Genomic DNA, 286,899 nt, shown 5'->3' with positions numbered 1-286,899 from the left:
GTTCGCAACCAACACCTTAATAATCGATTATTTACCACTGCTTCAAATGGGGAAATATCCATAGATCGTAAAGCACGCCCACGCCACTGGCACTCACGCTTTAAAATGCCTCAGGGTCTCTCTAAGAAGAAACAAGAAGAAGAAGAAGAAGAAGAAGAAGAAGAAGAAGAAAAAGACTTGATCAAATCTTCACCCTCCAGCCAAAGGATCACAAGCGCCATGCAACGTTTAAAAGTTCCCGCCGCCATTTTTTTTCTTTTACAGAGAAATTGTTCGACGAAGCTGTCCGCAAATGTCACTGATTTTTTTTTTTTGTGTTCTGCCAATAAAGTTCAGTAAAATTTTCAAACAGATTCAACGAACAATTTCTCTGTAAAAAAAATTAAAATGGTGGCAGACATTTTGAAACGTCGCATGCCGCTTGTGATACTTTGGCCGGGAGGTGACGAAATGGGTTGGTTGTACTGGTCGTAGAAGGGTTTTTTTGATAGCTCAAGCTTATTGATAAGTGCAACAGGACGTACATTATTTATGCTGAAAGGAATTGCTGCACGCAACCTTATGCACATAGTTCCTTTTAGCATGAATTCGTCCAATAGGATTAGTTCAAGAACATGGGTAAACAAGGCTAATAACATAAAACACTAAAAATTAGAACGTTTCAAGCCAAAACCGACTCACTTTCAGCTGCAAATAACGACAAAATGAATAAAAAATTGAATGGTGACCTGATCTTAGTTGATATCATGTAGCCACGCATTGACAAGCAAAAGTTAATAGGATCTGTCCAAACCCCAAGTTTTTATGTCAAGTATTGACGAAAATGCCGCTCATCAAAAAGGCGTTTTCGTCATCCAGCGGGATTGTGCGTACCATGGTTTCTTCCACCTTGATTTCATCAATCAGCGAAACGCGGTGGATGATGCCATTCACCCAATGAGCGCTATCTCCATTGATATTGGAGTGGAAACTTAACGTTTGAAGGGATCTAAATATTTGTCCAATCTGTAAGATGAAACCATCAAAACACAATTTTGTAACCAGCACAACCGACTCATTATTCGAGTTTTCAAACCGGACTTACAGTTCATGAGATCGAAATCTTCAACTGGACCGAGATGATACAGAAAGTTCGGTCACATTTCGCCACGAAGCAAAGGGCACTGTATCATACGAGATTGAAGGCAATCCAACGTATCATGATTGATGGCACCTTTCAAAAGCACGAAGTTCCCTTGCAAATTAAATCGAGTGACGACTACAAAAAGAGAGCGGTAGTCGAAAAACGTATTAAGTCCTATAATATCTGTATTCAATAACGTTTAACATGATTTTTGAACTTCATTAGAGGAAAAAGTGCTTTGATTCAAGCATTTTACAGCCGAGAAGATTTCCTTATGAATCGATAAAGAAAAGAATGCCTGCGTAAAGAAGAAAATATGCTTATATAAAAAGAAAAGTCAGTTACATTAAGCAGAAACCCGCTTTCATTCAGCGATTTTATTTTTGATTCAAAACAGAATCTTCTTGATGGCATACTTAAGAATGTTTTTGCCTAAATCGAGTTATTTTTTTCTCTAATGGTTTCAATAAATTATGCTAAACGTTATTGAATACGGATGGTAGGACTCGGTGAGTTTTTGGACTAACGCTCTCTTTTTGTGCCGCAGTATATTGATTTATTTTGAGAGAAAAGCTCCGTACTCGTAAAGGATGCCGGTCATTCTTAATATGCTGGACCTTCAATTTCGTTTGTTTCTGTGCAAAAACTCTGTCGTGAAATAGTTGCTTGAGGCGCCGCGCCGCGGCAGGCGGGCGGCCAACGCTTAACGCGCATTGGCGCCTACAAACCTAAGGGGATACTTCAAGCATTGCGCAATGCGTGAAGTATCGCTGTTAGGTTTGTAGGCGCCTGTGCGCGTGTCGCACAAGCGCACAGTGCGGCATCCTGAAGGACGATGTGGACAATAATCGGTAAAAGACACTTAACTTTAACATTAATGATAGTAGCACCGACGTAGGAAAACCCGTCGGCACTATCAAATTAAAACACTCGAGGAATAAGAAATGTTATATCTCTGCTGCAGCCTGATTGTTGAAATTTTGTGTTTGTCGGGTAGACATAGATGACATAGGTTATAAGGCGGAAGCGTGATTGGTCGGCTATGTCTTATCGCTGCTTTGTCGTGCCTATGACAGGTTGAACTCACGACACGCTAACGGCACCCTTTAAGGTTAATCTTCAGCTGTAGTTCTGAAAAAATCCACCACGTCGCGCTGCTAAAATCCGACTACGAAATCAGTGATTATTTAAATATCACAATAGATATCTTAAATTTCTAAGACTCATAAGTTCTAGCAGCATACGTCTGGAATCCTTAGAAACAAACGCGAGCTTTGAAAGTTTAATAATAAAAGCTACAATTTGATCCCAGTTTCTCTTACGGGATATCTGTAAGTGCGAGAGAGACAGCTCATGGTGGGAGAGAGATATCTGCAACTGCTGAGAGCGATCAATCGCGATTGGTTACATCAAGGTCATCATGCTTTACCCTACTTTTTTCTGGGATCAAATTTAAGAGCTTCAGAAGTTTCTTCTTACGTCGTTTTTAGTGTCAATAGGAAGAAGAATGTTATGGCTAGAACTTATGACTCTTCGATTTAAGCAGAAGTTCCCCTAACTTTCATAAAAGCTCAAGGACTTTCGTGGAGCTGTACGGACTCTAAAACACAGCGGTGGCGCCCCCTGCGCGGAGAAATTTCTTACCTCACGCAGCTGTAGATAAACCTTAAGTTTCTGACAGTATGTCGTCCATTCCATCTGACAAAGGCACGATGAGGCAGCGATAAGACATAGCCGACCAATGAGTGAGACATGCATTTATACTTTTAAAGTAAATACTTTGTAAATCTCTAATACTTCACAACGCTGGTGTCTGCAGGATAAGTTCAGTTTCAACAAAAGCCCGGGGCTTAACGGCGACACGCAAGGCCTGAGCAACATCAACACTGTGATATTCACGAAGCTGCCCAACATCGGCGGACCGCTCATCTCCGAGAAGAAACCCGATAACAGGATCGGTGAAGAGTTCAATGCTCAGAGTGGCATAACCACCAACAAAGGGGAAATGTCGCCCACCAAGGATGTCAGTGCTATCACCAGAGGAATTTCCCGCCTACCAGTCTCGCCCAAAAGGAAAATCGAGGTAGGCACTTGATGGTCATGATTATTATTATTTTACTATATCGATTTAAAATCTTCCGAAAAAAGAAGGGTTTTCGGAGGAGCTCTTTGCAGACGGGCCAAAACCAAGTCCGCAAAGAGTGGGGATTAAAGGGGAGAAAATTACATGAGGTGGGATATTAAGGTGGGGGTGCAAGTTGCAGTACCTAAGATTGAAAATCATCAGGATACCAGGTGCCTCTGGGGGGTATTACACTTGGAGATGGGGGGGAAGGGGGCTCAGGGCCTCACTCCAACGGTTGTGCGTCATAGGGAGCAGTACCTCAAACAAGCAGAGTATGCTTCCTATATGTAAAATTGTGATATTAGTGGACGTATTATTAAAAATTTCTAATTTTTATAAGTAATTTCGAAAAAATGTTGAGCCTTCACTTTGAAAGAAAAAGTACGCCATTTGAAAAATTTGTTTAAATACCTAAAAAACTGATCAGAGATTTTTCCAAATTCGACCAAATTGTTTTCTTCCTCTTCCTTCATGCACGCTGGGCTTGTCGATTTCCTTTGACATTTTTGCAGTGGTGAATGCATAGCCGAAGTGCGCTCCAGCTAGAATAGAATTTAGCATATGGGTGGTTTTTACTACGAGGATTAAAAATCGACGAGTGGTACGGAATATAACAAAAGAATATGAAGTATGCAAAACGATAATCCGATCGTATCGGAACTTGGCTGTTTTGGAAACGCCTTCAAATGCGGCGTGATACCTCACGCATTCCTGAGCGTTCAAATAGTTGTATCATCGCGCCGTAAGAATGTGACGGAAGATTTAAATGGAAATAGCCTCCATGCACGCTGAGAGTGCGATTTCCTTTGACATTTTTGCAGTGGTGAATGCATAGCTGTAGTGCGCTCCAGCTAGAATTGTATATAGCAAATGGGTAACTTTTATAGGAGGATTATAAATAAACAAGTGGTTAGAAATGAAAACAATAGAATATGAACTATGCAAAACGATTATTCCGATAACAGAACTTGGCTGTTTTGAAAACGCCTTCAAATGCGGCGTGATAACTCATGCATTCCGGAGATTTCAAATAGTTGTAGCATTGCGCCGTAAGAATGTGACGGAAGATTTAAATGGAGATAGCCTCCATGCTTGCTGGGCTTGTCGATATCCTCTGAAATTTTTGCAGTGGTGAATGCATAGCTGAAGTGCGCTGCAGCTAGAATTGTATTTACAAATGGGTGGTTTTTCTACGAGGACTAAAAATAAACAAGTGGCACGGAATATAAAAAAAGAATATGAACTATGCAAAACGATGATCCGGATATCGGAACTTGGCTGATTTGAATTGATTGATCTTGTCTTAGAAATGAGACGGAAGATTACAATTGAAATAGACTTCATGCACGCTGACCTTTTCGATTTCCGGGAACATTTTTGCAGTCATGAATGCGCTTAAGAACGCCTCAGCTAGAAATGTATTTAGCAAATGGGTGGTTTTTATAGGAGGATTATAATTAAACAAGTGGTTAGAAATGGAAACAAAATAATATGAACTATGCAAAACGATCATTCCGATAACGGAACTTGGCTGTTTTGAAAACGCCTTCAAATGCGGCGTGATACCTCACGCATTCCTGAGCGTTCAAATAGTTGTATCATTGCGCCGTAAGAATGTGACGGAAGATTTAAATGGAAATAGCCCCCATGCACGCTGTGCTTGTCGATTTCCTTTGACATTTTTGCAGTGGTGAATGCATAGCTGTAGTGCGCTCCAGCTAGAATTGTATATAGCAAATGGGTAATATTTATAGGAGGATTATAAATAAACAAGTGGTTAGAAATGGAAACAAAATAATATGAACTATGCAAAACGGCTATGATTCCGATAACGGAACTTGGCTGTTCTGAAAACGCCTTCAAATGCGGCATGATACCTCACGCATTCCGGAGAGTTCAAATAGTTGTATCATTGCGCCGTATTAATATGACGGAAGATTTAAATGGGAATAGCCTTCATGCAGGCTCGCCACATCCCATCTCGGGCCCTGGTACCAGTTTTAAGGTTCGGGCCCCAAGCACGGAGGGGGGGGGGGATCCGAGGGGCATCCCCCGAGAAATTTTAGAATTTATACGACTAATTGGACGCATTTTGAAGTTTCCATAAAGAATTTGTCCATCAGTTTCTGCGGAATAATTAGGTTTTTTTTTCTACTTTCAGCACTAAATACTTGCGAATTGTTGCATTCAAAACATCTGGAATTTTTTTTTTTTTTTTTGGGGGGGGGGCGGGGGGCGTATTATACTATTTTCAGTTCAATGAGGGCCAGGCCTCCCTGGACTCCCCCTTCGTTTGTCTATGGCAAGGGAGTTGAGCCATGAGCCATTGAAGTCGAGGATGCCCAGACTGGAGACTCTTAGCATCTGACGACGGAAGAAAATGAAACGTAGTTGCTAAAAATATCCCTCTGTACTGAAAATCTCGAAAATAGATAGAAATTTTCCAAGAAGTATATTTCTTTGAAATTTTAAGAAGAATTCTACAGTGCCCGAGCGTGTTTTCTGGAAATCTATTCACCTTTTCGCGAAATTTTTAGGGTAAATTTTTCACTTTTTCTTACGAAACAAGGGTTGCATGTGAATTCGTAGTGGTTTTTCACGGGTAACACGGGCCTCCTCCGGGGCCTGGGCCCCGGTACCAGAGACCCAGTATCCCCCCCCCCCCCCGTGGCGGGCCTGTCTTTAACGCAAAGAAAATTTTGTCAAAAGTGACAAAGTTACATTTTTCTGGTACCAAAAGAACTTCATTAGAATCCAAACATTTCTCTCCTTCAAGAATTTTTCCCTTTGTAGTGGAAGAGGTTTCGTACTAAATGCATTTAGAGAATTACTCGGACCTAATACCTCTTTAAAACCGAAGTTCAATTATAAAGAAAACAATTGGACGTATTTCTGTTAAACGGAACTAAGCGCCAAATTGAGTTCCTTTTGAGGATTTCAGAATCCTGGATAGCGCGTTCTGTCAACCGGAACTAAGCGCCATGGAAAAGCATTGCGAATATAGGACGGAACGAGCATCGCGTTTCGCAACACCCGCCAATCCAAGCCCCCCTCTCCCTTCCTCCCCCGATGGCGCTTAGTTCCGTTTAACAGAAATACGTCCAATTTACAGAATTTGCCTCATTTTATGTCCTTTCTTTTTTTCCTCCAGCCTCCGAAACCGATCGGCGGCCTGACGAAAGTGGCGAGCACAGAGGAGAAAAAGCCGCAAGCTCCACCCCAAGCTCCGGGCCGGCGAGTTCCGCGCCCCAACATCACGACGACGACTCTGAGCCCGCCGAAGACTGTGACGACAGCCAAACCGACGATCCCGGTGATCAAATCCCTGAAACCACCGGCCGTGAAACCGGCGCCGCTGAAACCCAAGGCCCCAGCGCGGGCGGGGGCGGGGGCGGGGGTGGGAGCGAAGGCGGCGCCCAAGGACGAGGACAGCGACGGACTTCGACCCGAAGAGCCGCCCGGTGCCCCCCGGCCTGGAGCAGTGCCCCATCTGCTTCCGGAGCTTCGCGCCCGACCGCATCGCCGCCCACAAGAAGGTCTGCCAGAAGACGACCAAGAAGAAGCGCAAGGCCTTCGACCCCGTCAAGCAGCGGCTCGAGGGCACCGAGGCCGCCCAGTTCTTGACCAAGAAGGGCGGCAAGGTCCCCACACCACCGGTGAGATTTTCACGCATTCAACTGGGTACCTATACTGCCGAGGTAAGGAAAAACGCCGTATGAGTCTTCAGGCGTTGCCAAATTCCCTTTGACAAATCACTAATTATCAAAAAAATTTACGCATATTTTTCTTCCAATTCTCAGATAATTTTGTTCGTGATTTGATCTAAAAAGTCTGAAAATTTCAGGAAAAATATTGATAATTTTCCTCAAAAATAAACATTTTATCGGAGGAAATTTGGCAACTCTCGAATGTCCATACGGTGTTCTTCCTCAGCACGGCAGTTTATGGAAAGAGAATAGGGTATATAGAGTCGCAATGTCAATGGGAGAGCTAGCGCCATGTTCTGGTCGACCAGTTCCGAGTAGAGTACCTGTATACAGGAGAGTATTGTCATCACTGTGCCGCTCTCCGATTGGTTCATCAGTATATCATGGAGCTCCAAAGTTGGCCCGGTGTAAACAAACCCGACTCAGAGGAGCACGTATTATCGGCTGAGAAATGAATGATAATCACACTCAAAGGTTAATTTCCGGCAAAATATCCATCGGAGTACGATCCGAAGTCCGACTAGAACTTTGTAGAACTTTTTCGCCATCTTGTTTGTTTACAGTTGGCCAAACTAAAAGCGGAGGGGTTGGGGTTTGTTTACATTGGTCCAAAGGGGCTCCATGATAGCCGACCAATCAGAGAAGCAGCACACTTTTTCTGTAATAAAAGGATTGAGATGGCAATACTCTCCCGTATATAGGTACTCTAGGTTTGGAAAACTGGAAGTCACAAATTAATAAATGTATAGTGTTTCTCATAAGAAATTTTGTGCTCTCAATAAAAGGCCCAATGACATTTTCCCGTAAGATTGCTTGTTTTTGAGATTTAAGCGAAAAACCGATCGCCGGCAGCGTATTTTGACCCCCCTCCCCCTCCGAACGCTGACGTTGAATAGTTTTCTATTTAAAAAATGAAGTATGACAGGAAGTCTACGACGTCGCAATGCCAGATACGGGGTCTGGTAGTTTCACCGTCGATATGCATCTCACGCAAGGACCGCATGTGTTTGGCGCAATGCGTGAAGTATTCCTGCACTCTTGTAGGCGCTAATATGTTTTGTCGCCCGACCAGCGACCGTGTGTGTTGCGCAATGCGTGAAGTATTCCTGCACTCCTGCAGGCGCTAATATGCTTTTCGCGCTGACTAGCGGCCGCACAATATTTGGAGTGATTAGAAACGATGATGCAGCATTAAATTGAAACTGTAGAAACAGAGTAAAGATAATAAGTTTGAAGAATGGCTGGGTAAAATTGATGAAACGGTTCATGCAGACGGTTTGGATAGAGTACCTATATACGGGAGAATAGAATATTGCCATCTCTGTGCTGCTCTCTGATTGGTTCATCAGTTTTAGGCTATCATGGAGCTCCAAACTCGGCCCAATGTAAACAAACCCGACCCAGAGGAACACGTATTATCGGTTGAGGTATGAATGATAATCACACTCAAAGGTTAATTTTCGGCAAAATATCCATCACAGTACGATCCGAAATCCGAACTCAATTCAGAAGTTGGATATAAAAAAATGTCTATCACGTCCAAAATCACGCCTAGAACTTTGTAGAACTTTGTCGCCATCTTGTTTGTTTACAGTTGGGCAAACTAGGAGCGTAGGGGTTGGGGTTTGTTTACATTGTTCCAACTTTGTATCATGAACATCATTGAAACATGTATCAGAATGCTTAACTTCGTGCCTTGTCTGGTGAACCATTGCTTTGAAAGATGGCTGATCTGTTGTCTCTCGTTTGATATTGAATTTGTATAATTTCAGGCGCCGAAAAAATCCAACTGGAGAGCAAAGCACGAGGAATTCATAAACAACATAAGAGCGGCCAAATTAGCGCAAGAACATGTGGCGAAGGGTGGAAAATTGTCTGACCTGCCGCCGCCACCCCCGATGGACACCTCCCACCTGACCCCGTGCCCCCACTGCGGCAGGAAGTTCAACGAGCAGGCCGCCGAGAGGCACATCCCCAGATGCGCCGAGATCAGCAAAAGAACCCCAAAGAAACCGACCCCTGTCAAAAGGAGATGAATCCATTCTCCTCGTGGAAAATAATCTAATAGAATCCATTTTGGATGTAGGGAAAAACTCTGCATCACATGTGAGCCTTTGAGAGCACGAATTCTGATGCGTTTTGAGGTTCAAGTGGAAATCCTCATAAGCCTGTGTCACACTATCAAAATGTCAAGGTCAAGTGTTGTGATTGGTCCAAGTCATCGAATTAGCCAATCACACCACCTGACCTCGATATTTTGATGGCTAGTTTTGATAGTGTGACACAGGCTATAGCTTGTTTTTCCTCACGGCCGTCTGATTAGACTTTGAAGACACGCTTCGGTTGTGACTCGTCGACGTCACCTCCCGGCCAGAGTATCACAAGCGCCACGCGACGTTACAAAATATTCGCCGCCATTTTATTTTTTTACACAGAAATTCTTGGTTGAATCTGTTTGAAACTTTTACTGAATTTTATCGGCAGCGCAAAGAAAATTCAGTGAAATTTTCGGACAGTTTCGTCGAACAATGTCCCTGTAAAAAAAATAAAAGGGCGGCGGGAAATTTAAACATCGCACGGTGCTTGTGACACTTTGGCCGAAAGGTGACGATGAGACAAATTCATAGGGAGTTTCCGATATGAAGCTCACTGACTGAGCAAAAGACTGAAAAGTTCCTTAACGAAATTTCACCATGTTTTTCCTCAATTTGTTGCTCCTTAGAATGTTGGAAATGATTCAAATGTTAGACGTTGATCTCGAGGGCTTATAAAGAAAAATGTGGATTCGATGTTCCTTTTTCAAGCGACGAGGTGGTTTCAATCCATCTCAGGTGTCTTTTAACCCTACATCTAGTCGAACTTTCTTCGGAACTATTTGAGATGACCCCTAACTTTTTTTTTGAGATAAACCCTAATCTTCAATCAGAAATGACCCCAAATTCTTTTTCCGAGATGACATAGAGAACCCCGTTTTTCAGATGCCCTCCATCTTCCATTATATTCCCCGAAATTCCGGCTTAATGAAACCTCCCCCCCTCCCCCACTCACGGAATTGCATAAACACTCTATTTGAGATGACCTCTACAGATCAATTGACCACGAATCCTCTTCCGATTCTGAAACGTCCTTTTCCCGTTTAAAGCCGAGGTACACGAGTGTACTTTGTGAGTTTGAACGATGTTCTAATGGAGCAAATTGTCGAAGCGTGTCTTCGTTGATATAGATTTACCTACGTAAAATAACTTTATTATTGTTTACAGGGCCGGATTTACTTATTTGCCGCCCATAGGCCGCCTGTATTTTGCCGCCCCTTTCTAGTCCGTTTTATATCATCATTAAGAATCATCAAATATGGACCTGCCGAAGGGATGCATAAGAAGCGTTTATATACTCATGTTGGGCGCACTTTTTTTTGAAATCCCTGTCCACACTAGCATAAAGTCTCGATACTTTGTACGAAAGTTAAAGCTGCACTTTTACCAGCAAAAGACGAAAAAGTCAGAAATTACTATAGTTTTATACTCTCGGGAAATGAGAGATTTTGCCGGCTTTTTTCGTTCGTAATTTTTTTTCTGAATCCGAAATACATTTTTTTGATACCCATGTTTAAAAAAATTGCAAAATTTGCCACCTCCCTAAATCCGACCCTGCAAATAAACCAATTTTTTCCCACTGTTACTCTAAATTATTTAGGTGCAATAATAAGTAATAACAGATGTTTCCTCCTGACCTCACAGATTTTTTTGCTTTTGTAATGCGATTTTCGACGAAACATTTGGGGTCCAAAAAAATAGCTTATATCTAACTTAATAAAATCAGGAGCTTCCAAGAAAATAAAGCAAGTTTACCGCTGGTGCCTTAGTAGGTAGAGTAAATGGGGTGCGATTTCCTTTCCTCATGAAACTTTTAATTCTGAAAATTCCTAAGTATGATCATTGTCAATTATCTACAATACTGTTATCATTCATGCTTTATTGTTCAAAACTCCTGCGTCAGCCAGCTTTTATCCGAAAACGATAAGTGAATGAATCAGAAATTTATTCTATCCTTTGTTTTATTTTAAACGTACAACATCTTCAACCATATTTCGCATCTCATTGTTGTCGATTTACATCATTATCACCTATTCTATACTTGGTTTGTAGTCATGTTTGTATAGAACTAGCTCTATTTTCGATGATTCCTCTGTGCAAGTAAACCTACTTCTAACAATAAGCAGTTAACAAATAAAATCCAGTTACATAAAATAAGATGTACAATTATTTTTTTCCTTACTTACCCCATAGTTTTTCTTTATTTATTTTTATTTTAGTAATTTTTGAACATTTTAGTAGATCGGGAAAGTTTGAAGGTTCCGCACAGTTGTCCTCGAAGGAAGCTCGAGAGAATAACTTCAATGAATATATTAGTGAGAATCCATATTTAATTTATTTCGTCCTCTCTTCATTTTATCTCTAACATTATATCAATTGATGAAGGAGTCACGCAAAATGTGCCTCAAGATGATGCCTAAAATTAACAGTTGAATTAATTAAGCTCATTTCTCAACTCATTTCGTTTCAATTTCAACAGAAATTTCGGCTCATCGTCTGCGCGAATAAGTACTTAGTGTGTGTCATCATATTTGACATCTATTCGAACATTACTAAGGTAATTTTTGCATTTTCTTAATGTTCCCGTCAGTTTCAATTGAAGAAGTTGATCGAAAGCGCACTTTTAATATTGCACTGCCTTATTTCGTTTCTCGGTCCATCAATCTGGACCACATTTTGAAGTAGGAGACTACGATTTCTAGCTCATTTCAAAAATGACATAAGTACTATTAGATTTCCTGTGCAGGTAGGTGCTTTGGTGCTTTTTTGATGAACTTGAAATAGTAGTTATTAATTGCAAAATGCAGTCCATTTGTTAATTGACATATCGATGATTAAAATGGGAAAGAGCGTATGTCTACTGCAGCAATTCAAAATATTTAATTATATATGAAATTGATAATCAGTGGCGTGGCGTGAATTGCGATAAATCGATTGTTATGCCATTGAAACCTATGGAAAAGGATCGATAGACAGGGTGTTCGCAGCGAACACCTCAATAATCGATTACTTACCATAGGTTTAAATGACATAACAATCGATACATCGCAATTCACGCCACGCCACTGTTGATAATACTTTTGTCAAAGGTACTTACTTTAATTTTTATATTACTGGCTGATGTAATTAATTATGTCATATTTTTTTTAAGAAAAAAAAATATTTTTTTTTGAATATGCGAAGATTATTCGCAGAAAATTTCGAGAAAAAAATTTGGTTTGTTTTTCTCGGAATAAATACTACACGAGTAGAGATTTGCAACGTCGTTTACAGAGATACGCAGATTTCGGCTGTATACATACATATCGCATTAGTAGCTTTTAGTTGCATAAACTACTATGCATTTTCCGATCTAATCACACAAGTAGTACAAATCGCAATAAATTACAATTACGTGACAGAATTATTGCCCTGGCACCTGAGTGTTGTGCTTTTTGTCTGTTCACCGACGGAAGGGGCACCTCTGATTGAAACTAACTGCAGTAAAATTGGAATAAGTGACAATTTCTGTTTTTGACTGCATTGCAAATTGTCTCCCTTTCTCAAACATGGGGCACGCGTTGATCGGTACTTCAGTACTACTTTCGGTACTAGATTTCATTATGGATCCAAAATTGAATATGTTCTCAAAAATATCAAGTTCGGATCCCAAAAATAAAGCGAGGACCAGTAACGTATATGCGATCCGACAAAGAGTGATTAGAACCCCATATTTTATTTATCGTTTAAAATAGACATTTATTGACCAAATTATGAAAAAAAGGCAATTTTTTTGTATTTTCGTCGCACTGTGTTACCTGGGTAGGGATGAAAGGCCAATTAAAGTAATCCCAGAGCTTGCAAATTGAGGGGAAGGGGGAGGGAAGGAGAGAGAGAGAGCTTCATCTTACCGATACTTTTGATCAAATAATGTTCGCCCGTCAATGTCGAAAAGGGGTCATCATCCCGGAGATGGAATTTTTTCGGAGTTTTCGGCACCTACGACCCTTAAAAAATAATATTGTTTTACAGCAAAATAAGTGTAATGCGTTTAGGAACTGATTCGACCATCTATTAGGAGTAGATTGCATAAAACAACTAGATTTGTCAACACGGGCCTGTTGCAGACTTTTACTAGAGCAGAACTAGGAGTTGTTTCGTATAGTAAATGTCTTAAAAATCACAATGAGCGCATCGACAAATTCTAAAATGCACCCCTAATTTCACAATCTGCGTAAGGAATTTGCGTTTTTTGAGGTTCCGCTGCAAAGATGATACTGCGTCACAGGTGGACATTTTGTTAAAGGAGTCGTTGCATTCAACCCCTGCTAAATAGGATGTTTAACAATATTCATCATAGCCGACGCTTTCGGGCGTAAGTCGAGGGGAGCATAAAAGGTCAATCAAGGCGGATATTTCTCATCAGTCTCAACGCAAGGAAAATGTGAATGTACACACGCCGATTGTTATCGGTTAGAATCTCTTCCCGTCATATGATGAATATTGAGTAGCATCCCACTTACAATTAGCAGGAGTTCGATGGAAACGACTCGTGTAAAGAAATGTTCACCCGTACCGTAGTATCGTTTTTGAAGCGGGAATCTTAAAAAAAAAACGAGAATTTCTCACGCAGATTGCGAAGTTAGAAGTGCATTTCAGACTTTGCCGATTCACTTATCGCGATTTTTGAGACATTTTCGATAGTGAGCAACTCTTATTTTTGCGCTAGCAAAAGTTTGCAATAGGCCCATTCTGTCACGACTTCGACTGTGTTTTTCTCATTTTCATGTTATCGCTTTCTTTAAATTTGAAATACTCTCCCAAAGTAAATTATTAGGATTCTTCAGTGTTGTTTTCGCCGAAGATGCAGAATCAACCCATCTAAGCTTCGGTTTTAGTCATCTTATATTTGTTACATTTTCACTTTCAGCCTCCCATTTTAACTGACTTTTTCATGTATAACATGAAAACGTAATTGTAGCGTGAGACATTTTCTAATCATTACATTACGCAAGAGTGAAAGTTTCAAATAATGCAGTTGTTATTCTGTTGAAATGAATATTGGAGCTTACTGACCCAGACAAATCTGGACCCATCACGATTCATGGAGTTTCTAATGGATTTCGTTGTGATTGTTTGGCAGGAGAATCGCATTGAAGACATCGATTTTCAGGTTACTTGTCTCGCACCGTCGCACGATGGCGCAATCATATTACAGGGACAACTGGATTCAAGAGAAAATAGATATCATCAGTGGCCAATTCGTTCCAAGTAATTCAGTTTCTTATTACCTACGCCACAAAAGTGTACTTTCGGCACACAAAATTGGTGATTCTTTGGTGTGGACGATAAAATACATCACATCCATCGCCGAATTTTCCGAGTTGCGCGGGGAGGGGGAGGGGGAAGCGAGCCCGCCAGTCTAAGGCAAAGCACTAAGGTACACTCGAGTCGGGGGTCGAGACGATGGCAAGCTGTGGCGTGGCGTGCTTTGCGATTTATCGATTGATCTTCCATTTAAACTTATGGAAAAGAATCGATCAACAGGGTTTTCGTAACGAACGTCTCAATAATCGATTCTTTACCAAAGCTTCCTTAAAACGGATCGATATATACGGTGTTAGCAGCGAACACCTTAATAATCGATTCTCTACCATAGCTTCAAATGGGGAAATATGCATAATCGATCATTCATGCCTCGCCACTGGTTCCGCATAAAAGGAATGCGCGAGCTGAATGATGCATGTTCGTATTTCCAACAGATAACTAACTACTCGTGATTTCTGGTAGGTTTATTGCCTATGTGCTGAATTGAAGGGGGGCTTGAGTTGACGATATAAAAAGATTCACACATCGTCGCCGATTAGTAGGCGTAAAGTGAGATATGTGTTTAGTGTCTGACTAGATAAGTATTTGTTCTATCCTGCAGATCATTGGAACAATGACGGATAATTAGTCTGAAATTTTTCAAGGACTCATTCTCATCAACTAATTGTGAATACCTTTTTCTAGATGATGTTGTGAGCGGTTGGTTTCTGATGGACAGTTTCTGGCCGGTTGGGGCAATGCTTGGTGTATACGCTTTTCTCTGTCTGAAATTGGGTCCCGGATTCGTGGAGAGTAGGAAGCCTCTGAAGCTGAAGGGTTTCGCATTAGCGTACAATTTTATTCAAGTGATGTTGAACGGATGGTTCGTGTGGTTGGTAGGTTTAAAAGAGCCTTAGCTAAATATTGTATCAAATAAGCGATGAAAATTAGATTTTAATTTTTGCCTGTCATAAAATAATTTTCAGTTTTGTGGCGGAGAGTAAAGGTCCTATTAATCCGAAAATATAAACCTGGAACGTTCTAAAGTAAAATTTCAAAGAGCTGAATCTCGAAACAACTATACTTAAAATCGTGAATTATCTATCATTATTACCTCAGAATTTTGTATTTTTTCTGTCAAAATGCTTGCATATCATTCCTCTGATCATTGGTGCCGATATCTCCACTCCAGTTTTACCCCGAATTTTCATGGACAGTGATATAGTATGATATCTCTATCAATAGAAATTGTGAGACACATTGTTCGAGTGCAATGAGAGACATAAAAAAATAATTTTTGACATTTTAGAAATTGTTTTCACTGATTTATTTATCGTTTTTTCTTCTGAAATATTCCAGCTACTCACATTTCCCGGATGTTTTCTCTCACGTACAAAAACATATTTGCCGGCCCCTTGAAAAGAAGACAATCCGTTTTACAATCGCCGTAAGTCTTATTCTACTCTATGTGAAATCGTCGGAAAAAATACCGACGACAATGATTGATGAAAAGCGCACCAAGCTGCTTACGCCAGTCTCCTTCACAAAAAAGTCTTTCTTGAATCCGAACAGAGTGATCTATCAAAACTTGCAGTGCATACATGGTAAAAATTAACGCATGGGAAAAGAAGCCCTTGCAGATAAGGGTATACCTCAGCCGAAATGCAATGTATTGCCTCATTTTGTTATTGAGAAAATAACCTACTAAATAATTAAGTACCTACACTTCAATATTTCTTTAATTGCCAGAATGCTGAAGTGTCACTTCTTATTTTAACACATTTAGTTATTGTTGTACGCATATCAGTTTAAGTGAGGTCCTATCAATTGAACTGTTAATTTTTCTGCAAATTTTTCCTTTTTTTGTATAGCTCACATGTCAAAGAAATCCCATTTACAAACTGTCGCGTCTGTGCGAGAAAACAAATCAAGTGAATCAGTTAAATCTCTCTACTCTTTTTAGGTCAATTGATATGAGGCCCAACTAATATAATTAGGAATTTAGACAAGCGTTGAATCTGCGGTGTCTAGGATCTCAGCAACTAATCCTCGCATCAAAGAAAAATGAAAAGTTGTTAGTTTTGGATTTTTCATATTATGCAGATCAAGTAAAATTAAAACTTTCTCTGGAGATGCAATCGTCCTTTTAATTTTGTCCTCGAGGAGATTCATTTTTACCAGGTTTCTGATCAGGAATAATTAGCACTCTTAGAAAATGAAAAGAAAAGTTTAATTAATAATATGAATAGATATTGAATTGATCAGCGGCATTTCTACTACTATACACGTACGTTGGCTAATTACAAGTAGACCTATGAGCTCCATTTTTAGCAGGATTACCATCAATAATAAAAGTTTTAATTCTTTATTCAGATCAGCTATTACGGCTGGTACTTCCTCATGTCTAAAGTCTTCGATCTATTTGATACGGTAAGAGCTCAAATTCAAGAAAATTAATGTTCATGTTTGAATTAAATGGACGTATTTATGCGAAAAGGCGCTAAACGCCATTTCCAAACTTCTCAGTAAAGCAAGTTTGACTAAAACAATTGGCGTTTCCGTACTAATGGACCGATTTTGGTTTACTTTAGCTTGTTTGAAAGCTGAAGAGTTCCTCTAATTACGTACGTTGCCAAAATTAGGAAAAAATGCATATTAAGCGAGATATAGGGGATTTTTGCACGTAGGTCCATTTGATTTAATGCGCTAACCCGGATTCCGAATTAAATCAAAAGGCGCTATCTCCACTTGAATCACTTGATTGACGCGCGCGCGGCGAAGCTTGGTGGAAACTTGGTGAAATTTAGTACCGGGGGTATTTTTGGACGGGAAACTCGAATTTCGGGTCAAATTTTGAAAATTCAGAAATCCAAGATGGCGGACATGGCCTAAAATGCTATCTCGGCCCCTATCCAGCCGATCTTGGTGAAACTTGGTATCAGGGGGTATTTTCGGACGGGAAACTCGAATTTCGGGTCAAATTTTGAAAATTCAGAAATCCAAGATGGCGGACATGGCCTAAAATGCTATCTCGGCCCCTATCCAGCCGATCTTGGTGAAACTTGGTATTAGGGGGTATTTTCGCATGGGAAACTCGAATTTCGGGTCAAATTTTGAAAATTCAGAAATCCAAGATGGCGGACATGGCCTAAAATGCTATCTCGGCCCCTATCCAGCCGATCTTGGTGAAACTTGGTATCAGGGGGTATTTTCGGACGGGAAACTCGAATTTCGGGTCAAATTTTGAAAATTCAGAAATCCAAGATGGCGGACATGGCCTAAAATGCTATCTCGGCCCCTATCCAGCCGATCTTGGTGAAACTTGGTATCAGGGGGTATTTTCGGACGGGAAACTCGAATTTCGGGTCAAATTTTGAAAATTCAGAAATCCAAGATGGCGGACATGGCCTAAAATGCTATCTCGGCTCCTGTCCAGCCGATCTTGGTGAAACTTGGCATCGGGGAGTATTTTCGGACGGGAAACTCGAATTTCGGGTCAAATTTTGAAAATTCAGAAATCCAAGATGGCGGATGTGGCTTAAAATGATATCTATTTCTTAAACAAACGCACTACACGTCTAGAATGGCCGCCAATGAACCTGCGTAAAGCGCACGGGCCGGGTTGTGAAGGCCGGAGGTGGTGGGAGCCCAAATATACCTACCTAACCTCAATCTGCTTTCCCGCTGCATCTTGCCAATGTGGATGAGATGTGGAAATTTCCACGTTTGTAAACTTTAAATATATGGCACTCTACACGGAGAAAAAAACTCGTGCGTGGGACCCGAAGTTTGGGTCATATGGATCTCTGAAGTTTTCGGATTGAGCATCTGAACACTTTAGGTCTAGCTGTCGAGGTTCGGATCACACATCTGAAACTTCAGTTCTTACGTCTGAAGTCTTCAGGTGTGAGAACCGAAGTTTTTCGGATGTGAGAACCGAAATTTTCGGATGTGAAAACCGAAGTACTTTAGATGTAAGAACTGAAGTTTCAGATGTGTGATCAAAACCTCAGCAGCTGGACCGAAAGTGTTCAGATGCTCAATCCGAAAACTTCACAGATCCATATGACCTAAACTTCGGGTCCCACGCACGAAGTTTTTTTCTCCGTGTACGTTCACAATACACCGCCTCGTCGAGGTGCGTGGTTTACCTAGCAGCGTCGGATCGTGAATTCCCTTCATGTGCTGATTACCTATGTTAAAATTTTCGTATCTAAATAAAACAGTTTCTGTTGTCATTTTGAGCCCCTAATACCGAACTTCACACAAACGATTCAGGCATTGAGCTATTGTTGAAGGCCACATCCGCCATATCGGAGTTTAAAATTTTAACAATGAGGTTATTCAGTAATTTTTAATTTTTGCATTTTTTTGGAGGATTGAGTACGCACAGTTCGCTGGAATTTTCTCCGATTTTTTGAAACATTATTAACCCACGGAAAACAAGTTCGAAGTTGCGTATTCTGAGCTCCCATTTAAACTCGCGTCTCCGAGGAAGTCAAGATGGGGCCTGACGAACCCCTAGGTGACGGTCACGCTTTTGACCACGTAATCCTTCCAGCGCGCTCTTAATACTCATGAATTTCTAAATACTGTTCCGATTCCAATAAAGTACCTAACAGTGATTTTAATGAAAATTAAGTGATTCCGATGGGTTCGTTAATTTGTTCGCTCGTTAAAAGCCCCTTGTCCATGTCAGTGCACACTGACATCGATCGAGCCAGAGGGAACGCACGGTCGATATGTGACCGTCACTCAGGGGACGACATCTGGGATTTTTTGGCGATGCGCGTTTAAATAGGAGATAACATTTTAGGCCACATCCGCCATCTTGAATTTATGAAATTTTAAAATTTGACCCGAAATTCAAGTTTCCCGTCCGAAAATACCCCCTGATACCAAGTTTCACCAAGATCGGCTGGATAGGGGCCGAGATAGCATTTTAGGCCATGTCCGCCATCTTGGATTTCTGAATTTTCAAAATTTGACCCGAAATTCGAGTTTCCCGTCCAAAAATACCCCCCGGTACTAAATTTCACCAAGTTTCCACCAAGCTTCGCCGCGCGCGCGTCAATCAAGTGGAGATAGCGCCTTTTGATTTAATTCGGAATCCGGGTTAGCGCATTAAATCAAAGGGAATTACATATAGTTCCTTTTGATTTTATTCGTAATCGCTGATTCCCTGTTTTGCGATTTTTCAGGGGCTGATTCCAGGGGATGAAATTAGTATTTTGGGGGCATATTTACGTGTGAGAGCAGCCTATTACATGGAGAATCCAGATCCGTTAAAAACTGAAATTTGGAAATTTGGCGCTTAGTTCCCTTTCGTATAAATACGTCCAAATTTCATTTTATTTCGGCAGTCAACTTCTATTATACAAATACATTGAACTCATGCTACTTGGAGGCATTTAAACCATTGTTTGGGCTTTCTGAAATGTGAAAAATAACAATGTTTGTCACATATACAAAAGCGCCAACAACATATCTCCAGAAAAATCACCAATGCAAAACAGGCAAAGATGTTACTTTAAAAAGCAGCTATTTCAGATTTGGCAGAGAACTAAGTTACAAGCAAATGCTAAGAGTAGATTCCTGGATGACCGCTCTATATAGTCTGCAAAATCTGCTCGTGCGCTTGAAACTGTCATATCCTCATGATGAGCCTTTAAATAAAGTTATGAATCAAAGCACTAAGTGACATGTTTTCCCTTTATTTAAAATGCCACGAAGAGAAGAAAAAAAAATCACTCAACAGGAAGACTGAAAATAAATCAACCCCAAAACAAGAGGTAAAAGTTGACAATTAACATTGGTTAAAAGGAATAAATATTCGGCATTTGCAAAGTCTAACTTCCATTTGACCTTCTGTTGAAAATGCTTTTCAGGAGTTTATTTTTGATCTCTCCGCCGAGTGAATGGTTTTTTACATAAGATTTTGAGGAGGAAATATGTGACTTTTTGACTGATCTAATTTCCCATATTGGCCCATTTTCCTTGATTGGAGAGCTAACAGAAAACGTACGTACCAAATTGTCATTTTAATTGGTTTAGTGTCATTGGCACAGAGAGCATCTCTTTTTGTCACATTTAATCCCTCGCTAATCAAGCGATAGTGAGGCATTCAAGCATGTTACTCAGAGGTAAAACTTCTCAAAGATTGATGATAAAACATAAACCCCCGATGCACGTAACGACTAACACAAACAATGTGTTCAGCACCAACTGTCTAGTTAAGATTCTTTAAAAAAGAGTTTAAATTCATCAATGGGGATTATTACTTTCAATGACTGTGCCTCTGCTTATTACTGCCGTGAAAATTGAACATCTTCTTTCGAAAACATGTGACGACATAGTAAGCACGGCTAAATTAAATTATACTAAAAGCAAAACGGACTAAATTTATTTTTAAAAACGTATCTTGCTTTTTTTTATATTGCATATTCTTTGAAATTTGAATGTAAAAATGTAGTAGTCCCTGTGTAAAAAAGTTATATCGGGACCACATTCAGCAAAAATGAACCAGGTCACATATCAGCACCCATACTTCATCGAACACTTTATTAAAGGAGAGCAGGTGTGCAGTTTCTTCTGAAAATTGCAGGGAATCTTCTTCATGTCATAGAAAAATCCCCCGAAATATTCAAAAGAATCTACAATAAACGGCTCTTTCGCAAAGAGATAAACCTTTTAATACAATTTGGTAATGACCGATGTGACCTAGTTCCTCTCCGCTAAATGCGGTCCATCTAATCATTAATTTTAATTAATCAAAATGCTGAATTGACTGATATTTTTGAACCATCAAAATGTGTGAGGGCATACTCACGGAGTTGTGTGCTTCGATATACGTTTGAAAAATATGAAATAAATGGTGAACTGTGTTTTATAAGCTGAAGAATGTATATTTTAATATTAACATTCCTTTTTTTCTGCAGATATTCTACATCTCAAGAAAGACAAAATCTCAGATTACATTTGTTCTCGTCCTTCACCATATCTCAGCGGTTTTCACAGCATGGATTCACCTGAAATATTTGTCTGGTAAGTCCATACCAGAGACAGGACAATTTTGCAAAGCACTAAATTAAGTATCCTCTTGATGTATCAGTTCCGAAAAATCAGTCTGAATAATCTTTAGTCATTGCACTTTAAAATTAGAAATTGAAAATTGAACTAAACCCGAATAGAAACTGTATACTGTCGTGGTAAGGAAGAGAGCCGTATGAGCATTGAGGCGTTGTCATATTTCCTTCGATAAAAAAGAATTTACTAGGAAAATTCTGAATATTTTTATTCCAATTTTTCAGACAATTTTGTTCCCCCTTAAATTTTAAGGAGAAATATGCACAACTTTCTTCAAAAATACATGTTTTATTCGGGGAAATTTGGCAACTCTTGTTCAGGCATTTCGACTTCGAGGCATTCTTCTATTGCACGGCAGTATAGCAATTAGGTCATGACTGACCTGAGTTGCTTCAGAAAACAAAATGATTGAAGTGTAAAAACTATACAAAAATCGCAAGAATCTTTCAGATTCAAAGGGGTAAAAAATAATATTGAAATACCTTTTGCCCGTAAAAGTTTACTCTTTTTAATCATTGATGTAGAAACAAGCAGTAAATTTGAAATTGGAAGAAAGGGAGGGAGGGAGGGAGGGCGGGAGAGAAAGAGAGAAATAAGGAGGGGGAGGGTTGATCATTCAGAATTGAAAATAAATAAGCCTTTAGACAGAGATTTACGGAGCGACCTTTAATTTAAAACCCCTAATGTGGCAGAAAGAGTATTTTTGCGATTTACAAAACAGAATTATTTTTCTTCAAAACTTAACGTATAAAGGATTGAGATGTCAAAATTAAGCTAGATTTTGCTGCTTACTAGCGGAGCGATTTTGGATAGCATAAAATAAACACCATAGTGCTACTTGAAAGTCAGTGACCGCCCTGATGAAAACCTCAATTTTCAGATGGATACATTGTGCTGATAGCTGCATTGAATGCGTTCGGTCGCTGTTTCATGAACTCATACTTCTTCTTGGCAGCTTTCGGACCATCTGTGCGCAAGTATCTATGGTGGAAAAAATACATAACTCAACTCATACTCGTAAGTCCAATTTTCAAACCATCCCTCCCGTTCAGGACGTTTAAAGTACTTCCCATAGTACATGGTACGTGCGAGAAAATTTAAGCTCCATCAAGTGCACCTCATTATGACCATGGATATTAAAAAGTCGTATACATAAATTTCAAGAAACGCGTATGTCACACTGTTTGGAACATAAAATTGTCAGGGCCTTCACAAATCACAAGTTGAAAAACGCTGCGCGATTCTGTACGATTGCTTTGAACACTGCGGTCGGCGCAGAACGCATGTTAGCGCCTGCAAGGCTGCATGAATACTCCACGCATTGCGCGCACTCCATGGCGCGCGCCGTCAGTGCCTGCAAGACTGCGTGGATACCTCACGCATTGCGCGCCTCAAACGTCGCGCTTCCTCTTTTCCCGTCTCATGTAGATCAAAGTTCCGAAGTGTAAACAACGTGCAGTAGCAAAACTGTTCGCTTAACGTTCAGTGTGCGTTTGACTCAAGTATTTCTTATGAGCAAGGATTTTGTATTGCTTCGGAAAACATAGCTAAGCATTAAGAAAATTTGAAGTAGATGAATTAAATTATTGATGCTTTTTTATTTATTTATTTATTTATTTATTTATTTATCTATTTATCTATTTATCCATTTATTTATTTTCTTCAAGAATATCATGTTTGTCTCATGATGAACTGATGCCATACTTGAATGCAATCTCCAGCATTTTTAAAGATTCAGATGACGAACAAAAGAAGTAAAAATGCAACAAGAAGACAAAAAGAGAAAGTAAAAGTTTTATTGTTGTGTTATAAACAAGAGAGATCATCTATCACACAGGATGGAAATTAAAACCGAGGATTGAGAGTTTCCATTAGTCGCAATATTAGCACGACAGGCAATTATCAAAAACAATGCCAAGACGACACTTAGATTACATTTTACAATAAGGAACAACTATTTTCGGCTCGTTTTAGAAAAAGCATTTGTGCCATTAGTTTCCCTGCACAGTTTTTTACAGTTTTACAATTTTTCTTATTTATTTATTTTAATAAGTAACTTTTACAACTTTCCTTTATAAATGAGTCGAAATTGCATTGCGATCCCTCCTGCAAAATAAAGTCCAAGCGAACTTCTTTCTCAACAAGTGATCAAAATATCTTGTGAACTTCTTGGATACCTATTTATAACTGTGCTTTTATTCTTTTGTCGATGAAAACTAAACGATTCACTCATTCTTTTCCTCGCCAGATTGGATTTCCTTTCTTTTGTAGTATGTGTCGAAGTAAAATTTGAGAAAGAAGTAAAGAAAGCCAGAGGCAGTTGCTGCGATGTATATCGTAAGAGAGATCAACATCTCACATCCGTTCCATAGTAAAACACCCAAGTATCCTAAAATTATAACAAAGTGACTCTGAAAACAAACAAAAAAGGCCATTGATAAATTTATGGGATCAGGTAGTTTAATATCGTAAAAACTTTGTCAAATTTCCGCTAATAGAGACCAAATTTTTTCGATAATTTGTGCATATTTCTCTCCTAATTTTACGGCCTTTGTCCCTCAATTTAATCGAAAATGTGCGATGACCTCCCAGAAAAAAACAATAGGTACTTTTCTTTGGAAATAAATAATGTATCAGGAGGAGTTTGATGACTTTCAAGTATTCATACAGCGTTTTATTTGTGCATGGCATTGCATGGCCTCTAACATTGTTCGCCTTCAATCGAAGAGAAGGCAAAAGCAGCTAAAGTACCAATTAATCTTAATTAATGAACAGCTGCAGGAACGTCGACATTCATTTTTCGATCTAAGGCGATGATTTACTTTGGCATGAATCAAAACTTAAGCAAAAACATGAAATAATGACCGAACAGCTTGCCTGATATGGTAAAATTCTCAACTAAAATCCAACTTTAAAGCAACAAAAAGTGAGTTTCAACTTCCTTTTCGTAATAAGGTTCCGCATGTAATTTTGAAACTTTAAAGACGTATTTCTGGAAACAGCAAAAACTGGACTCATTCGCCTTGTCATCTAAGCCCCTGAGATATATGTATATTCTCCAGACAAATTCACAGACTCTCTTTCAAAAGGCAGAAAGAAGCCCCTGGAAGTTGAAAGGAAAAAATAATCACACTCTCCTACTAGATTTTGTGCCTCACTACTCATCAGAAGAAATTTGGCGACGCCCGATTGTTCACACACACTTTTTCTTAGAACGGCAGACTACAAAAGTTGATATTTCAGCACGAAGTTGAAGGTCAACAGTTGCAAGCATTAAATACATTTTCAAAGGAACTCATTTTGCTCATGGGAGGGCAACTCAATTGTCTCTGTTCCTCGGTTGCTTTTCTTAGGCGGGCGTTTCAGTCTCTAAGATAACCGACTCCAATATAATAAATCATACTTTACGAGCTGATGTTTGGGGACTGCATTTGGACGTATTCCTGCTAAACGGATCCAGAAATAAGTAGGAAAGAAGGGGTGTGCTCGTTAGTGCTCGGGCCGTAAAAATTAATAGGAATCACAGAACTTGAGTGACGTCAGCGGCGACGAGGATAGGATATTTATATCATGAGCCCTGCCCACACCGCTCCTTTTCCATGCCCACGGCTCATGAGTTAGCATGCAGCCGCCGCTTCGTTCCGTTTGTTTTAATATAAATCCCGCTTTTCCAATTCCCCAAGAGGAATCACGCCCATTTTTACATTGTTTCATATGCAGCTCACCACGAGCACACCCCATCTTTCCCGTACGTCTTTATAGTTCCGTTTAGCAGTAATACGTCCGTTTGTAAATAGGCGAGCTAATATTTCCAGTTAATTTTAGGAGCAAATCAGGAACCGTTATAGTGTCCCCGTTGCTCTTACGGATAAGCCATAAAATAACGGCTCCTTTGTTGCAACATTTTAATCGATTGGACCAAATGCAACAGAATCGCAACAAGTCGCATTTTGGGGAAAAAACTGAGTTTTGATTTCAACCAGCCTCTCTTCTGTCAAACATTCAAAGTTCGAGAAAAAATATTTTGAACGTGATAACAGTGTTAATAAACTCTAATTTTGACATAGGCCTCATGGAGAAATACAACCTTAACCCTTTTTTTCTAAGTTGGCGATTCCGGCAAGTTGGCAACACTGTTTTTTCTCCATTTAAATGTATTTTAAACAATCGACTCTAAATGAGGCAGCCTGTTTCACCTAGAATCGATATATTCAATGGATTCAAATGGGGTATAAACAGCGTTGCCAACTTGCCGGAATCGCTACTGCTTTTTTTAGGTTCAAACATGGTGCAACTTGGTGCGTTCCTGTTAAATTCAGTCCAATCGAGACACATCTATTGACAATTTCTCCAAAATTTGAAGTAATAAAAAATCATGCAATTCAGAGCGATTTGAACTTTAAGCCGTGAACAAGATTTGTAAATTATACTTTGTACAACGGCTGCAAAAGAATGTTTGCATAGATATAATTTAATTTAATTTAATCTCATATTGATTAAATTAATCAATAATCCTGGGGCTTGATTTGACTTCCTGGTCTTTGCATAACTGGAGGGGACTCAGTTTTGAACTTCTGTGGAGTGAGGTCCCTCCTCCCTCCTTCCCCGTGAGTGATCGCAAAGAGGGCTGTAGTAAGTTATTTTTACCATAAAAAATTTTTAAATTTTTCTTTCGGCGATTAAAATCCAGGTATGGAGGATAAAAAATGACAGCCAGCTCAATTTTGAAAGATTTTCTTTTTAAATTTTTGCTCTTTACAACCTGGCAAATCGAGCAGAGCCTAGTTCAGCAGCTGGAACTACTCATCCATACTTGTCGCTTTCAAATTTTCATGAATCGAGGAAAAGTGACATGTGTTTCTGCAGATACACTAGTCACTTCGTTGGTCCCAAGAACATTTGTCGCCACTACCAGGATTCGAACCTGGGACATTTTATGTACAGTCAGAAGTGCTGACCACTAAGCCAACCTGGCCGGCGGGACGAAAAAGTCAAATATGAGTTCAGATGGCAATTGATTCTTTTGACATTGAAGCGTTAGATCTGGAAAATCTCAACTAAAAGGCTGTCAGCACTGGTATAATACAAAGATTTTGATGCGTGTGTTTGTTTTTCTTCATTAAGGACTGGCGCCTGGTCAATAAACAGAGTCAAATTAGGATTCGTCCGAAGTAAGGATTTAGTCTGAACTTTCGAGGAGGCAACAAATTTAAACTTGTCGTCTAGTGCGGTCCATAACCTTGAGTGATTTTAAGAAAAGAATAAGGAAATATGAATATAAAAAATAAACGGATGAACCAAACAATTGAAAAGAAGAAGAAGAAATTTAAACTGGAACTATGTAGGTTAAGTAGGTATTTTCTCGTCGGTGCAAGGTGCAATCAGACTGCATTAAGTAATACCAGTTTGGATATGGACGTCGGAGCGATCGTTGCCATCATATTTGCCGCGCTTTGTAGATAGATAGGTAATTATAATTTATTCATAGGGGAATAACTATTTTTCTTCATGTTTGTTACTCAGTTCTAACCAAGGTAATTTTATTTTCCTAGTTTTTTGTGACTCAGATAAGTTATTTTCCCTCTTGATTGAGCTGGTTAATTCATAAACACATTTTTCGTATATTAAAGTTTTTGTAAATCAATAACTCGAAGAGCGCTTTGATATCTTATAATTTTATAGAGAATGATTTCATAATAACTCTAAGATTCTAATGAGTAATGAATTGTATTGTAATTTTTGTCACAAGGAAGCCAATCCATGGTAAACAGTCTCTAGGACTCAAGACTTGCAAAATGGCACAGATTCAAAGGGGCACTTGGCTTCAAGAAAAAATAGAGCTCCTCAAAAGCGAGTTTGTTACAGGTAATAGTCAATACTTCTCTGCACGTTAAGTTTATGATCAATTTAGAAGCCAATATTGAAGACGAAAATTGCGCACCGGTGGTGGAAGTTGAGTAATACATATCCATGGTCAAAGTGCGAAATCACGTATCTCCGTTTGCAAGACTTCCTGTCATAAGTTCTTTTTTCTTCAGAAAACCAGTCAATGTAATTTCTTGTTAATTTCCTCGATTTTTCTTTTCCGATATCAAAATATTTTATGTTTTTAATTTGGAAAGTTGACTGGTTGGTTTTGGAAAAAATAAAAGGAAGCGGAATTTTTGAAATATCGCAAAGATTTCCAACCTCTAATTGATATCTCAATTCCGATATGATAAAATTACTGTTCACATTACACTTTTTGACCAGGGAGCCAACAAAAAATTTTACATGGAATTTTGAAAAAATCACCTCAAGGCGCGAAGAAAATTATACCTCGTTTTAAGAAAAAGGTTCAAGGGGTTTTCTGTCGAGAAAAGACAAATGTGATAGTATGAAATTCTCAACATCATAAATTGGACTGCCTTTTGACACGAAGAGCCACTTTCTATGGTTTATCCACCAAAAAACCTACCTGAATGCAAAAGGAAAACTACTGACAAAACGGCTGTCTCCAAAACGAGCCAGAGATAATAATTCCCGATTGGAAAATATGATCCATATTGCAGAAATAGTATTTCTTTACTGCAAGGAAACACTATATCTGCCGCGTTTACAAAATAATCTATCTGCAAAGGGAAATTAATGGCACAGAGATTGTTTCTGAAATGAGCCAGAGATATTAATTCTCGATTGTAAAATGTGACCTTATTGTGACCGTGCAAGGGAACAGTGCACCCAGTGGCGATACTTGAAAGTTGGAATCAATGTTTTTCCTCCATTTCAATGTATGTTAAACAATTGACTCTAGGTGAACTAGCCCGTGTCACCTAGAATCCATATTTCCAATGGATTTAAACGCAGGAAAAACAGTATTACCAATTTGTATAATCGCCATGCACTGGGTGCACCAGAGGAGATACAGACCATTATTCCCGGGAGACTCAAACGCATGGGTAGAAACGTAAACATTCTCAAATGAGTAGGTACATACATAAAGCCGCTTTTATAGCGCCGCCTCGCGCTATAAATGAGTAGGTAATGTATTAAATAATTGTCATGTTATATATCAATCTTTATGTATCGTAATGATTTCGAATCTCGACGCATGATCCGATCAACGAATAGAATTCAGCTGCTTTTTTCGAATTTAAAAAAAGTTTAAGAATGAAAAAGACGCGAGGCCTAACTGTTGAATTATTCGGATATTAATTTTCAGATGATGTGGTGGACGGTTGGTTTTTGATGAATAGTTTCCAGCCCGTTTTTTGGATTGCTGTTGCTTACTTACTTTTTGTCCTCAAATTGGGTCCCAAAATTATGGAAAAAAGGGAGCCCCTACCGATAAGAGGACTCATGGTAGCCTACAATCTATTTCAAATATTCTTCAATGGCTGGCTCGTCTGGTTGGTAAGTTCACAATTAGGATCGTTAATGTTTGTGAAAACGAATGAAGAACCCTTTGTTGGTACAGTAAACAGTAAAGAGGTTCTTTCTCGGTTTTTATTTTAATGACAACTTGTATCAGTTACAAGAGTTGGGAATTAGGCAAAGCGGAAAGTTAGATTTGATTTATTAAAAATCGAAGCATTCGGAATAGATGATATGAGATCGGTTTAAGATCAGTGGCGATTTTACAAGTTGGCAACACTGTTTTTCTTCAATTGGACGTATTTCTATCAAACGGAACTAAGTGCATTGAGACTTGAGCCCTGAGACACATAAGAATATGTGCATAACAGGGCTCAGAGTGCTCACGTCATAATGCACATAGTTCCGTTTCATAGAAATACGCCCAATTCAAGTCATTAAAAATATCCATTCAGATGAGGCAGGCTGCATCACCAAGAATCAATTGTTTCACATACATTTAAATGGAGGAAAAATAGATTCCATGAATAGTGTTTTGATAGGTTAATCGATTTAGGGGCTTGGAGGGCAAGAAGTATTTAAGTGAAGTTTCTGTATAATTTCAAGTATACATGTTACAAGTTTAAAAATTACAGGGAACATTTTGGCAGAAAAATTTTCACCTTTTGATGCCTGAAAATTGAATTTTAGTTATTAATATTTCACTGAATATATTTTAAGATTAGTTTCAGTTGAAGCAGTAATACTTCAATTTTTTTGTTTTAAAAAAAAACTGTTCTTTGTGCCTTGTCCGCCAAGCTCCTCGAGTTTCATGTGACAAAACACGGTTTCTGATTCGTCTGAAAATACGCCATGGCTCAAGGAAAATACTCACACAGAAAAGGAAGACAATATGTTTTATGAGATAAGGGAAAAAATAACATTTTGCATAAAAAATGTCCATTGAGATCTTAATGGTGCGGCATTTTGCTCTCAAATTATAAAAAAGTAGTAGCCATTTATCGACAGTTCTCGATTTGCGACAATCGTTCACAACCCTTAGTTTATTTTCATAAGGGAGAGCAAACAGTATGTAATTCGAGAAATTTTCTCCTGATTTTCATCAACTACCTGAAAGTATTTTTTGGACAAAAACTAAATCAAGAAGTTCGGTAACAGATACTGATTTTGGTTCATACTAAACACCAAACATTAGCCGGTCACTTAACCGTAGTTTAGTTTCTGTGACCGATAATTTGGGTTACCTGAGTCGAAAAACTTCAGTATTTAATATGAACTGAAGTACAGTATATCTGTTACTGAGCTTTTTCTCCCAAATTATACTTTAAAGTAATTAGTAATAGTTTCCTTCCGAGAGAAGAAAACGGAACCGGAAATGTGAAAACATAGCGATCGAAATAGTGCTTTCTGGTTTCATTTTCAATTTGTATCCAGCAATGTTCATCGTGCTAATTTAAAAACATTTCATTATTTTTTTCTCCTTTTGCTCTTATTTAATGTTTTAGCTATTCACCACTCCTGGAAGCATGCTCTACGTAAGAAAAGACATATGCCAATTCCCCGGCAGGAAGAATAATCCGTATTTTCTGCCAGTAAGTCTAACTTTTATTACAATTTCAACGTATAAGGCTAATATTGATTTTATAATTAAAATAAACGATCTATGTTGTTTGTGATTAGATTGGTAGATATAAGTGTTATTGATAAAGGATTTAATCTTATTTCAGGTCTTAACAGGGTCCTGGTACTTCTTCATTTCCAAATTGATCGATCTATTGGATACGGTAAGAGCTCATATTGCTAAGTCACTTTGAAAAATTGAAATTATTCTGAGAGGTAGGTAATTCTTGATCTAACCCACAATTCTGTATAAATGAAGGATATGAGCGAATCTTTGAGGCAAGATAAATTCAAAGACATCTTTATTATCCAATTTTAATTTTGTTGACTTCAATGGAGAACTTTTCTTAATCATGTAAAGCGTAAACTATATTTCTTTAAAGATTTGCAGAGTTTTAAGTCGCTCATCTAGATATGCAATGAGACAACCGCTAATTAGTAGATACTATAATTTGAATTTATATAGAATTTTTCATGAGGACTTTTTACGCAGAACTGCTATGAAAGGTCGTATTTTTTGCACTAAAATGAAGTCAATGTTCTGTTGATATTTTCCTTCTTTTTTGCAGGTATTCTTCGTCTTACGAAAAAAACAATCTCATATAACTTTCTTTCACGTCTTTCACCACGTCAACGTCCTTATTCTGTCTTGGGCGTTTCTCAAATATATGAAAGGTGAGAAATCCAGAGGCATCGAGCATCGTATATTATGAAATATTTTCGTGTCCCAAAATCTAAGTAAAAATGTGTGCGCGACCTATTTACTTTTTCCTTATCTTTCTTTTTTTTCGTAACATGACAACTGCTCAAGTATAATTAATATTGGAAAAAAGGAAATTTAAAAATTCCTGGTTTTACTCTTCTTTGGAAAAAGACAAGGAAGAAAACAAGCACATCATACTTACTTACTTGTCTTGAGTTTGCATAAAAACGAAAAATCCTAGATTTGTTACCATGAGTGTCATTTCTGTTCCAAAAAACGGAGGACATCAATGAACACAATATCCGCTCAAAGTTGTCACGGGAAATTTGCTCTCTTTGTATGAACGTTGAAAAGAAAAATGTAAAACATCAGAATTAAAGAATGAATTATAGAAAGCAATGATTTTTATGTTTGGAATGAAAATAGACGCTTTCCTCTCCTTATTCAAAGATGATTAATTTATTATTCCATGATGCGATAAGAAAAAGACCAAAAAATAACAGGTGGCACCCAAAGGGGAACCCTACCTGTCGGGCCAACACAAGACAACAAATAATTCATTGAATTCATAATTGGATTAAATTTTTCAATTAGGGACTATAATTTCTGGCTCAATTTAGAAACAGTGCATGCGTCATTAGTTTCCCTATATACATACGCGTTTTTACAAATGAGCCAGAAATTATAATTCCGAATTGCAGAATGTGACTAGTCCAGTTCACACTTGCGGCAGCACGCTCGCGTGAGCACGTAATGAAATCATTGACCCCAGTCAGGTTTGGTCCAGACCGGCAACTAAACGAACTTCGCGGCAAAGCGGAGAGTATCACGGAAAGTCGAAGGCGCTCTAACCCGAGATCGTGCTTTTGAAGTTCTTAACAAATGAAATCTTTATCAGAACGATGAAAATCATCATGGAATATGATGAGCACTCATAATACCGCTTGAAAATTGTCGGCGGTTGCTGATTTCCTGTGACAAGAGTTATTTCTCTCATTTCGCTTGCGATTTAATGAGACTGTATTGAACAAAATCATGAAAACTTTGAGATATTATTATGTGACATAATGAATTTTTCAAATTTCAGATGAACATGCCGTGTTGGCTGGAGCTTTGAATTCATTTGTTCATATCTGGATGTCCTCTTATTACTTGTTGGCAGCTCTAGGACCGCCGATGCGGAAGTATCTTTGGTGGAAGAAACACATGACTCAACTCCAAATAGTAAGCCCTATTTTTAAAACCTTCCCTCGGATTACATTCCGCCCTCCTCTCTTATAATTTTGAAAGGCGTGTGAAAGATCCATCAACCGCTTAAAGACAAAAAACTTGAGTTCACATGAAGTTTCAGAGAATAAAGAACATCAGGAGGAACAATTCGTACGAAGGTATTGTCAGTTTACGAATGTGAATGGGTGATGTGGGGAAAATTGAAGTGGATCATACACCACCAAGCGGACCTAATCATCCTGGAATACGAAGTAAAAAATAAAATAAATGATGAATATTTAAAAAAAAATTATTTCTCAGTCATTGATCAAACCGAATTCCTTAGTCAACATTTTACGCATAGATTGATGTCGAATTAAATTGAGTAAATTTAATTGACTATCTACCCGCGTACCATGTATGAACTTGCGGGATACCTAATTTGGCATGATAATGGTATTTGCCCTGTACTTGTTTAATATGCATGAAGGCAAACTATGCTTGGTGCCACACAGGTCATGATTCTAAACAGGTCATGATTCTAAACAGGTCATGATTCTAAACAGGTCATGATTCTAAACAGGGGTTTCATGTGGACGTATTTATGCTAAAAGGAACTATATGTATGTGCAAGTGGAAAGATGGGCTCGTGGGAGCTGTATAAGAAACAATATGGTCAGTGGATATAGTTGCTATTGAGAAAATGGAAAAGTGGGATTTGACATTAAATGAAAAGGAATTGAGTGATAACTCGTGAGCCGTGGACATGCGACAAGAGCGTTGCGGACAGGGCTCATAAGTTAAAGAGTCCCGCCACCGAACTCCCCGTCCTGCTCGGGCTCGTTCGTTGCCGCTGACGTCACTGGCGCTTTATACTTCCCATTCATTCTTATGGCCCGACCACTAACGAGCACACCCCATCTTCCCACTTGAACATAGTTCCATTTACCATAAATACGTCCATTTATTTGAATGATCAGGGACAAAAACAGATTCTGCACCTCAAAATAATCGTACTCTCGAAAATAGTAGACTTCCTCGCTCGACGCTCGTGTGATATTGGAAGCATTAATTTTATGAACATGTAATTTAGTCTCGTCTATAACGAGTACATAAAGAATGCAATAGTTTATTGAGATTATTAATTTATTTATTAACTCATTTTTTTTCTTAACTATATTTTTGAGTTTCATAGCATTAGACTCTATACTCCGAAAAAATCATTAATTGCCGTTTATGTTTTTCCAGGGTCATTTGGTTATAATTTTGGCATATATTGGAGTATTAATTTGGTATCGATGCAAAGTGCTGATATCTCTCGCCTTGCACATCGCAGTGAACATCTTCGTTTTTCTTTATTTCTTCCTCGAGTTCTACTTCAGAACATACACCAAAGGGACGAAAGCCACAATTGGCGAGGAAAAAAATAAGAAAACCGCATGATCTCCGATGAAATATAATCAAAGCCTAATTAAATACATTCAGTGGGTTTTCAATAATATTGTGTCACTCGTCGGAAAAGGAGACCCTTATAGTCTTGGCTTTGTTTTTGATCACTAGCTGTCCAATTTTTGTGAAAAATGAAAAATCATCCCTCATTTTCAACTCGTATCTTGAATGATCCCTCTCGTTTATTGCACATTCTGATTTTTACATATCTGAGGGTTTCTTTTTAGTTTAAAAAGTGAAACAATAAAACTCTTCCTCTCTCTTTTTATTGTCTTTTTTCGTTATGTCAACATCTGGGTATTTAAAAATACAAAATATACAAAGATAATATCTTACAATTTGTGATGCTCTGAATATTTATTTTTCACAAAGTGAAACAGGATAACATGAATATTTCGTCACCTTCCAGGCAAAGTATCACAAGCGCCATGCGACGTTTAAAAATTTCCGCCGCCATTTTATTTTTTTACTGAGAAATTGTTGGTTGAATCTGTTCGAAAATTTCACTAAATTTTATCGGCAGCACAAAGAAAATTCGGTGTAATTTTCGGACAGCTTCGTTGAACAATTTCTCTGTAAAAAAATATAATGGAGGCGGAAATTTTTAAACGTCGCATGGCGCTTGTGATACTTTGCCTGGAAGGTGACGATTTGCAGAGAACATGCGTCGTGTCGGAGCATTTATATAACGCTGTATAATTACCGTCAAAGTAAGTTCACGAGGGAAGTATTATCATGGGGGGGGGGGGGGATTCTTGATTCTATTTAAAACCAAATTATACAAGAAAAAGAGCGATAAAAAATTAGACGGAGGGTGATCAGTATCAGAAATTTAAATTTTTTAGGGGCGAGGAAGTCAGGTTAATCCTCAGAGCAAAAAAACCAAGCGTCCAAGTAGCCGTGATGGCGAAAGGCAGTAGCGTGGAGTGCTTTGCGATAAATCGATTGATCTGCCATTTGAACCTATGGACAAAGATCGATAAACAGGACGTTCGCAACGAACACTTTAACAATCGATTCTTTATCATAGCTTCACATGGGGAAAAATCGATAATCGATCGCTCACGCCTCGCCACTGGCGAAAAGTTGCGATTTGATCGGTGAACGTATCGAGATTTTATCGTCGTCGATTTATCGAAACATTATCGGATGAAAAATTGGAATAAATTGCGATTTCATCACATACACTTGAAATAAAATCGCGATTTTATTGACGGCGATGTACCGCAATATTATCGAACAATAAGTCATGATGAATGAGGCCAAAATTTCGATTTTATCGAACGCCATTTTAGAGAGATAAAATTTCGACAAGATTGAGAATAATCGCTCAGATTTTGATGATCCAAACAATTTTATCGATCGCCCAAAAATCGTAACTCAATTTCAAAATAGCGCGATTTGCCCCTTGAAAAATGTTCCTTGGGTGGTTTTGCGAGAATGGAAGAGGAAGAGGTAGTGGATTGATAAGAGGGCAAAATAAAACGTCTTTTATAAACCAACATAAAACACCCCGTCTTTAATAAAACAACAGAGAATAGAAAATGTTAAGCAACCAAAAGTTTTCCTTGGAAGCCAGTTAGGAGTATACTTTTTTAATAGATTTATAAGTGGAAAAATAAAATCGTCCTTGTGTTGAAAGGTTAAGGTTACGTACAGCTAAAATACTTTTAGACAAGCATAAAGTTCGAATGATTCACACTTTCATCTCTTTCCCCATTGACGGAATGTGCTTTTTGAATGGACATTTTACAGCTTTTAGCGTGTTTCATCGTCACGATTCTCTTTAAAGTTTTTTTTCGTGGATTAGAATTCCTTTTTAGGCTGAAAATTCGATCAAATTGTGAGAGAATAGTCGGCTTACTTTTCTCGGATTAGAACGGATAAACGGAGAAGTCAGCACAAAACGACAGAGAAATTATCCGCCAAATTGCAGTGTTCTAAACTCTTTTCTCATGTTTCTTTTTTTTTTTTTTTTGAGAATAAACGAACCAGCATCATTTATTGTAAATTTTATAAGATGTTTTTCTTTTAAAGAGGGAAAATTACGGTAATTTCCAAGAGACGATGCTCAGTATAGGTAGAAATTACAAAAGTTGACAAGCGGTCTTTAGCGCTGCAAACCGAGATGGTTTGGGAATTTTACCATCAATACTTTCATGTTGAGGAAAAGCGCCGTGGGAACATTTGAGTGCTGCCACATTTCATCCGATACAGTAATTACTTTTAAGCAAAGGAATGAATATCTCCCATTGAGATGTTCAAATATACGCACCATTAAACTGCAACTATGGTTCTCTGAAAATTCAATCAAAAAATTTACATGTATTATAGAGATTCCGTGTTTTATCAGAGGGACTTTGCCAACGTTCATATGTTCATGCGGGTTTTTCTACAGTATGGAAGAGTTTGAGTCAGATGTAATGTAACGAAAACATCAAATTTGAGACAAACTAAAAGCTTGTGCTATTGGCCCTGAGTTGTACTTACAAAGTTGGTAACGACAGGGTTAAACCGCCAAGCTGCAAAGGCGTGTTCAACGGGTCAAAATAAGACTTTTTTCTTCTATTAAATTTTTTCAAAGGTGTTATTTAAGGGGACTGCAGCCTTCCAAAGTTCTGGAAAGTACCTAAGTTGATTTTTTTGCATTTTGGCAGCGGTTATGCGCCGAATCTCATGGAAATAAGCCCCATTTTTGTATACGCTGAGTTCATTATATTTGAGAATTGATATTCCAAGTTACTTTCATGCAACTTTCTTGCACGAAAAGATGTTGGAAACAACAAAATCAAGACATATTCAATGCGATTGCATTTATATCGAGTCAATTTCTTACCAATAATATAACAGGATTTACTGCCGGTGATTTGGCTATTCTGCCGTGCTAAGGAAGAACGTCGTATGAACATTCGAGAGTTGCCAGATTTCCTGCGATAAGATGTTCATTTTTTAGAAAAGCTATGAATATTTTTCCTTGAAATTTTCAGGAACTACAGGTGCAATTGCGAAAAAAATACTCTAAAAAATTGGGAGCAAAATATTCATAATTTTACCAGGAAATTCGCGTTTTATCAATGAAAATTTGGTAACGCCTGAAGGTTCATACGGCGTTTTTCCTTAGCACGGCAGTATTACAGCCTCAAAATAACTTTAAATCGACTTTATTCTCCAGGAATCCGACAATTTTTTCTTCTTTTTTTGGCTTAAAATACTCCGTAAACACTGTTCATTAAGAAATTGATAAGTTCACTTGTGGCAGATCAAAAATTTTTAACTCCTTCGAATGCCTTTTCTACGCTCACAATACACCGTCTCGTCCAGGTGCGTGGTAGAAGTCGTGTTGCAGCGTTGGATCGTGAATTCCCTTCATGTATTACTTACTACATTAAAATGTCTGTAAATGAAAACTAATGAGGTTGATATATACGCGTCAAAGTCGCGCCTTGTCAACACATTGTGTTGCAGGAAACTAATAGACATTTTTGATTTTAGATGAACATGCTGTGCTCGCTGGGGCTCTAAATGCGTTTGTTCACGTCTGGATGTACGGATATTACTTCTTGGCAGCTCTAGGACCATCAGTGCAAAAGCATCTCTGGTGGAAGAAACACGTTACTCAGCTCCAAATTGTGAGATCTCATTTCAAGTCGTCTTTTTATGTCAGGAAACCATTTTGTTCTCCTCTCCTAATTATAAAAATGATCTTAAAAAAAAAAAAAAAAAAAAAAAAAAAAAAAAAAAAAACAGCTAGGAGCCTTATGAGAAATGACCCTGACCTCAAGAAGTCAAAGAAGTAACCGGGAAGACACTCATTTTCATATAAAGATTCTACTAGTTTTAACAGTGATAATACATTGATTCGATTACTTCTCACACGAGCATCTCTTCTATTACATTTCTTTTTTAATTCTATTTTGAATTTGATTATTGTATTATAAAGAAATTCAAATCTCAGTCATCAATATCACGGCAAAGTCGAGAAGTTGAACCCAACATTTTTGTGTTAAAGATGTAGGTAAATGGATATCAACGACTCATACTATCATTAATTGCCTACCTGCATGCGCCTTACGTTCTAAACGTTTTTAATCCGGTATTAAGAGCAGATGTTGCCGATTCGTCCAATTGAAGGCGAACGATGTTCGGTGCCACACTGTTTCGGTCTCAAGCGAGCAAGAGAGTTCGCCTTCAAGTGAACGATTAGGCAAAAAGAGAGGCTACGTATTGTAATATCTATAACGCCAGAAATGTGTCCCTTATGTTTTATGTCCTTTAAATATTCGAGATCTTTTGATAATATTCATATACAACTGCACTGCAATCAATCATATTTTAATGGACCGCGTTTAGCAGAAAGGACCCAAGCCAAATCCACTTCCGCCAAATTTAAGTGGGCAATTTCTCTTTTAAAAGAGAACGTTTTTGCGGATTCTTTTGAAAATGTCAAGGAATTTGCTACGTACCATGCAGAAAATTTACTGAAATTTGCACAAAAATCCGCAAAACCGCTTTCATTTAAACACTTAAACTGCCCAATTAAATTTGGTAATAGCTCGTGTGGCTTGGTTTCTTTCTGCTGAACGCGGTCACAATATAAATTGAATAAACTGAGTTTTTTTCTTATTTATCTATTTATTTATTTCTTTCTTTCTTTCTTTTCTTATGTTATTTTTTTTTAATTTTTTACATTATTCAATGTTTATAGTTTAGAACTCACGCATTCACATTTTTTTTTTTTTTTTTTTCGTTTTGGTTTTCAGAGTCATTTTGTGATCATTATAGCATATATGGGTGTTCTGCTTTGGAGCCGATGTGAAATGCTGATCTCTCTCGCCATATACATCGCAATAACTGCCTCTGTTTTCCTTTACCTCTTCACCAAATTTTACTTCGAAACCTATAGCAAAAGTAAAAAGGTGGGAGCCGGCGAGGTAAAAAATAAGTGAACTCTTCATTTCGATTGACGGAGAAAAACGCAATTAAATGCATTCTGGAGACCAGAGATCTACAGATCAAATTCATCTATCTATTGGCGATCCACACATCTTGCCTTGATGATTGTTCAAAGCGAAGCTGTGTTTGTTTTTTTCTTTATTTTTTTCTAAACTGTATTGTATTCACGTTTTTTAGATTGTATTTTTTAGGATATTTTGTTTTTTGTACATATAACGTAGGCATTGTTCTTTATCACAATGTTGGTCTAAGAAGTCCCGCACAGTGAGTGGTGAACAATTTTTCAGGTTAAACACATCATTTATCAAAAGCGTATTTACTTATCGTCACCTCCCTGCCAAAGTATCACAAGCTCCATGCGACGTCTCAAAATTCCCGCCGCCAGTTTAATTTTTCATGGAGAGATTGTTGGTTGAATCTGTTTGAAAATTTTGCTGAATTTTTATCGGCAGCACAAAGAAAATTAAGTGACATTTTCGGACAGCTTCGTTGAACAATTCCTCTATAAAAAAATAAAATGGAGGCGGATATTTTGAAATGTCGCATGGCGCTTGTGGTAGTTTGGCCGGAAGATGACGATTATAATTCTAATCCTAATATCAATGGCTTAAGTGCGGACCCACGTATCTCCGTTTGTGACGTTGCAGACTCCCTCTTATATTTCATTATTCTTCTTTGGAAAACTAACCAACGTACTTTCTTAAAAACTTCTTTGATTTATTTTCTCTGGTAGCAGAATGGAGATGTTGCATGTGTGAGGAATTTGCGATTTGACTGTTGATTCCTAGGTAAAAGTTCGCGAGAAACACGATGATGCCACTGGTTTTCTCTGAAATCAACTCCCAAGCTCAAAAAAGCTCTCAACTTGAGGCCAAAATGGAGGGGATATCCCACGCCATTCTGAGATTTCACCCCTACATCGAAACAAACTCTCCATGCAAAGATAGGGAGGGGATACATCAACAGTGTTGCCGTGTTTTTAGTTTTGGAGTCCCCAAAGTGGCAGCCCTGTCAATATATTTGCTCCCTATCTTCGCATGGAGAGTTTTTCTTGATGTAGAGGTGGACTCTCAGGATAGCGTGGGATATTCCCTCCATTTTGGCCTCAACTTGAGAGCTTTTTTTGAGCTTGGGAGATGATTTCAGAAAAAACCAGTGGCATCATCGTGTTTCTCGCGAACTTTTACATAAGAATCAATGGTCTAATCGCAAATTCCTCACAAATGCAATTCTGTATAAATTTCAAGCTATTTTAGCTCGTTTCTCTTGGCAAAAATATATCTGAGGAGCTGAAGTTTTGAAACATCCCAATAGAGATAAGTGGTTCCGAAGTTTGGCCATATCGATACCTTGCTGAAAGGCATGGTTTGACGGTGAAACCGCAAAAAAGCATTACCCGTTCGCGGTATTTCAAAATCTCCACTCCTTATTGATTTTTTTTAAATGAGGACAAACTAACACTATTAAGTAGGTTGCTAACCCAAATCTTGCGGTACTACTACAATTGGACGTATTTCTACCAAACGGAACTATGCACATTATAAGACATGTGTCCTGAAACCGCTAAAAGTACAAATATATGTATAACACACGTTATAATGCACATAGTTCCGTTTGGCAGACGTACGTCCAATTAATTGAAAATTTCTAAATCATCCAACAAAGTGGACGTATTTATGCTAAAAGGAACTATGTGCATAAGGTTTGCATGTAACATAGTTCCTTTTAGCATAAAAGGAATCCGATTGGGGTAGTACCACAATTCAGGGGATAATCCATGACACTTTTTTCCGTGATGCCATGTTACCATGATTGGTACAGTCCAAAGTAAAGTATAAAATTAGTACATAAGTTCACTTATCCCCATCTTATTTTTGGTACGGTGCTATGGCGAGGTGTGAATGATCAGTTCTCGATATTTTCTCGTTTGAAGCTATGGTAGATAATCGATTAATAAGGTGTTCCTTGCGAACTCCCTGTTTATCGATCCTTTCCCGCAAGTTTAAAACGCAGATCAATCGATAAATCACGAAACACTCCACGCCCCTGGCATCCATGAGGCTTCCAACCTGCACCCCAAATTGGACTGGCCGCTAAGCCCGCTTGGATAAAAACTGAATCGAAAAAGTAACACGCACTACCCCTGTTTAATAAAATCATCAAAACAAATATTCGATTTCAATTCATTTTTAATATCTTACGACCCTTGATTTTAAAATCCGTAATCCGTATATACACAGTCGTTCATCAGTCTCTGAAGCAGTATTCCCGGGTTCTCCGTGTGCAAGATCCGTACTGCCGTCCTCCGTGCCGCTATTGGCTACTTCGTCATTCTGTGACGTCAGACGTACGGATATTTTAAGACAGGGAAGCGCTTTCCCTGAAGCTGTTGGTCCGTGCGCAGTCCATGCCGCTATACTGCCGTGCTATGGCAAAACGCCGTATAAACATTCGAGAGTTGCCAAGTTTTTTTTTTTTTTTTTTTTTTTAAATGTCCATTTTTGAGGAAAATTATGAATGTTTTTCTTAAAAATTTTCAGGGACTTTAGATCGACATACGAACAACATTCTCTGAAAAATTGGAAGAAAAATATTCCTAAGTTTACCAGGGAATTTATGTTTTATCGAAGACAATTTGGCAACGCCTGAAGGTTCATACGGCGCTTTTCCTTAGCACGACAGTGTAGGTAAGATCCGCACGGCACACGGTGGATCGAGTCAATGGTAGAGGTCGGTCATGGGCGACAAAAAAAAAAGTCTGATTTTAAATATTTTTTCTTGGTTTTCTAGTAGTTAAGCTTCCAAAATGAATGTATCCACGATTCTAGGATCTTTGAACCCTTCCGCTTTGACATGCGGGTTGCCTAAAGCTGACATTGCAGGTGGTATCAAATTTGCCGTCTAATTCTCAAGGTTTTATTTCGCTTTTGCATGAGTTCTGTGGCAGATAAATCAAAATTTCAATTAAACATGCTTATTCTCCTCCCTTTAAGGAACATTTTGGTATATCATTAATGTGCATTGGCATATTTTTAGGAGGACCAAAACCACCTCCAAAGCTTGCTTTTAAAAAACGCCCAAAAAAATGTTATAATAGCTCGATAAAAAAATGTCCACAAGTGTCCGCAAAATCCTTTGTTGGGTTGCCTCCTGTACACTATCAGGAATGATATTATGTAATAACTAGCCGCTAATATCCGCTAATCTGCGAAAACGGTCCATTTGAATGATAGGAAGTCGCGCCTGCTGGGAATCCGATCTTGCTCTATTGTCATCAATAAAATCGTGCATCACACGATATCCTTCAATCTCGATAGTTTTTCTACTGATTACTGATTTTGGCTTACTTGTTGATATTTTTGGACGATACATTAACCTTCTGTTGGTCTTTGAAGCTGAGTCGATCAGCGTTATACTGTGCGATAAAGTTTAAGGTGTATGTTTTGCGCATTGTATATTTCACACGTCCCGTTTCTTGCAAAATGTCTGCAACATACCTAGAACTCTTTCATGAGCTCCATACAAATAAAATTTCAACTTTTTTCCCCCATTTGGAGGATGACAATACTTTCTCTACCCTAGGGTAGCGAGAAAGTAAAAACAAGCAGGAAGCTCCAACGCATTGGCGTCGGAGAGCGGCTCTGGGGGCAGTAGTTGTAGTCAAGAATGAGGGCCTAGACACATTTTGTCATTGATGTACAATCCGACAACTGTCGATTCATGTTTTGTAACTTAGCAGATTTACGTAGCCGGTGTATAAATGTGTATTGGGCTTTGATATGGCGAATACATGGCATTATCACTTGTTGTATACTTTTAATTTTGAAAGCTCTTTGGAGGTCCGCTTCCTAAAAAATCTCTGGTTGATAAGTCGTTTAGCGAGGCTGCAAAAAATTTGCATTTTTATATCTGAAAGTGTAGGTATTGGTTTTTCGTATAATTGTTTTTTTGGATTGCTGGAAAAGTAACGCATACTTCTATAATTTAGGACTGAGTCAGGGAAATATAAGGTTCGTTAAATAGTAAATATTCCTAGTACCGTGTGACACCATTGTTAACGAAAAGTTTTTGCAACTTGTCAAAGAGGTTGTTGAATGATCTTCGAATAACTTTTGATGAGCTAGAAGTAATGGTTCTATCTGCAGCTCGTGGATTTCTGTACGATATTGTCCAGAATCATCTACATTTTCAAAAAGTGTCCGCTTGTTCGATACCCAATTTGCTCATTCATGCATACAAATAGAAGCGCATGAAAGCTTTAGCAGACATTTTGGAGATGAATCAAGAATTAGATGAAGAATTTATGACTTAAATCACGGCACCTTAATCACGGGATGACCTTAATTACGGCAACTATTTATTGTCCATGAGATGCAGATGGTTCCATTTCCCTAGCTCATCAAAAGGTATTCGAAGATCAATTTCATCAGCCACCCGTACGAACCACGTTTCTAGTGACCCGTACTTGCTTCGCACGTATGAAACATACAATCAGAGAAAACAGAATTCATCTTACAATAATCAATAATCAGTAGGACATGAATCGTTGCGATGTATAATACGACATTATAATGCGGCATTACTATTGTAATTCATTTTAATGTTTAGGGGCATTATAAATCATTATTGCCACGTCGGAATGAAATGTTGTAGACTGAATTGAAAAGCATGTTGGCAAAATTTATTATAAAAATACATAGGCTGTCCAAAAAGTACCGAGACTGGTTCTATAACTCAAAAACCAAGATAGCTAGAGGCTTGATCTTGGTCTCATTTGAAAGATCAACTCAATATCCATCGATTAAGACCAAAATCAAAACTTTCGGTCAAAAATTTCAAAAGTTACAACACTGTTTGTAAAAAAAATATCGGGACCCCCTACCGTTTTTCATGACTATTTTCTCTTGCCAAGAACACTCTCTAAATTATTAATGATCGGTGCACGGTTCTTTTGGAACAAATCATGGCAAAACCTAATCGATTTGGAAACATTGTCAAGCCGTCGTCGTCCGACTACGGGTATAAGGGTTCAAAATCCATGAGGAAAGAATGAACCGTCGGTCAGCCACCCTCAAAAAACCCGGGAAATTTTTGGCAGTTGTTGACAGTTCACAGTGCTTGCGTGGTCTACACTGCAGATAGTGAGTGATTTTGTTTCTGTGTTCGAAATTTTTCATACCATCATGGAAAGAGGTAAAGCAGTGGTATGAAAAATTTCGAACACAGAAACAAAATCACTCACTATCTGCAGCGTTGACCACGCTCGCACTGTGGACTGTCAACAACTGCCGATTTCCCGGGTTTTTTGAGGATGGCTGACTGACGGTTCATTCTTTCCCCGTGGATTTTGAACCCTTATACCCGTAGTCGGACGACGACGGCTTGACAGTGTTTCCAAACCGATTAAGTTTTGCCATGATTTGTTCCAAAAGAACCGTGCACCGATCATTAATAATTTAGAGAGTGTTCTTGGCAAGAGAAAATAGTCATAAAAAACGGTAGGGGGTCCCGATATTTTTTTTACAAACAGTGTTGTAACTTTTGAAATTTTTGACCGAAAGTTTTGATTTTGGTCTTAATCGATGGATATTGAGTTGATCTTTCAAATGAGACCAAGATCAAGCCTCTAGCTATCTTGGTTTTTGAGTTATAGAACCAGTCTCGGTACTTTTTGGACAGCCTATGTAGTATAACATGTAGGTACATAACATAAAGGTAATACAAATTAAATGATTAGAGCGTGTATATTTCATTACATTATAGGTATATTACAATCATTTTTGTCATTGTTGGAAATTTTGATAGTTTGAATTTTGATAGTTGATAGTTGATAGTTTGAGAGTTGAAAATTTGGTTATTTTATTTAGTTAAGGTGATTCGATAGACGCCATATTTTGTGTCAGAATGGCATGCGACTTTTCCATCAATTGGTTCCATTTTTTCATTTACTCATCATTTTTCTCCAATTTTAAGTTTCGCAATTCTGTTTTCAGGAGACTAAAGCACTCACTTATCAATTTGTATATTTATATTGAGTTAAGGGTAGAGACGTATTCCTCACCGGAATTGAGGAATGGAGGTGTTACAGTATGTCCGGCATTAGGTTCCATTTCGACATCGGCGACGATCAACGCTGCGATACTGGAAGCCAGTCTTCCGATATTAAATCCCTAGCGGGGAAGAAAAAAAATGCCTAGATTTCGCTAAAAATCCCTAAATCCCCAGATTTGCTCAAATATACTTAAAAAATCCCTAGATTTTGCAAAAAGCGCCATTTTTTTATGAAGAATCATGATGTCATTCGATGTAGCGATTTGCAATATTTAAATCTGATTGGCTCGTTTGAATTTTGGCGCTCTCTGAAAGCAGTGCTAATCCAGACCAATAAAATGAAAGAATATTAGTTGATTTCTTATTATTAACAGGTTGAATGCAGTTGAATGTCAAGTACATCGAAGGACACAATCGTTTTAATTTCCGGCTTATTTGCGGGGAAAATAGTGTTGCCAAAAAGGCCTACAAAATATAGATGAAAAAATGTTTTCGATTGTCGAAGCTATAATTGAGGTTAAAAAGTTGATTTTTGGTAACTTTACCTCATCAAAAAAAAATCCCTAGATTTCCTGAAAAATCCCTAAATCCCTGGAAATTCCGGAAAATCCCTAAATCTAGGAATAAACCCTTAGACATCGGATGGCTGTTGGAAGCATTAGAGTCAACATTTGAAACGCTGCTGCAGAATTTGCCGGGAGTATAATCGAGTGTTGAAAGTCAGTAGAATTGAACAATGTAATAATTGCTTTCCGAAATAAGCGTTATAATAAAAAAACAACGAATCTGAACTGTTAATACTGGAACACACCTTCTGTAAATGTACCTTGCGAGAGATAAGTAAAAAAATAGATGTACTGGAGGAAAAGTGCTTCTCCACAGAGTTTGAAGAAGGAAAAAAAATGCCCAAATTTACTTACTTCAGCATTTTCGGCAAAATCACTGCAATTTCCGAACCTTTTTCTGGCCAGGGGCCAAAATTAAATGATTATGAAGGGCCACTTAGATGTTGTAGATAAAAATAGGACTGTTGAAAAAGTCGCCGTTTTCAATAAATATGTTCCCGGAATGGAAGAGTTAGGTTAAAAAATTTAGAGTTAAAAAATTCCCATGAGCCGAGTGCCGTAGGTTAAGGGCCCGTTCGCCAAAACTAATCGGAACTGTATGAATGAATTGCTCCTTTTAAAAATCAAAACAATATCGAATTGCGATATATTACACAGTTAAGATATGGCTATGTCCTGTCGTAAGCGGCGACATACAGTCGATATCATTTCAATAATCGACCCAATGGCCACGATAGTTGTTAGACATTTACGGTTTCCCTGGTAACCTTTGTTTGCTATCAGCTGATATCGAGTAAATGACTAGGAAGCTCCAACCCAGTGGTTAAAGCTTCCTTAACCGCGAAAACTTTAAAATTCAAATTTTCAAATTTTGAACGTAAAGTACATTTTTTCCATCACGAGATAAAAGCACAAACAAGTTTTGAATTGTTGACTGTATCACCATGATTCCAAAAATACAATACACAACATAGCATTGTCTAACAATAAAAAAGTATGCAATAAAATAAAGTCATGACAAGGAACATAGCCGAAAATGGCGCCGATTCCCATCAACCAACGCGCGGTCTCTACAATGTAACATGCTGCATTGATACTCCCCAGCTGGGACCGTCCGGAATAGCAGCTCTAGTGCAAGCACCAGAGCCGCTAATTGGTTGTGGGTTGAAAAAGAAGAAATACAAGAAATTTCTTCAAGAGACAATAGTCCTTCTCAGAGGTTCTTCAAGGGATCAGAACTTGCATGAAAAATAATTTTCCTCCTATTTTAATATTTATTCAATAAATATGTTTCAAACTTCACTCCAAACATTGAGGAACAAAACGAAATACTGGAAGATGATATCATTTTTTTCCCCTGCACATTCAATTTTTTTTATGTGGTGATAAGTACCTATAATAATATTCTAGGATGACTCAATAAAAATAAGCTACAGCATATACATCTCTTTTTTATTTCTTTAATATAATGATCTATTTTTTGAAATATGAATATTTGTTGAATAACTGAAAGAGTAGAGAGTTCATAAAAATGAAAACATCTATTGACTGGCTGGAGGGAAAGAGAAGAAAAATGAACATTATCAGAATGCTCCGCATATGTGTCAGTATGCAATTGCGAGAAACCAATTAACATGAACAAAAAACGATGTTAGCAGAAATTGAAAGAAATCTGCCAACCTTCGTGGTGAGGGGGCTGTAAAGCCGCCCTCCCTCACTCCTCAAGTAATGTTCTTGAGTCAAGTTCTGCAAAATTATTCTTTATGTAAGATGCTTACGGTCCCATTCGCCGAAAGTAACGTGAAAAAACAGCTATCAAGGATCCCAATTTCAATAGTCATGAAAAAGTGTGTCAAACTCGTATTAAAACTCGTTATTCGGCTGGAAAATGATCAAAAATGGAATCTACGACGAAAAATACATTAGGTGAGTGTAATTTGCTCTATTCTAAGGGTGGGAAATCTCCGTAATCAGAGAAAATAAGACGCGTGATGCGCGATGACCGACCCCTCCCATTGACTCGATCCACCGTGCGGCACGGATAAATCCGCACGCTTGGGATCATCGCTCTGGGGATCAAATGAACGTATTTCTATCAAACGGAACTATGTGCATTGTTACGTGAGCTCTGTAATGCATATATTCTTATGGGTCTCAGGGCTCATGTCTTAATGCACATAGTTCCGTTTGGCAGAAATACGTCCAAATATTAACCGATTCGCATTATGTCTCCATCGAAAACAAACGGTGAGGTTATGCAAGGCAGTATGAAACCCTTTAATATAGCAGCGTCTGCAATTTACAGCACTGCGAATCGCAAATAATTACCTATTCCCCATTGCTTAAAAAGAACCGCTAACGTTAAAGGCGACCTTTCATAAATCCGCGGGATTTGCTCAGCGTGTCCGTTTTTTAAAACTCCTTCATTCATGCAAGTATGTAATTTAATCATTGGCGGACATATCAACGGCGTAAGTCCGCAATCACATATCTCGTTTGCGGTGTCTGAAAATCTCCGCCCCTATAGTATCTTTTTAAAGGAGAACAAATTGACATTATTCTTTAAAGTTTATGAAGACTTTCCTTCGTACAGAGAAGAAAAATTACGGCAGTTTTAAAAAACTTCCGTTGAGTAGTTTTCCGTTTAAAAAATAAAGTATGACAGGAAGTCTGCAACGTCGCAAACCAAGCTATGTCATTGGCGACTTACACCGTCGATATGAATTTCGATCTGCAATATATGGAGGTACTATTTCTGGCTTATTGACAGGGGCAACTGTTTGGCTCGGGGGCACTTATCGACGGTGAAACTGCAAAAAAGTGTATCTCAGTTGCGATGTTTCGAAATCTCTGCTCCTATTTTATTTTGTAAAAAATGACTGAACCAACATCATGGCTTGAAATTTTCGCGGCATGTTCTTCATTAGGAGAAGAGAAATCACTAATATTTTCAAAAAATGACGTTCAGTAGTTTTCTATGTAGAATATGAAGTATGACAGGAAGTCTGCAACGCTGCAAACCGAGATATGCATTTCTGCAGTTTCACAATCTATACATGTATGTCATGTATGTCATCTGTGTATGTATGTGGGATCTTGAATGAGCTGTTAACGGTGGTGGCTAAACACTTCATCAAGTTTTTTTTACCCGATACCTAATTTGGCCAACAAAAATCCAAGTCATACTTTGGCCGTGTTGCTCACGTAGCCCTTTCAGCACTGCTACAAATAAGACAAAGGGATACAGCAAAACATGGAAATAGGGTAAGAGAGAGGACTCGTTTTGATCGACTCGTTAGAGATACAACTATTCTTGCTTGATGAATGTCCGTGTTGTATCTGAAAAATTGAAGGGGCGATGCGTGAACTAGCAATGCTCTGCTCAATGCTATCGATGATGCGTCGCTTAGTTCGGGAAAGAGGGTAAAAAACGAGAACTGTATACATCTCTCCTATCTTCGGCTGTTTTACTAACGTAGCCCTTGAGGCACTACTACAAATAAGACAGATGGAACCAACACAACATAGAAAAAGAGCAAGGGATAAGTCGCGCGTTGATGACGGCGCAGAGATACAACTATTCGTGCTTGATGGATGTCCGTGTTGCATCTGCGAAATTGAAGGCGCTATGGCGTGAGGCGTGTTAGCTCGCGATGCTCCGCTCTAGGCTGCCAATGGACTGTCACTCTGGTACGCTGCCGTGCTAAGGAAGAACGCCGTATCAACATTCGAGAGTTGCCGACTTTTCTTCGATAAAATGTGAAATTTTGAGGAAAGTTATGAATTTGTTTCCTTGCAAGTTTCAGGAAATTTAGACAAAATTGGGGACAAAATTATCTGAAAAACTGGAGGAAAAATCTTTTTAGATTTACTAGAAAATTCTTGTTTTATCAAAGGAGATTTGGCGACACCTGAAAGTTCATACGGCGTTTTTCCTTAGCACGGCAGTACGGGTCAAAGTTAGAAAACCAGACCAAAAAGGTCTCTCCTAGCTTCGGCTGTGTTTATATCTCTCTTTTTAATCAATTTGATGTCTCATTCTCCTTTAAGATGTCTATGTAGACCTACATCTAAAGTTCGGACATACCGGCACCACAAAACTTGCGGGGCGCGTGTTTTCAGAGATTCTCGGGTCACTTAGACCCAGCCTGGGCATGTAAGGAAGAGTCATTCCATAATTTGGCCGAACCTCAGCGCCTATATCATTGCTCGTAACTTGACACCCTATAGTTAGACCAATATTTCCCCCAAGGTCTATGAGAAACAGCCATTTCAACCAATAAGATTGCTCCATACTCCCTATGTCCTCTTTTTCTAACGCCTTGTCTATTTGTCTATCAATTTCCACAATCAGCCTGCTGGACCGAATGAAACAGAGTCGCACCAAGTCGTAGAAAAAAATGAACTGGGAGAAGTTTTGAATTCAACAAATCGTAAATTTTCTCCTGTCAATAATTCAAAGTCGATAAAGAATATTCTGAACGACCTAACAGCCATAGAAATGTATCCTTGACACTGAGTCTTTTGGAAGAATAAAACTTTAAATCTTTTTTTTCTCGGCTCACACATGGTGCGACCCTAAATCATTTAGCGGGCTGACTATTGAATAGATAGACATGATAGACCAAGAAGACATGAGGAGTATGGAGCGATCTTATTGGTTTGAAACGGGTGGTTATTATAGACTAAGGGAGAAAATGATGAGCTCACTATAGGGCCTCCCGTAGGTTGCCGTTAGTTCGTCTATTGCCTATCTCCTTTGTCCATTGGAACCACCCATACTTCCACAAATAGGATCCCTCCATATCCCTTTTGTCTTCTTTCTTTATAGCTTTGTCTGTGAATTTCAATAATTAGCCCGCTATGCACGATCTATATAAGTTTTTCAAATTTCAACCAATACGTGGATTATTTCGGAAAAATCGAAATTTTAATATCCAGATCAATCATTAAGGGATGTTCGTGCCCAAAATCTACTCCGATTTACTAACATAAAATCGAACGAACTGTCTCCAGTTAGTGCACGATTTCAATTAATCGATTTCGATGGTTAATTGAAAAGAGGACTTTTGAGTGTATTTTTAGATTATGGAGCGGCTTTGCAGTCAAAACATTCTTCGATACTTGATCTGGAGAATAAAATTTTGATTATTCCGAAAAAATTCACCTTGGTGACGTTATGACGGTCAGAATTTAAAATGAATCGATCGTATGCAAATTCATTGCGTAAAAGCGAAGGCCCCACCTTAAAATTGGTCCAACTGATGAACTCTATTTCCGGGACCATCCAAGTATTCAACGCGCCGAGGGTGTGTTACCTAATTACGTAGCCTAAGAACTTCTAGAAGTTCCTAGAGGCGCCCTCATACCGCTTGGAGCAACGAACCTGACGCTGCTTACCGTTTCCTTATATGGACGTATTTATGCTAAAAGGAATTATGTCTCACGTAAACCCTATGCATATAGTTCCTATTAGCATAAATACGTCTATTTCATAAGAAAACTATGAATGAATCTTCGGCGGGGAGATATAAACAAACATTACGTAAGGATAGAAGCTTGCTAGTTCAAGGCCACTTTTGTCGATAAAAAGAAAAGTAAAAAGCGAATTCACCTGGAATTTTTTGCGTGCGGTCCTGCGTCAATTAACCCGCCGTAGATTTGAGTGACGAAAGGATCGTGGAATTGTTGTTCCGACCTTTGCCGCGGCACCTCGTCTAGGCGGTGACGAGTCATGATGATCGTTTTGCCTCGTGTCACTCCCTGAAATATATCTGAGGTAGGTAATTCTATGATATCATGAATCTATCTAAAAGCGTATTCTAGATTAATTAGATCTGAAAATTTTCATTCGTTCCATTTCGAAAATGAAAGTTACATCACACGGCAAAAAATGGATTGGTGATTCAACAATTAAATTGTCAACAAATATGTCCGACACGTTTCAAATGCACATTTTACAATAGTGGAAAGGTAATTCAACCACGAGGATGTTTAATTAACATTTTTTTATGGTAAAGCTATATTGAAACATGTCGAACTCTACAAAATTGTTAAATCAGCAATTTCATTTTTCTCCGTGTATGGACTGCATTTCGCACTTAGGAACTTCAATTTTCGGCTCAATTCAAAAACAACGTATGTACTAATAGAATCCCTATAGACTTATGTGTTTTTACGGATACGCCAATAATTGGAATACATTTTGCAAAAAGAAACCATTATTTCTGGTCCATTTTAGAAACAACATACATGCCATTGGTTTTCCTATGCAGATGAGTGCTTTTATGGGAGAGCCAGAAATAGTGGTTCCTTATTGCAAAATGTAATCCAATTGTAGTTCATTGTTGTAAAATGCAGACAAAATCGACTGTGCAACTCCTAAACCACGTATCTCATTTGTGGTGTAAAACCTTCGCTCCTGTTTTACTTTCTGAAGCGAGAACAAAAAAACATTATGAAGTTTCTTCAGAATATGCTTTCCTTGTAGAAGAAAAATGACGGAAGTTTTACAGAAATGATGTTGAGTAGTTTTCTATTTAAAAAATAAAGTATGACAGGAAGTCTGCAATGTCGCAAACAGAAATACGTGGTTTGGAAGTTTCACCATCGATATACTTTCAAGAGGAGAAACGGATCATAGGACAGGGTATACAAGACTGCCATGCGACGGAAGAACGCCGTATGAACATTCGAGAGTTGCCAAATTTCCTTCGATAAATTGTTCATTTCTGAGGAAAGATATATAAAATTATCTCTTGAAATTTTCAAGACTTTTTGAAGGAATTATGAGGAAGATCTTCTGAAAAATTGGAAGAAAAATATTCGTAAGTTTACCAGGAAATTCGTGTTTTATCAAAAGAAATTTGGCAACGCCTGAGGGTTCATACGGCGTTTTTCCTTAACACGGCAGCATAGAACAGGGTACTAGAGTATGCACCATACTGTATGTTACACTTTCAAATTTTACAAATAATCCGATGGGTGAATTAAAATGTCTCCAATTCAACTCATGAGTCATATAATAGACGTTTTTGTCTACGTTAATTTACACGCCCCCCCCCCCCCCCATAGAGAAACCAGAGTCAACTCAAGTCAAATCGAACACTAAACTAATAATTCCCTATATTTTACGATGGAAGAATTTTGTCGCACAGTAGCTTTTTTTTTGACTAGATTAAAGTTACATTGTATCAAAAGAGGAGAAAAATGTTTGTGAAACCAACTTGTAGTTATTTCCCTGACGTATAGGTTAAATGCAATGCTTACTCTGGCCTGCATTGATAATAGGTTTTTTGCGAAAGAGAAAAAAAATACTCTTAGCAAAGTAGACCGTGAACATTTATTTCTCATGTGCGAGTTAATTTGGAAGATTTCGATACGTTAGGAGTGTTTTGCGTAAAATTTTGACGCTAAGGCATCTACCGTGCAAAGTAAAAATTCCGTATTAATATTCGAATGTTGCCAAGTTTCCTCTCAGAAATTATTTATTTTTGAAGAAATTTATAAATATATTTGCTTCCGATTTGCAGACTTTTTAGACCAAATTACGAATGTAATCCTCTTATATGGCGCTCTTCCATAGCGCAAGAAACATGTAATGTTGGATTTCTTACCCTGTTGAGAGTTCTTTTCTATTTAATTTCTATTTCCATCCCTTTCCATTCTATTTATTTCTATTTCTACTATTTCTTCTATTTCTATTTTGCTATTTTCAATGTTCTTTGGGGTTTTTTAAAGATATTGAAGTCCGAATGAGCATACTTTCTTCATGATAAGTATTATGAAATGACAGATGCCACCTCCATAAAATAGTAATGCATCAGTTTGGTCGCATCATTATGCATTAGAAAATACTCAAGATATCTTTATAGACACGAGGAAAATTTTCAATCGTCATTAAGCGGATTTCGGAGAATAAAAAAAGTCCTGGGCTAAAGGCTTGCGGTGGGATCAAGGACACGTGATTTTCGAAAGGTTGTTGTGTTTGCGCAATCATCGCTTAAAATAAAATTTACCGTTTTTTTCCTCCCCTTTTCCCTTTTTCTTTGATTGTTCTAATTTCGTTCGTTACTCTCAAAGGAAAACTGTTCTAATTTCGTTCGTTACTCTCAGAGGAAAAACTAGCAACCTTCAAAATCAATGTCAGCAAAAAAAATAATAATAAATATTTTATTGTTTTTTCCTTCTCTTGCGCAAGGGCACTCCGCAGTGTTCTTATCCATGCAGCAAACGTGAAGGCAGGTTTTATAAGTCTATAATATTCGTGAATTTGGCTACTCAAGATTGTCAATATGTATATGTCATATACATGCTAAAATTTCAAAAAAAGGAGGAGGTGGTTCCTACCCTAGTAACCTCATAATTTATGTAGGAGTTCGGTCTAATCTCAAAATATTCCAGTTTGTTTACCAGTGACATAATATAAGTCACGGTTTGTAAGAAAAATCGACAAATTTAGTGCTAACGCAGACCCGGAGTAAACGAACAAAATTTTTTCTCCCACTTCAGAGCCGCACCCAAAACTTTGCCCGGGGGATAATAAATTATTTGCTCATGCTCCAACCATCAATCCAGTCATAGTATATTGACATAAGACAATTTTTCATAGTATATTGACATAAGACAATTTTATATTACCGGACAAACTCTAGGGGAAAGATTGCCTAGACAACCGACAAAGAGATGTGCTTAAAGCAGGCTCTTCTCTCTTGAAGATGATTAAAAATTTCACTGTTGTCTTTATTTAATTGTCTTGAAGAGTAATTTATATTTATTGACGATTTTATTTGCTAAGCACTGAATGGCTTGACGAACAGGGCTATGCCCTAGTCATTCGTAGAGGAGAAGGAAGAAGAAGAAGAAGACATACATTTTTTTTGAAGAGCGGCTAACGTAGTATTTTTTTGGAGAGAAACTTAAAATTTGATGGGAAAAAATTCCACACCCTCATCGTTCTTTTTTTTCAGTCTCTTTCCCTAAAAAAATTCGTGTTTATACTCTAGCTCAAGTTTGCAAATGACCCTTCAAGCCAAAAATATAGGACCCTCCAGATTTCATTATTTGCCGCCAACAAGGGAAATGAGACTTTTTTGTAAAGGAATGCGTGCGTAATGTGGCATTCAAATTGGCGAGATGGTCGAATTAGACAGTTTTTAAAAGCTCAGAGGTGAACTTACATCTAGAATGGATGCATTCAGTGGGCAAATGCCGATCCAAGATAGATGCAAGATTGCAATCGAATGGATTGTGAAATGTCACGTAAGGTAAAAAAGTCTGGTAGAAAAAGAGCTCATTATGGAATGGCAAATAAAAAGACCTCAAAAAGAGAAAAACTCGCGTTCCGAGTAAAACAAGTATAAGTGCCAAGAAAAAGGAAAGCAAGGATTTCAAAGTTTAGGATAAATCAAAAGGGAAATAAAGACATGAACGAATTTTTTCAGAAGAAATATACTTTCATTAGAAAACCAATGCTACTTTGCTGCAGAAGTAAATCCAAAAATTTGCTTTTTCTGTCGAATTCCCCTGCTAAAAATGACGAGTAGGCTATTCAGAATTCTCCAACTCACATGAGTAGAACTTCCTACTTATATGAGTAGAAATCCTACTCATATGAGAAAAAATTCTACTCATATCACTAGAATATTTTACTCACAAGAGAAGGAAAGTTCAACTCATATGAATTCAATTTTTTCATTTTTCAGAAGTGCTGTGTCTGACCAGGAGACACCGATTCAGTATGTAAATTTGAAAAATAAAAACATCTTGTTCTTATGATTTGTTTGATGCGGTGACTAGTTTCTGAGATATCAGACTTGGTAGATTCAACGCTGAACTCATGTGAGTTGAAATCTCTAGTCATATGAGTTGAAACCTCGAGTCATATGAGTTGGAACCTCTAGTCATAGAAGTTGGCGAAAACTGGATAGAGAAATTCTGCTCACATGAGTTAATTTCTATTCCTATAAGTTGAAATTCTGTTCATATGACTTTATTTTCTACTCATTTGTACTCACCATTTTCAGCAAGGAAACTAATTGCAAAGACTATGGGCGTTCGAAGGCGGACGATAATTTTCCCCCGTGCCTCTCTCTGTTTTTGTGTTTTGAACTTTTGGCGTGCCAAAATAATCCCGCGGCAAAAGTCACGCGGCAAAAATCCCGCGCGACGAAATCTCGCGGTTCAGTAATCCCGTGCGAAAAAATCCCACGCGGTAAATAACTATTATTCAAAGGCCATTTGTTTCCGAGGGAAAGACCAAAAGACTTGGGTACCGAAGCAATACATGGAAATGCGTGCTGGTGTCGAAGATTGGAATTATAAAATCCCAAGCTCGCATACACACGCAGAATGAAACAGTAAATTGTGTTAAATATGGGCGTCCATTTTCAAGCGCCTAATCCGGCCAAATTTGTCACCTGTGTTATGAAAGAATGGATTGCGGAAACCGGTGCTTCAACTCGCGCCGTAGTTTGTGATGCTGTAGAAAATGAACCAAACTGTGTGATGACCGCAGCCGCCGCACTGTCTAAAGTTTCTGCCGTGAAAAAGACAGCTCAAGAGCACGTAGTAAAGTAGAAACTGCTCCTCTTAACCCTAAATATTGCCTAATGGCCCCTATAGGATCCTAAAGAACAATTTCCTAAGGTATGTTCCAGTTGTCTTCTTCATCTTTTTTGCACCATACAAAAATTATAACTTTTATTGGACACGGGATTTTCATTCGAACACTTACACTGGATTTTGTCCTGCGGGATTTTTTCGAACGGAATTTTGTCGTGCGGAATTTTTGTCGTGAGATTTTGTCAGTGAACTCAACTGTTTTTGGAAAGTAGAGACGCTTAATTATGCATAAAATATCGCAAAAAAGGGAACTGAAAATTCCCGGGTCTAGATTTGACGGAGTGCTCAATGCGAAGAGGCTTGAATTTTAGCTCTCTCCGAACCGAACCATCACTTCGCTTCCTAAATTGTTAGCAAAGTCCATGGATCCAGGTCAGTCCGCACAGAAAGTTGAGTGTGATAATCTTCGCAAATGGGCAGCGAGGGTTGTCCGCCTTGCCAAAAGATTTCCCCGATTCCTTGTCGTACTCTGCTGCTTCCCCGATCTAATAACATTATTCTTATGCAGATCGGAGAGACCCAAGGGGGGGGGGGGGATTTTGCAAGGGAGCAGCGCAAAGCAGGAAAACTTTTGAGAAGTAGTAAAACAACAAATCGGGAAAATGCGTCGCCTTCCTTGGAGTGAAAATTGAGAAATTAGATATAGAAATATTGTAATGAAATCATAATTTCTCCCCCCTCCCTCCAAAAAAAAAAAAAAAAAAAAAAAAAAAAAAAAAAAAAATTACACCTGTTAAATTCGGAACTTACGTGATTTCACCTCACTTTAAAAAAGCGAGAAATCTTCCTACTCACTACCGACACTAGTTTACAAAAATCGCACATAAAGTAGGAGAGATTTTTTTCATCCCTGGTAAAAATTGGCAGTAGAATCTGTGTCCAAAATACCATAGACCTAAAGCCAGCTGTACAATTTCTTATAGCCTTTTATAGCCGATGGCGATTAAGCAACAGCTAGACGATATAGTTTATGCTAAACGTTACTAAATACGGATGCTAGGACTTGGTGAGTTTTCGGACTACCGCTCTCTTTTTGTGCCGTAGTATCTTGATTTATTTTGCGAGGAAAGCTCCGTACTTTTGAAGGATGCCTGCCATTCCTAATATGTTGGAGCGCCTTCAATTTCTTATGATACTGTGCAATACCTCTGGTGTGAAATAGTTGCTTCAAGCGCCGTGGCACGCTGCGGCGCGGCGGGCGGGCTGAGAGCGCGAAACGCGCATTGGCGCCTACAAACCTAACAGGGATACTTCACGCATTGCGCAATGCGTGAAGTATCCTTGTTAGGTTTGTAGGCGCCAGTGCGTCGCGCTGCTCCGCTTTGTGTTAGGCTCTAATATTTAATCTCGCGGAGTCAGCGTTTTTCAACTTATGATTTTGAAATGTTTTCACACCCTGTATGAATTATTCTCATTTTAATCGATGAAAAAAAATATGTTTTGAAGGAAAATATAACGTGTATTTTGTAAATATTAAGGTAGTTCCATATCAAACTTAATGATTTCCAAAGCGCACGAGTTTCTACACAATTTCTTATATAGCCAATGGCGATAAAGTGTAAAACCCGGCGATAGGAACTATAGCCCGACTGTATAATTTTTTATAGCTTCGTATAGCCCGGCTATATGATTTGCTCCGCTTCCTACAGCCAGCTATGCTCCTATCGCCAATTTTTACCAGGGATGGAGTTCAACATAAGTTACTTGTCGATCGAGAAGTTTAACCTTAGTGGATTTTGGGTTTTTGGAGGCGGCAAGTTTAGATTAACTGATTTCAATGTTAACTGTAACCCTCGGTTTTTGTTTTGGTGGTTGGCTTTAAACATATTACATATCCTAAGGTGTAAAGGGTGAGGATTCTATGAGCGGAATTTTCCTTCAAAAGTACAAAATTGACGTTTAGGCAATCTTATATTCCTTTTCCATATCTACAATTTGGGATCATCGAAAATGATTCCGCGACACACCCAGTGACTCCTTTTGGAGCCTTTTTCGACTCTTTTCCTTTTTCCCTCTCCAGTGTGAACTCGAAAATATTCCGGCCAAGCCACGTCTATAATGCGAGCTCGGAAATTCCACTCAACTTAATTTTGATCCCCTCTTTTGAAGACGTATATGTTTGACCTTGTCATTGGAAACAGACCTCCTGCAAATGTTAATTTGAATCTAATGGTTTGGAAGCCTCTGAAACGGGCCTAATCCATCGTATAGCGGGTGTTTGTGTCAATGATCAAGGAGCGAAGAACTTTGACTAAAGTTTACAATGAGGAGCTAATATTTTCAGTTCGTCCATAAAATGGACTTCATTTTGCAATTATTAGAAACTATCATTTCTGGCTCATCTGTAAAAACGCTTATGTGCACAGGGGAACTAAAGGTTTATACGTTGTTTCTTACCTGAGCAAGAAGTTGTAGTTCCTAATTGGACGTATTTCTATCAAAAGGAACTATGTGCATTAAGAAATGAGCCAGAAGACCTATAAGAATACATGCATTACCTACAGAACTCACGTCATAATGCACATAGTTCCGTTTGATAGAAATACGCCCAAATACGACGTGTAGTCCAAATCATCAACCTGCATAGCGATGGGTCAGGTACAATATACCGCCTATCTGACAATTTTTGTAAATATGGGTTAGCGACTTTGCCGCGTTCTACAATGTAAACTACGCAATTTCCCTCCATTTAAAAGTATGTAAAACAACCGACTCTTAAAATCGATTGAAATCGATATTTTTGATGGATTTAAGTGGAAGAGAAACAGTGTTGCCAACTTTCAAGAATCGCCACTGCTTTTAGCATAAGTACGCCCTAATGAGAGGGATATACGAGAGCTAATGGAGGGGCTTTCCTGCAAAGAGGTATAGTAAGCTTGAGAGCGCTAGTTTAAAAATGTTTGTCAAAGGAAAATTTCCGCATCGAACTTTGTTTTCTACTTTGAAAGACCATAGATTGGAAGCTTATATGACACTTGTTTACAAATTGAAAGTGACAGGACAAGTCTGACTAAAAATATAAGAGCTTCTTAACTTGGAGGGAGCAGAGAAATGGTCGTTCCCCTCACGAAAGAACGTAACTACCTTTAAAGGTTGCCAAATTTCCCCTCAAAAATGTCATCTTCACTAAAAGAATCTTAAGCATTTTTCATTGTAAAGTTGACTGATTTTTCCTGTGATCTCACATGCAAAAATCAGGAAAATTATGAGAAAAAATTGCTCAGGTACATTCTTGTATAAAATCAAATTGTTCAAGTCAATTTTGCAACCCTGGAATGGAGTTACGTTCCTTCGTCCGGGAAACAACGAAATGTCAAATGGACGTATTTCTATCAAACGGAACTATGTGCATTGTGACGTGAGCCCTGTAATGCATACATTCTTATGGGTCTTAGGGCTCAAGTCTTAATGCACATAGATCCGTTTGGCAGAAATACGTCCAAACAGACACCAACGGGTAATCTCTGGGTGTATAGATCCTTAAATTACCGATTTTCCTCCACCATTATCCGCTTGCCGTATTTATTTCAATTTTTTACTTGGAGCTTTACGCAATTTGGCGAAAATATTCTTTAGGCTTAAAGGTATTTAAAAAACGATATATGCAATAGAATCGGTTTCTGTTAAAGTTAAGAAAGGAAAGTCTGGAAAGTTAAGTTCCGTAAATCTTTATCTGTGTGAACAAAGTCTTCCACCTATAAGAAATGAACCAAAAAATTATGAAAGAACAAACATAAATGTGGTTTAATAATTTTAACTTCCGCCTCCGTGCCGCGCTGACCGCAATGTTAGTGCAATGCGTGAAGTATTCATGCAGTCTTGTAGGCGCTATGCGATTCACGCTGATCGCACTGTGTTTGACGCAATGCGTGAAGTATTCATGCAGTCTTGTAGGCGCTATGCGATTCACGCTGATCGCACTGTGTTTGACGCAATGCGTGAAGTATTCATGCGGTCTTGTAGGCGCTAACATGTGTTACATGCCGACCGCCGCGCCGAGGGCTTGTCCTTTTCTTCTCAAGTCCTCGTCATTATTCCTCTCTGCGCTGAGCTCCAGGCTGAATTGCGTGTTTAGTTCCTCTCTTACCTCGACTAATTGAAGATGCTGTCTCTTGTTTCACCGAAAAACGAAAAAATTAGAAATTACTATATTCTCAGGAAAGAGAGATTTTGTCCCCTTTTCTCATTGATTATTTTTTTTTCTGAATCCGATTTTTTTTATACCTACATTTAAAACAATTGCAAAATTTGCCGCCATGGGCCTCGGCCCATGTGGCCGCCCCCTTCATCCGGCCCTGATCTCAGGGTGGCATAAAACGTACAAAAGATATGAAACATTGGAGATGCCCGTGAAATATTTTTGGTCATTTCACGGGCCTGTAAAACTAATGGAATTTATTACATTTTTATCAAACTTATTTTTTAGGGGCTACGTATTTATAACCCGCACTTGCCTGATAAAAATGCAAATGAAATGTGAAGACTTCTGAGGAAAACGCATAAAAATTATCAAGACAATTTGAGGTTTATCAGGCAAAATTTGGCAACATCTGGTTATTCATACGCTGTTTCAGCTAAACACTGCACACTGAGGGCCTCCTTGCACTTACCTCCTTATTTGGGAAGTTCAACGTCATGAAGATAAATACAGAGAAGAAAAACGATCAAAACTTTTACAGCAAAAAACATGCATAATCCTTCAATAACCCAAGAAAATTTAATAACCAATAATTTTTGAAGCAAAGCAAAATTTTGTCGTTCCAACGGGCCGCGGATCGATCTCGTTTTACTGATAACAATCTGGTCTTACAATTAGTCTCTTCTACTCTGCCGTGCTAAGGAAAAACGACGTATAAACATTCGAGAGCTGCCAAATTTCCTTCGATAACATGTTTATTTTTGCGGAAATTATGTATATTCTTCCTCGAAATTTTCAAATGTTTTAGATTAAATCGTTAACAAATTCGTCTGAAAAAATTGATGTAAAATATTCACAATTTTCCAAGTAAATTCGTTTTTTATTGAATGAAACATGGCGACATCTGAAGGTTTATACGGCGTTTTTCCTTTGCACGGCAGTGCTGTATATGATCAGGCATAAAAAGTGGTGTTCAGACACATGTTAGAGTTTTTTCTAGGCACAGGATACAACCATCGAGCACAAACCCGCAAATCTAAAACCTAACCGGCGTATTACTGACCCGCGCACGCAATCATTTTTAAAACCCTTCACTTTTTTGCACTTTTTCCTCAGTTTCGTTCAATATCGAACCGCCAACGCTACACAATTTCAGTTCCGTCTACTTTTAGGCACGCCAGTGTCTTACAAGTATTTTAGGTACCACGATTTGGCAACAATGTAAACTTTGCTCGCTGAAAATTTGATTGAATGTTTTTGAATTTGATCAATTGTGATAAATGCTCTAACCAGAATTAGTCGAACTGAATTTCAGATTGCCTTATTTTCTCTCAAATTTTTCAGTTTCTAACAGAGAATCAAACGACATAACGCCTCGAAATTTTTTACACAGTTCCGCAGGCTTGCGCGGGACATTTTCACAAATTTTCAACTCGAATATTGATTAATTTCCTGTTCAAAAAAAAAAAAAAGAAAATCGAAAGGACATCAGACAACGCTTGATGTAGTCAGGCTGATTCGATTTATACCCGTCCAATACATTTCGGCGTTTTTTATGAACTTTTGGGAAAGCTTGCGGGCATCGGATTTTTTTTTTTTTAAAAAAAAAACATTTGATCAAGCATGAAAAGTTTATTCAAAAGCCAAACCATCAGAATGTTTGATATAACTATATCATGGAACACGTCATGTCTGTCGAGGTTTGATACAAACCTGAAAATTATCACTAATATGACGAAACTTGGAACTAATTTCAGAAAATTCAGAAAAAATACTTGGAGGTATTCGACAACGTTTCATAAGTCTCAATTCCATTCCGTGCCTAGGCAAAGCCGGCTAAGAGCACAGTGCATCCTCACCGCATTGGGCAACGTTTTGCGGAGTGTGAGTATAAGGAGACATTTTGTAAATAATTCAAGATACTGGGGGGGGGGGGGTACCTCCCCCTAATAGCTTCGCCTTTCTAACCCTTCGAAGCGCTTCGCGCTCCCCAGGCGTTACGCGTTACTCTTTAATGATTATACTATAGAATATGACATGATGTGTATCCTGCCGTGCCGAGGAAAAACGCCTTATGAGCATTCGAGAGTTGCCATATTTCCGTCGATAAAATCTTTATTTTTGAAGAAAGCTATGAATATTTTTACTCGAAATTTTTAGAAACTTTAGGTGCGAAATTGCGAACAAAATAATGTGAAAAATTGCAAGAAAAATAATCATAAGTTTTCTCGAAAATTCCTGTTTTATCAAAAGAAATTTGGCAACGCCTGAAGGTTCATACGGCGTTTTTCCTTAGTACAGGAGCATGGTTCATCCTATTACTATACGTACTAAGTCCACCTGTACCACCACTATCACCGTCCCGTTACCAGCATTACCAGCCCAAAATGCCTCTACCACCACCTATTCTGGTTAGATAACTTAACCCTGAAAGATATCGACGGTACAACTCCCGAACCATGTATCTCGTTTGGGGTGTTAAAAAATCACCACTCTCGGTTTATTTTTTTACAGGAGAGCAAATCAACATTTCTCCTTGAAATTTTCTCAGTTTTTATCTCTCAGTGTGGTAAAAATCAAAGTATGACAAGAAGTTTGCAACGTTGCGAACCGAGATACGTGGTTCGGGAGTTACATCATCGACATGCGTTTGTGGGTCATGAGGTCCAGTTCTCATCACAGCAATGAAGAATATTTCTACATCTACTGGCCATTAAAGCGCTTAGCATGCTTCCAGAATTTTTCAATTTTTTTCATATTTATTTTAAAATTTTATCCCGGTTATTATCAACTCGAATGAGACTAGGTGCCTGTGCGACTGAGCACTCATTTCCATCATTTTTCACTCAACCTGTAACTTGACCTGGAGTCCTCTTTGAGAGGGGGGAAAAATTTGGGGCGAGAGATGGAAATGAAAATATTTTTTTTTTTTTTAACATTCAAGGAGCGTCAATGAGCGCATAAGGAATTTTATCACAAGTAGACGACGGAAGGCCCTTCCGTCGGAAGGGTAAGCAAATTTTGAGGAAAAACATCAACTTTTTTCACTTTAATTTTTTATTTTTTGCAACATCCCTTGAAAAAAAATCGGAAGAATTCGCGCAAGAGCCATGCAATCTTGTATAAAAACCCAACTGTTTCTCACGGCCAATGTTTGTCGACTAGCGTGATGTCACCCCTGGATGGTCACGATTTTTCCTCTCTTAGGCAAAAGTTATAATTATCGAGAGACTATTCCCTACTCCGCAAGCAAATGCACTGCGTTCGAACTTGAACTTGGCGAGACGAAGCCGAAGCACAGCGTGATGAGGAAAATCGGATTTATTTCCAAGTTCGATTTTTTTGCGCGCGAGTATATCGGCTCGCTTCTCTTCAATCATTTGTAGTTTCGGGCAGCTCATCACTTCGTGCATTGCCTCCATCGAGTCTCAGTCACTCTCGCGCCATTTTCAGTCGTACCACGATTCATACATCCTTCTTCAGTGATCCAAGAGATAAAACATTTTGTAAGACAATTATCAGCATATTTCCAGAATTAATGCCAGTTTATTTTAAAACATTAGTATATTTAGACATCTATCGACACAATCCTAGGATTTTGGCAGCTTGTTTTAAAAAAAATAGTTTAGTAATACCTTGATTGAAATTTTTCCAGGACTTTCATCCGTTTATTTTGGAAGATCACTTCAGTGAAATATCGATCAACACGCGCTCAGGACTTCCATTAGTTTGTTTTTAAAAAAAAGATCAGTTCAGTAATAAATCGATCAACCTATTTCAAGGATCTCTATTAGTTGTTGTTTTAAAGAAAATAAGTTTAGTAAGACACTGATCAACGCGTTCCCCGGATTTTTATTAATTTGTTCAGAGGATTATTTAAGAAAGTTGAAGGATTATCAAGACTGCAAGATGACCCAGCTGCAAGGAGGAAGTTGGATCCAAGAAAAATTAGACATCCTCAAAAGTGAATTCATCGAAGGTGAGTTAGAAACGTATTTACCCCTCAGCTAAAAGATGTTTTTATTTCGACTGTCAAGTACAAAACCATGTATTTTCGTTTGCGACGTTGCAGATTTCCTGTCATACATTATTTTTTCATTGAAAAGTTAGTCAACGTATTTTCTTAAAAACTTCCTCGATTTTTCTCCCCTGTTAGTAAAATTGTCTGCATTTTTAAAACAAAAAGTTGCAATGAAAATTTTTCTCTAGAGATATTATTTTGACTTGAACGTCGCTTCTTGTCAATTTTTTTTTTTTTTTAGTTCAATAAACTGGTTTTTTTCTATCGTTAAGTGTAATTAACAATAACAACACAACGTTTTTTAAAGTAAAAAACTGGTTTTTAGTTCAATCCGAACGGATCTAACTAAAAACAAGAAGAAAAAATCCAACATGAGTATGTTGGAAAAGCGTGCCGAATAACTGAAATGTTGGACAAATACCTCTTATTTTCACGTCTTTGCTTTTTGCATCAATTGGTACTTTTTGCTAAATTTGGGAGAAAATATTGATTCATGAACGTTGAATGTAAATTAATTGTAAAGATTCCGTCCAATTATCTTGATTTTAAGCTGATATGCGGCATTTGCGCACGACCGTGATTTGGGCGAACTGCCGTGCATCGAAATCGCGTTCAGTTAATCTCTTTGGATTTCGAACTGTAACTTCTCTCCTATTCGGCTGATTTGTACAAATGAGGTCTCTTTTTATTTGTACTTCAACGGAAAGTAAAGAAAAACTCGCTAAATAGACGGAAAACAATTTTTGAGAAAATTTGGTGGATCCTGGCATCACGGTGAATGGTTAATCGGTTAATCGCCTCGCCGTCTTATATTGCCTTGCTCGAAACCGGACACCCAAAGCTATATCGCGAGATAACTGTAGTGGTTTAAGTGGATTTCGGCAGGGGCCATGGTTAGTACATAGTATAATGAGTCACGAGGCTCATCACAGATTGCACTTACAGTGCAAGACGCTCATTGGCTATAGAGTTTTGGCGGGAAAGAAGGTTCTAGAGTTGAGTCCTCCGAGCGTAAGAAAGCTCCTATGAGGTTTCTGTCAAATTGAATAATACGGTTTTGACAGAAAAATGTTCTCGAGGGTTTCCAATTAGCAGTTCATTAGATTTTTTGGTAAAAGACCATCAGGGTTTGACAGTGTAATGGTTCAAAGACAAAGAAACGGGTGCGAGGAAAAAAGTATTTGGACGACCCGTTGAATAGCATTGGTTGATCTGTGTGCTGTACTATGGTACATCCGAGTGATTTCAAAAAGCGAGCCCTACTGGCACGCTTAAAACCAAATTTTGACGAGAGGAATTGTCGCTTCAAGTCAAAATAATGTCGCATAATAATGCATGGCTTGTTTCTCTCGAGATAAATAAAATAGGAGCAGACATTTTGAAACACCGCGAAGGAGATACGTCGTTCCGCACTTTAGCCATCGATTTGATTTATGAGCTTTCATTAGTGATTTCTTTTTACTAGAAATGGAAGTTACTTATGGAATTTGAAAAATATGGACATTTTTCCGGTGATCTTCGCAATTTTTTTTTTCAAATTAGAAAAATAAAATGGAAATAACGCATTATTCGACACTATTCTGATGCAAGGAGGAGGTTTTTTTTCTTTTTTTTTCATTTAGGCACAATAGCGCATGACAAAGATAGAATACCATCAGAACAGGGTTAAAGAAATCATTGGCCTAGCTTCAAATAACTATAAGGTAATAACTATAGGGTTTTCAGATAAGATGATATGAACAATGATAAATGGGTTGTAACATATTTGTCTCACTCGATTGGGGTAATATATCGAAGGCCACGATGCAAAACCACGTATCTCCGTTTGCGACGTTGCAGACTTCCTGTCATACTTTATAATTTATTTAGGAAACAAAATGAGTAAGGCACTGTGCATGAACAACATCAGACATTTTTCCCGATGCTTTGACTACTCGCTCCCTCCACATCAGGTCTCCTGTCTCCTCTCAACCTTTAAAGGGGGTTAGGAGGGGGGAGGTCGGGAGGTGTCGAGCAGTCATAGATCTTTCTCATCCTTAAGTATTTGACATCGTTTGTGTCCATTAGAGACGTCAGATTAAACGTAAGTATACGGCCGGATTCATAGTTGTTTCATCAGTAGCTCCTTTCCTCTGAGGTCCCTTATAGTTTAATTTACAATTAAGGGAGATTTAATGGAGATCCTTAATATAGTATCCTATTAACGACAATTTTTGCAAACCTTCAGTAAAATTCTGTAAATACATTCTTAAAATGGTTCTCAAGTAGGGATTGCGATGATTTGCCATTATAAAAAGTACAAAATAAGGTAAAGAATACATTGCAAGTTTTGTAAATTAGAGGATAGGTTTGCACCTACCTTAAAATTTGTGAAAATCGAATAATGACTTTTTCTCCCATATTTTGTACTTTTTGTGATGGCAGATCACTGATTCGGAATGAAAGGGTAAGTGAAATTATGGGCGTTGAATACAACATAGTGCATGATGTTTTCGCAAAACAGCTTGTCTGGTATGTGCATGCGCAAAGGATTCCAGATGATATGTTACCTAAGAAGGGTCTGGATTGGGTCCCCCCTGGCAGAAAACGTAGAGGACGCCCTGTTAAATCGTGGATTGAGGGAATAAGGCAGGAAATGTGGAGATGCGATCTGCCGGAGGAGCTCTGGCAAGAACGCTGTCAGTGGCGGTTGGGTGTCGCAGAGCGCACAGAAGCGCTGTAAGAGCGACTTATTAGTAGTTAGTAGATCACTGTAATCCCTTTCAAGGATCCATTTTAAGAGTGTCACTACTGAATTTTGCTCAAAGTATTCAACAATTTTCCTATTTATGGTGCTATGTTAAAGATTCCTCAAACCTCCTTCAATTACAATGTAAAATGCACGGCCTTGCAGGGATAGGAGCTGTTTAAGGTGATTCAACGGATGCCAGTTTTTGTGTCAGAGCGACGTGCTATATATAGCATCGATTCGTTCTACGATTTCAGCTACCTGTGATTTTTTTCAAAATTTGAGATCGCACTTCTGTTGTCATGAGACGAAAGAATTTATGTACCAAATTTGACGAAGAAATTCAACGTAAGAAAGGCAGAGTTTTTTTAGAGGAAAAATAATATTTTTCCTCCAAAAAACCCACGTTGAATTTCTTCGTCTTTGGTACATAAATTCTTTAGTCTCATGACAACAGAAAAGTGATCGCAAAATTCGAAATATAATATATCGTACGTCGCTCTGACACAAAAAATGGCAACCGTCGAATCACCTTAAGGGATGACTATGAATATCGTCCTATGCCTTAAACCAGCCTCAAGTTATAATTTGGTTTAAAGAGATGGTTTTTTGTCGACAACTAAAACACAGCTCTTTCAAAATAACGCCACAATGATAGTTTTTTGCCGGTACTGAGGACCCATCTCCGGTAGACGGTTGAATTCAACAGGCAGTTGCCAAGCGATACTGCAAAAAATTGGCGTCTGTGACTGAGGTTAAAGGTAGGTGTCAGCGACTCCGTCTTTCCGGTTGTGAATGATTTACCCATTCAAGGATCTCGGATGCCGCCAAGTGGTCGATGGACCAATGAGTCTTGCTCATGATCATTTTTTGAACGGAAATTTTTTGAAGAAGGAAAAACAGTCGTCTGAATTTCCGTTCCAAGTCCTAAAAATGGACTGCTTCACAAAAGGAGGAACTAATTTTTTTGCCTCATCCTCAAAAACACCTACCTCCATCGAGTTACGGAGCTCTTGCATGCGTGAGGGATTTGCGATTTAAGTACTTCATCTTACGTAAAATTCCGCGAGGAACACGATGTTGCCACTAGTTTTCTCTGAAATTAACTCCGAGGCTCAAAAGAAGCTCTCAAAGTGAAGGCTGTAATGGAGGGTATATCCCATGCTACCCTGAGAGTCCACCTCCCACCACCTATCTATGTCGAGAGAGACTCTCTATGCAAAGATAGGGAGCAAATACATTAGCATGGTCGGCGCATTGTCATTTTTGGAGTTCCTAAATAAAGAGGCGGTCTTGTTAATGTATTTTCTCCTTACCTTTGCATAGCGATGGTGAAACTACCAAACCACGTATCTCGGTTTGCGACGTCGCAGACTTCCTGTCATACTTTATTTTTTAAATGAAAAACTACGTAATGTCCAGTCTTGAGAATTTCTATGATTTTTCCTCTTCGTGCGAAGAAAATTTTGTGAAAATTTCAAGGAATGATATTGATTTGGTCTATTTCAAAAAAATAAAATGTGAGCGTAGATTTTTAAACACCGCAAACGAGATACGTGGTTTGGTAATTTCACCGTCGATAGAGCGTTTGTCTTGATACAGAAGTGGACTCCCTAGGGTAGCGAGGGATATCCCTTCCATCACAGCCTTCACTTTGAGAGCTTTTTATGAGTTTTCGAGTTGATTTCAGAGAAAACCAGTGGCACCATCGTGTTTTTCGCAAAATTGTACTCGGTAGTCAGTATTTTAATCGCAAATTCCCAACACATTCAAGAGCACAATTAATGGAAAATTTAATTTTTCCATGACGAGCGAACATAAGACTTTCCTCCTTTTTTTGGGAGGGGGGGGGAGAAATACGGTTAAGGTTTTCAGCTGAAAGTGCCTGTAAGAGTTAGTAATATTGAAAGGCAAAACTCAAGCCTTGACATCAATAAAAGATTCGTTTCTCTGGGGAGAGTTCCACCATGAGCAGATATTTAAGTGAGATAGTACGATTTGTTGAGTCCCTGAAATATTTTTAACGGTTATGTTTTTTACATTTTATTTTTTTAGATGATGTTGTGGACAACTGGTTCTTGATGAGTAGTACTTGGCCAATTGTGACTATTATTGGTGTATACTTATTCTTTTGTCTCAAATGGGGTCCCAAATATATGGAGGATAAAAAGCCTTTCGAAATGAAGTGGATATTGTTGGCATACAATTTATTTCAAGTTATTTTGAATGGAAACCTCGTATGGCAGGTATGTGTATGCTTTTCTATATTTTGCCACTATATTTTCATGATGTAGATGGCTGAAGTCGAAAAATGCGCACGCATTCAAGACAATAACGTTCCAAGTATGTTTCATTTTTTACAAAAAAAAAAAAAAAAACTAAAGTATTTAATTTACATTTTAAATCAACGTATTTAAAAGAGAGAAAGAAACTCACAAATAATTTCAATAAAAACTAATTGTTGGTTTTTTTCATTGAAAATTTAAATTTAAAAGGAACTTTGCAACGACCCGCCCGGAAATACGCGTTTTTTCCTTCAATCATCGGTGTGGAGGAATTTAGCCGCCGGAGTTGACTGGGCACCCACCTTTTTTTACTGAGAGGAGATTCAATGTCTAATTTCAACTTTTTTTATCTAAATTTTTGAACGGACGAACTTCGGGTTTGTTTATTCATTGACCTTTGTCGATGTGTTTGAATATAAATCCCGACATTAAAATTAATTTAAAAAAGTAAATTTGATGACATTTTAGCATAAATTGTAAGAAAACTATTATCATCAAAATTCTAAGAAATTTTTATAAACAATTTCAAAAAAATTTTTAAAAAAAAACCAAATTTCATTCTCTTGGCCTCTGAACAGAGGGCTCCAAATCACGCGACTTTCGAATAAAGTGATGAATCGTGGCCACCATATTTAAAACGCGGGGTTGGTTCATTCGTTAATTGTAAGAATAATTGGACTTCAGTTTGCAATTAAGAACTATAATTTCTGGCTTACCCGGAAAAACTCGTATGTGCATAGGGAAACTAATGGTACTTATGTTGTTTTTAAACTGAGCTGGAATTTATAGTTCCTAATTGCAAAATGTGGTCAAATTGTAAAGGTTTACTCTTGATTTTATATAAGTCTGAAATTTTCAGCTATTCACAACTCCTGGAAGTATGAGCTACGTTTCGAACCACGTGTGTAACCCTCTTGGAAAGAATAATCCACTCTTCATGTCTGTAAGTATGTCTATCTATAGTGCTTTTTTTACAGACATTTGTCTCAAGATATGGTAAAATTGATGCTACCATTACGAATAAATTATTCCAGAAACATGATCTTGGTTTTATTTTCAAGATCAGATCCTACGCTATCGATCAAGACCAGGATCATTTAATTTTCTTTAAAGAATGCAACAATATGATAACTTTATTGAAATATGGAATATATTGTCGAATGAGAGTTTTCAATACACAATTTCATTCGTAAACATTCATCAGGGAATTTTCAATGATATTGCAGAGGTAATAATTGTATGAAATAGTGATAGGAAATTTGCATTATTGAGGGCAAAAGTATGTAAGACACAATTTAAAACACTTTGAATATCAACCTGACCTTTAAATAGATTTAGAGAGTAGCGCAGATGGAGATTATAGTTTGTGGACTTGAGACCCACGAATACATTCCTGTCAAAAACTCCTAAGTGATAGCATTTCCCTTCACTAAATTGTCATATCTTCGTCAATATTTGAGCGGTTAAAATAGTCTTGGTTTTAATTGATATCTTGAGAATTGATCTCCTAAGTGAGATCAAGATTTTTGTCTTCGGCATTCTCAGTTTTAAAAATGGCGGATTGCCTATTCGCCAATGGTCACCGGACAAGGTATGAATTTATTGAAAAACTACTTAAAAATTTTTCGTCGTCAAAATCTCACGTAACAAGCGGTAAGTCCTATGGGAATTCTGGAATTCCAGTTCCAAGTGAAATATATTCATGTAAATTTTACACTAATCAAATGAAATCCAAGGCACACAAATGACTCTCTTGTGTTTATGCAGTTGATGAACATGAATGGAAACTTACATATTCTTTAGGAGTTGATCTCTATAAGAGATGATAATTGTATAGTCATCTCCAAGAGCTTGTTTGGAGGAGAAAGCACATAAGGAGTGCTGTGCCGTGCCAAGGAAGAACGCCGTACGAGCCATTAGATGATGCCAACTTTTCCCTAAAAAAATCACAAATTTTTAGGATAATGTTTGAATATTCTTCTTCTGATTTTTCAGAGAACTCCGTTCGCAATTTGATCTAAAAGGTCTGAGAATTTCAAGGAAAAATATTTATAACTTTCTTCCAAAGCAAATATTTTCCGGGAGGAAATTTGGCAACATTCGAATGTCTATACAGCGTTTTTACTTATAGCACGGCAGTGTAGTGGTGTGTGTCTCCTCTAGTTTCCCTCTATATGAACCGAATTAATCAACCATTGTGATAACGGATGTATTCTTTTAGGTTTGTTCTGGGTCCTGGAACTACCTCATGTTGAAAGTGACGGATCTGCTCGCAACGGTAAGAGCTTAGTTTTTAGGTTTATCATGTTAAGACCCCATGCATTTTCCGGACCCTATTGATTAAAACAAAGAGACATAGAATTGATTTTACTGTATTCAAATTACTCCGGTTTTTTGCCCATATTTTGATCAAACTATCAGTTGATATGAAATGATCATAGAAGAGCCGCGTGTAATATAATTTACAATGAAAAAAAAAACTGGAAAAAAAGTATTTTAGAAAAAATCTTCCTCACGATCTAGGAGCAACTGTGTAAGAACAGTTGAGAAAAAGCTAGGTTGTAAACATCAGAACAATCGATAACAGGTTTTATAACTGGCTCGGAGCACTTTCCGCTTTTTGCGCTTAAATTATGAAGATTTCACGACAGCGTTGCCGCGTTGGGCAAAACTTTTAATCAAACAAGCCATGCCTACTAACAATTTTTGTTTTGTTTTTACTTTTCATTAAAGATTTCTTATTACACAGAATTTATTCATATATCTTTACGCAATATTTTCTGTGCTAATTACAATGGTTTGGAGTCTTTTGACTCTAAGACGAGAATCAAGCATCCCGAGGCAGGACGATCGAATTTTATAATATTTACCTGTAAAATGAACCTACAAAAATTGATGATAACAATATATAATCTAGCGTCGAGATTATTACGATGTATCACAATGAACACATGATGTTTATGAATGGGCCTGTTGCAAACTTTTGCTAGAGCAAAACTAAGAGTTGTTTCCTACAGATAATGCCTCAAAAATCACGATGAGCGCATCGGCAAAGTCTGAAATGCACTCATAACTTCACAATCTGCGTAAGAAATTTGCGGTTTTTTGAGCTTCCCGCTTCGAAAACGATACTACGGTACAGGTGAACATTTTGTTAGAGGAGTCGTTCCATTGGCGACAATACTCATCATGGCCGACGCCAGTCCGCCAAAACACGTGTGATGGGACGAGATAACACTTGAACAGGATTAAACCATTAACAATCGGCGTGTTTACGTTCATATTTTCCTCGCCCGCCTTAATTGACCTTGAACTCTCCTCGAATTACGCGAGGAACTGCGCAAGCGTCGGCCATGATGAATATTGCCGACGATGGAGCGACTCCTCTAACAAAATGTTCACCTGTGCAGTAGTATCGTTTTTGAAGCGGGAAGCTCAAAATAACGCAAATTTCTTACGCAGATTGTGAAGTTATGAGTGCATTTCAGACTTTGCCGATGCGCTCATCGTGATTTTTGAGGCATTATCTATAGGAAACAACTCTTCATTCTGCTCTAGCAAAAGTTTGCAACAGGCCCATTGTGCGATTTAAGAATGTCTATGTTTCTACCCTTGCATTTAAGTCTCCGGGAAATAACATCTTGCCTCTTCATATAAAAACCGAATTTACTGCTCATTCAGCGATCTCAAGGGAGTAAAGACGCTATTGGCAGGTAGTGCTATATCAAAGAAGATAATTTTATGAAGGAACATCGAAATTCCAGTACAGACCTGCTGACAGAAAAAATCAAGCGTATATAATCGCCAAAATCGAGAAATTAATATTTTCGTCAAAAACCTCTTTTGATATATCACAGCGAATAATGATCGAGCATATGGTGAAACTGCAGAAGTGCGTATTTCGATTTGCGGCAATGCAGACTTTCTGCCATACATAATATTTTACATAAAATACAACTAATTGTCATTTCTTGAAAACCTCTGTACTTTCTTTTCTCCGTGCGAAGAATATTCTGTAAAAATTTCAAGCCATCATGTTGGTTCGGTCTCCGTTTATAGGAAGTAAAACAGGAGTGGATATTTTGAAACACTGCCAACCGAGATACGCATTTTCGCAGTATCTCCGTCTGTATAAGTCACTCATCGCCTTAAACGAGAAATGCGAATAGCATGATGAATAGAGCAGATGGCGCAGACTATGACAATTTTACCCACTGCGAAACGTCACAAGTGCGGCCGTATGCCGAATCATTTTCCGTGTACATACTTTGCACAGGCCCGCCACAAGGGGGGGGGGGGATACTGGGTCCTTGGTACCGGGGCCCGGGCCCTGGAGGGGCCCGTGACGCAGGTGACAAACCACTACGAATTCATGTGTAACCCTTGTCTCGTAAGGAAAAGTGAAAAAATTACCCTAAAAATTCCGCAAAAGGTGAATAAAGTTTCAAGAACACGCTAGGGCAATATAACATTTTTCTTACTTTTTTAGAGATTTCTATCTATTTTCAAGATTTTGAGTATATGTAGAAAGATATTTTTAGTAACTGAGTTTCATTTTCTTCCGTTGTCGGATGCTAAGAGGCTCCTGTCTGGGCATCCTCGTCTTCAATGGCTCAACTCCCTTGCCATAGACGTACGAAAGGGGAGTCCAGGGGGGCCCGGATCCCCCTAGAATTGGAAAGTATCATCTGCCCCCCTCAAAAAAAAATTTATAAATGTTTTGAATGCATCAATTCGAAAGTATTTGGTGCTGAAAGTAAAAAAAGGCGTAATTATTCTGCAGAAATTGATGCAAAATCTCCATCATAAGAGCTTCAAAATGCGTCCAAATAGATTTAAAATTTCAAAAATTTCCCGGGGGAGGCCCCCCGGACCCCCCCTCTGTGCTAGGGGCCCGGGCCAGAAAACTGGTACCAGGGCCCGAGATGGGATGTGGCGGGCCTGACTTTGCATGAAGTAAAGGAACATATCGCACAGTAACTTTACGCAAAACGGGATCTCAGACTTTCCGCTCAAATTTCATGGAAGTTTTTGACCGTGAACAATATGAGCAAAAATTTCAAGAAATATGCAGATAGCAGAGCCGCTGAAAGCGCAGGCAAAGATTGAATCATCAAAGGATGTCAATACTTCATGCATGCAAATTTACATTGTGACATTGAGCACAGAGAATAAAATGGATTTTTTTCCTTGTTTCCCATAGGTATTCTTCGTTCTCAGGAAGAAACAATCTCAAATAAGCTTTCTTCATGTCTATCATCACACTCAGATGGTTTTCATAGCATGGGCTTACCTAAAATATCTGAAAGGTGAGTTTAGTTGATTTGAAAGAACTACGCTTTATCGACTACTAGGGGTCCACCCCCTGGCCGCTACGCGGCCTGACCTCCAGGGCGTTTTTCACTCTTCTAATCCCCCTTCCTCATCCGGTCCATCGAGCGTCTTAAAAAAAATGATTTTATTAGAATAGAGAGGATATGCCAACGCCCACCAGAGCTTACATCCGAAAAATAAAATTTAAAAAAAAGTAAGTAATAAAATAATAATGACACCCGATTATAATGCTGACTCGTATCACCAGCACTCTCAGAGGCACGTTTCACTCAGAGTAGTAAAAAAACCTAAATTTTTCAAAATTGCCACTCAATTAACTCCCTACTAATTGCCACGAATTGTAATTAACTTACTCTAGCATCTTTACGACCCCTAATTGGACGTATTTCTGTTAAACGGAACTAAGCGCCAAATTGAGTTCCTTTTGAGCATTTTAGAATCCCGGATAGCACGTTCTGTCAAACGGAACTAAACGTCATGGAAAAGCATTGCTTGCAAGTTGCGTCTCGCTACACCCGCCAATCCAAGGTCCCCTCTCCCTTCTTCCCCTTATGGCGCTTAGTTCCGTTTGATAGGAATACGTCCAATTCTGCATTACATTTCCAAAAAGGAGTTGGCCACTTTCTCACGATGAGAAAAATAAAAATAAACACAAATAAACAAACAAACATGAAACTTATTTGTAAAGTGCGTGCTGTGAAAAGTCACCCACATGTAGCTGTGACATTTTTAATTATGCCGCTATTTTCCTCCAATAAGCACGAAGCAATTCCTCCATATTTTCGGGCAGCGTATTTTCCCTTTAGACTGATTTTATTTTCCTGGCAAATTTTTTCTCACTCTTAGTATTTTCCCCGCCATTAACATATCTAACTTTTTCCTCCAACTCTCCCGTGAAGGACTCGTGACGTGAGCCACCGTGAGTCATGCTCTCCAACATTACGTCGCACAGGGGACCGAGTCATTAAGAGGGGTCGGACATGACATTTGTGACTCAAAATGTAAATTTTGATATTTATTCCGTCACACTTCAAATTTTAAGTAGTGTTTCCAAAAGAAAATTTCACGAAAAAACCAATGGAGCCACTTTTAGACCTCAAAGGTTTGTATAAACGGTGTTATAAGCGTTTGAAAATTTGTCCGACCTCTCCTATTAACTCGATCCACTGTGCGTCAAGCTGATTCTTGATCATGTTTTAGACCCACAAAAAAGGCAGTGAATTTTTCCTTCAGCACAATAGTCGTCTCTTACGCGTCTTTTTTGAATTTGGAATTTCCGAGTCTCTCGTTGAATGAAACAAATACCTGCACAAAATTCAATTTTACTCGCGTGTTTCTAATGTGTTCAGGTGGTTTCTCGGTACTGTACAGTGAAAATCACTCACGATTGATTGAAGTTTGCAAATTTACACGCTCTCCAAAATTACTACATTTGGACCGCGTCAAGCAGAAAGGAACCTAGCCACATCAGCCATTGCCGAATTCAATTGGGCAATTTAATTTTTTACATGAAAAAGGTTGTGCGGATTTTTTTACAAATTTCAGTGAATTTTCTGCATAATACAGAGAAATTCCTTAAAATTTTCGAAGGCATCCGCACAAACGCACTCTTGTAAAAAATCAAATTCCCCAATTAAGTTTGGCAATAGTTGATGTGACTTGGTTCCTCTCTGCTAAACGCGATGCCTATTTTCAGCTTTTCAGCTTCACCAGGAAAAAGAAGAGGAGTTAAATTGAAAGAACCTTGACAGGCGTCGCGAGCAGATACAACGTTTGTTTATCGACATTTTTGCAGATGTGATTCTGTCGCTATTTGTGCACAGGCAGAATTTGCATTTAAATGAATGGGCCATATCCACAGAGGGATTAAGCACATCTAAGTGGTTGTTGAGTTCAATGGAGCTCTGCGGACCGATTATTGAAACTGATGGACAAAGCGATAGACAAAGAAGACATAGGTAATATGGAGCGATCCTATTGGTTGACATGGTTGGTTCTTATAGACTAAGGAAGAAAATGATGGACTAACTGTCGGGTCTTCAGTGGGTTTCCGTTAGTTAGTCCATTACCTACCTTCTATTTCCATTGCCACCATCTGCTTCCACCAATAGGATCCCTCCAAATCCCTTTTGTCGCCTTTGTCTATGGTTTTGTCTATAAGTTTCAATAATCGGCCCGCTGGGTGGTTTTTGCCAGTCTGAGTTTTAATCGTTGTATTCATTGCACTTATCGATCAGTGGCGAGGCGTGAATGTATCGAGTATTGATATTTCCCCATTGGTAGCTATGATATAGAATCGATTACTAAGGTGTTCGCTGCGAACACCCTGATTATCGATCCTTTTCCATAGGTGTAAATGGTAGATCAATCGATTTATCGCAAAACACGCCAGCGGGCCGATTATTGAAATTGATAGACAAAGCGATAGACAAAAAAAAAACATAGGGAGTATGGAGCGATCCTATTGGTTGAAATGGGTGGTTTCTATAGACTAAAGGAGAAAATGATCGATTAACTATCGGGTCTCTCGTGAGTTGCCGTTACTTAGTCTATTACTTACCTCCTTTGTCCATTGCAACCACCCACTTCCATCAATAAGATCCCTCCATATCTCTTTTGTCTTCTTTGTCTATAGCTTTGTCTATCAATTTCAATAATCGGCCCGCAGGCCACTGTTATCGATGGCCAAACTCCGAAACTGCGAGACCACCGTTTGCGACGTTATACTTGCCCTGTGGTTCTTTGGTGTTTCTTAAGGCAACTAGTCCACGAAATTTCTTGCAAACCTTATGATGTTTCTTCTCCGCAAGCAGAGTATTCTGTAAAAATTTCCGGAGCGGACATTTGAAACATTGCAATACGTGGTTTCAAACATACGCCATTGAGATGTGTATTTTCTAAACTCTCATTGTAAATATAACTGGTATGCTCAGCGCTGTCAAAGTTTTTGACATTGCAGGCAAAATATATGATTTTAATAGACACAACTGAAGAGGTTCTCGGAGGATCAAAACATTTTCATTAAAATGCCTGTTTCGCAATCTTCATGTGTGATAACCGATGTGTGATAATACGCAATAAGATTGCGAGGAGCTGGCACTATGCCAAACTTTCGCCTGCAGATTTTTTTCCAAATGCACTGACGAGAATTATTCTGAATTCCAGGTGAACACTTTGTGCTCATTGGTGCACTGAATGCCTTCGTACATGTCGTAATGTACTCTTATTACTTTTTAGCAGCTCTAGGACCAAGCGTGCAAAAGTATCTTTTTTGGAAAAGATACATCACAAAACTTCAAATTGTAAGCTCTATTTACAAATTAGCTTCTTTACTTCAGTTTTTAAATTCTAGTTCGCTCAATATGTTTTCATAATTTTTTTCAAAAAAGGAAAGAAAGGAGGAGATAATGATAATCATCATGTTAATAGCTACATTACTAACACGTAGCTTTGTCTACGACGCTGTGGATTTCTCGTTTCATTTCAATTTTAAAAATGAACGGCTTACAAAGACATATTAACTAACGTCATTTCTGAAATTCCTCTAGAATTTTTTTAATACCGAGCAAAAGATATTTTGCATATATAAATAGCGCAGTTGCCGTGTTCTTTTCATCCTAATTGGAGCTTGGGGGGCTTGCAAACTCTAGAAAACACAGTTCAAAAAGAAGGAATAAAATATTATTTAAAAACGACCATGCCAAAAATGAAAAAAATTCTAAATTGTTAAAAGAAATAGCAATTTCACACTCTCTGTTGATACACAAGGGGACGAAACAGCCAGCAAAATTCGTATTGTATGAGCGGCTCGGGCCCTTAAGGTTAATTATCACATGTCCAATATTGACACTGCCTTTGTACTTGTGTTCTAGGTTCAGTTCCTGATGGTACTGGCATACTTCTGTGCTTTGATATGGTTTCGATGTGGAGTCCAACGCTCGCTCGCCATCTACTGCGGACTGAACGTTTTCTTTTTCCTTATTCTTTTCCTCAATTTTTACTCGAACGCTTACAACAAAAAAAGAGGAGTCCGCGCCGCTCGGAAAAAAAGCCAATAAGCATACTTCCGTTTTTTAATCGCTGTCAATTCATTCAACTGCACGTAAAAAATTAAATTGCTGATGTAACAATTCAATTGAGAAAAAAAGTGATGACATTGTTTCAATGTAGATTTTACAACAAAAAAATGCTACTTTAACCACCCCGTGGTTAAAGTAGCTTACAATAGTGGTTACAGTAGCATTATACTGCTGTAAAATCTACGTTGAAACATTGCAGTCACTGTTTTTAGCGATTGAATAGTTTATTCAGCAATTCAATGTTTTCCTTGTGCATAAAGAGAACTTTGGCTGAGAGTTCGGCTTACGTTCCTCTATTGAGAAGTTCTGGAACGTGTAAAATATCATTTTCCACAGGGTGCAGTTTCATTGGTAATGATTGAAGATTGAACTAATAGATGAAAAAAAACCGTCGACAAACTTATCTTACATTGAAGGGGAAAATGTGTCTTTGATACAGAGTCGTTTTTTTAAAATTCAATTTAAAACATGTTTTTTACCATTTCTCAGTGCGGAACTGAATTATGTAAGATTTGAGTACAAATCAAACGAGTTTTGATAGTAAGCTCGAAACTTCTAAATGGGTTGGGTCCGATGCTGTGTTGTCAGTTCATCAACCTGGGCTCAGCCGTCAAATTGATGGAACGCGATGATCATACAGGATCTTGACATTTTTTTCACCAATACTATTCCCTCCTAAACTCTTTCAAAATTATCTATCAAAGAATTGCCGTTTTTTATACGCATGACGTCATGACGTATTGGTGCGTTAAGACTGAACGTCAACGAAACGATGGTTATGTTCGCAACCGAGATGCTAGGGTGTAAAAACTAGTTCTGAACTTTGGAATAAAATTTGGTTTCGATCGGCTATGGAGCGGTGCGTGAGTTCAAAAATTGAAAGGATCATAATTTAAAAAGTGACATTTAAGCTGCTTTTCTTAATTGGAGGCTACTGAAGTCCAGAAATTTTATTGGATTATCTTTTAATAAACCCTCGTTTCGAAGAAGAGGGGAAGGGCTTTAGTCCCTGGTTATAACTCGCTCCGACGTTATGAAAGTGTCTCGGTTTGCGTGGTTTACGTTCAATTGAGGACTACATTTTACAACTAGGAACTACAATTTCAGGCTCATTTGTAAAAACACTTATGTTCATAGGAAACCTAATGGCACGTACGTTGTTTCTAAACTCAACCAGACATTGTAGTTCCTAATAGAAAAATGTTTTCTAAATAATAATGATAATCATGAGACTACTTAAGTCATTATAAGTCTGTGCTGTCACAGGGGTTAACACCGGTAACAATATGTATATACCCGGCATAGTTCTTGCTTTGATATTTATTTTGAAGATGTGTATTTATTTTTAGTTCCTAGTCGATGAATGGGTTGATGTCACCTAGGCACATCCCAGGTGTTTGTTTAGTTTTTTACCTTGTTTGATTTAATTTTGTTGCCTTAAGTCAATTGTCATGCTATTTTTATACTTATATTGCTTTTGTAATAAAGAGACAAAATTTGAGTGCAATCACTCATTCAGAGATGAAACTTTTTTCGTTAAATTTTCAGATTCTCAGCGATTATCCGAATGAGGAAATAATAATTACGTAACAAAAAGACGAGGAATGTATTTATATACGTCTTACACACCACATCTTTCATTAAGTAAAAAAAAATATTTTCATTCCAGGAACAACTTTTATCAAAATAAAATGTGCACGATAGATCTAAGAACCCGGTCATTGCTGAGTGAGCTTCAATTTGAATATAAAAATAACGCAGATATAGTAAATATTTTTACAGTAAGATACGTAAGTCTTTCTCAATTTCCATTCTTTTAAAGATGTTCAAGTGTTGACGAGTGAAATTATCTATTGAGCATTGACTCCGCATAGGAATGAAGTAATCTGTCTAACTTTCTATTATGGGAAAAACACCAAATGTTACGCTGGTACAACTGCGCGCACAAACGTATTGGTATATAACTTAAAGATAGACCCAATACATTACTGCTGTGCTATGAAAAAACGCCATATAAACATTCGAGAGTTGCCAAAATTCCTTGGATAAAATGTTTATTTTTGAGGAAAATTATGAATACTCCTTCCGTAAAATTGTCAGACACTTTAGATCAAATTACTAACAAAATTATCTGCGAAATTGGCGGGAAAATATTTATAAGTTTACCAGGAAATTCGTGCTTTATCAAAGGAAATTCGGCCACGCCTGAAGGTTCATACGGCGTTTTTCCTTAGCACGACAGATTAGCTCAATAGAATCTGGGAGACATTCCGCGCAAACAATGCATATCTCGGTTGCGGTGTTGAAAAATCTCTGCTCCTGATTTATTTTTAAGAGGGAGACCAAACCAGAACATGGCTTGACATTTTCACAGAAAGTATTTACACAGAAAAGAGTAATCACTGAAGTTTTTTATCAAATTACATTCAGTAGTTTTTCAAGTGAAAAAAAGTACGACAGGAAGTCTGCAACGCCTCAAACTGAGATGCACATTCCTGTAGTTTCACCATCAATTAGAAAAAACGACAAACATTTTTCACAACATGTTGAATTCTTTATTTTCTTAGATGAATTCAACTATTTCAACCGGACCATTTCACTCGCCAATTGCCTAAGCTAGTTTCACGTTTCATTTTTGAAAAGAAAACTACGCAAGATATCGTGTTAGGTATTTTTGTGAATACTCTCCAAATTGTGAAAAATTACTAATAGAGGGTTAAGGTGGAATTCTGCTCAGATTTCTTGTGTGAAAATAAAATATGAAAGAAAATGAGGCGGCATGTCACATGTTCTAGCTAATTGTGGTTAAAGTTTTCCGTTCGACGAGAAAATTAAACATAGGTACTTGAAAGATTCTACAACAGTTTTTCATTCAAATCTCCGCCTGCCTGCTCCTCATCTACCCATGAGGCATAGTTAAGCTGAAAAGTCAGCACATTTTTCATTTAAACCTTATGCAATATCCACATTTTATCATACAATCTGGCAAATTTGCTTTAATCTCAGGGAAAATGCAACTTACCGCTAAGCTCTAACAGTTTAGGTGATATAGCGCCAACTACAACTAAAGACGGTAGGACTGAGCCCCACAGCCTGTATGGCTGGACCCTAAATCTGTAGGGCTCAGCACTACTGTCTGCAGTTGGAGCTGTTTACCTCAACTGTTGGGGCTCAGCGCCAAGTTGTTGTTGTTGTTGTTTTTTTTTTTTTTTTTTTTTTTTTTGGTTCATTTATTCATACTTAACAGTATACAAATAAATACAAGATTTTTCGACCAGTGCGTCATACATCTCTGCCTATTACTAGTACTAAAGTACTTATCTACATATTACTCATTGTCAGATTAATGATTGATGATTGATCTACCTGATAATTCTGAAATTATAACTCTTAATCTAACGCCTAGATCTAGTCTGTCCTACGATCGACAGGATTTACGAAGCATACAACTTAGGTCTAAACTCAAGATGTAAAATTTAAGTTCACTTCATTTATTTATACAAGGTTACCTGCAAAAGCTATTAAGCGCCAAGTTGTTTTTCCCGTGCTGTTTTAGTCGTGCCGCTCTAGAAAGAATTTTTTGAACGTAGAAAAATTCATCGGGACTCAATTGAATTTTTACACGTAGCAAGTACGAGTATTTTTGAACTCAACATTCAGAGTAGTGCGCAAGTTTGTTAAAAATCCGATGGTATTACTAATTCTCTAAAAAAAACAATAGCTCCTAACTCCAACAAAACACCAATGTAAAATGACGCCTTAAGCTGAAATATTATTGCTAAAAAATTAATAGTAGCTAATCCAGTTCATTATTGGTTGGCCAGGCACGTTTATTTGTTTTTTTCTTCAATCATCGATGATTCATTTATCTTTGTCTCAATTCGTACTTGATTCCTCTTTTTGTATGACTCGATGTAAAATTTGGCGAAAAGGATGAGGTTAAGGAGAATATTTGCTAACAGCCAATACGCAAGTGCGGTTGAAACCAGGCATCCTTTCCATAATAAAGGAATCATCAAAGTGATTCCGACCACGAATTGAGCCTGTTAAAAGAAGAGAGAGGTAAACACTGATAATGTATGAGGCAGACAAGCAACGTTTTTTTAAAGGCATATAAAAAAATACCTCCCCCCCCCAAAAAAAAAAAAAATTAGATAGATAAGTAGATAGATAAATAGATAGATAAGTAAATAGATAGATAAATAAATAAATTAATAAATAAAAATATAAAAAATAGGTAAAACAATTAATAAAAACAGTAGAGGAAAAATGCCGGTTTAAGCACACCCGTCAGTGTTGTCAATGTTCACGTTAAAAACCTCATTTATTCCAGTCCAACTTTATGCTGGGATGAGCCCCCATAAGTGCTCCAGTTTTCAACTGATGTTTTTCCTCTAAACAATGTTTATGGATGTGCTGTTTCAAAATTAATGTGATTTGTGGTGTATTAATTTAAATTAGCGTTTATCCATGTGTTTTTTCCATACTACTCTGATTATTATTCATGGGAAAGACCGGCGACGCTGCCGGAGGCAGCGTCGCCCTGTTTTTCGGCCACTGGACGGGTGGGAGGAGGTTTTTATGCTACCAGGGCGTTGTTTTTTGATTTGAACTATGTGCTTTGATGCGTCGATTCAAAATTTCATCTGTATTTCAGTGGCGATGTGTGCTTTGCGATACATCGGTTGATCCGCCATTTAAACCTATAGAAAAGAATCGATAATCAGAGTGTTTGCGACAATCACCTTAATCGATTCTTTACCGTAGCTTCAAATTGGGAAATATCGATAAATCGATCATTTGCGGCCCTTGACGGTTCTTTCCCGTGTATCAAGGTGTCTTATGGAAGATGCATACTTACCTTCGTTGGGATTTCTTACCTCTCTGGCTGATTCCAGCGCTTTAGCTCCTCGAGCAAGTCCATATACAAACCGTTCCTTTCTCCACGGCTGAAATCGGCCGAATGAAACTCACAACGCTTTCCGCGTCGCCACTGGAGCCCGCTGAACTTCCACCTACAACGGGCCTCTCTCTTACGTCCAAATTTTTGGCCTATGAGTCATTCAGCGCCCGCGCGCGGGAGTGACCGGAGGCTGCTACCGGGGGGCCCCGCGGTGGGTGCGCGGCCCGCCCGGACACGTGGACCATGATTCATCGGCGCCCCCCCCCCCCCACCCGCAAGGTAAGCCTCTCCCCTCCCACCACCCCTCCCCTCCCCCCTCCCACTCACCACTTCCACTATTGCGTCATCAAAACTTGAACCCGCTGAACTTCCACCTACAACGGGCCTCTCTCTTATACGTCCAAATTTTTGGCCTATGAGTCATCCAGCGCCCGCGCACGGGAGTGCCCGAAGGCTGCTACCGGAGGGCCCCGAGTTGGGTGCGCGGCCCGCCCCGACACGTGGACCATGATTCATCGCCCCCCCCCCCACCCGCAAGGTAAGCCTCTCCCCTCCCACCTCCCCTCCCCTCCCCCCTCCCACTCACCACTTCCACTCCTCCACCCGCTCCCTCCATTCCCCTGCCCTCCCCTCCTCCTACACTTCCCCATCCCCCTTCCCTCCTCCTACACTTCCCCATCCCCTCCCCTCCTCTTCCTTTTCCCCTTCCCCTCCCCTCCACTCCCCTTTCCGCGTCGCCATCCCACACTGGAGCCGTTCTTGAGTTATCAAAACTTGAGCCCCTGAACTTCCACCTACAATGCGCCTCTTTCCTACGGGGACACCTGGACGGTGATTCATCGAACGACCGCGCGGGAACGGCTGGAGGTACCCATGGGTGGTCTCCTAGGCGTAAACCAGGCTCGTGACCACGATGCTCTTGTGTATGGTTTTGCCTACTTTATGACGGAAGGAGAATTTAATTATTATTTCTTTGGGAGGCGTATTTGACCGGAAGCGGGGCTTCCACCCTTCCCTGTCCCCATAGTCCTGCTCTTCGGTCCTCCATCATCGTCCAGCAGGAACTCTTACTCCTGTTTGGGGAGGCGTATCCAACCATAAACGTGGCTCTTCTGCATCCCGTACCCCCATGCTCCTGCTCACCTTGGTCTTTATGGTCCTGCTTCCCGGTCTGCTGCGAGGGCTTCTCGTTGCCTACCAGCGGAACCCCCCCCCCCCCTCCCCGATCGAATAAAATGGTGGTTGCGGTATTGGGGTCATCTCTGAAGCGAGGTCAGCTGACCAGGAACGCGGCCCATAACCACAGTATCCGTGTGTATGGTGTTGCCTACTCTACGACGGAAGGAAAATTTTACTTTTCGTTCTTGAAGAGGCGTTTCCGACCGGGAACGGGGTATTCCTCCTCCACGGTCCTGCTACCGCGGGAGCCTCCCGTCGTCGTCTAGAAGGAAATATTGTGCGTACTTGGGGAGGCGTATCCGACCGGAAACGTGGCTTTCCTCCTTCCCGGTCCCCTATGGTCCTGCTCCCCATACTCCACGATCCTGGTCCTGCTCCCCGGTATCCGCGGTCCTCTTCACCGGTCCCCGCGGTCCTCTTCACCGGTCCCCGCGGTCCTCTTCACCGGTCCCCGCGGTCCTCTTCACCGGTCCCCGCGGTCCTCTTCACCGGTCCCGCGGTCCTCTCCCGGTCCCACGGTCCTGCTCCCCGTTCCTCAAGGTCCTGATCCTGCTCCCCGGTCCCCCACGGTCCCTCCGATCCTGCTCCCGGTCCGTCCGATCCTGCTCCCCGTGCCCCACGGTCCTGTTCCATGGTATCCCGGGGTCCACCTCCCCCCATGGCCCCTACGGTCCTACTCCTTGGCCCCATGGTCCTACCACCCTGGTCTCTACGGTCCTGCTCCACCGGTTCCCACAGTCCTACTCGCCGTTCCCGCGGTCCTGGACCTGCTCCTCCAGTTTCCCACGGTCCTGCTTCCCGTTCCTCCAGGTCCTGATCCTGCTCCTCGTTCCCACGGTCCTGGTCCTGTTCTTCGGTCCCTCCGATCCTGCTCCCCGTACCCCACGGTCCTGTTCCATGGTATCCCGCGGTCCTGCTCCCCATGGTCTCTACGGTCCTGCTCCACCGGTCCCCACAGTCCTGCTCCCCGTTCCCGCGGTCCTGGTCCTGCTCCCCGTTCCCACAGTCCTGTTCCCTGGTATCCCGCGGTCCTGCTTCTCGGTCTCCACGGTCCTGGTCCTGCTCCCCTTGGTATGCACGGTCCTGCTGCTCCGTGGCTCTCTCGTCGCCGACCAGCGGGAACCCCGGTCAGAAAGATGATGGTTGCGGTATGTATCGAATTGGGGTCATCTCTGAAACAAGGTCAGCTGACGAGTCCGTTACTTGTTACGCATCGCACGGCCATCTTTATTTACCCCCCCCCTCTCCTTCCCAGACCCCTTTTCGTAATGGTACAGACAATGGTAAAATGAATAAATCATCGTTAGAGGCGACATATCATTTATTCTATAGAAAGTACAGAGAGAATACGTTACAAAGCTTTGAGGAAGCACAGAGGAGCGATGTATTCTTAAGAATAACCTTAAAATTAGACAGAACAAAGAAATTTACATCCAGCAGGATCCATTGGATCTGTAACACACATTCAAACAAAATGGTGGAATATGATTTCAAAAGTAAAACATTTGTAGTCTCCAAAACAGTTTATTGTAATTCTCTTGCTTTATTAGATATGTTCAAAAGTTTTGTCACGTTCTGGACTGCACAACTCGGATGGTCATACATACATCCGATTTCAGGGTAGGTAGTTTCTTGCACAGCCTCCTCCACGTTGAAAATTCCTGCAAGTTCATTGCAGTATTCGGCCAAGGTTTGAATTTCCACCACCTTGGGCTTGAACGGAAAAACAATTTCTTTGATTCGGTTGTCCTCGACGATCCATGTTGTGAATCTCCTCCCGATTTGAACGAATATATCCTCGAGAGTTTTGTTCGGAATACATCCATCGTCCCAGGCCAATGCGAGCTGGTAATTACTGACTCGTCTGACTTCGTTCCTGTCAGCAATGCTGAGTTGCTCGAAGCGGCACGGTGGTCTCAACATCCAGACGTTGTACAATTTTCCTTGGGAGCAAACAATGGAAATTTCCTTGATGACGTATCCCCACGACATGCGGAATCCTTGAACGTCGAGAAAGCAGGTCATGGCGGTTCAAGATTCAAACTTCTGTAAAAAAAAAAGAAAAAATAACGGAGCTAGGATTGTAAACTAGATTTGGCCGTGCGTCATTCGAAATCACCTATTCTCTAGGTTCCACTCTGTATCGATAAGTTTTATGATGCGGACCAACGAATACAATATCTAGCTGTTTTTGATTGATTTCTCTGAGTCCGTCATCCGTTACGGTGTCTGAATAGGACTTGGGCAGGTAAATTTTGCGTTGTGTTCCGTGGTAGTCGATGTAGGCCAGGATGGTCTCCCCGTATTCGGTGTTGATACGTATCATTTTCTCCAGAGGGAATCTTTCGCCCCTGTGCAGTTCGGACGGATGGATTGATCGGATCGGAACGTATAATACGTGATTATTTATCTGATCCATCTGAAACATTACAGAAATACAACAAAAATCAGACTTTTCGATGTCTCTTGGTGTCTCCTTCGTTCCTCCCCTCACTATCATCCCTCTCACGTTTGAGATTCGCTCTTTTTTCTTCTCGGTACCAAGTCTTTCGCATTTCTAGAGATTTCCTTTCCAAAGCATCCAAGTTGGCTTTGAAATTCGTACGGGTTCGGGGATCGGAAGATTTTAAGACGACGGTGCCAAGTTTATCGTTTAGGTCGGCAGCGAAACTTTTGCGTGCTTCGAGTGCTATGTGGCCGTAGGGAAGAGTGACAACGTTACCTTGTAAAACGACTCTCTTATCGTCGAAGCTGGATAAGGCTTTCTTCTTGGTTTCTATGGTGTACATCTCGAGTTTCTTGCTTTGAATACGACGCATTTTACGCACGGTATCGACGTTCTGATATAAAGCTTTCGCGTAATCCAGTTCATCGATGGTCTTCTTCAAAACGGATCGTTGAACCCCTTTGGCTCTCTTGTCCAGTCCTATTCGGGATCGGTACATGTATATTTTAGCTCCTAGACCGTAGAAGACTATTACAGGAGAACCTTTGGACTCGTCCTTGAATGTACCCATTTTCTTATAATTTTTCGCAGAATAACATGGATGCTCCTTCGGATAATTCGATGTATCGTATAATTCGAGGTTTTCGAGCATATCCGCGTAAATATCTGGCGTAACGATGCGGTAGATGTAAGAATCGGTATCCATGTAACAAATATGAACGTTATCTCTCGGGTACCGCTTCAACATGACGTCATAGTGAAATTTGTACATATGCGTCTTGCTCAGGTCCAAAATCGAAAATCCCACGATGCCCGGACGATTAAATTTGACTTTTTTCCGATGCAAGTGCACAGCTGCTAGTTGTTCGTCGAATATCGTTCGATCAATGAATTCAGCTTTTGATACGTATCTGGAAAGTTGTTTGGCATTGGTAGCGAGAACTATTCTTTTGCGTTTCATCGGGTTCTCTAAAAATTTTCCGTAACAAGCATTGGAGCATAGCTTCAGGACTGACTGGTGAAACTCGTTGCCTTGTGCTTCCTGTCGAAGGCGAGCATTCAGATCGATGAATTCTCTCAAGTAAGGCCTCTGCTTGAATTTGAGGGCTCTATGAATGCGAGTGATCTCCAACCCGTGCTCCAACGCCTGCTTGAGAGCGACGTAGTGAATGACGTAATTGTTTTTTGGCTCCAAGGTGGTGAGTAACTTGACGTGTTTGGATCCGTGGCGAGGCGGTACTTTGTTTTCGCAACAGAAAGGCAAATCAGAGTGTAAGTGGTGGAGGTGCTCCGGATAGGAGAGATCAACCTCGAGTATCAGTCCGGTCTTGGCATCGTCCTCCATTTTCAGCACATCTATCTCTTTTAATTCGTCTTCGGGAACCCACTCGTAGGATCCGCAGGGCAAGGGTTGTCTCATCGTGTAGGCATACAAAGCTGTCACATCAAAATACATTAAATATGAATTCGGTAACGTTGGATCATAAGTCTCCGGTACCAACGGGTTGTTGGCCTCGGCGTGTCTCAGCATGCATTGAGATATGCCTCCTCTGATGTGATTTAAAATCATTAGAGTCATATCATGCTGTTCTTTCGTGAACAAATCGATGTGGACGTCGGTCATTTTTAAGAATGCGTCAAAGGCGAAGCTGGGGAGAGTCAAGTAATTGGCGCAATCTAGCTCGTAATGTTTCAATCCGAAGGACCGGAACTCCTCAAATATATCGGCGAGTAAACAAACATCGAGTTTCAAGTAAAGGTCTGAATAACTGCCCAAGTCCTTTACTCCGAAAATCCGCCACGTCTCGCAGAATCGATGGTAGTCTTCGTCGCTGATGCCCTCGTTTTTCAACTTGTTGAAGAAAGCTTCTTTAGGCGGAGGTTTCGTATCCTGCAGTTTACTTTCGTCCGTAACGTAATCGTAACAAAAGACAGCTTTACGTTTTACCATCTCCAACTGCTCAGGAGTTTCACATAGTTTCTCGGTCCGAACGAATGCTTCAGGTGGTAGTTCACTGACTAGTTTATCGAGAGAAGCTGCCAAGAACCTGTAACTATCCACAAATTTAATCGCAAAATTATCTTCCATCCTGATCATAAGGCTGATGTAGGTTTCCTCTGTACTGGGTATGATGGTAACTTTCAATTTTTGTCCGCTGACAGCTTTTGATACGAGCCGTCCATCGTAGTAGCTCCAGTTGTGGGAAATTACTATCATGGTTCTCGAGTGCTTCAGTTTCAAATTACACGGACCGCACAAAGCCATTCTGTAATTGGATAGGGCAGGATCCACATACTGATGATCATGATCGCGTACTTTGGGTATTGCGTTAGAAAACTGAACATGACACATTTCACAGCTAACGGCTGAATCGAAAGCTACTTGGGACTCCTGCGACATTCTGATGTCTTGTTCGATCTGCATTCTTCTTGAAATCCGTTGGGCCAACTCCAACATTGCATCCAAAAAGTGTTGATGAGCATTATCTCCTCGATACAAGACAGGTTTCTCAGTATTTATTTTGGGGTCAGGCGATACCACCATATAGGCATAGGACATGGGTGTATGATGCTGGTAAACTACAGAGTTTGTTCCTTTCTTCGGTTTTAAGTGATCCATCTTATGATCCGTCTCCATCCGCCGCAAGTAACACTCAAAATCACAGTAGACAACGTACTTATGTTTCAGGGTCTTGGCGTAATTTTCGAAATATAAAACGGGGTCCTCCGGATATTCGGGTAGGAAAGAATCCTTGCTGAGTTTTCTGCAAAGAATCTTGTGTTCTGCTAATTTTTCCTCCGAGTGGTAGAATGAAAAGCATTTCTTGCAGATGAATGCCTTATGCTCATTACTGGTCATTTGAGAAGCCACGAGTGACTCGAAATTGGATATCCAACAGTAGTGTGATTTTCCACCTTTCGTATAGTAGAGCAAATCGATATGGTCTTCTTTTTCTTCATCAGTCACCCTGAGCGGGTAAATGAGTGGCTTATCAGTCTGGTTTTCGACATCCTTCATCTTTCCTTTTCTTTTCTTCTTCCCGGTTTCTTCGACAGCCTTGTCGCGAACAAAGTATGGCGGATCATCCACATCTTCCTCGTCACAATCGCTCCCATTGTGATAAGCTGGAATGTAATCTTCTTCTCCGAAACCTATTTCGTTAAATTCTGCATCCTCTCGAACATTATCATCGTCAGTTTCATCATCGTAACCGTCCAATCCGAATATTGATATTGAAACATTGTTGACTCGTTCGAATTTTGATATTTCTTTGAGGGGTGTAGGAAAGGAAACGCAAGAAAAGTCATATTTTTCCGAGTAGGGGGCGTACTTTGAAGCTCTATTCTTATTGCGTGTACTTGGAGGTAAATGTTTTCCCAAAACTGCATATTTGAAACACTGGAAATCATCATTTTTCACGTTGACCACATGTTTCGATGTTATTGGCAAGGGAATGTAGCTAGATCCGGCTCTCTGTAGGGCGTTAAATCTGTTGATTCGCAATTCGGTCCCGATGATTCGGATCAAGGTCCATCCTGATTCCTTCATGTGAAATTCCGCGTTCTCGGCGAGGATTTTTTCCACCATCTGTTTCAGTTTCTTTGTCAAATTGCTGTGTCGAAAGAAATCAATATTTTTGGTCTTAAAAGACTTGATCTGGGTCTCAGCATCCTCAGGGGTTTGATCTTCATCTTCGGCTTTTACATATTCCAAATAAACATTTATATTTACTTTGAGACTCTTCCTAATACGGAGAGTCTCGCGAATTTTAGTTATGATGGTAGGTTTCATTTTGTAATTTAAATAATTTTCTAGATGAATATCAGTCTCATCTTGATTTTTTAAAAAGTATGTTTCGAGTCTTCTCTGGAAAGCAGATTCCACCAGCGTTATCGGTGCGTCGATACTGAATATCCTCTGCAGATGTGATGCACTCCGCTCATGATTGGTCTTGCCCTTCACGTACCACTGATCGCACACTTTGCATCGGACTGATCGAATGGCTGGTACCTTTTCCGACATTTTTCCCACAGTGGCAAGTTCTTAAATCTAGAAACAACATGAAAGGATATTTCCTGAGTTAGACATGACTCAAGTTTTGGAATTCTAGTTTATTTTTAAGTGAATATTGAAATGACATGATTGAAAATTGGATTAAAGTTGGTATGGATTTAAATTGAGTAGAATTGTTTTGTATCAATTAGGAGTATGAGTTGTTGATTTGTACAGTTGATGATGGAATTCCTGGAAAAATGTAAGGGATATTTGGAAAAAATATACTTAGCATATGAACTCACCTGAAAGCGGAAGTAAGGAAGAAACCTTTATATTCACTGCACAGTGGGTCACTTGTTTCTGGTCAGAGTAAGAGCCCAGAAGAGAAGAGAAGCTCGAAAGTGAACAAAACTTGAAGAGAGATTGTCGCTTTCGTCAGGTCAGTCAGGGATTTTATACTCGACTGGTTGGACAATGGTTGTTGTTTCCCCTGGAAGTCTCCCCCTCTACTTCTCAAAATCTGACGTAATACACATCTGGCCTCGATGTTAGGCTTATGAGGGGGTGAAATATGATGAGATTATGGTTCCGAAAGCCATAAATAACGAAATTGGCAGAATTTATGGCTCATTTTTGACGTCTGTTTAGTAATAAATTACTTTGAGAATGAACACGTGGCGAACAAAAATAGTTCTGAAATTTTGACTGAAACGAGTTCCTTCATGTCGTAAATCTTGTGTAGTTTGACAAGAACCAGAAGCCCTTTGACATGATGAGTCTCAAAAATGCCTATCTATGAGTCACCCTTGTGTGGGGAGGGGAGGGAGGAGGGGAGGGAGCGAGGGAGGGTGGGAGTGGGGGGGGAGGGGCGAGGCTTACCTGGCGGGTGGGGGGGGGGGAGGGCGCAGATGAATCAAAGTTCACGTGTCGGGGCGGGCCGCGCACCCACCGCGGGGCCCCCCGGTAGCAGCCTCCGGTCACACCTGGGAAGCGGATAAGGAAGAGGAGGGGGGGAGCGGAGGGGGCGGGTGGGGGAGTGGAAGTGGTGAGCGGGAGGGGGAGGGGAGGGAGCGGGAGAGGGTGGGAGCGGGGGAGGGTGGGAGCGGGGGGGAGGGTAAGAGCGGGGGTGGGCGAGGCTTACCTGGCGGGGGGGGGGGGGGCGATGAAACATGGTCCACGTGTCGGGGCGGGCCGCGCACCCACCGCGGGGCCCCCCGGTAGCAGCCTCCGGTCACTCCCGCGCGCGGGCGCTGAATGACTCATAGGCCAAAAATTTGGACGTAAGAGAGAGGCCCGTTGTAGGTGGAAGTTCAGCGGGCTCCAGTGGCGACGCGGAAAGCGTTGTGAGTTTCATTCGGCCGATTTCAGCCGTGGAGAAAGGAACGGTTTGAATGGACTTGCTCGAGGAGCTAAAGCGCTGGAATCAGCCAGAGAGGTAAGAAATCCCAACGAAGGTAAGTATGCATCTTCCATAAGACACCTTGATACACGGGAAAGAACCGTCAAGGGCCGCAAATGATCGATTTATCGATATTTCCCAATTTGAAGCTACGGTAAAGAATCGATTAAGGTGATTGTCGCAAACACTCTGATTATCGATTCTTTTCTATAGGTTTAAATGGCGGATCAACCGATGTATCGCAAAGCACACATCGCCACTGAAATACAGATGAAATTTTGAATCGACGCATCAAAGCACATAGTTCAAATCAAAAAACAACAGGGTAGCATAAAAACCTCCTCCCACCCGTCCAGTGGTCGAAAAACAGGGCGACGCTGCCTCCGGCAGCGTCGCCGGTCTTTCCCACGAATAATAATCAGAGTAGTATGGAAAAAACACATGGATAAACGCTAATTTAAATTAATACACCACAAATCACATTAATTTTGAAACAGCACATCCATAAACATTGTTTAGAGGAAAAACATCAGTTGAAAACTGGAGCACTTATGGGGGCTCATCCCAGCATAAAGTTGGACTGGAATAAATGAGGTTTTTAACGTGAACATTGACAACACTGACGGGTGTGCTTAAACCGGCATTTTTCCTCTACTGTTTTTATTAATTGTTTTACCTATTTTTTATATTTTTATTTATTAATTTATTTATTTATCTATCTATTTACTTATCTATCTATTTATCTATCTACTTATCTATCTATTTATCCATTTATTTATTTTCTTCAAGAATATCATGTTTGTCTCATGATGAACTGATGCCATACTTGAATGCAATCTCCAGCATTTTTAAAGATTCAGATGACGAACAAAAGAAGTAAAAATGCAACAAGAAGACAAAAAGAGAAAGTAAAAGTTTTATTGTTGTGTTATAAACAAGAGAGATCATCTATCACACAGGATGGAAATTAAAACCGAGGATTGAGAGTTTCCATTAGTCGCAATATTAGCACGACAGGCAATTATCAAAAACAATGCCAAGACGACACTTAGATTACATTTTACAATAAGGAACAACTATTTTCGGCTCGTTTTAGAAAAAGCATTTGTGCCATTAGTTTCCCTGCACAGTTTTTTACAGTTTTACAATTTTTCTTATTTATTTATTTTAATAAGTAACTTTTACAACTTTCCTTTATAAATGAGTCGAAATTGCATTGCGATCCCTCCTGCAAAATAAAGTCCAAGCGAACTTCTTTCTCAACAAGTGATCAAAATATCTTGTGAACTTCTTGGATACCTATTTATAACTGTGCTTTTATTCTTTTGTCGATGAAAACTAAACGATTCACTCATTCTTTTCCTCGCCAGATTGGATTTCCTTTCTTTTGTAGTATGTGTCGAAGTAAAATTTGAGAAAGAAGTAAAGAAAGCCAGAGGCAGTTGCTGCGATGTATATCGTAAGAGAGATCAACATCTCACATCCGTTCCATAGTAAAACACCCAAGTATCCTAAAATTATAACAAAGTGACTCTGAAAACAAACAAAAAAGGCCATTGATAAATTTATGGGATCAGGTAGTTTAATATCGTAAAAACTTTGTCAAATTTCCGCTAATAGAGACCAAATTTTTTCGATAATTTGTGCATATTTCTCTCCTAATTTTACGGCCTTTGTCCCTCAATTTAATCGAAAATGTGCGATGACCTCCCAGAAAAAAACAATAGGTACTTTTCTTTGGAAATAAATAATGTATCAGGAGGAGTTTGATGACTTTCAAGTATTCATACAGCGTTTTATTTGTGCATGGCATTGCATGGCCTCTAACATTGTTCGCCTTCAATCGAAGAGAAGGCAAAAGCAGCTAAAGTACCAATTAATCTTAATTAATGAACAGCTGCAGGAACGTCGACATTCATTTTTCGATCTAAGGCGATGATTTACTTTGGCATGAATCAAAACTTAAGCAAAAACATGAAATAATGACCGAACAGCTTGCCTGATATGGCCATATGTTCAAAAAAATGGCAAATAACAGGTTGCCTAAGGATGTTCTGTGTGTATTCCTCCTGGAAACGTAGGGGACGCCTAGGGAAATCGTGATTATAGATGAAAAAAAAAATTCGAGTACTTTTAAGAACAAACTAGTGAACCGGTGATATATTATTGGTATTTTCCACTGCTGTCTCCTTAAAATTTCCTATGGCTTACAGAGAAGCTTTGTTTTGTCTGAAACGGTCAATAGATCGTTAATGCGCTGCTAAAAATTGGACTTATTCATGCTAGAAGGAACTATGTGTTAAAGATTTGCGCGCAACATAGTTCCTTTTAGCGCAAATATTTCCAATTGTAAAAAAAGTCATAATGGGTGCCTAGGGTTGTTTTTAGAAATAGAGCTTACGATTTGGAGTTGAGTGATGTGTTTCTTCCACCAGAGATACTTCTGCACTGACGGTCCTAGAGCTGCCAAAAAGTAATACCCGTACATCCAGATATGAACAAATGAATTTAGGACTCCGGCCAATATGGCGTGCTCATCTAAAATTTGGAAAATTAACCAGTTAAAACCTTGAAATGTTCTTTTTCGTATGATTTCTTTTCCTTAAAAAAAAATTATCAAAGCATCTTTGGTGCGTGAAAATATTCAAAGAGGCAAAACATGACCCTAAACTTAAACGAAGGATCGCTCCAAAAGTAAGTCCCATCATCCATGGTCTTAGTTTCCCACACAACGAAACGTTAATGGAATGAAAATAATTGTATTGGTCATACTGTCAACAAGGTAGAGAGGTTAAAAATCTGCCCCCTAGATCGCCGGGGAATTCTGTTTTACTTTAAACACCTTTTCACCGAGCGGGTCCAATAATGGAGATCGCGGCTTCCAGGACTTTTTGTCCACCTACCTTTCGTCCATTAAATAAATGTCCACCGCTATGTATGTCCACTAAACGTCAAGTCCAGTCTTTATTAAGTCCACATGATTTAATGTCCAACCATGAATACGTCCAAAATTGTCCAAATTGTGGACATGTTATGTCCACATTGTTTTCTTCTCATTTATTAAATGACAGGAACCACCTCAAAAATAAATGCATACTACTACTACCTTATTCATTCTTAAAAACATTTCATTCATGAATCAAGTCATGAAAGAGAACTGACTCTAAGAGTATAGATAAAACTATATGTTCATGTGTACACTGTACGGATATGATAAGATGAAAACCAAAGCTGGAGCCTACGAAACGCTCCAATGCCAAATTAAACATTTTTCAGTAACAGATGCAGTCAAAATTGAAAGTCCTCTTTAACTAGTTATTTCGTGTGCCTTCAATCTTGTAGGATACTGTGCAACGCCTCTGACGCGAAATTTTTGCTTAAAGCGTTGCAGCGCAATGGCCGACCAGTGTTAGAGACCCGGAACGTTTTGAAGTTGATATAGGTTAGGTTTACTTGGGCTCACACAGCAGGCTGCCATCTAAACCCATGTCAGACGCTGCCCACATTTAGAGTCCCTTTATACCCAGAGTTACGACAACTCACTTTTGGTTGGGCCAGGGTTGGGCTGAAAGTGGCCTAAAAAAAAATCCAATTCTGATTGGTTCTCGCTCATGGAGGCCGAAACTAGTGCACCAAGATGGCGGTACCTCGTATGTGAACAAGAATAATGAAAATATTACCTAATTGTGGTTTATCAAGAGTAAATTGTTATTTCCATCGGTCCAAAATGAAAATAGATTAAGAAATTATTCACAAACCAATCTCATTTTATTTTTAATTGATCAGTTTGTTGATGTTGTTGTTTTTGTGTGACAGACATCGCAGGATTCCTGATCCTTATCCCTCAATATCGTTCGTTTGGGTGCACTCGTTTCGGCCTCCATGGCCAGCCAAGGCCGGCTGTCAGTCAGCTGATAATCGAGTTGTCGTAACTCTGGGTATAAAGGGACTCTACCCTATTTTGCCGAATATTGTTGAATAAAGTGATAGCAATGAAAAGATTGCATAATAATCGCACCTCCAAAGGTTTTCTTAACTCAAAAAATAGGAACTTTGAAAGCAAACCTCAAAAAAAATGAAAGTTTACATAGGTTGAAATTTTCACATGTAATCCTTATGGGCAAGACGCAGCAGAAATGGAGATTGAGGTTAGCTATACTTGGGCTCCCACCCCCCTCCTGCCTTCAAAAACCGGCCCTTGCGCGTTACGCAGGTTTGCTATCTCGCGGCCATTCTAGAGGTGTAGTTCGTTGGCGGCAGGCAACCAGCGTGACACGCGCATAGGCGCCTACAAACCTAACGGGATACTTCACGCGTTGCGCAATGCGTGAAGTATTCCGTTAGGTTTGTAGGCGCCAGTGCGTGTTCTGCGCTGCTAACACGCCGCTCCGCTCTGGAGGCTCTAATATTTAAATTCGCGGAGTCAGCGTTTTTCAATTCATGATTTTGAAATGTTTGCACTCTCTCCATTGATTATTCCCTTTTAAACTGATGAAAAAGAAATATGCACTACAGGAAAATATAATGTGTTTTTTGTAAATAGTGGTTCCGTGTCAAATTTAATGATTTCCAAAGCATTCAAATTTATTATTTAATGTTTTGGGCTTTTACTGTGCTGCAGCGTGGTGTAAGCGCAACTAAACGCTCAAAATTGGACGTATTTGACTCAAGGAGGTCGATGTACAAATAAGTTAAATACAAAAAATTGCGTGCTTTTTAGTTTTTTTTCCTCCTTTATTAATTTTTGTATAGTTTCTTTATATGCTAAATATGAGACGCTACTAAAAAATATGACGCTTGAATTTGATTTTAGTGGACTTTACATTTGTGGACTTAACTTAGTGGACGTTTAAGCAATGGACTTAACAATAGTTTGGGCTTTAGAACTGTGGACGTAAAAATTGTGGACGAAAAGTCTGTGGACGTAAAAAAAGTGGACATAAAGTCCGCGTACCATTTCTGAATTGGTGTATTTCTGGGTCGAATTCCACATTCCACAATGACTATATTAAAAAATCTCATCCCAAAAGTCTTTGTGGGACACTATTTGCATCCTCCATAGTCGTCAAATTTAGCTCTCAGTGATTTTCATTATTCCCCTGAACTGAGATCTAGCTTGGTGCTAGAGTTCACACATTTGGTGACGAGGTAAAAAAAACTTCTTATCCGAACTCCAAAGTCAAGACAAGGATTTTTTTCTGTTGGCATCAGAAAGTCCTATCAGAAAGTTCAGAAAGTTTTCATGTATGTATGTATCATACAGGAGTGTTAGAAAAAGTAAGAGTCCTTTGAAAAGTAATGGTAGGCTATATAGAACTTAAATTTCATAGGACCGTCGATTGTTGTTGTTCCGATATTCGGCGCACAGGTTAAGATAAATTTTTGCACCTACCCAAAGAGGAAATCGTCTCAGCAAAATTGATTTTTCCACCGGACCAGTTGGCCTATTTCCAGCTTTTTAATGCTGCGTTTGAAAACTGAGAGTATGACAGACACGCCTTTTTACCGTATTCATGTAGTATTAATGGTTTCGTAGATATAAGTTCGTGGAACTTATATTTGGGACGAACGAAACTTGTATCTGGTTTTTTGGCACGAAAATAAGACTCATGGCATCAAAGCTTGGATTTTTCTTTTCCATGTGAAATTAAGACAAGAGGGTACTTAAGCACAATTTGCTCTTTACCCTCTTCCATTTTTTCCAAAAATTGCGCGAGGACTTGAGAAGCAGTGATTCAAATATTTGGCCTTTTTGGAGTCATTTTTTATTGGATAAAAGGGAATAGAGCAAATCTAACTTTTCTCTTTCAATTTTGGACACCAAAGTATTACACCCATGCAAAGTCTAAATATCCTTACCTTTCATATATTTGAGGAACGCCCAAGATAAAACAAGCATGTTGACGTGGTGAGCGACATGAAGGAAAGTTATATGAGATTGTTTCTTTCTTAAGACGAAGAATATCTGCCAAAAAAAAGGGGGGACATATAAACGGAAAAAGTCGACCTCATATGACAGTTCAAAAAGAAAAAAAGAAAGGGGAAAAAATCTTCAAAATTCGTATCAAATTCTTTAAAAAAAAATTCGTCTTTTAAATTTAAATCCAAGTATTTTACTTATTAGCAGTTCATTCACCTCATGAGGCGAATTTTCTAGAGTGGCTTTGCTTGAAGTTCTCAACTTACTGCCAATTACGACATTACTTACGACAGAACGAAATTCCCTCCTGGCTACGCACAGGAGATCGAGTCAGTGAGAGGTCGGGCGTAATTTAAAAACTTTAAAAGCTTATAACTCCAATAATATGAAATGTTGATGTTTTAAAAGTAGTTCCATTAGGTTTTTCGTACACCGAAAAAAATAATATGCTGTTTTAGCATCTAGGATGTCAAAAATGTGTCCGGTGATCCCAAGATGCTGCCTTTACTACCCCCGCAGTTAATTTTACATCCTGGGAATGCAAATTCAACTGCGGGGGCAGTAAAGGCAGCATCTTGGGATCACCAGACACATTTTTGACATCCTAGATGCTAAAACAGCATATTATTTTTTTCGGTGTAAAATTTTCTGTAAGAAGCACCCCTAAAAATTAAAATTGTGACGATAGACGTGTTTTATAATTTTTGTGAAAAACTGCAAGTCCGACTTCTTCCACAGACTCGTCTCACTGTGCCACGGCACGCCTACAACATTCGGACGTATTTATGCTAAACGGAGCTATGTACATAGGGTTTGCGTGTGATATAGTTCCTTTTAGCATAAATACGTCCATTTGGTAATCATGCTGGCAGCAATGACGACCACATCCAATATTCTCGACCCACCTCTCGAGGTCGGCTGAAAAGTGGATGGGTGCAAACGTTGGCCAAAATTCATCGAGCCACTGAATTTAGTTCTTGACTTCATAGAGGGACTCTTCGGGATTTGGGAATGGACCACTAGACAAGGTACGAATTTAAGCATTCTGATACATGTTTCTTGACCAGAATTTCACGTAAAACACGTTTCGCACAACGAAAATTACCAAAATCAACTCCTGACGAAGATATTTAATGATTCTTGATGCGTGAATTCAAACCACCCGCTCATGAAAACTCAATGCTCTACGTGATTCACATCGCGCGCTAAATGTTTATCATGACAGTCTCTGCGATGTAAAAATCTTCAACTCCAATCTTGACACTTTGGCTCAGCTATAGCAAATTACCAATAGTTTGAACAACACATGGTGGAAAATGAACATTGCTCGATTGAGAAGCTTGCTGAAACCGTTGTAGTGGGCGATTTGACTCACGTAGAGCTTTGAGTTTCTTGTGAGCGGGCAGTTCAAATTCCTCGTAATCAGTGCGAGATAAAAACGTTAATATCTTCGTTAGAAGTTGATTTCGGTAATTTTCGTAGTGTGAATCGTGTTCTACGTGAAATTCTGGTTAAGAAACATGTATCAGATTGCTTAAATTCGTACCTTGTCTAGTGGTCCATTTCACCGGCGATATCTAACTCGGTGGTAAGCGTTTTTGCAGTGGCGAGACGCGAATGATCGATTTTCGATATTTCCCCAAATGGAGCTGTGGTAAAAAATCTTATATTAAAGATGTTCGTCACGAATGCCCTGTTCATCGATCCTTTTTCAGGTTTAAACGGCAGATCAATCGATGTATTACAAAGCACGCCACGCCACTGCTTTTTTGGTGCAAATACCGATCCCTTCTTTCTCTTTCTCTCTCCCTCCCCCCCCCCCCTCTCCGCTCTCTCCTTCCCCCTTGAGCAGCCTCATCCCCTTTCCACATTTATCTCATTCCAATTTGCTACTCCATTTAACCTTTATCTTCAAAAATACACAAATCATTCATATTTCACGGATACTGAGCTCTTACCGTATCTAATAGATCCGCCAATTTGGACATGAAGAAGTACCAGACCCCTGTTAGAACCTGAAAGGAGAGTGCGTTCCTCATTAATAATAGCAATTAACTTCAGTACTGTGGAAAATTATGCACATCATAAGATAGACTCATCAAATATAGAGGGATTTATAATAATGAATCAAAAATGTAAATGTAAAATGAAAATACCCTTATTGTTTCCGAAGGCACCTCTCGGAAAATTGAAGTTTCAAATTTCTGCAAGGAAAAGCCCCTATCTGTTTCAAAACTTGATTGTCTCAGGGTGTTGGAATAAAAATTAGGTTTATTTTTAGCTTGAGCCATATATAAGTTAGACGAGAATAACCTCATCAGACACTTGAGTTTATTTTGTTCCCTCTTTTCTCGAGGTGTATTTTTATTTATTTAATTATTTTTTCGGATTGCTTAAAGTGTGTTACATAATATTTAAACTTACAGGCATGAAATATGGATTATCCCGCCTTCCTAGGTACTTGCACATGTGTTTTTTTGTGTAGACCATACCTCCAGGAGTGGCAAATAGCTAAAACAATAAGTTAGAGAGACAGAGAGAAAAATAGTTAGTGACTTTTAGGGTAACCTAGAACAAAAGTGGGTACTCGCATCGCCAAAAAGGACTATCCGCTCATCCAGATCGTTCAAAGTTACGTGTATTTAAATGGACTATTCAGTGGCTGTTAGTCTGATTTTACTTGAATGTTTGTCAGTTTTTTAAAGTTTTATTGATTTGATCAGCATTTTGGTGCTCTGATCTTGGATTTTCAAAGTTTTAGCAATAATATATAGGTAGGTTTTCGAGATGTACCCCTAAAATCCGCTAAAATCTCTCCAATGTCTCGCTTATGGACGTGTTTTCGCGCGCTTTAATTCGCGCGACCAATCAGAAAATGGACTGTCTAGCTCCATTGCTTCTTGCTCCATTACAATCCGTGGACAGTCCATGTTTTGATTGGTCGATCACTTCTCCGCGTAAGGCGGAAATGCGAGCACCAGAATTGCGGCGTATCGATTGTTATGCCATTTAAACCTACGGTAAAGAATCGATTATTATGGTGTTCACTGCGAACAACCTGTTTATCGATCCTTTTCCATAAATTTAAAAGGCAGACCAATCGATACATCGCAAAGCACGCCACGCCACTGGCGAGCACCCGATTTGATTCTAGTATACACAAGTGGTTTTCATTGCGTGCAATGAGCATTGCTGGACACATCATCGATGATAAAACTAGGGCGTAATTTCATGAGTATCTTGTAAAAGTATTAGTTCACTCGACCAGCAGGAATTGTATTTCTTGTTTCTGCAAACATTAATGAGAATGGCCTCTGTAGACTTACCAACCATACAATCCATCCATTGAAGAATACTTGAAATAGATCGTACGCTATCAGGAGCTTCTTTATCCTTAGGGGCTTCCTTTTTTCCATAATTTTGGGACCCAATTTGAGAATGAACAGTAAGTAAGCAACAATAATAAAAAAAATTGGCCGAAAACTACTCATCAAAAACCAGCCGTCCACAACATCATCTGAAAATGTCCCAAAAATATCCAAATAATTCAACAGTAAGGGTGAGCAACCCCTCCTCCTCCTGTCTTTTTCATTCGTTAACTTTGTTTTAGAGAAGCTGAACCTCACTCGTTAATTGAATCTCACGTCGAGATCATTACGATATACAACAATGAGCACACGACGTTTACATAATGATTAAAACTGTACGATTTGGGAATGTTTATTGTTTACGTTTCTACCCTTGCGTTTGAGTCTCTAAAAAATTATATATTTCCTCTTCATTAAAACTTAATTTATCGATGAAGAGGGATTAATGGCGTTATTGGCAAGTAGTGTTGTATCGATGAAGATAATTTAATGAAGGAACAGTGAAATTCCTATGAAAAACTCGCTGATTTTACTGATCTAAGCGTGGACAAGAAGAATTATACAATCGCCAAAATTGAGATAACAGTATCTTTTTCAAAAGCCTATTTCGGTATATCACAGCGCATTTTGGCAATGCATATCGATGGTGGAACTGCGGAAATGCGTACCTCAATTTTTCACTCTCATTTTAAGTTGGACGTATTTAAATAAAAAGGAACTATATCTATACTATTCTGAAGTGAGCCCCAATATCCATAAGAAGACACACACAGGACACACATAACAGGGTTCATATCACAATGGACATAGTTCCTTTTGATTTAAATGTGCCCAGTTCATAATATCTTCGACGTCAAGATTGGTTGCGAAATTTCTCTCATTAACGCGAAGCGAAACACTGGCTTACCTCTCACAAATTCGTCCTTGAGGAGATCCATTTTTTCTTGAACCCAATTTTGTCTTTGAATCTGCGCCATTGTGGAAGCCTTGAATCCTGGAGACTGGTGAGCTTTCGCGTTCAAAAAAAAGGAAAAATAATCACAATCCGTTTGGCAAAATTTTTTAAAATAATATTGCGCTGCCATCGCAATTTTCCAAATCGGCAGAAATATTGATGCATTATTATTTCATGATTACGATAGAGGATTTAACACCACCTAATTATTAGACTTTTTTCTATCAACGCTTGTCAGCATGAGAATAAGTGTCTCTTTTAGGCAGATTCCTTTAGTCCTCATGTATATTTTATTTCCCGAATATTAACTCATTTTATGTATAACATTTAAGGAGTCTCTTGTGGCTTTGCTGCAAGTCCAACTCCTTAGCAATGTGCACGGCATAATTTTAAAAAAAAAGTAAGTTATAACAAAATTAAAATGACGAGATGACTCGGCAAGCAGAATCTAAGTGTCGGCACATCTTCCCATTTCATGAAGAACTTCCAGAAACAAAAAATTTGTGCATGAATTTCCTTTGGTGGGGAAAGAAATTAAAGTGAACAATATGCTGGCAAATATATTACCTTGGTTAGAATTGAGTATCTGCAACAAGAATGGAAGCTTTTATCACTTTATAACTGCGGAAATGTGCATCTAAATACAGGGTGATCCAAAAGTCCCTTCCACCCCCTCTAACTTTTTACCTAATTGAGGTAAAGATTTGAAACTTGGAGGATATTCCTAGGTCAAAGGGAGCTACTTTTTGGCCCCCCTAAAATTTTCAGAGGGGCCCCCCTTGGGGGGGCAACGGCCCCCAACTTTTAATTTTCAAATAGAAAGACCCCCTTTATGATAGCTCGTTCGAAAGAGCATAAAAAAAGAAAACTTTTCGCGCAAACCCGAAGTCAATATCTCAAACCGTTTCAAAATGGCGGCCGGTTAAAGTTCAAAATGGCCGAAAATTCACACCGGTTATTTGTCGATGGATTTGCGCGAAAATCGGTATGTAGGGGTATTTTGACACGAGAAAAACGAATTTGACGTTAGATTTTAAAAAAAAACCGAAATTTCCAAAATGGCCGCCGGTTAAAGTTTAAAATGGCCAAAAATTGTCACCTCGGTTTTTTGCTGATGGATTTGCCTAAAACTTGGAATTTGAGAGTATTTTGGCATAAGATAAACAAATTTGAACTTAGATTTCTAAAAAAATCAATTTTTGGTCATTTTGAACTTTAACCGGCGGCCATTTTGGAAATTTCGGTTTTTTTGAAAATCTAACGTCAAATTCGTTTTTCTCGTGTCAAAATACCCCTACATACCGACTTTCGCGCAAATCCATCGACAAATAACCGGTGTGAATTTTCGGCCATTTTGAACTTTAACCGGCCGCCATTTTGAAACGGTTTGAGATATTGACTTCGGGTTTGCGCGAAAAGTTTTCTTTTTTTATGCTCTTTCGAACGAGCTATCACAAAGGGGGTCTTCCTATTTGAAAATTAAAAGTTGGGGGCCGTTGCTCCCCCAAGGGGGGCCCCCTGAAAATTTTAGGGGGGCCAAAAAGTAGCTCCCTTTTACCTAGGAATATCCCCCAAGTTTCAAATCTTTACCTCAATTAGGTAAAAAGTTAGAGGGGGTGGAAGGGACTTTTGGATCACCCTGTAGATATGCGATGCGGTAAGGCAAATACTGGCACGGATCTCTTGCGAGTTCATATACCGAAACGGGTGTCATTGGTAGTGGGATTGGATCTTTCACCGATGAAAAAATACGATACCTACTTAAATCCGTTTGGAACATTTTTTTTAAATATCTCAGTGTATTTAGATACATTTTATTGTTTTATTTTTTTATTTATTTAACACTGACCCACCGCCGATGTAAAGTCAAAGTCTGTCGCAAATCTAATTATAACGGCGAACGGTTCTTATATAAGTCTACTTATTGGTAAGTCTTCGATAAAAAAAAAAAAACAACCGCATCAAGATCCTGATTTTTCCATTACTTTGTGTCTCGGATTTTCGAGATCTTTCGGTCTCGGAATTCAGAGACAAAAAAAAGGTAATTTTTTCCAGTCATAAATCTGATATTTTTGTCATTTTTTCGAGACTCCACCAACGTTGAGCTGAGCTGACCCCCATCTTTGAACAAGTGAGTAATTTTCCTCTCCAAAATTAGATCCAATTTCTTCATTGGATCTCAAAATCATCATTTTCCTAGGAAGTTCATTAAGGTTCATCAAAAAAATAAAAGTTTGAAATGTTACTGTCCCTAGGCGGCAATCGCTGATTGCCGATCGGTGCCACTTTGTTAAAAAATGCTTTTGCCAAAAGTTGAGTTTATTTCATTTATGTTTACTGGTGCCGAAGGTCAACTTTAAGATGAAATTGTGGTTTTTCAGTCTACAGCCTTTGATTTCGTACTGAAAACTTTATACAGCACCATACCTGTGCGTTCACGTGAAAAATGAAAAAAAAAATTGAAGAGAGTGAAAATTTGCCAAGAAAACATTGCTGTCAAAGTCAAAATCAATTTAATCAAAAAATTTACCGCAGTATTTTTTTTTCTGGTCCTCGGAATTTCTGAGGCCTTCCAAAATCATACTGTTACAAAAGACTCATTTCCCGCCAAATACTGCGGTAATTTTTTTAATTTAAGTGGATATTCATTTTTGCCAATGATGTTTTCAAGCACAATTTTACCTACTAGAACTTTACGTATTTTTCGTATTTCACGTAAACGAACGGTTCCGGTAAATTGTAGCCGGCTTTTTTGCACAAAATCGAGGTGTAAACTCAACAATTAAAGAGCCTTGTTAAAAATGGGTCGAAATTCGCCCCCTTTTAGGCCCTCGATTTTGCAAACGGGAATTGCGCCAAATTGTTGCATATGATGCCCTAAATCTCCGGTAAAAATTTCAGCTTGAGTTAAAAAGCGGTTTCGGAGATACAGGGGGGTGAAGTGGGGGAGTTGAGCGGCTGGCGTCCGCTATTTCCGCGGCTGTTCCTCGTCAAATCTTCGTTGTTATGTCACCCGTTACATGTTTTTCTATGTAATTTTTTGCGTACTATCCATTTCTGACCTTAAAAATTACTTACAACCACTTTTCAAGGCGCTAAAGGGGGAAAATAGGGGTTGAACGGCCAGCGGCGGGCTCTTTCAACGGCTGTTCCCCGCCAAATCTTCGCTTCGATGTCATCCATCACATGTTTTCTTATGTAATTTTTGGCCTACTTTCCATTTCTGACCTTGAAATTACTTAAAACCACTTTTCAAGGCGCTAGGGGGTGAAAGTGGGGGTTGAGCGGCTGGCGGCGCGCTCATTCCGCGGCTGTTCCTCGCCAAATCTTCGCTTCGATGTCATTCATAACATGTTTTTTTTTTTTTTTTTTTTTTTTTTTTTTAGTTTGTTATATCCAAAAATTCAACACATAAAATTTACAGATATAACGAACGTATTCAGAAAGGATCTATAAAGCGTTCGTGGTAATCAAAATACAAGCTATTTGGTAAAATGAATGAGAAACTGACTTAATACTATAAGTTGATAAACTAAGATTTTATATATAAAGACAGGGAGTGTAAATAAAGCCAGAAAAAGCCCAAAGGTAAAAAACTGACACTGAAAACAAAGAAATGAAATGATGATAAGATTGACTGTGTTGGAATTTTAATCACCTCGTTCCGCACCCGTCGCAAGTGATTAATCAGATCGAGTAAAAACAAACGACGAGGGCAGGACGAGGAGAGAGAACGCTCATAAAAGCCACTGAAACCCTATCACCGACATCTACGGCATTGCCGCCGATGCCGGAGAGAGGGCACCAATTACTTTTATCAACAGCGTGATTTGCTGGGAGAGTTGGTTGACAAGCGTTTCGAGAGCCGAAATTCTTTTCTCAAAAAACGAGAATTGATCATTAGATGACCATAACATGTTTGCTTATGTAATTTTTCGCGTACATTCCATTTCTGACCTTAAAAATTACTTAAAACCACTTTTCAAGGGACTATGGATTTTTTCGCAGTTTTTTTTTTTTTTTTTTTTTTTTTTTTCTGAGTTATTTTAATTTATTTCGTATTATGCTCCCTAAGATCTACTCGTGCCGTATATTTTCAAGTTTTTTCAGTGTACCTCACACGTCGTACGAGAAAATATATACGCATGATTTCATCCGAACATAAATGTTTACACGCCACAATGACATAGCAAATATGGGGGAAAATGTGAGATATGCCTGGGGCAGTACATTCATCTGATTAATAAAAATTCTATCCTTTAGTTCGTTAGTTATTTATTTAAAACCATCCATCGGCAGCCTACATGTCGTATTTAAGGATTCTGTGACCACAGATACATTTACACGTTCACACTTAAATACAAAACGTCACCTTAATAATTAAGACAATGGAAGTATGAAAAATTAAGAGCTATGGCAAGTTATCGATTCAAAAATGTGCCTCCCCCCCCTCATGAAAGCTTGAAAGCTTTACTTGATGATTTTGCCATTATTCTACCATCTCCCTCCTACGAGCGCTCGTCTTTTCATATCATTACACAAAGTCAAACAATCATGAAAAATTGCGATATTCCTGCCAGAATCTCTCCTTCGCGCTTTTTTTCTAAATGTTTTGCGGTGGAATATTCATTAGAATTCCATTACCAAAGTTGAAAAATATTGGTCCCATGATGTAATACCGACAATGGGTGTTCGCTCATGTTAACAAGGTAATGTAGCGCAGTGAATATTCAAACACCGCCCCCCCCCCTCAGCATCACCATTCGTCACATTAGACTTTAACGCATTCGAACAAAAATCAGCAAACAGAAATATATTCAGATGGATCACCAATGAGAAAATGCATGACAAGTGCAATCATACGACATGTAGGCTGCCGATGGATGGTTTTAAATAAATAACTAACGAACTAAAGGACAGAATTTTTATTAATCAGATGAATGTACTGCCCCAGGCATATCTCACATTTTCCCCCATATTTGCTATGTCATTGTGGCGTGTAAACATTTATGTTCGGATGAAATCATGCGTATATATTTTCTCGTGCGACGTGTGAGGTACACTGAAAAAACTTGAAAATATACGGCACGAGTAGATCTTAGGGAGCATAATACGAAATAAATTAAAATAACTCAGAAAAAAAAAAAAAAAAAAATCCATAGTCCCTTGAAAAGTGGTTTTAAGTAATTTTTAAGGTCAGAAATGGAAAGTAGGCCAAAAATTACATAAGAAAACATGTGATGGATGACATCGAAGCGAAGATTTGGCGGGGAACAGCCGTTGAAAGAGCCCGCCGCTGGCCGTTCAACCCCTATTTTCCCCCTTTAGCGCCTTGAAAAGTGGTTGTAAGTAATTTTTAAGGTCAGAAATGGATAGTACGCAAAAAATTACATAGAAAAACATGTAACGGGTGACATAACAACGAAGATTTGACGAGGAACAGCCGCGGAAATAGCGGACGCCAGCCGCTCAACTCCCCCACTTCACCCCCCTGTATCTCCGAAACCGCTTTTCAACTCAAGCTGAAATTTTTACCGGAGACTTAGGGCATCATATGCAACAATTTGGCGCAATTCTCGTTTGCAAAATCGAGGGCCTAAAAGGGGCGAATTTCGACCCATTTTTAACAAGGCTCTTTCATCATGGAATCGACATTTGGCATCAATAAAAATGGATGGAATCAACGCATGTTTTTTGCAACACGTTTTTTGCAACACGTTTTTTGCAACTCATTGCAGACAGGGTTTATTTTTACCAAGTGGCACCGATTGCCCTTTGAAAACAGTGGCATTTCAAACTTTCATTTTTTTGACACACCCTAATGACCCCCTAATAGAAAAAGAATTTAGTCTGTAAGTCGCTGTGGCAATTTTGAATTATTCTGCCTAGCATTGAAATTGAAAAGCAAAGTACCCTTCGCAGGATAACTTAAAATTGGCCATTATATCATAGAGTTGAAGCACCAGAATTAAGAAGCCATCGACCTTTTTATACTCATTTTAGGTTGTACTGATTTAAAGCGGATGACCTATCAACTGAAAAGAAAATGGTCAGAAGGTCATCTCGCAAATCATCATCCACTTCTCTGCTAAGCGAAGCTGAGAGGTGAATGATCTCATTACGACTTAAAATCAGTCATTGGGCGGGCTCTAGGTTAAAGTTTCCGGGGACATCAGCCTTTTTCCGCGCTACTAAGAATGCACAGCGTTTAAGGGGATGACCTGTCAATCAAAAAGAAAATGTTCAGTGGGGCATCGTAACACAATCAAAAAGAAAATGTTCAGTGGGGCATCGTAACAAACTCCGAGAACTTTCCCCTACATGAAACGGATAGGTGAATTAACTCCACATTGTGATCTAAAACTGGTCAAGGAGGTTACTGGAACAACGTACCAGAAGTTTAAGGGACATTGACGTTTTGACCCACTGTTCAAGTCGCACGTCGTTTACGGGAATGACTTACTCTCTTCAACTCTAGTACCTTAACCCTCTGATCTCCTTGACCAGTCGTAGGACACAATGTGAAGTTTATCCAATTTTCTGTTTCAATTGGAAGGAAAGTTCGTGGTGATTGATACAGTAACGCACTGACCAATTTCGGTCAGACGCACCTAAGGGCATATCTCTTTACATCTCATGTATTTCATGCATGAAATATACAATTCATTTAAGCGTTTCATCTAGATGATCAGTCACAGGTCTTCTACAGTCTCGCTCATTGTCATTATACGAAATGACGTTTCAAAGAATAGAAAGTGATAAAGCCAAAATGATGAAATGATGCGGCGAGCAGAAACTAGCGCTGGCACATGTCGTTTCCTTTTCATGAAAAACGAGAACGAAAAATCTTTTTATGAATTGGCGGGCTCAGCCAAGAGAGAAAATGAATCAATAAAATGAGCAAATTTCTGGCAAAAAAATTACCTCGGTTAGAATGGTGCGTCCAAAAAAGGGGAAGTAGTTATCATTCTGCAACAGCTGAACTATGAGTATGTGAATATTTTGACGGTACGGCGATTATTGGCATAGATCACCTCGGTGCATGAGCCGTAAGTTACCTACATATGAATAGTAGTCTGACTGGATCTTTCACCGACAATGGAATGCCTAATTAGATCCATTTGAAACCATTTTTTTCTAATTCATTATTTGCTTTGTTTATTTAATTATTTAGTCTATTTATATTTCTTTCAACATCGTACCAGCCTCTGCCTTACGAAAAGTTAAAAGTCTATCGCACCTTTTCGTGAGAGTTTAGATCAAATCATCTCATTATATCCTATTCTTATGTAATATATTTTATGGAACAGTCCTAAATACAGAACAAGTTCTTCAGGATCCTCTTATCTAATCACTAGTTTGTGTGTTGGATTTTCCGATCCCTATGCTTTAAATGCAAACAAAATCAATCTTATCCGGTCTCTAATTTTACATTTTCATCACATGGCGTAAGACACAATGGACGTATGTACCAACGCTTTGATGATCTGCGGAAATTCCTTAAAAGTGAGATGACTATTATCCTCGAGCAGAAGAGTCGAGTATCATACTCCGCAATTGGACTCCAATTATTAAGGAAAAAATTAAAAGCTTTGATCATGAGAATAACATACTGTTGCCCTCTACATTAAAAAAAAAAAAAAAAAAAAAAAAAAAAAAAAAAAAAAAAAAAAAAAAAAAAAAAAAATTGGGAGAATGGTGTAATATGTCCATATAGTTTTGCTTGGATTGTGTAACTTCGTCAGTCTCCTTTTATGAATGTTCTCACTTAACTTTGCCCAAAATATTCAAGAAAATTACCTCATTAATTTAGAACACTTCAAAAGGCAAACAAATAAAACTCTTGATTGATGAAGGTACCAAAAGCAGCATCAAATTCCAACCATTGCTGCATCAAAGTATATGTGTCTTTTTCGCGAAAGGTCTTTCCTATGTGACAGTTCATAAAAACCATGCCCTTAGCCTACTAAATAAACTCAAAAGTTATTGATATCAGAGCGCAGAGAATTGTTTGACAAACGTTTCTGTAGAAAAATCCCTCAAAAATATGAGACCAAAGCGGAGTTATATGGCAGTTATTAAATTATTCTCATATGAAAAACGCAGTTTCAAGAATAAGCCAGCTGAAATCTTTATCTGCCATATGCAGAGCACAGACTCTGAACATCATTCCTCGACATGCAATTAATTTATGTCGATCGTAAACAGCATCATATTAGAGTCGTTGTTATTTACAATTTAAAAATCTCTTTCGTGAGTCAAAAACAATTTACGATATGTGCGTAAGTTTTTACGTGACATTTTGGAGAGAATCATGTGTTTCAATTCGACCATATTTTGCATTAAGCAACCATTATCTCTGGCTCATCCACAAAAGCACAAATCAACACAGAGAAACGAATGGAATATATTTTTCTCATGAAATGAGTCAGAATCAGTAGTTCCTCATAGCAAAATACAATCCAATTACACCTCCTTTCAATGGAATATCGACGATCTCAGAGACTTAAACGCCCGGTTAGAAAAGTAAGCTACTAACCAGAGACAGCTAAGGGTCAGTTAAATAAAGTTAAGTTAAGTCAGTTAAGTTAAGTTAAGTTAAGTTAAGTCAGTTAAGTTAAGTTAAGTTAAAGTAAGTCAATTAAGTTAAGTGAGAGGAGCCTCGTAGTTCTTTTTAGGATCAAAGTCGTCAATTTTTCCACGGGAGAGATCCATTTCTCTCAATGTCTCTCATTTCTGAGGTGGTTGTTCATCCTCATCCAAATAATAATTATACGAAGAATATGGAATTTCGGTTAAAAAGAAATCGTTTATCTAGCATTTTTCAAATACCCATATGCCGATCATTCTCAACCCGGCTTTTACCTTGGCCGTTCGGGAATCCGAACAATTCGAGAGTCGAATCGACTGATCAAAATTTTCCGTTTTCAGTTTTTTCCTCCTTCACCACGATGGTGATTCTTTTTTTTGTTCGCTCAAGACTTTTTGCCACTTTCTCCTTCTTTTTTGTTTCAATGAAAAAGAAGAAACTCGCGCCTTTTTACGGCCGGACACTCGCGCTTTTAGAAGACCCCTCGAAAATCCTCGTGAAAGCACGTGGAGACACTAAATGCGTACGGAGAGGGGTTTGGTCCCGACAGAAAAAGGATTACTTAGTTTAGCATATGTCCCCCTCCCAATGGGACCCTTATCGTCGTGTCAAGGACTATTACGGCATGTGAATTAAGGTGTTTCTGTTTCCTTCCTTGCAAAGCTCGTTTACGTAACAGAACGTTCGAATTCTCCCCAGCTGTTTCATCGGTTGTTCTACGTCTTATGTTGTCAAGAATTTTTCGCCAAATTATTAAATATCCCTACGCTCTTTAATTACCCTCAAAAATGGCATGCTACAGGAGGAGAAACAAGACCTGATTTGCATACCGTGCGTTTCCTCTGCACGACAGTGTATCCATAGATGAGGTCGAAAATGCTTATCTCCACTAGACATATTTATGATAAAAATAATTACGTCCATTAGGTTTGCGAGCAACTTGGTACCTTTTAGTATAGATGCGTATAAAATAGTATAAAAGTCTCCGATTGTGTTTTATACTATGGAAGGGAAAGTACTCAACATATTTTATTGAAGCTTTGTGTGAGCTTTATAAAATGAGTGGAAAGAATTCATAACGACGGTAAAATAGCAGAGACGTAGAATTCGTTGCCAATATTTCAAGATATACGCTTTTCTTTTCTTTTTTCAAGAAAAAAACCAACATTATAACCCTGAATTTGTACAAAACATTATGCACACTGAGAAACAAAATCACGGAAGCACTCAAAATGTGAAGTCGAGTATACAGTTTTCTGTTTAAAAAAATAACGTATGGCAAGAAGTCTGCAATGCCGCAAACCGAGATACCCACGTATTTTTGCAATTTCCCTGAATAGGAGGTTTCAGTAGAAACTGTTGATTGGTTTTTCATAAAATGAATTAAATAAAAGTAGAGACTTATAATGTCGCAATCTGTCAAGGCACACATTTGTAAACTTTAGCCGTCGATATATGCATTTACTGCGAAAAAAATCTTACAACCCTTTTAGATAGACTCTTTGAGCGCAAAGGACACTATTGACTTGATGGGGATGGATAAAAAATTATAATAAGCAAAGAATTTAAAGACCTCCCCCAAAATATATCCATTTCATACGAGGAAAATGTGCCACCTCAGATGGAGCGAGAGACTTGCTCAAAAATTAGGAAAAAATCGATCTTGTCGTGGGAAGGCATAGATCGTATTCGCTACGTCAAACGGGTGAGATTGTATCGATATCGATTGGTTCAAAACTTAAACATAGCCTCAAAAGTCAATTGAGTCATCTGGCGGAACGGATTTTTGATTCGTATGAGTACTAATTAGCATAGGGTACTGGAATTGCTACGAAATTTCTCATTTTCAGCTTATCTCACAAATATCGTAATATTTTGGTTTGAGGTTATGTTCTATTATTTTGAACCAAACGATACATCGAACCACTATCGAATACGATCCATTAAAGGCAGTCCACGATATTTGTAAGTTGATGCATGATCACAATAAAAAATTCATCAGTTCTACACCATTAACCTGGTAAAAATTGGCAGTAGCATCTGTCTTCCAAAATACCATGGACCTAAAGCCGGCTGTAAGATTTTCAATAGCTTCTATAGACGGCTGCACAGTTTCTTATGGCCTTTTATAGCCGATGGCGATTAAGCAACAGCCAGGCGATAAAGTGTATGCTAAATGTTACTAATTACGGATGCTAGGACTTATTGAGTTTTTGGACTACCGCTCTATGTTTGGGCCGTAGTATCTTGATTTATTTTGCGCGGAAAGCTGCGTACTTTTGAAGGATGCCTGCCATTCCTAATATGTTGGGGCGCCTTTAATTTCGTATGATACTGTGCAATACCTCTGGTGTGAAATAGTTGCTTCAAGCGCCGTGGCACGCTGCGGCGCGGCGGGCAGGTAGCCAGCGCGAAAAGCGCATTAGCGCCTACAAACCTAACAGGGATACTTCAAGCATTGCGCAATGCGTGAAGTATCCCTGTTAGGTTTGTAGGCGCTAGTGCGCGCTTAACTCTGGCAGCACGCCGCTCCGCTCTGTGTTAGGCTCCAATATATAATCTCGCGGAGTCAGCGTTTTTCAATCCATGATTTTAAAATGTTTGCACATCCTGTATGGATTATTCTCATTTCAATTGATGAAAAAAAAATATGTATTAAAGGAAAATATAATGTGTGTTTTGTGAATATTATGGTGGTTCCGTATCAAACTTAATGATTTCCAAAGCGCACGAATTTCTACACAATTTCTTATAGCCTTTTATAGCCGATGGCGATAAAATGAAAAGCCCGGCGATAGGAACTATATCCCGGCTGTATACTTTTTTTATCGCTTCGTATAGCCCGGCTTTATGATTTGCTCCGCTTTCTACAGCCAGCTATACGATTTTCTATTGCCTTCTTAAGCCGGCTATAAGAATTCCTATGGTATTTTGAACCGCAGCTCCTATCGCCAATTTTTACCAGGGTATACTTTAAGCGACATACATATACATAACCATGTACAAAATCTATTTTTTTTTTACTTTTCCAGAAACAAACTTTTTATTATAAAAATATACAAATAAAAGAGGTTTGATACATTTTCAAGAATCCATACGTTAGAAAAAAAAACATATAAAGGTATGAGTATAATTTTGTAGATTTTGATGTGAACTGTGAGATTTGTCACAAAAAATAACCAATCCTCACTTCTGAGAGAGGCTAGCTTGAAGAAAGGAATGGATAAATGACATAACGAACGCCACTCGTGGCTGATGTATCAAAAAAATTTAACGCTATTAATTCAGTAATACGACGGTGAAACTACCAAACCACGTATCTCGTTTGCGGTGTTTAAAAATCTACGCTCACATTTTATTTTTTTGAAGTAGACCAAATCAATATCATTCCTTGAAATTTTCACGGAATTTTCTCCGCACAAAGAGGAAAAATCACAGAAATTTTCAAGACTGGATGTTAAGTAGTTTTTTATTTAAAAAATAAAGTATGATAGGAAGTCTGCGACGTCGCAAACCGAGATACGTGGTTTGGTAGTTTCACCGTCGAATACAATTTTAGGAACTTTTCATGTCTATCTCTCCGTCGGACTTCCTTTTAAACACATTCTATCTCAACGGTGTAAGCCCGCAACAACGTATCTCGTTTGCGGTGTTTGAAAATCTCGGCTCTTATTTTATTTTTTTAAAAGCCTCCTTTTCCTAAGATTTGGATGCAATAACACTATTGAGTCACATTTCAACTAAACAGCCGCGCAGAACATTTCACTTGAAAAATGGACCCGGTCAGTGGCGTGGCGTACTTTGCGACATATATCGGTTGATCCGCCATTTAAATATATGGAAAAGGATCGATATAGGCAGGGTGTTCACAACGAACACCTTAATAATCGATTCTTAACAATAGCTTCAAATGTGGAAATATCGATAATCGATCATCCACGCTTCCCCCTTGGACTGGGCTTACAGAAAGGAGCCGAGTTTCATCAGCCATTGCCAAATTTGCTCGGGCGATTTAATTTTTTACCAGAGAACGTTGGGCGGATTCCTCTGAAAAGTTTGAGATATTAGCTTCGTGCTATTCAGAAAATTCACTAAAATTTTCACAAAATCCCCACAGCCAGTTTTCATGTATGAAATTAAATTCTCCAATTAATTTGGAAATAGCTGATGTGGCATGGTTTCTTCCTGCTTACCGCGCAGGGTGGCAAAATTTCATGAAAAATAAAGTCTTGAAATTTCACGTGAAATATTTCATGAAATTTCCGAAATTTATGAAAGATATTGAAAAATATCGGTCCCTTTTCAAGTCTCGCAGAATGTAAAAATTGTGACTTTTTTCTAATTTTGCGTGTTTGAGTGCGGGTTGCATACTCTAGCCCCTGAAAAATATGAAGTATTTCACAGCCTCGTGAAATTTCATGAAATTTTCACAAAAAATGCAAATGTAATTTTCCACTGAAATTTCCAATCTTTCATTTCTTTCTTACGTTTCATGCCACCCTGTTACCGCGGTCCCAATGTTGATGAGTAGGATCGCATTTTGCAATTTGGAACTATAAATTCTGGCCTGGCTTAAGAACTACGCATGTGCCATTAGTTTCCCAATGCACACAAGTGTTTTTTCAGATGAGCCAGAATTTATAGTTCCAAACTGCAAAATGCAGTCCAGTATCCTAGGCCTTCAGCAACATCTTAATATTGCCCAACTTATCGACTATATCCCCGACGGTCTTCAACTGTTCCTGCGTGTAGTCGACGGTGTAGGTGCTCTTGAGGGCTCCGGTCTGGGGGTTGGCGGCCTGGACGGCCTCGGAGATCTTGGACCAGTTGATCTCGAGGTAGTTGGTCTTGGCGTCCGGGTAGTCCAACTTGAATGCGATCCTCTCCTCGATGTGCCCGAAGCGCGCCGCCTCCGACAGGGCCTGGATGCAGACGATGAGACTCCTGGCCCGCACGGCCGTGTCCTCCGGGTTGTCCGCCAGTTGCCGCACGGCCGTCCGCAGAGGCTCGATCCCCAGTTGGATCTTCTCTTTTGGCGTTTTGTTGCTGGCTTGAGCCAGTTTCACGTAGCGACCTGATCCGATGGTTTTACGAGCCGTCGCGCCTGCAAAAACACCCACAAACCATTTTAAACACCGTCGAACATTCTCGAGTGAAACTCTTCGCCGGAGTTTACATCAATCCCCCGAAGCCAAAAAGTAAGCAACTCACATTCTTGAAAAAATAGTAGAAAAACAATTAAAAAAAAATAGGGAAATAAGGCTAAAATACACAATTTAAATAAAAACCGAGACGTTTCGACTCGAAAAAAAAATAGGGAAAAAAGGCTAAAATACACAATTTAAATAAAAACCGAGACGTTTCGACTCGAAAAAAAAATAGGGAAAAAAGGCTAAAGTAGTGTATATATAGGGATATTGCGCCAAATTTGACCTTTAAGTCGGCAGCTACGTGACCCCGGTGTGAGATCACTAGCGACTGTTGCGGGAATCGGTGTGACGTCACTGGCGACTGGTTGCGGGTTGCCTACCTATCGTTGCCAGTGTTGTAAAATTGTGCAGAACCTATCGTTACCAGTGTTGTAAAATTGTGCAGAAAAATCGTAATTAATTTACGGAGAGGGGTGTGACGTCACTAGCGACTGTTGCGGGTTGCCTACCTATCGTTACCAGTGTTGTAAAATTGTGTAGGAAAATCCGAATTATTCCACGATAATCTGGCAACAATGTTATCATGTTACGAGGTGTTGTAAAATTGTGCGGAAAAATCTGAATTTTTTTAGGATGAGGGGTGGGGTATGGTGCATGATTTTCCAACCACGGTGTGACGTCACTAGCGACTGGTTAATTGTTGCGGGTTGCCTACCTATCGTTACCAGTGTTGTAAAATTGTGCAGAAAAATCGGAATTAATTTACGGCGAGGGCTGGGGTATAGTATATGCTTTTGCAACCATGGTGTGACGACACTAGCGTAGACTGTATCGTTACCAGTGTTGTAAAATCGTGCAGAAAAATCTGATTTAACCGGGGAGGGGCGTGGGTCACTTGAGAGTTGACTGGTTAATTGATCCGGCTTGCCTGTCAGGGGCGACGGGTAAGTTTATTCGTTACCAGTGTTGTGTGTATAAAATGTCAGCCGTCTTTTCATGCTGTGACGACACCAACCAACGTTGAGAAATTGAGCGGGAAAATTTGAATTAATGACGGGCATTGCTAGAGAACATGGTAACAATGTTGTAAAATTGAGCGGGAAAATATGATTTAACCCGGAGTCGGGTATGGATTAGTGTACGGTGTATGGCATCCGTGTTTACTGTTGCGGGTTGCCTAAACGTGAAGGGGCTACCATTAGCTTTTTTAAACCACAACCGTTTAATCCTTATGGGCTACCTACCCACCCGAGCGAAGCATGATATGTTAGAGTCAACAATTTGCCTGTGAATTAGGCGGGAAATTTGAAGGAGCAGACGTTGCAAAAAATCTGCAAAAACCTATCTTCACAGGGTTTTTCATGTGCCATGAGTCCTTTACCGTGACGATATCTGCTCTATTAGCAATCATACACAGTACAACCATTCGGGTAAATACGTTTGAGCAATGACCTGCATCATTTTACGTGACGTCATGCGAAGCATCCATTATGTGTCGTCACCCCAACCCAGCTAGCGACCTTACCCGCTCTACTAGGAATCATACACAGGAGGAGGACCGAGGTTCTCCCATAAATTCGTAGCGGGTTGCCTATCCATCCGGGGGAATACGATTGAGTGTCATCACTCTAAGCATCCATTCTATGACGTCACCCTGTTGTATACCACAGTATCAACGTTGTATGATCGGAAAAGAGTTATACCACGCTATACGTGAGATGATAGAAAATTCGGGTTTAAGTATCGACAGCGGAGACTAGAGGGGCTAATGAGTCGAACTCTAGGTGCGACAAGTATAATGCTCTCATCGCGGAGATGTGGATTCGAAGTTGACAATTATTTTGAATACCGCGGTGATGTGCGTATGTCTGCGGTTCGATTGTTGATTCGTTATCGAAAGACCTTGTTCGATAAAAAGCATTGCCGAGATAGGGATTCATCGATCGAGTTCTGTCGATAACGATTCAACAATCGACCCGGTCGCGCGACTGCGCGAGCCCATTCAAGGCCACCCAGTTCTCGCTACTCGTTTTCCTGTTAGAGTGTCATTCGGAAACCACACATGTTCCACACAAACTACTCATTCACTTAGCTCCTTTCACCATACATATAACTGATGAAAAATCACGAATGACTCTGGAAAGTATCACTACTTATACGGGGTTTTCGCGGTAACTCTCATTCGATAATCTCCAAATATCCGTTCCCAGCGATGCCATCCTTCGACAAGTTTCAACTTGTCTCGATCAACTTCCCTATAATATATTTCTGATTCCCACGGCTTGGCAATAGCCGAGGACCTGCGGTCCCGCTCATTTAAACGCGTGGTGCTGGTGCGGGTGTGAAAGCCATCAATAATTTTCGATTATTTAAACGGTGATGTTTCTAGTCAGTTGTCGACCATCATCCTCATCTAAATCGATATGATCCGTTTTGAATTTGGAAAATGAGTCATTTTTCCTTTCTTTTTGAGACAAGTGAAACACTGATGGGGTATGAACCACGACGGGATGTGCAAATTCTCGTTCCTTGATTGCTCACGGGGAACACCGGTTAGACAAATGATGTTTCAGTATCATGAGCCTTGGCTGCATTGGCTAGAGGAATCGATGGAGCTCGGATGAGGGGGAGAAAAAAAACAAGAAGAGATTCGTTTATCACATACAGCAGATTTATTGATATAAAAAGGAACATGAGTATTGTATATTTACCACACACACTTTCATACTGTGCTATGAACCGTCGAGATCATGATGGGACAAATTGAAGCCATGCTTTATACGCATCACTTTCCTAACGATTAAATGACGACACTGGTTTTTCAATTCGCAAAGAGCATAGGGGAAAACCATCATCGGAAAAGTCTTAACATCAAACGAGCCAGGGTCTAAAGCGCTCACAAAATTTGAAATTGAAGCGTTGTCCAAATACTGACATTTTCTTAATACTAAATCACAAGTTTCGGAAAAAAGTTTTTGAAATTTTTGCTGATTGTCAACAGCTTTGTCCACTACTGCGCTAATCGATGGAGCGAGTTTCTTCAATTCTTTCCATGCCTTCTCTTGAAGCGCTATTTCTCTCGCACACTTACGATGAGATGAATTTTTCTGACCGAGCACAAGACTTTTCCGTCCCAGAATCCTGCCAAACTTCAAAAATCTTGATACGGTCCCGAGATAGCGTGTCTCCCCAAAGTCGCTGTCCCCCTCAAAATACGCATCGATGTCTTTGTCCCAGCGTGTAAGCTCTCTCCACTCGCTCGGCTTAAGGGCGACCATGTTTTGAACTGTAGCGTAATCGTAAAATTTGATGATCGGAGTAAACTGTTCATTACAACTGTAACCGATCACTATCTGCTGTTCACCGTTCGGGGTCAGGAAAAAAGACGAGTTTCCCATCGTTTTCGATACGATAGGGCCTCTGCACACACCACGACCGGGTTTTATCGGAGACATGCTCGAAATTTGATAACAAATCACTTCGAGCGACCCGAGCTGACAGCAAAAGCGGACCACACCGACGAAAAAACGAACAGAAAATGGTCGCTGGTGTGTAACAATCCACGGTAAGAAGACATCGTGATCCAGAAGGAGGAGGAGGAAGAGAAGGAGGAGGAGGAGGAGGAGGAGGAGGAGGAGAGGGGTCTGCAACACGCATTTAAAACGTATCAGATCGACTATCCACTCAAATGAAGGCGCCCTCGTCCCGAGTCGCTGACATTCAAAGCCTCAGTGTCAAGGTATGATAATGGAGTATCCCATTTGAACCTATGATAAAGAATCGATTATGCACATGGTGCTCGTTACGATCGATAATTTTCAAAGGTTTAAACGGCATAGCAATCGATACATCGCAAAGCATGCCACGACACTGGAAACCGTATGTATGTATAACCCGCTTTCACGGTGCACTAAGGCGCTCTGCGACGCCCACTCTCCACAGCAATCTGTCATGGAAGAGATCCTCAGGGAGCTGGCATCTCTCCATCTCATGCCCTCTACCCACCGTTTGGCTGCACGCCCTCTCTGTCACCTACCTGTCAATCGATACATCGCAAAGCCCTCCACACACTACTGCAAAGTCCATAGCCGTCTTCATCCCGCAAACAGTACCATGCAGCAACACCAGATTGCCTATTCGTTCAAATCAAGGCGGTATCATCCCGAGGATAGCCCCGGGCAAGGCTTTCACGTTATAAAACCACACTTTTCAGTCCGGGAGAGGGTACCCAACGAGCTAGCTATCACCTCTATTTCGTCCATTCCATACCCTCAAATATGGCGTCACTAGTGAGGTGAGGTGTAATAATCGACTATCGATTATTGAGGTGTTCGATCTCGTGTCATATCAATCGATACATCGCAAAGGGAACCAACGCAAACGGCAACAGATTGCCTATGAAGCTGTGATAAAGAATCGATTATTGGGGTGTTCGATCTCGTGTCATTTCCATCGATACATCGCAAAGGGAGCCAGCGCAAACGGTATCAGATTGCCTATGAAGCTGTGATAAAGAATCGATTATTGCGGTGTTCGATCTCGTGTCATATCAATCGATACATCGCAAAGGGAACCAACGCAAACGGAATCAGATTGCCTATGAAGCTGTGATAAAGAATCGATTATTGCGGTGTTCGATCTCGTGTCATATCAGTCGATACATCGCAAAGGGAACCAGTCTCATAACGCAATCGGCATCAGATTGCCTATGAAGCTGTGATAAAGAATCGATTATTGCGGTGTTCGATCCCGTGTCATAGGCTTGAATATCATATCAATCGATACATCGCAAAGGGAACCAGACTTCTAACGCAATCGGTATCAGATTGCCTATTCACTCAAATGAAGGCTGTCTCGTCTCGAGGACACGCCGTAACAGTTTGATCCAATCTCCCGTAGCAGGGGGGATTCCCCTCTCCCTATCCTCTCGGTGGAAGGGTTCGCACATGGTCCACGAAAGCAGACATACAAATGGGTGAAAATCGAAGCAAAATCGATCGACTTCGAGTGGGTGAGATGTCATATTCTGCACATTCAAATCGAAGAAAAGTGATGGAAATCGTTACTGATCGAACAACCGATTCGTGATGAGACAACACAAACAACGAGAAAAGAGCAGGCGCTCAAGCATATGATGATGAAAATTGGTCATAGTCGATACCAATCGAAGCTATATCGATAGGAATCGGTGAAAAATCTATGAGCCTCTCCACTAATCGGAGGCAAGAGAGCGAAGTTCTTCGCTTAAAATACACAATCAAGCTTGGTTCCCAGCATTCACCATCATCTCATCATCTACCTTCGCGTCGTCAGAACTCAATGAGCATTAGTGAAAATCGATACCGCCCACACAAGAAATCGATACCACCCACACAAGCAATCGATTGAATTCGATCCTGGTAAGCTGCTACCAAGAATCGATTTCCATCCTTCTCACCTCTCGCTGCGAGATCCGTGCATGGTTCACGAAGACAGCATCGAGATAAATGCATGAGTATCACCGTAAATCTAGTCCTAATCGATTGAAATCGATAGAAAATCGATAAAACGCTCCCGCAATTCGGGGTGAGAGAGCTATATTATTCGCATGCAAATCGAGTCTATTCTATATATTAGGCAATCGAGCATGTCTCCGATAAAACCCGGTCGTGGTGTGTGCAGAGGCCCTATCGTATCGAAAACGATGGGAAACTCGTCTTTATTCCTTTAATACGTTTTAAATGCGTGTTGCAGACCCCTCTCCTCCTCCTCCTCCTCCTCCTCCTCCTCCTCCTTCTCTTCCTCCTCCTCCTTCTGGATCACGATGTCTTCTTACCGTGGATTGTTACACACCAGCGACCATTTTCTGTTCGTTTTTTCGTCGGTGTGGTCCGCTTTTGCTGTCAGCTCGGGTCGCTCGAAGTGATTTGTTATCAAATTTCGAGCATGTCTCCGATAAAACCCGGTCGTGGTGTGTGCAGAGGCCCTATCGTATCGAAAACGATGGGAAACTCGTCTTTTTTCCTGACCCCGAACGGTGAACAGCAGATAGTGATCGGTTACAGTTGTAATGAACAGTTTACTCCGATCATCAAATTTTACGATTACGCTACAGTTCAAAACATGGTCGCCCTTAAGCCGAGCGAGTGGAGAGAGCTTACACGCTGGGACAAAGACATCGATGCGTATTTTGAGGGGGACAGCGACTTTGGGGAGACACGCTATCTCGGGACCGTATCAAGATTTTTGAAGTTTGGCAGGATTCTGGGACGGAAAAGTCTTGTGCTCGGTCAGAAAAATTCATCTCATCGTAAGTGTGCGAGAGAAATAGCGCTTCAAGAGAAGGCATGGAAAGAATTGAAGAAACTCGCTCCATCGATTAGCGCAGTAGTGGACAAAGCTGTTGACAATCAGCAAAAATTTCAAAAACTTTTTTCCGAAACTTGTGATTTAGTATTAAGAAAATGTCAGTATTTGGACAACGCTTCAATTTCAAATTTTGTGAACGCTTTAGACCCTGACTCGTTTGATGTTAAGACTTTTCCGATGATGGTTTTCCCCTATGCTCTTTGCGAATTGAAAAACCAGTGTCGTCATTTAATCGTTAGGAAAGTGATGCGTATAAAGCATGGCTTCAATTTGTCCCATCATGATCTCGAAGGTTCATAGCACAGTATGAAAGTGTGTGGTAAATATACAATACTCATGTTCCTTTTTATATCAATAAATCTGCTGTATGTGATAAACGAATCTCTTCTTGTTTTTTTTCTCCCCCCTCACCCGAGCTCCATCGATTCCTCTAGCCAATGCAGCCAAGGCTCATGATACTGAAACATCATTTGTCTAAACCGGTGTTCCCCGTGAGCAATCAAGGAACGAGAATTTGCACATCCCGTCGTGGTTCATACCCCATCAGTGTTTCACTTGTCTCAAAAAGAAAGGAAAAATGACTCATTTTCCAAATTCAAAACGGATCATATCGATTTAGATGAGGATGATGGTCGACAACTGACTAGAAACATCACCGTTTAAATAATCGAAAATTAATGATGGTTTTCACACCCGCACCAGCACCACACGTTTAAATGAGCGGGACCGCAGGTCCTCGGCTATTGCCAAGCCGTGGGAATCAGAAATATATTATAGGGAAGTTGATCGAGACAAGTTGAAACTTGTCGAAGGATGGCATCGCTGGGAACGGATATTTGGAGATTATCGAATGAGAGTTACCGCGAAAACCCCGTATAAGTAGTGATACTTTCCAGAGTCATTCGTGATTTTTCATCAGTTATATGTATGGTGAAAGGAGCTAAGTGAATGAGTAGTTTGTGTGGAACATGTGTGGTTTCCGAATGACACTCTAACAGGAAAACGAGTAGCGAGAACTGGGTGGCCTTGAATGGGCTCGCGCAGTCGCGCGACCGGGTCGATTGTTGAATCGTTATCGACAGAACTCGATCGATGAATCCCTATCTCGGCAATGCTTTTTATCGAACAAGGTCTTTCGATAACGAATCAACAATCGAACCGCAGACATACGCACATCACCGCGGTATTCAAAATAATTGTCAACTTCGAATCCACATCTCCGCGATGAGAGCATTATACTTGTCGCACCTAGAGTTCGACTCATTAGCCCCCTCTAGTCTCCGCTGTCGATACTTAAACCCGAATTTTCTATCATCTCACGTATAGCGTGGTATAACTCTTTTCCGATCATACAACGTTGATACTGTGGTATACAACAGGGTGACGTCATAGAATGGATGCTTAGAGTGATGACACTCAATCGTATTCCCCCGGATGGATAGGCAACCCGCTACGAATTTATGGGAGAACCTCGGTCCTCCTCCTGTGTATGATTCCTAGTAGAGCGGGTAAGGTCGCTAGCTGGGTTGGGGTGACGACACATAATGGATGCTTCGCATGACGTCACGTAAAATGATGCAGGTCATTGCTCAAACGTATTTACCCGAATGGTTGTACTGTGTATGATTGCTAATAGAGCAGATATCGTCACGGTAAAGGACTCATGGCACATGAAAAACCCTGTGAAGATAGGTTTTTGCAGATTTTTTGCAACGTCTGCTCCTTCAAATTTCCCGCCTAATTCACAGGCAAATTGTTGACTCTAACATATCATGCTTCGCTCGGGTGGGTAGGTAGCCCATAAGGATTAAACGGTTGTGGTTTAAAAAAGCTAATGGTAGCCCCTTCACGTTTAGGCAACCCGCAACAGTAAACACGGATACCATACACCGTACACTAATCCATACCCGACCCGGGGTTAAATCATATTTTCCCGCTCAATTTTACAACATTGTTACCATGTTCCGTAGCAATGCCCGTCATTAATTCAAATTTTCCCGCTCAATTTCTCAACGTTGGTTGGTGTCGTCACAGCATGAAAAGACGGCTGACATTTTATACACACAACACTGGTAACGAATAAACTTACCCGTCGCCCCTGACAGGCAAGCCGGATCAATTAACCAGTCAACTCTCAAGTGACCCACGCCCCTCCCCGGTTAAATCAGATTTTTCTGCACGATTTTACAACACTGGTAACGATACAGTCTACGCTAGTGTCGTCACACCATGGTTGCAAAAGCATATACTATACCCCAGCCCTCGCCGTAAATTAATTCCGATTTTTCTGCACAATTTTACAACACTGGTAACGATAGGTAGGCAACCCGCAACAATTAACCAGTCGCTAGTGACGTCACACCGTGGTTGGAAAATCATGCACCATACCCCACCCCTCATCCTAAAAAAATTCAGATTTTTCCGCACAATTTTACAACACCTCGTAACATGATAACATTGTTGCCAGATTATCGTGGAATAATTCGGATTTTCCTACACAATTTTACAACACTGGTAACGATAGGTAGGCAACCCGCAACAGTCGCTAGTGACGTCACACCCCTCTCCGTAAATTAATTACGATTTTTCTGCACAATTTTACAACACTGGTAACGATAGGTTCTGCACAATTTTACAACACTGGCAACGATAGGTAGGCAACCCGCAACCAGTCGCCAGTGACGTCACACCGATTCCCGCAACAGTCGCTAGTGATCTCACGCCGGGGTCACGTAGCTGCCGACTTAAAGGTCAAATTTGGCGCAATATCCCTATATATACACTACTGGCTAAAATACACAATTTAAATAAAAACCGAGACGTTTCGACTCGAAAAAAAAATAGGGAAAAAAGGCTAAAATACACAATTTAAAGAAAAACCGAGACGTTTCGACTCGAAAAAAAAATAGGGAAAAAAGGCTAAAATACACAATTTAAATAAAAACCGAGACGTTTCGACTCGAAAAAAAAATAGGGAAAAAAGGCTAAAATACACAATTTAAATAAAAACCGAGACGTTTCGACTCGAAAAAAAAATAGGGAAAAAAGGCTAAAATACACAATTTAAATAAGAACCGAGACGTTTCGACTCGAAAAAAAAATAGGGAAAAAAGGCTAAAATACACAATTTAAATAAAAACCGAGACGTTTCGACTCGAGACTGAGTTATTTTTAGTCGAAAATACAATAAAAATTAAAAAAAAAAAAAAAAAAACACGATGAAAAACCTGAGAAAATTTTTTTCTCAGATCCCGGCCACCACCATGTAGGGCTCAGGTTTTTCATCGTTTTTTTTAAATTTTTATCGTATTTCCGACTAAAAATGACTCAGTCTTGAGTCAAAACGTCTCGGTTTTTTTAACTGTGTATTTTAAACTTGTTTCCCGTTTTACCCCTCGTTTTTCTACCGTTACCATTGTCTCGGGCTGCTCTATAAAAATGTGTATCTATTCTTGAAAAAATCCAATCACTGTCGGTTTGGAAATCTTCAATAACGGCCTCGTGTGCGTGTGGAAAATGCGGTAGCCTCTATTTTAGCCCGGTTATGACATACGAATTTTTAAGTATATTTCGATACTATGAAAGGGATTTGTAAAAAATGTTTCGAGGCGTTACGTCGCTGAGTTTCTCCGTGAACCAATAACGTGCCGGGAAATCACTCTGCATCTGATATAATTAGACTGATTATGGTCAATCAGTACAAATTAGCAATTAATTTAAGTGATAACAGTGGCGTGGCGTGAGTTGCGATATATCGATTGTTATGCCATTTAAACCTATGGTAAATAATCGATTATTAAGGTGTTCGCTACGAACACCCTGTACATCGATCCTTTTCCATAGGTTTAAATGGCATAACAATCGATATATCGCAATTCACGCCACGCCACTGAGTGATAAGCATTTTGGTTTCGAGGAGGTTAGAGGAGTTCAACCATATGTTTCAATCTAATGTACGCTATAGCGTACACAACAACGTAGCGTAGGCAAAAACAACTTAGTGCTGAGCCTGAGCCCTAACAGTTTAGATTAAATAGAGTCAGCTAGTAAGACTGTAGTGCTGAGCCCTACAGCTTTAGGGTCCAGCCCTACAGTCCTACAGCCTTACAGTGAGACTGTAAGTCTCAGCACTACTATCTTATCAACTGCGGGGACGCAATCGCCTCGGAGCTTAGAAGGGGCAACACTACACGGGAGGATACTCCAGTGAGGTGTGAGTTGCATACCTCATGATTTGAAGGATAACACTTATCGACGGTATGTAAGTCGGCAATCACATAACTCGGTTTGCGACGTCGCAGACATCCTGTCATATTTTCTTTTTCAAAAATCACGGCAATTTTTGTTAAATTGCCGTGATTTTTCTTCTCTGTGCGAAGAAAATTCTGCAAAAACTTCAAGGAATGATGTCAATTTGTTCTCCTTCAAAAAAATAACATAGAGGCGGAGGACTCCAAACACCGCAAGCGAAATATGTGATTGAGGACTTATGCCGTCGTCGCTGTCGTTATATTTCGTACCGTATACTCAATGCTTTGAAGAAGTAAATGTTGAGCGGGCTGCGTACCCAAAACTTTGAGGGAGCAAACCTGTGTTTCTGGTTTCATACCTAAAGATTCGAGGGGGGAAAAAATAATGAAGATGTTGCATGTGTGAGGAATTTGCGAACTGACCATTGATTCTTATGTAAAAGTTCGCGAGGAACACGATGGTGCCACTAGTTTTTTCTGAAATCAACTCCCAAGGAAGCTCAAGGAAAACTCTCAAGTTGAGGCCAAAATGGAGGGGATATCCCACGCTATTCTGAGAGTCCACGTCTACATCAATACAAACTCTTCATGCAAAGATAGGGAGCAAATACATTGACAGGGATGCCACTTTTTTGGGAAACTCTAAAACTGAAAACACGGCAACCCTGCTAATGTATTTGCTCCCTATCTCCGCATGGAGAGTTTGTCTTGGTGTAGATGTGGACTGAGTGGACTCTCAGGGTAGCGTGAGGCCCCTCCATTTTGGCCTCAACTTGATAGCTTTTTTTTGAGCTTGGGAGTTGATTTCAGAAAAAAACTAGTGGGACCATCGTGTTTCTCTTGAACTTTTACATGAGAATCAATAGTCAAGACGAATAATCAAATCGAATAGTCAAGACGATCAATAGACAATAGACGTAGGGGACGCCCAGTGAGAGGTTGGCGACAGGGGGTGTTAAATGAGATAAGAGATTGTCAACTCCCTGATGACCTGTGGGAAGACCGAGCTTTGTGGCGATTAGGCGTCGCACAGCGCCAAAGAGCGCTATAAAAGCGACTCATATATATATATATATATATATATATATATATATATATATATATATATATATATATATATATATATATATATATATCAATAGTCAAATGGCAAATTCCTCACAGATGCAACATCTCCGATCTGAGCGCGTAAACACCTACCTGCGAAGAAAGTGGTCGGGAGTCCGAACTCTGGAGCTTCGTCGAGGAGGTAGGCCGTGGTTTTGGACTTGAAGCCGAGGACGTAGAGATTGGCCGCGTAGACGGCGAAAGTGACGACCTTGTTCTGTCCGAGGTCGAATTTAACCTGGACGAATTTGTCGTCGGACTTGAGGGATTTGGCGTCGCAGAGTCGAGGGAAGGAGGCGTGCTCCTTGGGGCGACTCCGTGTCACCGCGTCGCACCTCACGGAATCCCGGAGTTTCTGGACGCTCCTGTAGTAGTCGTCAACCCGGAAGTCGACCACTTTGACGGCGCATCCGCCCAGAAATACAGACCCGAATACGAGGCACCAGGAAAGTGCTGATAAACCACGTCCTACCATTCTTCCTCCGCTCCTGTTTCTTCGAGAAGTGATAGGTACCTGTTGGCACAAATCCATCCAAAATTTCAAGGCAGGTCAACAAAGGATTGGTTAAAATTAGAGTCCCTTTATACCCAGAGTTAAGACAACTCACTTTTGGTTGGGCTGAAAGTGGCCTAAAAAAAATCCAATTCTGATTGGTTCTCGCTCATGGAGGCCGGAACGAGTGCACCAAGATGGCGGTACCTCGAATGTGAACAAGAATAATGAAAATATTACCTAATTTTGGTTTATCAAGAGTAAATTTTTATTTCCATCGGTCTAAAATGAAAATAGATTTAGAAATTATTCACAAACCAATCTCATTTTCGTTTTAATTGATCAATTTGTTGATGTTGTTTTTGTGTGATAGACATCGCAGGATTCCTGATTCTTATCCCTCAATATCGTTTGTTTGGGTGTACTCGTTTCGGCCTCCATGGCCAGCCAAGGCCGGCTGCCAGTCAGCTGATAATAGAGTTGTCTTAACTCTGGGTATAAAGGGACTCTAGTTAAAATATTTTAAAAACAGCAGCCCGTGACCATGGTGATATCAAAAACATAGGAGAAAAAATGGGAAACAAAGCTAAAAAGTACACATAAAAATCCTAGACGTTTCGGCCGGAAACTGAGCCATTTTCAGGCGGAAGAATGAAAATAAAATATAAAAATTCCAAATATATGTAGAAACCTGCAGACTACGCAATGGCCGAGGAAATCGAACCCTCCAATTTTACCAATTCATCGAGCAATTTTATTTTTATTCTTCCGACCGAAAATGGCTCAGTTTTGGGCCGAAACGTCTCAGATTTTTATGTGTAATTTTCAGCCTTGTTTCCCGTTTTCCCTCTCATGTTTTTGATATCAGCAAAGGATATGAGTCGATGGCTCAGTTGCGCTGGTCACAGAGTCGTGTTTTGAAACTTGATTCTTGTAGATCAGCTAAAAATAATACGATCCGTCCAAACAGCAACTGTCTACGTTCAATATTAACCGCACTGAAAAAAAAGTAGCTTAGATCCAGGGTCCAGACTCTTAAAAACATTGACAAAAAAAAATACTCTTGATTTAATCGGATTTTTCGCTTAGTTAAAAGGAAATCCGCCTACATCTAGAGGCTCGGTTCTTCTATTCAAGGAAAAAAGTTAACCAAGTGTACTTTTCTTGTCAATGTTATTAAGAGTCTGGACTCAAGATACGAGCGACTTTTTTCCAGTGCGAGATATCGCGCTTTGAAAAATTCGGTTTATGACGACATCCACCGCGGTAGTGACACCCTTGATTTTTTCTACTTTGCTTTCATCCGAGTTTCACGTTGAGTAACCAGTGCAAGTATGTGTTTCCCTGACTGATGAAAGCGAGGTGGAAGAAACCAAAGGTGTGACCGCGGCGGATAACATCAAAAACCCGACTTTTCAAAAAGCGATACCTCGGTTCAAATTTAACGGGGAGAGCTGCTGATGCTGTTTAGACTGGTCTACAAGAACAGAGCATCAAAACGCAGTTCTGAGATCAGCGCAACTGACCCATTGCACTCGTACCAGAATCATGTTCTGATGCACCAAAAAAAAAGTGAAGTTGATTTAACATTCTGGATGATAAAAAAAAAAAAAAAAAAAAAAAAAAAAAATGCGAGAACTTGTAAAATGCTCAATTATCCGCTACAACAGGTACTTAACCAATGCCAATAAGTTAAAGAAACTACATTGTCGGGTAATTCAGCATTTTTTAAGTTCTCGCACGCTTTTTTTTTTACATCTGGATGATCCAGAATGTTAAATCAACTTCAATTTTTTTCGGTATGTGCTTTAAGCTGAAAGATTAGAGAAAAATAACAATCTGTTAAAACGGCAAGTTTTTACGTCAAATTTTAAGAGGGGATATATTTCACGGAGTATCTAAAACGGAGTATGACATCATCCACCGTGGGGGAAAAAGAAAAAATTTCGTTAGAAATTCAACTTATCACCCTCAAGAGCAAAATAAGCGGTCGAATTTGGAAGCGCAAGCTGGGTGTCAAGCTCTCTCCAGCAATGACACTGAATCCACTCTAATCTCGTAATGTGTGCTTGCTTGACGAGCGACGCCCATTACGACGCACAGTAGAATGAGCCGATCGGAGAAGTCGGGCAAAATTTGGAAAATTTCAAAGCTTATATCTTCAAGAATATGAATCGGGGAAGTTTAAAAATAGTTCTAAAGAGTTTTTTTTTTCCATGAAATTCCTCACAAAACCCCCCACTTGAAATCGTATTGGGACGAAATAAATAGGTATCAGAATCTGTAATTTCAGTCAAAAATTTTAAGTCCGGCCTCCTCTAACAGCTCGTTCCTTTGTGCGACGCGGCGCCGCGTCGCGTCGCGTCGCACCGGCACGCGATCGCAAAAAAAAATCACGTGCGTACGCTTTGCGTCCGTCGCACAGTGGTTCGAGTCAATATCAGAGGTCGGACAAAATTTGGAAACTTCGAACGCTTATAACTCCGTTTATACAAAACTTTGAGGTTTTAAAAGTGGTTTCATTGGTTTCCTCGTGAAATTCGACGATTCCAAGAGAGCACAGTCAACAATCGTCGTTGCTCAGTGGCGTGGCGTGCTTTGCGATAAATCGATTGATCCTCCATTTAAAACTATGGAAAAGGATCGATAAGCAGGGTGTTCGCAACCAACACCTCAATAATCGATTCTTCATCATAGCTTCAAATGGGGAAATATCGATAATCGATCACTCATGCCTCGCCACTGTCGTTGAAGGAACGTGACTCCATTCCACAGTTGCAAAATTAACTCAAACAATTCAATTTTTTGTAAGAATGCACCTGTGCATTTTAAGGCCAAAATTATTCTGATTTCCGCACGGGATCAGAAGAAAAATCGGTGAAATTTTCAGTTAGAGATGCTCAAGACTCTTCTTGTAGACTACAATTTGTAAAAGGAAATTTGGTGCCATTGAACGAACGAAAACCAATGAGCCGAAAAAACAATCGATTTCCTGAGTTTTTTTCACACTTCGTGGGAATGTGTGGCGTAACGTAAACATAAGATTTTTTTTTCATTCATGAGGAGGAAACCCTCCCCCTTCGACAGAGAAAAAAAGAGTGTTTTTTTCGAACCGTCGTGGTGAGATAGGCGGGAAAAATTGTTTACTGTCCCTACTTTGAATCGATTAATCCGTCCATTGTTGCCTTCTCTTCAAGTAAAATTCCCTCGCTTTACAAAACTTTTAATGGGCAAATCAGACAATTTTCTGCAAGATTAGCAACTTTTTGATTGCACTGGCACGCACTGGTTTGCTACCAAATCTGTCACTGAGGCGAGGGAAAAATATAGGGGACAAAAAATAACAGTGCTGGAATTTAAATCGATGTAATGATGTGCTCTGGTATGAGAGGTAAATGCTAGGTTGAAAATAAATCCAACTGGAACCGAACTTTAAATTTCGGTGAATTTATTAAGTCTCCTTTAAAAAGCGTGGTAGCGCTTTTCTGCCTAAATTGACTAATTGGTTGCAGAGACCCCATGAATGGCTCACGTATACTGGGTGCAAAAATGAGGAATGATATCTTCTATATATTTTTAAAAGGCTTACTATTTCTGTGCAATGACACCGGCGTATATCTTGTTATCTTAATTAAGAAGTCTTACGGCGGCGCGGCGTCGCAGCTAAAGATTTACTTTTTGTAAGATGCTCCGGCTCCCTTGAGAAGATTAGTCTTTTCTTTCGCACAACAAAAAACTGCCGAGGGAAAGGACGTGCAGAAACTGCTGATGTCCATTTTCCCAGTCTTATGTTTTTTCGAGTTCATAATACTTTTCGGAGTTGGTTGTGACCACGAAAGTGGCGTTAAAACTCGTCTTCGGGTTTCTTTAATTCCTGATAACGAGTCCTTTCATCACTATTATGTCTGTTTCATCTCTTTAAAAGTATTACAAACTCAAAAAAACTTAAGACTGGGAAAATGGACATCAGCAGTTTTTGCACGTCCCAATTCAAAGATTATAGTCTCAAGGAATCCAACTTTTCTTCGTAAAAACATTAATTTATCAAGTTTACCCGCCAGTTTCAAAAGCGGCTTCCGAGTGAAAAACAAAATTGTGCCTAGTTGAAATAAATGAAATTGATTAAATCAAAAGGGACTATATACGTAGGATTTGAGTGCTACATAGCCCCTTTTGATTTATAATTGTCACATAGTTCCTTTTATCTTAAATAAGACTACGGACGTGTAATAAGTTGTCTGATTTGTGTAGTCAGCAGGCCTCAATTAAAAAAAGAACTTTTACCGTGGTTCAGATAAATAATAAAATCCTTCATACGCCGCATTGTGGATCGAGTCAATTAGAGAGGTCGGACATAAAATTAACTAGAACTGAAAATTTTGATGTTTAATCGGTCAAATTTGTAATGTTAAGGGGTAAATCGAAAAGAAAATTTCACGAGGAAACCAATGAAACCACTTTAAGAACCTTAAAATTTTGTATAAACGGAGTTATAAGCTTTTAAAGTTTCCAAATTTCGTCCGACCTCTCCTATTGAATCGGTCTACTGAGCGCCGCCGCCATAGCTATGTATGATTGTATGCCCATTGAAAAAAGTTTTGAAATTTTGAAACTAAACTAAGATACAACAAGTAAAATACCTCCAGAGATAGTAAGTCAGCAGAGAATCACAACACAGAATATACTGAGTTATCAGGCTCTGAAGACTCGGCTTTTAAATGTGTTCATCTTTGAGTATTTCCCCGCATCAACTTGATTGGGAATCCCCACAGACTCTCTCCGCTATAGCCGCGCGCGGTCTGCGGCTCCTTGTTTTTGAAATTGTTGAGCTTAATCTTTCCTTATCCCCCCCCCTCTGCCCCCTCATCGTCCCTTCGTCTCTTCCTTAGCTTCCAAGTTCTCTTTTTCCCTTTGACATGCAGATGCAGCCTGGAGACTTGAACGCTTGAGTAGGAAGACAAGAAAGGGAAACCTGAACGCGAGGCAGTGACACTGAAAGAATTGTCCTGGGAAATTGTGGGGAAAATAATGCACAAAAATTGCTACGCCATGAGATTATTTAAAAAACGCATTTATATAGCACTCTGGCGTCGCAAAAACACGTTGCAAAAAAGTCATCTCATTATCAAATCCCACGAGAGATCAATGAGCAGGATAAGAAATTAAGAACACAATACCACATGTAAAAAATAATAATGTATAGGGGTGGTTTCACGATAACTGGAATAGTTTTGTCGCCGTAACAGGCAACACATTTTTCGGTCCTACTTTTATTAGAAATGATACATTGAAAAAAAATTCTCGGCGTTTTTACCAAGGTCCGTTACCAAGGTAAAGGTACCAAGGTACCTTTACCATCTCACTTTTTTTACCAATTATTGGAAATTTTAACAAGACAGATTGGTAAGCTCACCTAAAAACCGAGATTCTCACTGTTTTTTTTTTAGGTAAGAATACCACTTTTATTGGTAATCAATTCCCGGTAACTTTGCCTTTTTATCTCGGTAACTCTACCACAGTCGATAAAAAATATTGGCGTTTTTACCAAGGTCCAGTAAAATTACCGAGAAAGTTCAATAATTTTACCGACATTTCTTGGTAAAATTACAAATTCCACAAATGGTAATTTTACCAAGAAAAAACTAGGATCAAATAGAACCCTGAATTCTTGGTAATTTTACCCTTTTCTTAAGTAAATACACCGAGATTTTTTTTTTCCGTGATAATCGCTCGAATTTTTTTTGCATTAAATTTCACAGGGTTACGTGTTATGACGCTTTTCAACGATTTATCGCTATAGCCAGGCGGGACTTGGGTGGTTTTTCCGTCAAAGCAGCATCGCGTTACCCAGCGACCCTCCAAGAAAGGGTGCACCCTCGGTTGCCCCGTTCAAGGGCACCCAGTGCGAGAGCGACAGAAAATCGCCCAGGTAGCAAACGTTTGAATGCGAGAGAGACAGAAAATAGCCAGGCGGCTCGCTAAAGTGTGCGAGAGAGACAGAAAATCGCCGGGGTAGGAAGCGTATAAGTGCGAGAGAGACAGAAAATAGCCAGGCGGCTCGCTAAAGTGTGCGAGAGAGACAGAAAATCGCCGGGGTAGGAAGCGTATAAGTGCGAGAGAGACAGAAAATAGCAGGGATTCTCGCTTATGTGTGCGAGTGAGACAGAAAATCGCCCAGGTAGGAAGCTTATAAGTGCGAGAGAGACAGCAAATAGCCAGGCGGGACTTGGGTGGTTTTTCCGTCAAAGCAGCATCGCGTTACCCCGCGACCCTCCGAGAGTGGTTGCACCCTCGGTTGCCCCGTTAAAGGGCACCCAGTGCGAGAGAGACAGAAAATCGCCCAGGTAGCAAACGTATAAGTGCGAGAGAGATAGAAAATCGCCTTGCACGACGCGATTCTGTGCGAGAGAGACAGAAAATAGCCAGGCGGCTCGCTAAAGTGTGCGAGAGAGACAGAAAGTCGCCGGGGTAAGAAGCGTATAAGTGCGAAAGAGACAGAAAATAGCCAGGCGCCCGCTAAAGTGTGCAAGAGAGACAGAAAATCGCCGGGGTAGGAAGCGTATAAGTGCGAGAGAGACAGAAAATAGGAGGGATTCTCGCTTATGTGTGCGAGTGAGACAGAAAATCGCCGAGGTAGGAAGCCTATAAGTGCGAGAGAGACAGCAAATAGCCAGGCGGGACTTGGGTGGTTTTTCCGTCAAAGCAGCATCGCGTTACCCCGCGACCCTCCGAGAGTGGTTGCACCCTCGGTTATCCCGTTCAAGGGCACCCAGTGCGAGAGAGACAGAAACTCGCCCAGGTAGCAAACGTATGAGTGCGAGAGAGATAGAAATTCGCCTTGCAGGACGCGATTGTGTGCGAGAGAGACAGAAAATAGCCAGGCGGCTCGCTAAAGTGTGCGAGAGAGACAGAAAATAGCAGGGATTCTCGCTTATGTGTGCGAGTGAGACAGAAAATCGCCCAGGTAGCAAGCCTATAAGTGCGAGAGAGACAGCAAATAGCCAGGCGGGACTTGGGTGGTTTTTCCGTCAAAGCAGCATCGCGTTACCCCGCGACCCTCCGAGAGTGGTTGCACCCTCGGTTGCCCCGTTCGAAGGGCACCCAGTGCGAGAGAGACAGAAAATCGCCCAGGTAGCAAACGTATGAGTGCGAGAGAGATAGAAAATCGCCTTGCACGACGCGATTGTGTGCGAGAGAGACAGAAAATAGCCAGGCGGCTCGCTAAAGTGTGCGAGAGAGACAGAAAATCGCCGGGGTAGGAAGCGTATAAGTGCGAGAGAGACAGAAAATAGCCAGGCGGCTCGCTAAAGTGTGCGAGAGAGACAGAAAATCGCCGGGGTAGGAAGCGTATAAGTGCGAGAGAGACAGAAAATAGCAGGGATTCTCGCTTATGTGTGCGAGTGAGACAGAAAATCGCCCACGTAGGAAGCTTATAAGTGCGAGAGAGACAGCAAATAGCCAGGCGGGACTTGGGTGGTTTTTCCGTCAAAGCAGCATCGCGTTACCCCGCGACCCTCCGAGAGTGGTTGCACCCTCGGTTGCCCCGTTCAAGGGCACCCAGTGCGAGAGAGACAGAAAATCGCCCAGGTAGCAAACGTATAAGTGCGAGAGAGATAGAAAATCGCCTTGCACGACGCGATTGTGTGCGAGAGAGACAGAAAATAGCCAGGCGGCTCGCTAAAGTGTGCGAGAGAGACAGAAAATAGCAGGGATTCTCGCTTATGTGTGCGAGTGAGACAGAAAATCGCCCAGGTAGCAAGCCTATAAGTGCGAGAGAGACAGCAAATAGCCAGGCGGGACTTGGGTGGTTTTTCCGTCAAAGCAGCATCGCGTTACCCCGCGACCCTCCGAGAGTGGTTGCACCCTCGGTTGCCCCGTTAAAGGGCACCCAGTGCGAGAGAGACAGAAAATCGCCCAGGTAGCAAACGTATAAGTGCGAGAGAGATAGAAAATCGCCTTGCACGACGCGATTGTGTGCGAGAGAGACAGAAAATAGCCAGGCGGCTCGCTAAAGTGTGCGAGAGAGACAGAAAGTCGCCGGGGTAAGAAGCGTATAAGTGCGAAAGAGACAGAAAATAGCCAGGCGCCCCGCTAAAGTGTGCAAGAGAGACAGAAAATCGCCGGGGTAGGAAGCGTATAAGTGCGAGAGAGACAGAAAATAGGAGGGATTCTCGCTTATGTGTGCGAGTGAGACAGAAAATCGCCCAGGTAGGAAGCGTATAAGTGCGAGAGAGACAGCAAATAGCCAGGCGGGACTTGGGTGGTTTTTCCGTCAAAGCAGCATCGCGTTCCCCCGCGACCCTCCGAGAGTGGTTGCACCCTCGGTTGCCCCGTTGAAGGGCACCCAGTGCGAGAGAGACAGAAAATCGCCCAGGTAGCAAAAGTATAAGTGCGAGAGAGATAGAAAATCTCCTTGCACGACGCGATTGTGTGCGAGAGGGACAGAAAATAGCCAGGCGGCTCGCTAAAATGTGCGAGAGAGACAGAAAATCGCCGAGGTAGCAAGCGTATAAGTGCGAGAGAGACAGAAAATAGCCAGGCGGCTCGCTAAAGTGTGCGAGAGAGACAGAAAATCGCCGGGGTAGGAAGCGTATAAGTGCGAGAGAGACAGAAAATAGCAGGGATTCTCGCTTATGTGTGCGAGTGAGACAGAAAATCGCCCAGGTAGGAAGCCTATAAGTGCGAGAGAGACAGCAAATAGCCAGGCGGGACTTGGGTGGTTTTTCCGTCAAAGCAGCATCGCGTTACCCCGCGACCCTCCGAGAGTGGTTGCACCCTCGGTTGCCCCGTGCGAGGCACCCAGTGCGAGAGAGACAGAAAATCGCCCAGGTAGCAAGCGTATAAGTGCGAGAGAGATAGAAAATCGCCTTGCACGACGCGATTGTGTGCGAGAGAGACAGAAAATAGCCAGGCGTCTCGCTAAAGTGTGCGAGAGAGACAGAAAATCGCCCAGGTAGGAAGCGTATAAGTGCGAGAGAGACAGCAAATAGCCAGGCGGGACTTGGGTGGTTTTTCCGTCAAAGCAGCATCGCGTTACCCCGCGACCCTCCGAGAGTGGTTGCACCCTCGGTTGCCCCGTGCGAGGGCACCCAGTGCGAGAGAGACAGAAAATCGCCCAGGTAGCAAACGTATGAGTGCGAGAGAGATAGAAAATCGCCTTGCACGACGCGATTGTGTGCGAGAGAGACAGAAAATAGCCAGGCGGCTCGCTAAAGTGTGCGAGAGAGACAGAAAATCGCCGGGGTAGGAAGCGTATAAGTGCGAGAGAGACAGAAAATAGCAGGGATTCTCGCTTATGTGTGCGAGTGAGACAGAAAATCGCCCAGGTAGGAAGCCTATAAGTGCGAGAGAGACAGCAAATAGCCAGGCGGGACTTGGGTGGTTTTTCCGTCAAAGCAGCATCGCGTTACCCCGCGACCCTCCGAGAGTGGTTGCACCCTCGGTTGCCCCGTTCAAGGGCACCCAGTGCGAGAGAGACAGAAAAACGCCCAGGTAGCAGAACGTTGAGTGCACGATGTGCGAGAGAGAAGAAAATGCCGGTGCAAGTGCGAGAGACAGAAATCGCCGTTGCACGACGCGATATGTGTGCGAGAGAGACAGAAAATAGCCAGGCGGCTCGCTAAAGTGTGCGAGAGAGACAGAAAATCGCCGGGGTAGGAAGCGTATAAGTGCGAGAGAGACAGAAAATAGCAGGGATTCTCGCTTATGTGTGCGAGTGAGACAGAAAATCGCCCAGGTAGGAAGCCTATAAGTGCGAGAGAGACAGCAAATAGCCAGGCGGGACTTGGGTGGTTTTTCCGTCAAAGCAGCATCGCGTTACCCCGCGACCCTCCGAGAGTGGTTGCACCCTCGGTTGCCCCGTTCAAGGGCACCCAGTGCGAGAGAGACAGAAAATCGCCCAGGTAGCAAACGTATGAGTGCGAGAGAGATAGAAAATCGCCTTGCACGACGCGATTGTGTGCGAGAGAGACAGAAAATAGCCAGGCGGCTCGCTAAAGTGTGCGAGAGAGACAGAAAATCGCCGGGGTAGGAAGCGTATAAGTGCGAGAGAGACAGAAAATAGCAGGGATTCTCGCTTATGTGTGCGAGTGAGACAGAAAATCGCCCAGGTAGGAAGCCTATAAGTGCGAGAGAGACAGCAAATAGCCAGGCGGGACTTGGGTTGTTTTTCCGTCAAAGCAGCATCGCGTTACCCCGCGACCCTCCGAGAGTGGTTGCACCCTCGGTTGCCCCGTTCAAGGGCACCCAGTGCGAGAGAGACAGAAAATCGCCCAGGTAGCAAACGTATGAGTGCGAGAGAGATAGAAAATCGCCTTGCACGACGCGATTGTGTGCGAGAGAGACAGAAAATAGCCAGGCGGCTCGCTAAAGTGTGCGAGAGAGACAGAAAATCGCCGGGTAGGAAGCGTATAAGTGCGAGAGAGACAGAAAATAGCAGGGATTCTCGCTTATGTGTGCGAGTGAGACAGAAAATCGCCCAGGTAGGAAGCCTATAAGTGCGAGAGAGACAGCAAATAGCCAGGCGGGACTTGGGTGTTTTTCCGTCAAAGCAGCACCGCGTTACCCCGTGTCAGGGCACCCAGTGCGAGAGAGACAGAAAATCGCCCAGGTAGCAAACGTATGAGTGCGAGAGAGATAGAAAATCGCCTTGCACGACGCGATTGTGTGCGAGAGAGACAGAAAATAGCCAGGCGGCTCGCTAAAGTGTGCGAGAGAGACAGAAAATCGCCGGGGAGGAAGCGTATAAGTGCGAGAGAGACAGAAAATAGCAGGGATTCTCGCTATGTGTGCGAGAGAGACAGAAAATCGCCCAGGTAGCAAACGTATGAGTGCGAGAGAGATAGAAAATCGCCTTGCACGACGCGATTGTGTGCGAGAGAGACAGAAAATCGCCGGGTAGGAAGCGTATAAGTGCGAGAGAGACAGAAAATAGCCAGGCGGCTCGCTAAAGTGTGCGAGAGAGACAGAAAATCGCCGGGTAGGAAGCGTATAAGTGCGAGAGAGACAGAAAATAGCCAGGCGGCTCGCTAAAGTGTGCGAGAGAGACAGAAAATCGCCGGGGTAGGAAGCGTATAAGTGCGAGAGAGACAGAAAATAGCAGGGATTCTCGCTTATGTGTGCGAGTGAGACAGAAAATCGCCCAGGTAGGAAGCCTATAAGTGCGAGAGAGACAGCAAATAGCCAGGCGGGACTTGGGTGGTTTTTCCGTCAAAGCAGCATCGCGTTACCCCGCGACCCTCCGAGAGTGGTTGCACCCTCGGTTGCCCCGTGCGAGGGCACCCAGTGCGAGAGAGACAGAAAATCGCCCAGGTAGCAAACGTATGAGTGCGAGAGAGATAGAAAATCGCCTTGCACGACGCGATTGTGTGCGAGAGAGACAGAAAATAGCCAGGCGGCTCGCTAAAGTGTGCGAGAGAGACAGAAAATCGCCGGGTAGGAAGCGTATAAGTGCGAGAGAGACAGAAAATAGCAGGGATTCTCGCTTATGTGTGCGAGTGAGACAGAAAATCGCCCAGGTAGGAAGCCTATAAGTGCGAGAGAGACAGCAAATAGCCAGGCGGGACTTGGGTGGTTTTTCCGTCAAAGCAGCATCGCGTTACCCCGCGACCCTCCGAGAGTGGTTGCACCCTCGGTTGCCCCGTGCGAGGGCACCCAGTGCGAGAGAGACAGAAAATCGCCCAGGTAGCAAACGTATGAGTGCGAGAGAGATAGAAAATCGCCTTGCACGACGCGATTGTGTGCGAGAGAGACAGAAAATAGCCAGGCGGCTCGCTAAAGTGTGCGAGAGAGACAGAAAATCGCCGGGGTAGGAAGCGTATAAGTGCGAGAGAGACAGAAAATAGCAGGGATTCTCGCTTTTGTGTGCGAGAGAGACAGAAAATCGCCCAGGTAGCAACGTATGAGTGCGAGAGAGATAGAAAATCGCCTTGCACGACGCGATTGTGTGCGAGAGAGACAGAAAATCGCCGGGTAGGAAGCGTATAAGTGCGAGAGAGACAGAAAATAGCCAGGCGGCTCGCTAAAGTGTGCGAGAGAGACAGAAAATCGCCGGGGTAGGAAGCGTATAAGTGCGAGAGAGACAGAAAATAGCAGGGATCTCGCTTAAGTGTGCGAGTGAGACAGAAAATCGCCCAGGTAGGAAGCCTATAAGTGCGAGAGAGACAGCAAATAGCCAGGCGGGACTTGGGTGGTTTTTCCGTCAAAGCAGCATCGCGTTACCCCGCGACCCTCCGAGAGTGGTTGCACCCTCGGTTGCCCCGTGCGAGGGCACCCAGTGCGAGAGAGACAGAAAATCGCCCAGGTAGCAAACGTATGAGTGCGAGAGAGATAGAAAATCGCCTTGCACGACGCGATTGTGTGCGAGAGAGACAGAAAATAGCCAGGCGGCTCGCTAAAGTGTGCGAGAGAGACAGAAAATCGCCGGGGTAGGAAGCGTATAAGTGCGAGAGAGACAGAAAATAGCAGGGATTCTCGCTTATGTGTGCGAGTGAGACAGAAAATCGCCCAGGTAGGAAGCCTATAAGTGCGAGAGAGACAGAAAATAGCAGGGATTCTCGCTTATGTGTGCGAGTGAGACGGAAAATCGCCGGGTAGGAAGCGTATAAGTGCGAGAGAGACAGAATAGAGGGATCTCGCTATGTGTGCGAGGAGACAGAAAATCGCCAGGAGGAAGCTATAAGTGCGAGAGAGACAGCAAATAGCCAGGCGGGACTTGGGTGGTTTTTCCGTCAAAGCAGCATCGCGTTACCCCGCGACCCTCCGAGAGTGGTTGCACCCTCGGTTGCCCCGTTCAAGGGCACCCAGTGCGAGAGAGACAGAAAATCGCCCAGGTAGCAAACGTATGAGTGCGAGAGAGATAGAAAATCGCCTTGCACGACGCGATTGTGTGCGAGAGAGACAGAAAATAGCCAGGCGGCTCGCTAAAGTGTGCGAGAGAGACAGAAAATCGCCGGGGTAGGAAGCGTATAAGTGCGAGAGAGACAGAAAATAGCAGGGATTCTCGCTTATGTGTGCGAGTGAGACAGAAAATCGCCCAGGTAGGAAGCCTATAAGTGCGAGAGAGACAGCAAATAGCCAGGCGGGACTTGGGTGGTTTTTCCGTCAAAGCAGCATCGCGTTACCCCGCGACCCTCCGAGAGTGGTTGCACCCTCGGTTGCCCCGTGCGAGGGCACCCAGTGCGAGAGAGACAGAAAATCGCCCAGGTAGCAAACGTATGAGTGCGAGAGAGATAGAAAATCGCCTTGCACGACGAGTGCGAGAGAGACAGAAAATCGCCGGGTAGGAAGCGTATAGTGCGAGAGAGACAGAAAATAGCCAGGCGGCTCGCTAAAGTGTGCGAGAGAGACAGAAAATCGCCGGGGTAGGAAGCGTATAAGTGCGAGAGAGACAGAAAATAGCCAGGCGGCTCGCTAAAGTGTGCGAGAGAGACAGAAAATCGCCGGGGTAGGAAGCGTATAAGTGCGAGAGAGACAGAAAATAGCAGGGATTCTCGCTTATGTGTGCGAGTGAGACAGAAAATCGCCCAGGTAGGAAGCCTATAAGTGCGAGAGAGACAGCAAATAGCCAGGCGGGACTTGGGTGGTTTTTCCGTCAAAGCAGCATCGCGTTACCCCGCGACCCTCCGAGAGTGGTTGCACCCTCGGTTGCCCCGTGCGAGGGCACCCAGTGCGAGAGAGACAGAAAATCGCCCAGGTAGCAAACGTATGAGTGCGAGAGAGATAGAAAATCGCCTTGCACGACGCGATTGTGTGCGAGAGAGACAGAAAATCGCCGGGTAGGAAGCGTATAGTGCGAGAGAGACAGAAAATAGCCAGGCGGCTCGCTAAAGTGTGCGAGAGAGACAGAAAATCGCCGGGTAGGAAGCGTATAAGTGCGAGAGAGACAGAAAATAGCCAGGCGGCTCGCTAAAGTGTGCGAGAGAGACAGAAAATCGCCGGGGTAGGAAGCGTATAAGTGCGAGAGAGACAGAAAATAGCAGGGATTCTCGCTTATGTGTGCGAGTGAGACAGAAAATCGCCCAGGTAGGAAGCCTATAAGTGCGAGAGAGACAGCAAATAGCCAGGCGGGACTTGGGTGGTTTTTCCGTCAAAGCAGCATCGCGTTACCCCGCGACCCTCCGAGAGTGGTTGCACCCTCGGTTGCCCCGTGCGAGGGCACCCAGTGCGAGAGAGACAGAAAATCGCCCAGGTAGCAAACGTATGAGTGCGAGAGAGATAGAAAATCGCCTTGCACGACGCGATTGTGTGCGAGAGAGACAGAAAATAGCCAGGCGGCTCGCTAAAGTGTGCGAGAGAGACAGAAAATCGCCGGGGTAGGAAGCGTATAAGTGCGAGAGAGACAGAAAATAGCAGGGATTCTCGCTTATGTGTGCGAGTGAGACAGAAAATCGCCCAGGTAGGAAGCCTATAAGTGCGAGAGAGACAGCAAATAGCCAGGCGGGACTTGGGTTGTTTTTCCGTCAAAGCAGCATCGCGTTACCCCGCGACCCTCCGAGAGTGGTTGCACCCTCGGTTGCCCCGTTCGAGGGCACCCAGTGCGAGAGAGACAGAAAATCGCCCAGGTAGCAAACGTATGAGTGCGAGAGAGATAGAAAATCGCCTTGCACGACGCGATTGTGTGCGAGAGAGACAGAAAATAGCCAGGCGGCTCGCTAAAGTGTGCGAGAGAGACAGAAAATCGCCGGGGTAGGAAGCGTATAAGTGCGAGAGAGACAGAAAATAGCAGGGATTCTCGCTTATGTGTGCGAGTGAGACAGAAAATCGCCCAGGTAGGAAGCCTATAAGTGCGAGAGAGACAGCAAATAGCCAGGCGGGACTTGGGTGGTTTTTCCGTCAAAGCAGCACCGCGTTACCCCGTTCAAGGGCACCCAGTGCGAGAGAGACAGAAAATCGCCCAGGTAGCAAACGTATGAGTGCGAGAGAGATAGAAAATCGCCTTGCACGACGCGATTGTGTGCGAGAGAGACAGAAAATCGCCGGGTAGGAAGCGTATAAGTGCGAGAGGACAGAAAATAGCCAGGCGGCTCGCTAAAGTGTGCGAGAGAGACAGAAAATCGCCGGGGTAGGAAGCGTATAAGTGCGAGAGAGACAGAAAATAGCCAGGCGGCTCGCTAAAGTGTGCGAGAGAGACAGAAAATCGCCAGGGTAGGAAGCGCATAAGTGCGAGAGAGACAGAAAATAGCCAGGCGGCTCGCTAAAGTGTGCGAGAGAGACAGAAAATCGCCGGGGTAGGAAGCGTATAAGTGCGAGAGAGACAGAAAATAGCAGGGATTCTCGCTTATGTGTGCGAGTGAGACAGAAAATCGCCCAGGTAGGAAGCCTATAAGTGCGAGAGAGACAGCAAATAGCCAGGCGGGACTTGGGTGGTTTTTCCGTCAAAGCAGCATCGCGTTACCCGCGACCTCGAGAGTGTTGCACCCCGTTGCCCCGAGGGCACCCAGTGCGAGAGAGACAGAAAATCGCCCAGGTAGCAAACGTATGAGTGCGAGAGAGATAGAAAATCGCCTTGCACGACGCGATTGTGTGCGAGAGAGACAGAAAATAGCCAGGCGGCTCGCTAAAGTGTGCGAGAGAGACAGAAAATCGCCGGGTAGGAAGCGTATAAGTGCGAGAGAGACAGAAAAGAGCAGGGATTCTCGCTTATGTGTGCGAGTGAGACAGAAAATCGCCCAGGTAGGAAGCCTATAAGTGCGAGAGAGACAGAAAATAGCAGGGATTCTCGCTTATGTGTGCGAGTGAGACGGAAAATCGCCGGGGTAGGAAGCGTATAAGTGCGAGAGAGACAGAAATAGTAGGGATTCTCGCTTATGTGTGCGAGAGAGACAGAAAATCGCCCAGGTAGGAAGCCTATAAGTGCGAGAGAGACAGCAAATAGCCAGGCGGGACTTGGGTGGTTTTTCCGTCAAAGCAGCATCGCGTTACCCCGCGACCCTCCGAGAGTGGTTGCACCCTCGGTTGCCCCGTGCGAGGGCACCCAGTGCGAGAGAGACAGAAAATCGCCCAGGTAGCAAACGTATGAGTGCGAGAGAGATAGAAAATCGCCTTGCACGACGCGATTGTGTGCGAGAGAGACAGAAAATCGCCGAGGTAGGAAGCGTATAGTGCGAGAGAGACAGAAAATAGCCAGGCGGCTCGCTAAAGTGTGCGAGAGAGACAGAAAATCGCCGGGGTAGGAAGCGTATAAGTGCGAGAGAGACAGAAAATAGCCAGGCGGCTCGCTAAAGTGTGCGAGAGAGACAGAAAATCGCCGGGGTAGGAAGCGTATAAGTGCGAGAGAGACAGAAAATAGCAGGGATTCTCGCTTATGTGTGCGAGTGAGACAGAAAATCGCCCAGGTAGGAAGCCTATAAGTGCGAGAGAGACAGCAAATAGCCAGGCGGGACTTGGGTTGTTTTTCCGTCAAAGCAGCATCGCGTTACCCCGCGACCCTCCGAGAGTGGTTGCACCCTCGGTTGCCCCGTTCAAGGGCACCCAGTGCGAGAGAGACAGAAAATCGCCCAGGTAGCAAACGTATGAGTGCGAGAGAGATAGAAAATCGCCTTGCACGACGCGATTGTGTGCGAGAGAGACAGAAAATAGCCAGGCGGCTCGCTAAAGTGTGCGAGAGAGACAGAAAATCGCCGGGGTAGGAAGCGTATAAGTGCGAGAGAGACAGAAAATAGCAGGGATTCTCGCTTATGTGTGCGAGTGAGACAGAAAATCGCCCAGGTAGGAAGCCTATAAGTGCGAGAGAGACAGCAAATAGCCAGGCGGGACTTGGGTGGTTTTTCCGTCAAAGCAGCACCGCGTTACCCCGTTCAAGGGACCCGTGCGAGAGAGACAGAAAATCGCCCAGGTAGCAAACGTATGAGTGCGAGAGAGATAGAAAATCGCCTTGCACGACGCGATTGTGTGCGAGAGAGACAGAAAATAGCCAGGCGGCTCGCTAAAGTGTGCGAGAGAGACAGAAAATCGCCGGGGTAGGAAGCGTATAAGTGCGAGAGAGACAGAAAATAGCAGGGATTCTCGCTTATGTGTGCGAGAGAGACAGAAAATCGCCCAGGTAGCAAACGTATGAGTGCGAGAGAGATAGAAAATCGCCTTGCACGACGCGATTGTGTGCGAGAGAGACAGAAAATCGCCGGGTAGGAAGCGTATAAGTGCGAGAGAGACAGAAAATAGCCAGGCGGCTCGCTAAAGTGTGCGAGAGAGACAGAAAATCGCCGGGTAGGAAGCGTATAAGTGCGAGAGAGACAGAAAATAGCCAGGCGGCTCGCTAAAGTGTGCGAGAGAGACAGAAAATCGCCGGGGTAGGAAGCGTATAAGTGCGAGAGAGACAGAAAATAGCAGGGATTCTCGCTTATGTGTGCGAGTGAGACAGAAAATCGCCCAGGTAGGAAGCCTATAAGTGCGAGAGAGACAGCAAATAGCCAGGCGGGACTTGGGTGGTTTTTCCGTCAAAGCAGCATCGCGTTACCCCGCGACCCTCCGAGAGTGGTTGCACCCTCGGTTGCCCCGTGCGAGGGCACCCAGTGCGAGAGAGACAGAAAATCGCCCAGGTAGCAAACGTATGAGTGCGAGAGAGATAGAAAATCGCCTTGCACGACGCGATTGTGTGCGAGAGAGACAGAAAATAGCCAGGCGGCTCGCTAAAGTGTGCGAGAGAGACAGAAAATCGCCGGGGTAGGAAGCGTATAAGTGCGAGAGAGACAGAAAATAGCAGGGATTCTCGCTTATGTGTGCGAGTGAGACAGAAAATCGCCCAGGTAGGAAGCCTATAAGTGCGAGAGAGACAGCAAATAGCCAGGCGGGACTTGGGTGGTTTTTCCGTCAAAGCAGCATCGCGTTACCCCGCGACCCTCCGAGAGTGGTTGCACCCTCGGTTGCCCCGTTCGAGGGCACCCAGTGCGAGAGAGACAGAAAATCGCCCAGGTAGCAAACGTATGAGTGCGAGAGAGATAGAAAATCGCCTTGCACGACGCGATTGTGTGCGAGAGAGACAGAAAATAGCCAGGCGGCTCGCTAAAGTGTGCGAGAGAGACAGAAAATCGCCGGGGTAGGAAGCGTATAAGTGCGAGAGAGACAGAAAATAGCAGGGATTCTCGCTTTGTGTGCGAGAGAGACAGAAAATCGCCCAGGTAGCAAACGTATGAGTGCGAGAGAGATAGAAAATCGCCTTGCACGACGCGATTGTGTGCGAGAGAGACAGAAAATCGCCGGGGTAGGAAGCGTATAAGTGCGAGAGAGACAGAAAATAGCCAGGCGGCTCGCTAAAGTGTGCGAGAGAGACAGAAAATCGCCGGGGTAGGAAGCGTATAAGTGCGAGAGAGACAGAAAATAGCAGGGATCTCGCTTATGTGTGCGAGTGAGACAGAAAATCGCCCAGGTAGGAAGCCTATAAGTGCGAGAGAGACAGCAAATAGCCAGGCGGGACTTGGGTGGTTTTTCCGTCAAAGCAGCATCGCGTTACCCCGCGACCCTCCGAGAGTGGTTGCACCCTCGGTTGCCCCGTTCAAGGGCACCCAGTGCGAGAGAGACAGAAAATCGCCCAGGTAGCAAACGTATGAGTGCGAGAGAGATAGAAAATCGCCTTGCACGACGCGATTGTGTGCGAGAGAGACAGAAAATAGCCAGGCGGCTCGCTAAAGTGTGCGAGAGAGACAGAAAATCGCCGGGGTAGGAAGCGTATAAGTGCGAGAGAGACAGAAAATAGCAGGGATTCTCGCTAATGTGTGCGAGTGAGACAGAAAATCGCCCAGGTAGGAAGCGTATAAGTGCGAGAGAGACAGAAAATAGCCAGGCGGCTCGCTAAAGTGTGCGAGAGAGACAGAAAATCGCCGGGGTAGGAAGCGTATAAGTGCGAGAGAGACAGAAAATAGCAGGGATTCTCGCTTATGTGTGCGAGTGAGACAGAAAATCGCCCAGGTAGGAAGCTATAAGTGCGAGAGAGACAGCAAATAGCCAGGCGGGACTTGGGTGGTTTTTCCGTCAAAGCAGCATCGCGTTACCCCGCGACCCTCCGAGAGTGGTTGCACCCTCGGTTGCCCCGTTCAAGGGCACCCAGTGCGAGAGAGACAGAAAATCGCCCAGGTAGCAAACGTATGAGTGCGAGAGAGATAGAAAATCGCCTTGCACGACGCGATTGTGTGCGAGAGAGACAGAAAATAGCCAGGCGGCTCGCTAAAGTGTGCGAGAGAGACAGAAAATCGCCGGGGTAGGAAGCGTATAAGTGCGAGAGAGACAGAAAATAGCAGGGATTCTCGCTTATGTGTGCGAGTGAGACAGAAAATCGCCCAGGTAGGAAGCCTATAAGTGCGAGAGAGACAGCAAATAGCCAGGCGGGACTTGGGTGGTTTTTCCGTCAAAGCAGCATCGCGTTACCCCGCGACCCTCCGAGAGTGGTTGCACCCTCGGTTGCCCCGTTCAAGGGCACCCAGTGCGAGAGAGACAGAAAATCGCCCAGGTAGCAAACGTATGAGTGCGAGAGAGATAGAAAATCGCCTTGCACGACGCGATTGTGTGCGAGAGAGACAGAAAATAGCCAGGCGGCTCGCTAAAGTGTGCGAGAGAGACAGAAAATCGCCGGGGTAGGAAGCGTATAAGTGCGAGAGAGACAGAAAATAGCCAGGCGGCTCGCTAAAGTGTGCGAGAGAGACAGAAAATCGCCGGGGTAGGAAGCGTATAAGTGCGAGAGAGACAGAAAATAGCAGGGATTCTCGCTTATGTGTGCGAGTGAGACAGAAAATCGCCCAGGTAGGAAGCCTATAAGTGCGAGAGAGACAGCAAATAGCCAGGCGGGACTTGGGTGGTTTTTCCGTCAAAGCAGCATCGCGTTACCCCGCGACCCTCCGAGAGTGGTTGCACCCTCGGTTGCCCCGTTGAAGGGCACCCAGTGCGAGAGAGACAGAAAATCGCCCAGGTAGCAAACGTATGAGTGCGAGAGAGATAGAAAATCGCCTTGCACGACGCGATTGTGTGCGAGAGAGACAGAAAATAGCCAGGCGGCTCGCTAAAGTGTGCGAGAGAGACAGAAAATCGCCGGGTAGGAAGCGTATAAGTGCGAGAGAGACAGAAAATAGCCAGGCGGCTCGCTAAAGTGTGCGAGAGAGACAGAAAATCGCCGGGTAGGAAGCGTATAAGTGCGAGAGAGACAGAAAATAGCAGGGATTCTCGCTTATGTGTGCGAGTGAGACAGAAAATCGCCCAGGTAGGAAGCCTATAAGTGCGAGAGAGACAGCAAATAGCCAGGCGGGACTTGGGTGGTTTTTCCGTCAAAGCAGCATCGCGTTACCCCGCGACCCTCCGAGAGTGGTTGCACCCTCGGTTGCCCCGTTCAAGGGCACCCAGTGCGAGAGAGACAGAAAATCGCCCAGGTAGCAAACGTATAAGTGCGAGAGAGATAGAAAATCGCCTTGCACGACGCGATTGTGTGCGAGAGAGACAGAAAATAGCCAGGCGGCTCGCTAAAGTGTGCGAGAGAGACAGAAAATAGCAGGGATTCTCGCTTATGTGTGCGAGTGAGACAGAAAATCGCCCAGGTAGGAAGCCTATAAGTGCGAGAGAGACAGCAAATAGCCAGGCGGGACTTGGGTGGTTTTTCCGTCAAAGCAGCATCGCGTTACCCCGCGACCCTCCGAGAGTGGTTGCACCCTCGGTTGCCCCGTTCAAGGGCACCCAGTGCGAGAGAGACAGAAAATCGCCCAGGTAGCAAACGTATAAGTGCGAGAGAGATAGAAAATCGCCTTGCACGACGCGATTGTGCGAGAGACGAATGCAGGGTCGTAAGTGCGAGAGAGACAGAAAATAGCCAGGCGGCTCCCGCTAAAGTGTGCGAGAGAGACAGAAAATCGCCGGGGTAGGAAGCGTATAAGTGCGAGAGAGACAGAAAATAGGAGGGATTCTCGCTTATGTGTGCGAGTGAGACAGAAAATCGCCCAGGTAGGAAGCCTATAAGTGCAAGAGAGACAGCAAATAGCCAGGTGGGACTTGGGTGGTTTTTCCGTCAAAGCAGCATCGCGTTACCCCGTGACCCTCCGAGAGTGGTTGCACCCTCGGTTGCCCCGTTGAAGGGCACCCAGTGCGAGAGAGACAGAAAATCGCCCAGGTAGCAAACGTATAAGTGCGAGAGAGATAGAAAATCGCCTTGCACGACGCGATTCTGTGCGAGAGAGACAGAAAAGAGCCAGGCGGCTCGCTAAAGTGTGCGAGAGAGACAGAAAAGTCGCCGGGGGTAGAGAAGCGTATAAGTGCGAGAGAGACAGAAAATAGCCAGGCGCCCCGCTAAAGTGTGCAAGAGAGACAGAAAATCGCCGGGGTAGGAAGCGTATAAGTGCGAGAGAGACAGAAAATAGGAGGGATTCTCGCTTATGTTGTCGAGTGAGACAGAAAATCGCCCAGGTAGGAAGCCTATAAGTGCAAGAGAGACAGCAAATAGCCAGGTGGGACTTGGGTGGTTTTTCCGTCAAAGCAGCATCGCGTTACCCCGTGACCCTCCGAGAGTGGTTGCACCCTCGGTTGCCCCGTGCGAGGTCACCCAATGCGAGAGAGACAGAAAATCGCCCAGGTAGCAAACGTATGAGTGCGAGAGAGACAGCAAAAAGCCAGGCGGGACTTGGGAGGTTTTTCCGTCAAAGCAGCATCGCGTTACCCCGCGACCCTCCGAGAGTGGTTGCACCCTCGGTTGCCCCGTGCGAGGGCACCCAGTGCGAGAGAGACAGAAAATCTAGGAAGCAAACGTATGAGTGCGAGAGAGATAGAAAATCGCCTTGCACGACGCGATTGTGTGCGAGAGAGACAAAAAATAGCCAGGCGGCTCGCTAAAGTGTGCGAGAGAGACAGAAAATCGCCGGGGTAGGAAGCGTATAAGTGCGAGAGAGACAGAAAATAGCAGGGATTCTCGCTTATGTGTGCGAGTGAGACAGAAAATCGCCCAGGTAGGAAGCCTATAAGTGCGAGAGAGACAGCAAATAGCCAGGCGGGACTTGGGTGGTTTTTCCGTCAAAGCAGCATCGCGTTACCCCGCGACCCTCCGAGAGTGGTTGCACCCTCGGTTGCCCCGTTCAAGGGCACCCAGTGCGAGAGAGACAGAAAAACGCCCAGGTAGCGAACGTTTGAGTGCGAGAGAGATAGAAAATCGCCTTGCACGACGCGATTGTGTGCAACAGAGACAGAAAATAGCCACGCGGCTCGCTAAAGTGTGCGAGAGAGACAGAAAATCGCCGGGGTAGGAAGCGTATAAGTGCGAGAGAGACAGAAAATAGCAGGGATTCTCGCTTATGTGTGCGAGTGAGACAGAAAATCGCCCAGGTAGGAAGCCTATAAGTGCGAGAGAGACAGCAAATAGCCAGGCGGGACTTGGGTGGTTTTTCCGTCAAAGCAGCATCGCGTTACCCCGCGACCCTCTGAGAGTGGTTGCACCCTCGGTTGCCCCGTTCAAGGGCACTCAGTGCGAGAGAGACAGAAAATCGCCGAGGTTGCAAACGTATAAGTGCGAGAGAGATAGAAAATTGCCTTGCACGACGCGATTGTGTGCGAGAGAGACAGAAAATAGCCAGGCGGCTCGCTTAAGTGTGCGAGAGTGACAGAAAATCGCCAAAGTAGGAAGCGTATAAGTGCGAGAGAGACAGAAAATAGCTAGGCGCCTCGCTAAAGTGTGCGAGAGAGACAGAAAATCGCCGGGGTAGAAAGCGTATAAGTGCGAGAGAGACAGAAAATTGCAGGGATTCTCGCTTATGTGTGCGAGTGAGACAGAAAATCGCCCAGGTAGGAAGCCTATAAGTTCGAGAGAGACAGCAAATAGCCAGGCGGGACTTGGGTTGTTTTTCCGTCAAAGCAGTATCGCGTTACCCCGCGACCCTCTGAGAGTGGTTGCACCCTCGGTTACCCCGTTCAAGGGCACCCAGTGCGAGAGAGATAGAAAATCGCCCAGGTAGCAAACGTATAAGTGCGAGAGAGATAGAAAATCGCCTTGCAGGACGCGATTGTGTGCGAGAGAGACAGAAAATTGCCAGGCGGCTCGCTAAAGTGTGCGAGAGAGACAGAAAATAGCAGGGATTCTCGCTTATGTGTGCGAGTGAGACAGAAAATCGCCCAGGTAGGATGCCTATAAGTGCGAGAGAGACAGCAAATAGCCAGGCGGCTCACTAAAGTGTGCGAGGGAGACAGAAAATCGCCGGGGTAGGAAGCGTATAAGTGCGAAAGAGACAGAAAATAGCGGGGATTCTCGCTTATGTGTGCGAGTGAGACAGAAAATCGCCCAGGTAGGAAGCCTATAAGTGCGAGAGAGACAGCAAATAGCCAGGCGGGACTTGGGTTGTTTTTCCGTCAAAGCAGCATCGCGTTACCCCGTGACCCTCCGAGAGTGGTTGCACCCTCGGTTGCCCCGTGCGAGGGCACCCAGTGCGAGAGAGACAGAAAATCGCCCAGGTAGCAAACGTATGAGTGCGAGAGAGATAGAAAATCTCCTTGCACCACGCGATTGTGTGCGAGAGAGACAGAAAATAGCCAGGCGGCTCGCTAAAGTGTGCGGAGAGACAGAAAATTGCGCAGGTAGGAAGCCTGTAAGTGCGAGAGAGACAGAAAATAGCCAGGCGGCTCGCTAAAGTGTGCAAGAGAGACAGAAAATCGCCGGGGTAGGAAGCGTATAAGTACGAGAGTGACAGAAAATAGCCAGGCTGCTCGCTAAAGTGTGCGAGAGAGACAGAAAATTGCCCAGGTAGGAAGCCTATAAGTGCGAGAGAGACAGCAAATAGCCAGACGGGACTTGGGTGGTTTTTCCGTCAAAGCAGCATCGCGTTACCCCGCGACCCTCCGAGAGTGGTTGCACCCTCGGTTACCCCGTTCAAATGCACCCAGTGCGAGAGAGACAGAAAATCTCCCAGGTAGCAAACGTATGAGTGCGAGAGAGATAGAAATTCGCCTTGCACGACGCGATTGTGTGCGAGAGAGACAGAAAATAGCCAGGCGGCTCGCTAAAGTGTGCGAGAGAGACAGAAAATAGCAGGGATTCTCGCTTATGTGTGCGAGTGAGACAGAAAATCGCCCAGGTAGGATGCCTATAAGTGCGAGAGAGACAGCAAATAGCCAGGCGGGACTTGGGTGGTTTTTCCGTCAAAGCAGCATTGCGTTACCCCGCGACCCTCCGAGAGTGGTTGCACCCTCGGTTGCCCCGTGCGAGGGCACCCAGTGCGAGAGAGACAGAAAATCGCCCAGGTAGCAAACGTATGAGTGGGAGAGAGATAGAAAATCGCCTTGCACGACGCGATTGTGTGCGAGAGAGACAGAAAATAGCCAGGCGGCTCGCTAAAGTGTGCGAGAGAGACAGAAAATCGCCGGGGTAGGAAGCGTATAAGTGCGAGAGAGACAGAAAATAGCAGGAATTCTCGCTTATGTGTGCGAGTGAGACAGAAAATCGCCCAGGTAGGAAGCCTGTAAGTGCGAGAGAGACAGCAAATAGCCAGGCGGGACTTGGGTGGTTTTTCCGTCAAAGCAGCATCGCGTTACCCCGCGACCCTCCGAGAGTGGTTGCACCCTCGGTTTCCCCGTTCAAGGGCACTCAGTGCGAGAGAGACAGAAAATCGCCCAGGTAGCAAGCGTATGAGTGCGAGAGAGATATGGTAAACTGCTCCATCAAGTTGACTCATTGCATCAAAGAGTGCGCTTGCTCTTCACCTATCTTGTTTTTGGTTGATGCTACTCGGTTAAGTGGGCTCATTGAACTATACAGAATGCGTTAGTGCAAATTAGAAACTTGTTGATTATGAAGGTCACCATCTCAGATGACTCAATTAAAGTATTTTGTTAGTATTCTGCCCCGTCAATTTTTGACGCTTTACCAACATTGAGTCACCAAAGAAAGCAATCAGATATACGCTGATTAGGGAAGGTATGTTGATAAATTTTCAAGAATTCATATTCAACCCACCTTGTGTGCCTGATAAGCGTGTAATATTATGCTCGTGGATCGTACCTCTTTTCCCGTCCCTGGCTCGGGCGACGGTAAAGTCGCCGCAAAACTATATGACTTCGAGCAATTAATTATTCTTGACTCTGCTTGGTTTTAATGATAATTAAAGGGCATTTATTACAACAAGTCAGAAACTCGAACGATGTTAAATTTTTCACTGATTTAAAAAAAACGGATCAAAACGAACTAAAATATTCATCAAAACCAAAAATTATTTCATTCTTAAAGTAAAGTATACCTCATATCGTAATTTTTGAGGGGAAAAATAAAACTAACACTGATAGGGGGTAAAAATAGGGTCGCGAAACGGTCCTAAACGACCGTTTTCGAGCACTTTTGTTCGCATTTCTTCCTCGTGACAAATGTCAGTTGCCGTTGAGGGTCGATTCCCATGCTCCTCATCTTTGACGAACTCCTGACCAGTTTTGAATCGTTTAACTCATTCAAAACAGTGGGAACATCTCATAAAATGATCATGGTAAACTTTACTTAGCGTATACCAAAAGTTTTGGTACAAGGTATACCGAGTTTAAAACAAAATTTAATGTTGAAACTTTGTTCCATCAGTGATCGCATGATGAAAATCGCAAAACGCACCTGACTTACTCGTATTCAAGAATAAACACTGATCAAAAGAAACAAAATCTGTGAACGTAGCGGTCTGAAGTATATTTCCAGCTATCAGAGAAGCTCAAGAAAACGTAATTTGGACGCATTGTGGGCTAGTTATGACCAAAATCCGGTTTCTAATCTAACAGACCTCGTAAGAGTTGGTTGGGACAACTATGTCGACCTCCGAATAGGTAAAATTGCGTTCCCGCAAACTGAAGGAGAATCTCTTTCCGGCTGAATCAGACTTGCATGCATCAGGAGTAGAAAAAAATGGATGGGGCGGACCCCTTGAATTTTCTCGTATACATATACATACAAATGCACGCAGAGAGGGCGACATGATTATCCGTTTATACTTTGGTATTCAAGTAAATATTCACGAATCAAGATGGTGGATCCTCTTTCTCACTCTAAAAGTGCACTTTCTCACTCTAAAAGTACATGCACTTAATTGGCACGAAGGGCCATCTCTAAAACTAAATGATCTTTTAAAGTACAAGCGCATGCGACTCGCCCTTAGAGCTTCGCGATTGAGCACAGGGGAAAATTTCATGAGCCGCCGTCCGCGGCGCACTATGGTCCAAAACTCGAGAATAGAAAAAAAAAGTCGGATAATGACTGAAAGATCACGAGAGTTTCGTTACTCGTGTTTTTTTGAGTCGCTAATTTCGAATTTGAGGTCAATTTGCCAAGATTTTAACAGCCTGACCTATGAATAGTGTGCAAGTTTATGGCACGCTGCAGCGCTGCCGCGCTGCGTGGCGTTCTAGCAGCTCGAAACTCGCATCGACGCCTACAAACCTAAGGGGATACTTCAAGCATTGCGCAATGCGTGAAGTAGCCCGTTAGGTTTGTAGGCGTCAGTGCATGTTTCGCGCTGGCCACGCGCCGTGGCTCTCCCGGCGCGGTGGGCGGGTGGTGAACGATTTCTTGTGGGGAGAACTCCCTGGCAGAGAAACTATAGTATACCTATCGTGTAATTTTTATTTTTTTTTAAATTTATTTTTCCTTTAATTTGTTTTTGTAATTTTCGATTTTTTAAATAACACACTGGTCGTGTAAAGTAATTAGTGAACTCTCAACGCTAGATGAAGTATAATAATGAAAGGTGGGTCGTGCGCCATGCGCGCTGCGGACGGCACAGGGCGGCTCATGAAATTCTCCCCTTGCGAGGTACACACACAAGTTTGAATGTCCCGCCATGCGCCATCCTTGCTCTTCTTCATGACGTAGGTCTGTGACGCACGTGATGTCACTTCAAACTTTTTATCAATTCTTGACCGTCCTGTTATCACAGTAAATAAAAGTAGTACACTCAATGTTTACTTACACACAGTGATCAGTGATTGAAATGACTAATTCATCGTTTTTTGATGCCAGTATTCTTATTAATTGTTTCAAAACTCATGAAAGTAATCAGCAATGGCTAGACGTTCAATATCAAAAGACAATTTGTGTATTGTTGTTCACTAATTCTGCGGATCCCACAAATTTACTCTAGGCCCTGATACTTCATGTTGCGGAGGTAATTAAGATTTGAGTCTTTGCATTTAAGATTACAAGTATTTTATTAAACAAACAATATAGATGAATTTGTCAATGAACCTGAGCTCTAATTTCTGCATCAATGTAATCAAAATTATCTGTCACCGCATCTGTATATAGGTTCAAATACAGCCAGGCATAGACGACAAAACAAATTATTTCTAATCTCCTATTGAGGGCATGCTCATTGGCAGATGTCGCACCTCTTGTTATATGTAGTTGCTTACTCTGCGTATAATATCTCTCAGTGTATGCGCATACATTTAGACTCTAGTATAGTTTCCTTTGAACTGAACATTTTTTTGCTCTTATGAAAAAATGGGCGCTGAGGACAAATTTTGTTACACCCATGCTTCTTAAACCATCAAGTGTGATGACAGAAATACAAAGAATATGTTTTTACAGTTAACTGTAGAGCCAGCCTCTTTCATTCTTAGCATTGGTGAACAGCCAAAGAGTAGATGAGGAGAAAATTCTACAAGATTTGTTCACTCAGGGTGATTCATCCATACGAACCATACCGATGGTCGTTAAATTGCTTTAAAAATTCTAAAAACAATGGATGAATTTTGATTAGTACCAGTTATTTTTTTACTGTTAACATTTTTGAGGATTGGTTTTTTCTTCTCATAGAAATTAAGTATAATCAAATTTTCACTGAATGAACAACGGAATTCCAGTTTTGAACCTAGTTATTTCTAAATTTTACTGTTCAACAGTATTTAAGTTGAGTGAGTGATACTCACGGGTGCCCAAAGCATTTTTTCTCGTGTTGAATTGTACGAAAAGAAGAAGAAAATACCATTGAAGTATACTAAAATTGACCAAAATGATCATGCTGGAAGTTTAGTAAAAGGCGGAAAGTATAAGCTTACTGGAAAGCTTCCTGAACATTACCTGTAACTTGGGATTTGCTATTCTTCATTGTCTGAACGTCATTCCTATAATAAGAATAATTACCTTTGCATGCATCTTAAATTAATTTTATTGCTCAGATGATTAAATTATGTTAAGTCACTTAATTAAATTGTTATACTATCGAATTTCAGTCTATCTAGCAGCATTCAAATTTATCAAAATGGCTGAGGATGACTCTCCTGTCCTTTTTGGATTCATTTGTCCTAACTGTAAAACTGACCTCGGGAATGCCACTGAGCTACTTAAACATTATGAAGAAGAGCATTCAGAGGAACAGGATATTTTGAAATCACTAAAAGGTCAGTATTTTACTTTTAATCTCAATTTCATCAACCTTTCTTCGTCAAGGAAAATTGTGATCGTAAATAATGAAAAAATCCACTATCATCAAATCCCTGCGTTTCCTAAGATACTTTTAAAAGCCTGGCAAATATATCAAAAGAGTGCAAAACCTTGTAGAGGTGTCATCAGCCTAGTTGACGGTTGTTTACTTTCGGTTTGCTGGCGTTTTCGCATCACTACTATCCACATGAAAACATCTGACGCTCGCAGAAGCAAGAACCTAAGCTTAGATAGCTGTTTAATGCTTTCAAACCTTGTAACACTTTAATTTTTAGCCGCACAGAAATCACAGCCACTGATAAGTAGTTTCTTTATGATACGATCATGAGACGGATGTTTTCAAGGTGGATAGTAGCAAACGCTGCTTTGTGCAGAGGCCCAAATTTTGTCGTTGAAGCTTGCAAACCGAAAGTAAACAACCGTCAACTTAGCTGACAACACCTCTACCTCCGTTTGTGATGTTGCAGACTTCTTGTCCTGCTTTATTTTTTCTTTGATAAACTAGTCAATGTAATTTCTTGAAAACTTGGTTGAGTTTTTTTCTCTGTCAGCAGAATATTAATTATGAATTTCAAGCTGTAAAATTGGCTTGCTTCTCTTCAAAAAAGTAGCACAGGAGCAAAAATTTGAAACATTGTTATGGGATTACGTGGCATTGCACGTTGGCTCTCAATACACAGCCAAATTCTATTATGATAGGTATCAATATCGGCAAAATATATTTACTCATCATTTTCTAAAAATGGTCAAGAACGAGTCAATCTCCCCATCTTAAGTAGTTTCAAACGGCAAAAAAATTGAATTCTCAGTTGTTGAACATCATCTCTCCATTTTTTATATTTTCAACTCACTGATTGTATTTTTCTTTACTGTCGCAGACATATTTGGGAAAGCCAAGAAAAGGATTCTGAAACAAGATGAAAATAATGTGGCAAGCCCTGGTGCCTCAAGTTCGAGCAAGGTGCAACCAGTCTCCAGTATAATAACCAGTGAAGCTGTTAATCCACAAACTATAGGTATGGCAATCAAAGACTCCACACATTATTCTTTTTTAAATTCTTGCACATTGGACATAAATTAAGCACCAAAGCAACAACTAGCTAACTACTCACTGAATGGTGTACAGGGCCTAACATTTTGTTCATTATGGTAAATGATTTTTTTTTTAAATGAAAATGCTCCACACAGCAATGAAAAATCGTCCTACCTCTCAGGAGAGAAAAAATTTCCGCACAACTGTAGTCAAGGTTTTGTGCTAAAATTTTAGGTAGCATTTAGCAAAAGCAAACCAAGTGAAAGTTTTGAGCTCATCTATAAGCATTTCTTATCACGTTCAAAATTGAAAGCTGACAAAAAGTATCTGGCTTGTGAATATTTAACTGTAAGTTTTGATTTTTAAATTAAGTCCCATGGAGGAACGAAACTTTCAGCATATGTATCTCCTTTCCAAACCTTTGTCGTTTTAGTCTTTTGTTGGTAAATACTTCCCTTATGCTTGGCTGATATAGGCAGAATCTCTGTGCCACTATCGTTATTTATAGGGATTTATGAATTTATTTTTAGAGGAGCAGCGGGACTGACTACGTGCTTATGAATTGATTGCTTCATATTAAAACATCTCAATTCGAAAGTTTTATGTGATTCTATACAGTAAAAAATCTGAAAGTTTAATTTTTTTAACTCACCTTAAAGAAAATTCTTCAAATAAAAAAGTAGTCTGATCAAGTGCTGTAAAGCCTTTTAAACAAAACTGAGATTCGTACTAGAAACCGTTGATGCTTAACTCAATTTCCTTTTCATTGGTTTCTTTTTCAGGATCTTTTAAGTGTCACACAGATGCTTTCAAGCGCATTCGCAATGACAGGATTGAACGCTTCTCTGCCGAAACAAACAAACTTATAATTCGATTAGATAAATTACTGATGGGTATGCCACATGATCCAGTCAAGAAAAAAGGTAAAGTTTTGCAGCCACTGCTAAGATGGACAGATTTTTGTAGAATTTCTTAGTAAAACATTGATTGCCAAAAGTGGTTGTCCTATCCTGTTTCTTGCTGAATTTCAGAAATTCCCTCGATGAAGATGTAACATTGGAACAATGAACTAAAGCTTTCCAGCTTATTTTTCTAGACACTAGAAAGTGTTTTTCTGTGAAAAATCAATGTTTAATTTTTTGACTCAACTTCATCATTTCAAAACCTGCTTCCATACATCGAAGTTCCTTTTTTCATGGACAGTTTCAAGTATGAAATAGTCAAAATTTTTCTCATTTGGTACCTAACAGATTTGAATGTTGAAACAAGGAGACACGCATCAATGGCTAAAATCGAAGAATGCGTAACTCAGATTGCCATATCGTAAGTCTCTGCTCTGCTCCATTATTTTCTGAAGGAAAACTGACCACCAGCTCCTATCAAAATTCTCAAAGAATTTGCCTCTTAAAAATTCTGAATTCTAGTTTTCCACCAGTGTTCATCCGAATTTGTTGTTCCCCAAACAAAGTAGTGAAAATACAAGCAGGATCGTTGTTCCTGCGAAAAATAGTTTTCCGTAACCCAGCATACACCGCAGTGCACAGCTCCGGTGGCTACAGAAAAGTGGTCCGGACCCACGCTCTTAATCGAAGACTTACCTATCACCTATATAGAGACTGACTAATTTTATCAGATAAGATGTGGAGTCCTTGTCTCCAGGTAATTGCAAGGCGACGCATCCTGCAATGAGGAGAGGATAAGGAAAACACGAGTGCCGAAGACAGGTGCGATACTATTGAGGAGAAAGGCTTTCTTTACGAGAAAAGTCTATGCCCGAACTATTTCCTGTGGTCCTTTGAGTGATGTATAGCAGGTTATGGAAAACTATTTTTCACAGGAACAACGATCCCGCTTGTACATCACATCATTGCATGAATTCCTTTCATAATCAATGTCAATTCCTTTCGTAATCAATGTCTTTACTTGGAAACTGTTGAACTTTTTTCTTTTTTTCAATTTCCCAGATGTTTGACATACTTTAGATGTAATTCAGCAATATTTTCAGCCAATTGCATTTAAGAAAGTAGATTTTGAAATCATAGAATGTTTTTTTGTCCCTAACATTCCCTCATCCACGTAGCCCTTGCATTCTGTGCTCAGATCAGCTAGAAACTCTTCATGCAGGTTTCAGGTCCTATAAGTAGGCTTTAGTCTCATTTAAATTTGCATGAAATCGACCGTTAAAACAATTATAATTTTTTGAAGTTTATTTGTCATGTATTTATTCATTATGTTGTTATTTCAGCCCATGAGCAAGCCGTGGTTCCTTGGTTAGATGGTGCGAATGTCTCCAGGTGTCCAGAGTGCACGCGGAGTTTTCACTTGGCACGGCGGCAGCACCATTGTCGCCTGTGTGGTGCTATCATGTGTCATGACTGCAGTCATTTCCTCAATCTACAAACAGCAAGTGAGGTTTGAAAAAAAGTTAAAATATCTATAAGTGGTGAGCTAAGACCCAAATCAAGTGAAGGCCAAGTCCCGTACATTAGTCTGAGCACAGGCCTTGTTAATCATCACTGCTCACCATTGCGGATCATCAGAGGTGCAGAAAATCCTTGGCCCTCCTACTTTTAAAATCCCTCATTTCCTTTGGTTTCTCAAAGTGGTGACTTTCAAAGGAATGCTTCCTCATATTTTAAGTTATCTGCAGTAATGCAAATGATGCGCGATTTTTTAGATTGCCGCAAACTGACCTAGTTCTCTTTTTTACATAGCTCACTGATCATGCTATTGAGAAGTTTGTGTACTCTTGTCGAGGATTTTTGCCGTTTCTGTATGAAAATCGACAGTTCACAGATCTTGGGAAAAATTTTCAATCAAAATTTAGGCATTGCAGCAAAAAGAAAAAAAAAACGAAAGATTGAAGTAAATCATACAGAATGTGTACTACCAAAGACTATGCGTTTTGAAGAGCAATAATTTAATTAATATTGGAGGTCAAAACTTGTCGTTTGCCAGACTTTTTTTTTCAAGGTACGCTACAAGATTCGACCGTAAAAACATGAGGTGTTAATTGCTCCACTTTTAGTCACTTTAGTAAGCATATTAACTCCTCCTCTCTTATTTTGCTACCCATTTGTACCGGTTGCAATGTTGTTTTGAGCATTCGAGGTCCTGCTATTATTTACTAAAAGTTCTGAGCAGAGTCTTAGGTGTGTTATTTGGATTCCTCACATAAACCATTAACAAGTCTGTATTTTTCCCTCTTTTGTTTAGAAGAAATTCTAATGGGTCCTAAGGAGCAAGAGCTGTCCCCGCCGTCTGAACAAGAGTTGCGACTATGTATCCATTGCTACAGGGTGAGTTTGTGTCTTCTCCTTCTCGCTCCTCGAAAGATGCAATTTGCATGACTTATTAGAAATGGACCAGCCGTTTGACAGGTGGTTTCTATGAGAATCAACTATTCTGAGAAGTACAAGTATTGAGAAATTATTGCAACCTATATGCTTCTGAATTCTTTTCCATCCTCAGTTCTACGAGGGGCGTTCAATAAGTAAGTATCCCCCCTCTCTAAAATCCATAAGAATGGACCAATTTTAAAAAACTTGGGCTCAACATCTTCCTTAGGATATTTTGAGTTCAACAAAACAAACCGCAACAAAATCGGACCATGTGCGGCCGAACGCGAGCCGTTTGAACGCGCCGAGGTGCTCGACGCTCCCGCCGAATCTGCAAGGATTTGAAGTCCGCTACAGGAGAAGAGCTTCTCTGCCAAAGCCTCGGTCGTTCATCACTGACGAAAAATCAAAGAAATTTTTGTAGAATAAGGGGCTTACCTCACTTCTCCACATAACCAGCTCGATCCAAGCAAGTCTGATACTGAGACTAAGACTAAGAGAACAGCTTTTGGATGCCTCGTGCGTGGAAGTCTTTCAGCTGACCGCGGATGAAAGAGTGGACGGCTTGTTTGACCTCTTCCACTGATTCAAAATTAACTCCTCCGAGTTCAGATTTCAGATACGGAAATAAATGGCAAACCAGACCACCATTTATTCCCGTTCCTGAAATCTGAACTCGGAGGAGTTAATTTTGAATCAGTGGAAGAGGTCAAACAAGCCGTCCACTCTTTCATCCGCAGTCAGCTGAAAGACTTCCACGCACGAGGCATCCAAAAGCTGTTCTCTTAGTCTTAGTCTCAGTATCAGACTTGCTTGGATCGAGCTGGTTATGTGGAGAAGTGAGGTAAGCCCCTTATTCTACACAAATTTATTTGATTTTTCGTCAGTGATGAACGACCGAGGCTTTGGCAGAGAAGCTCTTCTCCTGTAGCGGACTTCAAATCCTTGCAGATTTGGCGGGAGCGTCGAGCACCTCGGCGCGTTCAAACGGCTCGCGTTCGGCCGCACATGGTCCGATTTTGTTGCGGTTTGTTTTGTTGAACTCAAAATATCCTAAGGAAGATGTTGAGCCCAAGTTTTTTAAAATTGGTCCATTCTTATGGATTTTAGAGAGGGGGGGATACTTACTTATTGAACGCCCCTCGTATCATAATTTTCAGCTTAGATAATAGTTATAGTCATAGAAAACTTAGTTGCTGACTCAGACTTTTTCCCAAACTTGCTAGATATAATCTACAGGTTACCTGAAATAATTGACTTTAAAGTCAGAAAATACTTCATTTAGAGAGAGAAATAAAATCAATGGTTTTTTTTCTTCTCCTAGCTCAGCAGCTTTTCCTCTACAAGGAATGTAATGTGTTTATTGTTTCTTCTTTTGTAGTTACTCGAAAATCGGAAATTGATGACGGACACAAGGAATTGTAAACCTTTGCTTGCAGAATATTATGAAATCCTCAGTGAATTCCACAAAGAAGCAAACAAACTAACTCAACAGTTCCTGAAAATGAGTGAATCTTTGAAGTAAGTGAAACCTGGCCTGTCTTCCTAATTTCATATATACATATACTAATAAGTATTATTCTGTGTGACTTTGCTCCATTGCGAATGAGTACATCACAGTTCAATAAATCCCTCAAAATGCCATAAAAAACTACACAAGTAAAAGGTTAAATGCCAAATATATAGGGTTCAGTTGCCTATCCCTGCCCCCCCTCCGTCGTTGACATCTCTAAAAGAATTAAGTACTTTTGGAGCTTTTAACGTAAGATAGATTTTAAATCGAATATTCAACTGAAAAATTGAGCTCTGGCATTCAACTTTTCAAAAGGATTACTGTAATATGAGCCTTACTAAAAAAAACTTATAATTATCTCATCGTCAATTCTTTCAACTGTGTCATCTAATTCCTTCATTCCCCGGTGGCTTTCAATATCTCTGCAATATTTAACCCTACAAGGTCTGTCCAGAAAGTATCCGACCTTGTTGATTATCTTGCCATCAACGGTTGATATGAGGTTGGGGCTTGGGATTATTTTTGCAGGGACTCATAACTGCATGAATATGCTCCCAAATGCTCTAGTATGAATAAAAAGAGCTACCGAGAAACTTTATGTAGCTCAAGGGGCCAAGGGGAGCGTTTTCATGATGGACGACACCTTCATGATCGAAGAAGACAGTCAACATTGTCTTCACATTGCTGCAACTCTTCCGCACTTTCTACGGGCGAGGTCTCCCAGGTGCGATCCAAACTGACGATTGCACTTTTGTCTCAGGGTCGTACCCATAGAACCAAGACGCGTCCCCTGTGATTATCTTCTTCACAAACTCTTCCCACCCCACTCTCCTTAACTCCTTTTTTTTAGGAAAAACGAAAGCTGACGATCACAGCAGAATAGCACGCACTAATCAGCAAATTACCAACGACTGATTCAACGAGTGATAATCCAGATGTGCACCTGCACTTAGGAGAGTCCCTGCAAAAATAATCCCAAGCCCCAGCCTCTTATCAACCGTTGATGGCGAGATAATCAACAAGGTTGGATACTTTCCGGACAGACCTTGTAGTATCAAATACATTTACAACCAATCGACACAGAATAGTCATTTCTGCCAAACAATTTTAAGACCCCACTGCACAGTGACGACAGGCAGTTAAAATGCAATGAATTTTGTATGGGATCATTTTTGTCTGAGTTTTTCCTGCATTATACGGGCTGCAGTCAAGCAGGGAAGTGGATTTCACAAACATGCGTAATGACTGACCTATGTGGATTGGGCTTGATTCAATTTACAAAAAAGACCTAAGTTACTGTTAGAGTTAACCACTCTGTACAATCAGTATTCCAAATTTTTTGTTTACTAATGAGAATTTGCTCTTTCTCTAATATATAAAAATTTTTGTGTAAGTTTATCTCATAGTTACAATCCTTATCAATCAGTTTGTCATAGTTTATTTCATAATTTCTGTTTCAGTGCAGGGGAAACGATGTACAAACTAAGCGATGCTCAAACGCTCAGGTTGCAAATCGGAAAATTAGCCGAGAACATAGATACAACCAGGTATTGATTCCCAATTTGATACTCATTTTATATTTTTTATACTATCTCATAGACATGGTGCTTAATTATGCAGGTTTAAAAGGATGCTATTGTATTCAATTCTTCCCATTTTAATTTCGAAATGTTCTTTCTCTTTTTAGTCGGAAAATAGAAAGCTTTGGCAGAAAGAATGGTGCAAATATCTCTGAGCTTCAACTTCGCTTACAAAGTGCAATTCGTGTAGCAACCAAGTCATACCTGTGCACGGAACTGTTGCAACTTCCATCTTTACCCACGGAAGAACAACTCCTCGGATTACAGGAAAAACGAAGGTTAATCATTCCCTAGTTTTCCGAGTGTACATATGTTTAATTTCTACTCAAAATTGAACAATATCTGATAAAGCAAAGTATCACTTTATTTATAAAAAGAAAATTGAATTTCTAGATGAAGTCTCAAAAGATATCTTGAATTTTAAATGTTAATTTTCCAATTATGGTTCTCTGAAAAGTGCTGTTTTCATTTTCAAATTAAAATGGTACAATAACGGCCTGTAAAGACCAGCAACTTATTAATTTATTATGTCAACGAATTGTCGCATCAGGCACACCTTTTTTTTGCACTGCGCCCTCAATGACATAAAGTGCCTCCGAAGTTATCGTTAATTTAAGATACTTCGATGAACGCATAAACTTTTCCAAAAATAGCAACGAATTAGAATACCAAATTTCTTCAAGCAATTTTGTTTTTAAAATAAATCTTGTGTTACATTTTTACATCCAGACCTTCCACTGAAAACAGATAAAGATTAAACAAGCTCTGGACTAATTGAAGTAACTTAACTGAACATTCCTTAAAATACCATGCAATTTTCGGAGTCTTCTGACTGTTGAGAAAGGAGGCAAAAGACTCAGAAATGTCTCTGGTGGTGTCGGTGCTCTAAAAAAGTGAGTTTTGTTTATTAATTCGAGTACTTATTTACTCAGTGTCAACAGCTCACAGTTAATAAACCCATCAGTTACATCAATGCAGGTAAAAAAGTTCAAAATGTAGAGAATTAATTATCTTAAAAAATTTATTGCTTAACAAAATTTAATAATATTTAATGTTTATTCAACAGATGTGAAATCGAACAACGGATACAGGAAGAGAAGCAATCTCAGATTTCTCAGAGGACGCCTAATATCAGAACATCAGTCTCTCATCTTCAAACCTCCAAGAATGAGGTAATCATCATGAATTTTCTTTTAAGTGATGACAGCCAAATTTTCCGCAACATTCTTCTTTCTTTCAGGCATTCTTTAAATAGATTTTAACTAGACAGGCCTTTAATTTACGCACTACTTTGAAGATTTAAAGCTTTCAACAAATTCTGGTCGCGAATTTGCGGTTAAAGATTCAATTTTCAGCTCAAATTAAATATGTACAATGTTTGCAATGCAGTGATTCTCATGCTCTTTTGAAATCAAAATTAAAGATCAGCCTAACAATGACATTGGGCTTATATCAGCCTAACAATGACATTGGGCTTAAAGGCAAGGAAAGGATGGAAAAATAGTGGGTTATTGGGAGAATCAATATTTTCACTTCAGGTTGTAAGGTACACATACTCTTAAAACCTATCAACTTTTCTGCGTCAAACTAGAGATTCAACAATATATCATAGGCTTTGGGGAATCTTTCATGAAAAAACTCCTGGTGCCCAAGTCTCATGTGCTTTCTAAAGAAATCTTTTTGGGCAGTAAGTATTCATGGTCGTTTCATAAACAGCTTTTTTCCTGAGGAGTCCTTAAGTGGTTTACAGTGCGAATAAAGAGGTTTTAAGGAAGCCTTGATCACATTATCATAAAATAAACAACTTTTGCGAACCTAAAATGAAATCCAGTGTTATGACTCTGAAAATGGATCCTTACAAGGAATGACAATGACTTGCAGCCACAAAAAATACAGAATACAAAAGAAAATATTCTATCATGTCTTGAAAAATTTAAGTCGGGTATGCACCTACCTTAAAGATGTTCAAAATCTCAGAAGATTCTTTTTTGTATATTGTAATTTTTGTAGTGACAAATGATTGTAATCTCATCCAATTTCAAAGACTTTTTGCTGAATTTTATTGAAAATTTGCAAAACTTGTCTATTTAATCATGATTAGTCCAAGGCTTCCCTACTGGTTACATTGTAAACCATGTGGGGCTTCTCAAGGAAAGGAGCAGTTTAAGAAGCGACTATGATTAAAACCCCAAAACACTGATTCATGATTTCTCTCTTGTTAGGGATTTTATATTCTTTATTACTGATCGTTACGATTTTCAATGATTATCTGTTACGTTTGTAATTCTTTGTAGGGTGGTGCTACGTTGGAGGAGGGTTGGAAGCCTGAAAATGCACAAATGTACACTTCAGAAGATCCAATGATCCAGCAAATGAACATTTTAAGAGGCTACATCAAGCAAGCAAGGTAAGGCGTATGCTTTTTACATTGAAGCTTCAAAGCAACCACCAACTTGGAAAAATTTGAAACGCCCTCCAAAGCTTTCCAGTTGTATAAATTCCCCATTTTTCAACATTAATGGAAACAACTCAACTATATATAACTTAAAATTTCGATTGAATATTCTGCTAACAGGGAAGAAAAATTATGAAAGTTCTCAAGAAATTACGTTCACCAGTTTCCAAAGAAAAAATAAAGTACATCGCTTACAGAGTTGTGTGGTTTTGCACTTTGGCCATCGACATATCTTTCTGATCCAGGCATGTCCTTTTCTAAACCCTTTAATGCACGTAAACTTATTTTGCATTAACAGGCAAATCATGGTATACTAACTATTCGCTACAATTTGATAATTTTACAGAGCTGCTCACATGTACGACGAGGTAGCGAGTCTAGAGAAAAACCTTCAAGAACTCATGGAAGAATACTACAAACAAGAATATCAGAAGGAAGATACTTTCGTACAGGAAAATCAACTAGAGCACGCTGAACATTTTTCTTGAGCCTCTCTCGTCACAATGTCCTTTTTAGTTTTTACCAAATGAGTCTTTGCTCCGAGTCCTGCAAATCTACTTATACGCTTAAATGTCTTAGGTGATGTTAGTTAGATTGTGTTATTGCTATGGGCTATGCTATGCTCGTCATTTAAGCATGTCCATCTATATCTTCTAGCGTACTGCTCTTTGAGCAAGTCTTTTTTTTTATTTTTGTTGCGATATCATCTCCACTGGTGCCTTGCATCAATACTACTGTTCCACTGAGGAGAACATAATGTGTAAAATTGGCATTTTGAGAAAATGGACTTACAGAGCTGTGTCTAAATGGGAAATTTATTTAAATACAATTTCTTTTTCTTTGTTTAAAAAGAAAGAATAGTCAGTATTCAATCATACCGAAGACTTTAAGAAACCACTTGGGTGATTAAAAATCGACAATTTTTTTCTTTCATTATGTAAGCACGGCATTCATTTTTTTCATGTTGTGTAAGACAGCTATAGATGACATCCTCTGTTTGCTTGCAGGGTTATGTAGTAGAATACCAAACGAAATAATTTGAACGTTAAAAATTGGCAGAAAGAGTGTCAAACTTAGAACAGCAGCACATATGTATTGATCTCTTGTAGGGTAATGTGGATTTACCGGTTTTTACTAATTCTTGCATTAGTTTACTCTACTTAAACTTCTTTTTGTAGCAATAATATTAATACATAGGAAAATGTATGCTCCTGAAGAATGGAGCCTTCAAGTTAAAGGTGATTCCCTGAAACTGAAAGTCTGATTGAGGTAAGCAGACACACCAAAATAACCTTTCTGATCTGTCGCATAGAATAAGTATTGTGAGTAAAAAGTAGTGAATATTTTGAAAATTTAGTAGGTACCTAGTACCAAAAATTTAGTCGAAGAATTTAATTTCCCAACCAAAAAGCATTAAAAGAGGTCATCAAGGTATATTTTTCATTTCAAGTTCTCAATTTATGTACATAATACTTGTTTTTTTTGTACATAATAACATTATTTGAAAGAGTGCTTTAATTTATCAAGCTTTCTTATTGAAGCTATCATAGAGTACATAGAGTCGTAATGTAAGTGGGAGAGCTGGCGCCATGTTCTGCTTGATGAATTCCGAGCCCGGTGTGCGCCGAGTTCGGGTCGCTTTTTCGATACATTTTCGATCCAAAATGGCGGTGTGGAATACGTGGTAATTCCTATCTCCTTTGTTGTTGTTGTTGTTGTTGTTGTTGTCATCGGATGGCCGGTTACCCGTGTATCGCAAACAATCGATTACGTATCGAAAAAGTGACCCGGCGTCACACAGGAGTCTCGGAATTCGGGACATGGAAAATGCTTAAAAGTGGCGCCAGCTCTCCCACTTACATTACAACTCTATGTACTCTATGGAAGCTATAGATCTGAATATGTGAAATGCACCGAAGAATTTATAAGCAGTAGGTTGGTCTGATTTGGCAGTCATTCCTGTATCATTCCTTGCTTCTCATTAATTGAATTTTGTTTATTTTATATTCTTGTTAATGTTCTTGTTATCGAAAAAAAAAAATAAAAAATAAAATCATCAAAAGTATTCATACTTTGCTTTTCATTTTTGATAGCAAATTTTTTTTTAATCAGGGCTTGATAAGGAGACTGACTCCTTGCTTTCATCATATTTTCTGTAGAACAAGTCCAGAAAATTAAAAATCCATTGAATTTTGAAGACTGCATTTTTGACTGGAATCAACCTAACTACAGCCGAATCTGCCATCCGTCTAGGGGTGTTCAAACGAATTCTTACCGGAACACTATCGACATCGTCTCTTATTGAAACTGGCGGCAGTACCGACAGTGGCCATGATATCGACAACAGCCGGCCTTATCGGAGTTTTGAGAGCTCGCACTCAATACATTGTTGCCCCGTGTGTTGGTTTATCAGATTGCCTGGCGCGGCGGCGCGTAAAATAGATGTACAATTGGCAACAGCTTATTTTCGCCAGCTCCGAAAACTCTGATCGCTATCGGTAAGAGCGCTCTTATCGTAACTTTTTCTTAACGGAACTGTTTCGGTGGCTTACCGACAACCGATTGAACAGCCCTACATCCGTCCAAATAAAAGTTTAAAAAAAGTTTGAGGGAAATGAGAAGGAGATTAGAATTGGATTTTATGCACATGTATACTGTTATCACAAATCAAACAAGTTTTAAAAAAATAATAAAACAATGAAAACAACATTAAAGTCTTTTGCAAACGTAAAATCGAGAGCATGAGAAAATCACACAAGAACGCAAGACAATGGAATTAATGAACATTGGACGCTAAAACTAGCCAGGCTATGACAAAATAAAACAAAAATATTGGGTAAACTGCCAGAGCTTTCTTTCCGTCTGGCTGACTGTTGCCAAGAAACAAGAGCGATGCTGAAACATAACAAAACAAAAGGAAAGTGTTGAGATGATGAAAATGTTCCGATAATGTTTGATTTCAAGCTTAAGGTGCAAAATATATCTCACCATCCATGTATTACGGCAAATCTTGGACTGCAAGAAAATGTCAAAATCATTGAGTTACGATTTGAAATGCAACTTTACGATAAAAATCGCTTTTCTGAACAAGTTGTCTTAATGCACTAAGGTTTCTTCCCCCATGAACGATTAAAGATGTAAAAAACATACATACAACCCGCTAGCAAACAACATTTTTGAGAGAGGCCTCAATAATGAACTATGATAAAAGGAAACTGAATATCACTGGCTTAGACTTGGAGTTTCACTTGAGATACCCGCTATATCAACAGAAAAGATTGAAGACACCATATTTAAATTTTTTAACTTAATTAATTTTTTAATTACTTACCATACGTTGCCCATAAAAATCCTGACATTGATATGCATAAACTTGTGAAGAAAAGGAATGTTGAAGGAGAGAATAGGAATACAAGGCATCTACAGGCTATGAGCGCGATTGCTAAAGGCAATAAACAGTATCCTAGAATGCAAACGCTCTGCAGAAATGATCTGAAAAATAATAGATAAAATTTTATAAATAATATAAATCTATCGATGCTTTAGATTTTAATAACAAAACAAAAACTAGGTCCTGACCAAGCGATTACGAATCAGAGGGGATTTATTTGATTCGTCAGAACCAATGGAGGGGAAAAAAATTTAAAGATGAAGTCTTTGTTCATAAATAAACTTTTGCGGTCAGGAATATAAACTTTTTGATACATTGCAACTATACTGATTTATTAGTAGGAACATTTATTTTCCAACTGTCGGAAACAGTCAAATCCTTTTGAAATTAAGTCTATTTGTGCTTGATAAAAAACTTCATTACTTAAAAGAAAATACAGTGAAATGGGGGGGGGGGGGGGATGACAAATGCCTTTTGATATTTTAAAGGCACTTGGATTTGCTCAAAACAAATATGAGTCAGGCCAAATTTTAACTACTCAGGGTTGTTTTAATTTTAATGAGTTTTTCCCCTGTTTTGTTTCAGTTATTGTCTGTGTGTTTTAGTTCTAGTTTATGTGTATACAAACATGGCTGACTCTATGAAACTAATGACATGGTTCCTACTGGAAAATCTGATTAATAATTATTAACTTACATATTGCCTCCTAGAAGTTTAGAATTTATTGTAACGATAGCAGCACCTATCCAAACAATAACAAAAACTTCAGCGAATTCCGGACCGCCATCATTTTCATTGTTGGCCTTGTCTTGGGACCCTTGCAGCATCCTGCAACATTTGACAGCAATGAATGTGAAATACATCCAATTCAATCAAAATGAAAAAAACTGAACTTTTGAGAATGATGAACTTCAGGAATAGCAGTATTTTCCTCACTGTACCTGTCACTGCTTATTTCTGGATTACTTGAGATAACTCTCAAAATGACTGCTCTTGCAGACTTTACTTCCACCTCTTTTTATAATACACATGCTGAGTTTCTCAATGTAAAAGTCTCATGGTAATCGTTTGAACAAATGTATGGAACATACAAATTCCTGATCATTTGAATATTTCCAATGCTTTTTCAGTACTTCTGAAACTTCCTTAAAGGACCTCTCAGATAACCCCCATTTAAATCGTCCAAAATCCCAGAGCAACAGAATCAAGTAAACAAAAAATCTCTCCGTGGACCAGCATCATATTGACATTACTGTTACACCTGCGCTGACTAATAAGCAATCTTGGCTCAAAGCAGCACTCTTCTCGGTCTGTACCTTGAAAACAGCGTTGGGGGGGGGGGGGGGGGGCAAGGGTGGTGGACAATTCTGAAAAACAATACGTCAAATATTCAACTATGGGGAATTTCCAAATCTTTGTGTGCAAGGCCCTTCCTGAACTTTTCCTATCATTCTCAATTTCTGCTGCTATTGTGAGGAATAGAGGAACTTATGTGAAAATTGCCTTTTTTCAAGAACATTGTGAATATTTTTCTTTGATATTCATTGAGAATTTCATTCGCAGTTTTGGACATCGCATTTAAAAATTTTCGAGCAAAATATTTGTGACTATTCTAAAAAAAATAAGTATTATGTTGGAGAAATTTGACAAAATTTTAAAGTTCAAATAGCATTTTTCCTTGACATGCTGGGGACTTTGCTTGGCTGTTCTTTCAGAGCTCTCCCACTCAGCAAGACGTTATAGCACTTATTGAGCAAGATAAGCCTACTATATTTGGGAAGACAGGCTAAAATTACTTGAGAAGGAGGTAACTTACAGAGCCATGAAAGTGCACAGCAATAGAGGTCCCCACAAATCCCCTGAAATGAAAAAAGTAGTCATCAATTATAGCAAGTGAAACGGGTAAAACAGACCGACAAGGGTATTAATGTACAACAATTGAATGAAACTTCAATTACCTACATGTTCACCCACCATCACCTTACATAAATTGCCATTTTTTCAACATGCAGAATGAAATTCAGCTGACTCAGGATATAAGTTTTTAAAATCCAATGATAGACAAGATTATCATTTTTTTAAACCTGCACGCTTCATAGCAATGCCAAATCGATAGCAAAACACATATCCACGGTGTAAGTCGGCAATCTCATAACTCGTTTACGGTGTCTAAAAATCTCCGCCTCTATGTTATTTCTTTAAAGGAGAACAAATTGACATCATTCCTTGAAGTTTTTGCAGAATTTTCTTCACACAGAGAAGAAAAATCACCGCAGTTTTAAAGAATTGCCGTTGAGTAGTTTTCCGTTTAAAAAATGAAGTATAACAGGAAGTCTGCGACGTCGCAAACCGAGTTATGTGATTGCCGACTTAAACCATCAATATGTATCTCAATTTGAAATACAAATTTCTCATCACATTTGATTTTTGCTGAGGAAAACTGATGAACATTATCACTTTAAACTATTACTGAATCTTCCTCATTAGGGTGAGTTGAATTTCAATTTTTTCTTAGAATCATCGGCAGCTAGCTGAAATATTATTTTAGGGTAAAACTGATGGAGATTCTTCAAAATTGCAGAAATTTGATTTAAGTTTCTGAGATTTCCAGTTGAGAATTACAATTTAACAGTCCCCTGATTTCAGCATGTTTTAGATAATTATTAGCACATAATTAATCATGGACAGAATATTTCCATAAAGGCTAGTGAAAATACTTATTTCAGGGAAAACAAAAACAAAAATAAAATAAATTCGGAACATCAAGAGATTTAAACTCTTTGCTGTAATTTGGATGAGCTTTTATAATTTTTATCCTATGATAAAATTCCAACTAGCTGCAGCCGATTCTGAAGAGAAATGTTTCAAATCATTGAGAAGTATCTTTAATCTAGGTCAAGATCAAATAAATTGTCTTACATTCTTTCAATAAGGTTGTCTTCTCCTTTGGTTGCAACACATGTTTGAATTTGATACCAACAGCTTTGAGATCTCGCATCTGAAATTTTTTTTAAAACATTCAATTAATCAAAATTCCACAAGCATATCTGAAGATTGTTGCATTCATCTAAAAAGATGCTTATACCTACAAAATCTTCTCCAAAGATTGTTTACAATGGCTGTGATTCTTTCATCAGATTTTTAAAGAGATTGAATGACAAAAAAATCCTGCCTCTGGAATTTTTGGAAGTTACTTAAGTAAATGAAAATGCTTTCCTTGACAAAATCAAACAAGAGATCTTACAAAAAAATGTGAACTGAGTAGGTGCTAAGCATTTACTCAAGGGCTTTTTTTTTATCGCGGATCAGGGTGGATCGGAGTGGAACGCTCTGGATCGGAATCCTGAGCGATCCGGACCGATCCAAGTGTTCCAAGTGATAAAAAAATCCGAACTTGGAATTTGGTTCGATTTGTTATTGTTTTGATTCTTTGGGGACGGCAACTTCCTCGCATTAGGTTAGGATCACAGTGGATCAGAGCTCGCCCCACCTCGGAAGAGCGATCCAGCGTTCCACCCTGATCCACCTGGAACGCTTGGATCACGCTGAGGAACGGAATAAAAAAATACCGATGTTCACCGCGATCCACCGCGATCCACTGCGATCCGCATAAAAAAAAAGCCCTTCAAGGTAGAAGAGAAGGAAACTTTAAAGTACTTAGGTGCATCGCTCAGTTTTTTCAAATGAAAAAAAACCCCTGGCTTTCAAACTTCTTGGAGGAATTCAAACCTGACTACCTAACAAATCCTAGAAGTCTGCATTCTTCTCAAATCTTTCCGTGTAAGAGAGAAAAACTTACAATTGTAGTGCTGATAGGTTCATCCAGGGTGTTGAATTCTGGCTCTCCATTTTTTTGACTCTGCTGCGCATTGGGCAGATCCATGGACCCTTGAACTGGCCCATCGTAGTTAGTAGGGTAGATCTGTAATGAAATAAAGACATTTTTTAAGTATCCCAAGAACCTGGACCTATTTTGACAAGCAAAATGCATGGTACACACCAGCTTTATAATGCTTCCCCATAGCAGTGCATCTCTATGTATTTCAACACCTTCCACTCTCAAGAACTGAGAAATGTTTATTCCACGTGTAAAAAGCAGCCGAGAAACAAACGAGAATGCCAAAATCACAATTACAGAATTTTAACCTGATGATTCAAACTTCCTTACTTTCTTCGTGAAAACGAACAATTTCAAATCTTGACATTTTTTAATATAATTGCCTGGTTTCAGAAACTGCCTTTTTACCTCTAATTCATTCTCAATTTCTAGGAGATACTTACTTACGCCTTGTTAGGTTTCGAGAGAACTAACATTTTACATGAGAGATGGAGGTATAAAGAAGCGAAAAAGCAAGTCCTTATAAATTTCCTTGAACTTTAAGAGGGAAAATCTGACAATATTCAGTAAGAAACTGAGCGGGTGAATGTACAGCTCAGTTAAACGTACCGACGGAGACGCCTTGGCAGAAGCCGTATCGATAACACTACATTCAGTTTCTGACCAAAGAACATTAACAAGCAGAGAAGTATTTCCTTAAGGGCTGAGATATATGAGAACTAAGGGTTGAGAGAATCCTAATTCATGACCTCAATGCATGAGCGGTACGACTGCGAGCCTTGGCTCGTCTTATTGGGAAAAATTAACCTATAACATGTTTAAAAATGACTTACATCAAGTCTAGCTTCTCTTACTTCTGTCGTCATCGTGTAAATTTTTTAAAGGACTCATGGGTAAGCAAAAAGGATCATTATGATATGCACAGCTTTTTTTGGAGAGTCGTAATACCAGTAACGAGCGACTAAAAATATGTGTGCTACATGGATGTAAGTAAAAAATGCACGAAAAAACAACTAAGCTCTGGACAGATATGCACAACAACACGAATGAAGAGTAATAATAGGTCTTGTTGGGATTTCAATTTCAATAAAATAAGTAATTCCCTTAATTATTGCGACTGCGATAGGAGTGATAAGAGAACCCGAGAACGTCAAAACAAACCACACCACAACACATCAAAGATTAAGGTACGTTCACACACTACAACATGCAATCCGCAGTTGGTGTGCGTAGTGGCAGGCGCGGCACTAGCCGCAGCCGCTGACTAACAATGTGAACGTACCTGAAAAAGGAAAGGAAAACAATCCGGAGAAAAAACTCGTGATGGGATGGGTAGTGATAACGGGAACGGGTAAAATAATTAATATTAATCTTTGAAACTCAGTTTATATTTGAAAGTAACAGTGTTGTGCCTGAATTTTTAATTAAATTATTTAGATTTAGTCTGTAAGTATATCTCTCACAAATTACCCACCGGACACATGAAATTCCTACCATGGATGACAGAGATGACAGTGACGATGATTCCATCTCGAATTCAAAATTCAACTTCACAAATTTCCTCTTTGGTAATGTTGATGCATCTGGCGAACTGGAAGACGATGGTTTCCTTGACCGTGAGTCCAAAAGACATTTGTCATCTCTCGGTCGGTTTGGTCTGAATACTTTGCTCAATGAGGTGATCAGTAACGATGACCTGAAACTTGTTGATCAGTCAAATGGCACTGTACCTATTTCAAATGGTGATGCGCATGGTACAGTTAAACTTGAGGTAGAATCACTAGAGGACAATGATTATGATTTAAAGTCTCCCTCAGCGGTTGATTTCTCCGATTTTGCTGAAGTTGCGGAGGATGTCAGCGAACCTTTTGATCTGAGGTCAATAAATGATTGCAATGGTGAAACCACAGATTATGATGCTGATGATGAAGAGGTCGGTCTCAAAGTAAATTGTGACCTGAAGCCACCAACTTCCTTTGGAGAAAATGATGGTGTCATTGGAACGAGCGATAATGAGGATAATAAGAAACTTGAGACCCCACTGGCAGCAATGCTCCCCTCTAAGTATGCTGGTGTTGATGTTAGAGACTTGTTCCCTGACTTCCGGTTTGGCAAGGTGCGTATCCATACCTTTTCTACTCAGTGAATATTTCCCCCAATTTCTGAGCATTACTTACACAGGGTGGAGAAAACATCCTTTCTGGGGTTTGTTAATTAAACCTCAGGTGCTCCAAAGGTATAGTCCGTGCAAACCAATTAGACAGAGTAAAAATTTGGGCATTTTCGGGTGAGCCGAGAATTGCAACGTCGGATCCCGGCGAGGAGCCGCTGGGTCAGAGCTGAGCTCACCGGGGTATTGTTCCCTTTGTGTCCACGACGGGCCTTTAGGTATCTGGCGGCCGGACCCTTGTCATTAAGGCCCTCTGGCTACTGGTGGACCAAAAATTGCACACCAATTTATCAATCATCTGTGAATTTTTCCTTCATTTTAATTGATTCGGATTCATCTTGCAATCCTGATGAAAAATATATATAATTATAGGTAAATATAATGGTAAATTATTGTATTACAGAACTCACGAATTCCTTCAGCGCTTTCCAAAAACTCCAAAAAAGTTCTGGAATACTATAACTTACCATTATACTTACCTACAATTGTACATATTTTTCATCAGGACTGCAAGCTAAATCCGAATTCGTTGAAATGAAGGAAAAATTCGCAAATGATAAAAAAAATTGGTGTGCAATTTTTGGTCCACCAGTAGTCAGAGGGCCTTAATGACAAGGGTCAAGCCGCCAGGTAAAGACTTGGCGTGGACACAATGGAACAATACCCCGGTGAGCTCAGCGCTGACCCAGCGGCTCCTCGCCGGGATCCGACAGTGCAATTCTTGGCTCGCCCGAAAATTCCCGAATTTTTACTCTGTGCAATTGGTTTGCACAGACTATAGTCAGGGTAACTGTATTGCATGTGAGTTCTAATACATATTGGTGAACAAAGTGCAAAACCATGTTTCTCAGTTTTGCGACGTAGCAGACTTCCTGTCCTACTTTCATTTTTCATTAGAAAAGCAGTCAACTTGATTTCTTGAAAAATTTATTGATTTTTTGTCTCTGATTGCAAAATATTCTTTATGAATCTCAAGCTATAGAGTTTACTTGTTTCTCTTCAAAAAATAAAATAGGAGTAGGGATTTTGAAACGCTGCAATGGAGATACAGTGTTTCGTACTTCAGCCATCGATACAGCGGTGTCAGTAGTTCAGCAGTTGGTCACCATGCATCTGATGAACCTCAGGTACATACGAGTGACATGAAAAAAAACAACTTTTTTTAGAACATCAAATCGTGGACCCATTCTTGGCAAACTCTTAGAATCCATGTGTTGGAATGAGATTTTCTCACCAGAATGCATTGATATCTCATTGCATGAACTATCTGCAAAACTTCTCTCATACCACTCGTATTTCCTGTAAATCTGTCTGCAGGCAAGTAGTCTTTCGATAACCTCATTTTTTGTTTTTGCTGCTTAGGTATTGCGATTCTCAAGACTGTTTGGTGTTGGCAAGCCTAGCAGTTTGCCTCAAATCTGGCGAAATGTCAAGAAACGACGAAAGAAGAAGAAAAAAGACGATGATGGGAACCAGCGTTATTTGTCAGATTCGGGCTCTGATTCAGAAACTCGAAAACCGGGATGGGCCTTCAATTATGCTCCTCCCCCAGAACTAGACCAAGTTCAATCTGACGATGAAGTAAGTATCTTTCGACCATTTTTCTTTTTTGAGCGAAAAATTAAAAGTTTCCAAGTTCTATAGATCAGTATAAATGGCTATTGGTATTATTATAATTTTCTCTAGAAAAAACTGTGGTCAATTATAATGTCTTCATCTAAAAGGGGAATTTAATATATTGATGGCCAAAGTGCAAAACGACGCATGTTTGTTGCCATGTTTCAAAATGTCCATTCATATTTTATTTTTTTTGAAAAAAAACAAGCCAGTCCCATAGCCTGAAATTTTTACAGAGTATTCTACTAACAGAGAAAAGAAATCAAGAAAATTTTCAATAAATTTGATCCACTAAGTAGTGTTCCAAAGAATAAACGAAGAATGACCGGAAGTTTGTAATGTTGCAAATAGAGACACCTGGTTTTGCGTTTTGGCCATCGATATTTTACAATAATTAAGGCATAATTATGTGGAAATGATGCTTGCCCTTGACATCTGTAGTTCAAAGTTTTCCATAATGTTTTTTCATTTTTTATATTCATCCTGTTCCACAGTATTAAAGTCTAAGAATATATTAATTTTTATCCTGACTCCTCTTTTAAGGACAAGCTTTTGAGGCCTGACGACGACAAATCAGCACCAAAAACCGAAGAAAACAGCGAGAACCCGGATGCGGGCCCAAGAGTGGCAGATTGGAGATTCGGTCCTGCACAAGTATGGTACGATATGTTAGACGTTCCAGAAACCGGAGAAGGTTTCAACTATGGCTTCAAAATTAAACCAAAAGTAAGTTTTATCAGCTAGCTATTTCAAGTTTATTGGAAGAGACAGAACTTAGTTCCAATAAAAAATTTTTGGATCTAATTCCATTGAGCACAATATGAATAAAGAAGAAGTTTCATCCCTCATTTTACCAGGTGAGTTCTGCTCAGTCCAATACAAAAATCTTTGACGGTGAAAGTTTGAAGTACATAACTTTTAGAGGGAGTATGAAATTTAGTACAAGTTGAAAGCAAATAGCAACTTGATTCATGGGAATTGAGTACTTCAGCCTTGTTTGATTGGAGGGGGAAGAGTTCGGTGTCGTGAAATTTGGCCTAGACAGGAAAAAAAGAAAACCTAATCTAACTAAAATTCACTATGTTGCAATTCTCATCCAAATTTAAAATGGAATGGCAGCTATGTAAAGTAGTCATTTTGAAGTCAATTATCTTTTCTCTAACACTTTAACCTCTCTCATCGTCTGATAATTGAACCTATCGCGCTGGCAATCAATCATTCCGACTATACGATAGCCATTGGCTAAGACATACGCACATCGTAAAAATGTCAGATGAGTGTGTGAATAATTATTTCTGGACTTTCAACCAGGTGAGTTCCCCGACCGAGAACAAAGCGGAGCCTTTTCCAGATGATGCATTTCTAATGGTGTCTCAGTTGCATTGGGAAGATGACGTAGTATGGAACGGAGAGGACATCAAACATCAGGTATCGTATTTTTAAAATGTTCTCTAAAAACAGGAAGCTAATTTTAGGATCAAACTTAAAATTTTACAAATTAAAGTGTCCCACTAAAAGTAGAAAAGTCTAATGTTGTAACCTTCATCAGGAATTTAGCCAGAGCTGTTGCAACACCCCTTTAGTTGCTGAAAATTGGTTTTAGTAGACCAAGTATTGCTGGGAAAAGGACAGAACTTAGAGTGTGGGAAAAAACAATGTCGGTGTTGTTCAGCAGATGGATAATCAGTGAAGTAAAATGATATAGCAGAAAATACATTGGTGAATATCAGTCAGTATGCCCATTTTTTCCGAACATTTTCAAGAGCTATGTTAATGAAGAATAAAGGGGAAAAAAGAAGTAAGTCATGTCAGGGGTCATCCAAACTGCACAAGCTCTGAATCATCTGTGAGGCTCTGCACCAAATACTTTTATTTACTTTTTGTCTGAAAATTTTCCTTGTAGCTTAAACTAAGCATTGAAGCAATCACAACATTAAATTTCCAAAGGTTGAGTGAATTATCCAAATTTTTAAGTGTCAAGTTTGAAAAGATTTACTTAAGACACCAAAGCTAATTATTTTGACTTTTTTTAGAGCAAATCTCTATTAATAGTCAGAGTATATATCAACGGTGAAACTCCCAACCAATGTATCTCGTTTTCAGCATTTTAAAATCGCTGTTCCTGTTCTACTTTTTAAAATAGCAAAAATCTACATCATTCTTTGTAGTTTTTACAGAATTCTCTTTGCACATAGAAGAAAAATCGAGGCAGTTTTTAAGAATTATGATTGAGTAGTTTTCCTTTTAAAAAGTAAAGTTTGACAGGAAGTCTGCAAGTCACAAACGGAGATGCGTGGTCAGGAGTTTTACCGTCAATATATGGCAAGTAAATGAATGTACATTTTTCAGGGTTGCCACAGTCAGGGAAAACCTGGAAATGTCAGGGAAAATTTGTTAAATCACCTTCATTTGCTTTCTAGAATTGGTTTGAGGTTTCAAACAAGAAATTTTGCCTGAAAACTATGTTCAATTATGCCTTCTTAACCATCCGTCACATCTTCAATTGTCAGGGAATTCCACCAAAATGTGTCAGGGAATTTCATTTTCTAAATTTTGTGGCAACCCTGATTATTTGAGTATGAGAAAAATGGTACAATTTTTTTTCATTTTGCAGGTCATTCAGAAGTTAAACTCGAAAACAAATGCTGCTGGGTGGGTTCCGAGCAGTGGGAATAGAACAGCGCAAACGTTTAGTCAGCCAGGGAAAGGAATCAACCCATTGAATCCGCTTGCTGGTGTGGGCGGTGTACGTCTGGCCACAAGTCAAATGAATTCTTCAGCCACGAACAAGCTGGCCGGAAAAAGTCAAATGTAAGTTTTCCCGCAAGACTAATTGAAGGCAATAATTGAAGTAAGTAGTTTGTTTGAAGAGAACCATAGCCACAACAGCAGCCTGATTGTTAAAATTTTTTGTTTGTCGGGACAACATAGATGACATAGGTTAAAAGGCGGAGCATGATTGGTCGGCTATGTCTTATCGCTGCTTTGTCGTGCCTCTGTCAGGTGGAATGGACAACATACTGTCAGAAATTTGAGAGGTGCCGTCAGCTTGTCGTGAGTTCAACCCGACAAAGCAGCGATAAGACATAGCCGACCAATCACGCTCCGCCTTTTAACGTATGTCATCTATTTTGTCCCAACAAACAAAAAATTTCAACAATCAGGCTGCAGTTCAATTATTGCTCATTTTAGAAGCAAAAGTTCTGAAAAGGTGTTCCTAAAAAATTTGTCAAACATTCTGTATAAAAGGCTATTGTTATGAATCAAGTATTTTTGCTCATGTTTCTCTTTGAGTTTTCATCCTTTTTGTTGTACCTTCTCAAAGCTTCACCAAAATTTATTTTTATTCATGTTTGATCATCCATGAGAAAATGGACTTCAGTGCATGAAAGCAAATTGAAATTCATTTTTCCATTAGGAACTGTAGTGTACTTCTGACTCATTTACAAAGCATAAGGGAAGTAACAGCGCCTGTGTGGTTTCTAAAGTCAACCAGAAATTGCAGTTCTGTATTGCAAATTTAAGTCCAAATTGTTTAAAGAGTAATTTTTTTCATGTTCAAAAAACGGAGTTTTAGTCCAGGACCAGAAACACTCAGCAGTTAGACCAAAGAAAAAGTTTCAAATAACATAGTGCCTTTTTGTTTTACCCCCTAGAGGAAATAAATTTGTTTTGTAAGTGCTCATTTTCAAGCCTGAAACATGGCAGACTAAAATTTAAATATAATTTTGCTTCAAAACTACAAACTTATAACCATTGTAACTTCAAATTGGTTTAATTTTGTGGATGTTCACCAAAATTTTTGTTAAATACTCTTCATAGCAGTGATTCGGATTTCGCAATTTTGACATTTTTTCAAACTTTTAAGAAACGTCTCTCCATGAATAGTTTCATTTCCACATCAACATTTTCTCTGAGGCTCTAATTGCTGAATTAGCATTTTTGAATTGTAGCTCTATCAAGTGTTAACCACTATTAGTAAATAGTATTCAACATCAGCCCAATCAAACAGCTGGCAAAAAGGGATGTACTTTTATGAGCAAGGATTAATTACTTGCAACTTTGAAAGAATGAAACTCCCCTTTTCACGACTTCTACTTTGGTGTTGTTGAATGTAAGTAATCAAATAATGCCATTAATGGTAGAGCTTCAATTGTATAAGATGGAAAGTCATTAGGCTATCAAAAGAATATCAACGGCATGATTACTCATGGTGATATGACAGTTTAAAGATAAAGAAGTAAAAAAAATTAAATCTAATTAAAAGAGGCGTGGGTTGACGGAAATGCACTATTTACATGACACACAATATTTTACCTGTGCTATATTGGTAATTTTTATTTAACAGTCCCTCATAATCCCAGGCCACAGGTTTAAGTACGTAGAGAGGAGTGATAACATTTTAAATCAAAGTTTGACATTTTCATCAAATTTCGTTGAATTTTTATGTGCGCATGGTGTGTTTAGAACATGATGTCTAGGACTGGGAATAACTTGGCTTCATCAGGGAATGAAAAATTTTATAGAAAAATCAGGCAATTTGTTCCAGAAACTAGGAATCTCTTCCCTACCGCTTAGAGTTATTGTTATTGTACCTAAATCACCATAATTGACTCTTGAATGACATATTTGAATCTTCAAATCATCAGAATAGTAAAGAAACTTTCATTGAACAGATAATAAAATCATCAGGAATGCTCTTGAAATGAGCTCCTAAAAATCAGGGAAAGAGAAGGAATGAGTATGATTAAGTGTTCTAGACATAATGCTTTAAAACTTGTCTCGCTGTATCCAGGTCAGGAAAAGGTGGTCAGAAGGCTGATGACAACGGAGATGACACCTGGTACTCAATATTCCCAGTAGAAAACGAAGAGCTGATCTACGGTCTGTGGGAGGATGAAATTATCTGGGATGCAGAGGCGATGAGCTCGATTCCAAAGCCAAAAATCTTGACGTTGGACCCGAATGATGAAAACATAATCCTAGGAGTGCCGAACGACGTCGATCCTACAAAACAAAGATCAGACAGTGCAACACCAGTCAAAGTGAAGATTCCACATCCACACGTGAAGAAGTCCAAGATCCTTCTTGGCAAGGCTGGTGTTATCAATGTCCTCGAGGAAGATGCGCCCCCACCTGAGCCAGAGTCTGCCGATCATGACCCCTTCAACGTGTCCAATGACAGGTTAGTTAAAAATCAATACTTCTCATTCATATGAGATCACATATGTAAATCAACTTAGACCTTTAGTCGATGTATAGACTTCGACATAGACTTACACATTGTCATAAATATATATTTTCAGGCTATAATTTAAAGTCATTTTTATTCATACAGACTTATTAATGTTTTAAGCCCTTAAGTGTATTAGTTTCTTTTGGAAATTTTGGGGTGAAGTTAGGACACAGTTAGAAAAAGCTACAAATAGATTCCTTTTGATAGCAAAAAAAAAACAAAATTTTCCAGCTTACAATAACGGAGGTCTCTGTTGATTTTAATTGCAGTACATTTGATGATCCATGATTATTTTCTTTCTAACCGTCCTTCATACTCATCAATGTGTTGACATATCTGTCGAAAAACCACAAACAGGGAGAGAACAAATTTAGATGAGCACAATTTCTAGTGTACTCTGTAGCAGTTAAAATTTATTTATTGGAATACGTCTCAAAGCAAATTCGAGTTCATCCATTTCATTGACGGCTAAGGATGGAGCCGAATGTGCTCCGGGAAGTTCCAACAGAAGTGCAAAAGAGTGAGCTAAACTTTTTTTTAAAAATTTTATCCTCCAATTTGGCCATTCTTTTTATTTCTTAGCAAAGTGGAAAGAAATGTACATCATGGGTGTATTCCAAATTATTTGTACCGTTTTATCTCTCAGTCAGCTATATTTTCCGTCTTTATTGGATTTTGAACGTTACTAGTCTCCAGTCTTTAATATAACAGGGTATTTCTTTCAAACCAGTTATCTTCAATAATGTGCTGTTATCAAGTAAATTAAGTTTGATAATTTTTGTATTTTGACTTAAAGCCACTACATGCCACGGTCAACAGAGACCTCACTACGAATGAAAGTTGCCGGAGCAAACCTGATCCAGCACTCAACTCCAGTCGTCGAATTACGGCCACCATTTGTCCAGACACACATGGGACCGATTAGACTGCGTAACTTCCACCGTCCACCAATGAAACGATTCTCACACGGTGCGCTCGCCCACCCCGGCCCACACCCAGTCAACCCGTTGGTGAAACATATCAAGAAAAAGGCCAAACAACGTGAGCAAGAGCGAGCCGCATCAGGAGGCGGTGACGTTTTTTTCATGCGCACTCCAGAAGACTTGACAGGGAAAGACGGTGAACTGGTTCTCGTGGAGTTCTGTGAAGAGCACCCTCCTCTTATAAACCAAGTAAGGCGTAAAGTTTTTGTCCGAACGCATTGTACGACAAACTACCACTAATTTCAACTCTCATGATTCGCATAGTTTCAGGATTATTTCGTAATAAAATTAGCAATTTTTGTGATGTCTGTAAAGAGAAATGGTCGGAAAATCACAATATTTTCGTCCCAAGAAAATTTGAGTGGCAAATACAAGTTTTAAGATAAAGAACTTCCCATAGCTTCAAAATCTGTTTCTTTCTGATTTCTTTTTTTTTTGGAAGTTTTTCAAAAAGTAAGCAGCACCTTTTTTAAAACTTTATCGAAAATTAATAGAATTGACCGTACTAATCGCTCAAGTTGATGCAGGTCCACCCAAGTGCTTTACAATTAATCCAAATTAAGCTTCCTAGCTTCTGATATGACCTCTAACCTTTTAAAGGTAAAACTGGACGGAAAGGAAGTGACACTCAGCAATTCTGAATTTTTTAAGGATGTACAGTTAAACTTAGTGGGTTGTGTGAGAAATTGACCTCTGTAAGAAAATGTAAAATGAGCTATGTATTAAAGCCTTAAAGGGAATAAAATATAATAAAGATTCATGCTTGTGTAAAAAAAAGAATTTAGAGACGAGAATATGTAGCTTTACTCCGAAAAAAAAAAGAAGCATAAAAATGAATGCCACTATGTATTCATTCTTATAATTTAAATTGACATGCCTTTAAAGAATGTGTTAATTTCTTTTGATCTCAGGTAGGAATGTGCACCAAGTTCAAAAACTATTACAAAAGAAAAGCTGGTAAGGATACAGGCCCTCCGGAGTTCAAATACGGTGAAACTGCTTTTGCGCATACGTCACCTTTTCTGGGTGTCCTTTCTCCAGGGAAAGCGATTCAAGCTATTGAAAATAACATGTACCGAGCTCCGATTTATGAACATAAATTGCTTTACTCTGATTTCCTCGTTATTCGGACAAGGTAACACTTCATTTTTACTAGATCTGCTTTAATTGAGTCGGCAACATCATCAACACTAATCAAACAAGTCAAATTTTATCTTTTTCTAAGCCATAGAATTTTGAACCATGGATTCAAAATGCCAGGAGCATGTTTCTATGTGAAAAAATTAATATTAAAGTGATTCCCTCAGCTATTTGCTCACGTTTTGTTGCCATTCTTATCCATCAATAAATTCCAAATCTTGAGATTTTTTTTTTTTTAACCATGAAACTAAGACAAATTTGCAGTGAATTGATTATTTTTAATTTAAAAAATTTAACCTGAAATTTTGAAGGAAAAAAAAACACAGTGTAAATGAATGTAGTGAATTTTGTATGATGGCAGAATATTTGTTCATGAAAACTTGGCAGAAGAAGCACTCAGATTCTCAGCCACTTTAATGCCACAAGATAAGTAAAAGAAAAATCTAAAACCTGAGGCAATAGATCTTGGTCTTGATGTATACAACATTTCATAATCTCTAACATAGCTGACCACTCTCTGAATTAATTTGTTTGGCTCAATAGACACCAGTATTCCATAAGGGAGGTCGATGCTGTGTTCACGGCCGGTCAGTTATGCCCTCTTTACGAAGTACCAGGACCAAACTCCAAACGAGCGAATAATTTCGTTCGAGATTTCCTGCAGGTAAGATTTTCAAAAATATGTGCCTGCAGTCAAAAGTCAGTAGACATAATGAAATTTTAAAAGGAGGAAGTACATCCAATGACATGTATTCTCTTACTGTATGAGTAGCTAAAGGATGACATTTTGACTTGACTGTCTCATAATCAGCAAATCACAGCAGACGCAAGGAAAATCTTGGCTGTGAGTCAGTTTTCAAAAGAAATAATTTTTTCTTTTCCTTCTTCTCTTGAATTCTGCCTTTGAATGGGCATTTCCTCAGGCAAACTGGATCTTTTGCTTTGAGATGAAAACATCAAAGTACCAATAATGGTCGGTGCTTTTTTAGTTTTTTGCACTCTCACATGGCCAAAGTGTCATGATCCCTACTAAATCAAATATGAAAAATGTAATCAAATTTTAAGTTGTGTTACGATTCCATGTTAACCAGAGTTTAAGAGTATGCATGGCTAGATTGTTTCGACGTTTTTCTCCCTCACTCGTCACAAATACAAAGAATGTAATTCAGATTCTACCTCGAATTCTAAACTCAAGTTAATTTTCAAGTGCAACTGTATGCAAACAATCTTCTAAATTGGAAGCTACTCAAAAGAGTAAAAAATTTACAAAATGTAAACTTATCACGAAATCAAAGTTATGAATGGTTTATGGGGTTTAATTATTGATGGTTGAAACATGACTAATCTCCGTAGTTCTGAAGTCTGTCTTCTTTTACAGGTATTCATTTACAGACTGTTTTGGAAAAGCCGAGATATTCCAAAACGTATTAAAATGGATGACATCAGAAGAGCGTTCCCGTCCCATTCAGAAAGCAGTATTCGAAAAAGACTGAAACTATGTGCTGATTTCAAAAGAACTGGTATGTTTTTCCACATCCAGTTGGATTCCCCATCAAGTTTCATCTCCATCATCAGGATCGTCTCTTTGACTTCTATGAAGAGGCGCAAACCTGCACCTAAACCTGATAATGAGCTTTTTAAAGTTGGTGATGTAAGTTTTGGATGAACTTCTTGAAGTTCTCTCGAACTGAAAAGTTTGAAAAGAGTTTGAATATGTACTTGTGAAAGATTAAAAATTCAAAAGAATTGAAATTATTTTATACATGCATGTATCATCAGGGTGGCGTGAATTTGGCAATGTTGGAATTTTTTCAGTCTTACCCCCAAGAACTAATCCATTTGATCAAAAAACACTCTCTGCCAAGTTTCAGCCAAATCGGATGATATTAACCTGTGCAAACAGAGCCATCTTTTTTATATAGGATTTTACATTGAAAAACACTTTTTTTAAGAAAATTCCATTTCCCGGAAAATGTTTAATTTCTAGAAAAAATCTGAGGTCATATTCGGCTTTAGCAGGAAAAATTGAAGGCAAAGTTGTATTAGACACCTCAAAAACATTTTTTTACCCCTCGTATTGAATGAAATATCTCTTCCTGTTGAAAATTTTAAAGCCATTCTCTCATGATAAAAATTAACACTCTCCAACCTTACATGTTACATTGTAATAGGAATGGATTCGAATTGGTGGGTGATCAAACCTGACTTTCGGCTCCCAACGGAAGAAGAAATCCGAGCGATGGTGTCTCCTGAACAGTGTTGCGCTTATTTCAGCATGATTGCAGCTGAGCAGAGATTAAAGGTTCAGTAACATCTGTATTTTGTTTAAATCTTGGTTTCAACTTTTACCCTAAAAATTAGCGATTCTCAGTTTTGATGAAAAATAAGCAACCCTTGATTAGATGTAATCAGCTTTTTATTTTTCAAAAATGAGAGTTAAAATTTCAGATTGATTTAGGCTGTCCTATCTAGTTCGTAGACAAGTAGGAGGACCCTAATTAGGGTATGATAATCAATTTTTACTCCCTTTTGTTAATTGAATTTCAAACTTGTTTGGACCTATTTATGCAAAAGAGGTCGATTTTGCACTGGAAACTCTGTGCAGAAATATTTTTTTAAGCATAAATTCGTCTATTTATCTAACTGTTGACAGTAGAAAAGCATGAAAAAAAAACTTCTTTTGAGAATTGGAGGTTGTTATACATCCTTTTTAAAACTCTGCCAAGAAGTAACTTTCGATTTCCACCTTATGAATTCTTTTTTTACTCGCTTTCGGATATAGTGTCAAAAAATAGTACATATCTCTCTTTTGACAATTTTGAGTTTTTGAGAATAAATTTTTTGATAGGTCTGGAAGAAAAAGTTGCGCCCTCAACATTAGCAAAAACTTAATTTATTTTTCTTAAACTCACAGGTACTCACAAAATGATTTTTTAACGATGTCTTGTTCCTTTTGTTACATTTCTGCATTTGCCCAGAGAAACTGACTTCATCATATAAATAAAATCCTTTTTTTCTCTTTTAAAATTGAACTAAATGACATATCTTTTGGGAATACTGCTTAAGCAAGCAGTGGAATCTTTTTTCTTTAAATATTACCGGATTACCGGAAAATGTCAATAATAATTAATGAGGAAAATTACTGTGGATGTAGGATGCAGGATATGGAGAGAAGTTCATCTTTACACCGCAAGATGAAGATGATGAAGAAATGCAGTTGAAGATGGACGATGAGGTTAAGGTTGCTCCGTGGAACACAACACGAGCGTACATCCAAGCAATGAAAAGCAAGTGCCTTTTACAGTTAACTGGACCTGCTGATCCAACTGGCTGCGGAGAGGGTTTCTCTTACGTCCGTATTCCCAACAAACCAACGGTATGTCTGCGTTCTATTTATCTTCTTACAGTCCTTAACAGTATTATACATACTTGTTCTGATTAATAACCATGGTTTTTTCCTCTTATCGTGACTTTGTGAGTTCATATCATGGTTATATTTCTTTTTTTTTAACCAACTTAAAAATCAAAAATGCTATCAACTTTCAAGTTGATAAATTAGAAAAAACGTATAATATGACTATCCCTCTGTATGATGGTGTATCTTAAAACTCCACCCTTTCTTTCTATGATTTGCAACTTCAAAGTACACATCTCTATACTTATTTTGAATTGCTGTAAAGGAAATTTTTTTTTTTTTTCCACACAACGTTCAGCCAAAACAAGATTTTAAGATTACAGTTGAAAAGAATAAAGTGGAAACGGAAACAATACTTCGACCTTTTAAGTATAAATTTCAGGCTTTTATGAATAGAAAGTAAGTACAATGAATCTTGATCAGACCTCTCCTTCATTGGAGCGAATTGATTCTCTGAAAAAACTAATGTATATAAAATTAACGTTTTTGAGATTGATGTATGAAAGATTCGTTTACACAAGCTAATTGAGGGAAAATTCAATCACAAAAAACTTTTCCACTTATCGGTGCTTACAGATAAACTTTCATTAACTTTTTTTTTCAATTCTATTTTAATTTTGACACAGTTTTTGAGGGATTTGTCCTATGCAGCACTCACTTTTATCTCCGGGTGATTATCATCATGTGCAATTACAAAAAATACAGAAAATGTTTCTTTGTCAATTCCAGCAAAGCAAGGAGGAACAAGAAGCACAACCAAAGAGGACTGTCACTGGAACGGACGCTGATTTACGTAGGCTTTCACTTAGCAATGCAAAGAATCTTTTACGGAAGTTTGGTGTACCCGAAGAAGAGGTGAAAATTTATATTCCGTTTTTGTACGTTTCTGAGTTTATCAAGAATGGAGTAGCTCCAATTGCTCACCTTCAAATGTGTTTTTTTCTGTAAATGAATAATGAAAGGCTCAAAAATTAATAATTATCATGTCGACCATAAATATTTGTGCACCAATTATGTTCCGCTCTCTTTCTGTTAGTTTCACTGTCAGTTCCGACCTTATTCATTATCAGCCTAAATTTAGTCAGACTATTCTAATGGAAAATTGAATGCGTTATGTATGTGTATTTTTTGACTCGATTTAAATTACATAACCTTAAACAATTAGAAAACAAAAAAAAAAAAAAACAAAGCAACCAATCGCCTTAATAACAATTGAATTACCTTTTTGAATTTTTACCCCATTAGTTTTTATTGTACCAATTTTTAATTTGTGAAACTAATATCTTTTATTCCTACACAGATTAAAAAGTTATCCCGTTGGGAGGTCATTGATGTGGTGCGTACATTGTCAACAGAAAAAGCAAAAGCAGGAGAGGAAGGCATGACCAAATTCTCTCGAGGCAACAGATTTTCCATCGCAGAACATCAAGAAAGGTACGTTTAGTCCAATTTTACAATATCTTGCAACGGGAAATTGTAGTCTAGATTGTTTTTAAATCAGGGATGTTTGAGGAAGGAAGGCTGTCAGATTTTAAAAAATTCTTTTTATTTCTTGATATTTCTTTATGGATATTTCAAGCATACTCTCTAAATGTTCAGATTTTTCTCTAATAATTGATCAAATATGTCATCATTTTTAGGGATGCTTTCGCATTCACTTTCCTTCAAGACTGTCTGGTAAGTCTGGACAGTCTGATGAAAATTTTTGGCGAGCTGCAAAGAACATTGAAATTTCATTGAGTTGGTATCATTGTTCTTTATTGCATCTAGCGCTAAAAGCAACCTTATTCTCCCCTTGTTCTATTGTTTTTGAATTTCTGGTATTTTTGACAGATGTATCTTGTGTTATTTTGGCGTTCAATAGTGGGCTCTTTATTTTGCTATAATTTATTTAAATAATTTTATGTTGATGATGTCTCGGTTTGTAACATTGCAGACTTCCTGTCATACTTTATTTTTCAAATGGAAAATTACTCAATGTCAATTCTTTAAAACCCTCATGATGTTTCCTCTCTATGCAAAGAAAATTCTGTGAAAACTTTAAAGAATGATGTTGATTTGCTTAAAAAAGATAAAACAGGATCGGAGATTTTAAAACGCTGCAAACTAGATACATTGTTCGAGAGTTTCACCATGGATATTCAAAGCTAGCAGGAGTATATTGAACACAAAGCCTTGAAGTCTTTTAAGGCTGATATCTCTTCGCTCTTTGTGCAGTTTTACATGTGTTAACTTACTTGGTACTTAAATATCGACAAATCTCTCTCCGATTTCATTGTTCTATCCTGATGATCTTTGCATGATCCCGATAATGAGATAGGTTTCTCGTTTAGGTACAAAGAAGAGTGTCAGAGAATCTTCGACCTTCAAAATCGAGTTTTGTCATCTTGTGAAGTCCTGTCGACAGATGAGGGTGAAAGCACTGACGAAGAAGACAGCTCAGACATTGAGGAGATGGGAAAGAATTTAGAAAACATGCTGGCAAATAAGAAAACTAGCACACAGGTGAGGATGTTGTTTTGTGTAATTTACAATTATTTCAGCCTCTGTCAATGCTCGTTTTACAGATATTTTTAAATAGCAATGGCTTCATAAGGATGCTGCCTATCTGTAAATTGACGATTTTACAGGACAAATAAAAAACTTTGCCATTTTTGTAATTTTGAGCTTAGGGTTGCAACTTTCTTATACATTACAGCGTTATTGCAGTGCTTCCATGCGGACTTGGAAAAATACAAAAACATGAGCTCGCATGTTTTATACTGTAAAATGCAACAAAGTTGCCAACTCATTTTCGTCAAAATTGACAGTTAGGCGGTATCATTCCGTAGTCCTCGATATGTGATCATCCTTGGGAAGGGCCTAAGCGCACAAATAAAATTTTTTAAGGTAGCATTTTTTGTCTTCTTAGGTCAAAAAATGCTAAAAACATGTCAATGTCAATGAAAAGCGTCAAAGACAGGTGCTTACAAATTCAAGCAAAGCGTCGAAAGAGACAGAAAATTTCAAGCAACAATGAAGTTGGAAATAAATCAGGAAATTTTTTTATTCAAAGAAAATTATCTTCTTGTTTGCTGCTGTGAATTTTTTGTAAATATAATTTATTACTGAATATAGTCTGTTACTGTTTTCAATTTTTATCGGTTCTCTATGATTTTTGTATTTATTCATCATTTTTTTTTTGCAGCTTTCCTTAGAAAAGGAGGAACAGGAAAGGCAAGAACTACGGAAATTAATAATGGGAGAAGGCGATGCAGAGGCTCGTAAAAACAAAGATAAAAGAAAGGATGATGACGATAGCCAGTCGATGAGCAGTTTTGCCACTTCAAAACAAGGTAAAAGTCAAGGGACATCATCGAGTCATCAATCTGTATCCACAAAAAGCAAGTCGCATCATTTCCGCCATTTCATTAAATATTTTGAGTTCATCATGCTCTTGAGAGTTTTTGAAAGTGTCAGCAGGCATTGTGATTAAATCCCAAAATGCTCAAAAGAAATTATCTTTAACATTTTTGTTGATTCAGAGGAGACGGCGTTTGAAATGCCTGAGACAGGGCAGGGTGGTAATCTTCAGGAAAAATCTGGAAAAGTCAGAAACTTTTAAAAAACCTTGTAAGTTAGACAAAAGTCATGGAATTTTTCTATTTGTAGAGGAGACTGCACTTTAGGTTTATGCTCTCAAACAATATGTCACTAGTCTTAAATGAATGCAGCAGGGCTAGGCTCACCTTCCCAAGAGTGGTTGAGAATTTAAAAAAAATTGTTGAAAAAAATAGTGAATTTTGCCAAAATTAGTCAGGGAATTTTGATGCATCAGATCATTTTCCACCCTACTAAGAAGAGAGGATTAGATTTTAAAAAAATGTAGACATGTTCCAAGTCCTCATTGAATTTAACAGTTTGCAATGACACAATAAACACTGCATCATTCATAGCCTCAGAAAATAAAGCAAGCTCTATTGTAAATTTTCTTTCACCATCAAATAACAGCATTCCAACAATATTAAAGGCAATTTATTGAAATTTTTGAGGAAGATTGCTTTCTTCTATCAGTTTTTTTCGTTCTAGAAGGAATTGCCCCGATTTATTTTATACATATATGCGCTCTACTAACGTTTGAATGTTCTTGCAGGTCGTGTACTCAAAATTTACCGCACTTTTCGAAATGCCTCCGGGAAAGAGTATACTCGAATGGAGGTTGTGCGGAAACCGGCGGTCATTGACGCATATGTGAAAATCAGATCAACTAAAGATGAGGCATTCATCAAGCAGTTCGCAACCCCTGATGATGCTCAGAAAGAAGAAATGAAGAGAGAGAAACGGAGAATTCAGGAACAGCTTAGAAGGATCAAGCGGAATCAAGAACGCGAACGCTTCCCTGGTTAGTGAAAGTCCATGTTGTTTAGCCAAAGTGAAGATGAGTTTGTTAGTATGGTAGACTTTTAAGAGAGTGGCATCTAAGGAAAAATCATTCAAAAGCATTTGCAATGAAAAAATCATATGGAATATCAAGAAACATAATGTTCAAGTGTTTCATTCTAAAAAACTAAAAATCAGCAAGAAATTGGATGGCGAACAATGAAATATTCATCGATGTTTTTTTTGAAAATTACTTAAGCTGAAAATGAAGCATTTAAGAAGTATTTTTCATCTCTTGAAGGTGCTCAAAAACCAAACTCAATGGGATCAACCTAAAAAATACCAAAAAATATCTGTAAAAGTTTAGTAATAAAATTAAAAATATCCCTAAAAGTTAAGGAATAAGTTCAGATCTTGATTACCTTTAATGAAGATTTTCATTGCTTTACTTCAATGTCATGCTCATCACATTGCTCTGTTTGTTGAGTTTTTTTGTTCAGCAACCAGTTAAACCTTTCAAATGGCAGAACCTTAATTTTCTACCACCTGGCAACGATACATAGTAAGATTCAACTTCCAGTTTTTTAATGATTTTCTCATCAACATTATATGAAATAGTTGCCTATTTACTGTTATTGATTTTGTTCATTTCAGGAAGTTCAACATTGGGCGATGGCTCTCCATCCAGTCACTCAAAAAACAAGCACAGGTCGGATAAATCTGGTGAGCCCCCGCGTCGGAAAAGGCCGATTAAATTGAAGCCTGACTTGAAACTCAAATGCGGTGCTTGTGGTCAAGTGAGTACTCATATTAATTTGTCGATGAAAAGATCTTAGTCACAGTGCAGTAAGGAAAACCTAAAATCACATCTACTAGTGACTTCGAGAGCACTTAAAGAAACCACAGATGATAGATTTGGTGGTGTTAGGTTGATGACCCATCATAATTTACTATTTTCCCCTCTGTTCTCGTTCCCAAAGGTTTCATTACTGATGATAAATGACAGTCATTTTGCAAGAAATTTAAATTTCTATTTTGCATTACCCTTTTTTTCTTTTTCTTTTTCTTCCTTCCTAATTTTTTTTTATTTTATAGATAATGGTGGATTCCTTATCTCTTACTTCTTCTATTACCTCTAATGGACGCGTCAAACAGGAATAATAAATTATATCTGTTTGCAAAAAAATTAAAAACTTCCCAGTAAGTTCTTGTTCAAACCCTATTTCCATTTTATAAGGATCTGTAGTGTAGCAGAGACGCACTCTAGTTTGAGAGTACGCCTCTGTTAGGAGCACCTCGGAAATACGCGATCTCTCACGTATGTCCGAGATGCTCCTAACAGAGGCATACTCTCAAGCTAGAGTGCGTCTCTGCTACAGTAGTTAAATGGCTTTTTGATCAGAATCAAATCGTGAAAGTAATATCCTCATGTTTTGCCATTTTTAGTCTCTTTTCAGTGGTGTGCTTATCAGTCACCAAGAACCAATTGCCATAACCAATTGATTGTTATAATTGTATCCTATCTTGGTCTTAAAGCCAAAAGTTTATAAAATTTTTTCTCTTTCCTTCAAGTTTAACTTTTTTTTGGCAGGTGGGGCACATGCGTACGAATAAAGCATGCCCATTATATTCGTCAAATGCATCTACCAGTAATGCATCAGTGCCGATGTCGGCTGATGAGCCAGAAGAAGAAACCGAGAAGGAGGTTATGCAAGAAGAAGAAGACTTAGTCAACATTGACGGGACCAAAGTTACTCTATCCGGAAAGTTGATAAAGGTAGCGTGAAATAGTACAAGTTGTTTTACGAGTAACACCTTCTTAAAGGTCCGAGTTATCAATAAAAAAATTAGAGTTTGGTAATCATGAATTCTCAGTATTCCAAAAACCAGAAACAGATTTTAAATTTCAAAACAAATCAGATTTGTTTATTTTTTGTCCTTATATTGAGTCAAATTCGATTTGGTCCATTAATAAGTAACGATACTCATATTTACCCCATAATACATTTGCGAAACTTTTCCAAAACCAATTCATTAGTGTAGAAAGCAGAGAAAAGTTTTTATTTTTCAAGGTGGTCTAACGATACTTAAAAGGTAAGGAAGCATTTCGAAATTTCGTGAACGGCAACACAATTTTTGCGTTTGTCTCATTTGAATTGAATTGCAGTGCTCGGCAAGTCATGGAATCCTATGTGTTGTAAAATAGCCAAATATTCGCTTAAAAGAGCCATCATAAGCACTGATGGAACTCAGTTATCATCCGGTAATTAGTGAAATTAGTGTGTGTTGTCAATAATTTGCAAATTGCACTACAAAATTTCTTGAAATCAAGCAATTCTAAGAACTTAAATAATACCTTACACGAAAATAGGAAAATTATCTTGAATCATTTAATTCTGTGTTAAAATTTGTTAAAAAAAGTAAAATGAAATAAACTGACAAACTCTACGTATCCTAAATTCTTCTACTTCCTTTCACAGCAAACAGAAGAATTGAAGCGTAAGTCACTTGTGTTGAAAGTGCCGAAGGATGCAATGGGTCTGAAGAAAAAACGTAAAGGAGCAGACGAACTGCACTGCGACTACTTGAAGAAACAAGAGCGGCCTGCTAACAGACGCCGCACAGATCCTGTTGTTGTTTTATCCTCTATTCTGGAATCGATTCTGAATGAAATGCGAGATTTACCAGATGTTCAACCGTTCCTGTTTCCTGTCAATGGCAAAGTATGATTTCCCCGATTCCTATTTTTCGTGATACTCATGAATTGTTGCACCTGCAGAGAGAGAATCAAAGAAGTTGAAAGGCAGTAGTTCATTTGTCAGCTTACGCAATGAGATCAAAAAAAAAAAAATCAGCTTTCTGCAAAATTTATTTTTAAATCTACCTCGAATATATTTTCGTTTTTCTCTCAGAAGTAAGGTTAATAACCATAAACCAAAAGAAACCAAAACAGTAATCATTAAAGGAAGTTGATTTTTTGGTTAACACCCTGTTAAAAAAGTAATCTATTTGGATGTTTTTCTGTCAAACGAAACTATGAGCAATGAGACATGAGCCTTGAGACCCATAAGAATATATACATAACAGGGCTCACGTTATAATGCAAATAGCTCCGTTTGATAGAAATATGCCCATTTTAGTCCATGTTATCTATTCAAATTGAATCTACTGAAACATCTTTTTGTGCCTTATGTTACCTACAGTCATTTTTTCCTTTTGGCATCCAAACTTTTTGATTCTGAAAAATATGACCGCAAAAACATGAAGCATTTTGTCTTGCAAAAAGGTCGTAACAATTTTTATCAATAATTTGTTTTATCTCTTCATAATTAGGTTGTTCCTGACTACTACAAAATTGTTAGCACTCCGATGGACTTGCAGACTATCCGAGAAAATCTGCGCAAAAGCCGTTACCAAAGTAGGGAGGAGTTTTTGTCGGACGTCAATCAAATTATTGAAAATTCAACATTATACAATGGTAATTTTAGTTTAACTCCATTATTGCTCCATGTCTGACATTTCTCAAGTTATAGTATGTCAATCTCTGTTTAAAATTCATCCCAGACCATAAGCTTCTCACAGGCGCAAAATCCTAGCTGGATTGCGAGAAGTTCAAAAAAAAGAAGAATCTGTTAATAGCCAGAAAATCATTAAAATACGCCCAACAGTTTTATATGTACATATAAAAATGACCAAAAATAAAAATTCTGCGAGTTAGGAAGGTTATAATGATGGTTGTATGATTTCTGTTTTCTTTCAGGTGCCAAAAGTTCCTTGACAGTCGCTGCGAAACGTATGCTTCAATTATGTGTCGACCGACTAAGCGAGAAAGAAGAGCGGCTCATGCGTTTGGAGAAAGTGATAAACCCACTCTTGGATGATGACGATCAAGTGGCTTTATCATACGTTTTTGATAACATTGTAACAACAAAATTAAAAGCGCGAACTGGCGCTTGGCCTTTCTTGAAACCTGTCAAGAAGAAATTGGTTCCAGACTACTACAACATTGTTAAGAATCCTATAGATTTGGAGACAATCTCGAAGAAAGTCAATGGTAAAAGTTTTTAATTTTTAGTGTTTGCAGAAATCACATAATTTTTTATCTTTATCTTTATCTGCTCATTAACATTTTTTTGTTTTTATCTTCCATTTCATTTCAAAATAGACCAGTCGGATGTTACAGAACTGCTTTGGCTCTTGACCGAATTCTTAACAGGCGATTGCTTCCTTGTGTAAGGAGGCTCTTGGAAAATTCCTCCTTATTTCAGATCATCCTAGTTTGGCTAGTTTAAAGAAAAAGATGTCTCTTTTTTTCTTCATTCATTTACCTCTCAATTCTTAAAAAGGACTTATTTAATAAAATAAGTATAAAAAAAACCCAAATATTTAATATTTGTTTGTCTTAGGAAGTGAAGTCAAAGAAGACAGAAGATCCAATCAAAGTGATCCATCAGATTTCATATTATTCATAGAACATAGGAATATCAATGATCTTCTTGTTCAAATAATAATTGGAGAGCCATTTTATATGTTTTGTTTGTTCAACAGCTCACAAATATCACTCCCGGCAAGAATTCCTGCATGATATCGAGCTCATTCTGGAAAACTGCATTTTATACAATGGGAAAGATTCCTCTTTTACGCAACAAGCGGAGCAGCTGGTTTCCATAACAAAAGAAGCTCTAGAAAGTGTAAGTCTATCTAAACTTAGTTTTTATGTCCTTTGATGTCCATCCGAAGCTCCTTTGTCATCAAAAGTTAATGATATTTCAAGAGATGCTAGAGAGTAGTTGAATGTACTTATTCTCAAATTTAAAGGTATTTTATGGTAATGGAGAATTTGCACGCAATTTTTTTATTGCTTCATCTGAAAGTGCCTAATGAGCTGAGTTCGCAATATTTTTCATAATTTTTTTCTGACATGGGAAATTGGAGAAAAATTGATTTAAAAGTGAGAAAATGCGCCGCCTTGTGACGTCATCTGGCGGCATTTCCCATTTAAACACATGTATTTTAGCAGAATCGGTTATTTTGTCATATCTCCTCTAATAATCGCTCAATTTATGAATCAAGGGTATCTTCGTGTTCAGTTCACTCAGAGGATTCCACTTAAACAGGAAATTCATCAAATTTCAGACCCTTGCAAATTCTCCATTGAGAAATAACCGAGCATTTAGCTTTTAAAAGGTAAATGATTAGAAGATATGTCTTTCACTGGAGGAACAGGGTCCCTCCAGAAAAGGACTATAAAGGGCCAACATTGACATAATTCATCATAAATCAGTGCAGGGTTGCTGGCGGTCTGGAATATCTGGATAGTCATGAAATTTACGGCAACTTGGTAATTGAAAGGGAAAAAAATCCAGATGGGAGTTTTGTTTAAAGGTTAGGGATTTCAAGAAGTACAGAGTCAGGGAGAAGCAAAAAAAAACAAGGAAAAGTGAGAGGATTGGAAAATAAATAAATTATGGAAATCCTGATCGTGCCTGAACAGTACTTGGGCTTTCTTTTCTGAGGTTTCATAAACCATTTATCAATGAATCTCAGATTGCAGGATGTAAGTCTACAATATGTGTCATTTTTTTAAAAAGAAAATTAGCTAACAGTTTGTATTGACATTTTCTGTGAATGTCGCCACTCACACTAAAGAAGAAAGACACAGAATTGTAAGGAAACATTTTAATCAGTTTTCCCTAAAGAAAATGAACTATATTTGGAGGTTTTCATGTGGTAAAATATTTCAACTGTGATGCGCATTATCTGCATTCAATCATCGATATATTATGTGTAATTCCAGAAACCCAATCTCACTTTGAGACTTTGTAAATCTCTGTGTGGTAGTGGTACTCACCTTTTTAAATGGAAAATTGATCTGCACCATTTCCTGAAAATTTTTCCGTTGGTTCCTCTTCGTCCAATGAATATTCTATGAAAATTTGAGCGATGGAGGTAGTTTCTGTTTCGAGGAGCAAAAGAAACGTAGCAGTTAAATTCATGCTTTCAGATTCTGACTCCTAATATATTCTATTTTTTGTTCATAGAGCTTGTTGCAGTCTATGAGACACATTGAATTTTTAAAAACACTTTGTCTGCCTGTTATTTTAAATCAAAAACCTGCCACATAACCTTTCAAGACAGATTTCCACTTCTAAATTCATTTTCTCAAGTATATTTATAATTAGACTTGATGAAACAACACTCTCATATGATATCAATAGTTTAATTCTTTCTGTCTCTCTGTTTTAGTATGGGGATAACCTATCGCAATTAGAAGCGAATATCAACAAAACGCGGAAGAGAGTACTTGAACAAACGGATTATGATTCTTTGAGCCAGTGGCAAGACGAAGAAAGCTACTCACATTCCTCTCACCATTCAAAAGACTTTGAGTTCGTGTCTGTTGGGAAACCATCATCTGATTTGAGAAAAGAGACTGGACTCCTGGAAAAAGGTACGTACAAAACTATCACAAGGCTCTTAGCAACAAGGAACTTTAATTTGCCAGGAAAAATCATGAAAAACATAGACGTGATTAGAGACCAAAAATGACAAAATCATGATGCATTCCTGAAAATATAGACTTTCAATAAGCAAAAAATCGTAGAATCGAGAAAATTCAGGTAGGGTAGGCCGAAAATGGCCCATATCAATACCCCTCTTTATCAAAAAAATATTCTAAAAATCAAAACTGACAGTATTTTGCAGTGTTGTTACCATCCTTGTAACTAACTTCCAATGGGTGATTTTATCAAAATTTTTTAACTGATTTAAAGTTTTATCTTATTTACTGATTGCGCATTCAAATTCATATGATTCATTCATTCATTCAATTGAATGGTGTGAATTCGGACACCCTCTCGGATGAATAGCTGTCCTTGTTTTTGTTGTTTTTTAGCTGATCATCTCTTTTTGTTCTTTTTTTGTTATTTAGTGCCCAGTTGATTGTGATTTTTAGTGCTTAGCTGAAATGTAAAATTTTCTTTTTCGTCCTTTCTGTAGCTGACGTATACCTACCATAGCCTTGCGGCTCTCATGTATTAAAATGAAAATAAAATGAAAAATAAAATACTTCCTTCATAGTCTTACATTAAAAACTAAGTGTCTGTGATAGATGTAATGATTTTGGATGCCTGTGCAGATTTGCAGTTCTCAAGTGAAGAAGAAGAAGTTGAAGGGCAAGGGATAAATGCGGATGATGACAGTCACCAGGTGGCTGAGGCAATGATGCAGTTGGGAAACATCGCTTATTTTTCAAATCAGGGCGAGTCCTCTGTTTCTGGCCCCAGTTCAGGTCCTCAGCATATTGATGGTGAGCTTATATTTCTGTCCTAATGGGGGAGAAGCAAGTTTGCGAAAGTCAAATATTTAATCTTACCAAGAGTTAAATATCCAATCACATACTGAACACTGTAATTTATTACCTCAGTTGCATAAGGTTCAAACGCCTGGGCAATAATCATCAGAGACTTTAGCAATCGAGGTAATGATTTATTCATGTAAGTGAATGGAAAAAGTATCGACTTCCGCACACTCGTGTGTCGATATTTCATAGGAGAATCCCTCATAGAGCAAAAAATTCTCTCTGAAGAATCAACTTATCATTCATTAAGATTAAATTTTGAAGTTCTGGTAATGCAATAGATGTAAGGAGATTTCTGGCTAAAAATATTGCTGTCAGGTATGGCAATTTTCAGGGAAAATAATTTTCAAATAAGTTGTTTTCATCTTTTCTTTGGTAGGGTTGCAAGTTAATAAGGTGCAGTGAAAAATTGATGACATCGTCAAAAACTCGGCTTTCTTAAAGGTTGAAATTTAAAGGACAAAAAATTATCAATGCTTCTCTGATAGCTATTAAAGGGGACTTAACCCTGAAAATCTATGTTCAGATGATGAGTACAAAAACTTAGTTGCAAGGTTACAAAAATGTATGCGATTCCTTGCAGACATTTTTTTAACATTGCTACTGAGATTCATTGTTTCCAAAAGACATGGATCAAATTGCACCACTACTACTGAGCAGATGTAAGAATAACAAAAAATAATATTCTCCTTCTGCCACTGAGAAAATGGACCAGTACCACCAGTAGACAATATACAAATTTAAGCATTCCGATACATGTTTCTTACCCAAAATTTCACGTAAAACACGATTCGCACAACAAAAATTACCGAATCTAACTCCTAACCAGTAAATAACTCTTTGTTTGGCATAAATTCAAGCTTCCCGCTCATGGAAAAAACAGTAATGTACTTCAGTCAAATCACACATTATTAATACCGTGGTAATCTCTGCAGTATGAAAATTTGGCAACCTCAATCCTGATGCTTTGGCTCAGCCTTATTAAGTTGTTTAAACTTTGAGTAACTCAGGGGGAGAAAGGAACAATGCTTGATTGAGAAACCGTTGCAGTGTACAATTTGACTAACGCAAAGTGCTGTATTTCATTTGAGCGGAGAATTCAATTTTTCTGTAACCAATGTAAGATGAAAACGCTTAAAACTTATTTTGAAGTTGATTTTAATAATTTTCGTTGCACGTTTTCTCTGAGAAAGCTGGTTAAGAAACATGTATCAAAATGCCTAAATCCATACCTTGTCTACTGGCCCATGGGCACCTAAGTTTAGGCTTAGATGAGATCTACCACTAAAATAAAGTCGGAACAAAGTTAAATAATGTTTTTCCATTTTCAGAAGAGACTATGGATGTCGATCCCAACTACGACCCATCAGACTTTTTGAGAGCGCGGCAAAGCAACCAAATGGAGGTGCAGGAAACACCAGCAGACGACCATAGAATGGATTACTATGTTGATCAGGATGCAGAATCAGGTCGGACCTCAGAGGCGATGAGGATGAAATCGGAACACATTCAAGATGACTTGCAGGTCAGTGAATCGGAGGATGAAGCCCATCATGGGAACGCATCGCCAGAAACCCAATCGACCGTTGTCAAACAAGAGGAAGATATGGCAGGAGACCTTTGGTTTTAAATTCATTTTTGGTGCTACTCATCTCCTTCCTAACTTTAATTTTAAGATAGGCTTAAGGGTTAGGTGGAAAAGCAGCTCTTTGCGGGGAGAACCATATTGTGAATGAGAATAAGATTTTACGCGTTTTAAACTCTGGTCATTTAACTCCATTTTCTACTTGAAGATTACAGTATTCCAAAAATGTGGATCATTGAATAGCTTTTTATTGGCACCTTGAGGCAATCGTAATTTATCATACGTTTATTATTTAATTTATTCATTCTGAAGAAGAATCTTGACTTGTTATAGTCTGAAAACCAAATAAAATTCGAATTGAAACTGATCTCAGGAGGCAAAACAAAATTCTCGTAGTTTCAGCATGCCATGCTCCTGTCACCTTTTTTCTCTAAACTCTAGAGTTTAAAATACTGGGTTGCCATCATCAGGGAATTCAAAAAAATGTCAAGAAAAATGACTAAAAAGTCAAGCAAAAATTTTCATATCACCCTTCAAACAAGAAATTTTGCGCGAAAACTATTTCAAATAGTGTCTTTCTCACCACCCAGAATATCCCCAATTGTCAGGGAATTTTACAAAAATGTAGCTGGGAAATCAGGGAAATGTCAGGTATTTTCATCTTCTAACTACTGTGGTAACCCTGAATATAGGAGTAAGCCTTTGTCCATTCCCCCGAGGGTTCTTAGTTGACCTCTCTAGGTTACTGTAACTATACTCAGTGCAAAAATCCAAGATCTTCAGTCTGATCTTCATATTTTATTTTCAGGTGCTAGTACCCCAAAGCACTTACTCTGCCATAATTACTATATTTTTTTTTATTTTTTTTCCTTCCTTTCTTTTATTTTTTAATCTCCAAAAATCTCTCTTGCGAGCAAAAGTATGAATAAGAAACCGTCTCAATAATAAATAGTTTAACCTCCTTGCCTTTCAGGGTGTTTTTGTTAGATTGTTACGTAGTAGGTTTTTTTAAGTTAAATGACCTTTTTTTTCTGATTTTACACAGAATTTTTTGAATTGTTGAACCTGTTATAAAGGCAAGATGACCCAAGTGTCGGTTAGAGCCCAAGTGCACTTAATTTCATTGCCCAATGACGGGCTTCTCCCTTTTCTATTATTTTTTTAATCACTTTTTTGTTGATATTATTTTTATTAGATTCATTTCCATCGAAATGAACACCAATGATTTTCTTATCTAATTCTTCTCATAGATGTAACCCTTTTTTCAAATAATGAGTGGAAAAGCTTTATTCAGATTTAATCAGAATTAGTTTTTAATTACTATTTTGGTAATTTTGTTTTTTTTTATTATTTTTGTTCTGTCAAACAAGTATGAAATAACGTAACAGGTTATTTTTTTTCCACTTTGTCAACTACAAAAGAAATCATTTTTAATAACCCCAAATTTAATGATTCTGAATGTTTGAAATTCTCGATTTAAGGTTTCAAAATTTTTTCTATGTAGGGCCTGCGAACTCACATTAGATTTCAGAGGAGACCGCTTATAGATAAAGCTCTAAATAAGGAGCTTGCCTTGCTTTCATTTTATTTTTGGGTTCGGTCTGTCTGTAGTGAAAAAATGGAAAATTTTGATAAAAAACAATCAGCTGTGCCATAAATAAGTGTTCTTTACTCAGATTGTTTAGCTGTTTTATCAAATAATCGAGCATGCAAAAGTTGAATGAAAAGTGGCCTTAATTTGAAAAAAAGTTTTTTAAATTTTGTTATCATTTAGATAATTTCTTTTTTCTTTTACTTTTTTTAAAAAAATTCTTCAATTCTTTCATGAAATTTCCTTCAACAATCTATTTTCATGTTGTCGACGCCTAATTTCTTCATGGTCAGTTTCCTCCTTCTTACCATTTAGCCTGTAGTTTTATTGACCCTTTCAAATGAGCATAATATACATTCTTAGTCTTGTAATATACGCATACTATGAAACTCATATCTTCCCATCCTCCAGAATTTTCAATGTTTTAAAATAAAACTTTGAAGTTTTTCATAGCAAACTATTTTTGAAACACTTATATATGTCAAATATTTTTGAATTTTCTCTTATACTCTGGCTTAACCTCCAAAAAAGTAAAACTGATACAGAAAAATGAGCCTTTTTCTAAGTGCCTTACATACTTGAAACGGTATTAATAGAATGTCATTTATTCAAATAGTTCCAAGGAATAAGTTTTTTCCATTATTGTCTGATTATTGTCTTTTTCTACCATCATTAAATTTTCTTTCTATCTTCTTTAGCCCTTCATATTTCGGCAAAATTTGAAAAGATTTTAAATTCAGTCATGGTGCTTTGAAGGCACAATAACTATCTAAGCCTAAGCTGCATTTTTAAGATATGAGCTGATTTCTCTCCATAAGAATGGTATGAAAGGAATATTTTCAAGTGAATTTTTTTTTGGCTGAGAATAATTGAAAAATATGCCGAAAGTACTTGTTTTTATGTAGTTTCTTTTTTATATTAGCATAATGTAATTGTTATGAACTCAGCGTTTCAGACTTTGCAAACAAAAACTCAGGGATAAGAGAGATTAAAATGGAAATCCTCATTACTCCGAACGCATGGCGTTAATTTGTGTGTACAAAAATAATTTTAAGTTGTTCTGTGCACTTCTAGCAAGATAGATATTATCGTTTATATTCGTATATGATTGTAATTTGTAATGTGGGATTATCCAGAAATGATCAGACATTCTTATAACTTCTGAACAAATCAATATGGAGATTGGATTGGTATTTCCATTTTTTTGAGCCGTAAATTCTTTTTTTTTTTTTTTTTTTTTTGGAACATCCACAGTCAGAAAGTTTGAGTTTGACTCAGTTTTGATTCAGAATCCAACTTCTACCCAGCTTTAATTTCCTCTGAAGTTATAGGAGTGATCTGAAACTCCTGCAGACTGATTTTCGTAATTGATAGACAAAGAAGACAAAAAGGAAAAGAAGCATTCCTATCAGTGGAAAAACAGTGGTTGCGTCGTACAAAGGAAGTAAGTAATAGACTAATTAAGGGCAACTGACAATAGTTAGTCCATCACTTCCTTTCATAGTATATAATGACCACCCGCTTCAACCAATAGGATCGTACCATTTTCCTTTTGTCCTCCTTGTCCATCGCTTTGTATATCATTTCCTACTTGCTACCCTGTATAATATTCGCAGTAAGGTTGAACTATCTATACAGACTTTAGAAGGGTTTAGTTCTAATTGTCTTCTTCAGCTTTATTTTCTCGTATTATTGGTGCCTTTTTTTAGTGTTTATACATTTTTTTATATTTTTCTTATTTACTTATTTTTATGATGTAATGTTGGGAAAATGTGAGGTTTGGTCAAGAGGGTTCTCTGAAGCTGTGGTATTTTTAAGTAGGTAGAATGTGCGCTTCCAGCTTTGAGGAAGGTTAGGACGCCATTCTGATAAATTAAATGTTGCATTTATTATTTCATTATTGTTAATTGTTTTGCATTCTTTTAGGTAATTTTTTTGTAAGGAATTCAGACTGTCTGATGCATGGCCTGTGCAATATATTTTCTTGCTGTGTTTAAATGCTCAGATATATGGCTCTTAGAGTCAAAGAAAACATGAAAAAAAGCTTGAATTACTAAGCAGAGGGAACCAGACTTGATTCATAACGCAATGAACGCAAAAGTTTGTAGGATGGTGGATTTTTAAATGAATTGAAGTATCAATTTAAGAAATTTCAGTTCAGTTTAAAGTTTGAAGCGCACAACTCTCAACAAGATTTTGACTGTGCTCCTGAAGGCCTAATCATGTTGAAGTAAAAATACTTTTGATTACTTGGGAATACAGATTACGCATTTTTTTTTCTTTATTTATTCTTTCTTTTTTTTAAATGAAAATGAACATTTTCAGATATGAGGTGTAGCAATTGTATTGATGATCTGGAGCTAAAAAGCCAGTTGAAAACTTGAGAAGCTAAGGATATGTTTTCAAAGTACGTTTGATTTTGCTTATATTGCTTGCACCTCCTCATCAAGAATAGTAATACCGTGAACTTTTTTTTTTTCCAAGTACCAAAGGAAGCTCAAAATTGCTGCTGGACTCAATTCGGTCACTATCTCCTTTAATTTTTCAAATTTTTCTTCTTCCGATAGAAAACCTGTACCTTCAAGAAAAAGCTCACAAAGTGCTCACTGCTTCCACTTTAGCGTCTGTCTGGTTCCTTTTTTCTGTTTTCATCTCAAATCATGATAAAAATGTACAACTAAGAGCCACAGTATAAACTCTTTTTGCGATAAACTAATTTCTCCTATAAAATGCATTTACGCAACTTTGTCCAAAAGCTTATAGTTAATTACGTTTATGATAGAATATAGTTATTTTTTTTCTTTATTATAAACTCATTTTTGATACATAGATTGTAAATACATTTTTTATTTTTGTAATAACAGTTGTTATTTTTCATAGAGAAAGAAAAGGAGGTGTTTGCATTTTGGGCATCTTGGAATTTTTTGATGACTTGATGACGTAGGTGGGTACAGGCGACTTTTTTATCCTGTCGATTTTCTTGGAAATGGTGTAATTTAAGGAAAAAAGTCATTCTATAAAAAGTGCTTGAAATTATATAATGAGTTGATTTTAGTAAAAAAATCGGACATAATGGTCCGTTTTTCATATTTAGCTAAACGTCGCTGTACCCACCTACGTCATCAAGTCATCAAAAAATTCCAAGATGCCCGAAATGCAAACACCTCCTTTTTTTTCTCTACGGTTATTTTTCTATATATTTATTGATTATTGGTCATTTTTCATTCTAAAGTATATTTTTATTTCAACAAATCTGTCCTATCTGTTGCTCATTTTTCATTCTCCTGTCCCTCAACTTATGTTAGTTGAAAACTTGATAGTTTTTTTTCTATATTATGGGTGGACTTGGGAAGAGGGTTTATCTAGCCAAAGAGGCACCTTCAGACAGGTTCCAAACAGTGCTGTGTAGCCAAACCTTTGTTTGCATCAACTTGCTTTCTAAATTTTACATTAGTGGAATAGCACCTAAAAAGGCATTTACTTCCTGAAACTTGTATCAACAGAGCACCATCTAAGACAGAAGGTAGGTCCTAAGGCAGGACGGTTTGCTACCGGATTTTACCTGGACAAATAGCTTGTTGTGTTTTGAACTGGTAATTTTTGATAACCTTGATAGTTGCAGAAAAAAACAAATATTTGATTCCAAGAACATAATGTATTGCAAATTGCTCAAAAAAAGAAAAAATTAACCACAATGCACAGAGATTGAAAAAAAATAGAACTTAAGTAGTAGAAGAGAAAAATCATTGTATTCAAAAGAGAAAAATTATCAAAATCAGCAAGAAAAAATGGACGGTTTCATAGAGTTACAAACAGAACAATTGAAGGACAATATTTTGTTCATGTTTTAACATTAAAAAAGAGATTGCAACAACAGGCCGTTTGGATCCAAAGCAATTTCAGTCCACTTTAAGCAAGACTGACGTTGGGAAAACGGTGCCTCTAATTGGCTGGTTGCAAAAACCTACCGGTAATGGCAATTTGAATATGCAATGGATAAACATATAATTCCATAAAATTTGATCATTTTTCATCCCAGCAGCTGATGTAATATAAAACTAAAACTAAAGCATTAAGTTAAGATCATTCACTCTCTTTGACAACAAAACGTTACTTTTCCATGTTATCTTATGATAAGATCATTTAGTCACGATTTAAAGCTTATCGACAGTGAAACTTCGTACCTTGATTGCAGCCGTTTCAAAATGTCCGTCATCACTTCAATACATGAAACAAACCGACACTATGGCTTGTTATTTTCAGGATATTCTTCAAATTGGGAAGAAAAATCATGAAGGTTTTCAAGGTTTGACGTTAAGCACTAATCCATTTAGAAAATAAATTAAGACAGGAAGTCTGTGCTGTTGCAAACCAAGAATGCATTTTTGCAATTTCACTGTCAATACATTATCTTGACCACTTTAAAATTGCAACCAAGTCTTTGAAAATTGACATTTTTTAAATTGCGCTAAAATTCATCCTTCTTCTGTTTTTTCTCATGGAATATAATGGCTTTCTATTGGAAGACTTTTTTATCACAGAGATTCGTCAAAATCACTCACACAAACGTTGAAACAAATTTCATACAAAAATATTGAACAGTTTACTTAAAAAAAATACAAGCATTAAGTACAAAGACATAAAAAAGCCTTAAGAGGACATCGTAAAAAATATCAGCATCTCTCTTTCATAAACTTCTCTGAAAGAGGACAATATATTAATGGTTAACTAGAAAACCCTTAAATTTTACTTCAGCGTTCAAAAATGTGCGCTTTCATATTATTTTTCCAAGAAAAAACTAGCATGAAATATTTATAGAATTTGGGTGTAAAAAAAAATATATAAATTAAGTAGGAGATGAAAGCTATGGTCAAAAATAGAAAGTAACAAACAATTTACAATGTGGCAAACCTAAATACAGGGTTTTCTAGTTACACCACTGATAGAAATTAGCGAACATTCAGGTGTGCAGAAAGTTTTTTGGAGCAAATATTATTAGCAATCTCAACCTCAACATTTTATCATCTACAAATACATCAAAAGGACTTAAAAAAGAAAAAAATTCAGAAGTCAGCATGCTCTTATGGTTTTTAGATCACTTTTCACTAAAACCAAAAAGAAGCCTCCTTTCATTAGAAAATTTCCTCCAATTCTCTTGAATTTTCTGCTGCCATGCGCCAGCCCCAGTTGGCATGCTTGTACTTTTTCTGCACCCCTGCGTTCACTTTTTTCTTCAAGAATATAAGTTATTTGAGCATTTGTCACAGTATTTATGATTTATATTTGAAAAAAGGGTCGCTGTATTGCCTCTACAATAGAGGATCACAATAAAAATAACATACAGCATTCAGATAACATTACTCTGAATTTTGTACGTTTGGAAAACTCAGATGAGAAAAGTAATTTAATACAAAAACAATGCAAAAGATACAGGTAGAATGTTTCAAGTGCAAAGTTTCAATGCATTTTTTATTTTTTTAAAAAAAAAGAAGAAAAAAAGAGTATACTCTTAAATAAAAAATGAAGGTGGCCCTCAGAATCCTTGAGGGACTCTGTCCAGCGTCAACAGAACTTGTGAAGTTTTACACTTGAGTACAATTATGGGTACGCAGTGTATTGGAAATTGAGTAATTATTAATGGTTCTACTAGTTTTTTAAATATTTTGATCATTTAGCTGGCTTCCCAAAAAAATTTGCCATGAAAAATTCAGGACGAGACTTTAATGAAATGATACATAAATCTATTGATAAAGTAATTAATTGGATTTTTTTGGACACAGGAACCACTTTTGATGTTGAATGATGCAGCTCTTCATTCATATTATTGACGCTTTCCTCTTCATCTGAGTGGAAAACCGTATACTTTCAGAGCTCAGCCCCATGTCTCTCCCCAAAGAAATTTGACGCCACTATCTCTATGGAGTTTCCTCAGGGGTCATTTTTAATTTCAGAAGTCTTATAATTTGGTTGAGATTCAAAATTCCATGTTCGAAACGAAACTATTTTTACATGAACGGCCACAATCAAAGTTGAAAGTTCTGCATGCTGGAGGCATACTCAGCTCTATAAGCTGATGACTTAGATCTTCCTGTGCGATTCGAGAATTCCGAGTAGTGGTCAGGATGACCGTGTGCATCTGGTTGCGGGATAAGCATGACAGGATGGAGGTTTAGCGATTTACGAGACCCAGCTACTGAGTGGGCGTCTCCCATAAATCCATTGTTCACTTCACCTGCACAGAAAGGAAGAACATATGTTGAAAAAACAAAGAAAAGTTTGGAAAACTCAGAGCAAGGACCGCTTGCTGCCAACATGTCCTCAACTTGCTATTTACGATAAATTGGCAAGTGGATATAACTGGCATCAAAAATCTCCTTTTAAATATGCGATGGTCCTCAAAAGTAAGAATTTTAGTAAAGCAAGTTTAGAATTTTTTTTTTTTTTTTAAATGAGAGGCTTGTGTAAAATTGCGCTTTATCCCTCTCTCTCCCACGCAAGATAAGCTCAGAGCCTCCTTCTTGAGCTTGCGCAAGCCCAAACTAACTGACCAATATTGCTTATACAGCATGAGGACGAAAAATGATCAGCCTGTGCGTTCAGAGCAAAATCATCATGAATCAATTTTTCCATGACAAGAGAGGAATTTTTCCAAATTTAAATTTTTTGTTTAAAATGCTTTCCTCTACCACAAAGGCCTCTCAAAGATTGAGAGATTATACTTGGATCAAAAAATTATCATAAATTAGTGTGCAATTGAACCAATGTTACCTTTATAAACTGAACCATTCATTCCATAAACAGGTTCAGGTTGGAGTTTGACATGTTTTGAGGCCAAAATGAAGGCTAGCACTGCCAAAATAACAGCGTCTAGACAGCCGATAATGGCTAGAAGGTAAGCCCATCGGATTTCGCAGTCACCTCGTTCAAATCGGCCAGCCTGAGGTCCACAGGTCCTCTTGATATGAGGAGAATCCCAGCCAAATGGATAGACACATACGGATGAAACCAAACACACCGCTGAAAAAGGTAAAACAAGGATATTCCAGAGATATTATTTACGAGTTATTAGAAAAATTATTGATTACTTTGAGAATTTTAGTGTAGGCACTTGAGCAAAATAGTTGTTACTTTGGTAAATCATTTCATAAATAAGAGGAAAAGATGAGTAGACATTTCAATTTCCTTCATTGATTTACAAATTAGGGATTAAAGAATAGAGCAGAAGTTTCTAAAGAGAATTTGCCACACCACATTGAGTTAGATTATTTCCCTATTCTAAGAGAAGTTCGAGAGTCTGATCCCTCTATTTATCCCCCCACCAGCTTTTCACTATTCCTAGGGCTAGGCTCACAACTAAATCTCTCACTTCAAAAACGAACAATCTCTGAAAATGAAATTATTCAGGAGACGATAAAAACTGTGTAACAGCCAGAAAATGAGTGTTCCCATGCAAAAAAATGCACATCGTAAGAATTACTGTATAGGGTAATTACTGTACAGGGATTCAATTATCCAAGACTGCACTAAAATCAAAGCAACAGCCTTGCGAAAATAGAAGAAACACTGCAACGACAATATCCTAGGTGTGACTTGTTGGCTGGCAGAAATTGTGATTAGCCCACCACAACGAGATGCTGCAAAAGAATATCTTTCACAGGAATCAGAATATTTTCTAAATATGCATCCTCTCATTTGGTTTACGATTGAATTTAAGGACTTGGTTAGAAAAAATGACATCAACTAACCTGAGACAACTTGCAGAAGTCCACAGATGTAAAATACTGTGGTTGATTGAAAGAAGAAGAACAAGAGCATACAGCAAATTGCAAGTAGTGCAGTCGCAGCAGAGACTGCTCCGACTGCAGTTGCTGCCTTGAACGCAGAACTAGGAATCGTTGAGAAATCGCTTAGCCGACCTAGACATTCTTCACCACCGCTGAAACTATTTCCAAAGTAACAGCTCTGCCACAGCCCAAAGTGTGCTGGATTTTCCGAGTCAAGAGTGGCCCCAATGTATTCCGGAGAGAAGAAAGCAACTACATTAATTATGGCATAACAAATTGTAAACACACCCCACAACATTCCAATTGCTTTGGAATTTCTCACATAGTTGGTGGCATACATCTGGCTTGACTCAACATATTCTATTTTGGAGCCCATTGTTTTATCAGGTATTCACTTATCAACTTCAGATGGCCGTTGTGGAACTTCTTAAATTGTCAACATATGAGAGGAACTGACGCATAGATGAAAAGCACTTGAGACATTCACTGGTATTCTGAAATAGAGAGCACTTGATAGAAAAATGCGAACAAATTCTTGAGAAATTCAAGTATTCATGTGACCAAAACAAAACAATTTATTGCCTTACATGTCAAACTTTTGATAAAACTGCCATGCCAGTCAAACCTTGAGTAACTTAACCCACTTAGATATTGTTACGAAAACAATGACACAATTTATTTATTTCTGTTCATTCAACGAATAATCGAAAGCCCAAATGTCAACCTCATCACTAGATGCTCAGACAGAAGAGCTAAAGTTTAAAAAAATCACAAAATTCACAATTATAAACAATTTTTAATTACTTATCACTTCAAATAATGTTCTAATTACTTGCAAAAATAAAAAAAACTTGCATGCCTTCGGAGATATCTTAGGTAATCTTTGTTTGGTTATGGCATGGAGTAAAGAATACTCGGGCTCATCAGTTTCAAAAGACTTTGATTATGCACATGTTTCTAAAAATGGCACTATCAGCAGCGCTAGCGTTCATTTTTAATACTAAATTAAGCGCGGTAATTCACCACTTTTTATCGCAAATACGTAAGAAACTTACCCTCAAATGAATCCAGATCAGAAATAATTCATTTTTACTTATAGTTAAGGAAATTCTCAAAACCATTGAAAAATAATAACGCTAATCAATGAAATATAATTTCATTGTTCGAGCTTTTACCCCTTTTACTTCCTTCTTTGTCGGATAGACAGCTCTGCAATGCAATATCACATAAAATCTTGGTCATGATTTTTTTCTTTCATGGCGGAACCGTCACGTCACTATTTCAATTTCTTTCACTTCCCATGTCACATCTCGGGATATCTCTCGGATTCGGATCTGTGCCGTGGTTTAGGTTTTGCTTCGTGGAGTCCGTGGTTCTCGGATATTCCATTTTTCACTTTATCGTGGAAAGTTTCACTAGAGTTTGTTCGTGCGATGTAAAGTCTCATCGAGCATAATAACAGGAACTGCATTGATATTCTCGCAGTAAGTATTGTTCTTTATTCCAAGAATAATCAGGAACTCGAACCCTTTCATGCCTCTCCAAATCAGCCCTAATTTCATCCCTTTGCATGCGTTGTGAATTTTGAGGTTACATATCCTAGTTCCCTCAATCTATTCTTAGAGCAATTAGGATTGTCGTGAAATATTTAGGTCAGAAATATTGTCAGTTGAGGTTTAGTTAACGTGAAGCAGCCTCCAACTTTTCATCGTACCTAGTTAGGTTAGGACTTCTGACCAAACTACTGGCCTGTTTAGACTGAGGTGTCCCGTCTGACAGTTGCGAGGTTTTTGTGAAATGTTTGTTGAACTGCATCATTTTTAACTTTCTTCAAACTTCAGCTACTGCAGTCAATCAACCCTCTCTGACTCTATGATTTAATGGTTCTGTGATTATCGCTCATTTAGATCTGATAAGTGCTGATGACTAATCTGCCTTTATGAAGGTCAAGTTTTAAGTTCCTGTTTCGTTATCAAGTAGTGCATATTTGAGTGATCTCTTGGGAACTAACAGATTTTACTCATCTTTGAATCAGGCCCCGCAATCATGTGTTTCCACGTTCTGACTGCATATCTAAGGTTGGTATGAAAGCCTGTTGAGTAGGTCGGAAATTTTTGCAGCCTATTTCTGGACTATGTTCCCTTTTTAGACCCGTAGTACAAATGCTGAACCTGTGCTTTGAAATGATTTGCATATGATCTGTCAAGATCTCTCATCTTAAATTCCAAAATTCTCGTCAATTGGTCAGTTCAGTCTTTCTCCCCTCGCAAAACAGAGAAGAGCAAGTCATCTAGGGTAAACTGCATCCAAGCTCTTGTCAACACTACTTAACTTTAAATAGGATTTAAGTAAGCCTTCATTTTTAGAATTGGATCTCTCTCCATTCATAGGTAGATTTTTTGTATCTGATAGGTCAATTTTCCCTGTTAATTTATTTCCTTATAACAGGTGGAGGTTTCCCAGCATTGAGTTGAGATTTTTACTGCAGGTAGGGCATCATGTGAGTTTAAGTCATAGTATTCGAAAACAAACACTATTGATGTGTGAATTCCAAGTCTTAAGTCGCAGATATACTTGCTGAAAGAATCAACTAGTGCGCATCAGACAGCTGATGATTTGCAGATGGTTCCAAAGCCACCTTGGGCTAAGAAATAAATCAGGCTCCTTAGTTGTATGGAGTGCCGTGGAATTTTCATCACAAATCTCATTTCTGACAAATAGATTAAAATTAGGTTAGGATAGCTCCATTTTGAAACAGTAACTCAAAGCGATTTAGCTCCAACCACTTTTCCATCATAGTCAGTATGTTGTTGGAGGGTCTCCAATCATTGGATTCTGGCATTTTTCAGCGTACTGGAAATGATATACACTTTTGCTTTGTGGCTCTAAGTATGTTGCTCAATCGTGATATTGAATTGGTCCGACCTGTGTGTGTAAACAACAACTGCCCAAAGCACAGGCTGATACATGAATTTTTGGGGGGCCTAAAAGCGTGAACTTGGTTAATTTCATCTTTTCTACGTTTATCTCAGCCATACAAACTTTTTTTCTCGCAAAATTATAGGCCACTACTGTTGTTGAAACCAAAAGGTCCTCACAGGAAATATTCTAATCCGTGAGTAAATCAAAATGAATTATTTCAATACTGAATGATAAGTGCAGTACCAAGAGATTTTTCTGAAATTCTTTTTTTTTTTCTTCTTTTAACTGACATTCTTAAGTGCTTACTTTTGTGAGTCAGTTGACCTATAAATTGTGTGTCCATGTAATAAATATTTTGTGTAAAAGAAAAGAATTAATATTTAAGAACACATCAAATCAATTTGTGGTTTCCTGATCACACAGAATCTTTACTTTTTTACCAGCACAATTTCTCTCAAAAATGTTCTAATTTGTGCCGGTAACCTGGGAAAAAATCAATTAAATTTTCAGTTCAAAATATGTGAATCTTCCTAAGTAGGTATTAAAAGAAACTGTGAATGGAAATTTTGCCTCGTTAAAATGAAGTTAATCTTTTTTAGTCTAAGATGTAACACATTTTGTAACAAATTGTGCTTTTTATTGCAGTCTGAGCTGAGTGGCACTGATCTTGCTGTAGGATCTCAGCCTATGAATTACAACAAAATTGTATTATCTTTGCTTGTATTCCATGTATACTGTTGTAATATGAACATAATATCCTCTGTCTTCTCTGTGCTTAGCTGTCAACTCAATGGCTCGTCGGAGACAGGGGAGTCCCTGCACCAATGGTAACATTGACTCTGATGATTCTAAAGGAAGTCCGAAGAGTAATGAAAGTAAGTATTCGTTAGTATCTACATATCTCTAGCCATTCTTATATCACTCAGTGACGTAACCATCTGAAATTTATGGTCAACATGATCACCCTATAAATAGCCTCTACAGCCTAGGAAAACAAAAGAATACCAAAATTCGCCAGTGTGTGGGTGCTAAAAATCTGGAATTTTTACTTGCCTTTCGGAAACTAAATGATTTTTGCAATTGGTGATCCATGTTGTCTCGGCTGCAAAAAATCAGTTAGAAGACAAAAAAAGTTTATTTTTTCGTCCTGATCTTTGGATGAAAACATTGTCTTTCCTATGAGAATGTAGAAAAAAATGAGATTAAATCGAGATGTCTCATTGGTTAATTTATCCTTGAAAATCAGGTCATATCAAGAAATGAGAAAATTCAATAATTCTAGGCACCATGATGCATCTCTTTCAGTGAATGTAGGTCTCTCTGCAGGACTGTCAAATATGGAAAATATTTATTTCAGTTGTAGTGTCTCAAAACTCCTGATATATTTATTTTGTTTTTAAGGGCATCGCCATGTCTGCTGGAAGTTTCTTCCAGAAAACATGGCAAAAATTCTTTAGAAGACAAAGAAAAATTCCTTGAGCAGTGTGTCATCTTTCAAAAGTTTAAAATATTTTAGGAAATATTTCACACAGTAGAGCAATACACTTTTTGATTCTCTCCACAGGTGCACCCATTTCAAATTTAAGACTGTGGATGCCTTGTGAATAATGAAATATGCCTAAAATTCAAACAGTTATATTTTCTATTAAAGTTTTACTACCATACCGCAAAAATAGGCAGCTCAGTGCCATTATCTCAGCTTATTCCTCTGAAGGGCCGTATCTATTCGTTGGGTTCAACACTTTTTAAGGGGAAGGATGGAACCCTCGGAAGAAAATTCTTTTCAAGCCATTAATAGTAATCAAAAATGACTTAGAAAGGTCTAATCCACCCATGCACCTCTGCAGTGGTGACCAAATTTATTATCTTTCATTTAAGTTTTCAACTTTATTTCCTTATTTTTTTTCATTTTAGATGCATGCCAGCACTGCGGTAAGAAACCTGTTCTTACGAAGGGTATAAATTATCCTATGCTTACAAGGGAACGGTTTGCCAGAGAAAATCTGCTGGGGAGACAGTGTAAACAGTGCAAAGCAGAAGGTAGCTCACCGAATCCTGAGGCTGGGGTAAGACTATTTCAGTGTTATTCTATTTCTATGCACACTAATTGCATAGAATGAATCATGAATTTCTAAGTGCCAAAGAAAAAATCCCAATAGATGATTCTTTTGAGATAATGAGATAAAGCTCTCATACAGATGTACTCATTGTTTGACTTAGAGATGGATAAATTAGTCAGAGCCGTTTACCTATCACTAAACGCTCTCACTGGGAAAGAAAAGTAATATTAGCTTCCTCTCTGTCAGTGCATTTTTGGATTGCTATCCTCTCCAAGCCAATAAATCTTGCGAAAAAACACCGTAATGTGACAAGATTGAACCATCACTAACCAAGATTCCTGCGTTGCCAGTGTTTTCTCCTGCTTGCAACCGTGAACATATACACGCTTATTCTTGCAATTGTAATGCAGCCCTGAATGCATTGCTGTAAAATCGTAATGCAGCCCTGAATGCATTGCTGTAAAATCGTAATGCAACCCTGAATGCATTGATGTAAAATCAAAATGCAGCCCTGAATGCATTGCTGTAACGCAGAGTTTAAATGAAGTAAAATGATTTTTCCAAGCTTAGCACATACTCATCTATTTCATTTCATAATTTTCAGTTGTACATGTGCTTGAAATGTGGACAATTTGCCTGTGATGATAGTGGAAAGAATCATGCTCCTCAGCACTATGCTGCAGCAAGAAGCGAGCCACATTTTATTGGGCTGCATATGAATGATTGGACTTTACGGTAAGAGCTTCTCACATACATCGTCCTTATTGGTCATTAGTTTTTACTGATGCACCGACAAGTAGAATTTGCTCAATGTGTAATTGACATTTACTTTCTAATCGTCAGAGAGCTTTGAAATAAGAAATGTGAGCGCCACAGAGAAAAATACCTTTGTTTCTGAAGGCTATCATCTCTGAAGTACAATGTTTGTGATTCTGCTTAAAAAATCAGTATTTGAGTCTGTAATCGCACATGCCCATTTGACTTTAAACTCAATGTTGCTAGTGGTTTAGTTTGTTTTGTGACAAAAAAAATTTTATAAAGAAAAAAAAAAACCTACACATCGAACCAGAGAAAACCTGACCTTGATGGTACAGGTATTGCTTCCTCCCTCTCAGGTACGGATCAGAGGTGACCTCACAGAGGGCACACAAACGACTGTATGCAAAGAAGAAATCATTTTGTTTTTGATAAATGAAAACTGATTCGAGGCATGGTTTAATGTTGAACTCCTCAAGTTTGTCAAACAGCTATGTTGCTCATTCTCATCATTACTAAAATACACCCACCCAAGTAACAGGGATCCCTCTATCCCTCTTATCGCACATGATAAAGTTTCCACCACCGGAGGGAAAAACCAAAGGAACTGAATTTGGAGAGAAAATACAGGGTGAACACAGAAAATTTGGAAATTAGAAAAAAGTAAAACCCTATGATGGGGAGCCCAGCCCTTATTTTCTGGATAGTTTTACCATTTTACCCGGCTTGGGGTTTTGTCCTTTATTTCAATAATAATTTGCCTCTAATCATGGAACTTCTGTTGCAGCTGTTTCAGGTGTAATGAAGAATTAGACCAACACGCTGATAAGAAGTTACCTGAGCTTGTCGTTTCTCTCAAGACTAGAATATCTAAGCTATCTGTAAAGCAAGGTAAACCCCTCCCCATAAATACATTTTTTGTAGGTACTTTTTACCCTCAGGGTGTCCACAGTCCACACAGCTCCGAAACAAGAAAATATTGACGTAACAAAGTTTACCCAAAAGTGTTGGAGAATTTTATGAATATGGAGAATGTTTCCGTATAGTTCAGTTTTCTTTCTCATCCAAGATTTAATCATCATTAGAACGAAAATTTTGGAAAAGAATAGGAAAAAACAATTTTGTAATGGAGAATGGGTCAATTGTGCCAGTCACAGAATTGTTTTTTAAAAAATGATAAAAATCGCGAACTCGCTTGCGCTATGTTAATTCAGTCGGGACGCGTTTCGGGGTCAAGATGGCCCCATCATCAGCCGGCAGCGAACTCTGATGATGATGGGGCCATCTCGACCCTGAAACGCGTCCCAACTGAATTAACATAGCGCAAGTGAGTTCGCGATTTTTATCATTTTCTATAAAATTGTTCTTGCGACTGTCCCCTACAAAAGTTTCCACAAAATTGTTTCTTGATAGTCTAAGCTTTCAAATACGCACTAAACAAGAGATCTGTTCAAACGCCCTGTTTCTACTACTAATACCAACGGAAATACTGATCATCGAGAAACTGAGCGTATGTCATCGTCCGGAGCCAAAGTGCACACCTTGGTTTCTTTTACCTTATTTTCATCAGTGATACATTTGCACTGGTTGCTTGAGGGGTGCTTCAGAGACGGTAACATCACAAAGGTGAGAGGGCAGATTTTAAAATTGATGACCCCCTGTCTCCTCTTGAAAATATCTCATTGCAGAACAAATTTATCGAACACATTGCATTGATTATATTGAAAGTCTCACAATTATAGTTCATAGAGCATTACCGTTGCTAAGTCCAGTTTCCAAGGCTCATATTCTTTCTCAGATAAACGTACGCTCAGTTCAATTTCATTTTTGGTTTTTCATTTTTTCCCATCAGTGAGAGCTAAATACTTGACTTTTTTCTTTCAGAAAAAGCCTTAGTCAATTCAAACGGTGCAAAGGACGCAAGTAACATCTTAGAGGAGGACTCGAGTTCCAACTCACAGAAGAAAAAATTAAGCAGCTCAGCATTTTGTAGTACAAAATCTCGACCATTTGGCCACAAGATGCGAGTCAGAGTGAGTCATCTTTCGTTGTTCAACTTTTTCTCAGTGAAGTGAATGTGTCGCAGGCAAATGGTCAAATAATCTTACTTGTATCGAAACTCTGGTTCGTTTGCCAAGCTTATAAGGGGAACTTCCTGAGCTGCCGCCTCCCATCGGGCTAAAAAAATTCGTACGAACTCTTTGAATGAATCCATTAGGACCATGTTTTTTTGTTTTTTCCAGGGCGCATTGGAAGAAACAAAAAAACACTGTCCTAATGGATTTATTCCAAGAGTTTTTACAAATTTTTTCAGCCTGCTCGGAGGTGGCAGCTTGGGCAGTTCCCCTTGTTAGACAAAATAATTCTTAGTCTTTGTAGGAAATAATTTACTGTACCAATGTGTATCATACAATGGTAAACATACTGTTCTCTAACCTTGGCACTAATATTGAGCCTAAAATTTACTGCGTATCTCAAAAAGCAGAATTTTTCAAGCTTCTATAGTTCAAACGTATGAGAAGCATTTGGAGACGAGTATTCCAGGAAAGTTCGGAATTTGATGAATTCTTACTTTCAAAAGTTCAAAACTCAAGAAGTCTGTGTAAAAGGCTAAGAATTTTTGCCAAAAAAATGGGATACTTTGACTGTCGTAATCAACGATGACCTGAAATGAATGTGGTGTTAATGCTGCTTCGCTTGGATCAATGACACGATCTTCACTCATGAGTAGTTCTGTGGCAGACTTGTAGATAGCACCCTCAGCAAGGTGTAGTGCCTTGAAAACATGACGGAGAAAAAAACTGAAGGACTGTTTTGACCTGAGATGACCATAAAATGGTCATTATTGACTTGCCTAGTAGGCAATTCAGTAAAAAATTATTTTTTTTCCGAATGAAGGTGATAATGTTGAAATTTGTTGTTCTCCTTAATTTCCAGGGTCTTTCAAATCTAGGCAACACGTGTTTTTTCAACTCCGTTCTACAGTGCCTTGCGCAGACTCCGTTTCTGGAGGAGCTTCTGAGAGAGATCCAGGAGCCAGATGAGGAGGTCATCCTGCCCGAAAGAGAGGGAGAAGAGCGGGTTGTAAGTCAATTCTGCTTCTCTCAAATGTATTCTTGTATATATTGGACATTACTCCTGTGAAAACTTAAGTACTGTCCATAGTAGAACGGAAGCCAGTGCTTCAAAAATCCAAACCAAGATATTGGTGGTACAACTTAGAGAAAAGTTTTTTAAACATACCTAGCGTCCAAAATACTGAATCAAATTGCGGTTGCTGTTTCAAAAATGAAGATGTGGGAAAATTTATTTGAAGTTTTAATCTGCCACCCTCATTTGATGGTGAAACTGCAAAAATGGGTATCTCGGTTGCCACGTCTCCAAATCTCTGCTACAATTTGATTTTTTTAAAGGAGGTGAAACTAACATAATGGCTTGAAATGTTGACAGAATATATTTTCACATAGGAAAGGAAAATCACCAAAGTTCTCATCAAGTTAATGTTAGAAGTTCTCCATGTAGAAAATCAAGTATGACAGGAAGTCCGCAATGAGATGTGCATTTCTATAGTTTCACCATTGAAGTTTTAGATCTTGATGCAATTTTACACCCTCTTCTGGCGCAAAAAATTATCTCAATTATGGGCAATGTATCCTTAGAGATATTTGAAAAGGTTCTTTGTCAAAAAACTCAAAAACTTAGACATAGTGTATTAAAATGATACTGAGAATGAGGCTAAAAAGTAAGGAAAAACACTTAAATTAAGAATAAAATGGGTAAAATTTAAAAACTCAATCTTTTCTTAGCTAATTATTTGTCTGGGCGATGTTTCGGAGGGTGCGCTGCCTTCCCTCTTTAGTGGTGTTAATGCAACTGTTGAGGAGTGCCCCACAGTGGATCGAGTCAATTAGAGAGCTCGGACATGACATTTTTATTCAAATTGCAAATTTTCATGTTTATTTCGTCACATTTTAAATTTCAACGGGTGTCTGTAGAAGGAAATTTCACGAGGAAACCAATGGTACCACTTTTAGAACCTCAAAATTTTATATAAACTCATTATAAGCGTGTTAAGTTTCCAAATTTTGTCCGGCCTCTCCCATTAACTTGATACACTGTGTGCCGTTTGAGGAGCACTGTATTGCAAAGCACTTGAATTATGATCAGAGTTGGTAGTTGTTTACTTTTCTCCAGTTGTGGCAGTTAACACTGCTTTGCATGGTGACACCGTCACCCTCAGTCAAACCCAATCCACTTTTCAAGAATTCTAACATTATTGAGATAGGTTATTAAAGTCATAAAAAGAAATGTCAATGAAGGCTCCAAGATGTTTGTTGATCGTTAATAAGAGGGTGTTTGTTTTTAACTTTTTAGAAACTTGTCCTTGGCAAATGGGGACCTATAACTGAGGCTTTGGCGAATACGTTACACGAAATAACCACTCCTGGCACTGCAGGCTCTTTTGCCCCTCGCAAACTTCTAGATTCTTTACGGGTCAAGTGTCCTCAGTTCCAGGGGTTTGATCAACACGATTCCCATGAATTGCTCAGGCATCTGTTGGAATGTGTAAGAGTGGAAGATCTGAAGGTAAGTTATTGGTAATCTTTGTTTCGTTCTCATACAGTTCCTATCTAAAATTCACTTTCTCTTCTAGTTTGCAGCAAGCCTGGTTGTGATCTGAATTTATAAGGCAAAGCTCTAAGCTTTCATTGAAATTATTTGAATGCTGCTTTTGCTTTTTGCATGAAAACTTTGCAGCCAATTGTCAAAAGAAAAGTCACATTGAAAAACAGAAAAATATTCGTTATCAGACCAACAAACGTTCTTCTCCATTGTTATCTTGCCTGGCAGGTTGTCCAGAATGTAACTACAGTAAAACTTAGATATAACGAATTTCTGGGGACTGGCGAAAAAATTCGTTAAGGTGATTCGTCAAGCTCAAGTGACGTGGTCGAACTGGCATGCGATATATCGCATCTTTTAGGTCAAAAATCTCGGCAGATTTTGAATTTTCAGCAAAAAAAAGGACGATAGCCCCTGCGCATGAGCCTAAAGAATCATTCTAAACCCAAAAATCGGCCAAATTCAGAGAAATGAAAACAGGATAGTGTTTGGAAAAAAACCTCGCATTCGATACCGAAATCGATAGCTGAATCGAATGCGAGGTTTTTTTCCAAACACTATCCTGTTTTCATTTCTCTGAATTTTGCCGATTTTTGGGTTTAGAATGATTCTTCAGGCTCATGCGCAGGGGCTATCGTCCTTTTTTTTGCTGAAAATTCAAAATCTGCTGAGATTTTTGACCTAAAAGATGCGATATATCGCATGCCAGTTCGACCACATCACTTGAGCTTGACGAATCACCTTAAATCGAAAACCGCGGAAAACCCGATTATAGGCCACAAATTTTTTTGAAATGTTCGGTTTTTTCTAGTTTCGTGTACACCCCTCCCCTCCCCCTCTTAGACTATGACGATATTTTACGGAAAATCGGTGGGGAACACCCATTTAGCTCTTGATCAGTAAAACTGCGGAGCGGTAGTGAGGAGCACACGGCAGGGGTTGAAATCGTACTGATGACACTGTTCACGTAGCTCCTTATTCGGGGTGTTTATTCGAGGAAACATGTGCGCCTCGGAAATTCCCAATCCCGCCGTATCGGAAAATGACCTTTGCACCAACACCGAGGTACAAAACGCGGGTAAAGACAAGCATGCTTTCTCCCCCGCAGAGTTGCCGGGCGCGCGGAAATTCCCGTGCATTCGTCAAATTGTGTTCGATTTACATGGTAAAGTTCGTACTCGGACCGAAGATTTCCTTCGTAAAAGCAAATATTCGTTATGCCGAAATTCGATAAATAGAATTTATTTTACATTTAAAAGATAGGGATTTTTTTGGGACCAAGAAAAAAATTCGTCAATTCGAAGAATTCGTTTTATTGACGTTCGTCATATCGAAGTTTTACTGTATCTGTCTATTAGCAGGGTGTCTAGCATCAGGATTTTTCCGATTTGCCTGATTTCATCAGGATTTGAGAAAAAATCCGTCGTAAAATCAGGATTTGAGAAAAGTTGGCCATCCGATCGGACTGCTTTCGCATACGCTAATGTAGAAATTTTAATTTTTGTTCGCAAAATATCAGGATTTGGAAAAATTATGAAATCAAGATTTAGCAGTCAAAGTCAGGAAAAATCAGGATTTCCCAAAATGAAAAAAAAAACTAGACACCTTATTAGTCTTCTGTGATAACTTTTTATTTGTTACAATTTTTTGTCCATCGCAAATCACAATTTTTTTTTCTTTTCTGACAGAGGTATCAAAAGCAGATTTTCGCTCACAATGGACTAACATCTAAAGTGAACCCAAACGAGCTAGATGAAAAGCAGAAGGAAGCAATTAAGAAAATGAATACGCGAATCACGGACACAGTTACACTGCGCCCAGAGCACCTCTTCAAAGGCACTCTAGTTAGCACCTTAACGTGTAAATCATGTAACCATGTGTCTCAAACAGAGGAAAGGTTCTTGGATCTCAGCCTCCCTATCACTGGAGACAAGGTAATGATCTGGATCATAACTGTCGTAAACGTTTCTATCATCCTTTTCTTCTCTTTGTGAAAGGAAAAATGATAAGTTGTGGTCTTTTAAAGCTTTTCTCAGCATGACATGTGCATTTTTGCAGTACTCAAATCCTATCTGAACTCCATTTACCCAGTTGTTAACACCATTTGAACATGCTACTTAAAAGTATCAACAACACGTTTGAACCTCCGAAACCTTCTTTGCCAAGTCAGACTCACAAGGCTAATACTAGCAAATTGACAGCAACTGGTAAACAAATGACACAGGCCAACTCTGCCGTGCCTAGGAAAAACACTGTATTAGCCTTCTGCCAATGTAGGATGCCAAATTTCCTTCGGCAAATAACGAGTAATTAGGAATATTTTTCTTCCAATTTTTTAGAAAATTTTACTTGTAATTTGATTTAAAGTGTTGAAGATTTTCAGGAATAATATCTATAACTTTCCTCAAAAATAAGTATTTTCTAAGAGGAAATTTGGCAACATTCAAATGCTCATACAATGTTCGTCTTTATTGCGGCAGAACCAATATCAAATTAAGTAACTGTGTCTGTGTCCAAACCTAAGGTTTATTTTTTTTTCTGTTTGTCATTTTCTTCGCGTTCCTTCCTAACTGCACAGAAACAAATGTGTGAGCCTTGTTGATGTCAAACACGCTAAGCAAGAGATCTGATTAAAATTTGTTTCCTGTTTGTCTGACCTACCCACCATGTGCCCCAAAGTTTCTTTAAGAGAAAATTCTACCCTAATTAATGTTTGGTTGCACACATTCATTGCAGCCAATGAAGAAAGCTGTGGAACATCGCAACAACCGTTTATCCAGCAAAAACCAACGCTTGAAGCGAAAACAAGTAGCTGCTGCTCAACACTCGAAATATTTCTCCCAGTTGTCACCAGAGAATGGCCAAGGAGACTCGCGCAGCCCTAAGAAGCAAGGTATGGCTTTGTCAAATCTTTCCAAAAATTTTCTTGGTTCTCATTACAATAAAACTTTGATATAACAAATGTTGATATAACGAATTCTTCGAATTAACAAATTTTTTTGCGGTCTCGAAAAAATCCCTATCTTTTCATTGTAAAATAAATTCCATATAACGAATTTTGGTATAACGAATATTCGCTTTTACGAAAGAAATCTTTGGTCTGCATTCGAACTTTACCATGCAAATCAAACTCGATTAAAAGAATGCACGGGAATTTCCGCGCGCCTGGCAACACTGCTGGGCTGGGGAGAAAGCATGCTTGTCTTCACCCGCGTATTGTACGTTGATGCCAGCGCAAAGGTCATTTTCCGATATGGCGGGATTGGGGACCTCCGAAGCGCACATGTTTCCTCAAGTAAACAGGGTGATTGAGGAGCTACATAAACAGTGTCATCACTCATCAGTACGATTGCAACCCCTGCCGGGTGCTCATCACTACCGCTGCGCAGTTTTACTGATCAAGTGCTCATCGGGTATTTCCCGCCGATTTTCCGTAAAATATCGTCATTGTTTAAGGGGGGGGGGGGGGGTGTGTACACACGAAACTGGAAAAAACCAAACATTTCAAAAAAATTTGTGGTTTAAAATTGGGTTTTCCGCGGTTTTCGAATTGATTGATGAATCAATGATTTTGGTCCACTTTAGAAATAACTGAAACAGCCAGCATTTGCCCCAAAGGATTTTGTTCACTAGGTAGATTTGGAGGCTTGAAGAGAAAACGTAAAACGTGAGAGAGCGGGTCAGAGATGGCGAACGTAGTTGCCTCCTTTTAAATCGTCTGTAATTTTATTTATTTTCTGGCCAAAGCATCATTGCCGTAGGTAGCTAGGTTTAGCGCCCCCAAAAGAAAGCCCTTTCTCTGGGGGAATAATATTTTTTTTGGCTGGTAGGGAAGGGCCAGCGTCGACATTCATTAAAGTTATCTTGGAATTGGGTCAAAGTTTTTAATTTGATCAAATAAAAATTCTCAGTGCTAAAATTTTCCAGAGAATTTTTTTTTTTTGCCACTAATGATGTGTTCACTCATTTTTCTGGATGATAAACTCTTGAGAAGTCAAGAACACCTGGAAATGACAGAAAAATTTACTCAACTCGAAAATTTTGGGGGAATATTTTACGCTGCAATTGTAATTTTTTTTCTACACTCTCAGAATCATTAACTTTCATCACTCTTAAAAATGTCTTGACAAAATAAATGTCAATTTACTGATGAAGGAAAATAAAGAGTCAGTCAAAGTCTGTTCTTTGTGGATCCTAAGTTCTCAAACTTCTCATTTTTCCCCTCAATTTTAGGGGCGTAGCATCAATCAATTTTATTGAAAAGCTCTTTTTCTTTTAACAATCTTAAAAAAATCTGGGAATAGTCAAAGGATATTATGTGCAACAAAATCACCAAATGAATTCATGAAATTTAGTCAGTCCTATTTCTCAAATTACCTATCAGATTGTTTTTTATGTAGCTGTTGTACGTTGCAATCTAGAAAGTTAGGGCTATTAATACTCTAAAGATACATACTATAAAAATTGATCAAAATTCACACACCTTAGATAGTTTTGTTCTTGTCTACTCATGCTGATGATTGTATTTATGAATTTCAGAGGAAAGTGATAGTGCTGAATTAGAAGATAACGAAGATAGCAAAAAAGCGGATGGCGAAAGTGGCTACAGCTCCGAGAAGCCTGGCTCAACCCGTGTCAGCCCAATTCCAACACCTAACACCCCAGAGAACATGTGCAGTGTCACAGACAATAGTTTAAATTCGGAATATTCGCCTGACAGCTCAGTAAATCCGTTTGAAAATGGTGTGAGCCTATCAGTCCAAATTAGTCCGATACCTTTGGAATCTACCGCAGGATGCGGGAGCCCTGACTCAATATGCGCCAATGCGAGTCCCGGCTCTCCAAGCGGCTTTGATGACCTCCACACTACCGGAGTTGACGCCAACTCGGTCAAGTCGAAGCTATCGAACCTTGATTTCAGTGCGGCTTATACCAACAGCTACATGTCGGAGCCATCTAATGAATTTTACAAAAACCACGACCAGCTAGACTCAATTAGTGAATTCCGTGAGAATTACGATCAACCGCCCATTGATTCATTTGACTTGCCCGGGAACAGTGAGTATGATAACAATAATGACCATGATAGGACTTTGACCTCGCGAGTGGGAGGTTCGCCTTTGCCGGAGGATAATGGGCTTCGGGAGGACTCCAATGAAAATAGCAATGACGCTCCTTTGAACAACAGCAATGTCGAATCACCGGTCAGCAATCCTCCCGAGTCTGAAGAGGAGGAGGAAGAAGACAGCATCGTGGGACCCTCTAACTTCATGACATATTCACGCTTCCAGTACAATGACACAGAGCTTTCAGTAACATCTTGTTTGAATCAGTTCACTGCGCTGGAAACATTGAGCGGAGGCAACAAGGTCAGCTGCGAAAATTGCGCCAAAGTACAAAATAAAGGTTAGCCTTTTTTAAGTATTTTGTTAGTTAATTTTAGTCATGCACTGGATGTGAGCAAAACCCAAATAATTCTTACTATGAGCTTAAAACTGTTAGAAACTTTCGAGGCAAAAAGTTCCATTAGGTAGATTTTCAGCCAGTAAAATTACTGATTTAATCGCAGCTGAAAGAAGTTAAAAGAATGAACATTTTTCTGATGAATAAGTTTAGAAGTTCTTTCATCCTTAGTTTTCTTTTGTATTTACTCCTGAATGTGAAGATGAAGTAATTTTTACTAATAATAGAATTTAAATTAATACTTAATGATTTACAAAGGGAACTTCCCGAATTGCTGCCTCCGATCGGGCTGAAAACATTTGTATGAAGTCTTTGGATGAATTCATTAGATCCGTGTTTTTTTTGTTTTATCCAATGGGCCCTGGAAACATTCCAAAAAAATCGTGAAGTCTTGTTTGAGCACCCAGTGATGCTGTGCCGGGAGGGTTGGGCAAGACAAAGGGGCGCTCGAGTCTTTATACACAGTTTAGCAGTGATAATTTCTAACAGCAGGCGGTAGCTCTGCGGTAGAGCACTCGCCCCATAACTCGAGGCGAAAGGAGCACTACTTTGCCTGGCCCAGCTCTTCCGGCGCACACTGGGTGTCACTATCAATGCAAGTTCAAAACCGGACTTTTCAGAATTTTTGGGGTGTGTTTCTGGGGCCCATTGGAACAAACACAAAAACCTGGGTCTAAAAGATTCATTCAAAGAGTTTGCACGAATTTTTTCAACTCGATCGGAGGCGGCAACTTGGGAAGTTCCCCTCGTTAGTGTCTCTGAATGACCTGAGGGATCTAAATTGCTTCTCTTTCTCTAGATAGACGTTTCCTCACAAGAACCGGAATCACTTCTGTTAATCAATTTTGTGAAATGAGCATGTGTAGTTATATAAAAACGGCAAACAAGGAAAACATGTATTCTCTCATCTAAGCACTGAAAATCTAGCCACCAATAGTTCAGGCAGATATATTATTAACGTGGTTATTAGCAACAACTGCCTCCTTAGGAGAAATTTTATGTCAGAATCCAGGGTGACAAGTTCTCAAAGAGTCAACTTGAAAAAATCGAAGAGTTTTGCCCAACGTGAAAAGTTAGGGAATTTTACCTAGGAGCCTTAAAATCTTTTTGCCCAGCCAAAATTTTCAATCATTTTGTACAGCACCTACATGCTCTGGAGTCAAAAATTAACAGTCAAATCAGTCAGTTTTAGTCTCTTTAAGAACTTCAAATTCTCAAATTTTGAATTTTCCCAAAGTAACTTTGCAGTAAATCATTTATGTGAAAAGCATTTTCATGAAGCATTGAGCCCCAAAAAAAAACATTAGAAGTTGTCCAAAAATCAGGAAATTTTACATCCTAAAACCTTGAAAAGCCACAGGAAAGTGAGGGAATTTCAGAATCTAAGATAAGATGTCACATCAAACCAAAATTTCCGCATCTGCTGAGTGTACACTTTGGTAATTTTTGTCCAGGAAAAACAGAGAAGGCCATCTACTCTAATGCCAGCAAACAATTCCTGATCCGAAGTCCGCCAGCAGTGTTGATCCTTCACTTAAAACGTTTCCAAGTGATGTACACGTCGTTCCAGAAAATCCATCGATTTGTCTCATTCCCGCTGATCCTGGACATTGATCCATACTGCTCCGAGAAGTGTCGTAAGGTAAGTCCATCTACACAAACGACCACTTATTTTGGTCTCTTAAGTTTCAGCTGGCTTTTTTGCCTTCCAGCATTAGAAGGTACACTTAATTGAGGGGTATCGCTTTCTCTATGGTGTGTTCGCAATTTTGCTTGTACCCATGAGCCCATCCATTTGTCTGAGTCTCTCAAACCTAGTAATTTTTGTTACCTCGATATGCTCTTGAAATCCACCTTAAATTCTAAATCTTATCCCAAAAATGATGCTAATAATGGGCCACTATAGATTGTCACCGCAACGCTTAGTGTGCAATTCAACTTGAGTGAATAACAGTTTTTTTTTGGTTATTTTTGTTTTTGTTTGTTTTTTTTTTTTTTTATGAGTGGAAAGTTTGAATTTATGCATCAAAAAACGTTATTTTTTTTTAGGATTTTCTTTCTGTATTTTCATCATACAAATCATGCTCTACGTAGAAGATGAAAAAATTTATCATGATGCTCACATTCACAGCTTGTTCAGTGGTCCATTAAGTCAGTTTGCATTCTGATTGCATTTTGATTATTGACTGCACAAATGTTTTTAATTTTCTCAGTAATGGTGACCAGAACCATAAAATCAGTAAAAATCAAGAAAAATACTTGTATGTTTTCTTTGGTTTATTAAAACTGAAGTATGTGACAATATCCGCTTGTCACATCATTCATAAGTAGGTTGATGAGTAACACATTGTTTGAAAATGGATGACTGAAATGCACAAGCATGTATCTTAGTTGCAGTGTTTCAAAATCTCTGCTCTTAAAATTGTGTTTAAAACTTGACTACACAAGAAAATGTCCTACAAAGCTGACGACTCGTTATTCAAATAGATCGTATTCGATACATCAAACGGCTGAGATTGTATCGATATCGATTGGTTCAAAATATAAACATAGCCTCAAAAGTACATTCAGAAATCTGAGAGAACGGGTCTTTTGTAACAGATTTTTTATTCTTTTGCGTACCTAATGCCAATTAAAAGTGAAATTGTTAGGAATTTTCTCATTTTCAGCTTTTCCAACTTAAATCCTTACAGTTTGGTTTGAGGTTATGTGCTATTGTTTTGAACCAAACGATACATCGAACCGTTATCGAATACGGTCTATTTGAGTTTTTTGAATCTGTGAAAAATATTCAGTAAGAGGGAATCCTTCGTTGAGTATCATGCAATCCTTCTTTCAAGGAAGTGAATGTTGTCCATTTTATTTTGTAGGAGTGGCGAGCCCCTGGCAAGAAAGAAATCTCTTATTCTCTGTACGGAGTCGTCGTCCACTCAGGTTGTCTCGGCGGTGGCCACTATATCGCCTACGTTAAGGTAAATACCACTCATCATTTAATCTTTGTCCGAATTAATCCAAGTATCCATCGTTATCAATAGTTTCCTACTCTGCTATAAAAAGCTCAACATAACTGTGTCATGTTTTTTAAATATTTTTACTTAAATAGAAAAAACTGAGAAATGTTTTGTTGAAAAGTATTTGTACAATGAATGGAGTTGTAAAAATTTCATAGTTCTCATTTTTTTCATCAAAAAAATAATGCAGAAGATAAGGGGCACAGAACTTCCTCGACCGAATAACCGATCTGGTCGCTGTCGGTTGCGATCAAAATGTGAAGGCCGCCGAAAAGGGGTTTTGAAAAGTGAAGGCAGCACTCCTCATCGAAAATGAAACAATGTATGCAACACAATACTCTTCCAGAGGAAAATTGCCAAGCGTATTACTTTTAGTGAGAGAAACAATGTGAGATGGGAAGAAAATATTGAAGCAAGCAGCCTTATATGAACAGCAATCTAAGAGCACCTTTAAAATATGGGAAGCCTACCTCAAAAAATCTGAAGGCTAAAAATTTTCTGCTCTCCTGCAAAAGATATCAATTTTTTATTGGCCTAATTTTTGTCCTGTCTAAAAGTGTTGAAGGCTCTGCAAAAAAAAGGGTTCGAAATAAATGGTTAAATCCTCAGTCGTGCATCATTTACTCATTAACACTCGGATGTATGTTGCAGGCAAGGTCTCCGCCAACCCCAGATGACGAACGGCTAAAGTTTTTCCAGAGTCTAAAAAATCCATTAAAGAAGGAGGACAAGGCTCAAGAAAACAATGAAGCTGACACTGAAAAGGAACAGAATGGAAGCCGAGACAGCGCGAGTCCAGAACTGGATCAAGAACCGCAGTGGTACTATATCAGTGACTCGCACGTAACTCAGGTGTCTGAGAGTGATGTTCTCAAATGTGAAGCTTATCTATTATTCTATGAACGCATCGTTTAATCGGCCGGTGTCCGACTGCGCCTTTGTAAATCATTCATTGAAACGGAGGTTCACTTTACTCCCCTAACGCGTGCTCTTGTACAGTTTTATATTTTGATTCTCGCGTTTAGTTAATAATTCGTTCATGGGTTGAAACTGCTATTATTTATAATCTCGTTTAGGGTTAGATCTCTTGTTTTGTATTTATGATTGCTTTTCGATCGTGTCTTGTTTACAGACGTGCGGTGAACTGAGTTGGCTGTTAGTGACCTTGTGATGGTCGCTAACTCTTTGATTTCTCTTATATCCACCAGTCAAATTTGTAAACATATCTAAACATCCAATATATCTGGAATTAAATAGAAAATCGTAATTTTTACATTTTCCCATCACAGAACCTTTGCAGGGCAAAGTACCATCATCAGTAATTTTAATTAGCTGTATCCAATTCAATTAACATGTTGAATAACAGATCGCGTGAAACTACAGCATTGGCTCAATGTCAGAAATATTTATTCATACACCTGTTATCAAAGTCTAGTTTTTCACGAATATAGCTTTAAGTTGGAAGTTCAGTGTATCTTTAGCAGGTTTTTTTGTTTAATTTCCTTTTTCATACTCAGATAGTTTCAAGACTGCAAGTACGAAGCCTTCTACCTAAAAGTACATTGTGGGTCTATCATTTTTATATTCAAGGCTTCTTTTATCGTAATCCACTACATTTTAGTCGCTAAAGATGAATTTATAGCTTTAAAAGCACATAAGTTTAGTCGTGAATCGTTTTAAACCGTATTTTTATCAGTTCTAGCAGAATGGAACCATTCATTTAAGCTTTTGCACAATTTTGTATTCATTTCGTTTGTTTCTTCATCTTCATGGGAAGGAACTGAGCTTTTGAAAGTTATTCTTACAAATCTACAGGGACAGATGACAATTACAGGAAGTTTTATGTTACATCTTCGTTCAAATTTTGCAATTAAAAGGAATTCAACAAACACTGTTGTTGAGCTACTTCACCGTTGCATTGGATTTATTTTAGTTAGGCTTCAAAGATCAACTACTATTTTCGGCTTTGTCTTTATTTTTTTTTGTTCATCCTACAAATCAATACTGAGCTTAGTGAAATGACCTCCGATGTTCGTCTCTCTGTTAGCCGCCAACTCAGTTCAGCAACCGTACCTGTTTTCGTTCAGTAGTCACATTATTTCCGTTATTTTGGCATTTTGATTCAATTGATGATTTGAGCACTCGGATTAGTTAGTGCCTCTTTGGCTCATGACTGATAGCTCCTAGAGTTTTTTAAGTTTTCGAGACTGAAAGAGCAGTGCCTCCCACTACGGATGCCCCGTAGATGCAGGGATGCAGCTAGCTCTGTTAATGAAAGTTCCATTATTTCCCCTTTTTTTTCGATGAGCTAGTAATTACTTTTGTGCATTAATTAGTCGTAAAGTGAATTGATTTCTGTTTCATAAACACGAGCCAATTATTGGTTCTCAAAAAATCTCATCTACTTCTAGATAAAGTCCTTCCCAAAGGAGCTTCTACGATGGCTAATCTCAGTAGATGCGTTTTTCAGTTTGTAACATTAAAAATTTCTGCTCCTGCTCCATTATTTAAACAGAAGAGTGCTCATTGTTTTTTCTTCATTAAAAGTCCCCGTTTTTTCCTCTGTGAAGAAAGAATACTGCTGAAGTTGCTCAGGCAAAATTAGCTTGATTCTCTTAAGACACTATGGAGTAGAAATTTTGAGTGAAATCCGTTTTTATGGTTTAGCCATCGATTTCCATCAGTTCTTACTTTTTTATTCATCATAATATATCTGGTCCTCTCAGAAACCATATCCTAAAATGTTAAGTTGTTCTTTTATAAGATGGTCCAAAAGTCCTACATTTGACATCAGCATTGTAACTTCTGAACACATTGAGATCAAGACTTGAAAGTTTGTGAGAGCTCCTTAAACAAAGGAAACGAATTATAGAATCTCCCAGAACTTTAAGAGGATCACCTTGAAAAGGGACAAGAACTTTACAGGTCTTTGGGGTGGGGCAGGACTTATGAATCACCCTGTAAGCTTCTCATGTTCAAGAGGTCCAAGCAGCATGCATCTAAGTCAAATCAGTCTTGTCTCATCCCAAATCACAAATGTAAAACTGCAACGTCTACCATTCCTGAGGTTACGGAAACAATAGGCGGAAGATAATTTCAGTCTCATGAAATTAATATTGAAAGATCAACACCATCAACATTTTTTGTCTTTATCTACACATTACAGAAGATCCACGGTGACACTGTAGGAATGTGTATCTCGGTTCGCAGCGTTGCAGACTTCCTGCCTTACTTTATTTCCTGCATATGGAAAACCTCTCAACGTCATTTCTTTGAAATTTTCGTGATTTTACTTCGTTATGTGAAGAATATCATGTGAAAATTTCAAGTCATGATGTAGGTTCGGTTTTCTTTAGAAAAACAAAATGGGAATGGAGATTTTGAAACACCGCAACCAAGATATGCATTTTTTCAGTTTCGCCATCAATATGTGTGCTCGAATAAAGGATGGAAGAATATAAGTACCCAACAGCTGCCAGTTTTTGTAAACATTAACACCAGAGAACATTTTATTTTTTTTTTTCAGTCAACTTTTGAGACCTTTCAATCTTGCTTCTAATTTCTCATTTTCATCAACTCAGGTGCTGGCTAGCACCTCTTCAGGTGACATCGTCGTGAACTAAACGTTTGAAGAGGAACAGCCTCAGACCTATTTGATGAAGTATTAAGCGAATGTGAAGAGGGACGAAATTATGTCAGCCTAAAACAAATCCTGAGAGTGACAAAAATTGACAGCTATTACTGTAGGTATGTCGTCATCTGGTGATCAAATGGTAGCATTAAAAATAATCAAAGTGACATGAAAAACCTGTTTAAAAGTTCTTACTACAATTCAGTAATTTGACCAACATAAATGTTCATTATGCCCTCCTGTGATTTCTTCTATTTGTCTCGATTCCTATCAATTTAGTCACCAATGTCTTGTGATAGTTGACTAAGTGATCGACTTAATTACTAAGATCTGAGAGAAATTCAATCAAATTCAGGCAGGTGTACTGTAGCCAAATGTCAGTGTCACTTATTTTTAATCACTGAATTCAGATGACCATATAATTGTTGTAACGCATCGTACGCATTGACATACCCAGCAGAAGTCATACAAAAATTTTGCTTGAGTATAGAGTTCAAAACGGTTAAAATATAGGCATGAAGTCAATCCGAGAAGACTCATGCTATTCCTCCTTCTCAGCATTTGAGCTTGTAACGGATTTATGTGATTAAATCCAGCGAATCATCGTTCCCCCTCTCTTCAATTACACCTAAATTAGACAAACCCCCTGTATCAACAAATGCCGCTCATTAAATTTTTTACTAATGTCTTGTTTGTAATCATTTTTGAAAAAAATAAACATCATATCTCATGTAATGATCCATTGTCTTTCTTTATATCATTACCACAGAATTTTCTTCAGTGTGGCCGGCAATACAAGTTTTACTTGCATTCAAAATTTCTTGTGTTGAACGGGTCATGAATTGATTTATGATTTATTAAAGACCAAATCAAAAAGAACTAACGCCAATGATACACAACTTTGAATTTTTACACAAGGTTACGTTTTCTGTTTACACTGGAGCCATTGAATATTGTTTGAAATTTTTACTACAAAGCTTTTGTGAAGAGAGAAATTGGACAGTTTCACAAAAATGCAAAAAGTCGCATTTAGGAAAAAAGAAGCCAGGAGTATTTTTAATTCAACTACATAGTTGTAAATTCTCTCCTGTCAAAAATTAGAGTTGAAAAAAATATTTTGAACGCAAGAATAATCGTTAAACATTGTCCTTTACATCGAGTTTTTGGAGGATTGAAACTTCAAACCTCTTTTCGTAAGTTCAAACTTGTCAATTTCTGTCGAACTCTATCAGCCATGCTGCTGAATCCTCTAAATTCTCGCTGGTCAAACTTCACAGTGCCATGAAAATTAATCAAACAAAAAAATGCTAATATCTCGTAAACCGTTGGTTGTAGAACAAAACAGACAAAATTTTCCAGCCTTCTTCAGTGCTGGAACTACCCAGGTACTCTCCATAGGCCCCTTCAGGGTCAATTTCGAAATTCAAAATGTTGGTGCTGCTCGATTTTTCATCACAATAAAAATGGATCGAATTTTTTATACATTGGTGCTACTGCATGAACCAAAAATCGAAATAAACGAACCAAGATAAGAGTAACAAATCTTTATATTCAGTGATCGTGTATAAGTAAATAAAAGTCAGTCTATAAATAAAGGACACTTCGATAAATATCATCATATTAACATATTATCACAGGCAGAATTAAACGATTTGATGAGCTAAATGCAGTGATATGTGCGATGAAAAGAGTCTCAGCTGTTTTTGTATTCATCGCTGAGCTGTTTCAATGCGGCAACATATTGTCGTTGCTTATCCTGTAGAGATGAGAGCTCCGCGCTCAATTCATCACGATTTAATTTCTCATCGTTTCTCCGTCGCTCCACCTGCAAGAAAAATTAAGAGTTGCAAATAAAAATGGAATAAGTAAAGGAAGCTCATGTATAGACAGGAAAACAATTTTGTGATTGGATACTTCTTCAGAAATGATTAAAAAAAGTTGTTAGGTTGAGAAGTTCAAGGAATGTCAGTGAATTTAAGTTAATCCTGAAAAGTCGGGACAAATCAGGGAATTTTGGTATCTAGAATAAGATTTTCTTATTTCGTTGTAATCTTTGGCCTTGTCTCCACAGGACGTTTCATGGGCTTTGTCCCAGGAAAAAATCTCACTTATGAAGTTGGGAAAAATATTGAGTTAGTCAACTCAATACTAATCACAGTACCAATTAAGAGTCCTTGTGGAGTCCCAGGAACGACTTAGAAACAAGAAGTAATTTTGTGTAACAAGAAGTATTTTTTAACGGGAAAGAAACCCAGAAGTTTCATTCTTGGGATTCAAACTTAGGAAAAATCCTGTGAAACATCACGCAGAGTCAAGGCCTTAGAGTGGCTCTAAAAGAAAATAATTATAAGTGGCTCTGAAAGAAGTCTGCAAATATTTTGGTCCAAACTTTGAAACTTTAAACAATTTTAAAATTTGCAGAAACTTGTCACTGTGGTTGTGGGGACGTTTGGAAATAAGTGATTACCAGGAAATAAGATAGATACCTTCAGTAAAAATTACCCAGAGTCATTTTGAGCCTGCAAAATTTTAGAGGCAGGAAGCGGAAAAACTGTTGAATCCTCAATCTTTATGAACAGTAATGAGAGTGCACGACAAATTAATCAGCCGAAATAAACTAGGTTCAGTTTTGAGACCTTACATTAAAAAAGTTTCATCATCCAAACTTCCTATCTTTCTAAAATTTTAAGTATTCATTGATAAATTACACCTAAGAGGAAAAGATTCCTTTGAATCAATTTTTGGGAATAAGACGCACACTGTTACGATTTCTAGTAGTCCTTGTACCACTTAAGTTAAAATGCTTGTAGAGAGAAAAAGAAAATGGTGGTTTACCTTAAGTTTATTTGACTGGATCTCTTCGACTATTTTATCGAGCTTTTCCAAGAATTCATCTTTGGCGGCAGAGTTCGACATCGCCCTGAGAAAAAAAATGGGAAAAAATGAATTTGACACTATATTATCAACGCTCTCCAGAAATTCATCCCTCCCAGAAGAATTGGACATGGCCCTGAGAAAAGAAAGAGAAAAGATAAGTTGGCTTGACAAAGAATTACTTCATGAGAGGAGCTGCATAAGCTTCGTCGTCAAGTCGGAAAAAAAAAATAGTTCCGGAGACCAGGGAAAAGGACGATAGATGAAAAATTGCACAGATGCTTACTCCCTTAAATTATGATAAATTAGAAGGGATAAAAAAACGGATCCTGAAAATGGGTTAGTGAAAGAAAAATATGAGAGGAAGAGAAGAGAAAATAGAATACTGTGCGTCTTTTCACAATTTGATGGCTAGCGAACATGTATATTGCCCACTCAAAAGGATTCCTATACGTACTCCAAAAAAAGTCCAGTCATTGGCAGTTCAAATGCAGTTTTACTCTGCAAGTATTGATAGAAATTCAACATTAAGAATGATGGACTTCAAATAAAGATAGGGCTAAAATAAGGTCTTTCAAATGAACTTGCTAAAATAAAACTATACTCACACTTGAAAATTATCGGTGATTGAATTCAGTAACGAAAGCTCACGGTTTAAGTAGCGGTGAGTATCATTTAATGCGTTATAGCGTGTGTAGAATTGTTTCGTTTCTAAGTGTTTAGCAGCAACTGGAAAAAACGTACAAGTTGAAATTAACGTATTATTACACCTGCAACTTATTGAATATATAGAAGTGAATTCAACAGGTACGGCTAAAATTGAACAATCGATATCTCAAAAGCAATGTCTCAAATTTTCAAACATTATTTTATTTTTTTGTGAAAGAACTATCAAAAATATCTTATTGAAATTTTCTGCAAATAATTTTCAGTAATTGAAGAAAATGTAAGAAAGTTTTCAAGATAAATTATTGATTAGTTTTCTTATCAAAAAAGAAAACATGCGCAGATACTTGCATCGGCACGATTGGAGATTCGCATTTTATAATTTCAGTTATCAACGTCAGCTTTTGTGAAATATTGATCTTTCAATAATTGCATTTTTCCAGAAATACATGAATAATACCAGTCCGAATACATTCAGTGTTCTTATCATTATTTCTTCATTGTCTCTTTTTATTAATTCTCGTATTTCAACTAAAAGGCCTCATTGATAATGGAATTTTATCAAAAATAAGTAAACCGTAAGTAAGTGTGCCAGATCGAAAAAATGTGTTTTTTACCTAAACTGTATAATTCCATGAATCGCAATTGATACTGCGCCAGCTCTGCATTTTCCGGTACTTGATCCAGCTGGCGTTCTAGTGCAGAGACAGCACGTGTTTTCTTACCCAGCTCCAAACGAGCGCTGTTAACCTTTTCCTCCAAAATCTCCAACTGCGATTTCATTCCTTGCGAGTCATCTTGGAGTTCTGCCACCATTGCTTCTGCTTCACTAATTTCAAAAAAAAAAAATTCAGATTAAATAAATATAAAGCAACTATAAGCAAATTTTATAAAATTGTCTGTATAATGTAGTCTACATACTTCCTGACCTTTGGATTTTTTATACACTTTCATGAAAACACAATTTCTCAGAAATACATTTTTATTTGGAAATCTCTCCCATAATTTTAAGCTAAAATTGTAGAGAAATGTATCACATTGATGGGTACACAATCTTCCATAGCCACAGATTCAATCACCAATTTTATTTTGAAAAAAGATGGAAAACTCGACTTCACAATTCGATGACTTCGTACTGAAGTCAGCTTTTAGCATGGTTAGGGTCAAATTTTTTTTATGTTAAACTGCACCAAAAATTGATAAGATCTCTTAAAATGTACTGAGGCTTTGCAAACAGATAACTTTTATCAAAACATTTTTTCCAACCATTGAGTTCCAGTTTCAAACGTTCTTAGCTAATAAGATATGTAATGCTTCAGGGGAGAGGAAAGCATTACATTATTTTGTGTTCACATGACAGAGAATAAGGAAGTACCTCACAAAAGCGTGAAAAAGGGTTGAAAAATCCGAACTTTAGTGTTGTATGCCCGTAATTCTGTCAGACGGAACTATGTGCATTAAGATATGAGCTCAGAGACCCATAAGAATATATGCATAACAGGGCTCACGTCATAATGCACATACATAGTTTCATTTGACAGAAATGCGTCCATATATTTTAAGGACAGCCACATAGACTGCTGCTCATGAGTAGTCTGATTGTTCGCATACCTCCTAAAAAAGGGACTGTCTCTGCTCATGCAAATGTTAAAAAATTACCTGACTTGTTGTTGAAGGATTGCTGACTCCGCCTTGCACTGTTCTTTGAATTTGATTTCTTGTGATTTCAATTCTTCAGTCTTCTTCAATAATGCACTCAGTTCATCATACCGCCTGAAAAAATGACATGATGCCGAACATTATTATTATCGATTACATTTTCATTGCTGCCACATTGTAGAATATAAGTGACTATCCACAAAAAAGGAGCTCTTTACCAACAAACTAAAAACCAGGCATTTGTACCACTGCTTAAAAGAGAGTTTGACAATCATTTTGGCACAAAGAACACCTGTACAGTTAAGGTGGAGTTTCCACACTTGGAGAAATGATTCAATAGTCAATTGATCAATGATAATTTCTGGACTTTAGGACGTGTCCTCCAATCGTCCCTTATAAAATGATAACTAGTGTCTAATTTTCCAGTCAAAAAAGCTCTACGAGCTCGCTGGTTTGGCGAAAATGTATTCGAGATCTTGACTGCAGGATTACATTCTATTACATTTTCTGGTATGCAAACCCTGAAAAATCAGTTTATGTTCAGCAAAATTTTCGAGTTAAAATTCATGAACATCGATGAGCTCTCCCAAAATCTTGAAACTTCAAAGAGAAATGCATCATAATCTCTCCTTTCCTGATAGTGCAATTCATTTCAGCAAAGTTTTCATGAAATATTATAATACACAAGTTTTAATTACAATTATACACAGTTTCCATAACTCCAAGCAGAAATATGTAAAATTATTGTGTAATCCAATACCGCTTTTCCTCTTCAGTGAAGGATTCCGTCTTCCTAAAAGCTTCGTTTTTCTCGGCAATAGAATTTAAAGTTGCTTCAGCTTCACTTAAGTGCTTCTGCAACTGGTTGTTTTCCATCCCAAGATTTGAAACTTTCTCTTTAAGCTGCCTGATCCTTCGCTCGGCAGGAGTCTGAAATGCAAAAAGCAATGGATAAAATTCTTCATGCAAAATATTATCCTTGAATCAATGTCAAATCATTGAAGAATGAATCAATTTAAAATAACACAAAATATTAGAAAAAAAGTAAACTAAAAAATGACTGAAGCCATTACACTTTTACTCAGCACTCTTTGTCTCATTACAACGAGGAAAATTAGTTTTCTCAGGATTAAAATTTGTAATACTTCACTATGAAAACGGATCATTCCTTTTTATCTAAGATTTTTAACCAATACTACCAAAGAGCTGAGTAAAATTTTATAACCTTAAAAATCCACTACTTCTTTCAGTAAAACTGTACAAATGAGAAAAATTTATCTTGAAAATTAATATTTCCTCATTAGTTTTGGCAGTTTTTCAGTAGGCATGACTGGTAACGCTCTTTTTACACTCTATATGCCAATTCTTAAATATATGTAAATTACGTAGGTACAATTAGAAATAATTATTTAGAAGCAGCTAACCTCTGTTTTGAGCTGGGCTTCTCTGAATTCGCTTGTTTTATTGCTCACAATTTTGCCTACTATTGCTGGGGTCACGCGGCTCTGAAACACAACACAACAGATACACTTAAACCGTTCAACTATCAGGACAAGCAATCAAAAAAGATTTACTCCCCAAAATAACAAGTAACAAATTCTAGAGAGACAAGAGTGGTTTTGATTTTTTTTAAAGACAAAAATTAAAGAACAGATCAAACTTAAAACAGGATTTTCCTAGTCATTTTTGAATTAAGAGTCACTTCAGAATGAGGGTATTTCAATTCATTTTGAATTCATAGCAAACGCATCCAAAACGTGGTCCTTGGACACTCTCAGGAGCTGTTTTTAAATTGTCTCCCACTTAAAACACGGATTGAAGAAAGAAAAATTGTTTGTTGCGACAAAACTGATAAAAAAAAAGGAAGCTCTTACAGTGATATCCTGAATATGCGACGTTTCAAATATCCAACATGGTCAAATTGAGTTTTTGTCAAAACAAGTCGGCTGACACAAAAAAAAACAGTTTTGAGGGAAAGAAATTAATATAAAAGTGGTTTTCTGTGTTTTCCCCTCACTGAATAAATATGTCCTACAAATGCAATGGAGCAGAGCTGGTCGAGCTTCTGCCATCTGGTTATGAACAAAGCCTGACACAGCACTTTCTCAGTTGGTAGTTTTGATTACCTAACCTTTTCGATATTCAACACAAACACAACCCTCATCACAAATCATCGGATACCTGGGGCATTACTGTACATATAATATGAAACTTTTAAGGTATCCTGTAAATTCTTGCCACTTTGCAATACGCTCTTCTCTTATAGAAGCAAAAACAATTTTCGAAATTTAGAAGACTTCAAACATAATAGATAGGGCTATGTGAATAGTGAATTTTTCAAACGAAGCGAATAGCGAATAATTTTGCCAACTATTCGCGAATAATGAATAATTAAAGTAAATTATTCACAACTACGAATAGTAAAACAAATAATTTAAAATGACTTTTTTAAGTGCGAAAATTCGCAAATATTACAAAAGTGGACAAATAAATGTGATTAATTTTTAAAAGAATTTTCCATTCGCTCATACACCTGTACAGAAAACAATGAAATGCCGTGATAGTAGCCTAGGCTGTTAAGAATGTGTTTGAAGATCCCTGGATGTTGGCTTGACTGCTCCTGCAGTTGAGTATGCATTCCCAGGATTTGAAGGTAACTGCGCAGGCAGTCAAGCTAGTATCTAAGGATTACCAAACACATTTTTAGTATTTTATTTTTTCAGTTTCAATGAAAGTGTGTATATAAACTTCTTCCTATTTCCGCCTTGGTTACTTAGCTTTCAATGTATGATACCCTTGGAGTAACCAAGATACGTAGGCCAATCGCAATTGTGCGCGCTGTTTGTAAACTCGGCAAAGTCGGTAATAATCAAAGGAGATCCGCCGTTAGCCATGTCTTGGATGGAAGTTTTTCGCAGGTAGTCGCGACGTTTCATGATTGCCATTCGGAAATTCGTTATTTTTGACTGCGCGAATATTCGAAAATGTTGGTTCGAAAATTCACTATTCTCTACGACGCAAATATTCGCAATTTGCAAGTAATCCAAGAGTCAAGCGAATAATCTTAATTGCGAATATTTGCACAGCCCAAATAATAGAACAACTTACCACCGTGTCAGTTGTAGACGTGAAGGATTTCAGTATTTCCTTCCTACTTTCCTGTATTAAACACACAACATGAAAGGAGTTAGTTAATTAATTATTCAGCTCCCACAAGCAAAATATACCGTTAAAAAAACAAATGGGTTGGTCGTTACAAAGAATGACAGCAAAAAGAAAAATGTTATTCTCAAAATTAAAAAAAAGAAAAATATACATACATTTATGGAAAGTCATGTGGGCAAAAAGATAAAGTACCATGTAAAAAAAAAAACTTTACCGAACATATTTATTTTCTCTAATTTTATACTTTTCTACCTCCGAATATTTTTATTACGGACGATTATTTTTTTTTCCTCGATTATTTCTTTTACCCGATTATTTTTTTCTCACTATTATTTTTTCAGAAATAAAAATATATTATCAACATTCCATAGCAACGTTGCCACACAGTCCAATAAGATAAAAGAAGACTATTATGAGATGGCTAGTAGCAACTCTAGTCAACGAAGAGTGGTCTTCTTAAGCACTTGATGATCCAAAGGGGCTTACAGGAGCTTAAATAACATACGCAAGGCACAGGCATTTTAGAGCTTTTAAGGTTAGGTAGGTACATTTAGTTTCAAAAACATCAACGCCATTCATGGGACTGTGTGGCAACGTTGCGGTGGAATGTCGATAATATATTTTTATTTCTGAAAAAATAATAGTGAGAAAAAACAATATAATCGGGCAAAAAAATAATCGATGAAAAAAAATACAATAATTGTGCTTAATAAAAATATTCGGAGGTAAAAAAGTATAAAATTGGAGAAAATAAATATGTTCAGTGAAGTTTTTTTTTTACACGTACTTTATCTTTTTGCCCAGACAGCTTTCCATATACATTAACTCACACACAGACAATTTGATACGCACAACCAAATACGAAAGATTGCAAAAATGTGGGCTTTTAATGTTTTTGTGCTTTAAGTTTTTTTTCAAAAATATTTAAAACTCACTTGATTATGATTTGTATTCTAACAAGAATGGAATATAAAGACTTGTAGTGAATAATTGGTGCGGTTGAACTTTGTGAGTAATAAAAACCAAACTGTCATAAAAATTTAGGTCAAGTAAAGTGTTATTTTTATTAGAATTAGTAGCTCATGAAATCTGATGTGCTCAACCAAGGAAAATGAAAGATTACCACTTCATGTTTTTGTTGATTATCACTGGAACTTTCGATGCCACCCTGGAAAAGAAAAAGTAAACGCCCTATAAGCACACACAAACATGAGACATATCATTTGAGTGATGAAAAATTAAAACTATGAAAAAATAAAATTTTTGCAGGACTCACTACAACGGAAAATAGAATGTCGTTCAACCTAGACTTATGGTTATTAAGTGAGCAAAAAGTATTAAAAAGTTTTTAAGGCACAGCAACAAAGCACTTCTAAAAGTTTAAGGATTGTAAACTAAAAACGTTAGACACATTTGCTGGCAGAGAAATGAGCAATGATGGTCCTAGTAATGACTTTTGATTAATAATTTTTATTTTTAGAAAAAAAAATATATATATATTTCTATGGGTAAGGCTAGTAATTTTCAAGAATCTCATCCAATTTTTTAAAGAAGACTAAGAAAGAATATTAGAAAATCAAGAAAAATAAAAAATAACTGTTGTAGTGGTACCTGGGTTGTTAAAACATTTCCGTACTCCAACAGCGTACTTTCAACACGAGTCATCAGGTCTGCTGGCAGTTTTCCTGTTCGGCGGTATTTTCGTTGAGGACCATGTTTTTCCTGAGGAAATTAAAAAAAAATGACTTGCTAACTGTGAGAAATTGAGAGAAAATTAATGTATAAATGTTCACAAGGTTTCCACGAAGAGAACAAATTACATTACTGAGACAAGGTTGCCACGAAATTGAGAAAATGAAACCTGACATTCCTCTGATTTCCCTGAAATTTGACGTTATACAGGTTAAAATTCGTCACTTCCGAACCCAAACACTCAACATTTATTATTTGCAACGTCAGACAAGTTCAACAAGAGAAGAGAAAGTTAGTTCAGCGGTTTTTTTTTCCTGACACTTTCGTCATGTTTCATGACATTTAACGGATTCTTGCCAAGTTTTTTGAATCCCTTGACGTTTCTCGATTTTCCCCAACTGCTGCAACCCTGCTAGGAGCAATTAAGCCGGAAAAAATTTATGAAAGTGATGAAACTGTTGAACCTGCAAGGCCCTCAACTTCACAAGTGTTTCAATGCATGATTTTATATTGAAGTATATCTATTTTAGAAAATATCATTTGATATCAAAAGCTCAAGAATATAGAACTTAGTAACCTTTGTAAACGTCAAAAACTTTTGAATGCTCCAATACAAAGTCGATACTTGCTCGAGTGGGACATCCTTAAGAAAAGCAGGACTTTCATGAGATACGGAAGGCATGTGTTGTAAAAATGTCTTGGTACCTGAATTTTTCGAATATTGGAGACGGATGCTTTCTGAATGCTCTTCTCAGATTCACCTTCAGCAAAATGGAAGACTCTATGAAATTGGTTAGCAGCATAGTTCTTCAAATACTCGCTTCGTTCCTCCCGAGTCTCCATTGCTCGTTTGACAAGCCACTGAAAAAGATGGAAGATTAAAACGTCTTGAGGTTGATTTTTGACTGGTTTACATATATATTGACAAAATTGTAATTTCTTCCTTACATACTTACATGTTCCCGAAAATATTTTAATTCTAAAATTTTAAAAAAATTAGGATGAGCTTCACTCACATCTGTTCAATAATTTATTCCATAAATTTTTTTTATGAAGTTAAATAGTTTTCTGATCAAGTATGAAACTATCATAGAATATTTAAGTAGGTTTGTGTGTAGTGAGTGTAGAAATGATTGTTACAATGTAATGTATTGCTGGGAAATATTTTGCACATAAGTTCATTTTTTATTTTTTTTAATACTTTTGATATGAATCTAGTTCATGCTAAAAAAATCAAAGATCTAATTGGTACATACAAATTTCTTGTGGGAGATGCATAGAAAAATTTTGACAAGTTTTTAATAAAAAAATAACGTGATAAACCTCAAATTTCATCATAATTGAGATTGATGAGACGATAAAAACTTTCTTTTGATTACTTAAATTATTCTCGGATTAAGGATACGAACAACGATTTTCTCAGTTGATGAAGTCAAGGATTGGACCAGAAAAGACCAAAGAAAAGAAAATGAGATATTTGGAATTTATATTATTACTTACTTGTACAACTGGAAAAATATGAATAAAATCTAGACCCTGAATTTGATGCGGTTCTATTCTGTGAGGGCATTTAATCTTCGGGAGGACAGCAACAATTTTTTCGGTTAAGGATCTGAGGGGTAAAATCACAAGGAATTATGAACTTTGGAGGAACTTATGATAAAGAGCACAACATTATCTGCAGCAGGCTCTCATTTTGGATGGACCTAAGTAGCACTTTTCCATTTGTCAAGATCAAAAGCACACAGCCAGCATTAAAACAACAGTTTAAAAAGCTGCAATTATCTTCAGAGTGAAAATCCGCACCTAAATTTTTATCATCTACAATTATTGATTACTGAAGAAAAAAATCAAATAATTTTACACTGCCACAAGAATATTTATATTATCGGAATTACTCAAAGGTGATTCCAATGAATTCCCACCAAATAAGTTGATAACTCTACAGAGAGAAGCCACCATCTCGATTCATGCATTTATTCACGGTTGGGAAATGTAGACAATGGATCTTCAGTCCCACTCTTCATTTGGCAAAGTAATTTGGCAAGCGCTTTAGAATGCCTTAGCAGTATTGAGTAAATGTATTACAAAATCTTAAATTTTAAGGAGGAAAACTCTCAGAAAAACCGTAAAAGTATAGAAATTAGGAAACTTTTTTGTCCCTTTCAATGAAAAAATATTACCTTGTACTTCTAAAAATTCTTTGACATTGTGTTTTAGTAAACTTCAGCCAAAATCCTAGATGAATTGCTCAATTAGTATTTTTCAGTTCCCCTTGCATTTTGCATAGATTTTCACTTTTTACAATTTGTGACCATCTACAAAAAAGGGACCTTAGTCAACTGAAGGTCATAAATGAGCTATTGATCCATGAGCAGAGACAACTGTTTTAAAAGCACCTTAGGACAAACGTCCAAAAAATTTTGAACCAAACCAGAGTTAACGTGATTTGGAAGTGCTAGTCTGAGGAATGCAGGAGCCAAAAAAACCTATTCAAAATTCTGATCTGCCAAGATCAGGACACAAAAATTTATCATGATACAACTTTGCGCTCTCTGACGGGAAAATAATGAACTACATCTCTTTGAATTCATTCTTCAAGACACTGAGAAGAATTTTCTGTCAAAATTACAAAATCGAATTTTTCCACCTCACTCAACAAGATCTATCTATGGAAAATTTTGTTTCTTAAAGAAAATTTTTCTTCATGGACAGTCGAATTCATTAAGACTTTGATGCAAATTTTTTTTTGTGTGTAAATTTCACCCAATTTCACTTAAGAAAAAACAAAAAGGGTTCCTCATTGGTACATTTTTTCGTTTTTTAACTTTTTTATCTGGTCCAATTTGACAGTCAATACTGCTAGGATGAGACAGATGGTGAGACAAACTACAAAAAACATGTAGAAAGAACTTACATCTTCTGCCCGATTGTCAAGTCATCTTGAAATAGTAGCTCAACGTCTATGTCTACATCACATGAGTCAATGCACCAAACAATGCCACCCACAACCTGTAAACAAACGCAGAGAATGATTCAATAGCACTTGGTGGTGGACAAGAAGTCTACCCATCTACATCTAAGATTTCATTAATGTTCATTTTCTGCAAGTTGCTTCAAGAAAAAATAAATGAAAGACAAAAAAAAAAGAAAAGAAACTGACAACATTAAAATTTGATTACATATCTTATTGCTTCTTATTTTATCGTTTCTTGTTCATTCAAGTAGGTATAATTTCAGGGAGTTCCTTGGAGATATCACGGAAATTAAAAATAAAAAAGTTGCATAATCATACAGTTTTTGAGGTTGTGCAAAGAGTGGTCTCTGGTGAGCTAAGATGACAGTTGACTTAGCATCGTCTAACCCTAGCGTATGATAACTGAATCACAATCAATTACGTCCAATTCAAAACATAGTTTTGATTTCACCTCAACGATTTCTCTAATCCATGCAGTTCTAGTGGACAGTGGAAATTTCACTAGATTACTTAAAGTTTTTTCCTATACTTTTCTTAATTTTTAATTATCAGAATGTATCATTGATCATTGAATGTATCAGAATGTATCATTGATACATTCTGTAGCCATTGATACAGTATCAATGGCTATAGTCGGAAACTACTTACCTCGGTTTGCAACATTGCAGAAAATCCAATTTAAATACAAGAGCAGTAAACTAAAAAATAAGTTTAACAAAGCTAATAAAAGTAAGACAACCAGAATGTTTGGGATCAGCTACACGTTCATTCTTAGCTAGAGGCAAAAGTTTAAAAAAGAAATTAAAAAAACAGGAAGATGAGCATACAACTGACCAGGGAACAAATCAGCACAAACTCTAGTATTTTAAGTTTTTCATTTTAGTTTTTGAATCTACTTAAGAATTGGTGTACAACTGGCCTGAGACATCCTGATTGTATTTTCTTGTTGCTTTTCACCTCGTTAAACTCATTTTCTAGTGTATTCCTCTTGTACCTAAAAGTTAAATCAGGCTACTAAGTACTGTGTATTTTTCACATCATAATCCACTACTCAGCATAAATTCTCAAAAAAGGCCAAAATTTTGCATCTTTGTTCTGAAAATGTTTTATGAAAATTTTGAGCAATCAAGATGGCTCATTAGTTACTAAAACAATGAAATTGCAGCAAACACTTTGAAGTAGTGCAATCAAGTGTTGTAGTTTCCAACCTACAACACTTACCTGAGTTAAGTGTTACCTGAGTTGAACGTGTAGCTGATCCCAAACATTCTGGTTGTCTTACTTAACACTTACCTGTTAGTTACCTGACAATATGAAAGACTTACTTTATCAAAAGCGGATAGACCTTTGATTCTAGCTCGGAAGTAGCCAGCAGCAACGAGGAGGTCGATGATTTCTTGAAGTTTGATATCTTGTTCCACATCTTCTCTTGGTTGGACCTGTCAAATGAGATAAAACAAAAATTAATGTCCTCAGGGAATATCTTTGTGAGCTGATTTGGTGTCAGATGGAGAGAAACGACTATTTGGAAAATGAGAGAAACAACGCACCTCTAAGATTGAAATTCTATGAATAGGTTTATCAAGATGGCTGGTAAGCGGCCTGATTATAGAAACTATGTTGGTGCACAAGAATAGACAGAGCCCTATTTGAATCATGCAATATATCACATTTCGATGCCCAATCTGGCTACCTTAAACTTTCAATAATAGACCTGCTGAGAGTTACTGCTTTCATTGTAGCTATAAAAAAAAAATGTTCCGTTCATGAACTGTTAAAGAATATTGCCAACAGTTCATCTGGTTTAATTAAGAATTACATGTTTTCAACGTCTTCTGACCAGACCTACGCAAGCTGTAGGTAGACTTTAGATAAAGCCTCTCAATCACCGGCAACTTCATAGATGAGATCCTGACCATATTAATAAAACCATAACCATCAATGAAAATTAAATTCTGGTTTAATTGGACTGAGTTAAGCAGAAAGGAACCAATCCACATTTTGGAAAAAATTGAGTTATGAGTGGTTTTGAACTCAACCACTGCTCTGCTATCTATCGCCAAGAATTCAAAGTTTTTGTTGGCGCAAATTTTGCAGCGATTACACTTGAAGCGTATCTTTTACATTGAGTCTAATGCAGGAGCCAAACTTTAAACCTCTTTTACTCGGTTTGATCCCAATGTGGCTTGGTTCCTATCTGTTTGATTCCGTCCAATTATGGTTAATTTGGCACAAAATTCTAGGCCACCATCATAAATCTCAAACAGAGAATGAGAAATTGTTCTTGTAATGTAGGTAGTTCATTCATGATAATTAATAAAAACTGAAAATTTGTTTTATCACAATTAATTTTGTTTTTGTACACTTCAAATATCCCCGAAAGGATAGTCTGGCACTTTAAGTTAAAGTTCCATCCCCGTTGGTCCTTAATCAATAAGCAGCCTTATGCACCTATTATTTAAGATTGTCAAACTCAAGTCGCCTGGCCGGGTATCGAACTAAGGACCTCCTGATTATAGAGCAATCTGAGTTTCAGATGGGTAGATAAGCCACACAAACATTCTCTGGCCATTGTTTCCTACAGTGCAAATAAAAGCTGCGTTGTCAAAGTAAACTGTTTGGGGCTGTTGGGCAACAGAATTACCCGATTCCAAATACTCGGCATTGTTCCACACCGTTTGGATTGCCGGATGTCCTGGACTGTTTACCTAACGGAAGTCAACAAGTCATCCATCATAGACATGTTCCGATTACGATGTCGATAATCGATACATCGGAAGTCAAAATTTCGATTTAATAATCAATATCTGAAAATTCGATATTTCGATTATATTTTTCGATTATTGATCGAAAAAAAACCATTGAAAAACGCGCGAATTGATCTCAGGAGGTAGGTGCACTTGGGGGGTGGGAAGGCCTCTAAATACATCTACTGTCCCAAAAATCCTAGATCCAGTCCTACCGGCGATTTAAGGACCTCAGATGGTCATGCTCTTAAGGTAATAATCGGTGAAATGCCATGAATCCTTTCGATATGCGTTCATACGCATTTTCGAACGTGCCCCTTAAATATATCGATTGATATCGATTAATTAATTCCGATATATCGGCATATCGATATAAATAAATTTGATCTATCGAAACACGATTATCGATTAATTTAGATATCAGAACATGTCTAATCCATCTTCGGAGGTAGTTGAGAGCGTTGAGCTGACCTCTAAATGTAATTGTGCAAGCGGTATCAGAGTGTCTAGCTAGTCAGCAGAGACCACCGACGACGTGTTTCCCAACGGGTAATCAACGATCACAAGATATCCATTAGCGTTGAGTACCCAATGCTGACTGAAAGTTTACTCCAACAACGCACCAAAATATGCTGTGAAAAAATTCAATAAAAAGCCAGAGGTTCAACTTCCATGAGTCATTTTCTCTCTCTCTCACCCTCCAAACAGTCTGAGGAGGCTTAGTTTCACAATGCTCTAAGTTCGCTACATCAAAACCACGTAATGAAACTTAAGGGCATCTTTCGATTGACTTGGATGACTGTGTCTTTGGGATGACTTCTGACCAAAAGGGTCATATTTCTAAAGAAGATGTACACTGGCAAACGAGTTTGTTATCTCAGTTTTTACCTTAATTTCCTTCCCTTCAGCGTCTAGTACAGTTGCTAAATTTCGATTGATCTTGAACTTCTCTGACATAGCTCCGGATCCAAAATTCAAAGTGTGATAGTATAAATGACTCTAGAGTTAAGTGAGCACCTGAAATAATTGTCTTATAACGCTTAATAACTAAAATACTTAATAATACTTCAATGAAAATACTCAATAGATGGCAAGACATGGGCGAGGGCGAGGCGAGAGGCGAGACTGATTTGTGTTGTAAACAAATCGTGGAACACTGTTGTCAAAGGCATCAAAATCAAATATTTATTTCATAAAAAGTGTGAATGCTAATATTGAGCTGAGAATTCGCCTTCAAATATAATTTGGACCAAATTTTGATCGTTATAGCTGAAACCGACTGAAAAACGAACATTTTCTCACTTTAGAAACGTTTCCTGGTGATAACTTTGCCAACACTGTCACTGTCAACTATTGATAACCTTCCATAACCTCAAATTCTGTTATCAGTTCAAAATATCCTAATGAACTTTTCTGACAATTTCTACAACACAAAGTAACATTTCTTTTTGATAATGAGACAAATCCATCAGATATTTGATCGTGCCTCTCCTTTTTCACGTAAATTCCTGATATTCAAGTGATTCTCAGTGAATGAACTAAAGCTTATGTAATCATAAACATTTGACTCATCAATATTTTATTGTAGCACAGTGTTTCCTCCTGAATCCCTCAAAATGAACACATCAAAAGTTGTTCTTACTTCAACAATGAAAGCAGTCCGCAAATTGAACTGTGCAATTTTACCAAAGTTTCTATCTCAGCATGCCGCCAGTGAACCACCGCCACAAGGTAACAAAACGCACTTTGGTTTCGAAGTTGTCGATGAAAACGAAAAAACAGAGAAAGTTCATCAAGTATTTGAATCGGTTGCTTCATCGTATGACAAGATGAATGATGCAATGAGTTTTGGGATTCATAGAATTTGGAAGGATATTTTTATAGATAGACTGGGCCCTGTGCCCGGAACAAGGCTACTGGATGTTGCAGGAGGCACTGGTGACATTGCCTTTAGATTCCTCAAGTACCTGAAAAACACTGGAAACTCTGATGCACACTCTGAAAGCCACGTCACCATCAGTGATATTAACGAACACATGTTGAATGTTGGGAAAGGGCGAGCCCAGAAGCTTGGCTACTCGGATGAACAAATAAGTTGGTTATTAGCAAATGCTGAAGAGTTACCGATAGAAGATAATTCTTACACTGCGTACACAATTGCTTTTGGCATCAGAAATGTGACACACATGGATAGAGCCTTGGCTGAAGCATACAGAGTTCTCAAACCTGGTGGGCGATTTCTATGTTTGGAGTTCAGTCATGTTAACAACCAAGTTTTACAGTGGCTGTATGATAGGTATTCATTCGAAGTCATACCCGTGATGGGTCAAGTGATTGCAGGTGACTGGAAGTCCTATGAATATTTAGTTGAAAGTATCAGACAGTTTCCTAATCAAGAGGACTTCAGCAAGATGATCAGATCTGCCGGATTTCGTTGTGTGTCCTATGAAAACCTAACTTTCGGAGTTGTTGCGATTCATTCAGGTTTTAAATTATAATCCTCAAGATATACTAATTTTGTTTCTTCATTAATGTAAAGTAATGTGTGTGTTCACAGTATTATCTGTACAAATTATATTTTTGTTTGGTTTCATTTGTAAAAGTTGTTTTTAATTGTTGTCACTCATCTTAAATTTCATTCTAAATCCAAATCCAGTTGGAAATATTATTTATTTAAAACCAAAAGTAAATGATGGTTCCTTTATTCCTTTAGCGGTAGGCACAATATCACCAAAAAGAACATAAAAGTATGAAAACCAAGAAGATTTATTTAAACTAGAAGGAACATCGATGCAACAGGGAAAATATACAAAAACATCAACAGACAATTCTTGTTTACACAAATAAAAATAATTTGTCTTCATTTCACATTCAAGCGAGCCTATAAGATAAAATTTACATAAGGAGGAACTATCTACTAACTGAGCAGTCAAAAATAAAAAGGAAAAATTCTAATTTAACATTGAAATGATAAATTGATCATTTGACAAAATTTTTACAAAAAAGCTGTCATAATTAGCAATAGGTATTCCTTCATAATGTGATTTTTTTTTCAATAGGGGTGAACCCATGTTCCAAGAGGATGGGCCTCGAAAACTCTTAAGAAAATACAGGGTTATTCAAAAGTCACGCACCACTGGCCATAACTTTAGTTCTAATTAGGATATAGATTTGCCGTTTGAGACGTTTTTCCTCATATTGAGAGGGGATTTTTTTAGGTACTTTCCAGTTTTTGACCCCCTCAGGGAGAGGGGGGGCGGGATGCAACTCGAAAATTTCAAATGGCCACCCCCCTCCAGTGGTGCAAGATTTATGAATAACCCTGGAGCTTACCTGAGGAAACACGAACCTAAAAATCTTAATTTTTCAAGGGGTTAAAAGTAAATTGTCAGATTCTTGGTGTGGTTGAACTAGCGTACTATGTATGACATCGATTAAGTAAAAAATCTCAGCTAATTTCCTCTTTTAGGCCCTGTGATATCTCCTGCACATGAACTTAAAGAATCATTCTCAACCAAGAAATGGCTTAATTTAGAGAGATGAGAGCAGGATTCCTCCTTGAAAAAAACTTTGCATTCAATACAAAGGTTGATTACTATATCGAATGAAAATATTTTCCCGAGAGGAATCCTGCTTTTGAGAATGATACTTCAGGTTCATGCGTGGGAGCTCTCGTTCTCTAATTGGCTAAAAAGCCAAAATTTGCTGATATTTTTAACCTGATCGGTAAGATATGTTGCACTCCAGTTAACCTCAAGCAAGTTAATTTGTTCCCCTTAGGGATTTTCATTGGGTTTACTTCTTTAAGATATTTAATGGTATGGAGCGGCGTAAATATTATGACTCACAATTAGGAGGTGGGAGATTTAAGCTTGCAAGCCTGGAGGACATTTTGTCGTCAATTTTGTTAGGTGTGAAAACCCAACATGTGATGCTGTTCTCTGCCCATCTAAAAGTCAACTATCATTGATCTAGTACATGTCTTCATAAGCTAATACGAATTCGAAATAAATCCTTCATGCTCACATTACAAAAAATGCAAGAGAATGACCGTCACTATGAATACATTAGAGTCTAAATTGTAACAATCATTTTCACCAGGGTTTGTCTAATATTTTTCGATTCAGCATGACAAGTTCACTTGAATAAGTGACACGCAAATTTCAGGGAAGATTTGCAAAAAGATTGTTAAAAATATTTTAAAAGCTCTTTACATCTGTCATCAAAAGGTTTTTGATAGGAATTTGCGTTTTCTACTTAGTTTCTAAAACGCAAAGACAAAATAAAAATAAAGAAAAACCAATGAATATGACTGCGCTTTAAACATAGAACTTCAGTAATTGATACAGAAATCCCTGGCTTGAGGAAACTATGCAGCAGTCTGCATGCATTTCATGGAGTTAAATGAAAAATTTTCGAGCACAGTTCTATCCTAAAACTTATTCTACACTTAGAAAGTCCCCCTCGTAAAATAAAAATTTGACGAGTATCATTTGGTAATAATATCACAGCCCACAAATCCTTTAACTTAGAACTAAAAATTGTACAAGTCTCGTTAAATGAAATGAAGAATTGGAAACGTTTTCTTGGGCTATAAAATAAGCTCAAACACTTGAGAACTATTTTTTTTTTTTTTCTAACAAAAAGAGAGAGCACAAATTGAATCAACTGGTATAAAACGTCCGGTTTCCGATACATACATATATTTCAAAACAGCAGGAGTTTGTGTTGCGCTGCAACACTGATAAACAGAGTCCAAGTGCTTGGTATTCTTTTAATTATATTTGACGGACTTTAAGAAAAAGAATCCTGCATTTTCAACATCTTAGACCAGTTTGTACAAAAGAGTTACGATGGAATCTTGCTTTTGTTGGAGCTCTAAAACTGTTTTGAAATTCTTCATTTCCTTAATTTTCTAAAATAATTTGAGAGCAAGATTATAAATCTTGCAAAATGAGCTTTTCAGATCTTGATATTTTCAAATGCAGACTTCAAAGAGACGTTTGAAAGGTCATTTGAGTGTCTGATTGTTAAAAGTCTTGATTATCTTTGAAAGATTCCGCGTCTGTCACTTATTTTCCTTTGTGAAAGAACATCTCCAAGAGGTATTATATCTTCTACTGTGCTTAGCAAGACCAGTGATTATATTACTCAATTTTTTTTAAAGATCAAGAGATGGGTGATTAGAAGACAGCCAAAGAATTTTTGAACTTCGATTTTTCAAGGGTTCCAATGCCTGCGCTGAGAAACCACGTAACTAGATTGTTGTCATCGCTGACTTCTTTCTATGGTATATTTTTTGACAAGATGGCTTAAGTGCAAAACCACGTATCTCTGTTCCAAAATTGCAGACTTCCTGTCATACTTAACTTCATCTTTGGAATTCTAGTCAACGTATTTTTTGAAAACTTTCTAGACTTTTTTTTTTGTAAGCAGAATATTCTGTACAAATCTCAAGCTATTAAATTGGCTTATATACTCTTCGCAAGAATTATAGAGGAGTGGAAATTTTGAAACATCGCAATGGTGACATACGGTTTTGTGCTTTGGCCATAGATTTGCCAACTCTGAAGAATATTCTGGGAAAATTTTAGACAATAAAATCGGCTTGAACTCTTTTGACATCAATTTAGATTCGCGTTTCAAGAAATTATCCATGAATTTTTTTCTTGACACTTGCTACGCTCTGTCCATCATGAAAACTACAAAAAGTTACGTTGCAATTGAATATAGCACCCAAAAATATGTAAAAATGTTTGACAAAGTTGTGGCTCTTGCTAGACACAGTTGTATTATTTGTCTTGGAAACTATTTTCACGTAGGTACGGCACAGGCATCTTTGTAATTAGTAGCATTGAATATCATAAAATAATCATCGTGCAAGTACCTGATAATTGATTCGATTGGACAAACAACAAAATTGCTATTGTTTGCACCATCTTTCTGGAAATTTGACTTGCAAAACGTTACCTGATCCGTGAAATCTTGGCCATTGAAGAGAAGTCGGAAAAAATATTTCTTCCTGACTGAGAAAATATCTGTCTCAGTTTTTTCATCAAAACTATAGACCTGTTGACCAATAGAAAGAAACAGTAAATTAGAAATTTTGGTTCAGAGTTTATTTCGTTGGTAAGAAGGGCAGTGAACTATGGTTAGAGACAATAAGCACTCGATCTTCCCATCTGAAAGGGTGAAAATTATTTTCGAGAATCAACATTAATTTCTACTTAATGATGTTCAATGAGCGATATATTCAGAGTTCTGTTAAGTGGGTAAACAAGTAAACAACAAACTTTATTAATGTAATGCTCGACCAAAAATTTATCAGTCATCATTAGGCCCCAAAAATGATCAAAAAGTGGCTTAACAATCATCTGATTATGCGCATCTGATTGTAGGCTCCAATAAGTAACGTTCGCCTCACCAGATTAAAATGCTTGGAAGGAAGTGCAAAGTCTCCCATATATGGTCTTTGCTATAAATCCTATCCTGCAGCAAATTTTTAAAACTTTAAAGACACCTTTGCAATTTAATCCGATAATTTTTGGTCTGAAATACTCATACAGTTCAAAGAAATGCCAGAAATCTTTACAAAGTTCTAGGGCCAGCAACTAATTTTAACTCATTGGGGGCTATGCCAGCTCGTAAGGATTAACAGTGACTGGTCCTAACAGACCACAAAAACGAATAATAAAATCAGCAAGTTGAAAATCTGTTCCAAATAAGTATACCTGTTATTTATTCCTGTACAGATAGCAGTTACGGTATAGCTGCACGAGCGGTTGAAAAAGGTAAACGTATCTTAAACAAGGTCCAACAGCTTAATCATGAGGGGGTATAATCATGTGTGCAAGAAGTTAGATCGAGAAAAATAGGAAATAAACTGAAAAATAATTACCTCGATCATAAACCTAGAAGCATACGGTGGAAGAGCTGTGAACTGATTGAGAATACCGAATGCAGCCGAGATGTACTTAATAGTCTTGTCGTGCCCAGAATAAATAATCATTCTGGGTTTCTTTTCAGAGATGATTCGCAGCATCTGAGAGACAATATCTTTTAAAAATCCATAGCTGCGGAGGAGGAAAGACATTTTCAATGCCTGACTCTGAACCGCAACCCTTGTTTCTTGGTTGATGTAATTGAAAACTGTTGTCACTTGCTCCTTCCGCACATTCCGTAGATTGTAAGATGGCAGGTTCGCCTCGTGACACAGAAATGTAAGCAGGCCATCTTTCAGCACATATGGATCTGAATTTTGCATTGAGTCAGGTACTTCAAATACAATATTTGACAATTTGCGGACTAATTTTATAACGCTCGGGTGGTTCTTGTAAAACTTTGAGACTTCTGCACGGTAACGTTTTTGATATACTTCCGACGCGTGACAAGCACAGTCATTAAAACAGAACAACAAACTTTTGCTCTCTCTCAAATGGACTACTTTGAAAAAATCATCTACATTTAGAAATGTGGTTAAAAAGGCTAAAACGCTCTGAATAGTTCGCTTGTAGGCTGTACTATAGACCGCAATGTCTTCACTGGTCACATTTTTATCGGCGAGTGCAAGACGACTTGCATAGCGTGAGCGGAGCAGTTGTCCGAGTTTCATCAGTTGCACGATACCTGATGGAGTGAGCTGCCCCAGTTCACACTCTGGACTTGAGGGAAGTAACGGTGACTGGGGGGAGTTTTGGATATGGCTCAGAAAGAAGGAGAGCATTGAACTTTGAGGCAACTTGTACGATATATTGGACACTATCTGGCGGTAAAGCTCAAACTCCTTACTGGACTCTTCTGTCTTGATGCCACAATCAACGCTGGAGATGTTGCGCAGATGTGAGAGAGGGCCTCGATCTCCATGCCGTAATAAGAGTATGACACCCTCTAAATTATAGTTCTCATCGGACTCACCTGAAAGAAAAACAATTAATTTAGTTCAAACATGGTGGTTAGAATTCTTCGCCATGCCCATTCTCTAATTTTTTCCTGATTTTCAGAAATTCATTTTCTGACGAGAAACGAAAGTTTTTTCCCCATTTCCCCAGGATTTTTTTGAGAAAAACTATAGCACTCTTCAAAAGATTCAGGTCTGAATATCGATTTTTTCCCCTCGATCTTTCAGCCAATTTTTTGGTGCACAAAAGAATTTTTAATTCCAAAAGCGTTTTTGATATTTATATTATCTGGTGAGTGAAAGCTTCTCTATTCTTCTGATGATTTGAAGATTCACGAGGTCAATAGAGGCAGTTCAGGTGCAACGATATAAGCCTTAAAATTGTCTCTGAGGGGTAGAAGAAGAGATTCCTGGTTTGGGAGTGGATTCCCTGATTTTTCCAGTTTTTCCCGGTCTTAGACACGATGAGTTCAACTAAGTCTTATCACACAATTATTATCTGGATGCAAATCTTTTTCCTTCTAACGTTCAGTACAATTTATGTTTCAGTAAATACTGAAGTAGGGCAAGCGAAATATGTTCCTGTGTACAGGGGACGCAAAAAGCGAAGGACATTGAGGGAAATCAAAAGTCAGATTGATTGAGACTCATGAATTACATCTGACAGCACCCCTGCTGCGAAAACTCATAGGCTAATTCAAATTCTAACCTTCGCTTCCGAGAGTTAAGTCCTCCAGTAAGTTGCATGATTTCAGCAAATTTCGTCTTTTCAAATCGCGAAGTCTCTTTTGAGCTTGGGCAGCGGGCAGAGTTTGGGGTTTGCGAAGCCAAGTTGACATCACATTATCAAAGTTAGCAAACTTGTAGGTCCCTGGAAAAATATTGGGAAATTTAAAAAAACCGTGGAAGGTTCAGGTGAGGAGAAACAATTTTCAGGACTTGAGATTTTTAGACTATACGCGCACTAAGTAAGTACCAGCCCACATGAAATGAAGAAAAATCAACTAAACATGATTACTGGATTTGAAGGTTTCATTGAAACTTGTTTTTTTATGTTTACTCTGACATGACATTAATATTATACTGTCAATGATTTTGTGTTTATGATCATTAATCAAGCAAATTCTACTGAGGTAACTCATCCATGAAACTTCGATCTTTCATTGAAAAGTTAGGGCTAAAATATGTTGGTACGAGCTCTGATGGGGCGATGTTAATATGTGAATAGTGCTCTCAATGATCTGCAATTCTTACATGAAACAGACCTATTAAAGCTACACTTCAAATTGCTACCGCTGTTGAAGCATCTCTCAAAGGACTTGGAAAAGTCATGGTCTCTGATGGCTTTAGTACAGTCTTAATCCTAATTATACATAGTTTTTCTGATTATTGCTTTGAGTTTAACAAATATTTGGATAATTTTTGGAATAAATCTACGTACCTGCAATCATTAAAAAAATCCAAAGACTTAGAATCCCGTAACAGTAAATCGCACGATGTTGAGTCGCTCTTTTCATTAGAACGTACATTTCATAGTATTTTCGACAACTTCTGCAAGCAAAGAGACAGTAAAATAAAGAACATTCTACCTTAAAATGAAAAAACTCATGGATAATAAACTGAAAATAAGATGCAATCTGAATGACGGACAATTGCCGAAATCATATTGCTGTATTAGATAACTTTTTCTTCCGCTGAGTCTCCCAGTAACACCTAATCTTTCCATCTCGGAATATTTATAATAATAATGTTTTAGCTGTCATGTATGAAAAAGAAAACTAGGACAAAAAGGGTCAGAATCACCTTTCTGATTCGATCTGTAATCCTGTACTCCGAATCATTTTCATTCTTAATGATTGTGTTTATTTCGATCTACAAACAATTGAAGTCTCAGAAAAATCAATGAGGCAATGATGTAGTTCCATGAAACCATGGACATTTACAGAAATTCCACTGCATTTTAGGTAGAATGCCAGAACTTACTTTGTTACAAGAAACGATATTCATGCTGAATTTTTTCATGTGCATGTGCTGTGAGCAAGATCATCCACATGCTGCAAACAGCAAACAGTAAAACGAGGGTAGAAATTCTATTCTGCGAGTTATCACTTCAATGACAGGAGAAAATACACGATTAGGTACATACAAATAGAAATTACATAGAAACTTGCACGGAAAATCTGATAATCTGCTGTGTAAACAAAAACAAAACTTTCTTATCAAATACACATCGATGCACACAGCTAAGCGCACCAACCATCATAAATATTATCGCGCTCCCCACACGTATGTTGCCTATACGGCAAAATTGAAGGCGAACCTTAAATGGGTGATATGATATCTGCGAACAGATTTACGCATTGCATTTATGAAGCTAAACAAATGTGAGTTTTCGGGAGAGACCATTTTTTATGTTTTCTGGTAAGTTTACTGCCTATACGGCGACATTGAAGGCGAACTTTAAATTGATGACACCTCTGTAAATGAGTTGACGGCATCCGTTTGATCGGTTCAATCGAAGCCTGGGAAGCGATGCAAACGTATACTTTTCTTTTTCCTGTTTGTTCGCGCTTCCTTCAACTTCAGTTTCATAATGCGGCGACTCAAATAGACGACATCTGCCAACAGGTTGTCCTCACATTGTATTTCTGGCGTGAGATGGACCGCACATCAGTTGGACCGCGTTTATCAGAAAGGAACCAGCCCACATTTTCGAAAACATCGAGTTTAGAATGTTTTTTAGTTCGGGTCGTTTATTTTCTCCTGCCAAATCTGAACGTAGAAAAAAATAAATTAGCTTGTGAAAATAGGGGTTAAACATTTCTTTTAAGCCACATCAGCTATTTCCAAATTTAACTCGGCAATTTAATTTTTTACAAGAGCACGTTTGTGCAGATTCCTTCGGACATTTCTAGGAATTTGCTTCATACTTATTATGAGAAAAATTCACCAAATTTTTTTTAGAAATCCGCACAACCGTTTTTATGTAAAAAATTAAATTGTTCAGTTAAATTTGGCAATGGCTGAAGTGGGATGGTTCCTTTCTTCTTAACGCGGTCCAGATAAAAATGTGCGTTCTCCAAAGAGTTAGCTACGCTCCCCGGTGCATGTGTGACCGACCACCGATTGAATGAAACCTTGTTGAGCTCATTTAATAACTCGCCGATTTTTAGCGTTTTGAAAATGACGTGTTGGCAAATCTCCTGCACGATTTTTAGAATTTTTTCTCAAGAAAAACAAACGAGTTGCAAATCATTTTGAAAAGTGTTTTGCAAGTCGTTTGTTTTTCTTGAAAAGAAATCCTAAAAATCGTGCAGGCGATTTGCCAACACGTCATTTTCAAAACGCTAAAAATCGGCGAGTTTTTTATTAAATGAGCTCAACAAGGTCTCATTTGATTAGTGATTACGTTCTCTAGAGCTCTGTTTAACCCGCAAATCGATATCGGATATCTGATTTAGTTTTTTTTTTTTAAATCGCCATTGTTGCATTCTTTTTGGGACAGCTTTTGTAGTTGTAAGATCTTGGACACTGAATCGATTGCGCGTGGTCCCGAGGCTCCCCGCGCGATTCACCGGGCTCGTAAGTAGAGCTTTTCCGATCAGAAAATCTCACTGAGAGTCATTCAGCGATGCGACGTGCTGCCAGCACGATCGCGCTGGCGCCTGCAAATCTAACGGGGATACTTCACGCATTGCACGATCGCGCGCTGGAGCCTACAAACCTAACAGGGATACTTCGCGCGTTGCGCAATGCGTGAAGGAAAGGTCAGAGGAAAAAAAGGAGGTGTTTGCATCTTGAGGTTTGTTTACCCTGTGACGTAGGTCGGTACAACCTGGCCAGCGAAATCCGGAATTCGAAGTATGAAAAACGGACCATAATGTCCCATTTTTTTGCTGAAATCAACTTATGATATAATTTCAAGCACTTTTTATAGAGTGACTTTTTTCCATATATTACACCATTTCCAAGAAAATCGATGGTAAAAGTTGCTGTACCGACCTACGCCATCAAAAAATTCCAAGATGCCCAAAATGCAAAAACCTCCGTTGTTTTCTCTATGGGTTTGTAGGCACCAGCGCGCGTGCACGCTGCGCACTGGTTGCCTGGCGCCGCGACGTTTAAAATTATTGTAATTAATGAATATACGATGACCGGTCCAGCTGTAGGATCAACAGAAGCTGCCAGTCCATGCACACTCTTCATCACGACTCTCCGCTAAGCCTTAAATCGAGAAAAATCTTCAAAAAACTGGCTTAAAACCTTAATTCGAAATTCACATGTCTCTATAGGTAGTGGTGTTGGTTCCTAATTCGCAAAACGCTTAACTCGGTTTTTCCTCCATATTTTCTAACTGGTGGGGCTATTTTCAAAAATGCTCATGGAGTGGTAAAAATCATCTTATAATTTCTATCTCAAAGAATTATTCCCGCTTAATCATACCTAAGAAATAAGGAACGGAGACAGTTGTCATGTGCGGCCTTGGTTCAACTTTTGAATCTCCTCTACGGAGGACTTTGAGATTTCACACATGAATTTTTTTAGGATGCAATATGCTCCTACTTTTAGTGAATTCATAGAAATCAAAACCAAGTTTCAAAAAAGTGGGTGTGAGGTTTATTAGGTATAAATTGCTTGTTCGCATCGACTCCTTTCTTTTTTACAATTCTTGTACTTCCTTGAAAAGATAACTCTCCAACTTTCATAGCTTTCCCAAAACAATGAAAATTATTCGCCAGCTTTTCAGAAACTAAATAACATTAGCAGAGGAGATTTGCCTAAATCAGGCAGGGAAATTCTATTAAATAAAGAACGACTGGAATAAATGACACATGATAACAAAGTTTATTAACACAGACAGAACGGTTAAAAAAATATATGAATCAGTCAAAAATGTTTGAGTTGAAAGAAAACTTAACAAAGGTATTGGAAAGGTGCCTATCGATGGCCTAAGTGAGGAACCACGTATCTCTCGTTGCGATGTTGCAAACTTCCTGTCATACTTTATTTTTTCTTTGGAAAAGTAGTCAACATGATGTCTTGAAAACTTCCTTGATATTTCTTCTCTGTTAGCAGAATACTCTGAGGAAATTTCAAGCTGTCAAGTTGGTTTGTTTTTCTTAAAAAAAAATAAAATAGGAGTAAAAATTTTGAAACACCGCGATGGAGATACGTGGTTTTGCACTTTGACCATCAATATATCATAATTTGGGGGATAAACAGAAATTGCTTATCAAGAGCAAACAACGTAGGTACTTTGAGGCTGTGATTTCAAAACTTAAAAAAAAGATATGAAAACCAAAGTAGAGAGAAATTGGGCTTGGAAAAGGAGTGAAGAATTATCCGATAGGTATGTTTTAAGAAAACGTACAAGGACTTCTGAAATACATGATACAAGAGCGAACAATGTGATCTGCACAGATACAGTTCAGATCTGTACAGATCTGATGATGATTACTGAACTATTCACTGCAAGAAACTTGTATGAAACATGGTTAAATAGTACCATTGAATGATTTAACCCATAACAGTTTCCTTTCCCTTTTTTCAGCAAAGATTTTTGTATGTCATAACAAAAGGGCTGTGGTAGCTTATGTTTTTTCTGCTATAATTCACACATAGCAACTTACAAAAGTAAATGATATATTAAAACACTCAGCTAATTTTGAGAAAAATACAAAAGAGTTGATAGTAAGTTGGGTTGACGTAAAAAGGGAAAGAGAAAGTATAGGATGAAGTGGAGAAGCAGATAAAAAAGAATTATAATAATAATAAAAACAAAGAGATAAGTAAATAAATAAAATATGCGAACATTATTTTTGAAGTAAATTATGGAAATTGTTGAGGGTATTTCAAAGCCTGGGATTAAAATAAAAAGAATATAAAATTTAATACTAAGTTGCTCAATCTAAATAACCTGGTGTACTTGCTTATTTGAATGAGAAATTTACCCCTCTTACACGAAAGATAATCTAAAAATGTATAGTCCCTAATAAAAATTATGATTAAAATGATACGCAGTAAAAATAAAGGACAGAGAGAACAAACGATTAAATTCACTTCTGAGAGTTACAAACAAAACGTAGTAAGAAATCGCTTGAAAACATCTCTGAACATCATGTGAAGTATTGAAAGTAGATACCAATTTTTTAAAGATTGTATGATAATGGTGAGTCAAACGTTCATATAAAAAAGTTAAAGAATCATGCTGATGACCAAGCCTTTAGAGCCCATTGATAAAAGACAGCGCAGAAAAAGGAGCCAGAGAAGACATTAAAAATGAAAACAAGTTCAGATAAGATACGCATATTGGAGTTGACCAACGCCAAACTCATATGATGCTTATCAAAAACGGAATAGCATACATGGAGAAAGACGAGGTAATAAAGATCATATCGATTACTAAAGTCCAAAAGAGCAAATTTTGGATTGGGATGTTGCGCGCAAATTTTTTCTCTGGTTTTAATTTTTTAAAAGAAGATTAACCAATGACTTCTTTTGTTTCTGAAAATGTTTTAACTTCTTAAAAAGATTCACAAAAGACAATAAGGAGATGTTCGGATTTGTTTTCTCATTTAAAAAAAATGAAACATAATTGGAGAATTTTTAAACATTGAAATGGAAAAACGCATTTTTCTACTTAAGCCATCGATATACTGTAAGTAAAAAAATTAACGCTTCTTAAAAGCTGTTTTTGTGTGAGACATCTTAACTTCACCGGATGCCACGTGCCAAATACACCTAATAAAATTGAAGGACTAAATAAGACATTTAAAAGTTGGTGCATCCTTGATTTTTTTTAGCAGCCTCCCCCCCCCCCTAATTTCCTATCTCATTTTTAAAAATCTTCACAGCTTCTAGAAACTTGTACACAGCACGTTAAAATTAAGCTTTTCAGACAAATTGCTTCCAGAACTTAGAGGTTTTTCTTTCAGAAGAAAGCTGCAACAGTCCAAAAAAATTGAAGGGAAATATGAATTGACACTTCATCGCTTACCGAAAGGGAAAAACAGTAAATGGGGGGGGGGGGGATCTTTTTTGAAACAGTAATACACTTGTTGAGACACTGGTGGCAAGCAATTTAACCGACTAAAAATAAACTGTTTTAACTAATATTTAAACTTACAATTAAAAAATAGGGCATTGATTCTGATTTTAAAACTTTAATAGGCATTTGAATGTTAAGACATTTTTTCATTTAGAATTAAGTTCTGGTGTATTACATCCAAGAATACTGAACCAAGAGACATGCGCTTGGAACAGAGTAAAATAGATTTGCAGTTTCAATTCTTACGTAACAAATACTATTTGAGAGCGGTTTCTACATGTTGAATATTTCAGGCAGATATCAGATCTTTGATAGGGGAAAATAACTTTCGAGGCGAGCTTAAAACTACCTTTACTTAGTTTTTCTTTTAAAGTCACTATGTTCCTCTATGCTAAACCCCGCACTTATTTTCCTGCTGTCGGCTTGTTGATGTTAGACCTTCTCCACTACAGAACTTGTGTCAATAAACATGGGTGCTTTTTTTATGGCTTATGTTTCTCTCACAAGATCTTCTCATCATTAATTTTTTCACTGATGAAGTTTAACTTCAACTTGCGTGCTCACCAATCGAGACAGCTGTATTTCTCAAGCGTGTTGCTTCTACGATGCCGTACCTTCAAGAATTGGGAAATATTCAAGCTTAACATTAAAATTGGTGGATGCTTTGCTAACCGATCAAAAATTTGGCTGTCTTTCCAGAAAGAAAGCAAAAAAGTAAAGGAATAAAATACAAGTAGCTGCCTTAGAACGTTGTTTAAATAGTGAACAGACACAATATTCGTGGCACTTAATAGAAAATTGAAACTGCTCCCTTCTGAACCAGAATCAGTGTCTGTCTCTTGGTGAGGCGGCCTGCATTGATAAATCGATGGCCAAAGTGCATAACCACGTATCTCCGTTTACAACGTTGCAGACTTCCTGCCATACTTTATTTTTCCTTTGGAAAACTTAGTGATGTAATTCTTTCAAAACTTCCTTGATTTTTTTGCATAAATGGCAAGGTATAAAGTTGGCAGGTTTCTTAAGGAAAAGATAAAAGAGGAGCAGAAATTTTGAAACACCGATATGGATATATGTGGTTCAGCACTCTGACCATCTAAATGTCGTTCATTTTGCATGCAAACAACTAAACAAAACCTAATATTACCAAAATAATGAACGAGAAATAACTAAAAATTATCAGAAAGTTTGTTGTTTTGAGGGAGTTCCTCATAAGTCTCCTTTGAGATATGAGAGAGTGTAGCTCCAGCTGCCATCAGAATCTAGCGAGTATTATTAATCTTATAATGAAACTTATGCATTGAAAACTAGATGGGAAAGACGAGTACAAAACAGGTAGAGGAAAGTTATATAGCAAACACAGAAACATTTCATGTATAATGATTCTGTTCTTTGAGTAAACAGAGGTCTAGATCTTTCAGAATGATACACAAGGTATAAACATGTATGAATAAAAACATGTATGAATAATAAAAATTTGTATAACAAGATCACAGATACTTTTTGAGAATTGAACGTTTGCTTTCGAGACAGGAGCTCCTTGTCTCTCACCGAAAAACATTTCCCCTGAAATAAAAATTCAATTTATTACAAAAAGACGAGGAGCCCAGGAAAAATTATAACAATGAAATTAACTAGGAGTTAATACATCAACTGTGAAACTCTCAAACCACGTATCTTGTTTGTGCTGTTTAAAAATCTCCCCTCCTGTTTTATGTTTTATGTTTTAAAAGAAGAACAAATCAACATCACTTTTTGAAATTAGGTATCTTAGAATTTAACTCAGATAAGAAAAATCAAACAAGTTTTTAAGAATTGACGTTGAGTAGTTCTCCATTTAAATAAATCAAGTTTGACAAGAAATCTGCAACACCGCAAACAGAGATACGTGGTTTGGTAGTTACACCATCAACATGTCACATGTCATGCATCACTGAAATGTCATAAGAAAAGAAAAATTGCAATGAAAAGCAGATTTTAATTTTAAAATCATTCAAAATTAATTCGTACTGGTCTTAATATGAAATTAAACCAGAAGTAAATAAACATCAAGGTATCAGACATAATTCACACATTACAGATTTCACTTTTTTTTAGTGAAAAACAGATCAATTCAGCTTCCAAGCATATTTCCGCTGTTTTTTCCTGAGGAAGCTGTTTTGCTTACTTAGTCAAATTAAATGCTTCATTTTTGTGTTTGCATACTTCCAGCTTTATTTTAGGATTTAAAAAAATAGATTCTTTGCGAAGGAATAGCTGAAATGCGCTTGTAGAGGCAATCGATTTGTTTCGTTGCAAAAATTTAAAAAGAAACCAGTATTCTGGCAAATCTTGTTTGATGCCCCGATGTTTGCTTATTTCCTCCATGGATTAAACTCAGGTATTGTCTCATGTAGCTTTCGATCATTATCTCTCCATACACTGCAAATCCCCATTTCTTAAAACTTTGTTATTTTAAATTCCACACCTGTCTCCAATCTTAAATTATTACACAGCTATGTTCTGAAGGGCATACAAATGGTAAATAATAGAATGTAATTGCACTTAAATCAGTGTAGGATGTCAATAATTACTCAAGAATATAGATTTCAAAAGCCCGTCCGCTGCCAGGAGTTATTATAAAATTATACATGTCTAAAAATGAACGGGGATTCCACAGAAGCAAACAATGAGGTCAATACTTACAATTTGGCAGAGAGTTCAGCAGCTTTGGATAGAACAACGCTGATGTCAGACAGCGGGAAGTTCTGAAAGGAAAGAAATTGCCGGGTTAATTCAATTGAATGAAGTAAATCTTATCATTAAAATTTTGAGCCCTAGAGGAAAGCTAGGTGAATTTAAAATACTTTTCAGCTTAATTTAGGAGTAATGGAACAGAAAAAAGAAAAATGGCAATTACAAATATGCATATTCTATTAAAAGATAATTTTTTTTCTATGAGGCTGACTTACTCTTGTTTCTAACCAAATATATGTTTGATGTTAAAATTAAGTTTTCATTCTTTTGAAATTTTTTGTCAACATTGTCTCTGTGTTCATGGTTACATTGAAGGGGGGGGGGGGAATAATATATGAGGACTTATATGTAACAATGGCGGATGTGAAAAATTACCTTTTCAGAACACGTTCAAAAAACTGTTTTGGCGTCGAGAAAATTTTGAGAGAATACTTGAGATGTAATCTGTGAGATCTGTAAGTTATGCCAGAGCCAAACATATTAAATTTTTGTGTCTTCAAAAACAGTTTTTTAGGTGTGTTTTGAAAAGGTAATTTTTTACATCCGTCATTGTTACATATAAGGCCTCATGTCCTGTTTTCCGGGTGTATTTTCGGTGAAAGAATACTATGAAAAAGCATGGCAAAAGCGCACTAACATCTTTCATTATGAGAATGAAAAGGAATTTTTTTTGAGGCCTGATTACTTTTCTATTCCTAGTGAGTGGTGAGCCAATGAGCCATGCTACATGCCTCAGAGCTGAGGAAATGAAATGGAATAAGACAAGAAACAATGATGTAAAACGGACCAAAACAGAATGGAATAACTAATTAATCCACACCACAAAAATGAACTTATTCAGACAATGAGTCTTTTCTCATTGGACTCCACACCAAATAAGTTTTCAGTATTGAAGGTAAATGCAAGTATCAAGCTGGTGGATTTTCCGTTGTACTCTAAAAGTGCGCACACTTATTTGGCGAGGACTCTAGTCTCATTATCCATAGTAAAAAAAAAAATGGATAAAAACAAACCTGTAAAATTTTTACATTATTGGGAAAATCATTGTTCAGTAGTTGATTTCTAATTAACCTGCAACACAAAATGACAAATAATTGAGCAAAATCGAACAAAATACCCGCAAACTTCTGAGATTTCCTTATTTTTTCCCATTTTCTTCCACTTTTTTCTGACAGGATGACAAATCAATTATAATCTTTACTTGCATTCATAAGTATTTTTCACAAGATAAAGGAAATTTAAAGAGATTATGCGAGAGATAACGCTTGACAATTTTTGAGTTGAAAAATTAATGCATTATATAGATAATTATGAGAAAATGAAAATGAAATACATAATAACAGTTCTAGGACTAAGAAGTGTGCAATTTTATTCAGGTATATACAGAATCGGTCATTGAAATATTTCAAAAGAAAGGCATTACAATAGACTCCAGAGGTTTTTTTTTTTTTTTTTTTTTTTTTTTTTAAAGAAAAAAAACAAACAAAAATCATATTTTGCCTTGAGGGGACTTTACTAAAGTCTCATTATTTTACTTGCAATGTCACAAAAGAAGACTTATTTATGGGTTTTTGGTTAATTGAAAAAATGTATAACATGATTAGAATGGATGGATTTGATGTGTGACTCTTTTCTTCGGTAATTAACACAATTCCTTTTGGAGCAATATTCAATGCTATCAGCTTAAATTATGCACAACTTTTCACAGGAAAATCCCTTGATTATTGCAGGAATTGAAACTGTGAGGTATGGATGAAATACATTTTGTAGGTGAGAGGGCATGCATCTAATTAATTATTCGTTAACTTACATTATCATGGCACAACAAACATGGATGAGAAATGAAAATCGGTCTTCATCCGCAAATAAGGAGTCCCAAATCCTCAAAACATCAGGCAAAGGAAATTCTTGAGACAACATGAGCGTAAGCCACCTGAAATTCAATCCACGTCAAAGTTTAACATGACTGGAAAATACTAGCTAACATCTTTTTTCTTCTAATTGCTGCTATTGCCCATCACACACTCACAAAAAAAAGATGACTAAACAGTTTGATGATTTGTGTCATCAATTGAACAGCATTTTGCAATTAGGAACTAAAATTTCTGGCTCATCTATAAAAACACTTACCAGCATAGGAAAGTTAATTACATATATGCTGTTTCTAAACAAAGGCAGAAATTTTAGTTCCTAATTGCAAAATGTAGTCCAATAAAAATTGTGGTTATTTCATACAGAGGAAATAGGAAATGCCAATTTTTATGTATAAGACTTGAAATGTTTTTTTTTTCTAACCTGAAGCTGTAATATTGCGGACAAAGTTCTTGACGGCGCAGAAGTTCATAGACTGCATGATCTTGATGCTGCAACTGGCTGATCAATTTGTTCATCAAGCGGTTGATGCCGCACTCTGCTTCATCGAGACTCTTGATGAAAAAATCTCTGATTTCACCCATGAGGTTAGTAAAAACGAAGAAACAGTCAGCCTCTGCATGCTCTAAAGAAAAACAGACATAAAAAAATAGATTTTCATTCATAGTAATCAGGGCTGTTACGGCGATTAGAGTTGGCACCAGATACGCTCACTTTCTTTCAAATTATAAAGAAAAGTCTTCAATTGGACTGCACTATGCAATCCGAAAAAACTATTTCTAACTTGTCCAAAAATGTATCTTTTTCAAAATATTTGTAGATCTATTTGTAAATATGAAAAATGCAGATAGCGAACTGAGACTCATTTCGCTATCAAGTTCCAGATTTTTTTCTCATCGCATGGGTCACTTTAATTTTGTTACTGTTTGTTTAAGATTGTTATAATTGCTGCTTCATAATTTTTCTTTTCCTCCTGTGGACGCTGTTTTGTATTCTAAATGCGTAATCTTTGTTAGATGGGCTGTACAGCCTGTTGGTGTATAAAAGATGATTAAACAAATAAATAAGTAAAAACAAGTTTGAAAACAGCTCAGTCAACTGCTGTTCCTTTGCATTGTCCCCAAACACACCATTAATAAAGAACTCTAATTGATATTGCACTTTAAGATTTTCTCCTAATGATTAAATGCTGAAATGCCAGTGCATTATTCACATCTTTCTTGGGTTTAAAATTTCTAATAACATGAAAAAATCTGTAAGTAATTAGACTTTGAGGTCTTGTTCAAAGAGAACAGTTTCCATTGTGCGGATGAGGCTAATAACAACGTTTCAATCAAATCATTGGCGATAATTGTCATAGAAGTTAATCTATACTTAAAAGCAAAATAAGAGAAAATTCCAGATGGATAGCAATAAATATTGTAAGTGTATTAAGGGAAGAGATTTAAAAGTGGATTGAAATTTACCTCTCCATTGAGTAGATGGGTCACAGGCAAAAGTGTAATAAATTGGTCCTATGATTTCATTCATGCCTTGGACGTAGCCCTGGCCTGGGTTTAGCTTGGCGTAAAGGAATAAGAGTCTTTCAACTACTTCCCAGTGAGCTTCCGAGCCCTCCTCCAAAGGTACATAGTCTTCTTGCGCTTTCTTTATCAATAAATTATGCTACAAACAACAGATTAGCACTTGAAGTGAGAAACATTTTTACAAAATCCTGGTCCCGATTATTCATGATTTGATAATATACCTACCTGCAAAGACATTTTTAAAGATTTTTATTTCTTTTTATCCACCAAAAAAATTATGATGCCTCTTGTGGAAGGTTTAGTCAAGAGGCGTTTAGTTGTGAGAAAAAAAATTTATAAATTTTTGGTGCATTGTTTTTTAGGAAGAAAACTGTTCAGCGCATTACTTTAAGTCTTTCAAGTCCTTCAGTGCACTGCTTATTGTTTGCAAAGAAAACTGTTGATTGTGCTCTCTGACCTGTACTAAGTCTTTTTACAAAAAAGGCATTACAGGTAAAAACTAACTAAATTGTTGGAAAGCTAAAATCCCTCTGGCACTTTTCCCTCTAGGGGATAAATTAGCGTACTTGTTTCACAGCTGTAACCAAATGATATTTCTTTCAAAAGAGACAAAAAAAATTTGTTTGGCCAAATATCTCAAGCCTAACTTGGTTTGTACTACATAATAGAATCTCCTAAATCAAATGATTTGTCAGGGAGAACGAAACTTTACCTTGAGGATTCCTAAGTGTTTGCGCTCAACATTAGCCGAATTGAGGACTGACAATTGAACACGGCGATGCAAGCGTTTTCTTCCAGAACTGTACACCACACTCTGGCAAGGAAACTCGGAGGCTTGTTGGAAAAAAGAAATGTCTGGACAAAGTCGCCTGTTACAAGAAAAAATTGCACAATGTTTTTAAAAACTGAAAAATCAAACTGAAAACAAGTTTAAATTTTGTAGAGTTAAAAATCACAATAGAAACCGTACCACTTAATGAGAATATTGTTTAAACGAAATTTAGCATCCAGTTAGTTTAGCCCAAAACATCCCAAAATTCCAAGTTTATCTAGAATATTTAATTTTAACATAAAGAAGGAGACTTTATTTCGCCTACATCCTAGATTTTGCTGGCTGTGGTCAATTGTAAGTTAGATCCACATAGCCTCCAAAAATGTAGCTGGGAGTCCTTCAATTAATAGTCCAAACTCAGCTGTATGCAAGTTGAGTTTTTATCACAACTGATCCAACCCACTCATTACCCTATATGAATCAGTATTTAAATTAGGAATGTAAATAGAATTACATGTGTTAGCAAATGGAAGTCTACAGCCGAAAGAATATGGATCTGGCTCACAATGAAGTAAAAAAGTGAGCAGGTGCCACACTACAAATACAATTTTAGGGATGTTTTTCGTTTTTTGAAAGTACAAGTTTCTTCAATTTCACCTGTCTGTTGCTGAATTTAAATTGAGGATTGCAGATTTTGAAGTTACCCACATTCCTGCGGTTTCATACGAACTTTACTTCCAGTTTTCAACATTGAAAAACCAGATGAGAATGAATGGAAAAAAGTACTAAAAATACTTTGTAAAAAATATAATGAATTGACAACCTGACATCTTTATCAATTTGTAAGAGGACTTCATTATCTCTAAAGTAAGTTTGCCATTGACTGTCAGGATTCACACATAGAGGATGGTCGCTTTGAGCCTCCATTTCACCCTCTCCGGGACTTACGATCATCTCCTCTGAAAACAAAATGCAACAAAATTATTACCCAGAGTCAGATACTTAGAGAGTCTAGGCAAAATAAGTTTACGCAATTAAAGATAGTGACGAGAGATCTACCATCTTGATTCATGTAATTACTTTCAATGCCAAACTAAAGACAGCTGATTTTCTGTCTCATTCTAAAAGTGTGTAGGTAAACGTATTTGACATGAGCTCTTGCAAAAGGAGAATGACAAAAGACCTAATATGACCGTCAAATGGAATTATAATTTCAATACATTTTAAAGATATTCCATGAGCATGAAACTTTAGAAAATTCCAGAGTTGTCATTGATTGTCTTGTTGACATAATAATAATGGATGGCAAAGCCTCCTTCTATCTATGAGGTTGCTTAAAAAGTGACTGATGCATTGAGTAACTGCATTAATTGATTCAGAGGGAAAGCAAAATATTTTCATGATTACCGATAAATTGCTGGTATAATTTGCGTTTTCTTTCCAAAATACTATCCCACTGCGCTCGCTCAGGTGGCAAATAGTTGAGGAGAAGCCGCCAACATAAGGCTCTATGCCCATGTTCATCTGGTACTCCTGAAAAAGAAATGAGATTATATATTAATGCTAACAAGAGGACATAAAATAATAAATGGTTCAAATGGTTACTGCTTCGATCCTGCACAACAATACAGCAGTTCTTCTGGAAAGAGGCAGATATACCCTCACACATTTTCCGACATGACAGATTTTGGGATCTGTGGATCGATAAGTGTTTGAAAGTGCACAATTTAAACATATCATTTATACTTCCAAGATAAGTATCTGCAACAGAATATTGATGACTCAAGTCTCAAAATGTGTATCTCAGATTGCAAGGTTGTAAGTCTTATGTTTTATTTTCTGAGGGAAAACTAAACGACAATTTCATTGAAACTTCAAAGATTTTTCTGCGCTCATTTCAAACAAATTACACAAAATTGCGAGGAAAATTTTTGATTAAGTACTTTCCCTTGAGGAAATTATACCAAAGTCTGAAATTTTTAGATGTTGCGATTAAGGTACACATTTAGCTATCAATATTATCAATTTTACCTTTAGACATAATCAACTCATAAAACAGAGTAAAATTAACTCAACATAAAACTTTTCCACTCCAAATACCTTCAAAATTAGAATTTCAAGATGACTTTCCAGCACTTAAATTGGCATTCTACAACTTACAGCTGCCGTCTTTGCTTTGAAAACTAGGAAAATTACGATGACATTCTCTAGAGAAAATTACCTACTCATGATATAAACCATTGAAAATTTGCTAAGCAGCGAAAAGCCATTTCTTGACTTCAACAAAAATAATTAATGAGAGGCAAAATATGTTTCCCCGACAGTTCCTGCAAGAGATATAGATGGATATAAGTCATCTAAACTTTAGCTCTATCTGATATTCGAAAGAAGGGAGAGAGAGAAATTAAAATCTCAGCACACTTAGGGTTTTAGGAAAGTTTTAAAGTGCATTTTGGCACACACTTGACTCCTTGACCACTTTGGAGGCAGTCAACTCAACACTGAAATGCATCTGGGGATATTGACTAAAAGTTGAAAATGAATTGAGGAAATGGTACTTGCGCAAGATAATTTCCGACTGGTCATACATTGGACAGAATTGAAGTCTCCTGTGTATTCTTAAAGGGAAATCAAAGTTTTCAAGATGCATTTTCCTCACAAAAGTGCGAAAGTTGAGTTTTGAGAATTATTTAAGCATCGAAGGAATAAAAGATGTTCTTGGAGGATTTTGACTGACTATTTTTCCTACTGACAATTGATAAGTTTAAAGCAAAGGTCTAAAAAGCACAAGAATGGGGTATTGCTGCGGGTCCTTTGGAGCTATTACCTAATAGGTTTGTTTTCTCTTATCATGTTCTGACCTCCTGAACGCATTTGATCTGTGAATCAAAATATTCCAGTTATGTAGCAGCTTGGAACATTCTTATGTTTTCAGCTGTGACAATCGGGTTCCAAACATCTGCATTAAACCTTAATCCCCAAGTCTGTAAACCAACGCTCCACAGGTTATCTATATAATATTTAGATAAATGCTTACCATTAAAAGACAGAGCTTTCAGTCTTTTGAGATCGATCTTCGGGGCATCCAATAACTCTTTGAATTCCTGCAATCTGGAAAAGTAAGAGTATAAATTAGGAAAGCCAACATTGGAGAGGGGACGGTAAGCTCAGCCTTTCGCCAAGAACAGACATACTTAGCACGACAAGTGAATGAGAAAATGTGATTGTCATACCTAGCTTGATGCGCTTTTGGAGTCATAGCAGAATATCATTTCAAGTTGAGAGGAAAACTGCTGCTGTAGGTGGTTCTCACAAAAAAAGGGGTGTTCCAGTGCAATGACTTCTAGCCCAGACCAGATGTGCACAAAATGTCAACAAACTCTTTCAATGTTTCGTGGTCTAGGTTAGAAGATCTTCGGGACAAGTTACGTCATTCTAACATCTGATTGGCTGAAACAAGAACAACATTGACGAATTACCACTACAGCTGTCTTACAACAATTAGGTGAGAAAAAACTTTCATATTTGACGAGCAAGAATGACAATTAATTAGAATAATAAATCATTTATTTTGTCTTGATTTCATTACCTTTAGTACTCTCCTTTAAAAATTTGAGTAGGATTCTTTTGTAATTCTAATTAAACGATTGAGCTGAAAATGCTTGATTGATAAGAGTCCATATGAAAGTGTAGTGCTGGTTTGTTGGGTTGGCGTACATGCAAAAATTCTGGCGATTTGATTTGTACAGAAAAAGCCCGCGAGCGCTATGAAAATTCAAAATGACGCTCATCCGTAACAAAGTTCGCAACCCCGTACCCTCTGAAACTCCCTTATTTATACTTCCTAGTTTTTTAGGCTCCCCCTCAGTATAAGCAAAAACGTGCTTTGGTGCTCAAAATTCGGAAGTATTATCGAGCCATAAGCTCAAATCAATTTTTCCCTTTCAAAACATCTATTGGTGGTATTGTCACTGTCAAACTAAAATATACCGACGCGGCGCGCGGCGGTGCATTCACGGAGACACGTGTTTCTATTATTGCCCTGCTTTAAAATTCATAGTTCATTTTTTCAAAGAGAATATATTCCGGAAAAATATTCGTGCTGAATTTCCGTGGCATATTATTGACTGAGCGAAGAAAAATCATACGTTAAAAATGCAGTAACGAAGATCAGGTTATAAATAAATATTTCCGCTCTAAGGAGTGAGTCGTATTTTTAATTTTAGAGGAGACTAAAACTTGTAAATAAAATTGAATCGGGAAGAAACTTGACCAGAGGTTGGCTTGGGTCCGGCCTCATTACATGAGGGCGCATTATTGAATTAAAAAATGTATATACTCACGAACTCACAATGCAATTTCCAGACACTTTAAAGGTTCTCTTTCCTTCCTTAGAGTCTCAAACCATCATTTTACTAATTGAGAAGCTACACATTAGTGAGAGTATAAATCAGGTTAAAAACTTCGAGAGTGGTCCATTTCATTCCGTTTTTATTTTATTTTATTTTATTTTATTTTATTATCCACGCCTGGTCTTTCTTCTTCTCTCCCCATTTTTTCAAATAGAGCCTTTCATAAAAAAAAAAAAAAAAAAAAAAAAAAAAAAAAAAAAAAAAAAAAAACCCATTGGAACCCCTTCCTCTCATCCCTCCTCTGATAGCAGTTTCATAAATGTTCATTTTTTGAAATCTGACGTCCATTCAAGATTTACATATCGGTGGCTAAAGTAAAAAAACGCGTATTTCTATTGTAACTTGTCGAAATCTTCCGACTCTGCTTTATTTCTTAGAGGGAAACTAACCGGTATATATCTCAATAAAATCTTCTGTGAATATACAAAATAAGAAAGAAAAAGTAGGGGGAAAAAGAAAAGGAAAAGATTCTCAGGTATACAGAAAAATCAGATCGTCGTAGAGGGACAAAAGAGGGGCTTGGAGGACAAGGCGCATAAATGCAGTTTTTGAAAACAATCAGATGTTAATTATTTCAAGTAAAACTAGTCTTAATGCATTTTCTGATATTAACGATTTCAAGTAAAAATAGTCTTAATGCATATTCTGATATTAATGATTTCAAGTAAAACTAGTCTTATGCATGTTCTATAAAAAATTCGGACCCAAATTCCAATTTTAAAGCTTCAAAAAGTCAGTTTAAACTGTATTCTAATATCTCTCGAAATAGCAAAAGCTGCACTTATACGCCTTGTTCTCCAAGCCCCTCACATCTACTTACACAAAACTACCTATTTTTACTCAAGACCATCCCAAAACGTAGACTCCCTTGAGCCACTGGTAAATTTCAAAGAGCCAGTCGAAATCTGTTTCGTTTTTGTTTTGTAAAACACACTGCACTGCAAACGACACCGTCATCAAACGAGTGGATGCTTAATTAGAGGAACCTTGACTTATTAAAAATGTTGCAAAAACTCATACACGAGTGAAAAAGGAGGAAAAGAGGCAGTGGAAGATTGTCAGAGACAGAGGGCAAGAGATAAGAGTTGCGGAATTGGGATTACCGCCCAGATTCGCGTGTGCCACAGTTGGAAAGGTCGCTCTTTAAAAGCCGGCCCCTTCGACACGAGTCAAGTATTTGCTGTGCGCTATTCTCTGTTTTTCGAATTACAAACTAGTTTGCATTCCTGGTAAGTCTTATTCATTTTTCTCTAAGGCTATAATTCTTAAGCTCAATTATTTTCTTGAAAAATTCAACCAACTCCTAGAAGTTCTGAGTACTTATAATCCTTAAGCTCAATTATTTTCTTGAAAAATTCAACCAAGCCCTAGAGGCTCTGAGTAATTACATTAATTGAGGGACAAGAAAGACAAGTGGGATAGTGCAGTTTTTGAAAAAAATGAAATATTAATTATTTCAACTAAAACTGATCTTAATTCATATTCTGTGAAAAATCCAATTTTTATAAGCATCAATAAGTGAGTTTGAACTTTCTTTCCGCCATAAGGCTCCATGTAATTTTTAAACGTTAAACGCGCATTCCTTGACGTAGCAAGAACTGCGCTAATGCGCCTTGTCCTCTGAGCCCCTGAATTTAAGAAGACATTTAGGTTTATTCCGTTTTCGCTTATTAAAATAGGACTGCATTTTGCAATGTGGAGCTATAAATTCTGGCTCATCTGAAAAAAAAAAAAACACTTACGTGCATAGGGAAACTAATGGCACATACGTTGTTTTTTTAAACCGGGCCAGAATTTATAGTTCCAAATTGCACTGCTGATGTTATGCCTAACGGTGATTCCGGCAGCCACCCAATAATTGATTAACCATTTTGTATCTATATTTATTTTTTTCTCTACTAATATTTCTATTTTCTTTTGATGTAAATTTTTAATTCTGTAATAACGTCATTGGGTGGCGGATAAACAAACAAACAAAAAAAAAAAAGTTCCATATGTCAAAATGCAGTCCAATTGAGACTCCTCTACCAGACACTTGCTACGCCGCGCCACTTCATCCCTCCTTCAACAAATCATTTTTTCTCCATTCTATAGTAAACAATGGAAAAAGCGCTTATCCTCGTTTACTCTGATGCTGGAACATTGCTATTTTTGCTCAACTCTTGGTTGGAAGAACTGTGGCTCTGAAAAAGAAATAGTAGTTTTTTTTGTTTTGTTTGCTTATCACTTTCAAATTCTTGGTTGGAAGAACTGTGACTCTAAAAGTGCAGTAGTTTTTTCTCCCTTGTACATATATACACTTAGACTTCAAAAGAGTATAATTCTACTCTTACGTCCCCTGCATAGTCGCCGCCAGTTAGCGTGCGGACCGAAAACATTTTCCGATCATGACTCGACTAAATTCAGTTCTAAGATAACTCTATTTTCTACCGAGAATTTCATCTTGTAAAAAGAAAGTGACTGCATCGCTCGTGGCCGAAACTGAGTGATGAATAAAATTCACTAGCATTTGAGTCAAATTATTATTTTTGAAGAGATGGCGAAGGGCAACTGGGCGGTGTAGGTGATGTTGCCGTCAGTCAAAATTGAAGGCGTTACGTAATACATACAAGAACCTCCTACGGTTTCATGGCTTCTCTTTTCTTCATTTACTCAACAATCACTATGGATACGGAAAAATATCTATTTAAGCTCTGTAAAGGTGCTTACTTTATTTGTCTATTGTTTTAGTGCTGAGTTCGCGAAAAAAATATTCCAAATATGTATTCCATCTCACGTCAAGGGTTTTTGGAGAATCTTGCCCTAATAATGGAATAGATATATTGAACATTTTTTTCCGTGGTATGGGAAAAAATAGAAAGATTAATAAAGCAACTTTACAGAGTTTGAGAGACATTTTTTTTCTGCGTCAAATTCCAATTGTAGTGAAGGATAGGGTAGGCTTGACCACCCCCCCCCCCCCCGTTCCTGTTTTAGTGAGTCACGCCTTCAATTTCGGCTGCCAGCAATATCACTCGCACCGCTCCATCGCCTTTCTTATTCGGTGTATTTTTGCTGGAAAGAACTTGGTGCATATGAAATAAATAAAACGTAGCTATGCTTCATGGTTCCTGTTGATTTAATTAACTGGCTCACTCAGCAATTTTAGTTCTTTTTAGCGCGAAGGCACCGTTGATCACGCGTGCGTCGCTTGAAACCGGCCACGAGCAATGCAAATTATTTCATCCCAGATTTTTTTTTTCTTTTCTTTTTCTTTTGAAAAAAGAGCAATGACCCTGAATTTGTGTCTTCGCCCACAGGTTTCACCTTCCTGCTCTACTTAAACAACGGCAATGAGTGAATCAACAGAACTGGACGTACTTCTGCCAAACGGAACCAGAGACAGGTGCGGGAAAGAAGGGGTGTGCTCGTTAGTCGAGGGTGTTAAGAATGAATGGGAGCTATACAGCGCCAGTGACGTCAGCGGCAACGAAGCCGTCTCCGTTGTCGCTCTGGGTTGGCATTGATTCATGAGCCCTGTCCACGAGGCTCTTTCCACATGCCCACGGCTCACGATTGCATTCAGTTGGCACATAGATCCGTTTGACACAATGTAAAATCCCGCTTTTTCATTTTTCTCCAAAGGGAATCACACCCACTTTGACATTGTTCCTTGTGCAGCTTTGTAGAACACACCCCGTTTTTCCTACTCGCCAATAGTTCCGTTCGGTAAAAAAGTCCAACTTTCAGAACTCCTTTTTAACCTGCTTTTTCACTTAAACTATCTCAGATTCCCGTGATGTTATTTTTTTCTTAATAGGTGGATTGGGCAGAGGAATTAAGTGAGGAAATGGAGGCCGTAGCATGGAGAACTCTGCTGTGTTGGTGTTTGGTGTTGTGGTGGAACCTGAGGAGTGCTGAGGGCGCGGATAGAGACATGGACTTCCACGTCGAGCATTTCGAGGAGAGCATCATAGAACTGCGGAAGCTGGTCAAGTGCAGCACGTTGGAGAAGGGGGGCGCCCAGTTCCCGCGTCTCTGCCCCAAGAACCGTCTCGGTCGCGATGAGCGCTTCGTCCGCGTCAAGTTCGACTTCGGCCACAACAAAGTTGTCACCTTTGCCGTTGACGCCTCTAACCTCTATATAGTCGGATTCGCCGTTAATCACGAAAAGGTAATCATCAAAATCCCCTCGAGTCAGGCCGAAGCCGCCGCACTCAGGGAGAGTCCCGCATATGGAGCCGTCCGCAAATTGCACGTATTTCTACCAAACGGAACTATGTGCATTAAGACATGAGACCTAAGACCCATAAGAGTACGTGCATAACAGGGCTCACGTCATAATGCACAGAGTTCCGTTTGACAGAAATACGTCCAATTGGACGTTTTTCTGCCAACCGGAACTATAGCTTTCCTATTTCGTAGCAGAGAAGGTCCTTGAGGTGGAGATCAAAATTGGATCATGTAGACCAGCGACGACCTAAGCCCAACCCTGAAAATTTCAAAAATTCAGTTGTTTTTGCAGAAAAATTGAATTAAAACCAAACGCAGCTCATTCATCCGTCTTAAAGTCCGTTTAAGTTTTTAAATTTGTCGAAAACCCCAATCTTAAAATTGAATAATGTAGCACGACGGTCTGCATTTCAAGCGTTGGGCATTTCTTGATTTCGGTGTCTCAGAATGTCCTCTAACGTTTCATCCATTATAATCAAAAATGAATGGAATTTGTAAAAACTTTTTTGCTAAATTCTCTTCGTGATTTCGCCACCTTCCGGCCAAAGTATCACAAGCGCCATGCAGCGTTTCAAAATATCCGCTACCATTTCAATTTTTTACAGAGAAATCGTTCAACAAAGCTGTCCGAAAATTTTCAAACAGATTCAATCAACAATTTCTCTATAAAATAATAAAATTGCGGAGAAAATTTCGAAACGTCGCGTGGCGCTTGTTAGGTATACTATGGCCAGAAGGCGACGATTTTACGATGCCGAAAAGAAAAAATTTCAGAAAATTTACTGAATAGTTTTCTCTCTAAAATATAAATTAGGAGTGAAGATTCCGAGAAACCTCGCACCGAAGAGAAATGGATGCTGCTTTAACATTCTGGTTGTAAAAACGTGTGCGACAACTCACAAAACGCTGGATTAACCGCCACAGCAGTTACTTTACAGCAATATCAATATGTAAAACTCACTGCTGTGGCGGTTAATTCAGCGTTTTGCAAGTTGTCGCACACTTTTTTACATCCAGAATGTTACCGAAATCAACTTTTTTTTTTTCGGTGCAACCAAGAAATGCCGGATCTGTACCCAAAATGAGACCGTGCCGCTGATTTAACATTTTGAATGTAAAAACGTGCGTGACGACTCACGAAACGCTGATGAATTAACTGCCATAGCAGTTACGTTAGAAATATCAAGATGTAAAACTAACTGCTGTGGTGGTTAATGCAGCGTTTTGTGAGTTGTTCTTTACGCTTTTGATCCTTTAACGTCTCATTTACGGTGGTATTTTACTTTGCAGGCGTACCTGTTCACGGCGGAGAGCTCAGACGACAAACTGCCAACAGACTTCTTCGGGCGCGGGGTCAAGTCGACGAAGGACATGGGCCCGGGGAACTACGACGACATCGAAAAAGCGGGCGGCGCCCGGACAGGGGTCCAGCTCGGCCTGGAGAGCCTCAACACGGCCATCTACCAACTGGCCGGGAAGCCGGACGACCTCAGGGTCCGGGCCAACAGCCTCCTCGTGGTCATCCAGATGGTCTCCGAAGCGGCCAGGTTCGGCTACGTCGAGCAGCGAGTCAACAACTGGGTCTCCAGCTACCCGGACCTCAAGACGATCAACCTCGAGAACAAGTGGGGCACCATCTCCGAGCAGATCCAGAAGGCCGACGCCAAGACCGGCAAACTCCTCGCCCCCTTCACCATCTTCGACGAGCAGGACAACCGACAGCAGATTCAGACCCTTCAAGATATCATCGACAAGTGTGGCGATGTGCGGATGATGCTCGCCAAGTGAGGGAGTCCTCTCCCCAAAATCCACCGGGCTCATTCTTGACATTGATGGACAAAGCTATATAGAAAGAAGACATAGGGAGTATGAAGTTGTCCCAATGGTTGATATGGGTGGTTCCCATAGACTAAGGGAGAAAATGATAGATTAACTGTAGGGTCCCTTGTGGGTTGCAAATACTTAATTAGTCTATTATACCTTCTTTGTCCATTGCAACCACCCGCTTCCACCAATAGGATCCCTTCATGTCTCTTTTGTCTTCTTTGTCTATAGCTTTGTTTATCAATCTCAATAATCGGCCCACCGGCTCATTCTTGACATTGATAGACAAAGCTACTTACAAATAAGACGCAAGGAGTATGGAGCCATCCTTTTGGTTGAAATGAGTGGTTCTCATAGATCAATTAAGGGAGACAATGATGCACAAGCTCGATGGTGAAACTGCAGAAATGCGAATCTCGCTTTGCGGCGTTGCAGACTACCTGTCATATTTTATTTTCTACACGGAGAAATATTCTGCTTGCTGAGGAAGAACGCCGTATGAGCATTCGAGAGCTGGCAAGTTTCCTCCAACAAAATGTTTATTTTTGAGGAAAATTATCAATATTTCTCATTGAAATTTTCAGACTTTTCAGATCAATTTACGAGCAAAATTATCTGAGAAATTGCAAGAAAAATATGAACAAGTTTTCTTGAAAATTAGTGATTTGTCAAAGGAAATTTGGCAACGCCCGAAGGCTCATACGGCGTTTTTCCTCAGCACGGCAGTATTGAACGTCATTTTTAGAAAATTTCAGTGATTTTTCTTCTCTTTATAAGGAATATCCCTGGTAAAAGTTGGCGATAAGAGCTGCGTTTCAAAATACCATAGGAATTCTTAAAGCCGGCTAAAGAAGGCTACAGAAAATCACATAGCTGGCTGTAGAATGCGGAGAAGATCATACGGCCGGGCTATACGAATAAGCGATAAGAAATTATGCAGCCGGGCTATTGTTCCTATCACCGGGCTTTACACTTTATCGCCTGGCTGATGCTTTTTCGCCATCGATTATATAGGCTATAAGAAATTGTGTAGAAATCCGTATTCTTTGGAAATACTTAAGTTTGTACGGAATCACCTTAATATTTACAAAACACACATTATATTTTCCTTTAATACATATTTTTTTTTAATCAATTACCATGAGAATAATCCATACAGAGCGTGCAAACATATCAAAATCATGAGTTGAAAAACGCTGACTCCGCCAGATTAAATATTAGAGCCTAGCACAAAGCGGAGCGGCGACGCACTGGCGCCTACAAACCTAACAGGGATACTTCACGCATTGCGCAACGCGTGAAGTATCCCAGTTAGGTTTGTAGGCGCCAATGCGTGTTTCGCGCTGGCTGTCCGCCTGCCACGGCGCTTGAAGCAACTATTTCACACCAGAGGTATTGCACAGTATCATACGAAACTGAAGGCGCTCTAATATATTAGTAATGGCAGGCATCCATCAAAAGTACGAAGCTTTCCTTGCAAAATAAATCAAGATACTACGGCCCAAAAAGAGAGCAGTATTCCAAAAACTCACTGAGTCCTAGCATCCGTAATTAGTAACGTTTAACATACACTTCGTCCCCTGGCTGTTGCTTAATCGCCATCGGCTATAAGTAATTGTGTAGCCGGCTATAGAAGCTATTGGAAATCTTACAGCCGGCTGTAGGTCTATGGTATTTTGGAACACGGATTCTACTGCCAATTTTTACCAGGGATTCTGTGAAAGCTTCAAGGCATGATGTGTGTTCGGTCTCCTTTTTAAGAATAAAATAGAAACGGAGATCTCAAAACACCACAATCGACGATACGCACTTATCCCGTATTATTTTCCCCTTATTTCTTCACCGTCGAACTATAGGGGCTCCCGTGGATTGCCATTAGTTGGTCTACTACCTACCTTCCTTTGTTTATTACAACCAACCATAGGCGGTTCTACGGGGGTGCCAGTGGGTGCCAGGCACCCCTAAGCAAAAATTAAGTACGGTTATCGGAAACCGTAGAATTACTGCTTTTAAAGATTCTGTATTCGCTCACACTGAGAAAAAATCCCAGCAATTAATTGAAAATGTTTTAAACAGAATTAAAATTGATAGCCGTGTCTTACAAAGATTCCACCGTTTTTTTATGGTAAGATTGTAGTTTTTATGGAAAGTTTTGCTAAAAATTTTCTAAATTGAATATACAGGTATTTAAGTGGAGAGGAAGGAGAGAAACAGAGAAAGGAGGGTAGGGAAGGGATAGAACTTGAGGGCCGAAACTTAGGCCTCCCCTGAGCGACCGTCCCCTTTGGAGCCGGTCTCCGACATTTTCCACCTCTTGGCACCCCCATGAATGAAGGTCTAGAACCGCCTGTGCTGCACTTACACCAGTTAGGATCCATATCCATATCCTTTTTGTCTTCTTTGTCTATCGTTCAGTCTACCAATTTCAACGATCAGCTCGAGCCGATTATTGAAAGTTTAAAAGAGCATGATAAGACATCGCAATACGATATCGATGGTCGCAGTGCAAAACTACGTATCTCCATTACGGTGTTTTAAAATTTCCGCTCCGACTTTATTTTCTCGAAGAAAAACAAGCCAACTATACGGCTTGAAATCCACGCAGAATATTCCGCTTGCAGAGAAGAAACGTCATGGCACTTTTCAAGAAGTTAAACGTTGACCAGTTTTCCGAAGAAAATATAAAGAATGACAGGACGCCTGCGACGTTGTAATCGTAGATACGTGGTTTTGCACTTTGGTTATCGATTCATCCGACCCGGGCAATTAGCAATCACAGGTTATTTTCAAGTGGTTAATGTGTTGTTATGATAAATCGCAATATTCCCTATCGGCATAGTAAAGGTTTACTGGGTAATGGCTGCATAGCCTCTTAAAATATATGATCTCGGCTTGGGGCGCCTTCATTTTTTCGTGATACTCTACGCTTTGTCATGGAGTTAGTTTAGTTGCCTAACAAAAAAACCTAACTGAGATCATAATTTTCATTACACGCTCTTCTGAGTGTGCCTATTTAATACTGTATTTCAAGGAAGAAAAACTGTCGATTTCGCACTGCGGGCTAAATGATCAATATACTCAAATCTTGTTTTTTCATTTCTGAATTTTATGTTTTCCTTTTTATTTGCTAGTACATCTTCTGAGAATTTGTTTTAAAGTTGTAACCCGGTTAGGTTACCTTTCTTGAATCATGAAATTCTGAAAAATTAGTATGCACAATTTTGTCAAATGACAAAAAAACCACTAGGTATCTGGAATTCTAATGAATTTATTTAAATGCCAACTTTAGGTAAACGGTTCGTGATCAAAATATACTTAATCGTTTGAATCACTTATTGAACAAAACAATGATTTATAAAATTATGTGAATAATTTTTAGGATTTTATATAGTTTTGACCGAGTTCAAGTGCATTTATCATAAGTAAAATCATTATACTGGCGGAACTTCCATTAAGTAAATGATTGGAAAACACATTTCTTTGTTCTATTCTACTCCCAAACAGGCCTTACCTGATGATTTCAAAATACCCATTTAAATTGGTCGTTGGTTCTGATTATTGCACTCAAAGTAAGATCCTAAATTCCTAAAGAAGATTTTTATTCCCCGATCATTTAAATTGGTCCAATTCTGCGAATGTGGTGCTTACTTACTGATTGAAAATTCAATTCGTATTCTTCTGCGCAGACTCCAAAAAGCATAACCATTTTTTTCATCAGAAGCATTCAATAGTCTTGAAATGGACTGCGTTTTGCAATTTGGAACTATAGATTCTGGCTCATCTGAAAAAACACTTATGTGCATAGGGAAACCAATGGCACATACGTTGTTTTTAAGCCAGGCCAGAATCTATAGTTCCAAATTGCAAAATGCAGTCCAAATACCAGTGGCGAGACGTGCATGATCGATTATTGATATTTCCTCTTGTGAAGCTATATGCTAAAGAATCGATTATTAAGGTGTTCGTTGCGAGCACCCTATTAATCGATCATTTTCCATAGCTTTAAATGGCAGCTCAATTGATAATATTTCTCAAAAGCACGCTATGCCACGGTAAAATACTCTAAGGTACTTCCTCAACCAAAATTTAAATTCGAGCCCCCCCCCCCCAAAAAAAAAAAAAATCCGAATAAACCTTTAGATAACAAAAAATGAATCAACGTTACAAAATCCTTGCGGGTCTCCAGTTGAATTAAAAAATTGTCTTAAGGGTAAAAAAACATGCGCGCCTTTCGTAATTAAAAATGATTTTTCTCCATCCCCCTTCCTTCCTCTTTCCGTCTTCGTCATCTTCGCCAAATTTTTCATAAGACAAACATCCTGATAAAAATTATTTTTTGGAGAAAATAAGAACAGGTACCCTAGTAGTAGTGATTGCGACAAGTTGTAACATGATCGGATGCATCGCGATTTTATCAACGTCAATTTGTTGCAATATTTTCGGATACCAATTTGAGAAAAATTGCGATTTCATCACATATAAATTTGTAATTAAATCGCGATTTTATTGATAACGATTTATCATAATATCACTGAACAAAAAATCGCGATAAATTGAGATAAAACTTCGATTTTATCGAACGCAATTTTACAGAGATACAACCGCGACAAGATCGGGACAATCGCTCAGATGTCAATTATCCTAGCGATTTTGTCGCCAAACAATCGTAAAGAACCGGGACTGAATTTCAAAATATCGCGATTTTTCCGTGGAAAAATTCTACTTGGATAGAGGAGGGATAAAAAATTATGCGAGAGTTACTACTCGTATTTGCGGCTCTTTTTTTCCTGGGTAGGTTCACTCGACGATACGGAGATCCAGAGCGGGTATGAATGCAAGGTCGGCTAAATATTATTGGATTAAAACAAAGCGGAGCTCAACCGCTCGAGACTAATTCTATAATGATGCAGGACTTCCAGGAGTAGTGTTTAATGAACCGCCCACGTGGATGCTCTCATGCGGCACCAAC

General features: G+C 38.8%; 17 protein-coding genes and 1 long non-coding RNA gene across 22 annotated transcripts in view; 10 read left to right on the top strand and 8 right to left on the bottom strand.

Annotated features, from left to right (window-relative positions):
• The window catches only part of LOC140224801 (uncharacterized), a 9,698-nt gene extending 407 nt beyond the window's left edge, over positions 1 to 9,291 (top strand). The window contains exons 2-4 of the mRNA XM_072301488.1: positions 2,943 to 3,206; positions 6,400 to 6,904; positions 8,728 to 9,291. Coding sequence (XP_072157589.1) covers positions 2,943 to 3,206; positions 6,400 to 6,904; positions 8,728 to 8,834 — 876 coding nt within the window. The 3' untranslated portion in view covers positions 8,835 to 9,291. The remainder of the gene's footprint in view (positions 1 to 2,942; positions 3,207 to 6,399; positions 6,905 to 8,727) is intronic.
• Positions 9,292 to 11,264: 1,973 nt separating this feature from the next.
• Positions 11,265 to 15,251, top strand: LOC140224747 (very long chain fatty acid elongase AAEL008004-like). Of its 2 annotated transcripts, none has more exons than XM_072301225.1 (3): positions 11,265 to 11,605; positions 14,171 to 14,298; positions 15,040 to 15,251. In XM_072301225.1, the coding sequence occupies exons 2-3, from the start codon at positions 14,226 to 14,228 to the stop codon at positions 15,249 to 15,251; spliced, it is 285 nt and encodes a 94-aa protein (XP_072157326.1). In that variant the 5' UTR covers positions 11,265 to 11,605; positions 14,171 to 14,225. The 2 variants fall into 2 exon arrangements, with proteins under 2 accessions (XP_072157326.1, XP_072157327.1); XM_072301226.1 differs by lacking the exon at positions 11,265 to 11,605 and adding an exon at positions 11,643 to 11,794.
• Positions 15,252 to 16,801: 1,550 nt separating this feature from the next.
• On the top strand, positions 16,802 to 22,838 carry LOC140224746 (uncharacterized). Its single transcript, XR_011900001.1, has 2 exons — positions 16,802 to 20,355; positions 21,273 to 22,838. It is a non-coding gene; the product is annotated as an uncharacterized lncRNA (long non-coding RNA).
• A 4,333-nt stretch (positions 22,839 to 27,171) lies between these two features.
• LOC109033840 (very long chain fatty acid elongase 4) lies at positions 27,172 to 41,096 on the top strand. Its single transcript, XM_072301487.1, has 7 exons — positions 27,172 to 27,285; positions 28,622 to 28,812; positions 30,279 to 30,365; positions 30,501 to 30,557; positions 30,963 to 31,068; positions 37,247 to 37,383; positions 38,515 to 41,096. The coding sequence occupies exons 1-7, from the start codon at positions 27,216 to 27,218 to the stop codon at positions 38,698 to 38,700; spliced, it is 834 nt and encodes a 277-aa protein (XP_072157588.1). The 5' UTR covers positions 27,172 to 27,215; the 3' UTR covers positions 38,701 to 41,096.
• A 22,292-nt stretch (positions 41,097 to 63,388) lies between these two features.
• Positions 63,389 to 80,052, top strand: LOC140224770 (very long chain fatty acid elongase 4-like). The gene is made up of 8 exons (XM_072301348.1): positions 63,389 to 63,591; positions 63,741 to 64,064; positions 68,890 to 69,080; positions 69,979 to 70,062; positions 71,341 to 71,397; positions 74,323 to 74,428; positions 77,619 to 77,755; positions 78,326 to 80,052. Exons 2-8 carry the CDS (start codon positions 63,995 to 63,997, stop codon positions 78,509 to 78,511), a joined length of 831 nt encoding a protein of 276 aa, XP_072157449.1. The 5' UTR covers positions 63,389 to 63,591; positions 63,741 to 63,994; the 3' UTR covers positions 78,512 to 80,052.
• A 7,009-nt stretch (positions 80,053 to 87,061) lies between these two features.
• Positions 87,062 to 91,084, bottom strand: LOC140224800 (uncharacterized). Its single transcript, XM_072301486.1, has one exon. It carries the CDS (start codon positions 91,082 to 91,084, stop codon positions 87,062 to 87,064), a length of 4,023 nt encoding a protein of 1,340 aa, XP_072157587.1.
• Positions 91,085 to 93,546: 2,462 nt separating this feature from the next.
• Positions 93,547 to 102,721, bottom strand: LOC109033843 (very long chain fatty acid elongase 4-like). The gene is made up of 7 exons (XM_072301485.1): positions 102,652 to 102,721; positions 101,703 to 101,893; positions 100,801 to 100,887; positions 100,335 to 100,391; positions 98,316 to 98,421; positions 94,858 to 94,994; positions 93,547 to 93,989 (listed from the first exon to the last, which is right to left on the bottom strand). The coding sequence occupies exons 1-7, from the start codon at positions 102,719 to 102,721 to the stop codon at positions 93,804 to 93,806; spliced, it is 834 nt and encodes a 277-aa protein (XP_072157586.1). The 3' UTR covers positions 93,547 to 93,803.
• An 11,598-nt stretch (positions 102,722 to 114,319) lies between these two features.
• Positions 114,320 to 133,335, bottom strand: LOC109033848 (uncharacterized). Of its 2 annotated transcripts, XM_072301591.1 has the most exons (3): positions 133,278 to 133,335; positions 128,238 to 128,658; positions 114,320 to 116,393 (listed from the first exon to the last, which is right to left on the bottom strand). In XM_072301591.1, exons 2-3 carry the CDS (start codon positions 128,617 to 128,619, stop codon positions 115,963 to 115,965), a joined length of 813 nt encoding a protein of 270 aa, XP_072157692.1. In that variant the 5' UTR covers positions 128,620 to 128,658; positions 133,278 to 133,335; the 3' UTR covers positions 114,320 to 115,962. The 2 variants fall into 2 exon arrangements, with proteins under 2 accessions (XP_072157692.1, XP_018902206.2); XM_019046661.2 differs by lacking the exon at positions 133,278 to 133,335 and having other exon boundaries at positions 128,238 to 130,277.
• Positions 133,336 to 155,481: 22,146 nt separating this feature from the next.
• Positions 155,482 to 168,981, top strand: Rbsn-5 (Rabenosyn-5). The gene is made up of 12 exons (XM_019046722.2): positions 155,482 to 155,717; positions 156,787 to 156,954; positions 157,876 to 158,013; positions 158,813 to 158,953; positions 160,276 to 160,437; positions 161,247 to 161,329; positions 162,750 to 162,889; positions 164,342 to 164,428; positions 164,569 to 164,739; positions 165,528 to 165,633; positions 166,756 to 166,868; positions 167,263 to 168,981. Exons 2-12 carry the CDS (start codon positions 156,816 to 156,818, stop codon positions 167,402 to 167,404), a joined length of 1,422 nt encoding a protein of 473 aa, XP_018902267.2. The 5' UTR covers positions 155,482 to 155,717; positions 156,787 to 156,815; the 3' UTR covers positions 167,405 to 168,981.
• A 567-nt stretch (positions 168,982 to 169,548) lies between these two features.
• On the bottom strand, positions 169,549 to 175,331 carry LOC109033882 (protein YIPF6). The gene is made up of 7 exons (XM_019046724.2): positions 174,979 to 175,331; positions 174,107 to 174,229; positions 173,227 to 173,305; positions 172,124 to 172,166; positions 171,004 to 171,135; positions 170,248 to 170,408; positions 169,549 to 169,811 (listed from the first exon to the last, which is right to left on the bottom strand). Exons 1-7 carry the CDS (start codon positions 175,009 to 175,011, stop codon positions 169,693 to 169,695), a joined length of 690 nt encoding a protein of 229 aa, XP_018902269.1. The 5' UTR covers positions 175,012 to 175,331; the 3' UTR covers positions 169,549 to 169,692.
• A 114-nt stretch (positions 175,332 to 175,445) lies between these two features.
• On the top strand, positions 175,446 to 205,236 carry LOC109033880 (transcription initiation factor TFIID subunit 1). Its single transcript, XM_019046721.2, has 26 exons — positions 175,446 to 176,261; positions 177,678 to 177,896; positions 178,476 to 178,658; positions 179,244 to 179,360; positions 180,547 to 180,743; positions 182,728 to 183,117; positions 183,965 to 184,340; positions 185,063 to 185,286; positions 185,835 to 185,955; positions 186,670 to 186,811; positions 187,463 to 187,593; positions 188,446 to 188,667; positions 189,436 to 189,561; positions 190,007 to 190,140; positions 191,040 to 191,211; positions 191,894 to 192,041; positions 192,839 to 193,087; positions 193,720 to 193,862; positions 194,657 to 194,842; positions 195,546 to 195,788; positions 196,399 to 196,543; positions 196,826 to 197,119; positions 197,614 to 197,756; positions 199,312 to 199,516; positions 200,204 to 200,374; positions 201,757 to 205,236. The coding sequence occupies exons 1-26, from the start codon at positions 175,641 to 175,643 to the stop codon at positions 202,053 to 202,055; spliced, it is 5,601 nt and encodes a 1,866-aa protein (XP_018902266.2). The 5' UTR covers positions 175,446 to 175,640; the 3' UTR covers positions 202,056 to 205,236.
• Positions 205,237 to 207,000: 1,764 nt separating this feature from the next.
• Positions 207,001 to 212,259, bottom strand: Tmhs (Tetraspan membrane protein in hair cell stereocilia). The gene is made up of 3 exons (XM_019046744.2): positions 211,347 to 212,259; positions 210,370 to 210,618; positions 207,001 to 209,833 (listed from the first exon to the last, which is right to left on the bottom strand). Exons 1-3 carry the CDS (start codon positions 211,759 to 211,761, stop codon positions 209,625 to 209,627), a joined length of 873 nt encoding a protein of 290 aa, XP_018902289.2. The 5' UTR covers positions 211,762 to 212,259; the 3' UTR covers positions 207,001 to 209,624.
• Positions 212,260 to 212,680: 421 nt separating this feature from the next.
• On the top strand, positions 212,681 to 234,586 carry Usp16-45 (ubiquitin specific protease 16/45). 2 transcript variants are annotated; one of them, XM_019046681.2, is made up of 14 exons: positions 212,681 to 212,869; positions 215,087 to 215,182; positions 216,222 to 216,373; positions 216,972 to 217,102; positions 217,911 to 218,014; positions 219,008 to 219,156; positions 220,061 to 220,207; positions 221,498 to 221,710; positions 223,435 to 223,680; positions 224,483 to 224,639; positions 226,286 to 227,152; positions 228,664 to 228,851; positions 230,080 to 230,181; positions 230,872 to 234,586. In XM_019046681.2, exons 2-14 carry the CDS (start codon positions 215,098 to 215,100, stop codon positions 231,133 to 231,135), a joined length of 2,805 nt encoding a protein of 934 aa, XP_018902226.1. In that variant the 5' UTR covers positions 212,681 to 212,869; positions 215,087 to 215,097; the 3' UTR covers positions 231,136 to 234,586. The 2 variants fall into 2 exon arrangements, with proteins under 2 accessions (XP_018902226.1, XP_018902227.1); XM_019046682.2 differs by lacking the exon at positions 212,681 to 212,869 and adding an exon at positions 213,148 to 213,463.
• Positions 234,587 to 235,380: 794 nt separating this feature from the next.
• fidipidine (coiled-coil domain-containing protein 93) lies at positions 235,381 to 250,767 on the bottom strand. Of its 2 annotated transcripts, none has more exons than XM_019046683.2 (15): positions 250,520 to 250,767; positions 248,210 to 248,323; positions 246,825 to 246,919; positions 245,408 to 245,519; positions 244,613 to 244,768; positions 243,827 to 243,937; positions 243,339 to 243,383; positions 242,159 to 242,209; positions 240,475 to 240,555; positions 239,811 to 239,980; positions 239,051 to 239,164; positions 238,009 to 238,220; positions 237,334 to 237,454; positions 236,687 to 236,861; positions 235,381 to 235,676 (listed from the first exon to the last, which is right to left on the bottom strand). In XM_019046683.2, exons 1-15 carry the CDS (start codon positions 250,586 to 250,588, stop codon positions 235,545 to 235,547), a joined length of 1,758 nt encoding a protein of 585 aa, XP_018902228.2. In that variant the 5' UTR covers positions 250,589 to 250,767; the 3' UTR covers positions 235,381 to 235,544. The 2 variants fall into 2 exon arrangements, with proteins under 2 accessions (XP_018902228.2, XP_018902229.2); XM_019046684.2 differs by having other exon boundaries at positions 236,687 to 236,771; positions 250,520 to 250,766.
• Positions 250,768 to 250,979: 212 nt separating this feature from the next.
• Coq5 (ubiquinone biosynthesis protein COQ3, mitochondrial) lies at positions 250,980 to 252,233 on the top strand. Its single transcript, XM_019046688.2, has one exon. It carries the CDS (start codon positions 251,248 to 251,250, stop codon positions 252,127 to 252,129), a length of 882 nt encoding a protein of 293 aa, XP_018902233.1. The 5' UTR covers positions 250,980 to 251,247; the 3' UTR covers positions 252,130 to 252,233.
• A 146-nt stretch (positions 252,234 to 252,379) lies between these two features.
• LOC109033863 (2-phosphoxylose phosphatase 1) lies at positions 252,380 to 259,749 on the bottom strand. Its single transcript, XM_019046685.2, has 5 exons — positions 259,512 to 259,749; positions 258,970 to 259,079; positions 258,238 to 258,399; positions 256,530 to 257,545; positions 252,380 to 255,700 (listed from the first exon to the last, which is right to left on the bottom strand). The coding sequence occupies exons 2-5, from the start codon at positions 259,055 to 259,057 to the stop codon at positions 255,446 to 255,448; spliced, it is 1,521 nt and encodes a 506-aa protein (XP_018902230.2). The 5' UTR covers positions 259,058 to 259,079; positions 259,512 to 259,749; the 3' UTR covers positions 252,380 to 255,445.
• Positions 259,750 to 262,350: 2,601 nt separating this feature from the next.
• On the bottom strand, positions 262,351 to 274,876 carry LOC109033891 (TBC1 domain family member 13). Its single transcript, XM_019046739.2, has 11 exons — positions 274,716 to 274,876; positions 274,520 to 274,593; positions 272,890 to 273,015; positions 272,306 to 272,441; positions 271,423 to 271,579; positions 270,651 to 270,849; positions 269,608 to 269,809; positions 269,123 to 269,245; positions 268,326 to 268,383; positions 267,262 to 267,323; positions 262,351 to 266,142 (listed from the first exon to the last, which is right to left on the bottom strand). Exons 1-11 carry the CDS (start codon positions 274,739 to 274,741, stop codon positions 266,124 to 266,126), a joined length of 1,182 nt encoding a protein of 393 aa, XP_018902284.1. The 5' UTR covers positions 274,742 to 274,876; the 3' UTR covers positions 262,351 to 266,123.
• A 2,089-nt stretch (positions 274,877 to 276,965) lies between these two features.
• Positions 276,966 to 285,026, top strand: LOC109033893 (uncharacterized). Its single transcript, XM_019046743.2, has 3 exons — positions 276,966 to 277,123; positions 279,694 to 280,047; positions 281,397 to 285,026. Exons 2-3 carry the CDS (start codon positions 279,724 to 279,726, stop codon positions 281,892 to 281,894), a joined length of 822 nt encoding a protein of 273 aa, XP_018902288.2. The 5' UTR covers positions 276,966 to 277,123; positions 279,694 to 279,723; the 3' UTR covers positions 281,895 to 285,026.
• Positions 285,027 to 286,899: the final 1,873 nt, after the last annotated feature.

Source organism: Bemisia tabaci, chromosome 6 (assembly GCF_918797505.1).
Source record: "Bemisia tabaci chromosome 6, PGI_BMITA_v3".
NCBI classification, from domain to species: domain Eukaryota; kingdom Metazoa; phylum Arthropoda; class Insecta; order Hemiptera; family Aleyrodidae; genus Bemisia; species Bemisia tabaci.
The sequence above is the reverse complement of the archived record's forward strand: the minus strand, read 5'-3'. Positions and strand labels throughout refer to the sequence as shown.

Bases quoted from the DNA above. Each gene is read 5' to 3' on its own strand.
- Coq5 (XM_019046688.2), top strand. From the start codon at position 251,248: ATGAACACATCAAAAGTTGTTCTTACTTCAACAATGAAAGCAGTCCGC.
- fidipidine (XM_019046683.2), bottom strand. From the start codon at position 250,588: ATGTCAGAGAAGTTCAAGATCAATCGAAATTTAGCAACTGTACTAGAC. The intron at 236,862-237,333 runs GTGAGTATAGTT...TTCTTTTCTCAG, and splicing joins ATCACCGATAATTTTCAAGT to GGCCATGTCCAATTCTTCTG. The intron at 235,677-236,686 runs GTAAACCACCAT...TTTTTCTTGCAG, and splicing joins TCCAGTCAAATAAACTTAAG to GTGGAGCGACGGAGAAACGA.
- Tmhs (XM_019046744.2), bottom strand. From the start codon at position 211,761: ATGGGCTCCAAAATAGAATATGTTGAGTCAAGCCAGATGTATGCCACC. The intron at 210,619-211,346 runs GTTAGTTGATGT...TACCTTTTTCAG, and splicing joins ACTTCTGCAAGTTGTCTCAG to CGGTGTGTTTGGTTTCATCC. The intron at 209,834-210,369 runs GTAACATTGGTT...CTTTCTGTGCAG, and splicing joins GAATGGTTCAGTTTATAAAG to GTGAAGTGAACAATGGATTT.
- LOC140224747 (XM_072301225.1), top strand. From the start codon at position 14,226: ATGGCGCAATCATATTACAGGGACAACTGGATTCAAGAGAAAATAGAT. The intron at 14,299-15,039 runs GTAATTCAGTTT...ACCTTTTTCTAG, and splicing joins CAGTGGCCAATTCGTTCCAA to ATGATGTTGTGAGCGGTTGG.
- Usp16-45 (XM_019046681.2), top strand. From the start codon at position 215,098: ATGGCTCGTCGGAGACAGGGGAGTCCCTGCACCAATGGTAACATTGAC. The intron at 216,374-216,971 runs GTAAGACTATTT...CATAATTTTCAG, and splicing joins CACCGAATCCTGAGGCTGGG to TTGTACATGTGCTTGAAATG. The intron at 221,711-223,434 runs GTAAGTTATTGG...CTTTTCTGACAG, and splicing joins TAAGAGTGGAAGATCTGAAG to AGGTATCAAAAGCAGATTTT.
- LOC140224770 (XM_072301348.1), top strand. From the start codon at position 63,995: ATGACCCAGCTGCAAGGAGGAAGTTGGATCCAAGAAAAATTAGACATC. The intron at 64,065-68,889 runs GTGAGTTAGAAA...TTATTTTTTTAG, and splicing joins CAAAAGTGAATTCATCGAAG to ATGATGTTGTGGACAACTGG. The intron at 70,063-71,340 runs GTAAGTATGTCT...GTATTCTTTTAG, and splicing joins ATAATCCACTCTTCATGTCT to GTTTGTTCTGGGTCCTGGAA.
- LOC109033840 (XM_072301487.1), top strand. From the start codon at position 27,216: ATGGCACAGATTCAAAGGGGCACTTGGCTTCAAGAAAAAATAGAGCTC. The intron at 28,813-30,278 runs GTAAGTTCACAA...TTAATGTTTTAG, and splicing joins ATGGCTGGCTCGTCTGGTTG to CTATTCACCACTCCTGGAAG. The intron at 37,384-38,514 runs GTGAGATCTCAT...TTTGGTTTTCAG, and splicing joins ACGTTACTCAGCTCCAAATT to AGTCATTTTGTGATCATTAT.
- LOC109033880 (XM_019046721.2), top strand. From the start codon at position 175,641: ATGGATGACAGAGATGACAGTGACGATGATTCCATCTCGAATTCAAAA. The intron at 186,812-187,462 runs GTATGTTTTTCC...ACATTGTAATAG, and splicing joins TGCTGATTTCAAAAGAACTG to GAATGGATTCGAATTGGTGG. The intron at 196,544-196,825 runs GTAATTTTAGTT...GTTTTCTTTCAG, and splicing joins AAATTCAACATTATACAATG to GTGCCAAAAGTTCCTTGACA.
- LOC109033891 (XM_019046739.2), bottom strand. From the start codon at position 274,741: ATGACTCCAAAAGCGCATCAAGCTAG. The intron at 274,594-274,715 runs GTATGACAATCA...TTACTTTTCCAG, and splicing joins CCAAAAGCGCATCAAGCTAG to ATTGCAGGAATTCAAAGAGT. The intron at 270,850-271,422 runs GTAAAGTTTCGT...TGTTGTTTGTAG, and splicing joins AACACTTAGGAATCCTCAAG to CATAATTTATTGATAAAGAA.
- LOC109033848 (XM_019046661.2), bottom strand. From the start codon at position 128,676: ATGGATTTGTGCCAACAGGTACCTATCACTTCTCGAAGAAACAGGAGC. The intron at 116,394-128,237 runs GTAGGTGTTTAC...GTGTTTTTGCAG, and splicing joins CCCGACCACTTTCTTCGCAG to GCGCGACGGCTCGTAAAACC.
- Rbsn-5 (XM_019046722.2), top strand. From the start codon at position 156,816: ATGGCTGAGGATGACTCTCCTGTCCTTTTTGGATTCATTTGTCCTAAC. The intron at 156,955-157,875 runs GTCAGTATTTTA...TTACTGTCGCAG, and splicing joins TATTTTGAAATCACTAAAAG to ACATATTTGGGAAAGCCAAG. The intron at 166,869-167,262 runs GTAAGGCGTATG...ATAATTTTACAG, and splicing joins GGCTACATCAAGCAAGCAAG to AGCTGCTCACATGTACGACG.
- LOC109033863 (XM_019046685.2), bottom strand. From the start codon at position 259,057: ATGTACGTTCTAATGAAAAGAGCGACTCAACATCGTGCGATTTACTGT. The intron at 258,400-258,969 runs GTACGTAGATTT...ATATTTTTCCAG, and splicing joins GATTTTTTTAATGATTGCAG to GGACCTACAAGTTTGCTAAC. The intron at 257,546-258,237 runs GTTAGAATTTGA...TTTTTCTTTCAG, and splicing joins CTTAACTCTCGGAAGCGAAG to GTGAGTCCGATGAGAACTAT.
- LOC109033843 (XM_072301485.1), bottom strand. From the start codon at position 102,721: ATGGCGCAGATTCAAAGACAAAATTGGGTTCAAGAAAAAATGGATCTC. The intron at 98,422-100,334 runs GTAAGAGCTCAG...TTTTTTTGGCAG, and splicing joins TGGCGGATCTATTAGATACG to ATATTCTTCGTCTTAAGAAA. The intron at 93,990-94,857 runs GTAAGCTCTATT...GTTTGTTTTCAG, and splicing joins ACATCACTCAACTCCAAATC to AGTCACTTTGTTATAATTTT.
- LOC109033893 (XM_019046743.2), top strand. From the start codon at position 279,724: ATGGAGGCCGTAGCATGGAGAACTCTGCTGTGTTGGTGTTTGGTGTTG. The intron at 280,048-281,396 runs GTAATCATCAAA...TTTACTTTGCAG, and splicing joins TCGCCGTTAATCACGAAAAG to GCGTACCTGTTCACGGCGGA.
- LOC140224800 (XM_072301486.1), bottom strand. From the start codon at position 91,084: ATGTCGGAAAAGGTACCAGCCATTCGATCAGTCCGATGCAAAGTGTGC.
- LOC109033882 (XM_019046724.2), bottom strand. From the start codon at position 175,011: ATGACGACAGAAGTAAGAGAAGCTAGACTTGAT. The intron at 171,136-172,123 runs GTAAGTTACCTC...CAAATGTTGCAG, and splicing joins CTGTGCACTTTCATGGCTCT to GATGCTGCAAGGGTCCCAAG. The intron at 169,812-170,247 runs GTAAGTAATTAA...GTTATGTTTCAG, and splicing joins ATTTTTATGGGCAACGTATG to CATCGCTCTTGTTTCTTGGC.